The sequence below is a fragment of the Heteronotia binoei genome, chromosome 21, assembly GCF_032191835.1.
Source record: "Heteronotia binoei isolate CCM8104 ecotype False Entrance Well chromosome 21, APGP_CSIRO_Hbin_v1, whole genome shotgun sequence".
In the NCBI taxonomy this organism is placed as follows: Eukaryota; Metazoa; Chordata; class Lepidosauria; order Squamata; family Gekkonidae; genus Heteronotia; species Heteronotia binoei.
This window is the reverse complement of record NC_083243.1, coordinates 55470426-55743304: the sequence shown is the minus strand read 5'-3', so window position 1 is coordinate 55743304 and position 272879 is coordinate 55470426. Positions and strand designations below refer to the sequence as shown.

At 44.5% G+C, this 272879-nt stretch overlaps 1 protein-coding gene across 1 annotated transcript; it reads left to right on the top strand.

The window, feature by feature from the left end:
• The first annotated feature begins 29780 nt into the window (after positions 1–29780).
• On the top strand, positions 29781–208462 carry TTC6 (tetratricopeptide repeat domain 6). Its single transcript, XM_060262626.1, has 33 exons — positions 29781–30785; positions 35462–35524; positions 46519–46590; positions 47404–47493; positions 48946–49092; positions 60945–61090; positions 65920–66129; positions 88588–88747; positions 90482–90586; positions 92749–92847; positions 94048–94110; positions 98168–98595; positions 109458–109923; positions 111099–111228; positions 116211–116386; positions 122472–122608; positions 132895–133064; positions 143371–143491; positions 143928–144078; positions 154667–154749; positions 155747–155823; positions 158915–159075; positions 159749–159883; positions 163820–163969; positions 166627–166767; positions 175056–175169; positions 186736–186855; positions 187531–187604; positions 189306–189516; positions 193539–193691; positions 194499–194669; positions 198537–198762; positions 207972–208462. Exons 1-33 carry the CDS (start codon positions 29796–29798, stop codon positions 208106–208108), a joined length of 5877 nt encoding a protein of 1958 aa, XP_060118609.1. The 5' UTR covers positions 29781–29795; the 3' UTR covers positions 208109–208462.
• Positions 208463–272879: the final 64417 nt, after the last annotated feature.

The following is a 272879-nucleotide window of genomic DNA, read 5'->3' as shown; positions in this document are numbered from 1 at the left end:
AAGGAAACTCCCTCCCGGTCCATGCGAGGATGCTGAAGCCCTTCCTCTCTTCGCCATGCTGTGACTTTAAGAAAAAGGCTTCAGAGAAAGTGGCTGCTTGACGAGGTCATAACTGTTTCTCCCCCCGCCCGCCCGCACTGGAGCAGGAGGTGCTGCAATCCGCATCCAGGTTAAGTTCATGGCCGCAGACCTTCCCCACCCTCCCCACCCCTTTCTAGGGTTGCGGAGTGTTGGGATGTCACAGGAATCGTCTTACACTAAAGCTATTCGCAAAAGGTGGCCCACTCCAGCTGAAGCAAGTATTGCGCAACGGTGCGATCCTGCGCGCGTTACTTTGGGTGCGAACCCCATTGAACCCAGTGAGACTCAATTCCCAGTAAACGTGTTCCAGATGCACTTCCTGCTGCAGTCCATGGCATTTACATTGAAATGGGTCACGTCCTAATTTAACAGTTACTGCATTACTTCAGTCTAAACCCATGGATTTCAGTCTAAACCCATGGATTCGGCGTGTGTGTGCCTTTTCTTCCCCCCAGGAAGCTCCGGGTGGCGTACGCGGTTCTCCAGTCCTTCATTGGTAAAATAAGGACTGGAAGTGTGGAGATTAGAACTCCCTCCTCTCCAATGCTACTCCAGCACTTCCATCACTGCACCACACTGGCCTTTTCTTTTTATTATCCTTATAAAAATTCTAATAAAATATTACCCTACAGGAACTCCATAACAACAACGATTATCCAAAGACTGTGGTTTGTGCAGGAAATACTTGCAAGCAAGGAACCCAATTTGAATCCGGAAACACTGGAAATTAACCAGCATGCAATGCAACCTGGTACTCACCCCCCACCCACCCCCAGCCAGCCCCACCTTGCTTCCATGAATCTAGGAACTAGGAGGGGAACTCCTAAAGCAGCTGGCATCTGTCCTAGGCCGACTAAAGCCCCTACTACGGCTTTTTTTTTTTTTTTTTTTTGCTTCTATGAGACCCGATCCTAGATAAACCTACTCAGAAGTCAGTCCTGCTGGCTTCAGTGGGGCTTATTCCCAGGTCATTGCATCTTTAGAAACACCACTATTGGAGGTATAAAGTGTCAGATGACTCTTAGATAATTTCTGCCAGGATATTAATGTACACCAGAGGTAGAGAAGGAACTGGCTCTTTTTCTCCCTCAGAATACTAGTTCCACAGGGAACCTGAGCATTGACTACAACCCAGCTGCATTCAGATCAATAGTTGTTTGGGGATTGATTTCAGTAGATGCTGAAGCACAGCAATTACTTGAAGACAAATCCCACTGATGAGTAGGAGCTTAATTCCTAGGGAATGTTTTAAATTGGGCTGCCAGGTTATTATCTAACCAGATTCAAAGGAGGTGGCTTTAGTGACATCAGTGAGAATTAAGTCCTTTTCAAGAAAGATGTATTTACAGTCTTCATGAATAGAAGAACTTTAACTTTAAAAGGGGTAAATTCTCTGAGATGTGGAGGCATGTGAAGAGGAAACTGAAAGGAAAGGTAAATACAGTCAAAACCCTTGGGGAAGTTTGGAGGCTATTTAAAACTACAATCCTAGAAGCACAGATAAAATATATATCACAAGTTAGGAAAGGTACAAACAGGTATAAGAGAAGGCCTGCATGGTTAACAAACAAAGTAATGGAAGCTGTAAAAGGTAAGAAGGACTCCTTTAAGCGGTGGAAAGCTAGTCCAAGTGAAATTAATAAAAGGGAACACAGGATGTGGCAAATCAAATGCAAGACTGTGATCAGGCAGGCAAAAAGGGACTATGAGGAGCATATTGCGAAAAACATAAAGACCAGCAATAAAAATTTCTTCAAATATATTAGAAGTAGGAAACCAGCCAGAGAGGCAGTGGGGCCCTTGGATGACCAAGGGGTCAAAGGATTACTGAAGGAGGATAGCGAAATGGCTGAAAAGTTAAATGAATTTTTTGCCTCCGTCTTCACTGTGAAAGATGAGAAGTGCTTGCCTGCTCTGGAACCACTTCTATTGGAAGGAGTGTTGAAAGACTTGAGCCAGATTGAGGTGACAAGTGAGGAGGTCCTACAACTGATGGACAAATTAAAAACTACGTAATAAGTCACCAGGTCTGGATGGTATACATCCAAGAGTTCTGAAAGAACTAAAAGTTGAACTTGTGGATCTCCTGACAAAAATATGTAATCTTTCATTGAAATCTGCCTCCTTTCCTAGATATTGTTTACTTTGACTTCCAGAAAGCTTTTGATAAAGTTCCTCATCAAAGGCTCCTTAGTAAGCTCGAGAGTCATGGAGTAAAAGGACATGTCCTCTTGTGGATCAAAAACTTGCTAATTAATAGGAAGCAGAGAGTGAGTATAAATGGGCAGTCTTCGCAGTGGAGGACGGTAAGCAGTGGAGTGCCGCAGGGCTCAATACTGGGTCCCATGCTCTTTAACTTGTTCATAAATGATTTGGAGTTGAGAGTAAGCAGTGAAGTGGCCAAGTTTGTGGATGACACTAAATTGTTCAGGGTGGTTAGAACCAGAGAGTATTGTGAGGAACTCCAAAGGGATCTTTTGAGGCTGGGTGAGTGGGCGTCAATGTGGCAGATGAGGTTCAATGTGGCCAAGTGCAAAGTAATGCACATTGGGGCCAAGAATCCCAGCTGCAAATACAAGTTGATGGGGTGTGAACTGGCAGAGACTGACCAAGAGAGAGATCTTGGGATCATGGTAGATAACTCACTGAAAATGTCAAGACAGTGTGCGATTGCAATAAAAAAGGCCAACGCCATGCTGGGTATTATTAGGAAGGGAATTGAAAACAAATCAGCCAGTATCATAATGCCCCTCTATAAATCAATGGTGCGGTCTCATTTGGAATACTGTGTGCAATTCTGGTCACCGCACCTTACAAAGGATATTATAGCATTGGAAAAAGTGCAGAAAAGGGCAACTAGAATGATTACAGGTTTGGAACACTTTCCCTATGAAGAAAGGTTAAAACGCTTGGGGCTCTTTAGCTTGGAGAAACGTCGCCTACGGGGTGACATGATAGAGGTTTACAAGATTATGCATGGGATGGGGAAGGTAGAGAAAGAAGTACTTTTCTCCCTTTCTCACAATACAAGAACTCATGGGCATTCAATGAAATTGCTGAGCAGTCAGGTTAGAATGGATAAAAAGAGGTACTTCTTCACCCAAAGCGTGATTAACATGTGGAATTCACTGCCACAGGAGGTGGTGGCGGCTACAAGCATAGCCAGCTTCAAGAGGGGGTTAGATAAAAATATGGAGCAGAGGTCCATCAGTGGCTATTAGCCACAGTGTGTATATATACGTGTATATATATATTTGGGCACTGTGTGATACAGAGTGTTGGACTGGATGGTCCATTGGCCTGATCCAACATGGCTTCTCTTATGTTCTTAAGAACTTGATGTTTCTGAAATAATTCTCTCTCAAGGATACCTGCTTTTGTGTATAAGGAGTGGAGCTGTACAGAAGAAGAAGAAGAAGATATTGAATTTATATCCCGCCCTCCACTCAGAGTGGCTCACAATCTCCTTTATCTTTCTCCCCTACAACAGACACCCTGTGAGGTGGGTGGGGCTGAGAGGACTCTCACAGCAGCTGCCCTTTCAAGGACAACCTCTGCCAGAGCTATGGCTGACCCAAGGCCATTCCAGCAGGTGCAAGTGGAGGAGTGGGTCAGCACACTTAACCACTACACCAAACTTTAGTTCAGGTTTAACCCATGTTTAGTCAAATCACCAACACACTGCAACTTTAGTTAGGCTGTGATGGCTGACTGAAGCATTCTGTGATGACCTAAGCACAGGTACATGCAAGGTGAATTTTCTGCAGAACTTTCTACAGGAAATTGTGTGGATTACTCATGCCATTCATTGCATGTGAAAAAGATATGTACATCTACATATGTACATCAAGAAGAAGGGGGGGGGGGAGAAATGCATTGTGTTTACAGGATTGACTTACTTGAACATATGAAGCTGCCTTATACTGAATCAGACCCTCAGTCCATCAAAGTCAGTATTGTCTACTCAGACTGGCAGCAGCTCTCCAGGGTCTCATGATGAGGTTTTTCATGCCTATTTTCCTGGACCTTTCTAGCTGGAGATGCCAGGGACTGAACCTGGGACCTTCTGCTTACCAAGCAGATGCTTTACCACTGAGCCACCATCCCTTCCCAATACTTCTTCATTGAGACTGGTTTAAATAGTTTAAAATAATGAAACGAGTGATACATACAACCAACAATGCAATGGACCAGGAATTACAGAATTAGAGAACCACACATTAAAACCACTGTAATGCAAACAACAGAACTGGATTACAAAATCAGAGACACAATGCACTCACATAATATAGACAATGACCAAAGCTGCGCAAATTGTATTTGAGAGTCAGCATGGTGTAGTGGTTACGAGCAGTAGACTCTAATCTGGAGAATGGGGTTTGATTTTCCACTCTTCTGCATGAAAGCAGCTGGGTGACCTTTGGTCAATCACCGTTCTCTCAGAACTCTCTCAGCCCTACCTACTTCACAGGGTGTTTGTTTGTGAAGAGAGGAAGGGAAGATGATTATAAGTTGCTCTGAGATTCTTTCAAGTAGTAAAGGGTAGGGTATAAAATCAATTCTTTTCCTCCTCTATACAGGGAATCAATTTAGCTCCATTTATTTATGTTGTTTTGGGTGGACAAATTAAAAAAAATTGTAAAGGTGGTGGGGGAGGGAAAGATGTAATGATCCTACTCAGATCTGATTCTCAGAAAACACAGTAAAATAGTAAACTGAAGAAAGGAAAAGTGCAACCAACAGCAGTCATAAATAATCAAACACACACTCAAGGTCAAAAGGAAAGCTGAAGTCCTACACAAGTCTTTGCAAGGAGTGTCATGTCCAGCAGCTGAATTTGATTAATAGAACATTTATTTGAGGGCACCTTCACACACTCACTAGTTATCACTGTTTTTCCAATGCAAATGGCAACCCCCATGACCCACTTGATTAGACTTTGTGATTGTAGTACGTTCTACATAGGCTACAGAAGCATATTTCCTAAGGTGCTCAACAACTTAATGTACATCTTTCTCAGGTAGTATTACAAGCCTGCTCCTGCACATTTACCAATGCTTTGGTATGCAGATATGAGCAGGAAACCATGCTTTCTTTGCTGATTGCTGTAGATCAAGTTGTTATTAAAAGCACAAGAGCTTTTGCTGTTTCTTTTTGAGCCAACTATCAATCCTATTCTGTTGGATATTCTTAGAGAAAAATATTATTTAGCAGAGTTTGAAATTAGCAGTGCAGTAAAGAGAACATGTGCGTATTTAAAATAATATGATTGCTTTTCTTAAAACTACAAGGGAAGGGTAAACTGGGAAGAAAATAACACACGCTAACATCTACATCTTTGCAGCTAGAGAACAAAACTAGGAATGGCTTCTCTTCTCCAAACTTAGACAAAGAGTGGAAGAGAACCATAACATGCAGAGTAGCCAGTACATTGATTTCCAGTCAGAACATTCAGTTCCATATGATTTAACTAAGACCTCCTACAAACATTCTTGGGCTTTCTCTTTAGCTAACAGATTGGTTACAGTAAACACATGTGACTTACTGTTGACCAACAAAAGTTAACTCTATAATTACTGAAGTGTTGCTAACTTGCTAATTTCAACATATTCTCTGGGACAAACAAAGCAACAATATTCTAAGTGTAGTGTATGGCGTTCGCAGAACGCAACCAGTTCATAAGGGCCACAACAGCAGAATGACATCAGCCGCAGAGGCAACTGAGAAACATCCAGGTGCCTCCGCGCTGGGCGCAACAATCCGCCAATCACAGCTCGTGGTGGGAAATACGGCTGGCCGGCATTGGACCGGCCAGCAGGGAGAATAGTCCGGCAACTGTATATATGCGGGATCCGGCCCGCGTGCTCTCTCTCTCCATCTTGTATAGTACCATGGAATAAACTATGTTGCCCTACGCTCGTCTCCAAGTCTGGTACTTTACAGTGGCGACGAAGGTGGGATCCTAGCCTCATCGGCTACGACGGAGATCTTGGGCAACGAACGACCGGACATGACCGCCGCCGCCACCATGGCCAACCAGGGCGGGATCACCGGCTACCTCGAGCCCTTCGACCCCGCAAATCCAGAGGGGTGGGAGTCCTACTCGGAACGGGTCGAGTTCTACCTCCGGGCCAACAAGATCACCGACGCCGGAGCAAAGAGGGATGTTCTCCTGAGCGTTTGCGGGCCAGCCACGTTCGAGATCGCGAAGGGTCTCTCGGCGCCCGCCCGCCTGGCAGAGAAATCCTACGAGGAGATCATCCGGCTCCTCACGGGCCATTTCTTGCCGCAGCCCTCATGGGTGGCTCGCAGATTCCTGTTCCACAGAAGGGACCAGACCGCAGGAGAGTCAGCAGCGGACTACTTGGCGGCCCTCCGCAAACTCGCCGGGAACTGCAACTTTCCCCAGCTGGAGGAAACCCTGGCCGACCGATTCACGTGGGGCCTCCGCGATGAAAGGCTCCAGCAGAAGCTCTTCGCCAAAGAAGAGCTCACCCTCCAGGGCACCTTCAGCGTGGCGGTAGCGTGGGAGAGGACCGCCAGGACGTTTCCCTGGGCCAAGACCGAGACCGCTCACCACGAGGACCTGGACCCCGAGCACCAGGACGAGGGAGAAGCCTTCCAGACGCGACGCGCCGCAGGACCCGCCGCCCAAGCTCCACAGCGCCCCCAAGCCCACGAACGGCAGAGTCAGCGCACCAGCGAAAGGGCTAAATGCGCCAGCTGCGGCGACCCCCACGATCGGCGGGACTGCCAGTACCGGACCTGGGACTGCAGGAGCTGCGGGAAGACCGGCCATATCGCGCGAGCTTGCCGAGCCAAGCCCAACCGCCCGCGGCCGACCGCGCACCACGAGGCCGCCGAGTCCCACTCCACAGCCTCCACCTCACTTCAGGTACTGAATTTACCCCTGACCACCCCCAACAAGATAACGATGGCGGTCCTCATAGACGGGGCCCCCTGCACCATGGAAGTGGACTCAGGCTCCTCCATCTCCATAATTGCGGAGGAGACCCTGAGAAGGCTACGCCCCGGCCAGGGGCTGCAGCTGCGACCGGCAAATTTCATATTGCGGGACTTCCAGCAAAACCCGGTCCAAATAGCGGGGTGGGCACGGGTGCTGGTGGAGTGGGGGTCCTTCAGAGGGCCCCTAGACATCCTGGTAGTCAAGCGGCCGCTTACCACCCTGTTGGGTCTTGCATGGTTTGGCCCCTTGGGAATCCGAGTAGAGGTGGCGCGCACAGCCACAGCAGGAGGGTTCGGGGAGGTGTGCGGAGAGTTCCCCGACATATTCGATGGGTCGCTGGGTAGTTACAAGGGCCCGGCCATCTCCCTACCGCTCGACCCGACGGTCAGACCGATCCGGCTCAAGGCAAGGAGGGTCCCCTTCGCCTTGAAGCCCAAGATCGAGGCAGAGTTGGACCGCCTAGTAGCCCAAGGGGTCCTGGAGCCAGTTGATTACGCCATGTGGGAGACCCCCATAGTGACCCCGGTCAAACCAAATGGGGACGTGCGGATATGTGCCGATTACAAGTGCACAATTAACAAAGCGCTCCAAGACAACCCATACCCGGTGCCAGTAGTCAGCCACGTCCTGGCAGCCCTGGCGGGGTCAAAGATTTTTGGGAAGCTGGACCTGGCACAAGCCTACCAGCAGCTCCCAGTGGACGCTAAAACGGCCGAGGCGCAGACGATAGTTACCCACAGGGGGGCGTTCAGGGTTAACCGGTTGCAGTTTGGGGTCAGCGTGGCTCCGGGGATCTTCCAGAGTATAATGGATGCTCTCCTTAAAGGGATCCCCGGAGTCCAGCCGTTTTTCGACGATGTTTTAATCGCCGCCCCGGACCCTGAGGAATTCCGCAACCGCCTGCGAGAGGTGCTCCGCCGTTTCCAAGCCGCTGGACTAAAAGTTAAGAGGGAGAAGTGTATGCTGGGGGTGCCATGGGTGGAGTTCCTGGGTTTCGCAGTGGACGCGGAGGGAATCCACCCGACCGAGGAAAAGACCAGGGCCATTGTTCAAGCCCCAGCCCCCACGTGTAAAGCGGAGCTACAGAGCTTCCTGGGGGTCCTCAATTTCTACCACACGTTCATACCCCACAAGGCAGCTCTCGCCGAACCCCTACACCGATTACTGGACAAAAAAGCTCCATGGGTGTGGGGGAAGAAGCAAGCCGCCGCCTTCCAGGCAGTTAAAGACGTTCTGGTTTCCAACGGGGTGCTGCACCACTTCGACGAGCGCCTTCCGGTCATCTTGGCTTGCGATGAATCGCCGTACGGGGTGGGCGCAGTCCTGGGGCACCAGTTACCGGATGGCCGGGAGGTTCCGGTCGCATACTACTCACGCACCCTGACCTCGGCAGAACGGAACTACGCACAAATCGACAAGGAGGCCCTGGCCATAGTAGCGGGGGTCCATAAATTCAACGATTATCTGTATGGGCGCCGGTTCACGATAGCGACGGACCATAAGCCGCTTTTGGGTCTGTTGGCCCCAGACCGACAAACTCCCCAAATCCTGTCCCAGAGGGTGTTGAGGTGGAATCAATTCCTCAACTCGTACACCTACACGCTGGTACACAGGGCGGGCAAGGCAATGGGTCACGCGGACGCTCTCAGCCGGTTGCCGCTCCCTGACACAGGCCCCGATCCAGCCCCAGCACACCAGGTCATGTCGATCGAGTCGCTTCCGGAGCAGCCCCTCCACGCGGCGGAGGTGGCTAGAGCCACCGGGAAAAACAAAACCCTAGCACGGGTGCTCGACTGGGTGGTGAGGGGGTGGCCAGAGGGGAACATGGGGGAAGAGTTCAAACCCTACAAAATGCGAAGGGAGGAACTCACAGCCCACAAAGGGTGCCTACTATGGGGGAGCAGGGTAGTGGTCCCCCCCCTCTACAGAAACGGGTCTTAGAATCACTCCACGAAACACACCCAGGCATAGTGAGAATGAAGGCCCTGGCCAGGAGCTACGTATGGTGGCCGGGGATGGACGGGGAGATAGAGAACTGGGTCCGGAGATGCAGCACATGCCAGGAGTCGCGGCCGGACCCACCCAGCGCCCCGGCTACACGGTGGGAGACCACAAGGAAACCGTGGTCCCGGCTCCACATTGATTTTGCCGGGCCGTTCCAGGGACAGATCTTCCTAATCATTGTGGATGCATACACAAAATGGTTAGAGGTCGTTCCCGTAGGGTCTACCTCGTCAGCAGCAGCCATTAGAGCATTACGCAGGGTCCTGTGCACCCACGGTATTCCGGACACCATAGTCTCGGACAACGGGGCAGCGTTCACCTCGGGGGACTTCCAGGCGTTCCTCCAGAGGTACCTTATTAGACACATCCGGTCAGCCCCCTTCCACCCGGCCACCAACGGCCAGGCCGAGCGGATGGTCCGAACAACAAAAGAGGCCCTGGGAAGGATAGTGCAAGGCGATTGGGACCACCGGCTAGCCGCGTTCCTCTTCGACAACCGGGTCATCCCAAACCCAGTCACCGGGGTCAGCCCAGCCGAGCTCCTCATGGGGTGCAAGCTCACCACAAGGCTAGATCGGCTAAACCCCGACAGAGCCCCCGACGTGCGAGGGTCACCGGAGGTCAGAGAAGCGGCTAGGGGGTTCTTCGCAGGGGACCCAGTGTACGCCCGCAACTACGCTTCAGGCCCCGAGTGGGTAGCCGGGCGGGTACTACGGGTCGTGGGTTCCCGCCACTATGAGGTATCCACCGAGGGGGGCCAGATCCTACACTGGCACATCGACCAGTTACGCCGCCGGACTCTCCCAGAGGTACCCACGGAAACGAGGGAGGGGACAGGGTCCGAGGGGCACCCAATGACACCTGCACCGACACCATGGCCACACACACCAGCAGAGGCGGACCAACCCTCGGACCCCGACCCACAACCCAACAACGCTCAACCCCCCGGGGAAACCCCAGAGGCGGAAGTAGCCCCGGCACCACAAGCCACTCCCAGGCGTTCAACACAGGAGCGCCGACCTCCCGCCTACCTCCAGGACTATGTCACTAACTAAGGGGGGAGGAGTGTAGTGTATGGCGTTCGCAGAACGCAACCAGTTCATAAGGGCCACAACAGCAGAATGACATCAGCCGCGGAGGCAACTGAGAAACATCCAGGTGCCTCCGCGCTGGGCGCAACGATCCGCCAATCACAGCTCGTGGCGGGAAATATGGCTGGCCGGCATTGGACCGGCCAGCAGGGAGAATAGTCCGGCAACTGTATATATGCGGGATCCGGCCCGTGTGCTCTCTCTCTCCATCTTGTATAGTACCATGGAATAAACTATGTTGCCCTACGCTCGTCTCCAAGTCTGGTACTTTACACTAAGTACTTTCCTGGGAGTAAGCCCCAATAGAATAGACTTGTGGAGGAGTGACTTAGTTAGGGTTGCTCTCTAAGCAATATATTTAGATTTTGGTTTGTGAGTTTGTGGGAATGGTTTCTAGTTTATGAGTTCTATAGGTATAAATATCACAAATAAACTGCTACTTATGGTTTGTTAAGTGCAGTTAAACATACCTCATAAAATATCAAAACTAGCTTTGATCAAAACATCAAAACCATTAATGGTTTTGTTGACTTTAGATACTCTCCCCCCCCCCCCAACCAACATAGGCATTTTAGTTTGGGCTATTAAGGAAATGTGTGTGTTTAAATTGGCAAAGACAAAACCCAAAGTAGAAACACAGAAGGAAGAACACTGACTACAAAACTATTTCTGAGTATTATATTGGCAAATACACAGAACGGCTGAGGGAAAGCCATTTGTTAGTGATTTGTTGCAAAAGGGTACCATATAAAAATAACTAGAAGGCTAAACATATCTCAAGAAAGCTATGATGCTATGAAGAAAAATAGTGCAATATGTCTAATGATCTGTTTTTTATTATTTAAAGGTTCTACGCCTTAAACAGCAACATAACACAGAGACTCCAAGAAGTCAAGAGATAAAGCTTTCCCATCACCATATCTTCATGTTAAGAAGACTTATTTCTATTGACTATATAGTTGTTGAGGACACTGATCCAGCATTCATTACAAACTGATAATCCTAAAAAGAACTAGACTGTGAGACTTGCCTTTTTAACTGTCTTCTGTGCTTGTAAATTGTTACCTGATCTCCAGACACAAGCATGTGATCATGAGAAGAAACTTTTGCTGCTCTAGACTTTGGATTGAGCAGCTATTCAAGGCACAGAGAAAAGGGGTGGTTAAAAAGAAAGTACATAGCAACCTTCAGTCCTCCAAGGGTGACTAGATGTGCCAAAGATGGGGTTTCTGTAACTTTCAGAGAACCAGATAGTTTTCCTTTTCTATGCAACTTTTAGAGGTATGAAGCCACTTCCTAGTTTCTCTTTGAGCAGTATCTAGACTATGACGTTAACCTGAAAACTTTTTATCTATGTAGATTTAAACATTGAATTAAACCATACAGTACTGTGACTGTGAGCCACCCAGAGTCTGTATGGAGTGGGCGGCATACAAACGTAAGGTAAATAATAATAATAATAAAAATATTCTGGAGAGACAAATAATTCAAGAAGGGTCCCTTCACATTGCAGTGGCAAGAGTAACAGCTTCCCAATCATAAAATATATTTTATTTAGAATATTTTTTAAAAAAATACATTTGCTTTTGGTTAATGTAAATTGCATTTAAACCCACAGAACTGCTTCTGAGTAACTGGGACTGGAACTAAAGTACCAGTTTTGAAAAGGGAAGTGTTTATTTGTGATGCTTGTACCCATTTAGCTTTGGCAGTAGAATAGCAACATGTACTTTCAGATCATTATCTGAATCATAAAGCTGTTAATTTTGGCTCCAGTGTGCAGAACATTATTCTGTAGGCTAATCAGTAATTTATCAATTGATAAAACACCTTGGGGTTTGGATTTTTAAGATGTTGGACTGGTTGACAAACTCAAAGCAAATTACAAGTATAACTGGAATACAGTTATTTTTTTAAAAAAATACTGCGGTGTTTCCTCTAAGGAGGTGTTTACCAGTGTATTTTTCTCTCCTATAGTTCTGGACATAAGAAGCAGCGGGGGAGGAGAGACAAAAAATAGAATGGACAAAAACAAAATAACCAATATTGTAATACTTCTGTATAGATATATGGTGCAGCTTCATTTGGAATATTGCATACAATTCTGGTTGCCATATCTAAAAAAAAGGATATTGCAGAACTGGAAACAGTTCAGAAGAGGGCGAACAAGGAGATTAAGGAATTGGATAGATCAGGGTCTAAGAAGTTGCCACAGTCCAGTAAATTGAGAGAGAGAGCAAAATGGAACTTGACTCTTCAGAATTAAGGCTGTGCCACCAATCATATAAACAGCTATCCGCTGCTCCTGCTGAATATCAGAATATCATTCTAAGATTTGACAGAATGAAAAAAGGTAATTCTAGGTGCTCAGTCAGCAGAAGCAGAGATGCAGGATGTTCCCCCAAAGCTTTCCACAGTACAATATGAAGAAATTAAGCCTTCAGGTTTTTAATTTTTATTTATTTATTTATTTTTGCTGAGCAGTCTGTTAAGGGACAAGGGAAAATAGATTATCCAGGAAGGAGAGCTTCCAGGGAAAGGTGTTTGGGCCACTTTTTAAAGCTCTGAAAAAGCAGAAGCCAAATCCTTTGGATCTTAGTACTCCTTTCCTTTTTGCACAAAGGAAGTCTTGTGGCCCTGATTTTTTTTCCCTCCCCCCATTGCTCCAAATAAAACCTGTGAAATTTACAATCCAAGTTAAGAGAAGGAATTGGATAGAAAGCATGTTTTAGAAGGAACTGGATCAAAAGCATGTTTTAGATAAGATCCCTTCTCAACTGATCAGTGTTTTTGAATTAACATCCTATCAAGTGTCTCCACCTAAATGCTTGTTTAAACTAGTTGACCCCCAGCATTTGATCTGCCTCCACTCTCACCCTCCAGCTTCTCTTAAGTGACTTTCTCATTTAGTCAAAACCCCCTCTCCAGATAATTGACTACTGAAAAATGAGAATAGGGTTCTGAGGGTACTTTCTTGGAACCCACAAGGGTGACTTGTTGGATTTAGAGATCATAGACTAAGGGAATTCCAGGCGATATTTCTTCAGGAAACTGGGAAGCACCCTCTTTTTTATTTTCCTGGATATAAGATGATTACATATCCAGCTATTGTAGGGACTAGGGGGGATGTCCCCAGGCAGGGCTGGCAGGCTTAGTAGCTAGCTACTTCGCTTCACACAAAGTTTTTAGAAATCGGCTGCCAGCTGTTCTTGGTTGTACCAGTTCTTTTAATTATTAATGGTCTGTGCTTTGTATTTATCTCTATCTATATCCCTCCAGTTAGTTCAGTATAAGCTATGTATTCTAACTGGGCAGAATTACACTGTCTATCTGAAGGACTCTTCATAGAATTCCCTAGAACTAAGATTTTAGGAGGAGATTTTAACGCTAGAGTGGGCCCCTCAGATGAGACTCTCATTGGTAAAATTCCAGAGTTACCTACTGACCTTAACTTACCAGGGTGTTTCAAAAGAAGAACTAGAAACTAAAAGATCAACCAAGCAGGGACTCTGTCATTCAAACTGATTATTCAATTTGGTTTGGTAATGTTAAATGGATGGCTGGGTCTTGATCCCTTTGGAGAGTTTATTTTTATTTCTTTAAGAGGATGTAGCATCATAGATTATTGTTTAGTTAGTTTTGCTGCTCCTTCTTAAATCACTGACCTCGGGTTGGTGAGTTCGTCGGAAGCGACCACTTGCTCCTGATAGCTATTCTCTACCTATCTGGTTGGACCATTTAGAAACACAAGGGAAGGGTTTGAGAGCTGTTCTCTGGTCCCCAAGCCTAGGCTATCTTTTGATAGTACTCTTGGACTCAAAGGAATGTTAGACTTTCTTTGATAAGGAGTATCACTGATTAAAGGAAGGATTGGAGCACCTTTTCTATGATGAAATGGGAAAAATCACCAACTGTCCATATATGTGAATTCTAAATTGTCCCCCCCCCCACATCTTATGGAATGGCCTGCCTGAGGAGGACAGAAGACTCTGGCTTTCCACAAACTATGCAAAACTGAATTATTCAAAAGAGCTTTTTGACACAGATAACAGGGCTTTATGGTAACAATATAGGTACTGATGTACTATGTACTATTGTATCGATACAGATGTATTATGACAAAATTGTTCAAAAAAGATAACTGGGGAAAAGCTAAGGGATTATGGTCAGACTCTGTACTCAGGGGGGGATCTACTAAAACTAAAGCTTCAGGAACCCTGATTTTTCAACAAAATTGATGGAGTTTTAAAAAGTGTTTGTTATTAAAATAAGCCTATTTTAGTAACAGAATCATAAGCTTAATACTGGGTTGAAGTACTTAATACTGACCTTAGAATATACTCTAATACCAGTTCCATATGGCCTCAAAATGTCCCTGTAATTGGTCAAATTTCAAAATTTTCTTGGGGGCTTGCAGTACCTGAACCTCCAGCTGTATGGGCTCAGTAAGCTCACCAGAATCTATCCTACATTTTGGCAGCTGGATCCTTGAATCCTTCATTGATGCATGGCTTCATAGTTCTACAGCTCATTTTCAAAGGCTCCACCTCACCACCCCATTCTCCGCCATTTGGGTTTCAAGGTCCTTGCAATGGCAGCAAGGCCCTTTGGATGTTGCCCTGTTGTTGCTGGCTGAGAAGGGGCCCCCATAACAGTTCAAGCTTCAGGGTCCCAAAAATGTAGATCTGGCACAGTATGTACTGCTGTGTACAGTTTATACTGTCTGTTGATATAAGTAGGATCTTCCAGTGTAATTTTTAAATTGTTTAATGTGTCACATTATGCTTTGCTTCAGTTCTATTTCAAATTTCTGGTTGGTTCCAGAGATCTACAGTCCAAATCTATTTGCATTGTTTACTGGATGTACCATCTTGTGGATTGTATTGACTTAATTTATGGTAACAATATAGGTGCAGATATCTACAGATTGAGTTCCAATAAGAAAGGTGGACTATAAAGAACATAAATTAAAGTAAAATAAGTCTAAGGAGCCCAAGCATTTTCATTTTAGAAATGAGATAACAGAAGGACATAATAAAGGTATATCATATCATCATAGGGTGGAGAAAGTGAATAGATGCACCCTTTTCCCTCTTTCCCATAATGCTGGAACTCGAGGGCACCCAATTAAGGCAATGAGCAATAAGGAAATACTTTTTTATTCAATGAGTAATTAAATTGCAGAATTCACTGCTAATAGACGTAGTGATGGACACTAGTAGTTGAATGTGAGTTTTGGCATTAAGTTACAGTTGATTTATGGTGAACCTGTAGAATTTTCAATGGGATATTCAGATATGGTTTGCCATTGCCTCCCTCTGCATCACAACTCTAGACTTCTTTGGTGGTGTCCCATCCAATACTAACCAGGGATGTCCCCAGTTGTCTTTGGAGCTCTAGCCATAATAGATGACTTTAAAGATGACACAATTATAGATTACTTTAAAGAAGGAATTAGATTCATGGAAGATAAATCTATCAATGGTTATTAGCCATGGTGACTAAAGAGAAGCTCCACATCCAGAGACAGTAAGCCTCTAAATACCAGTGCTAGAAGGCAACTTCAGGTGAAGACTTTGGCTCTGTTAACTGGCCCACCATGGTGACTGGTTGTTCTCTGCATGAACTATGATGATGCTGGACTAGATGGTACACAGGTTTGCTCTACAGGGCTCTTCTTATTTTCTTATGAGTTTTGAAAACAAATGACAGGGTTGATCTGTCCGTCAGAAATGTCTCTATGTCATCGTCAGGCCATCCCTCCCACAGCTCCTGCTTTTATCATAAACCAGTCTGATATGATGGTTGTCATTGCTTTGATGGACCTCAGAATATGTCATATGAGGGCTCAGGTTCAAGCTTCCCTTGAGTTGTGCCATGGCACTTGCAAGGAAAAAAGGACTGGAACTAGTCCCAAGGCCAGAAGGGCATCTGTTACAGCTGGTGCTGAGATGACAGTGCTTGATCTAATGATCACACATGCAAATCATATGATCAGACAATTTACAGAATAGCTCAGAATGCTGATTTTTGTATTTAGTTCCATTAATATTACTGCCCTCTCCTTCCCATATGCATCTATATACCACCCTGCTGATGTTTTTAAAGATGTTGTACTGATTTGTAGGCTCTGGGTATCAGATTGCTGCATTTTGTTCAGCTTCACAAATTAACAAAGCCAAAGGAAGCTTCCAAAGTCCAGTGTCCTGCAGTCTGAGGCCAGGGTTTCTGAGTTAAATCGGTCCAAGATCAGGGGTTTTGGGAATTAATCAATGTTGGCAGTTCAGAATCAAATGTACCAGTTGCATCCATGCCCAAAAAGCCTCTCTCAGGAGATTTTATAGCCAAAATCCCAAATGTCATGCCTCCAGCTAGCTGCTCAGGAACAGTAATGCGAAGACTCATCTTCATTATCAGTGGGCAGCTGGCAATGAACCAGAAGGTGTGCACTTCATTGTCTGACCTGTAGCTTAGCTCTCAGCCTCTTTGTAATGTACTCAGTGACGAGACGTGCAGAAGGCAACATACTTTAATCTAAGGTACATCACAGAACAGGGGCAATGCGGGCCGGGACCCGCTTTATATACACACAGCCCGGAACGGCCCCCCAGCTGGCCCAGACCAATCCTGGCCAGTCAAACTTCCCGCCACAGATCTTGATTGGCGGAGTCCTTTCACGCGCTGTGCCGAGTGACCAGGGGATTCCCCCTGGTCACCTCTGCTGCATGGCCGCGCGGTGCTTTACTGAAGCACGATACACTACACTGGCAACGAAGGTGGGATCTGGCTAGGAAGGCTTTCTCAAGAAAGAAACAGCTGACCTGGCTGGGGATGAGGAAGGCACAGAACCGCAAGAATCTGGGACACCTGCCGCCACGATGGCGAACTCTAGTGTAACGACGGGCCATCTTGCTGAGTTCAACCCAGACCACCCCGAGAGGTGGGAGACTTATACCGAAAGGGTCGAATGCTACCTGCGGGCCAACATGATCATTGACGACAACCGAATGAGGGACGTCCTGTTGAGCGTCTGCGGAGAGGCAACCTTCGAGATCGCACGAGGTCTCTCTGCCCCAGCGAAGCTCACCGAGAGGACATACAGGGAGGTCGTCAGACTCCTCACAGGGCATTTCTCGCCCCAACCGTCCATCGTAGCCCGCAGATTCCTCTTCCACAAGAGGGACCAGAAGTCTGGGGAAACGGCTGCAGTCTACCTGGCCGCTCTCCGCCAGATCACAGGGAACTGAGGGTTCGACAAGCGAGAGGAGGCCCTGAGGGACCGATTCATCTGGGGCCTCCGAGACGAAAGGCTGCAACAGAAGCTCTTCGCCAAGGAAGAGCTCACCCTCCAACAAGCCTTCAACAAGGCGACGGCCTTCGAGAGGGCCACAAAAGCATACAGCCACCCACGTGGAGAGGCAGTCCACCAGGAAGAGATGGCGCCGGGCGACCGGGAGGACGAAGAGGCTTTCCAGCTCTGGCGGCCACAAGGAGCAGACCCAAGAGCCCTCTCGAGGCAACGAGCGACGGAGAGACCCTCCACCATCAAGTGCGCCAGCTGCGGCGACCCCCACGAGAGGAGGGACTGCCCATACCGCAACATGGACTGCCGTAGTTGTGGGAAGATGGGCCACATCGCTCAGGCCTGCTGGGCCAAGAACAGCCGTCGGCAACCGACAGCGCATCACGACTCCACCGAGGCCCACATGACAGCGTCAACCAGCCTGCAGGTATTGAACTTGCCCCTCTCCACCCCCGACGTTAAAATGACAGTCCTCATCGAGGGCACCCCATGCCTCATGGAAGTGGACTCAGGTTCCTCCATCTCCATAATTTCGGAGGAAACCTTAAAGAAACAGTGCCCCCGCCACCGCCTCCAACTGAGGCCAGCCGACTTTGTTCTGAGGGACTTCCAAAAAAACCCGGTACACATCGTGGGCTGGGCCAGGGTACGGGTAGAGAGAGGGAAATTCAGGGGACCTCTGGACATTCTGGTGGTCAAGCGCCAGCTCACCACCTTACTGGGGCTGGTCTGGTTCCAACCACTGGGGATCCAGTTAGTGGGGGTAGAGCAAGTACAGGCAATGTTCCTAAGGTGCAGTCGTCCCGGAAGGCTGAGCACAGCCAACTGACTTTCCCCTGCTGAATTGGAGGAGAAGGGTGGAAGTGGTTCTGCATCAGCTGTTGGCTGTAAATCTGACCAGCTCATTTTCCTGCTGGTTGGCTACTGTCAACTCTGGGCTGGCTATACAGGGCTTCTCTTCCTCTGAGGAGACCTCATTATCACTGAGCCCTGGCTGACTCATGATAGGTATTGTTTTTGTTTCTTATCTGGCTTTTGCCTCTAGTTATTTTTGTGAATAGCTGATCAGTGATTTCAGTCTTGGCCCCTCATCCAAATCCATTAAACAATGCACATTGCCCTTCTAAGCAAGTCTATACCAAATCCTACTCAATAGGGCTTATTCCCAGGAAAGTGTATTATTTGTTTATTAGATTTATATCCCACCTCTCTCCTGCAACGTGGGGCTCAGGGTGGCTCACAACATTTAAAAAGACATACAACAGAGCCATAAAGTTCATAATTAAAACTGTTAAAGTAGTTACAATCTTGACATTCTCTTGGTACTCAGGACTGCACTGCTAGATAAAATAGAAGTTAAAGGTAAAGGTAGTCCCCTGTGCGAGCACCAGTCATTTCCGACTCTGGGGCAACATCGCATCTTGATGTTTTCACAGCAGACTTTTTACAGGGTGGCTTACCATTGCCTTCCCCAGTCATCTACATTTCCCCCCCAACAAGCTGGGTACTCATTTTACCAACCTCAGAAGGATGGAAGGCTGAGTCAACCTTAAGCCGGCTATCTGAACACAGCTTCCGCCGGGACTGAACTCAGGTCGTGAGCAGAGAGTTTGGACTGCAGTACTGCAGCTTTACCACTCTGCGCCACGAGGCTCTTAAAACAGAAGTTAAATATACCTAAATAATATATTTAAATAATCCACATTGATATTTTGTATACAAAGTTAAATCTTGGCTGTATTGTGAAACACAGTCAAAATAATGATGTGTAACTGTGGAGTCAACAGTGTACACCTCTCTAGGTGCAGATTCATTTGGTGGCTAGTCATTCAGTAACTTAATACAAAAGCTATACAGAACTCACAGATGTTTAATTCAAACGAGTACCCTGTTTCCACTATGTTGGGAATTTTAGCTGTCAAAATGGTGACATTAAGTATAATCCTAAGGAAAATTACTCACTTCTAAGGATATAATTCTTTTTAGGATTGCATTACCGTTTTTGTTGTTGTTGTTTTTTAAAAATATCAAGGTGAAGGAATCATTGATGGTGCCATTCTGTTCTGGATGTTGCTATTATGGGAGCTCAAAGGCTGTCACAGGCTTTTGCGCAATACTTCCATAGTGTGCTTGTGGAGAACAGATAGTCTAGTTTTAAATAGTATGAGCTAAATATGTATGCTCCAGTTTCAAAACCTACAATCTTACAAGCAATATTAACTTTAATTACAATAGATTTACTTCTAAAAAATATTACAGAACGGGGCCAAAGTTAATATATTGGATTTATTGCTTGGCAAGAAAATGGTGGTATGTTTTCAGAGCCTGAGTTTTACACAGCTCAGATAATAACATAAGAGAAGCCATGTTGGATCAGGCCAATGGCCCATCCAGTCCAACACTCTGTGTCACACACTGGCCAAAAAAATTATACACATACATACATGTATACACACTGCGGCTAATAGCCACTGATGGACCTCTCCTCCATATTTTTATCTAACCCCCTCTTGAAGCTAGCTATGCTTGTAGCCGCCACCACCTCCTCTGGCAGTGAATTCCACATGTTAATCACCCTTTGGGTGAAGAAGTACTTCCTTTTATCCGTTTTAACCTGACTGCTCAGCAATTTCATTGAATGCCCACGAGCTCTTGTATTGTGAGAAAGGGAGAAAAGGACTTCTTTCTCTACTTTCTCCATCCCATGCATTATCTTATAAACCTCTATCATGTCACCCCGCAGGTGATGTTTCTCCAAGCTAAAGAGCCCCAAGCGTTTTAACCTTTCTTAATAGGGAAAGTGTTCCAACCCTTTAATCATTCTAGTTGCCCTTTTCTGGACTTTTTTCCAATGCTATAATATCCTTTTTGAGGTGCGGTGACCAGAATTGCACACCGTATTCCAAATGAGACTGCACCATCAATTTATACAGGGGCATTATGATACTGGCTGATTTGTTTTCATTTCCCTTCCTAATAATACCCAGCATGGCATTGGTCTTTTTTATTGCAATCGCACACTGTATTGACATTTTCAGTGAGTTATCTACCACGACCCCAAGATCTCTCTCTTGGTCAGTCTCTGCCAGTTCACACCCCGTCAACTTGTATTTGCAGCTGGGATTCTTGGCCCCAATGTGCATTACTTTGCACTTGGCCACATTGAACCTCATCTGCCTCGTTGATGCCCACTCACCCAGCCTCAACAGATTCCTTAAGGAAGAAATAAAGAAAACAAATGAAAGGATGGATGAATTCCAGAAGCAAGTATTGGCAAATACCCAGCAAACTCACATACTGTCAGCTAAGGTTAAAGTACTGGATGAGCAGGGGAAAACAATGGCTACCCATATGAGACAAGTTAAAAGTACTACATCAGATTTGGAGGATAGAGTAGCCAAAATTGAAATGGACAAAGCTATGTACAAACTGAGATTTCAAAATATCTTAGAAGAAAAAAGTGAAGATATATATATAAAAAATTGAGGAAATCTTGACTATGGGAGAAGAACAGATAATGAAGGATATAGTACAAGAAATTGACTGGATAAAGAGGGTAGCAACAGCATATACGAAAAAGAATAATCTTCTGAGGGAAGTGCATGTGAGATTTATGAGAGACTCTACATGTGAGAAAATCTTGAGAGTGACAAGAGAAAATGACTTAATGTGGAAAGGAAACAAAATCAAGGTTTTGAAAGATATACCTTGGAGTATAAGGCAAAGAAGAGAGGGCTACAGGAAATTGACATCCTGGTTAATGGACCAATCTATTTCATTTAGATGGCTAGTCCCGGAAGGAGTCTTTTTTATGTATCAAAGTAAAAGGTTTAATCTAACATCTTTTGAGAAAGTGCAGGAATTTTGGAGGGGGCTGCTGGCAGGGGTACTGTCCTCACACATGTTTCATATGCCCAGCGTGATTATGTCACTTCCAGGTGCTGCTGGGTTGGAGGCCCTGGAATTGCCGGAATCCCTGCCCCCAGCAGGAAGCTGGGAACCCTAGACTATGCTGAGAGGGAATGACTGGGCCAAGTAGGCCTCATGGTTGTATAAGGCTTTGAATCCCAGATCATAGTCCAAGATCTGTAATTATTGTTGCAATTTAGAGATGCATCTTTAGAAGGAATATAGGATAGGAGTTTTCAGAGGATCCCTGCTGGCTAGGAGGGAGGAGTTGCAGGCGGTAAGAGAGATCATTCAGGGAAGGTAGTAGAATACTATGTTTGGCAATAAGTGATTACATTTACTTTTCCTATGGTGTGTCCCCTGTACCATGACTAAATCCCTAACATATCATAGTACCTTAACCATACTATATTGATGCTTTATGATACCAATTCTGAGTCTGCCTTGGTGGGATGGGTGGGATAGAAATCCCACAAACAACACAATTCATTTGCTGAAGGCAGACAGAAAAGAGCTTCTACACTTGAGTTAAGGGCTTGTGTTAACCTAATGGATTTTAAAAGTTTTTTTCTTGCCATGTGCTCTCTTTAGGGTGAACTGCTTTTGAAACTCCCCTCAATATTCCTCCTAAAATATCTTAATTTTGGGCAGCTACACTAGATTTGTAAAAGGTCAGCACATTGACTACATTTAAAACAATCTAATCTAATTTAATAGACATGATGGTGGGGTCTGAGGTGGCAATGACAGACCATAGAAAGGCCTTGTAGTTTATTTTATTTACAACATTTATATGCCACCTTTCTACCCTAATAGGGTTCCCAAGATGGCAAATAACAAAGCATTAGAACACTGAAAACATTAAAAGCATTATGTTTAACAGAGACCATTGTTAAAAAGTTCAATATAATCAGGATGGCACAGTAGTTAAGAGTGTTGGACTACTATCTGGGAAACCTAGGTCTGAGTTCCCACTTTGCGACAGAAGCTCACTGGGCAACCTGGGGCCCAGTCACACTCCCTCAGCCTAACCTCCCTCACAGATTAGTCATGAGGATAAAATAAAGAAGAGGAGAAGGATGGTGCTTTGGGGGGGGGCACAGTGGGAGGGCTTCTAGTGTCCTGGCCCCACTGAGGGATCTTCTGATGGCACCTGGTTTTTTTTGGCCACTGTGTGACACAGAGTGTTGGACTGGATGGGCCATTGGCCTGATCCAACATGGCTTCTCTTATGTTCTTATGTAAGCTGCCTTGGGTTCCAGTTGGGGAGAAAAGTGGGGTACAAATTAATTAAATAAAAATAAAGCTATAATTCATTACAAAATGATTCTCCATATTGGCTGTTACATATACATACTTTTGATACCATGTATTATTAAATATTTATATGGGCATATTTATTTCTTCCTCTGTGTTGTATCTGTGTAAAACAAATATTTCTTATATTAACTTTACCATAGCAGTCTATACACAACATAACTTTATGTAAAAAAAACCCCTTGGGATTGATGATGCTACCATGTCACTAGAGTTTTTGTGGTGTAATCTATCCCCTTTCCAGAGCCTAACTACTTTCTCTAAAATACTCCTCACCAGTGTGTCAGAATCTCAATATGGAGAGAGCCTGGTGGTGGGGGGGTGTCCTTTGCTTCCTTCCTGTCACTTCCTGATGCAAACTCCTATTTTTCCATTCAGTACTTCCTGAGATATCTTGATGCTAATATGTCTTTACTTTCATTGTCTGTCATTCAATTCCTGCTGTGACTCCTGCTGAAAGCTGTCACTGTTCAAATGGCATACTGATGCCTCATTTAGTATTCATTGATTACTGGGTAGTTCTTATCCTAATCATTACTGGTCTTTCTCACACTCATTCCTATCTGGCTGAATAGAAAACCTGTGGAAGATAAGTTTCTTAAGAGAATAAGCATTTAGGTGTCAGCCGTTTATCTAATGCGTTGAGAGCTGGGAGTGCTTTCACAAATTGTATTTTGTGGTATCTATCTATCTATCTATCTATCTATCTATCTATCTATCTATCTATCTATCTATCTATCTATCTATCTATCTATCTATCTATCTATCTATCCATCCATCCATCCCAAGCAAAATTCCAATGCATCTGGAGGTACAAAAAATCCCACAACCCTTTTTGCTGTGTGTGTGTGTGTGTGTGTGGGCTGGGGGGGGGGAGGGGGCAGAAGGTATCATGTTTCAAAATACCCAAACATCTAGAACATCAAAACTCACTTTGACTTGAGGCAGAAAACATCTAACATTAATGACAGCTCACATTGTTTGTACCTGGAGCTATCCCATCTATGTCTGGGGTAAGATCTTCTCCAGGTTCTCAAGAAAGGTAATCAAGTTGTCAGAAGGCACCGTATCTTTCTTGAGCACTTCAAAATGCTTGCCTGAATCAATGTTTTCTGCAAAAAACTCACCTCCAGGAGTATTTTTGTGCCCCAGAATATTTTTGGACAGGAGCCCCATGGTGCAGAGTGGTAAAGCTGCAGTACGGCAGTCTGAGCTCTCTGCTCACGACCTGAGTTTGATCCCGGCAGAAGCTGGGTTCAGGTAGCAGGCTCAAGGTTGACTCAGATTTTCATCCTTCTGAGGTCGGTAAAATGAGTACCCAGCTTGCTGCGGGGTGGTGGTGGTGGTGGAAGTGTAGATGACTGGGGAAGGCAATGGCAAACCACCCTGTAAAAAGTCTGCTGCGAAAACATCGTGATGCGACATCACTCCAGAGTTGGAAACGACTGGTACTTGCACAGGGGTCTACTTTTACCTTTATATTTTTGGGTGTGGGTTTACAAAGCATGTCAAAGGCAAGATCAGTAGATTCAGGGAGTGGTTTATATTCCAGTTTGTGTGTATGTATGTTCAAACATATAATTCTAAGTGGTAAGTGGCTTTAATTTGGGGGCATTGTTTACTAATGGGCAGGTGAAAATGTCCGAAGAGCCAATTTGGTGTACTGAGAGCCAGTAGTGTAGTATAGTGAGAGCTAGTTTTGTGTGTTGGTCAAGAGCAGTAGGATTCTAATATGGAAAACTGGGTTTGATTTCCCCATTCCTCCACATGAAGCCAGCTGGGTGACCTTGGGTCAGTTATAGCTCTCTCAGCCCCACCTACCTCACAGGGTGTCTGTTGTGGGGAGAGGAAGGGAAGGTGATTGCAAGACACTTTGAGACTAATTCGAGTAGTGAAGGGCAGGATATAAAACTAATTCCTCCTCCTCCTCTTTAGGGTCATTTTTTCATGCATTCTGCCAAAATAAGTGCAACTGAGGTAGAAATTCATCCCCAGTGACATTAGAAAGGTTTTAATGAGGTTTTACACCATACACTTAACATGAATTGATGTTGCGTTGTAGGATTTTTTTGTTGTTGTTCCGTCGCACAGTCGAGTCCAACTCTTTGTGACCCCATGGACAAAGTCACGCCAGGCCTTCCTGTCTTCCACCATCCTCCGATGGTGTAGGACAGGGGTGTCGAACTCATTTGTTATGAGGGCTGGATTTGACATAAATGAGACCTTGTTGGGCTGAGCCATGTATATCATAAAATGTAATGCCAGGTAGCGGACATATAAACTTTATAAAGGGCACAGATACACAATTCAAGATATTTTTTTTTTGCTTAAAATAAAACATGCTTAAAATATTAGCCAGCTTGCAATATTTTGTTTTACAGTCTCTGATAAATGTCACCTCTTGCTATGAATTATTGCATCAAAAACTGTAGACAATTTCTGTGCAGTACCAGTCTTGAATATGTGCTGTTCAGGTGTGCACATCTGTAAGTTGTAAACCAACTTTTGATTCATTGACATTCATTACAGACATCTCATGGTCAATGCTTTGAGCCTAAGACCCAGAGGAACATGAAGCAGCTGGGAATTGTGAGCTTTTGTACAGAAGTTGCTCCACATACTAGTCAAGAACATGTGAAGGTACCATGGCACAGACGGGGGGCTATGTGCTTATCTACAAAACTATAATTTTCCCCAGAGAAATGACTACAACTAAAAAAAAATACAGCTTCCCTCCCAAAAACAACTACAAGAACAGAGAGACAGCCATTTACAGTGGTCAGTGCGAGCCTACTATCTGGAAAGTCTACATTCAAGACCCCCAAACAAAGGAAAATGTGAAAGAAAAAAATAAGGAAAATTTGCTGGGTAAACCTGGGGTGGAACACATTCTCAGCCTAATGCTGATATTTCTCTACTAAATAGTTCACATGCTTTCCTATTGAGAAAGAGTGGAGGGCATGAGTACAGTGAAAAAGAGGAGGGGAACCCAGTTACAAGCCCAACAAAACTCTCTCTCTCTGTAGCAAGGCAAAAAGCTAATACCTTCACTAAAATGTTACTAGTCTTAAAAGCATTCTTTGCAGCTCTCCTGATGGTGGGGACTGGCAAAGGAAGCTCTGGCTCTTTCTTTCCTTCCCTGGGGCAGGAGGAGGGGGAGGAGCCTCAGCCATTCATTAGAAGGAAGAGAGGCTTGTCTAAGTAGCTCTGCAGAGTGATTAATTGAGCCTGGAAAACTTAATCAACCAGCAGAGCTATACAGCCAAGCTCCCTCATTGGCTGAGGCTGCTCCTCCCTCCTCCACTCTTTGGGGAAAGGGAGGGGGGAGGGGGGAAGGCTGCTTTGCTGCTCTGGCTTATCTGGGGAGAAACACAAAATGGGGACCAAAAAAAGCAGGCAAGGGAAAATGAAGCAGATGACAGTCAGTTGCTGTATTGGAGCCCTCTGTGGGCCTCATCCGGCCCATGGGCCATATGTTTGACACCTTGGTGTAGGATATTGCATTGTAGGACACCTTGGTGTAGGATATTACAATGTAGGATATTGAACCCAATTATGTAGTAAACTCCCCCCTGAGCTGTAGAGGGCAGTACTGGATGGAAGAAGAAATCACATTTTAATTAAAGTTGTGTGAAAGTCCAGAAACAATATTTTACCTGTTATAAGAAGGTCTTCCAGGTAATCACAATCCCTTCTAAGAAAGCTTTCTTCTGGAGCTAGCATAGTTAAAGCATAACGATTTTATAGATTATGAATGAGGCTGATTGTATGTATATTCTATGCATCTGCTATGACACCACACAAATGCAAAATTTTATATTTGACACAGAATTTTGTATGTGATTTATCATGATAAGGAGTTTCCTCCCCCACTGCATATAGTCTTGAGTACTTTGGGGAAGTGTTTTATCTATTTGAACTGGCAGGAGAAAGCACTTACTTAGATAGCAACTTATTCTGTTTTGTTCTGCTTTAGTTTTGTATTTGCCTGAGTCTTCAAGACAGGGGACTGGATAAAGATATGGAGCAGAGGTCCATCAGTGACTACTGGCCACAGCATATTGGTGGATCTCTGTCTGGGGCACTGATGCTCTGTATTCTTGGTGATGGGGGGGGACAGTGGGATGGCTTCTAGTGTCCTGGCCCCACTGATGGACCTCCTGATAGCACCTGGTTTGTTTGTTTTTTTGCCACTGTGTGACACAGATGGGCCATTGGCCTGATCCAACATGGCTTCTCTGACGTTCTTACATCTAAACAGAGAGATTTTGGAATCCTGAGACTCTAAATTTTACCCTCTGTCTGCCTAATGGAGATGCCTTGAAGATGTGGATGTATCAAATAAAATCTCGGAACCTGGAAGCAGAGTTGACTTGGATACTTTGGTGCCTGAGGAAGAAAACTAATTACTTAGTTTGCTTGACAACAGTAATCCCAAACTTGTCTCCAGAGACAGGCCAGGTTGCCAGCCTTTAGGTGGTGGCTGGAGATTTCCCGGGATTAGAACTAATCCCCAAGTGACAGAAATCAGTTCCCCTGGAGAAAATGGCTTTATTCCCCACTGAAGTCCCTCCCCTACATAAGCCTCACCCCCCACACCAGACTTCATGCTCCAAATCTCCAGGAATTTATCAAATTGAGGCAGGCATCAACCCTAGCCACCACACCCCGTATAATGTTATATGTTTGTACTGAATAAGACTTTAATAAAGCAACATTCTACTGGGTTACTACTTGAAATCAATTCATTTAGACTGGAGTAACTGCATAATAGGATTGCATTTGTTTCATGTCTCTTGGAGAAAGCCATCTAACCTATATAACACAACGCACAATTTAAATCCACAGACTTCAGGAATCATACATTTATCATCACGTGCATGTGCCATTTCTTGTTTATTATCACAAACAATTTTTCTTCACAAACCAAGGAATATAAATTAGGTGCTGGAAGGATTATGTGTTGAAGCGATTATACATATTGTTATGCAGTGCTCATATGAAGTTGCCTCATGAAGAAATCATTGCCCCGTCTAGCCTGGAACTGCGTTGCCCTCTCCTGGAGTTCAGGCAGAGAAAGGTCTTTCCTGGCCCGGCTACCACCCGCGAATGTTTGAGTGACTGAACCTGGGGTGGGGAGAGACCCTGTTACGAATGCCAATGCTCGGAGGGTTTTTGTGGGCAGCAGAAGATATTTAGTCAAGCGGCTACTGCACCGTTGTGCTGAATGATCCCGCATAACCACTGCGGCGCTCGCTTTCTTAGGGCTCCGAAGGGCCACCGTCGCCTCCACAGGTTTCTCTCTGATCCTCCCTTGCCGCAGGGGGCGCTCTCGCCCACCCACCAGTCGCTTCTACCTGGAGCCCACAGCCCGCCTGGCCCTCTGTCGGGAGTTTGTGTCCGGGCTCGTTGCTAGGCGCCCGCGCGTCCCTCGTCTCCCCGCTCCTGAGCCGAGGCGGGGGAAAGAGGCTGCTGAGTGAGACCTGCGGCGGCAACGGTTTTTCCCGCCAGGAGTTTGAGGGTGGTCTCTCTTTGGGGCAGGGAGGAAAGCAGCGAGCGGAACCGTCTTTCTCTTTGCCGTAACGGCTTTCGAATGTCCACAGGGATGAGCCTGTAGAAGGGAGGTGGGAGAATGGATTTGGCCCTGGGTCACCTCCTCAGAGACGTTTGTGGATTCAAAGTATCCAAGGAAGGGGCTGCCTTGGATACTTTGAGCGGGAGGGAGAAAGAGAGGAGAGGCTCCGGTAGCCTGGTTTCGTTTCTTTTCCGCGGGACGGTTTCTTTCCGCCTTTAAATAATTGCTTGACAGACATCCACGAAAACAAGGGCTAGTGGGCACCTTGATGACTGACAGGGTTGCCAGTTCCCGGTTGAGAAGTACCTGTAGATTTTGGGGAGGGGTGGTACCTGAGGAAGGCGGGGTTTGGGGAGGAGAGGGCCTTCAGTGGGGTATGATGCATAGAGTCCCTTCCAAAGCAGCCGTTTTCTCGAGGTGATCTTGAGACTATTTGTAAGCACAGGAGATCTCCCTCTAGCTGTCACCTGGAGGTTGGCAACCTCCTCTTGACATTAATAAGATAAACTTACCAGTCAGAGCTCCTGTCGTCAGCTGTAAGAATTCCAACAGGTCCAGGTCTTCTCAAGAAATCCTCTGGTCAGGAAAATCTGCTGTTGAACTGTAGACAGTTACCAAGCAGTTGGGCAGACTGAAACTAAGGTTGCAACACTGAAGCGATAAGATTGCTTGATACAAAACTTTAGTTTGGCTAAAGGTTTCCTCTAATTAGGAATCTCTGAGAAGGAGATTTTGAAAAGCAGATCACTTTTTAAAAAACAAGTGGTTATAAACCCTGAAGATGGCAGCTAGTGTCTTAAAAGACAAGGGCAGGAATACTGTTTCTAGTGCATTGCTGCTTAAAGTGCTATCTAAGACCTTTTTTTGTTTTGTTTCACAGTTCTTTTATGTTACATCTTTAAACATTTATGTTGCACCTTTCCACCTAACTCGGAATGCTAAGTAATTAATATTAATTTTATGCCTCTTTCAGTCCAAAATTGCTTTCCAAAGTATCAAGTTTAAACTAATACAGAAAATGTAATACACAGATGCTTGGGGAAGGGGTTGCCAGCAATATCTTAGTCCAAGCAAAATGCAGCAGTGCCTGGCTGCTTCCCTTTCTCTGCCTTGCCTAAATTAATTGATTAATTAATTCACATACTGACAATGCAATCTTATGTAGAGTTATTCCAGCCTAAAGCAACCGGAATAACTTAATCCACCTTCTTTAGTTATTTCCCAAATACCACTAGTATGTTTAAAGAAAAGTAGGTTAGGTTTAATAAATCTTATCAATAATATAGTTTGTTTAGTGTATGCCAGATGTCCTGTTTGAGAAACATGAGACTTAAATGGTAGTGTTAGATTTTCTGAACTAAAGCTGCAATCCTGTGACACTTTCTTGAGAGTAAGTAACACTGGACAGTAGGATTTGCTTCACAGAAAGCATGCATAGGATTGTATTGCTCTGGGGTTTTTTGGTGTCACTGATTATTGCTCTTTTCAACCATACACATGATTTTGCTTTTTCTGTTTCTTCTTTTCAGCTCCTGAACGTGCAAGGAAATGGCTAGAAAACATGAACATTTTGGACTGAGCTATTTGGAAGAACTGACTATACTTAAGGAACGTGATCATATATGCAAAGAATCTCGGCAGGAATTTCTGAAGTTTAAACAAAAAGCAGATAATGTTCAAAGAGATCTGAACAAACCGACATTTGAAGTTACATCATCAGATCTATCACATCAGCTAGAACCTAATTCTTGCCGGAGTCTACAGAGTCCCTTGTTTCGTGAAAACAGAAGTCTTCCTGTTGAGTGGAATACTTCTAAAACTTTGAAAACATCAAATATCTCTCCTCGTGTTTCAGTCATGGAACATCAAAGACAATATTTTGAAACTCAACAAAAGAAATATCTTAAAAAAGAAGATAATCGCCTACCAGTAGCAATAGCCTCTTTAGTAGGTACTGCTAAACAAGTCAGTATGTTAAAGAAACCAGAGCCCCCACCAAAGTCCAAATCCAAAAAGTTTGTTCGCATAAAGTTGGTGTCTGAGAGGCCTTTCATCCCTCAACAAGAAGCCCATGGTACTGAACAACCAGAGCAAAAAATACATTCTAAGACTATAGGAAATGTAGGAACCAGCTCTGTCACAACAGAAATAGACTGCTCAGATATTACGGATTCCAGTTCAGGTGAAAAGCCACTTAAAATGGCAAAAGAAATTTCAAAGCCAAGTATACTAAATTCAATTCTTGAATTAGACGGGTCATGTAGCAGAAAAAACAGTGAGGCATCTAATGTAAAGTTTATGTTGGGATCTTCGCAAGAAACTAGAGGCACGAAAAGATCAAAAATATATGAAAAATCTTTTCCATGGAATAAGGCACAAATACAGGATTCTGCTCAAAAATTTCCTGCTGGAATAGTTCCACGGTCTATTGATGAAATAATTGCCTCTCTGCAGTCTACGGTTCCTACACCTTCAGATCTGAAAATCAAAGAACTTCTAGAGAGTATTCTTGGCCATGATTACAACATACAAATAGAAGTAGGTGAATGAGGCTGAGCTCAGTCTTTTGGGATGAGTGTTTTTTTCCCATGAAAATGGCACTTCTCAATATGATATAGTAACTCAAGTGTTTGGGAAAAACTAATACAACTGGTAATGGTATGCCTTCACCATTTTTTTTCTGCTAGCGTTGTGTTAAAAGAGAATATTTATAACTATGTAAAATATCAGTAAAAGTGCTTTTTAATTAATATTTTGTAAGTTTTACAAGGCAACTAGAAAATCGCAACCGACATTGAATCATAATATCTGAACTTATTAAGCATAATAAAGTAAAGTAACATAGTAAACCAAATATATGTGCAACATAAACAATAAGAATTATCTTTTAGTGCCATTATGCATTTCATGGCCAAGCATTGTACATATCAGAGATATTACAAAGCTATTCTATCCATATGAGACTGGGACACTTAGGTCGTTTTCGCACTCACCTCCAGCCGGCGCGACCCCCCTCTTCACCGCGCAGGATCTGCGCGGATTTTGCACTAAATGCCGCGGAGCAGCCTTTTGCGCCGGAAACTCCCGGCGCAAAAGCCGCTCAAACGCCAAACTGCTTTTTGGCGATTTACGTTTGAGCGGCTTTTGCGACGGGAGTTTCCGGCGCAAAAGGCTGCTCCGCGGCATTTAGTGCGAAATCCGCGCAGATCCTGCGCGGTGAAGAGGGGGGTCGCGCCGGCTGGAGGTGAGTGCGAAAACGACCTTAGAGATGTAGCAGTTTCTGACAAGATGGAAAGTGCTTTATATGTATACAGAAGTTTCTTTAACTATCCACGTCAAGTAGTTTATATATTAGTTTAGCTTTATATCCAGGCATGTTTAGGTTTATATACTGGAGCAACCAAAATGAACAAAATAAATGCTGCAAAATACCACATTGATCAAATCAAAAGGTCTTTCACTGTTTCTGGAACATGTTCTTACTAGTGCTGTAGGAAATAATGTGTCTCATTCTGGTTGCTTCATTCATTTGAAACAGAAGAGGCAATCAGAAAGATTAAGGGATTGGAATGCCTTTCTACATTGAAAGCCTAAAGCAGGGGTGTCAAACATGCAGCCCGGGGGCCAAATCAGGTCCCCAGAGGGCTTCTATCAGGCCCCCAAGCAACTGGTTGTTTTCTGCTTCTTTCTCCCTCTCTCTTGCTTCCTTCTGCATCACAGCTTGGTTTGCCAGGCTTGCTCAATCACACAGGAGCTACAGAGCAAAGCCTCTAGTTCAGAGGTGTCAATCATGGCCCAGGGGCCGAATCAGTCCCCCTGGAAGGCTGCTATCAGGCCTCTGAGCAACTTGCTGTCATCTGCTTCCTTCTTCCTCTTTCTTGCTTCATTCTGCATCACAGCTTGCTTTGTCAAGCTTGCTTCATTGCTTAGAAGCTTCAGAGCAAAGCCTCTATTTTCTGCATTGGTTGAGGCTCCTCCCTTGGAGAGAAGAAGGGGGGAGGAATAGTTTGCTTTGCTAGGCTCTCAATTGCACTATTGAGCTAGTGAGCCAATCCTCTCTTCTATTGGCTGAGGCTCCTCCCCTTCCAGGTCCGCAGGGAAGGAAGGAAGGTGCCAAAGCTTGCTTTGCCCAGTTCCCTGGATCACACAGGAGAGATACAAAGAAAGCACCTTTAAGACCAAGTGCTACTGTTTTAAGCATGTTTTAAGATTAAAAAAAAATCTTTAATTGTGTTTGTGTCCTTTATAAAGCTTATATATCCACTACTTGGCATTATATTTTATGACACACATGGCCCAGCCCAACAAGGTCTCATTTATGTCAGTTCCAGCCCTCATTACAAATGAGTTTTACACCCATGGGCTAAAGCATTTGGGACGTAGTTTAGGAAAAAGCTAAGAGGGAACATGATAGAAGTTTATAAACTTATATATGGTGTCAACAAAATATGGATGAATTTTTCTCTGTGTTCCATATTAGAACACAGGTTCACCCAGTGAAATTGATCAGTAATAAATTCAGGACAGGGAACAAGTTATTTTATATAGTATATATTTAATTTGAGCAATTTGTTGCTACCAGATGTAGCCAATGAAAGACCTATCCTCCATGAAGTACCTAATTGTCACTTAAATTATTTTCATCTTCAGAAACGCTAGTAGAGATTTCTGAGAAGTTTTGTGCTTCACAAAATAGGAAATAGGGGGTGGACTTGCAGCATTTGCTTGATTTTTTTGTATAGTCAAAGTTTAACTATACATCCCATCCATTTTCTTTTGTGAAGGTTTGTGTATGAAATACTTCTTGTTTTAAAAGCTTTGGAGGCAAAAGTTTGTCCAAGGGTAACCAAATTTATCTCAACAATAGAGAGAAATAAGATCTTGTTAAGGTTAGTGAGGGATAAAGGTATCTTTTAGCCTATTTGTAAATTAGAACTACTTATGAGGCTGTGAAGCTTTTTTGTGTATTTGCTTCATTAGAGTTCCTTATACTGTACTGTTCCCTTTCCCATTGAAAGAATTGCAGTGATTGCGATTGACTAAATCCTCCTGCAGTTTTTTGTCATCACAATAATTTCCTAACTTTTCTTCAACTCCATGTTCACCATTCTCTGAGTTTTGTGCCTGGTTTTCAGGATCTGGAAATCTCTTATCAGTGTACATCAATCCATCAACTAGTTGTACAGCTTCCTGGTACCTCCTGTGATGCTGTGACACTTTTTCCCTATATGTTGGCTAAAGTAGCTTTGTTTGTATAGCTAAGTAACCATTCTGATTAATAAGGCTCACAGCAATAATCCCATGAGCTAGCAATATGATCTTCCTCGTTTCCACATTGCTGAAATCTTTCAATCTGTTTGTTGTCATTGAATCATGAAACTTCTTGGTGAATGGGTCATTTGTAATTTCTCATGCTGGAAAGCAGAATAGAACTGTTCCTCAAAGGCAGAGATGGTGATATAATTGTGGGCAGTGTCTGATTTTTGGGGTAAAAATGTTCCTGCTTGTGATATCTTGATTCTCAGCAAATGAGTTCAGCCAGCTTTGTCTGACAACTATTTATGTGATTTCCTAAAAAATGCTTTCTTACAACAGAGTATTGTAAATTACTGTGGAACCCCATAATTCTTAGGATAATATTGTTACTTGTCTTTTCCCAACATAATTCTCTGGCTTTGGCATACAGAACTGGGTCTAAGGCTACTCCAATATCTTGCAGTTATAGTTCTCTCCTGGTCAGTTTTGACTGGGTCAGAGATTCTGACTTAGTGGAAAGATCAATGTCTGACAAATTGATGATGGAGATGTAATGAATGGCATCTTTTGAAATGGTAATGTAGTCTCTGGTATGAACTGGACCTTGTTCAGCTTGAGATTTTCTGGTTCTCTATTTTCATCTGCCTTGCAAGCATCCAAAGCAGATTCTTATAAGGTACTATCTTTGCTGGTTCAAAACTTGTTTAGGTTATGGTACAGTTCATTCACCAGTAATGTGTGATGAAAGCTGTTCAATTTTAGTGGAAGAAAGTTTGTCTTAGACCTGGAGTTTTGGTAAAGATGCGGATACTCCTTACACTATTCCAATTCCACGTAATGTTCCTAAGGACTCAGAAATCCCTAGGTGTCTATCTGTACTTACAACCAGTTCTTACTGTAAGCTCTGCAGAGAGTTCTTACTTAGTTGCAATGTGCTAACTGGCAAGTAACCACACAAAGCGTTTTAGAACAGCTGTTACTGTCATATAGTCCTGAAAAAATGGGGGTAAGGTTTTTAGATTGTTATATACATAACCAAGCAAATGCTGCAAGTACTACACATTCTCATCTCTTGGGATAAAGACCTTGCTCAAAATCACTATGTAAGCTATTTTGGCATGGCTCAAGGGCTATGTTTTTGAAGGAGTTCCATACCTCAGGATTAAAAATGCTTTAAAGAGTAGGAAATTCTCAGACAAGAAATTATGGCACAACTTCAGGCATCAAAGTATCATTTTTGAAGTTTTTAATACTCGTTAAGGAGGAATCCCTAACCTTTTTAAGCCTGTGGGCACCTTTGGAATTTTAGTGCAGTGTGGTGGGCACAGCCACAAAAAGGGTGCCATAATAATGTCTGCTGCAGGAAGCAATGCTAGCCACAAAAGGGCTGCTGCCACTTTCCTTTACTTACACAAAGACCTTTGTGCTGTGATGGCAGCGGCTGCCAAAGCAATGTTTTTTAAAATATTCATAGGCAAGCAAATCTCCATTGGCCAGTCAGATACCTTACTGGGCAAAAGCCCCACTGACTTTCTAAAAACACTTGGTGGACATCAGGAACAGTGTCATTGTTGATAGATCCAGGTGGGCAGCTATGTTGGTCTGAATAGAACAAAGTAGGAGTCCAGTAGCACCTTTAAGACCAACAAAGTTTTATTCAGAATGTAAGCTTTCATGTGCATGCACACTTCTTCAGAAGAGGAATGAGGTACAGTGAGCAAAGTTACATATAGCTGGTGGGCAGTGGTTTAGAATGCAAAGTGGTACAAAGTGTCATTGTTGGGGATGTTGGGGATATCTGGTCTTAAGCATGTAATTTTTATGACAGAACTCAAGGATAATGGTTTCTTGCTTAACTTGTTATTATTTTTCATATATCAAATGGAATTCAAATGCATATTGCAAATTATTACTTTTACCATTTTGATTTATACTTGTGTTTTCTTTCTCCAAAATAGTCACCAGTTAAAGTTCCAGTGAAGGCTGAGGCAAAAGAAGAAACTTCTGTCTGCTCTCCACAGGTAGATTCACCACTGTCAAGGAATGAGAGAAATATTTCATAGTACTAGTAGATTATGCCCATAGCAAGTCTTCCTTGTATTATCGGAAGTGTGCATTTTTAAATTTTGTATATTTTTCTCTTTTATAATAAAGACACAAGTCATTGAAGGTGAAAATCTGCCAGACATACTAGAATCTCCATCTAAAGAAGCTTCATCCGGGAAAATGGTACAGTTAAAAGAGGTAAAATTTAAGGCATTATTGTAGAAATATGTTGATTTTTTTTGCTGTTACAAAGGACTGTTTAAATATATGCCACTGTCTCTCTAATAGGGAGACCCAAAGCAATGCAATATAATATAATATAATATAATATAATATAATATAATATAATATAATATAATATAATAGGGACCCAAAGCAATGCAATATAATATTTATTTATTTAGAATTTATATCCCGCCCTTCCCACGAGTGGCTCAGGGTGGCTTCCAATAATAGATCCGACATAAAAATTAAACAATATTTAAACATGTAAAGGATTAAACATTTAAAACAGATAAAACAGATAAAACCTTAAAGATTAATAAATATTCCAAATATATATAAAAGAGATCTGGCAAGTGCATTAAATTCTCAAGCTAGGTATAGGCTAGCCGGAAGAGGGTCGTCTTACAGGCCCTGCGGAACTGGACAAGGTCCCGCAGGGCCCTCACCTCTTCCGGCAGCTGATTCCACCATGTAGGGACCATAACAGAGAAAGCCCTTTCTCTGGTGGATTTCAAGCGGGTTTCTTTCGGCCCAGGGACAGTAAGGAGATTTTGTGTTCCCGACCTCAGTACTCTCTGGGGAACATGAGGGGAAAGACGGTCCTTCAGGTAGACAGGTCCCAAGCCATATAGGGCTTTAAAGGTGATAACCAGCACCTTGTACCGGACTCGGTACATCACTGGAAGCCAGTGCAGAGTCCGAAGGCCTGGCTGAATGTGTCCCCACTTTGGGGGACCCAGTAACAGCTGGGCCGCGGCATTCTGCACCAGCTGCAATTATGATATGATATAATATAATATAATATAATATAATATAATATAATATAATATAATATAATATAATATAATATAATATAATATAATATAATATAATATAATATAATATAATATAATATAATCAAACAGAAGACGGAAGAAAAAAGCCTTTTTTAGCATTGGCCTTTTTTATTGCAGTTGCACACTGCCTCGACATTTTCAGTGAGATCTACCACAACTCCAAGATTTCTCTCTTGGTCAGTCCACTAATTTGGACTCCATCAACTTGTATTTATAGTTAGGATTTTTGGCCCCAGTGTGCATTGCTTTGCACTTGGCTACATTGAACCTTGTTTGCCATGTTGACGTGCACTTGCCCATCCTCAACCGATCCCTTTGGAGTGCCTCACAATGTTCCCTGGTTCTCACCAGCCTGAACAATTTCGTGTCATCCGCAAACTTAGGCGCTTTGCTTCTTACTCCCAACTCTAAATCATTAATTAATAAGTTAAAAAGCATTGGACCCAGTACTGAGTCCTGTGGTACTTCCCTGGTTACCACCCTCACTGTGAAAATCGCCCATTTATGAAAGTCTTATCAGACATCATATATCAAGACCAAGCAGGATTTCTTCCTAGAAGACACATGAAAGATAATGTTAGGACAATATGTAATATAATGGAGTATTATGAGAATCATCCAGAGAAGCAATTGGCACTAATCTGTTTGGATGCAGAGAAGGCCTTTGGCAATGTGAGTTGGCAATTTATGATACAACAACTGAAAGGTATGGAATGTGATGAGAACTTTTTGAGGATGATACAATCAATATATTCCTCCCAAATGGCAAAGGTGACGGTGAATGGTGAATTAACAAAATCGATTAATATCCAGAAAGGTACACTTTTTTCATCTTGTGCCTAGAAATACTGAATAATGAAATAAGAGAAGATCCAAGTATTAAAGGGGCATTGATTAAGGGTGAACAATACAAACTAAGGGCCTTTGTGGATGATGTGGTCTTTATATTAGAACAACCATTAGATTCAATTGAGTCTCTGAAAAACAGGATTAATCAATTTGGTTACTGGGCAGGTTTGAAGATAAACTATGTTAAAATGAAATTTTTGGCAAAAAACATTACAATGGCACAAATTGATCTTTTCCAACAAAAATCAGGATTTTCTTATGAGAAAAAAGTGAAATACTCGGGCACATGCATTTCAAATAAATGTAGTGATTTAAAGATGGACAACTATGACTAACTGCTTAAAGAGATTAAAAAGGACTTGGAAAAATGGCAAGACCTGAACATATCATTAATGGGAAGAATAGCTTCGATAAAAATGAATATTCTGCCAAGACTGTTATTTTTATTTCAAACTATCCCAGTGCTTTTAACTACTGTGTTTTTTCAAGACTTGAGTAAAATGGTCTCTGCATACATTTGGTGTAAGAAAAAGCCTAGAATTAAATTAAAAACACTACAAGACACTAAAACAAGAGCAGGTCTGGGCATTCTAGACTGGCAACTGTATTATAGAGCCTTGGTGTTGACTTGGGTGAGAGACTGGGCTTGGGTGAGAGACTGAATGATAGAAGGCAGTTATTATTAGAGGGACATGATCTTACCTTGGGCTAGCATGCATACTCATGGTATCAGAGATTAGATGGACACTCTTACTTTAAACATCATTGGCTTTGGAAAGCTCTGTACCATACATGGATATGGTTAAAATTGAGAATTTATCAGAAAATTCCAAGATGGGTGTCTCCGGTGGAAGTGTTTACACCGCCTAATCTCATAAATCCAAATCAGAATTATAAATATGAAGATCTACTGAAAAAAAGATAATCATTTGAAGTCTAAGGAAAAATTAGAGAGCATTGACATTAAAATGAACTGGTGGATGAGAACACAAATAGAATCTAGATACGTCAAAGACAAGACAACAGGTTTTAAAATGGACCAGTATCCATTTGATAAAATCTTCTTGGGTCCTCAAGAGAAACTGATTTCGAACCTATATTCATACCTACTACAGATGAAGATGCAAGATGAGATTGTAGAGGACTGTATGGTCCAGTGGGCTAAAAATGTGGGCCGTAATATACTAGAGGAATGGGAGATGTTATGGAAATCTGATATTAAACTAACAAGGTCAGTAGCCTTCAAAGAAAATCTGTATAAGATGTTTTATAGATGGTATGTAACTTTTCAGAAACTTTCTAAAATGTACTCTAACATGTCAAACAAGTGTTGGAAATGTACAAAATGTGGGTTGTTTTATCACATGTAGTGGACGTGTCAGGTGGTGAAAGACTTTTGAAAAATGGTGCATGTACCTTTACAGAGACTTTTGAAGACTCAGATCCAATTTAAACCAGAATTATTTTTATTGAACACATATCTTAAAGAATATACAAAAGAGACAAGGCATTTACTGGCTCATATTATTACAGCAGCTAGAATTTTGCTTGCACAGAAATGGAAACTTCAGGAAATTCCTACGAGACCAGATTTGATTGGGAAAATATTGGAAACGATGGAGATGGACTATTTATCTCAGTTGCTGGCTGGGAAATCAAAAGGAAGAAGCAAAGAAATATTGGGAAAAGTTATATGTGTGGCTAGATACTTAAGACTTTATGGTGTGAACTTTTATTTATTTTTATTTTTTTAACTCTTATAGCATATCAGAGAGCCAGTTTGGTGTAGTGGTTAAGTGTGCGGACTCTTATCTGGGAGAACCGGGTTTGATTCCCCACTCCTCCACTTGCACCTGCTGGAATAGCCTTGGGTCAACCATAGGTCTGGCAGAGGTTGTCCTTGAAAGGGCAGCTGCTGTGAGAGCCCTCTCCAGCCCCACCCACCTCACAGGGTGTCTGTTGTGGGGGAGGAAGGTAAAGGAGATTGTGAGCCGCTCTGAGACTCTTTGGAGTGGAGGGTGGGATATAAATCCAATATCATCATCATCATATTATTATTATTATTATAAATACTAGAAATACAGATTAATAATGACAGATAGATAGTCGAGAGGAGGACTTACAATTTATGTAATATGTCATTCAATTTAAGAAGATATGGTGTATAATGAATTATAATATGTTAAACATAGTTTATGTTAATGACTATGCAAATTGGATTATTATGGTATTGCTAATTGTAATTCTACTTTTCTATTCCCCTTTCCCTATCCCTTCTTTCTTTCTGGAAAATCAATAAACTTTATCACTCTGGAAAATCGCACATTTACACTCACTCGCTGTTTCCTATTAATTAGCCAGGTTTTTTTTTTATCCACAAGAGGACTTGTCCTTTTACCCCATGGCTATTGAGCTTACTTAGGAGTCTTTGATGAGGAACTTTATCAGAAGCTTTCTAGGAAGTCAAGGTAAACAACATCTATTGGGTCCCCCTTGTGCACATGTTTGTTCTCCCCCTCAAAGTACTCTAACAGGTTAGTGAGACAAGATCTTGCATTACAGAACTCATGCTGAGTGTTCCTCAATAGCTTTTGTTCATCAGTATGTCTACTAAATCTCTCTTTGATAACAGTTTCTGCCAGTGTTCCTGGTATTGATGTCAGACTGACTGGCCTGTAATTTCTCCAATCTCCTCTGGAACCCTTTTTAAAGATGGGGATGACATTAGCTACCTTCCAGGCTGTGAGAGTTGGACCATAAGGAAGGCCGAGTGCAGAAGAATAGATGTTTTTGAGCTATGGAGCTGGAGAAGACTTGAGAGTCCCCTGGACTGCAAGAAGATCAAATCAGTCAGCCCTAAGGGAAATCAACCCTGTTTCCTGGAAAGTCAGATGCTGAAGCTGAAGCTCAGATACTTTGACCACCAAATGAGAAGGGAACATCACTGGAGAAGACCCTGATGCTGGAAAAGACAGAAAGCAAGAGAAGAACGGAACGGCAAAAGATGAGATGGCTGGACAGCATTACTGATGTAACTAACATGAATTTGAACGAATGGTGGAAGACAGGAGGGCCTGGCATGACTTGGTCCATGGGTTTCAAAGAGTTGGACTCAACTGTGACTGAACAACAAAAAGTCCTCAGGGAGGCAGATTTTAATGAAAGATTACATATTTTTGTCAGGAGATCCACAAGTTCACATTTGAATTCTTTCAGAACTCTTGGATGTATGCCATCCAGGCCTGGTGACTTATCAATTTTTAAATTGTCTATCAGTCATAGGACTGCCTCTCTCATCACCTCACTTAGGTCTTTTAACACCCCTCCTAAATCAGCAGTTCTTGAGTGGGCAATCACTTCTCATCTTGAAAAGTTGGTAAAATGTGGTTTGGATCCTGTTACCGTTAGGTGGATCTGTAATTGGCTGACATTGCACCCAAAGAGTGTTTGTGAATGGTTCCTCATCCTCTTGGAGAGGAGTGACAAGTGAAGTGCCTCAAGGATCTGTTCTGGGACCTGTTTTGTTCAACATCTTTATAAATGATTTGGATGAAGGAATAGAGGGAATGCTTATTAAATTTGCAGATGATACTAAATTGGGAGGGGTTGCAAATACAGTAGAAGACAGAAACACCGGGTCCGGATGGCATACATCCGAGAGTTCTGAAAGAACTCAAAGTTGAACTTGTGGATCTTCTAACAAAAATCTGTAATCTTTCATTGAAATCTGCCTCCGTTCCTGAGGACTGGAAGGTAGCAAATGTCACCCCCATCTTTAAAAAGGGTTCCAGAGGAGATCCGGGAAATTACAGGCCAGTCAGTCTGACTTCAATACTGGGAAAGTTGGTAGAAACCATTATCAAGGACAGAATGAGTAGGCACATCGATGAACATGGGTTATTGAGGAAGACTCAGCATGGGTTCTGCAAGAGAAGATCTTGCCTCACTAACCTGTTACATTTCTTTGAGGGGGTGAACAAACATGTGGACAAAGGCGAACCAATAGATGTTGTTTACCTTGACTTCCAGAAAGCTTTTGATAAAGTTCATCATCAAAGGCTACTTAGAAAGCTTGAGAGTCATGGAGTAAAAGGACAGGTCCTCTTGTGGATCAAAAACTGGCTGAGTAATAGGAAGCAGAGAGTGAGTATAAATGGGCAGTCTTCGCAGTGGAGGACGGTAAGCAGTGGGGTGCCGCAGGGCTCGGTACTGGGTCCCATGCTCTTTTAACTTGTTCATAAATGATTTAGAGTTGGGAGTGAGCAGTGAAGTGGCCAAGTTTGCGGATGACACTAAATTGTTCAGGGTGGTGAGAACCAGAGAGGATTGTGAGGAACTCCAAAGGGATCTGTTGAGGCTGGGTGAGTGGGCGTCAACGTGGCAGATGCGGTTCAATGTGGCCAAGTGCAAAGTAATGCACATTGGGGCCAAAAATCCCAGCTACAAATACAAGTTGATGGGGTGTGAACTGGCAGAGACTGACCAAAAGAGAGATCTTGGGGTCGTGGTAGATAACTCACTGAAAATGTCAAGACAGTGTGCATTTGCAATAAAAAAGGCCAACGCCATGCTGGGAATTATTAGGAAGGGAATTGAAAACAAATCAGCCAGTATCATAATGCCCCTGTATAAATCGATGGTGCGGTCTCATTTGGAGTACTGTGTGCAATTCCGGTTGCCGCACCTCAAAAAGGATATTATAGCATTGGAGAAAGTCCAGAGAAGGTCAACTAGAATGATTAAAGGGCTGGAGCACTTTCCCTATGAAGAAAGGTTGAAACGCTTGGGGCTCTTTAGCTAGGAGAAACGTTGACTGCGGGGTGACATGATAGAGGTTTACAAGATAATGCATGGGATGGAGAAAGTAGAGAAAGAAGTACTTTTCTCCCTTTCTCACAATACAAGAACTCATGGGCATTCGATGAAATTGCTGAGCAGACAGGTTAAAACGGATAAAAGGAAGTACTTCTTCACCCAAAGGGTGATTAACATGTGAAATTCACTGCCACAGGAGGTGGTGGCAGCCACAAGTATAGCCACCTTCAATAGGGGTTTAGATAAAAATATGGAGCACAGGTCCATCAGTGGCTATTAGCCACAGTGTGTGTGTATATATACATTTTTTTGCCACTGTGTGACACAGAGTGTTGGACTGGATGGGCCGTTGGCCTGATCCAACATGGCTTCTCTTATGTTCTTATGTAAACAGGATGCAGGATGATCTTGACAGACTGGAAATCTGGGCAAAACCAATAAAATGAATTTTAACAGGTATAAATGTAAAGTTCTACATTTAGGTAGGAAAATTCAATGCATAGTTATAGGTTGGGGCAGACGTGTCTTGGCGGTAGTATGTACAAAAAGGGGTCTTGGTGGACCATATGCTGAACATGAGTCAGCAGTGTGATGCGGCGGCTAAAAAGGCAAATGCAATTTTGGGCTCTATTGAAGTATAGTCCAGATTATATGATGATATCACTTTACTCTGCTCACCTGGAGTATTGTGTTCAGTTTTCGGCACCACATTTTAAGGATATAGACAAGCTGGAATGGGTCCAGAGGAGGGCAATGAAGAAGACAAAATTAAATCAGAAGAGTTTCCAGCCCAACATTAGGAAGAACTTCCTGACAGTTAGAGTGGTTCCTCAGTGGAAAAGTCTTCCTCAGGAGGTGATGTGCCCTCCTTCCTTGGAGGTTTTTAAACAGAGGCTAGATGGCCATGTGACAGTCATGCTGATCCTGTGCATTTAGGGGGAAGTGCATTTTTTTCATTGTGCAGGGAGTTGGAATAGATGATCCTGGGGGTCCTTTCCAACTTTGTGATTATGATTCTGTGAATTAGGCAGATCATGAGGAGGAGGGCAGGAAGGGTTGTATCAGTGCTTAGTTCTTGTGGCCCCTTCTTACACACCTGGGAAATGCTAATTGATACTTCGGGGTCAGTCAGCAATTTTTCTCCATGCCAGATTGGCAAGGTATCCCGGAGTTTTTTGCCATCTTCTGGGCATGGAGCAGGAGTCACTGGGGATGTATGTGTGTGGGGAAGATATTTGTGAATTTCTTGAATTGTGTAGGGGATTGGACTAGATGACCCTGGAGGTCACTTTCAACTCTGATTCTATGATTCTATGAAATAGGCAGGCCAGATGAGTTGCCAGGTGTTATAGCAGATAGGCTCTAGAGCTTTCACTTGCTCGCTATTGAGGTTGGTACTGTCTACTTTTACTTATGTTAGAAAATTTATATCCCACCTTTCTGACTTTATGAGGGCTACCAATTTGGCTACCAAATGAAAACATCATTAAATCACATTATAAAACCATTAAAAGAAACACAGCACACCAAAATCATAAGAATGGAGCTTAAATGCATACAAAGATATTAAAGTAACAAGTAAAATGTTGGTCAGGAAGAAGGGATTACTGAGGTAACACCAAACAAAACCAAAGAAGTCTTCATCCCGTGGGAGACAATGGCAACAGAAGAGGGCAGATGAATCTTCCTTGGGAGGGAGTACCAGATCTGGTGCCACAACCAGGAAGGCCCTCTCACAGGTTATCACCCACCTAATCTCAGAAGGCAGGGATAACCAAAGCAGACTTATTGAAGATGACTGTAGTGGTCAGTTAGGTTCATAGGAGTAATATAAATTTAATTCCCTGTGTAGCAAGGCTCAGGGCAGGCAATAACAAACTCCTCCTCATGCAGCTGCTGGGTGACCTTGGGTCAGTCATAATTCTCTTGTAGTTATTCTCTCAAGAGCAGTTATCGAAGAGCTCTCTCAGCCCCACCTACCTCATGGGGTGTTTGTTGTTGGAAGGTGATTAAGCTGCTCTGAGACTTAAAGTGAAGGGCAGGTCTCCTCCTTCTCCTCTTCTGCTTCTCATTTTACAACCATCTTATAAATTATCAAGTTGGTGCACATAAAGCTAATATAACATAAATGTCATTGGTAAAACTGAATACCAGTGGGGGAGAGGAGGTGGGAGCTGACAGAACAGATGAGCTGTTACCAATCCTCACCCATAGGCCTGGTGAAACATTTCGGTCTTCCAGGCCTTGTGAAATTGTTTCAGATCCCACAGGGCCTGGGCTTGTCTAGACAGAGAGTTCCACCGGGTTGGAGCCAGAGCCAAAAATGTCCTGGTTCACTTTGTGGATAGCTGGATGTCTTTTGGGTTAGGATCACCAGCAAGTTGTCATTAGCTGAGTGCAACACTCTTTGGGGGACCTACCAGGGAATGCGGTCCTGTAGATACACTGGTCCCAGACTGTTTAGGGCCTTAAATGATAACACCAAAACCTTGAATCTGATCCAGTGTTTGTAGTCAGTGCAACTGGCAGAGCCACTGGTTGAATGTGTTCTCTAAATGCAGTTCTTGTGCCACTGCATTTTGGACCAGTTGAAGTTTCTGGGTCAGTCTCAAAGGTAGTCCTGTGTAGAGCAAGTTGCAGTAGTCCAACCTGGAGGTGATCGTTGCATGGATTACTGTGACGAAGTCATGGGGAGACAGTAAGGGGGCCAATTGTCTAGCCTAGCGCAGATGAAAAAATCTGAACCTAGTTACGTTTGTGATCTGGGTCTCCATTGAAAGGGAGACATCCAAAGTCACATCCAAACTCTTGACGGTCAGTGCCAATATTAGTGGTACCCCATCAAGAGTGGGAAGTTGGCACCCCGATCCACTATCTCCACAGCCCAGCCACAGGACCTCCAGCTTAGATGGATTTAGTTTCAGTTGACTCTGTTTCAACCATTCTACCATGGTCTTCAAACCCTGGGCCAAAACATCTGAGGTGACATTTGGTTGGCCTCTCATCAACAGCTGGGTGTCATCTGCATATTGTTGGCAACCCAGCCTGAAACTCTGCACCAGCTGGGGAAGAGGGCACATATAGATATTGAATAACATTGGGGAAAGAATCACCCCTTGAGGTGTTGTGTGAAGACCTTCTCCCCAGCGCCACCTTTTGTCCCTGACCTTGAAGGCCAGAGATAATCCATTTCAAGGCTGTCCAATGAATTCCTATGTTGGTGAGGCAGCAGGTAGTCCTTCAGATACGTTGGTCCCACCAAACCATATAGTGTTTTAAAGGTCAACACCAGCATCTTGAAATGTGCCTTGAAACAAACTAGGAGCCACTGTAGATGGGCCAATAGTGAAGTGATATGGTCCATATGATCTGTACCAACTGAAGTTTCAGAACACTCTTCAGGGGCAGCCCTATGTAGAGCACACTGTAGTAATCTAAGCTAGATGTAACCAGGGCATGCACCACAGTAGTGTCCAGATCTTTTCTGCCCAGGAAAGGCTGCAGCTGGCTAACCAGTCAAAGCTGGTAAATGGCATTCCTGGTCACAGCTGTCACATCCAACAGTAGGCCTGAGTTCAGCAGCATCCCCAAACTGTGAATCCATTTCTTCAAAGAGAATCCAACTCCATCCAGAATGGGTGACAACCTAAATCCTGGGTCAGGCCTTACACACACTGGAGCACTGGCTCTTCCGAGTTTCAAGAAGAGGTCTGTCACATCACCTACTATTTGGTCTTGTTAACTGGACTAATTTTGAGACCTTCTGCATGCAAAACAGATGCTCTTCTATTGAGTCACCCTCCCCAAGTAATCTTTTTATAATACCATTTTTAAAAAGTTGTAGCCAGAAACCAATGATTATTGACTTAGATCTATGTACTCCCCATTCTTGAATAGAAGCCCACTTATGCAAGGGATGATGTTGTAGGTTCTTCTTGCATTTTTTTGGAGTGCATTAAAATTCTTCCATCCTGAAAAGCTGCGCTAGATGTTTTGTAGAACCTCCAGTGCATCTGAGGAGGCTGCAACTGAAGGAAGAGTAATCAGTGTCACCTCTCCTGCCGTTCTATGCACAAAGGTTGGATTCAAGCCACTGTCTTTTTACTAGGTGAAAAACATCTATTATCTAGCATTTTATATGGTATCAAATATTATGAAGGCAAATATTATGGCTATCAAAAATATTCTTTTTGTTTTCATGACTATTTTTCTTTTGTTAACGAAACTCATCACCCCTTACAAAGGAATCTTGGATTGAAGAACGTCAATCTCCAGCTGAACAAGCAACACCAGCAGATAGTGAACAAACACAACTGGTACAGTTTAAACCTCTATTATGCAAGGCATTTGTTTCTCAACTCCTGATCCTGATGCCCTGCTGTGTGCGGGTAGCAGAGCATAGAACAGATTGTAAAGCTTCTGGTGTAAGAGGATACATTCCCTTTCTGTTGCTACTGAGAAGACATTTCTGTGTGGGGCAGGACCACTGCATAGGTTTTTTTAGAAAGGAGGGGTGTGGGATTGTCTGTGCATGACCTCTAATGTGACCTTCTAGATACAGTGTGAACTTGCAGCTGTAAAAAAGGTGTTGGAAGGGTGTTTGCTGTCTAGAGGCAAGCAAGTTGGACTGCCAATCTGTGCCTTGCATAAAATTTAATTTTATGTAGCAGCGGCTAAAACTGACTATAGTTGCACTGGGTTGCCATGAATATAGAAGACGACTGCAATAGATCCTTCTTTAGCTGTATTGTAATGTGCCCTTAATTATATATCATTTGAAAGGAAAGCATATTTGAAAATCTGAAAGTGAATCTTATTTTTTAACTTATTTTTATAGTGAAAGATTTGAAAGAGGGGCTGTTGTTTTTCTCTCATTTTCTTGATTTGTTCTGGTTAGCAGTGGCTTGTTTGGAGTTAAAACATCAAAAATTGTGATTCATAATTGAAGCATAATCATTGCTGATTTTATTATGAATGCTTTTTGGAATATACTGTTCAGCATCCCTGGGATTTGAATAAAAGATAGGTTGCCAATACATTTTGTCTGTAGTATCATATTACTTTTCTTCATGATTATTTAGAGATACTTCAATTGTATGTTGCTTGCTCTCCTTGATTATTTTTCCCAGGATACATCTCAAAGCTCACGACTGGGGAGTATCTCCCCCCTAATAGAGGAAGAGTCTGTAAAAGTGGAAGAAGATACTCCCAAAGCTAGGGTAAAATGCATAAAATTATACACTTTTCTGTTTTCTACTCTTATTTTTGTTCCTGATATGCCTATTACTTTTCTAAGGTGTATTTTGTATGATTGCCATATTCACATTTTATGTCTAGAATTTGGTAGAATTCCTTTTTATTTAGTAGTAGTGAGTCTAGTGATTTTGGACCTCTGTCACTAACTTATAGTAACCCAAATCATTGGGGTATTTCCCAAAAGATAGCAGTTGGATATTTATATAGACTAATATTTGTTGTTTATATAGACTAAGATTCTCCCATTACTAGAAAAGTCTGAAAGTGTGACTTCTTGTCTGAAATTTTCAGCAGGGTGTACCTCATAGTAGTCAATATTCCAGCAGTTGCAAGCCAAGCTGTGTATGACAGAAGGCAGGGGTTTCAGAGTTCTGTTTTAATGTACTTGAACGAGTCTAGATTTGGACAAGGGAACCTGCAGATTCAACCAGACATACAGTACATCATCCATGCAACAGAATGGAGAGGTGTGGGACTTAGTCCAACAGTCCTCAGATTGGAGGAGCTCTGAAGGCCAACAAATTGTCTTGGATCTGATAGCAAAATCATTATTTCTATTACTAGGAATATGTGAAAAGTGCAACTACATACTAGCCCAGAATGCATTTTACTTTCCATGGAACGGCTGCAATGTTCCCCTGTCACAACAAATTCATGAAAAAGGTCTTATACAATGCCACAGGGGGCTAAATTTCTGCTCCTCTTCTCATAGAAATCAGGTGTTGGTCTTATCACCATCATTCCCTTTATATCCATGCTCTTTGTTTGCAACAGGTATTTGAGTACCTGGAAAGATGAGTAGTGGGGTAAGAGGGACTGGGGGCACTGGGAAAGAGAGAGAGGATGGAGTTCTCTGGGCAAGATAAGCATTCTTGGAAGCAGGGAGTAAAAAGGGGATTTAAAATGGTGCTTTTTGTCACTCAATCAGTTAACAGGCTGCAGAGTGTGGTGGCATAAATGACCAATACAGACTTTTCTCGCAATTTGAACTACTGAAGGAGATATTCTGGCAGTATTTTAAAAGGGAGCAACGCACCACAGGTGCTTCTTGCTGAGACCTAATTCTGATTAGTAGGATTAAATTAATGGTTACCATGACAACCCTGTTTGTGAAATCCTGCAGAGGAAGATTTTAGATGGTGACTAGGATTGCAGCCATGTTTGCCCAATTCCAGCTGTGTTGGGTGCTGCAGTCGCCTATAAAAATAATTAATCTGAAGATCTTAAGCTGCTGTTTGCAATTTTTAAGCCAAGCCTGTTTCTTCTTTGGGCTTCTTATGAATAATCTTTATTTCATATTTACATCTGTGAGATAAATACTTTGGTTGTCATTTATATTAGAAGCTGAATTAACTCTGGTGGCAGTTTGCACCCTGTTATTTAGGAAAGTAATATAGATTAAAATGTCCCGCTAGGTGCAAGAAGTATTGACTGAAGTGCCTGCAGAGAAACCAGTAGTAGAACTTCCACCAAAGGCACCAAGCTTGCAAGAAAGCGAAGAAGAGGTTTCATCACAGTTATATGAATCAGAAGGTTTGGAGGAGACATCTGCAGAACTGGAAGTAAGAGAGACACCTTTCTAATTAGCCCAGACTGCCATTTCCTTTTCTGATCAAGATGGGTAGCAATGTTAGTCTGTCTGTAGTAGTAGAAAAGAGGAAGTATCTAGTAGCACCTTAAACACTAACAAAATTTGTGGCAGGGTTTGAGCTTTTGTGACTCACCATTTCTTCATGTACTTTCCCAGATGCTACCGAACTGTTGCCATTTTCTGATGGGAGGGTGCTTGAGAGAGCACCAAGTATTTCCTATACTCTTGCCTGCTAGAAAGAAGCACCAAGGAAAGAGTCCCACTCTGATGCCTCCTTCATGAATGTCTCCCAGTGTAAAATAGGATAGTGCCCCAGAAGCTTTTGTAGTGTTATGGGAGCCTCAGGAAGACTTTTTGGTTGCTGTAGACTTCAGTTGCTGTACGGAATAGAACAGTAACTTTCATGCGCCTTTTAACCTTGCTGGATTCTCAGAGCACAAGAAAGTCAACCTCTGTTCCCTCTGTCAGTTCCAGTTAAAAATATGTTGTCCACAACCCCCTGTTAATAAGTTTTTTGAGGAGGGTAGTAACAAATTGTCCCATGGCATGCTGTCTTTAAATACCACTACCAAAGAGTATCTGTTATGACTCCTCAAGAATAACTCTTTTAAGGTTAAAAGGTCAAACTTGCATATAATCGCTTGGAGCCAGTGGCAGACTGGCCAGGGTGTCAGCTTGCCTGATGGCAAGTGGGCCCTGTGGGCCCCTGGTGGTGGGCTTCCTTAAACAATATGTTAAAAATGTTACAGCCCAATCCAGAGAACCGCCGTGTAGCTGCGCTCGATTGCAGAATTAGTGTAGGCGGCCACAGTCGGTTCCCAAAGGGGAAACGTTATGTGGACTTCCGGGGAAAGGAAAATGCCGAGCTGAGCTGCTTCTCATAACGGGAGCAGGCTGGAACTTTTGTTCAGGGTAGTAGAAGGCAAATTAATGCCTACTGCCTACCTTTCTCAGTGAGAGAAAGGTCCAAGACTTGCACGGAAACTTTAAAAAGAGATTTACCTTGGCTGAAAGGAAGCCCTGGAGAGGGTCTTCTTTGAGGCTTTGAGGGGTCTCGTGGAGTCTGCATAGTCAACGTCTGCAAAAGTTCTCAGAGTCATTGATTTGACATAAACTCATCAGGATCCTAACCTTCTTGGACATTTCTAAACAATTAAAGCTTTGAAAGACCAGTGGAAACTTGGATAACTGGATAACTGCACTGGCTGCCAGTTATATACCGGATTCGTTACAAAGTGCTGGTTATTACCTTTAAAGCCCTATATGGCCGAGGACCTGCCTACCTTAGGGACCGTCTCTCCCCGTATGAACCCCAGAGAGCACTGAGGTCAGCAGGGGAGAACCTGCTGACTATCCCTGGGCCAAAAGAGGTAAAGCTCCAGAGTACCCGTACTCGGGCTTTCTCTGTTATGGCTCCACAGCTGTGGAATCAGCTTCCAGAAGAAATGCGGGCCCTGCGGGACTTCGAACAGTTCCACAGGGCCTGCAAGACCACCTTGTTCCGAATGGCCTTCACCAGCTGAAACTGCTAAACTGCTAAGCAAACTTGCCAGCGTTCATAGCACCAAATACATTAATGTTTTTTAGGATTTTAATAGATTTTAATCAATTGTAGTTAAAATGTTATTTATTATTATTATTATTGTACAATGTATGCATTAAGTTCTTGTTGTTAGCCGCCCTGAGCCGCTTTGGCGGGGAGCTATTTATAGCTTAAAGGGACAAAATTAAAAGGTGGGGAAAAGAAAAATAGAAAGCTTGCAAGAAGAAGAAGGAAGGGGTGAAGTTTGGATTGTTTAAATATAAAGGACAGTGCTAAAAACTGCTAAAAAGTGAAAAGGAACTCATTGTTTAGTCTATCTGCGGTTTTGAAGAAAAAGCAACTGCGTCACATTGGAACAGACCTGCAGCACTTCTAAGCAAGACAGGAAGTACGTCAAGTATCGTGAGATCTCCATGAGAGTTGATGGTGACAGAGGCAGGAAGCAGTAAAGAAAAAAGCCTATTCTATACCATAGAGAAACATCGGCAGCCATTGCTGGGAGGCTAAATCCAAAACATCGTTCTTAAAAGAATCTGGGACTTTAAAAATTGTCAGAATCAACTGGAAAAAGGGTAAGAAGACAAGAACCATTGGCTACATTATTTGTGGGCTCCTAGGGTGATTTTAAAAGGAAATTTTTTTTTGAAGAAGGAGTAAAAAATTGCAGCCGCCATTTTGGAAATTTTAGAGACTTCTTTGATAAATATCTTGACTTTGGGGGCTCAGAAACCAGCGAAATTGGGCTTGCTGGAAAGGGCAAGTCCTACTCTATTGAATCTGACTGTCAGATTGCAAATTGGTGAGGTCAAAAATTTCGTCATTTTTTAAAGGGGAAATTTTTTTTAAAAAAATTGTATCTTGGCCTAGGAAGCTCAGAAGAAGATAGAATAAAGTTTAATTAAAAGAGTAAATTCAGATCTTTTGAATTTGGTAGTTAAACTTATAATTTGTGAGACTGAAATTTTTGGTATTTTTATTTTTTTTATTTCTTCTATCCCTTTGTTTTTTGCCTAAATGTCTGAACCCAAGCAGACCTGACAAAGGGCTCTTTCATTAGAGAAAATGCAGGACCAATTGGATGCCATGGAAGCCAGAATAATGAAAGGAGTTAGGAGAATGATAGATGAATCAAAGGAAGAAATTATCACAGAGATTAAAAAAGAAGTGGATGATCTAAAAAAAAAAAACCCTGAGGAAACAGCTAAGAAAGTGCAGGGGGTGGAAGAGAAAGTAAAAGTACATGACACCACCTTGTTGAAAATTCAAGAAAAAGTGACAATCCACGACTGTAAATTAATGGAAACTCAGATATGTCTGAGAGGAGTACCTGAAGCAGAGAATGGTGATTTGAAAGGATATATAATAAAAATAATTGTAGAATTTTTAGAAGAAGACCCTGATGAGACCAAAAACATGTATGATCACATGTATAGAGTTAATTCACTTTTTGCCAAGAAAAACAATTTACCAAGAGATGTTGTTATAAGATATATGACAAAGGAAATGGTGGGAAGGATCTTGAACAAAAACTTTGAAAAGTCACTGATAGTAGGAGGCAGTAAAGTGAGAATCATGAAGGAGCTGCCAAGACAAGTGATAAACGACAGGAGAACATACAAAAAGTTGACAGAAAAACTGAAAGACAATGGCACGAGGTTCAGATGGATAATACCCGAAGGTTTGAGTTTTGAACTTCAGGGGAAGAGAGTTACAATTAGAAATGCTCAGGAGTTGAGTAGATTTTTTAAAGAAAATAAAGAATTTGCACCATGATGGATTACAAATTACTGTCTTGGAATGTTAATGGACTAAATTCACCACAAAAAAGAAGGGCAACATTTCATTGGATCAAGAAGCAAAATTGTAATACAATTTGTTTGCAAGAAGTACACATTAAACAAAAGGATTATAAATTTTTATGGAACAAACAATTGGGAACAGAATTTTTTTCATTAGCTGAACAGAAGAAAAGGGGAGTAGTTTTCTATATTAAACAAGAATTGGAGCCAGAGTTAATATTTAAAGATAAAGATGGAAGATTTGTAGCAGTTGAGATAATATTAAGTGGGAAAAAAACGTTGTTATTGGGACTATATGCACCTAACGGTGCAAAGGATGCTTTTTAAAAAGACATTACACAACAGTTGGATGAGTTGACTTATGATCAAATACTCTTAATGGGAGATCTTAATGGAACAGTCGAGAACTCATTGGATAGATCTGGAGGGAAAAAAAACGATGAGAAAGAAAGGAAACTGCCAAAGTCTTTCTTCGAATTAGTTAAACAAGAAAATTTAGAAGATATATGGGGGAAGTTTAATCCTGAAGTGCGGGACTATACTTTTTTTTCTGCAAGACATAAGACTTTTTCCAGAATTGACATGCTGTGGGGAACTAGAGACTTAGGTCTCATAACAAGGAAGATAGAGATTTTACCTAAAATTGGGGCTGATCATAACCCAATAATGTGGATTACAAAATTGTCTAAAAGATTGAGGAGATGGAGACTGAATGAAGATTTGCTACAGAGCTACAGAGCAAAGAAACAGTGACATTTCTAGTGAATGATAAAGAAGATATTGACTTTCAGATGGTCTGGGATGCTTATAAAGCAGTAATGAGAGGGTTGTTGATTACTCTGAACAATAAAGACAAAAGGAAAAAAGAAAAACAATTATTGGACATTCAAAATGAAATAAAGAAAAAAGAAGGGGAGCTGAGAAAAAGACCAGGGAAAAAGAAAATTCTAAGGGAAATTTCAATATTACAAACTCAATTGAGACATTTGTTAAACAAAGAAGTGGAATGGAATCTGAAAAGGCTTCAGCAGAAATCGTTTGAAGGGCCAAATAAGACGGGAAAGTATTTGGCGTGGCAATTGAAGAAAAAGAGAGAAAACAAAATAATTAGTAGAATTGTGATAGATGGAAGAGAAGTAGTTACTCAAGAGGGAATAAAAAGAGAATTTTTTAAGTACTATGCCAAGCTGTTTAAAGGTGCTGAAGTAAAGAGAGAAAAGGTAGATGAATATCTACAAAAATTAAAAATTGAGCCCCTAACTGAAAATATGAGAAAAGTCTTAAATGACCCAATTGAAAAAATAGAAATTGAAGCAGCAATCAACGCGATGAAAAATGAGAAAGCTCCCGGGCCAGATGGATATACGGCTAAATATTTTAAAACTTTTAAGGATGAATTAATACCAAAATTGCAGAAGTTGATGAATGTAATAAGAACAAAAGGGAATGTACCAAATACATGGAAAGAAGCCGTTATGTCCTTGATACCTAAAGAAGATAGAGATGCCACGACTGTGAAAAACTACAGACCAATTTAACTTTTGAATAACGATTACAAAATATTTACAAGAATTCTGGCAGAACGACTTAAACAATATTTGATAACAAAGATTTCAGCTTTTCACGGCTGGTAACATCATTAGGGTTTGTAGAATCTTTCGGGATCAAGTGCCGTGTTCTACTGGAGAAAGTTTTCCTTCCAGACGTTTCGTTCTCAGCTGCGGAGAACATCCTCAGTGGCGTTGCAGCCGGAGCAGGCGCTCAGACCTTCTTGGCTGCTGTGCAGTGACTCAATGCACAGCAGCCAAGAAGGTCTGAGCACCTGCTCCGGCTGCAACGCCACTGAGGATGTTCTCCGCAGCTGAGAACGAAACGTCTGGAAGGAAAACTTTCTCCAGTAGAACATGGCACTTGATCCCGAAAGATTCTACAAACCCTAATAATATTTGATAAATTTTATAAAGAAAGATCAAGCTGGTTTTCTTTCCAAAAGACAAATAAGAGACAATATTAGAACTGTTGTAATTATTGTAGAATATTATGAAAGACATCCAGAAAAAAAAATAGCATTATTCTTTGCGGATGCAGAGAAAGCATTTGACAATTTAAACTGGGACTTTATGTTTGCAGTAATGGATAAGATGGAGCTTGGAGAAAGCTTTATAAGAATGATAAAAGCAATATATTCTGAACAAAGGGCAAGGCTGTGTGTTAATGCAGATCTTACAGACGAAATGAAAATCAGCAAAGGTACTAGACAAGGCTGCCCGCTTTCACCATTGTTGTTCATAATGACTCTTGAAATTTTATTGATGCAGATTCAAGAAGAAAAAGATCTAGAAGGATTACAAATAAAAGGATATACCTACAAGTACAGAGCATTTGCTGATGACATAATGTTTATAAATGAAAACCCCATACAAGTTACACCTTTGTTATTAATGAAAATACAAGAGTTTGGGGAGTTGGAGGGACTTTATATAAATAAAGAAAAATCTAAAATTTTGTCCAAGAATATGCAGATAAATAGACAACAAGAATTACAAAGACTAACAGGTTGTGAAGTTACCTCTAAGGTAAAGTACCTAGGGGTAGAGATAACAATGAAAAATATTGATTTGTTTAAGAATAATTATGAGAAGTTATGGCGTAGAATAGAGGAAGATGTGCTAAAATGGAACAAGCTCAATTTGTCATTGCTGGGCAGAATAGCTGCAATAAAAATGAATATTCTACCAAGGATAATGTATCTGTTTCAAACTATTCCTATTGTGAAAGATGCTAAACAGTTCGATAAATGGCGAAGGAAAATTTCAGAATTTGTGTGGGCTGGGAAGAAACCAAGAATTAAAATGAAAATCTTGATAGATGCAAAAGAGAGAGGTGGATTCCAATTACCAGATTTGAAATTGTATCATGAAGCAGTTTGTTTAGTATGGATGAAAGAATGGATAACGTTGTTAAATAAAAAACTTTTAGTGTTGGAAGGCCATGGAAAAAAATTTGGCTGGCATGCATACTTATATTACGGAAAAAAGAAGATGGATGGCCTTTTCTCTCACCATTATATAAGAAGTAATCTACTAAATGTATGGATAAAGTATAAGAAATATGGTGATGAGAGGAGACCTTTGTGGATAGTGCCAGCTGAAGTGATAAAGATAACGGATAAAACAGCCAAAGAAAAACGGCTATCATACAATCAGCTACTAAAAATACAAAGTGGAAAAATAGAACTGAAAACTGCAGAAGAACCGAGTTACAAATATGACTGGTTTCAAATGCAACAAATAAAAAGTTTGGTGGAGAATGATATCAAAACTGAAGGAATAAGGAAGGAGCAAACAGAAATGGAAAGAGTTCTGCTTGGAGATAATGAGAAATTAATTTCAAAAGTATACAAATTACTCTTACAATGGTCTACAGAAGATGAAGTAGTGAAATCTCAGCAGCACCCGGGCTGGTAACCACTCCCGCTCGCTTGCAAAGTTAATCGTGTAGACCGGATCCCCAGGAAAGAACTCCCTAGTGGCTTCTCTTGTCTCGGGGGAACTGTGGAGGTCCGGGGCCCAGTCTGGATGCAACCTATCTAGCCTAGTGGTCAACTTCCTCCCCATGAGCAGCTCTGCTGGGCTTAACCCGGTGACTGGGTTGGGGGTGATTCGGTTCCCAAATAGGAAGGCTGCCAGGCGGTGGTCCCAATCTCCCTGAACTATGCAACCCAGGGCCTCCTTGGTGGTGCACACCATGTGCTCTGCTTGGCCGTTGGTGGCTGGATGGAAGGGAGCAGACTGTATGTGCTGGATGAGGTACCTATTCAGGAACTCCTGGAAGTCCTGGGAGGTAAAAGCAATCCCGTTGTCTGTGACTAAGGTCTCTGGGATCCCGTGGGTGCAAAAGACCCTCCTTAGGGCTCTGACCGCAGTCGCGGTGGAGGTTGAAGCTATGGGAATCACCTCCAACCACTTCGTGTAGGCGTTCACCAGGATAAAGAATATTTGGCGCTGGTATGGCCCCGAGAAGTCTAGGTGTAGCCAGAACCACGGCACATGATTGGACTCCCAGTGGTGGACAGGGGCGCTGGGCAGATCTGGCTGGGACTCTTGGCAGGGTAGGCACCTTCTAACCCACCCCTCTATCTCTTCGTCCATCCCTGGCCACCATACATAACTACGTGCCAGGGCCTTCATACGCACTATTCCCGGGTGCGTCTCGTGCAAGACTTCGAGCACTTGCTTCCGCAGTTGGGGGGGGGGGGACCACCACCCTGCTGCCCCAGAGAATGCACCCCTTGTGTATGGACAGTTCTTCCCGGCGGGATGCAAATGCCCTGAAATCAGCGTCCAGTTTGCCCGTGGGCCACCCCCTTCCCACCCAGTCGAAAACACATGCGAGGATGCGGTCTCTGCCCGTGGCCCAAGCTACCTCAGCGGCATGGAGAGGCCTCTCTGGTAGAGTCTGCAGTAGCATCACGTGGTGGGCAGGGGCTGAGTCGGGATCCATCGAGGGTAGTGAAAGGTGGCTGAGGGCGTCTGCATGTCTCATTGCTTTACCGGGGCGGTGTACTAGCTTATACGTGTAAGAGTTGAGGAACTGGTTCTACCTCAGGACGTGTTGTGACAGGATTTGCGGAATCTTTCAGTCCGGGGAGAGGAGGCCCAGCAGCGGCTTGTGGTCTGTGGCAATCGTGAAACGCCTGCCATAAAAGTAGTTGTTGAATTTGTACATGCTCGCCACAATTGCCAACACCTCCTTGTCTATTTGGGCATAGTTCGCTCCACGGGGGTCAGGGTCCTAGAGTAATAGGCCACGGGGACTTCCCTCCCGTCCGGAAGTTGGTGCCCCAGGACGGCACCCACCCCGTACAGGGAAGGGTCGCAGGCTAGGATCACTGGAAGGGACTCATCAAAATGGTGGAGCACCACATTGGAAACCAGGATGTCCTTGATGGCCTGAAAAGAGGCGGCCTGCTTTTTTCCCCAGACCCATGGGGCGTGTTTATCGAAGAGCCTATGTAGGGGTTCTGCGAGGGCAGCTTTGTGGGGCAAGAAGGAATGATAAAAGTTCAAGAGTCCCATGAAACTTTGTAGCTCCATCTTGCACGTGGGGGCAGGGGCATGGACTATCACCCTGGTCCTGTCTGCCGTCGAGTATATTCCCGCGGCGTCCACTGAGAACCCCAAGAACTTTACCCTCGGCACCCCGAGAGAGCACTTCTCCTACTTCACCTTAAATCCTGCCGTCTGAAAGCGGTGGAGTACCTCTCGCAGATGGCAGCTGAACTTCTCGGCGTCCGGGGCGGTGATCAAAATATTGAAAAAGGGTTGTACTCTGGGAATCCCTCTAAGGAAAGAGTCCGTTATGCTCTGAAAGAGTCCCGGAGCCACTCTAACCCCAAATTGCAATCGCCGCACCCTGAAAGCTCCCCTGTGCGTCACTATTGTTTGAGCCTCAGCTGTCTCGGCATCCACTGGGAGCTGCTGGTATGCTTGAGCCAGGTCCAGCTGGCTAAGGATGCAAGAACGTGTCTGACCACTGGGAACGGGGCATGGGTTGTCCTGGAGCGCTTTATTTATTGTGCATTTATGGTCTATGCATATGCGCATGTCCCCATTTGGCTTTATGGGAGTGACTATGGGGGTCTCCCATGCTGCGTAGGATACTGGCTCTAGCACTTCCTGGGCCACGAGGCAGTCCAGCTCTGCTTCTATTTTTGGTTTTAGAGTGAACGGAACTCACCTGGCCTTCAGCCTTATTGACCTTACGTGGGGGTCAAGTTGTAAGGTGATGGGAGGCCACTTGTAGCATCCCAGGGACCCATCAAATACCTCTGGAAATTCCTGGCACACATTTTCAAAATTGTGCGTTTGTTTCTGCTGCACCCCGACTATTTGTATGGTCAGAGGTCTAAACCAGGCCAGCCCCAGTAATGTGGTGAGCTGGTGCTCGACCACGAGTATGTCCAGTACACCCTTAAAGTTCTTGAACTCTACTCTCACAGTGGCCCATCCCAGAATCTATATGGGGTTTTTCTGGACGTCTCGCAGGATGGAATCAGCAGGCCGCAAATGGGGCCTGCCGTGGGGGCGGAGTTTTCTGAGGGACTCCTCCGAGATTATGGAGATGGAGGATCCCGAGTCCAGCTCCCTTAGGCAGGGGGCCCCCTCTATTTGGACCAACACCTTGACCTTATCCGGGGTGGCTAGGGGCAAATTCATTACCTGGATGCTGGTCGATGCGGTTGTGTGAGCATCGATCAAGTTGTTGTGAGTGGATTGGCTCCTGTGGTTGGTCTTGGCCCTGCAAGCGCGCGTGATGTGGCCCACTTTTCCGCAGTTCCTACAGTCCATGTTGCGATAGGGGCAGTCTCGTTGCTCGTGTGGGTCTTCACAGCTGGCACACTTTGTGCTGGCAGGCCTCTCTGTAGCTTGTGGCCGGGTGAAAGATTTTGGCCCGTTTCCTGGTTGGCGGTGGAGCTGGTGTGCCTCTTCCTCCTTGGGGTCACCCGACGCCGTCTCCTCCTGTTGGACGGCTTCCGCTTGAGGGCTGGGGTAAGCCTTGACGGCTCTCTCGAACGCGGTGGCTTCATTGAAGGCGGGTTGGAGGGTCAGCTCTTCCTTTGTGAAAAGCTTTTGCTGTAGCCTTTCATCCTGGAGGCTCCAGACAAATCGATCTTTCAAGGCTTTCTCCAGCTTGTCAAAGCTGCATTTTCCCGCGATTTGGCGGAGAGCGGCCAGGTAGATGGCGGCCGTCTCTCCTACCCCTTGATTTCTCTTGTGGAACAGGAATCGGCAGGTGATGATGGATGGCTGGGGCGAGAAATGCCCGGTCAGGAGTTTGGCTATCTCCTCATACGTTTTCACGGTGATCTTCATGGGGGCCGAGAGACCTTTGGCAATCCCGAATGTGGCATCCCTGCAGATGCTCAGGAGCACATCTCACTTCCAGCTGTTGTCCGTAATCACATTCGCCCGTAGGTAGCAGTCGACACGCTCTGCATAGGTCTCCCATCTTTCGGGTTTGGCAGGGTTGAACTCTGCGATGTGGCCGGTCATTCCACTCAGGTTTGCCATGGCGGCGGCGGGCACTTCTGCCTCTCTGGGCTGCGTGCCTTCCTTGTCCCCAGTCAGGTCGGCGATGTCCCGATGGGGAAACTACCTGGCTAGCATCCCATCCTCGTAACCAGTGTAATGTACTGAGTTACTAGACTTGTAGAAGGCAACATGCTTTATTGGCGGGTACATCACAAAGAGAAAATGGCGGGGCCAGGTCCCCGATTATATACATCTCCCAGAACAACCCTCTTACCTGGCCAGGTCCAATCCTGGCCAGTTAAACTTCCTGCCACAGATCTTCATAGGCGGAGTGTATTTACGTGCTTACATCCGGTGACCTGCGGTCTCCCACTGGTCACCTCTGCGCACACGCACACGTGCTGTGTTGTGAATTCAGGGACCGAATTGCAAGACACAACACTGGATGTGACTATTGCATGGATTACTGTGGCTAGGTCAGGAAAAGACAGGTAGGGGGCCAATTGCCTGACCTGGAGCAGTTGGAAAAATGTCAGTCTTGCAACATTTGTGACCTGGGCCTCCATTACTAAGGAAGGATCGAGGATCACACCCAGAGTGTTTACTGTTGATGCCAGTCTCAAAGGTAAGGGTTGGGAGTTGGCACACCAAACCTGAGTCTGCATTCCCCAGCCACAGAACCTTCTTATTGGGAGTATTCAGTCTCAGCTGACTCTACAATGCAGAACTTCCGTTATAGAAGCCACACCAAGGGCCAAACTACACAATATGCCTGAAAAGTATAGGGTCTTGGGTGCGCGACAGGATTTCCTGACAGACAGTGGGGGAAACTCACTTTAAAAAGTGCTCATTCACTTGACATTGCGAGGGAGAAAAGGGAGCATCTGGTTTCCTTCCCACCATGCTTTTGCCAGTGGAAAGAGTTATAGGAGGGGGTCCCTACCAAAAGTGCTATGGAACAGAAACTTAAAGCTCTTTCTTCCCCCTTCACAGTGCTCCCTCTCAGCACCAAGCAAATGAGCGCTTTTTAAGGTGAGTTCCCCAATGTAGATCTGACTGCAAGTGTGGTAGTGTGACTTGACATATGTTGGTCATAGGCATGTTCTTGTTCTGGAGTCATAGATCTAGTAATGGGGATAAGCAAAGAACACCCAGTTGGAAATAATGTAGAACCAACATTTTAGTGTCTGAGAAAATAATTAAGTTATTTCTTGGCCTGTTAACCAAATAGATTTAGGCTGCAATCACACACATGAAATAGTGCACTTTCAGTCCATATTCAATGCAGTTGCAACTGGATTTTACTGTGTGAACTGTCAAAATCGAGTTGGAAAGTGGATTGAAAGTGCATTATTTAGTGTGTGTGATTGCAGCCTCAGTCAGCTGAATAACTATAGAAAGGTATTTCAATAATTTTCTCCATTTTGTTGTCTTTTATTCCTTATAGGAGTTTTCCTCTGATTCTGCAAGCAGTCTAAAAATAAGAGGAAAAGCATTTCCAAAGGCTGAGCCAGTTAAAATGCAGAGAAGCTTAGAAGATCTTGATCAACAACAACCACTCTCTCTTCTTTCCACATGGAGTATGAAGATCAAGTAAACTTAAGCACATTTGAATTTTATTAAATAACAAGCAGGCACCTTCAAGAAACTTGCAGGAGCTGCTGTGCTTTTTCCACAGCACTGCTTCCTTTTGTCTCCCCCACATCACTTCTCTCACTTTCCCTCTCTTTCTCTCTCTTCTTTCTCCCTACAACAGCTATTGTCACTCTTTCTTCTTCCACCAATGCCTACTGTCACGATTCCTGTTGGCAGCAGAGGATAGGACACGCAATAATGGATTTAAATTATGGGTGGAAGGGCATTGACTGGATATTAGGGATTTTTTTAAACAGTAAGAGTAGTTCAGCAGTGGAATCAATTGTGTAGGAAAGTGGTAATCTCCCCCTCACTGGAAGTCTTCAAGCAGTGGCCAGATGAACACTTGTCATGGATACTACTGGTTGATCTACATTGAGCAGGGGGTTGGGCTAGATGGCCTGTATGGCCCCTCCCAACTTCATGATTCTTTATGCCATAGGGAAGCCCACAAGCACAGTCTGCAGACAAGATCCCTTACCTGCTGCCTAAAGTCCAGTATTTGACAATCAGAGGCAGTTTGCTTCAGAACTTGGGGGTCCTGTTTGGTAGGCCATTATGGTTAATAGCCAACAACAGACCTATCTATAAATCTATCCAATAAATCAATTTAAATCAGTGACTATTACTGCATCTTTTGGCAGGGAATTTAATGGGTGAACCATATGCCGTATTAAGTAGTACTTCCTTTTGTGTGTCTTAAATCTAATATTTCATAAGCTGACCCTAAGGTCTAGTATTATGAGAGAGGGAGAAAAGTTTCTATGCGCTATAGATAATTCTGTAAATTTCTATCATATCACCCCTCAGTCACTTTGTTTCTAAATGAAAACGCCCCGGATACCTCATAGGTCAGGCACTCCAATTCCATGATCTTCGTAGTTATCCCTTTCTGCACTTTTCTTAGCACTTCTAGCTCTGTAGCTACACCAGGGACTTGTATAAGGACATCAGTATTCTGACTGTTTATTTCAAGTTCCATTCCTGATGATCTGCACTCTGGTCATTGCCATTTTGTTATCAGTTTGTCCCTGCCAGTTCAGATACCACAAATATGTATGTGAAATTAGGATTTTTGCCGCAGTATGTATCATTTTGCTGTTACACTTTCATTGCTCATGCACTCAGTTTAGTGAGGTCTTCTTGCAGTTCCTAACTATTCCCTTAAGGTTTTACCATTCTGAACAATTTGGTGTAATCAATAAACTATTCTACCTGTTCACCCCCTGTACCATGTAATTGGTCCCAACATGAATTTTTGAGGATCTCACTTCACATCTATACATCTATTCTCTACTCTCTTTTCCTATTTTCAAACCAGTTTCCAGTCCTTGAAAGAACATGTCCTTTCTTATCTGATGATTACTTAGTTTGCTTTGAAGCCTTTAGTGAGGAACTTTGTCAAATGCTTTTTGAAAATCCAACTGTACGAAGTCCACTGAGGGAATGGTTGTCTGCTTCTAGTGGAATGGTTGTCTGCTTCTTTAACAGAGTTCTTGTTTCCTTTGTCAATGTATTTCTAAATTCTTCTCCATCTCTCCTTACAGCTATTTTGCCTCAACTTGTGCTTCTGCAAAATTCTTCTATTAAGATAGGGAGCCTTCATGTCTTGTATATCTTTCTTGACTTTGCTTATTCACTGCCATTGGCTTCTTCGAAGCATGGTTTGTACTTTTCCTGGTCAGGCCTAAGAGAGTTTTTGTAGTTATGAGTGTATATAAAATCCAAGCACTTTGAAGAGGCTTGTTCCCCCTGAAATACGGCATGGTGATCAGTTGTTTTTAGAAAAGTAAGTTTTTGTTGGGCTAGCACAGACATGCAGCAGTTTGGATCTCAGCATAAAGTCTTTATAATTTCTTTCATAAATATACCAACAGTGCTATTTCATATGCATATATACAAAATTTACAAAAATACTGTGTCTCTAGTGACTGTGACAATAGGTGAATGAAATTAAACAAAGAGTTTCCTACCTAGAACATCTGCTCCATTTTGGGTATACTTTGATTTGATATCTTTTAAAGGTATCATCTGCTTACAAAATAAAGTTCATTTACTTGGGAATAAATCCTGTTGCAGTACAATGGAATTAATGTTTTAAGATGTATTAGGTATTGGGCTGCCCATATAAGATTTACTTGGTTGCATTTCTTTTTTCTTGAACTTTTCATTTAGTTTTGTGCTTTTTCTGTACAATAATATCTCATGGGCTGTGCTTATTTTTGAGTATCCAAAGTTGCTCATTTACGTCTTTGTTGATGGAGGGGGAAGAAGCTTTAATTATTAGCTTTTGTTGTGCTTTGAGCCCTGAAAGGTTTCTTGGACACGGAAGAGAGCCTTTTTATGGCAGCTCTGAAGTTTGTAAATGGATATTACTTTCAATTAAGTAACAAATAGAGTCACAGGGAAAGAATGCCAAAGTTTATGAAACAGTCAAATTGGCATTTAAGTGACCCTGTGCATGCCATTGCTTATCTGCATTGATTTAAGTTCATTTGGTTAGCAAGATTATGTATTAAAACAAATAATGACAGTAGACAATGAGTATTTTACTTCAATAAAAAGTTACTGTCAGATGATCAGTGAGGCAGAAAAAGCATGATTTTGTGAAAAAAAGTTATTGAGTGCATTAAGTGAGGGTAATGTAGGCCACACACATAGTATTGTTTTTTCTTGTCTTCTCTTTCAAAGGATGATAAATAGACTGCTCTAGGAAAGCGTGCACTGTAAAAACAGACACCTTTACCTGCAACATGCTCTGAATAGTTTAGTTCTTGTTAGAAGTATTTCCACTTTTTTGTCCATTAAATCACTTTTATGGATAAAGAAACAAGTCTTTGAAATGTGTGCTCCAGTTGTTATTTTCTGATATCTTAGGTGAAAGTAAAACTAAAAATAAATAATGCTGGACAGCTTTTCAGCTGATCAGATGAGCATGTTTATATAAGTAAAAGGGGATAAACTATGTCATGTTTGAAAAACTTAATGGATTATATTTTTTTTTGTTTGAAAAAGTATGGTATAAACAGTATCTGTGGCAAAAATTGGGATATTTATGTAATTAGAGTCAAAATAGCTGTTTTATACCAATGATTCATATTTTTGTTCAACAGATCACTATGCAGTTCTAGGCTAGACAGGCATTGACTGACAAATGCTTATCTACTACTTATCCACATTTCTCTTCTCCCTTCACTTATGTGCATTCAATTCAATGCCATTTGAGCACAATCAGATTTTAAAACATCTTTACAAGTAAAATATATTTTATTTTTCTCCAGACTCACCCTAGGATTACTTATTCAGTAACATATTGAAACCATTAATTTTTTGGAGAAAGAGGCTTATGCTAATTAAAACAAAGGAATAATTCATGTTCTTTTCTGTCTGTATTATGCAGACAGATTGCTGATGTAGGAAATTCCTCAGATCAGAATACTCTTAGGGATTGGATCCAGAGAGGGTCAGAATAATTTCCCCAATATGATATTGGGGGGGAAAATAAATTTTAGACAGTGGACAGTTGCTATCAGTTATTTATTACTACAATACATGGATATGTAATATGTAAGTAATATTTGTAAGATAGTATGGTGGTGCTGTTTTTTTCTTTTTCTTTGCAGAACTCTAGAGATCAAAACATAAAAAAATTATAGTTCTGATTCTAAATGAAGTAAGGTATATATGTGCACACGTATCCTGATTCCTGCAAGACTGAGGAGTGACTAGCCCTCAGTTCTGCCTTTATTGTCAGATGACTCCATGAAGCAATTTTAAAAAGTAGGCCAGCATTTACACAGAGGCTCCAGGGAATATAGGCAATATTTAACAATGGTAACATTTATTTATTTTAAAATAATAAATGTGGCTAATTTTCTAAAACTGAACTCCATCTCATCCAAAATGCTTTAAGTTAGTGGAATGGTCTCACCTTTACAAACTTCATTGTCATTTCAGATTTTTGTATTGAAGCTAAGATGGTATGGTATCAAATAGTACCTGCGGAGAAATAATTTCACATAAATTGCTTTGGGCGTTTCATTGGAAGAGCAAGATAGAAGTGTATAAATATTCTATGCAGATGAAATATTCAGCTAGCTGCATAGAGAAAGAACTTTTGGAATTAATATGTAAAGCTAAAATGTACTTGAGACATATTTAGATGACCCTACAGAAAAGTTTTTTAAAAATATTTTTGTTATTATTTCTCCAGTAACTCAGGGCCAGTTCATGGCTCAAGGGGCACAAATGGTCTCTTGGGGTGCTATGATGGCAGAATGGCTCTTTCACCCCAGTGGCCCCTGGGCTTCCTCCCCTTCTCTGTCCCAGAATCTACCATGTTCCTTCCCCCTTCTTTCTCTATATTTGTAATCTAAAGATATTGTTTCAGATGCCTTTGGCAACAAATGGGAGCACAACGTCACATTTGCCAAAGAACTATGAGTTTCCCTGATTGTGGCCATAGGGAGAAGGGGACAGCTTAGGCTATTCCTGTCCCTTCAGCCCTCTGGCTATGCACTTTAGCAATCATTTGAAGGTGGATTTTACTGTTTCACACAGTGATATACAATTGCAAAGTGCATTGAAAGTGCATCATTTAGTGTGCATAAAAGTGCCCATCATGTCTTCTTGCTGCTGACACTACTGGGCTCCAAGACCAGGAGTTGGGGAGACAGCTTAGCTACTTGTGGTGGCTAAATATGTTGAGCAGGTCCTGTATTCTTATCTACATATACTTAAATTCAGAAAATAACTAAGTGTTGCTTTAATGTTAATTTTTCTTCCAGAGATGTGGACTATCCATTTATTCACCATCTATGTACAGCTTCTCCTGGATGTGTATTGCCTGTCAATATGCAGCTTATTTCTAGAGTGAGCCATACTTCAGACAAAATGGGCCATAATGTTGCATTACCAGAAATTAATTCTTGCTATGATGAGTCAGAAGACCTATTTCCTGCAATTAATCTTCTTGAGAAACAGAGAGAAACTAAAAGGTATGAAATAACAAATATTCTGTTTAATCTTTAGTTTTACATGAGTCCCAGGGAGTCATAGATTTGCTCACCTTGCTCTAGAGCTACTTAATGAAAGCAATCTAGCTTTGTGCAACAAAAGTAGCATAGTTGTTAGCAGTTGCTGCATATTTAACAACCTTTACTGTAACGTACCCTTCTTTATTTTATTGGAACTTATTTGAACTTGATTTCATAATAATTAAAATTAGCTCTGCAAGCTATTTGGTTCTATCATAAATCAGATGCTTTTAATATGGCAGTTGTTATCTGAAAAGTTCTCAGTGTTCTGCTCTCATCCATGTATCAGTACTCATTTTCTCCTAAATATTTGAGAGTTTTCAAAAAGAAATTTAGTTTGATTTTGCAGGTCAGAGATATACTTGTAATGCACATATACCCATATTAGTTAACTTGTTTATTTTTTTTAGAGAGAATTTAGTATTGTGTTTATAATACTAGTGTTCTCATGTAAGGCCTTGTAGTAGTTGGGCCTAACATAGACATCAATCACTGAGAGGAAATTAAAAAAATTCCTTTTCTCATAAGACCAGATTATTTATTTATTTATTTCCAAAGATTTATAGGCCACCCTTTCCCATAGTGGGCTCAGAGCGGCTTCCAACACAATAAAACAATCAAATCAGTTTAAACAATTAAAACAGTTTAAAATTAAGACAATTAAGCCACAGCTCACATTAGGTGGGGTGGCAAAAATGGTATTAACAGATCGATTTGGCTTGCCTGTCCCAACCTAGGTGTTCAAATCCCGGCTATATTGGTTTCAAAGAATTAGTACAGTGCAGTCAGTGCAGGGGGGTCCTGTTTAAATGACAGATGAATGTCAGTGTAGGGAGTCTATTCTCATAAAAAAGCCCCTGAATTCTGTTGGTGCTGTTTGTATTCCTCCAGAGAAAATTTGTTTAGTACTGAGAACTGCATCAGAAAGTCTTGCTTTTGGACTTCTGGGGTTGGAAAATGCCGAGCTGAATCTCAGAGAGGCCTGAGAGGAACAGAACAGAGCAGAGCAGCTCTGATAAGCTGAGACAGCTGGAGAAGTTGCTAAGAATTTCTGCGTTTTGAAAGACTTCATTCTGAGGCTTGGGTGACTGCTGAAAAGGCTGAGTTGTTATAGCTGGGGAACTGCTGTACGTTTGGGTGAGTGGGCTAAAGGTGAAAGTGATTGATTGATTGATTGAGAGTAATTGTTGATGATTGCTTAGGAGTGGTCTGCTCCACCCTCTTTGAATTTTAAGCTGCGCCTTGCCAAAGGCTGAGCACATCTCAGAGAGGCCTGAGAGGAACAGAACAGAGCAGAGCAGCTCTGATAAGCTGAGACAGCTGGAGAAGTTGCTAAGAATTTCTGCGTTTTGAAAGACTTCATTCTGAGGCTTGGGTGACTGCTGAAAAGGCTGAGTTGTGATAGCTGGGGAACTGCTGTACGTTTGGGTGAGTGGGCTAAAGGTGAAAGTGATTGATTGATTGATTGATTGAGAGTAATTGTTGATGATTGCTTAGGAGTGGTCTGCTCCACCCTCTTTGCATTTTAAGCTGCGCTCTTGGCCTGTGGCTCTTTGCCTGGGGGCTTCCTAAGGACCAGGAACCCAGATCCCTGATTTCCTTGTTCTCCCAATAAGGTAAGTTGACCTTCCAGAAGGGGAGCCACGTAAACAACAGCATTTAAAGAGGACTGTATATTTAATATATATATCATGAAGGTAGAATGCCAGCAGGGGGGTGGGGGCTTTCCAGTGTTTTGCACTGAGTGTCACATGTATGACTATCTGCCCACAGGACAGAAGTCTTGGGTGTGTGCTCGATGCAAGGAGCTCCTGGTCCTCAGGGAACGAGTTCGTACCCTTGAGGCCGAGGTGACTGCCCTGGAGAAGCAGAGACGGTCAGTTAGGCAATTGGGGAAGACTCTTGGGGGCATATTAGATGAGCCCCACTCTGAATGTGGCAGAGGGAACAGGGCACCTTGCTGAGGATAAGGGGAATGCGCCCTCAGAAGGGACCTCTTCTTCGGTTGGTGAGCGGTATCCTTTCGCGCCAAGGAACCATCCCTGGGCAGGGGGAGAGGGGGGGTCTTGGTAGTTGGTGATTCGATCCTTAGGCAAGTAGACAGCTGGGTGGCGAAACCGCGTATTGACCGTATGGTGACTTGCCTGCCTGGTGCGAAGGTAGCGGACATTACGCGTGTAGTAGATAGGCTGATAGACAGTGCTGGGGAGGAGCCTGTGGTCATGGTGCATGTTGGCACCAACGATGTGGGGAAATGCAGTCGTGAGGTCCTGGAGGAGAAATTTAGGCTGCTAGGTGGGAGACTTAAGGCCAGGAACTCCAAGGTGGCCTTCTCGGAAGTGCTACCTGTTCCACGTGCAGGGCAGGAGAGACAGGCGCAAATTAGAAGTCTCAATGTGTGGATGAGACGATGGTGTAAGGAGGAAGGGTTTAAGTTTGTTAGGCACTGGGATGCTTTCTGGAACAAGCCGGAGCTGTACAAAAGAGACGGTCTCCACTTGTCTCCGGATGGAACCAGGCTGCTGGCGCTTAAAATCAAAAAGGTGGCAGAGCAGTTTTTAAACTAAATCTTGGGGGAAAGCCAACAGGAGATGGAATGTCTCTGGTTCGGGAGGACTCGTCTCAAAGAGATGAAGGGTTGGCTTCTATTTTTTTACCGAGTAACGGATCAGAGTTGTCCACTGTGATGGTGACAAACAGTATGGACTGTCTGCTAGAGTCTCGAGGCGGCAGGAGAGAGGTGGCGGGCCTAGCTTGCTTGGGAAATTATAGATGTTTGTATGCAAATGCTAGAAGTGTCCGAAGTAAAATTGGTGAATTGGAATGTTTAGTGTTGGGAGAAAACATAGACATTGTGGGAATTTCAGAAACTTGGTGGAATGAGGAGAATCAGTGGGACACGGTGATTCCTGGATATAAGTTATATCGGAAGGATAGGGAGGGAAGGGTTGGAGGTGGGGTGGCTCTGTATGTCAGAGAGGATATACGGTCCAGTAAGACTGAGGTCAGAGAATTAGATTCCCTTTTAGAAATGCTTTGGGTTGAAATAGAGGGCCCAAAAGGAAATTTAACTATGGGAGTTTGTTATCGCCCACCAAATCAAAAGAGAGAGGACGATTATAATATGATGGAGGGATTAAAGATAGCGGCTAAACGTAAAAACTGTGTCGTAATAGGTGATTTTAACTACCCACAGATTGATTGGGTCAATATGTGTTCTGGTCGAGAGAAAGAGATTGAGTTTCTTGATGCTATCAATGACTGTGCTATGGAGCAGATGGTCTCAGAACCTACCAGGGGTGGGGCGATCCTGGATCTGGTCCTAAGTAATGCCCAAGACTTGGTGAGAGACGTAAAAGTGATTGCGCCGCTTGGGAACAGTGACCATAATGTTATTGATTTCACCATTTGTATAAATAGGGAGTTGCCCAAAAAGACTGCCACAACCACATTTAACTTTAAAGGGGGTAAATTCTCTGAGATGAGGAGGCATGTGAGGAGGAAACTGAAAGGAAAGGTAAATACGGTCAAAACCCTTGGGGAAGCTTGGAGACTATTTAAAACTATAATCCTAGAAGCTCAGATAAAATACATACCACAAGTTAGGAAAGGCACAAACAGGTATAAGAAGAGGCCAGCATGGTTAACAAACAAAGTAATGGAAGCTGTAAAAGGTAAGAAGGACTCCTTTAGGCGGTGGAAAACCAGTCCAAGTGAGATTAATAAAAGGGAACACAGGCAGTGGCAAATCAAATGCAAGACTGTGATCAGGCAGGCAAAAAGGGACTATGAGGAGCATATTGCAAAAAACATAAAGACCAACAATAAAAATTTCTTCAAATATATTAGAAGTAGGAAACCAGCCAGGGAAGCAGTGGGGCCCTTGGATGACCATGGGGTAAAAGGATTACTGAAGGAGGATGGGGAAATGGCTGAGAAGCTGAATGCACTTTTTGCCTCCGTCTTCACCGTGGAAGATGAGAAGTGTTTGCCCGCCCCAGAACCACTAATATTGGAAGGGGTGTTGAAAGACCTGAGTCAGATTGAGGTGACAAAAGAGGAGGTCCTACAACTAATAGACAAATTAAAAACTAATAAGTCACCGGGTCCGGATGGCATACATCCGAGAGTTCTGAAAGAACTCAAAGTTGAACTTGTGGATCTTCTCACAAAAATCTGTAATCTTTCATTGAAATCTGCCTCCGTTCCTGAGGACTGGAAGGTAGCAAATGTCACCCCCATCTTTAAAAAGGGTTCCAGAGGAGATCCGGGAAATTACAGGCCAGTCAGTCTGACTTCAATACCGGGAAAGTTGGTAGAAACCATTATCAAGGACAGAATGAGTAGGCACATTGATGAACACGGGTTATTGAGGAAGACTCAGCATGGGTTCTGCAAGGGAAGATCTTGCCTCACTAACCTGTTACGTTTCTTTGAGGGGGTGAACAAACATGTGGACAAAGGAGACCCGATAGATGTTGTTTACCTTGACTTCCAGAAAGCTTTTGATAAAGTTCCTCATCAAAGGCTCCTTAGAAAGCTTGAGAGTCATGGAGTAAAAGGACAGGTCCTCTTGTGGATCAAAAACTGGCTGAGTAATAGGAAGCAGAGAGTGAGTATAAATGGGCAGTCTTCGCAGTGGAGGACGGTAAGCAGTGGGGTGCCGCAGGGCTCGGTACTGGGTCCCATCCTCTTTAACTTGTTCATAAATGATTTAGAGTTGGGAGTGAGCAGTGAAGTGGCCAAATTTGCGGATGACACTAAATTGTTCAGGGTGGTGAGAACCAGAGAGGATTGTGAGGAACTCCAAAGGGATCTGTTGAGGCTGGGTGAGTGGGCGTCAACGTGGCAGATGCGGTTCAATGTGGCCAAGTGCAAAGTAATGCACATTGGGGCCAAGAATCCCAGCTACAAATACAAGTTGATGGGGTGTGAACTGGCAGAGACAGACCAAGAGAGAGATCTTGGGGTCATGGTAGATAATTCACTGAAAATGTCAAGACAGTGTGCGTTTGCAATAAAAAAGGCCAACGCCATGCTGGGAATTATTAGGAAGGGAATTGAAAACAAATCAGCCAGTATCATAATGCCCCTGTATAAATCGATGGTGCGGTCTCATTTGGAGTACTGTGTGCAGTTCTGGTCGCCGCACCTCAAAAAGGATATTATAGCATTGGAGAAAGTTCAGAAAAGGGCAACTAAAATGATTAAAGGGCTGGAACACCTTCCCTATGAAGAAAGGTTGAAACGCTTAGGGCTCTTTAGCTTGGAGAAACGTCGACTGAGGGGTGACATGATAGAAGTTTACAAGATAATGCATGGGATGGAGAAAGTAGAGAAAGAAGTACTTTTCTCCCTTTCTCACAATACAAGAACTCGTGGGCATTCGATGAAATTGCTGAGCAGACAGGTTAAAACGGATAAAAGGAAGTACTTCTTCACCCAAAGGGTGATTAACATGTGGAATTCACTGCCACAGGAGGTGGTGGCGTCCACAAGCATAGCCACCTTCAAGAAGGGGTTAGATAAAAATATGGTGCAGAGGTCCATCAGTGGCTATTAGCCACAGTGTGTGTGTCTGTGTGTATATATATATATATATATATATATATATATATATATATATATATATATATATATATATATATATATATTTGGCCGCTGTGTGACACAGAATGTTGGACTGGATGGGCCATTGGCCTGATCTAACATGGCTTCTCTTATGTTCTTATGTTCTTATGAATTGCTTCTCAGAAGGGGAGCAGGCTGGGACTTCTGGTCGGGGTAGTGGAGGGTAATTTAATGCCTACTGCATACTTTTCTCAGTCAGAGATCAGTCCACGATATGCACAGAAAACTCTGAGGAGATTTACCTTGGCTAAAAGGGAGTCCCAGGGGAGGGGCTCCTTTGAGGGGTCTCTGAAGACGAATTGCATATTCATCATCTGCAGAAGTTTCCAGTGTCATTTATTTGACATAAGCTCGACAGGATCCTAACCTTCTTTGAGATTGCTAATCATTTAAAGCTATACAAGACCGGTGTTGGATCTGGATAACTGTAGAAAAAGGTACTGATGACTATCTTCATTCTGGGACTATTTAAAGTTAAACAAAATAAAATCAGAAGGTGGGAAATAGAGATTCAGAAAGCTTGGAAGAAGAAGGGGAGAAGGGGCGAAATATGAACTTTTTAAGTTTAAAGGACAGTGCTAAAAAGTGGAAAGGAATTTATTGTTTTGTCTACTTGCGGTTTTGGTGAAAAAGCCCCATCGTCACAGATTTATAGCTCTCACAGTCAACACAGGAAATACGTCAAACATCGCGAGATCTTTTTACCAGTGAAAACAGGATTTGGTGGCAAGAAAAGCAGAAAGTGTTGGATGGAAGAGGGAAATCATTGAAGCAGCTAGCCTACTCTATCATAGAAAACATTGGCGGCCATTGCTAGGAGGTCCAAAATTTAAACAAAGTTTTTAAAGTGTTTGGGACATTAAAAATTGGTGAAGCTGACAGAGGTGACAATTATAAGGTAAATACTATTGGACGTTATCGCTGATAATTATTTTAGAAGCCTTTTGAAGGAAATTTTTTTTTAAAGGGAAGCAGAAAGTCGCGACTGCCATTTTGGAAGAAATAAAATCTTTAAAAATTAATATCTGAGCCCAGGAGGCTCTGAGGATGGCGAAATTAGGCTTATTGAAAAGGGCAAGTCTTACTCTATCAGACCTGATAGTTTAAATTTAATTTGGAGAGGTCAAAAATTTTGGTGTTTTTTTAAATGTCAGAGCATAAATTAACCCGTGCAAGGACTGCCTCAATGGAGAAAATGCAAGAGCAATTAGAAGCAGTGGAAGCCCGGATGATGAAAGGGGTGAGAGACATGATAACTGCTTCTAAAAAAGAAATTAGAAAAGACATTGAAGAACTAAGGAAAGATATAGAAGGTTTCAGAAATGAGACTGTGGTAACATCAAAGAAAGTGCAAGAGGTGGAAGAGAGAGTGAAAGTACATTATTCCACCTTGCTAAAAATGCAAGAAAAGGTGGTAATTCATGACTGCAAATTGATAGAAACCCGGATACGTCTGAGAGGAGTACCTAAGGATGAAGAGACTGATTTGAAAGGATATATAATAAGAATAATTGCAGAATTTTTGGAGGAAGATCCTGAAGGAACTAGAAGCATGTATGACTATATGTATAGAGTGAACTCACTATATGCCAAGAAAAATAATCTACCAAGATATGTGGTTATAAGATATATGACAAAAGAAATGGTGGGAAAAATCTTGAATAAAAATTTTGAAAAGACATTGATAGTGGGAGGCAGCAGAGTAAGAATCATGAATGAATTGCCAAGACAAGTGATAAATGACAGAAAAGCATACAAAAAATTGACAGAAAAACTACGTGACAATGAAATGAGGTATAGATGGATAATACCTGAAGGTCTGAGCTTTGAGCTGCAAGGAAAAAGGATTACAATTACAAGCACACAGGAACTGCGTAGGTTTTATGAAGAACATAAAGAATTTGCACCATGATGGATTACAAATTATTATCTTGGAATGTAAATGGACTAAATTCACCACAAAAAAGAAAGGCAACGTTTCATTGGATTAAAAAGCAAAATGGTAATATAGTTTGTTTACAAGAAGTGCATATCAAACAAAAGGATTACAAATTTGTATGGAATAAACAACTGGGACTAGAATTTTATTCATTGGCTGACAGAAGAAAAGGGGAGTGATTTTCTATATTAAACAAGAATTGGAGCCGAAATTAGTGTTTAAAGATAAAGATGGAAGATTTGTAGCGGTAGAAATAATATTAAATGCAAAAAAAGTTGTTATTGGGACTGTATGCACCAAATGGTGCAAAGGATGCTTTTTAAAAAGACATTATACAACAATTTGATGAACTGACTTATGACCAAGTTTTGATAATGGGGGACTTTAATGGAACAATTAAGAACACACTGGATAGGTCTGGGGGGGGGGGAATAAGGAAGAAAAATTGCCAAAGTCTTTTTTTGAATTGGTCAAACAAGAAAATTTGGAGAATATATGGAGGAAATTTAATCCTGAAGTGCGGGACTATACTTTTTTTTTCAGCAAGACATAAAACATTTTCCAGAATTGACATGTTGTGGGGCACTAAAGACTTAGGCCTTATAACAAAGAAAATAGAGATTTTACCTAAAATTGGGGCTGACCATAACCCAATAATGTGGATTACAAAACTGTCTAAGAAGTTGAGAAGATGGAGATTGAATGAAGATTTACTACAGAATAAAGAAATAGTGACATCTCTAGAGAATGAAACTAAAGCTTTCTTCCAAATAAATGATAAAGAGGATATAGAATTTCAGACGGTCTGGGATGCTTATAAAGCAGTAATGAGAGGAATATTGATTACATTGAATAACAAAGATAAGAGGGCAAAAGAAAAACAGATGTTGGACATTCAAAATGAAATAAAGAAAAAAGAAAAGGAACTGAGAAAAAGGCCAGGGAAAAAGAAAATTATAAGGGACATTACAATATTACAAATGCAAATGAGACATTTGTTAAATAAAGAACTGGAATGGAATCTGAAGATTGCAGCAGAAATCTTTCAAGGGAGCAAACAAACCCGGAAAATATTTGGCCGGGTAACTGAAGAAAAAGAGAGAAAGTAAAATTATTAATAAAATTGTGGTGGATGGAAGAGAGGTGGTAGATCAAGAAGGAATAAAAAGAGAATAAAAAAGTATTATGCCAAGCTATTTAAAGGTGTTAAAATAAGGAAAGAAAAGATGGATGAGTACTTACAAAAGATAAAAATAGTGCCCTTAGCAGAAAATATGCGAAAAGTTTTGAACAATCCAATTGAAAAAATAGAAATTGAAGCAGCAATTAATACAATGAAAAATGGGAAAGCACCTGGGCCAGATGGATATACAGCTAAATTTTTTAAAACCCTCAAAGAGGAGTTAATCCCGAAACTTCAGAAATTGATGAATATGATAAGAATGAAAGGAAAATACCAAATACGTGGAAGGAAGCTGTTATTTTGTTGACTTCAAAGGAAGATAGAGATGTTACAAACATAAAAAATTATAGACCAATTTCATTATTAAATAATGACTATAAAATATATACAAGAATCTTGGCAGAACGGTTTAAACAATATTTGATAAACCTTATAAAGGAAAACCAAGCGGGGTTTCTTCCCAAAAGGCAAATAAGAGACAATATCAGAATTGTTGTAAATATTGTAGAATATTATGAAAGACATCCAGAAAAGGAAGTAGCGTTATTCTTTGCGGACGCAGAGAAAGCATTTGACAATTTAAATTGGGATTTTATGTTTGCAGTAATGGAGAAAATGGAGCTGGGAGAAAGCTTTATAAGAATGATAAAAGCAATATATACTGAACAATGTGCAAGGCTATGTATAAATGCTAATCTTACAGAAGACATGATAATTAGTAAAGCTACAAGACAAGGTTGTCCACTTTCCCCACTGTTGTTTATAATGACTCTTGAAATATTACTGATGCAAATTCAAGAAGATAAAGAAATAGAAGGATTAAAAGTAAAAGGATTTACTTACAAATACAGAGCATTTGCAGATGATATAATGTTTATAAATGAAAACCCCATACAAGTCACACCTTTGTTGTTAGCCAAATACAAGAATATGGGGAGTTGGCGGAACTTTGTATTAATAAAGAAAAATCAAAACTTCTATGTAAAAATATGCAAATAAATAAGCAACAAGAATTGCAGAGACTAACGGGCTGTGAAGTTACCTCCAAAGTAAAATATTTGGGTGTGGCGATAACAATGAAGAATATTGATTTGTTCAAAAATAATTATGAGAAGCTATGGCGTAAAATGGATGAAGATATGTTAAAGTGGAATAAACTTAATTTGTCACTGTTGGGTAGAATAGCCGCAATTAAAATGAATATTCTACCAAAAATAATGTATTTGTTTCAAACTATTCCAATTGTGAAAGACAGTAAACAATTTAATAGATGGCAAAGAAAAATTTCAGAGTTTGTGTGGGCGGGGAAGAAACCAAGAATTAAAATGAAAATTTTAACAGATGCAAAAGAGAGAGGCGGATTTCAATTACCAGACTTAAAATTATATCATGAAGCAGTTTGCTTAGTATGGATAAAAGAATGGATAATGTTGTTAAACAAAAAACTCTTAGCGTTGGAAAGTCATGGAAATAAATTTGGCTGGCACGCTTATATGTATTATGGGGGAAAAAAGATAGATGGCTTTTTCTCTCACCATTATATAAGAAACAGCTTGCTAAATACATGGATGAAATATTAGAAATATGGAGATGAGAGAAAACCGTTATGGATAGTGCCAGCAGAAGTGATAAAAATAACAGCTGAGACGGGTGAAGAAAAGTGGTTGTCATATCTCTCTCTCTCTCTCGGCTTGACTTCGTGAATGAAGATTTAAGAAGGGTGCAGTAGTCCACGTCTGCTGCAGGCTCGCTGGTGGCTGACAAGACCAATGCGGGACAGGCAGATCCGGCCACAGTGGCTGCAGGGAAAAGTCTGATTTGGGGTTGGTGCTGTAGCAGTGCGATTCTTCCTCAATCTCCTTTTGTCCTCAAGACCAGCTATGCGTGCGTTCTCAAAGGAAGAGACAGCCTGCTGGATGGTGTGCCTCCATGCTTTGCGATCTGAGGCTAGGTCAGACCACTGGTGATGGTTGATGCGACAGGTGCCAAGGGATTTCTTCAAGGAGTCCTTGTACCTCTTCTTTGGTGCCCCTCTATTTCGATGGCCGGTGGAAAGTTCGCCATACAGAGCAATCTTGGGAAGGCGGTGGTTTTCCATCCTAGAAATATGCCCTGCCAAGCGCAGCCGCGTCTTCAACAGCAGTGCTTCGATGCTTGTAACCTCCGCCCTCTTGAGGACTTCAGTGTTGGTCACAAAGTCACTCCAGTGGATGTTGAGGATGGTGCGAAGGCAGCGCTGATGAAAGCGCTCAAGGAGTCGCAGGTGATGACGGTATAAAACCCACGATTCGGAGCCGTAGATTTGAAACCAATCATATTTATTATTCAGCTCTTCAGCAGTTTTCAATTCTATTTTGCCACTTTGTATTTTTAATAGTTGATTATATGACAACCTAGCAGCCTTATCTAGGTTGTCATATAATCAACTATTAAAAATACAAAGTGGCAAAATAGAATTGAAAACTGCTGAAGAGCTGAATAATAAATATGATTGGTTTCAAATGCAACAAATAAAGAGCTTGGTGGAGAATGACATTAAAACTGAAGGAATAAGAAAAGAGCAAACAGAAATGGAAAAAGTTCTGCTTGCAGACAACGAAAAATTAATTTCAAAATTATATAAATTACTTTTAAAATGGTCTACGGAAGATGAAGTAGTGAAATCTCAAATGATTAAGTGAGCAATTAATGTAAATAAAGAAATACAGATGGAAACTTGGGAATATTTGTGGAAGAACTCTATGAAGCTTTCGACGTGTCATAGTATTAAAGAGAACTGCTTTAAAATGATGTATAGATGGTATAATGACTTCTAGGAACTTGGCAAAGATGAATAATAAGATGCCAGACGGATGTTAAAAACGTAAAAAACATGAAGGTTCTGTCTACCATATGTGGTGGACTTGTGAAAGAGCAAAAAAGTATTGGCAGATGATTCAACAAGAAATTTCTAGGTTACAGTAGAATTGGCCAAAAACTTTCATGTGGCCTGCCTTGGTTTTCCATATAAATGACATGAATTACAGTGCTATATATTCCAAGAACATTGCCACCAAATTGCCAGGCATTCCCTCTCTCATTGTGGCAGCTGCTCTTACTCCTTGCTTATGGCAAATGGATTTTACTATAAGTAGTTTGCCACCAGCAGAGTTTTCCATATCCCCTCAAGTCACTTAAAAATTGTTCTGCAACAGGACACACTTCAGACTTGCAGGGGCAACTCAACTTGGCTGAGACAAACCAACACAACTAGCAGCTGCAGCAGCCAGGAGGCACCCAGAACAGGTAGGATAAGGCTGCAGACTCCAGGTTAGAAATAGAGTATGGCAGCCAAATGAAGTCAGGCACATTGTCAAACCCTGCCTGGAAAAGGGTGTGATTCAGAAGGCAGCTGTAGCTGAGATAGAGTTTCATGGCACTTCTGATGGGTGAAGCAACCTATTTATGGTGATCCATTAAAGGAGAATCTTCAGCAGACCAGGGAGGGTGAAGTGTGGAAGAGAGAGTACAGAAATGTGGAGGAACAATATGGTGCAACTCCTTTCCATCTCCAATCTGAGACCTTGCAGGTCCTTCACTGCAGGGAAGGTCACAGTGGAACAAAGACAACACAGGGGGAACATCACAAAAAAAGACCCAAATATGTGATTGCCAACTTCCAGGTGGTGGCTGGAGATCTCCTGCTATTTTAACTGATCTCCAAGTGTCAGAGATAGTTCACCTTGAGAAAATGACTGCTTTGGAAGGTGGATTGTATGGCATTATACCCAACTGAAGTCTTTGCTCTCCCCAAATCCCACCCTTTTCAGGCTCAGCTCCCCAAATTTCCAGGTATTTTCCAGCTGGAAGCTGGCAATCCTGGCCAAAGAACTCCAGCTTTATTTGAAGAACACTGATAGTTTTAGCTGAGAATGACTTGGGTAGGAAGAGTATTATGAAAACATCAGTAACAGACTGATTATCCAAAAGTTAAAAAGGAAACTGGAATTTATGTGGCATATAAAATAGAAAACAGAAAACTATAAACACAGCAAAAGGTATATGCAACAGGAAAGTTAGCAAGGTTCTGTTCTACATTGACTGATGCAACAGGTATATGCAACTGGAAAGTTAGCAAGGTTCTATTCTACATTGACTGATGCCAGGTCTCAAAGCCAGACACAAAAGCTTAGAGGTACATTCTTTGATCAAGATGGCTTTGGCTACATGTATTTCAGATAAAGGCTAAGAAAAAAACGCAGGGAGTTAACATATATTGGCTGAACTGGCATCAAGTATTTCTTCTAACATCTGAAAATCCACACAACTCAGCTGTTGTTTTTTTCTTTGTGTGTTTGCATAAAAGGCTCCTTATCCAATAAGGAAACAGCAAAGTAGCTGAGTGGTGTACAAACATGGTGCAAACATGAGGCATAGAAAAAGTGACTAAGAAATGGAGAGCCATTACTTTGAAAGAGGAAGCTATCTGCTCTTTTACACCTAAGGAACTATCTAGCAGAGAAGAAAAGTATTTCCAGCAGTCATACAGTTAGCATACTATTTAAAATGAGGAAGGAATTTGCCCTCTACTGGGAGCAAGAGACAAGGGAAATGTCACATTAACACATCCCTCAGGGACAATTTTAGTGGCCCCGTGCCGCAGAGTGGTAAAGCAGCAGTACTGCAGTACTGTGGTCTGAACGCTCTGCTCATGACCTGAGTTTGATTCCAGCGGAAGCTGGATTCAGGTAGCTGGCCCAAGGTTGACTCAGCCTTCGATCTTTCCGAAGTCAGTAAAATGTGTACCCAGCTTGCTGGGGGGAAAGTGTAAAAAGACTGGGGAAGGCAATGGCAAACCACCCCATTGTGACAGCAACGTCACCCCAGAGTTGGAAATGACTGGTGCTTGCACAGGGGACCTTTCCTTCCTTTCAGGGACAATTTGCTAACAAGGAGGGAGGGGCTTTGGCCTGTAGACAAAATGAAGTTTGGTCAAGTTAAATGATCATCGTTTTGAAATTCAGCTAATAAAGTCTGAGACTAGTGACATAAAGACAACTAGGTGAGAAACAAAGGAAGAGTGATTTAATTTGTACTACTCATTAGGAGAGCTGGAAGAGAGCTGCTTTTATTGAGCGGCATTTAAAATGAGCTCAGGTGGTGTCACAGTGGAATGGAGCTGCCAGTTCTTTTTGTTCCTGCAGGTCCCTTGTCACTCTAAGATAAATAAGATAAGATAAATATTCAAAATATAAGATGAATAAGGTAAATATTTAAAATATTTTTATATTACACTTCTTTGTGTGTGTATTCCACAAAAGTAATTATTTCCTCATGGGCACTTTTTAACATTTTAGAACACAGATTAGTCAGATCCTTCAGTAATGGTATTGGTTAAGAGCAGTGGACTCTAATCTGGAGACCTGGGTTTTAGTCTCCACTCCTCCACAAGAAGTCAGTTGGGTGGCCTTGGGCCTGTAATAGTTCTCTCTGGGCTCTCTCAGCCCCACCTACCTCATATGATATCTGTTGTGGGGAGACGATGTGGTTGTAAGCTGCTCTGAGACTCCGAGTGAAGGGCAGGGTATAAATGTAACTCTTCTTCTTCCCTAGCAACTTCTCTTGGTGTATTCTTTTCATGCATGTACTATAGCAATTACCAATTTTTTAAAAAAAAAACTTCCAGAAGCCCTCTGGTGCAGCAGGAAAAAAATGTTGGGAAAATGGTGTCTGCTGTGAGCAGATGACAAGAGAGTTGTACTGATGTGAGTGGGACTTTTTTAGGGCAGGAAAATGGATATTATTCCATCTAGACAGGGAGCTAATGAGGTTGGACTGCATTTTTTGCTAAAAAATTGGACTTAAAGCAAATTGGGGAAAGAGCATCTTGAGTACAGGGAAAACCAGAAACAGATTGATTTACAGTGTGGTGTAATGTGGAAGCTCCAAAAAAGTGCTCCAGTTAGGAAGCCAAGGCAGGAAAAAACTTCTTGAGGAAGAAGTTCTTGTCTCTGTCTTCTTCTCTCTAATGAGAATGATTGCAAATCACCAGTAGATGTCACTGTTAGCATGTGCTAATGAGAAAGGAATACTAATGACATATTGTAGTTTTTTCATATTTCTAAAATCAGTATATGTATGATTCTCAAGATTTCTGTTTCTTCTGCAATGTGGACCTAACCATCTTGGCATTTTTACCTGTATTGCTCTTTACTTATTTTTAATGTACTGAGACCAAACATTCCATAGAATCATAGAGTTGGAAGGGTCCCCCCCCCAGAGTCATAGAGTTGGAAGGGACCCCCCTGCACAATGCATGAAATTTATAAATACCTCCACCTAAGTTCACAGGATCAGCATTGCTGTCAGATGACCATCTAGCCTTTGTTTAAAAATCTTCATTTCCTGAGGAAGCCTGTTCCACTGAGGAACTGCTCTGTCAGGAAATTCTTCCTAATGTTGAGCCAGAAACACTTTTGATTTAGTTTCAACCCATTGGTTCTAGTCCTACCTTCTGGGGCAACAAAAAACAATACTGCATCATCCTCTATATGACAGCTCTTCAAGTACTTGAAGATGGTGATCATATCATCTCTCAGCTGCCTCCTCTCCAGACTAAACATACCCAGCTTCCTCAACCTTTCTTCTTAGGACCTGGTCTCCAGATACCTTACCATCTTCATTGCCCGCTTTTGGACCCAATCTGGCATGTCTAGATACTTCTTAAAATGCGGTGCTCAAAACTGAACACAATACTACAGGTGAGGTCTTACCAGAGCAGAGTAAAATGATACCGTCACCTCACATGATCTGGACACTATACTTCTGTTGATACAGCCCAAAATTGCATTTGCCTTTTTAGCCACCACATCACACTGTTGACTCATGTTCAACATATGGTCTGCTAAAACCCCTAGATCCTTCTTGCGCATAGTACTGCCAAGTCAAGTCTGCCCCATCCTGTAACTATGCATTGAATTTCTCCTACCTAAATGCAGAACTTTACATTTATCCCTGTTAAAATTCATTTTATTTATTTCAGCCCAGTTTTCCAGCCAAAGCTTAGTCAATCATAAGATTACAATAACATTATGAATTTTTTTAAAGCAGATTTTTATTTTGGCATACTTTTGCCTATTATATTCCTGAGTCTTGATTGAGTGGACTATTGCTAAACTAAATAACTACTTTATTACAGAAATACTTCTGATAGTGCAGATTAAGAGAAACTAAACTGGTGTATAGTTAACTGCTGAAATCTCTCTCACTCACTACTGCTGGCCGAGGCATTTCCTGGAATTGCATGTTTTTGTTTTGCCATTTTCACAGGATAGTTATGGCCCCGCATACATAGTGGCTGTTGATTTGGTATTACAGACTGGTCCACAAGTTGTTTACCTTTATAGCCTCTTGTTTTTCATCCAGTAGAGATTTCTGGGGAGGTCTTCAAAATAGGGACTAGTGGTGAAGGAAGAGGCAATTGTCAGAAATTTCATTTTTCTTAAATAATTGAAAATGTGATTTTATGAAATTATTTTCTAGCTCCCTTACATTTCTAAATAAATGGGATCATAAAAGTAAAGAAAACCCCGAATATAGTAGTTGATCCAAATCTCACTAAGGTCAAGCTTTCCAGTGATTTCTGTGAACTTCTGTGCACATAAGGTACTTTTTCATTGCTGCTGCTCTGATTCTCAGCCTTCCTTCACAAAATTGCTACAGAACTACTTAATCGAGCCTGTGCGAGGTACCATCTTTAGTCTCATTGTTGGAAGTTCCTGGTCAATGCCCTTGTGTTTCAGACCTCCAGAAGCAAGTGACCACAGAGTAGGCAGTGTAGGCAGGAACACACTAAGCTCCTTCTAGCTTACTCTCTGTTATTACAGTGTCCTTTTGAGATGCAGTTGAGCACTTCTAGGGGAAAGCAACTTCCTTCCTGCGCTCGCTCTCTCTCTCTCACGCACACAAGATGGGGAATCAAGATGCTCCTCTCTGCATCGTCCCCATCTGCCAGATAGATAGTTTAAGACAGGGGTGTCAAACATGTGGCCAAGGGACTGAATCAGGCCCCCAAGCAACTGGCTCTTGTCTGCTTCCTTCTCCCCCTCCTTTGCTTCCTTCTGCATCTCAGCTTGCTTGACAAGTCTTGCTCAATCACACAGGAGCTACAGACCAAAACCACAATTTTCTCCATTGGTTGAGGCCCTTCGCCCTCCTGGTCCCCTGGGGGGGGTGGAGGGAAAGAGCCAGGGCTTTCTTTGCCCAGTTCCCTAGATCCCATGGGAGAAATACAAAGAAAGCACCTTTACGACCAACAAGTGCTAATGTTTTAAGCATGTTTTAATTTTTTAAAAAAATTAGTCACATTTGTTTGTGCCTTTAAAAAGTGTATATCTCTGTTACCTAATCTTAAATAGGTACACACATGGCATGGAACGGCACGGCACAGCATGACATTAGGGAGGGGCGGTGGCTCAGTGGTAGAATATCTGCTTGGTAAGCAGAAGGTCCCAGGTTCAATCCCCAGCATCTCCAACTAAAAAGGGTCCAGGCAAGTAGGTGTGAAAAAACCTCAGCTTGAGACCCTGGAGAGCCACTGGCAGTCTGAGTAGACAATATTGACTTTGATGGACTGAGGGTCTGATTCAGTATAAGGCAGCTTCATATGTTCATATAGCCCGGTCTGGCCCAACAAGGTCTCATTTATGTCAGATCTGGCCCTCATGAGTTTGACACCCCTGGTTTAGGATGTTTCTTTCTCTTAATCTGCACTATCAGAAGTATTTCTGTAATAAAGTAGTTATTTAGTTTCAAGTAGAAATGGTGGCTCTATGTAACTATGCAGCCATATAGTCTGTTCAGATTCGATACAAGCAGCTGCTGCATTAAAGTTTTGTGCACTCTGCTAACTAAAGAAGGATCTGGACCTACCAGAACCATTACCCTTCCCAGCACTCATCACCCCCTTCTGGGATCTACCTTCAAAGAAGGGCTACAATAATCATAAAACAGTTCTTCCAAATAGGGTGACATCACCGCACCAGACATGACGTGGCTCACTGGTGCGCTCTGGGGGAGCCAGTACCATGGTGGCAGGTTGGGCTCCCTGAAATTGGGGGAGACCCCACCCTCAGTGGGAGGCTGGGAACCCTACTTCTAAGACTTGTCCCAGCCAGGTGCCCCAGAAGGAAACCATGGTCAATAGTGTTAAAAGCTGCTGTGAGGAATCAGCAGGGATACACTATTAAATGACAGTTCTTGCACATTGGCCTGACTGCAATTGGTTGTGGATCTAACAAAGTGCTAATTATTGCTTCTAAAACCCTAAATGGTCTTGGCCCATTATACCTCAGAAGGCATCTTTTTTGGTGTGTACTTTCCTATTATTTAAGATTGGCTCTGAGGATCTGATCTTTTGATTCACATGTCTAGAAGTGCTCAGGGCAGGGTGTTGTGGCAGCTCTGCAACTTTGGAACAGCGCCCCCCCCCCCCCAATCAGTGAAGCCCATGGGTTAACTCTGCTGCTTTTGGTGCCAGGTTAAGCAGGTATTATTGTTCTCTGCTTTTTAGATGCTGTTGGTTTTAGTATTTTGTTGTTTTATTTATATGCTATATATTTTAAAATTGTTTTAATATATATTATTGTGTCTGTGTATGTAACAAATACACACACGCATATACAAAGGGCTTTTTTTGAGCATGAATGCACAGGAACGCAGTTCCGACTGGCTTGGCATCAGGGGGTGTGGCCTAATATGCAAATTAGTTGATGCTGGGCTTTTTCTACAAATATTTATGTATGTATTTGTGTGTGTGTGCTACATATATACCTATATATGTTCTTCTATATATGCTATATATTTTAAATTTGTTTTATATTTTCATCACTTTGTACATTTTAATGGAAAGGTGATAATAAAGGTTTATCAGTGTTTCTATGTAATCTTCAGTATACATTCTGTAAATATTTTGAAATTTATTCTACATTCTATAAATATTTTGAATTTTATGATCTTCTTCATGGTCCCTGCGCAGTCCCACACTTGAGTTAAGCCTTGGCCCCAATCCGACCTTGGAGAACTCCAATAGCTAGCGTCAGTGTTTTTTCGGCGGGCTTTCCCCCCCTGCTCTGGGGAGCAGGCAGCTATTGACATTGCCCGGAACTGAGGAGAAAGCCCCACCCCCACTCAGTTTTTCTTTTACCACCACCCCTTTAAGAACCTTGTTGCTCTTTCTCCAGTTTTTTTACCTCAGCATTTTTACTTTCCAAACTCTTTGATCTACTTTGGATTTCTTCTTCGCCTGTACTGTTGTCTTCTAACTAAAAAAGGTGCAAAAAGGACCTTTGTGAGTTTTTTTCTGGACTTTACCTTCCTCCCCTCCTCCTTTCCCCCCCTCCTCACCCTGGTGGACCAAAAGGGAAAAAAATACCTTTTTAAAAAGGTGCTGGAAGGGACAGCCATTCCCAGTGTTTGGGATTCTTGTCCCAACTGCCATGAGTTCAGCAAGCAGATGAGGAAAAATTGGACTAACGAGTCATTTCTTGGAGGCCTCTCTGCTTCCTTCAATGCTGCATACCACCTTGTCTCAGGTCTTGCTTCCTCTCCCTAAAAAAGAGTGGGGAGATTTGGCTTTGTTGGCAGCTTCACATACACAAGAATAAGTCGACAAGAAATTGAAAGAGCACTCTGCAATGGCCTCTGAACCACTTAAGTCCATGACTCTGAAGGTTCCTGATACCAGCACAATGTCTTCCTCTTGCTCCAAGAAGCTGTATTCACCTAGACCAGGGGTGTCAAATGTGTGGCCCGGGGAGGCACTATCTTCAAAGCTGGCATTCCTGCATTTGTTACAAGAGGCGCGAACTAGAGAATGGGTTACATGGCTTTGATATGCACCAGCACAGTAAGATAATAAACAATACAGCTTTCTACTAAGAACAAGTTGTATGCTTGACATACTGCCCCCCCTAAGCCTCAGCCTGGGGTTTTTCTGGGTGCAGTAGGTAAAACTTCTTTAATAACCTGGGCGCCTTTACATTGGATGCTTCTACCCACTCATCGTGATTTGGGGGGAAATGTTTCCACCTTATCAAAAAGCAGAGCACTCCCCTTTTCAACCTGGCATCCAGTATTTCCTGCACCGCATGGTGACTCTGCCCCTCCACTTGAATTGGTTGTGGCGCCGGTGGACAAGGGTGCCAACTCGTAGCCCCCGGGCCCCGGTGCAAAAGGCTGCAATGAAAGACAGGATGGATTTTGCTAAACAATTTTGATAACTCTAATTCCACTATCACTTTATCACCTTTTTTATTTTAAACGGCCCCATATATTTATATGCCAGTTTCTTTGAGGTCTGTGGTAAGGGCAAGTTCTTTGTGGACAGAAATACCGTCTCTCCTACTTTGAAATCGCACACTGGGATGTGTTTTTTATCATAATGTTTTTTTTAACTTTCTTTGGCGTTTTCCAAATTCTCCTGTATTACCTTCCATCCTTCACCTAAAGGTCCCCACCATTGTTCGAATGAGGAAGGGACTTTGGTTTGGTTGCCTCCTGGTAGCAGGGAGAAAGGCTTCCCTTCATAACCATTCACTATTTTAAACGGGAAGGTTTTGGTCGAACTATGGATGCTGTTGTTATATCCATACTCAGCAAACGGCAGAAGTTCCACCCAATTGGATTGTTGGTGGTTCACATAACACCGTAAGTACTGTTCAAGCAGCGCATTCACCTTCTCAGTCTGTCCGTCTGTTTGGGGGTGATATGCAGAGCTTAGCCCCTGTTCCATACCGGTTAGTTTACAAAACTCCTGCCAGAAGTTGGCAACGAACTGCGGGCCCCTGTCACTAATGACCTTATCAGGGAAGGAGTGTACTTTTACCATGTGTTGAAAGAACAAGTACGCCAGTTTCTTGGCATTAGGTAATTTAGTGCAGGGGATGAAATGGGCTTGTTTGGAAAAGGTATCGACCACCACCAATATCACCGTTTTCCCTTGGGACAGCGGCAGTTCGACAATAAAGTCCATAGACTGGTATCAGAGCCTACAGCTGGCCCCTCTAGTGCTCAGGAGGTTGACAGCCTACTGCCCCCCCGCCCCTGACCCAGCAGCAGAGGAGGAGGAGGGGCAAGCACAGCTGCAAGCAGGGAGCCCCCTGATTCTCCCCCACCAGTAGTTCAATTAAAGGAACAGCTACGCCGTGACTTAGCAACTAAGAAGAGGGACGCATGCCAAAGAGGAAGGTGTTCGATTAGCCCTGAGTATTAGCAGGAGCTTCTCCGCTGTTAATTGGAGCACCAACGAGGGCCCATTTAGCCCCTGCTCGGGGTTAGGGCCTCCATGGAAGCAACTCATCTATCTCATGACTCGCCTCCACTCCTGTTTGCCTTTGAAACCTAATCCTTCGGCTTCTTGATTCCTGGCTTCAAACAACCCTGCTCTTGGTTTGAGTTTTGGACGTTGCTCTCTCGGTTCCTGTTCTGTTCTTTTGATTCTGACCTTGGATTGGACTTGGACTCTGTACTTTGAACTTGCCCTTGTGATTCCCTCTCTGCTTTCTGACTCAGACCCTGGCTTGGACTTGGTCTCTTTCCCTGCCTGCACCCTAGTGCGTGACATGTCCCTGAAGAAGATAAACAGGTTGCCTACCTGTAACACATGATCTTTGAGTGGTCACCTGTGCAGTCACAGATGCCCCGCCCAGCCTTCCCCACTGCTGGCATGTCCATCTACTTACCTTCTGATGGCCTTTCTGGTGGCAGTTGGGAAAAACTGAGCGGGGAAGGAGCTTTCTTCTCAGTTCTGGGCATGCTCACTAGCTGCCTGCTCCCTAGAGCAGAGGAAAAAGCCAAAAACTGCCGATGCTAACTATTGGAGTTCTCCAAGGTCGGATTGGAGCCAGGGCTCAACCCAAGTGTGTGACTGCACAGGTGACCACTCAAAGATAATCAGTTACAGGTAAACAAGCTGTTTTTCTGAAACTTAACGGTGGCATCTTAATTTGGAGGATAAATATATTATTTGAAAGAAATTATTACTGAGTGTTACTATTGCAAAGTATATGTCTTATCATAATGCAGTGTTGTTACTTAACCATGGTTCGAACTGGGGGCTTATGCTGCATTTTCTGCTGGGCAAGTAGGATAGAGCCAGGCAGCTGTCTTATGTAGGACAGTAGTTGCAATTCAGGCTTGGGAAGGCACACCTACCAGGGCTTTTTTTCTGGAGAAAGAGGTGCCAGAACTCTCAAGATGAAAATGAAGGAGAAACACACAGGTGCCCCTCATTAACTTTTAAACATTTTTTGAGAATTTTGTTTCTACAAAGAGATTCTGGAACTCTGTTCCACCGCATTCCTCCAGAAAAAAAGCCCTGTCACCTACCAATAGCTGACATACTACCAGAGCTGTATGACAGTCATATTTTGGTGCTAGTACTATACTGATATTATACAAATTGCTCCTCTGACCTGCTGTGTTTTCTCATTGTCTTGTAATAAAATATTAATATTTCATTGCTTTTCTTAGAACATCAATTTGAAATTGTACCCAGCAATTACTATACCCAGCAATAATACCCAGCACCAAGGTGTAGTGCAGAATCTTTTTTTAAAAATGCATAAAATAATATATTTTAGTGCATGTTACAAATTTCCCAGTACTTAATCAAATAATATGATTTCAGAATTTTTAATGAAGGAGTTCCTGTATCAGAGGCATACCAATGCAGTCAGAAAGAAAAAAATACAGTTTTACCATTGCAATCACCGGAGAGTATGACTGAATGGCAAAGAAAAGCTGAATATTATATTGAAAAACCACAATTAGAATTGTTGGGGGAGAAAGTAAGACATTTGGATTTCATATTTCTCATGATTTTCTATACTCTGGTTTCTCTCTCATGATTTTTCTTTTGTCAGATTCTAATCTTTTGAAATATAGCATGCTATTATCCTTCTGGATCACTTCTGATGCATTTTCAGAAAAACAGAAAATAATCTCTGAATATCCTGTTTTAGGTCAGATGGTTTAATCTGGCCATTGAATTATTACAATCACGATTCCAAGAAAAGTTTAATCAAAGCTATTGGGTGTACCTAAATATATTTGGAATTGCCTTTTTTCGATACAGATAATAGGTTGTGACTCTTAGCCCTTCGGTGATTGATGTTCTTTGATTACTGCCACTTGCTAGGGGAGAAAATATTGACCTGTAAAACGCCAATACCTTTTAATGTAGGATTAAAGAAAATGGATGGTTGATCTCTAGCAGCATCATTCTCCTACCAGCAGAAGTTGACTTTTGTTTTTAGCGTTATGATGTATTGGGCCTGATTTACTCATGCAGAAAAATGTGGTGGGAATAATGTAGTAAGAATGCTGAGGTGGTAGAATGGATTGCACCACTTTGGTCTGCAGGTGATGGATCATGGAAGTTCGTATTTTGGAATACTCTTTTACATTAAAAACTTTTTGAAAACAAAACCAGCACAGCAAAGAACAAGCTGAAGTAAAAAATTTCTTTCTGCTGTGCCAGTTTTCAATTTGCAAGGAATTGTTCATGATCAAAATCAAATTCCTTGACCTGCAGTTCAAAGTGGTAAATTCCATTCTACCACCCTTAACATTCTGCCACTTCATTCTCTGATATGTGTAAATCAGACCTTAGTGACCTGCCTAAAGAAGGCAGGAGGTTTGATAGGCAGAACCTATATACTTACTTCCCCCCCTCTGCCTCTTTCTGAGCAGGCTTACCTCAGCTAGTGCTCTTTCTTCTGATCTCCTTGAACTCTGGGCTGTTTGGGCTTTTGTGTCTTCCCTCTTCCCAAATTTTTACTCCCTCCCCCCAACTGTTTCATGGGAGAAGCACTTGCTTTTATATCTTTCTACTGGGCTCTGGATTCTGAGGAGTTTTAGGATTCTCACCCCTTCTTGCCATATTCATTGCATCATTTGCAGCCTGTTTCTATTTAACATTCCTTGTGGAATTAACTTTGTATAGGATTGCAGCTTCAATCCACAATCACTGTTAACTCCCTAATCCTAAACGTGTTATAGATTTATTTTATGTGCAGCTACTCCTCTTCCAATATTTTAAGTTTATAATAAGGATTCTGGTAACTTGTCCTGATCCAAAGAGTGTAGATTTCTACAAATAAATCAGTTTTGTGTTGTTAAGAAGCCTGAAGAGGTGGGGCGAGGGGGATGGAACCTACATGCAGCAATTATCAATTTAAATGCAGTGATCCTACACTGGTTTCTGGGGGAGACTTTTTCTGAGGTCAGGGTAATGATAACCTCTTAGACAGGAGACATCCAAATTCTGTCCAAGTGCTTCTCTTTGTGCTTACATTGGAATTGGTGATGTCTGAACTTAATAGGCTATTCGGTATAATCTACCTCACGGTACAATGCCTTGGGCTCCTCAGAACAAGGGCAGGGTAAAAATGTGATAGATAACATATTGGTCCTCTGCTGCAGTTCTACAAAGTTATTGAATGAAAATATAGCTATACTTATTCATAATAAATTGTGGTTAGTTCCATATCATACTAAATAACTTTATTATTGATTTGAAGGTTAAACTTCACCCAGGGACGCTAAAAATGTTTTGGACACCAGCGCCACTAAAATTCTCTGCTCCTGTCTCTGTTATGAAGCAAACCTTATTTTCAAAGTATGAGGTAACATTTCTTAACATATGTAAAGGCTACAAAAGGTTTGATTTAATATATTAAACTTGTAATTTGTGCAGATATAACTTGTATAACAATATGTGAAATTAAAAGTATAAATTGCAGAAATATTTATAACAGCTGTTCCTCCGTTTGGATAGTAACATTTTGCAAAAATGAGGTTACCATTAGTAGTCAAATTGTATATTATCATGTACACTTGGAAACATTCTCCAAAACATTTATTTGCAAACTGTCTCATTAAAAATCGAGTCTGTAAAATAGTTCCAGGATTGTGCTGGGATATCCCATGCCTCTCTGTTAACTGCAGCTCAGAGCATCCTGGCAGTTCCTGAGAACCATTGGTTTATCTCATTGTATTATGAAGCAGTTATCTATTTTTTTGTTTTATGAAATGACAAGATACCAAATAGATCCCAGGTGTCCTTTGGAAAGGACTTTGTCTATTTCTTTTTCATTAACTATGCTAAAGCCTTTGATTGTGTGGATCACAACAAACTGTGGCAAGTCCTAAAAGAGATGGGCGTTCTAGACCACCTCACATGTCTCTTGAGAAAGCTGTATAAGGGTCAAGAAGCAACTGTCAGAACGGGATATGGAACAACTGATTGGTTTAGAATAGGAAAAGGAGTTCGATAAGGATGTATATTGTCACCTTGCTTATTTAATTTATATGCAGAGTACATCATGCGGAATGCTGGCCTGGATGAAGCACATGCCGGAATTAAGATTGCCAGGAAAAACATCAACCACCTCCGATATGCAGATGACACTGCTCTAATGCCAGAAAGTGAAGAGGACCTAAAGAACCTCTTGTTGAGGGTGAAAGAGGAGAGCACAAAAGTAGGCTTGAAACTTAACATCAAAAAAACTAAGATATGGCATTTGGCCCCGTCACTCCTTGGAAATAGAAGGGGAAGACATGGAAGTAGTGATAGACGTCACGTTTCTGGGATCCAAGATCACTGCAGATGGTCTCTGTAGCCATGAAATTAAAAGACGTTTGCTCCTTGGGAGAACAGATATGGTGAACCTAGGCAGTATAATAAAAAGAAGAGACATCACCCAGCCAGCAGAAGTCTGTATAGTCAAAGTGGTAGTTTTCCCAGTAGTAATGTATGGCTGTGAGAGTTGGACTATAAGGAAGGCCAAGCGCAGAAGAATAGATGCTTTTGAGCTGTGGTGCTGGAGAAGACTCTTGAGAGTCCCTTGGACTGCAAGAAGATCAAATCAGTCAGTCCTAAGGGAAATCAACCCAGACTGTTCCCTGGAAGGTCAGATGCTGAAGCTGAAGCTCAAATACTTTGACCACCAAATGAGAAGGGAGCACTCACTGGAGAAGATTCTGATGCTGGGAAAGATAGAAGGCAAAAGAAGAAGGGGACGGCAAAAGATGAGATGGCTGGACAGCATTACTGATATAACTAACACAAATTTGAGCAGACTTTGGAGGATGGTGGAAGAAAGAGGGCCTGGCATGACTTGATCCATGAGGTCGCAAAGAGTTGGAATCAACTGTGTGACTGAACAACAAAAAATGTGGTATATACCACATTCCATGAAATCATAATTTTATAAAATCAAAATTAAAAGTCCTAAATGGCCTGTGACCTTCATACTTTTGGGATCACTTCTCTTGGCATGATCTTTCCTGTTTTCTTTGACCTTCATCTTGGAATTTATTGAACGCCCCTGGTCCATGAACTGCCCTGCCTTGTGTCAATAAGGGCAAGAGTCTTCTCTGTAGTGGCCCCCATCCTGTGGAACCAGCAGCCCAAAGAGGTGCATGCCTTGTGATACCTCCCTAGGTTCCACAGGGCATGCAAAGCTGCTCTTTTTCAGGCAGCCTTTGGGTGATTGTGATCCACCAGGCAGCTGGTATATTCTAGCTATGTCTTCACCATCCATGAATCCTACCCTGTTTGATAGTAGATAGATTTTAATGGGGAAATATTTTTAATCATTTTATATTTTAAAGATTATTTATTGTACCTTTGTGTTGTTTTTATTGGTGTATTTAAATGCTGTTCAAGGGAGAGGGAATAGGACAGAAATTAGATAGACAAACAAATGTTAATTAAACACAGGTTCTAATAAATGCAGTGACTGGTTAATATTAACAATAGTGAAATTTAATTGTATTGTTTCAGAGCAATTTGATTAATGGGGTTATTTATGAAGACTTTTCCTGTGATCTCCGTGAGGAAGAAGAAACAGAGTCAGAGGATGAGTTTGACTACTTGCTTTCTGTGAGTATTGCAATACTGTAGCTTTCAGTATTCATTGTGATTGTTTTTTATTTAGAATAATGAACAGCTTAATATCATTAGAATGAATTTCAGTCATTATTATATTTTTGAAAATAGTTTATGAGTATTTATACTGTAACTCTTTTTGGGTCCATGTGGCTATTTGACTTTTCATTGTTAACAGTCGTTTTATTACGCTTCCTAAAAGAATCTCAAGGCAATCTCAAATGTTAATGGATGCAATTACCATTGCACACACATTACTTTCTCTGTTTCCTAATTTCTTCCTTTCTGTTGTTTTGCTAACAATCCTAATCAGCTGCAGATTTCTTGAGGTTTCTGAGATTTCTGATGGTTGAGTGTCATTTGTGTGGAAACAATATACAGTATCACCCCGTGAGTCAGTAATGACTCGGTGCTTGCACAGGAGACAACCTTTACCTTTAAAAAAAATATTTATCTGGGAAAACCACATATGAGTCTTCCCATCAGTCTCATATTTATTGAGAGAAAATTATAAAATTGTCATAAATCCAGAGGATTTAGCTGTGTTAGTCTGTTGCTGCAAAAAGTGAAGAGTCCATTAGCACCTTTTAGACTAACCATTTTTATTGTAGCATAAGCTTTTGAAAAACACAACTCTCTAATGAAGAGAGCTGTGTTTCTTGAAAGCTTATTCTACAATAAAAATGGTTAGTCTTAAAGGTGCTAATGGACTAATGAAGAGAGCTGTGTTTCTCGAAAGCTTATGCTGCAATAAAAATGGTTAGTCTTAAAGGTGCTAATGGACTCCTTACTGTTTTATAAAATGGTTGTCTGTGTTAAAATACTGTTTCCCAATGAACAGTGAATCTTGAAAAAATGAAAAACAAAAGTACTGCGCTCCTCTTCATCTCACCCATATTTCATTTCAGTTTCAGTGTTAAATACACACCAACCTTCTTTCTTAAATCTTTTGAATGTAGAATTAACTTACTTTTCATACACATTCAGTTTATAAACCCAGTTTTAAGATTCTTTAAGATTTAAGTCTTTGACTCTTGAAACCTGATACTCTGGAAAGATTGTTGGGTCTTGAAGTGCTACTACACTCAAATCTTGGCCTTCACTATATTAGGATAAATTAACAACCTTATTAACAATAAAACAACCAATATCGTACTAAAAGTGGATATAGATTTGCTTTGTTTTTATTTGTAGAATATTACAAGGGAGCGAAGATGTTACTCTTGCCCAGCGTTTACGGCAAGCACAACATTGGAGGTAATGTAATTTAGTTTCTTCTGTCACTTACATTTCATGACCCAGTTTTATCCTCCGTGTGCAAAATAATTCCTCTTTGTATTTAAACATTAGTGGACTAGAAAGTAACAAAATACAGAAATAATATTTTCTCTTATTTTGCCAAAAATTAACCTAAAATTAATTTTGAATTTTTAAAAACAGCTAATTCCTTGCAGGGCTAGTCCAGATATTTATTTATTAAAATATTTATATTTCACCTTTCCTCGTGGCTCAAAATTGCTTACAATCATAATTAAAATAATCACAATTTCAAATCAACACAATAAAACTTCAAATCCTCCCCCCCCAACAAATAATAATTACGAGCACAGTTCAAAGCTATGTATTTGGCAAGATGCTGCTGTGAGATTCTCACAGAGTGACCAAGATTTATGCATATGTCTGCTTCTCCTCTTGACCACCTCTCTCCCTTCCCTCAAGTCCCTAATGCAGAGAGAAACAAGAGGGTATGTTTGAGGAAATCTCAGGTTCAGTGCTAGGGCCATGAAGCATTGACTTGAATGAAAATCACTGCAGAAAGATTTTGCAGTGTAAACTGCACTGGCTAGCATACCTAGAGACTACAAAGCTAAACATACTTAGGGACAAGCAGTCCCTTTTTGTTTGATTTCCTGTTATGCTTCTTATAGAAATTATATGATTAGGATCCTCTCTATTCTATTTTAAAAATTCTTCTTTTATTTAGTGATATGGCTACTATTGTATTGATTTTTTTTGGTTTAGAAATTCCTCAGTGTAAAAATTAAAAGTGCAGTTAATACAAGGACTGGAACATTTGCTTCTTTATTAACCCAAGTCAAAGCACAACCTTTGGTCTCCTTAAGGGTGGTTTCTTTAAAGCAATCTGCAAGAAGAATAAATGTATGCAATTTGCCAGACCTGCCTAGAAACTTGGGTAAAATTAGAGTGATAGAGTGAGTTAATATTCTTCTAAAATGAGCAATAACATGTGTTCAACTGTTTCAATTGTATTCAGCTGCCAAAAACACAAATGAGAATAAGGGATACCTAAATATTTTCCTTGCAGCAAAGCTGAGGGTAGACTGTTGAAACAAGTCAAGGTAAAAATCTCTGAGGTATTTAAAAAATTCTAAGGCATTTGTGCTGGAACAAAATTTTAGCTGTGATTCCCTACTGCTAGGTAAGAATGGACCTGGGCTCTGTGTCCCAGATTCTTAGTCTTATTGTTTTTTTAGCTCCCCCAAACCCACAATGGGAGAGAACTGGAAGAGTAAGCCCTTGTAATTCTTTTCAATGGTTTCCTCCAAGCCTGAATGAAAATTATCTAAAAGAATGAGAGGAGCTAATGCAAGCAGATTAAAGTTTAATTTAAGCCAGAAGTTTAAACTTGAAGCTTGAAGTACCAGTTGTGTACTTCAAGTGACACCAGCCCTAATGCTGTTCTGAGGATGGCGTTAGAAATGCAGCAAAGGACACCAAATATAAACCTAAGAAATTTAGACTGAATTGCTTCCAGGAGATGGAAGTCTTTCTAGAGACTGATATGAGCACCATACAGGAGATGAGGTCATTGCCAGGATCTGCCTGTTAATGTTGATACAGTAAGGGGATTGGAGGTCCCTTGACTGTCTTCAGGCCCATCGTTGGACCAATTCACTCTGCTCTCATGGACTGTGGTAGACAAGATCCTGGATGCTGTGGAGCCCACCACTTGCCTCTTTGATCCATGTCTGTCATGGCTTGTTAAAGCCAGTGGTGGTGGAACGTGAGCTCCCCTAATGGACATTATAAATCTGTCCCTGAGTTCAGGGGTCTTCCTGAGGAGTTTAAAAGAGGCAGTGATCAGGCCACTCCTGAAAAAAACTATCTTTAGATTGTAGTAATCTACCACCCAGTCTCGAACCTAGCGTTCCTGGAAAAGGTAGTTGAGAGAGCAGCAGTAGTGGTGTAGGTCCAGCCCTGGATTCCTTCCAATCTGGGTTCTGCCCAGGCCATGGGACAGAGACAGCTCTGGTCGCTTTCACAGATGACCTCCATCGGCAGCTGGATTGAGGCTGGTCAGCCCTGCTGATATTGCTTGACTTATTGGCTGTATTTGACATGGTTGACTACAGTCCTTTGACCCACTGCCTTGCCAATGTGGGGATTTGGGGGACAAACTTACAGTGGTATACCTCCTTTCTCAGAGGTCAGGATCAGAGGGTGTTCCCACTGTTATGGAGTCTTGTGAGCAAAAATTCTACTTTGTGAGCTACTGGCATTAAAGTTGTGAGCTACTGCATAAATTAGTTTGCTCTGGGGCCATTTTTCCTGAGCTAGGACAAAAATGTGTGAGCTGGAGGCTAAAAAACAGTGAACTAGCTCACATTAACTCAGCTTAGAGGGGATACTGGAAGGAGAGGGTTTCACCACAATACCCATTGGTATGGTGAATGCCCCAGGGAGCTATTCTCTCCCCAATGACATTCAGCATCTTTATGCATCCCCTTGCCTAGCTGGCACAGAATAATGGGCTGGGGTGTCATCAGTAATGGATCCCTAGCCAATAGGCAATAGCAAGAGTCTTACCTCTCCTGCATTCCCTTCTCCCTCTGCTTTCCCCCTTTCTTCCCTTCTTAGTTGTTCTGTGTACTACACCCTTTATGAATTTTTATGCCATCTTGTTTTTCTATAGAAATTGTCATACTGATTTCACCGTTTTTAGGATTTTTGAGTAATTATTTTTGGAAAGCTTTTAATCATATATTTATAAGATGTCACCCACTCTGAGCTGGTTTTGGAGAGACAGGGCTATAAATGGAATAAAATAACAATAACAAATAATCACCTTGCCCTGAAAGACTTTACTCATGTAAGTTTATGAAGATCCCCTTTTGGAAACAAACGAATCTCAAGAGTGGCAGAAGTCAGTCTTTGGGTGACCGCAATAACATGAGTCATCTAGGTCCTCCATGAACCAGTCAACTTGAAGACTGCATCTAATTACTTAAAGGTCTTCACATGTTCTGTATCATGCCCATCAATTCACCATCACATATCTTGGATGCTACTCCTTGCATTGTGCTGTAAGAGCCCAAAGGACTCTTCTAAAGCCTATTTTAGAATAAGATAAAATAGCTGTGTCCTGTGAATATAATAGCGCAGGGATCACTCTATACGCTAGTTTGGGTGAATGGAAGTCTGGGTTAAATAAGGCTCATACTATTGAATTTATATATAAACAAGTGGGATCCCACAAGAAAACTTGCAGAGAGGGTGAATCCCTTTCCCCTCTTTGCTTCCAATCTTACCTTTCTTTCCATTCACTCACTCTCTACTGTGGCTCTCTTCATTCATACCCCCACACTTCATACTCACTCACCACCACCCCCAGTGTTCAGTCATCCCACCCTCACTCTCTTCCTGGAGAGAAGCAGTGAGAGAATGGAGGAGGAGTCATCAGCTGCAGGTAAGCCCAGCAGACAGGCAAGCAGATGCCCCTTCCCTGGTCCAGCAACTCTGGCTTCTACTGCTGCCCGTTTGCTCCAGCCTCTCTCTATCCCCCTTGCCCAAACAGTGCTGGGAATGGTAGTGAGGCCTGCATGGCTTCCAGCTGCCTGGCCTGTTGAAGCCCGCCCCCCCCCCCCCCAACAGCAGTGGTGATGGCAGCGAGGCCTGTGCAGCTCCCAGCAGCCCGGCCTGTCAAAGCTCCCTCCCCCCAACAGCAGTGGAAATGGTAAGTGTATTATCTGTGCATGTGCAGGGGACATTGTTTTACTTTTTTGAGGATTAAAGTATCCCCCAGGTACTTTTAAAAAGTGTTCAGATTTTTCTGCAAACCTGGGGAGTGCCCCAAGTTGCCAGAAAGATCTGTTTAGCCTCCACTTCCCCCAGATCTGTGGATTTAGATATCCACACAGAAGACACCTTTTGGCTATTAGATATACAGATTAAATAGCAGAACTGTCAAAATACAACTCTGCTTCACATTCCTCTTAAAGCAGTTTATGTAGATGTCTAGATAGAAAATATTTCAGACAGAAGACAAGTACATTGGTATCTCTCTGTCTTGCAGTTAGGTTTGAGTAGAAGATCTGCTAGTGAACCAGAATTATTGTTGCACAGAGACAAATCAGCTTTCAAGATTTCTGCAAATTTCAAAGCCACAATGGAAGAGTTGAAGGTTATGAAGAAACAGATGTCTTTAACAGAAGTTAAGGTTACATTGCCAGAAGCCAATGTTTCTGCAACCAAGGATGAGAAAAACATACAGACAGAAAAAGATATTTCAGATCTTAATTCAGTAACGGGACCAAGAAGCATTTCAGCCAAAGAGGAAAAAAAAGATTACACTTGGCTTGCTGAAGAATCACGAAAAGCTGGGATGAAGTTCATTGTTTTCCCAAAGGGACATCACAGAAGGAAGTCAGGAAAATATCTTTCCCCTGAACTACTACAAAACATATTTGTCAAACTGCAGGACTCTCCAAGGATTCTTGAAAGGTTGTATTATTTAAACTTTTACATGCACTTAGAGTAGAACTCTTAAGGGTTTGATACACAACTAATCTATCCTGCCTCTTCCCTACTGCAGCAAATTCCAAACACACCTGGGTTTGGGAAACCCCACAGGTCAATTGCATAAAGAAGTGGGGATGCTGCCATGTGTTGTGAGGAGCATTTGCAATAGCTCCCAGCAAGGAGCTATTAATTCATGAAATCCTTTTCTCTGGTGGTTCTGGGAACGGGGCAGTCCTTAATCCTGGGATTGCAGCTCCTCCTCTCTGAGGACAGGGCTGGCCAAAGACTTGATCCTGGAGGAGAGGAGTTTATCCCTCTGTAACCCAGTCTTTTCTGGCCCTGCTCTCGGAATAGGACACGTTGGCAGGAGCTGTTTGAGCACAGGATTAAGGAAAGAAGAACAGAAGACAGAAGAACAAGCCCCAAGAAGGAAAGCAGAATAATACCCAAGCCTTTCCTGGGAAATGGGAAGCTGAAACATTCCCTCAAGCCTCTCCAAGCCACTGGGCAATTCCTGGATGGCTGTGGAGCAACTCTGACTCCTGCATGACTGCCTACTCCCTTTCACACTGGCCTCATCTCTCCCAGCCCTCCTTGGGACTGCATGGTAGAGTTGAGGGAATCACCAGGAACCATGCATGTGGGGCTCCAACAGGTGCAATGAAGGACCTCACTCTGCTTTGCCTTACTGGCACTGCAGAGTTTCACAGTTGAAGATGATGCTGCACAGAGAGGTCCTGTCTAGTCAACTCGTTCCATGTTGAATCAAGGTAAGAGCTGTTGGTCCTGGGGGGATTCAGCTTTACCAGAGGCAAGGCATTTACCTATGTTTCCATTGGGAAAAAGAGAGTCAAGCAAGAGCTCTATCTTCTTCGTGGTCTCTGTGCAGTCCCATTCAAGGCAGTCCTGGAAGTTCGGTTGGGGCAAGTTTATAGGAGCAGGTCTCTTAGAATCTTAGCACCCTAGGTGTTAGGCAGTTATCCTCTCCCCCCATTGGGAGTTAAGAGAAGGCGGCCATTATGGAGCTTCCCCAATGTCTAGCTGCTTTCACTTTCAGGGGACCAATCTGGAAGGTTCTATATGTGATTTTGGCCATCCCAATTCTCCTTCTAATACTGCCCAGACAGAAACTCGAAGTGTGGATCTATCTGGGGAAGATGTTAAATCTAATAATATCTGGTTTAAATCTGAGATTAGATTTTTTTTAATTGTGGCAAGAGGAGAGTTAGACAGGGGCTTCCACCTCCACTGCCACTTCTGCCAGTGAGAAGGGCAAACACCTGCTTAAATGCAGTCTACAGGATAAAAGTGGAGACACTAGCCAGTCTCTATCTGACACTAAGAATTAGAAGTACCAAACATAGCCCCCTCCTTAGTGATCTGGAAGGGGATGTAGATCTTCAGATTTCATCCTCAAAAGAGAAAAATGAACTTTCCGAGGAGGAAACAGGTCGTTCCATCAATACAAACAAGACTTTTTCCTCAGGAGTTCTATCACAGGCTCTAACAAAAAGTGATTTGGACATTGGATCGCTCTTACACTCCTAAAGAAAAAGTGATAGAGGATACTGGATTCAGTGCTCCCTCTAAACTGTGGAGTCTTGTGAGCAAAGATACTACTTCATGAGCTACTGGCATTAAAGTTGAGAGCAAGTGATTTGGCTACTGCATAAATTATTTTGCTCTGGGACTATCCTTCCTGAGCTAAGACAAAAATGTGTGAGCTGGAGGTTAAAAAACTGTGAGCTAGCTCACACTAACTCATCTTAGAGGGAACACTGCTGAATTCCCACAGGGCTTAGGAAAAACCATTCCAAAATCTGGCTCCAAGTCTACCTTAGGGTTGCCAGGTCCAACTCAGAAAATATCGGGGGACTTTGAGGATGGAGCTGGGAGACTTTCCCATTCCCTAAAATAAATAAAAATACAGCAGTACAGTTCCCCTGAATGCAGTCTTCATTTCCTCATGCCCCAGAAGTTGGCTGCACTTCCACTAAATGAAAGTGAGCACACGCACTCACAACCCCAAAATAAAACCATTTTTCAAGTACACACCTTTGTGATCTCACTGGGGCAATTTACTCACATCACTGAAATCTGCTGTATTTCAACCAACTTCTTCAGACTAATTGGAAAATGAAAGAACAGCTGAGGGGATAGAGTTTTCCTCCAAATAAACAGAGGGACTGAGATCCCCCTGCAGCTTTCCAGTTTGGTGTAGTGGTTAAGTGTGCGGACTATTATCTGGGAGAACCGGGTTTAATTCCCCACTCCTCCACTTGCACCTGCTAGCATGGCCTTGGGTCAGCCATAGCCCTGGCAGAGGTTGTCCTTGAAAGGGCAGCTGCTGTGAGAGCCCTCTCCAGCCCCACCCACCTCACAGGGTGTCTGTTGTGGGGGAGGAAGGTAAAGGAGATTGTGAGCAGCTCTGAGACTCTTCGGAGTGGAGGGTGGGATATAAATCCAATATCATCATCTTCTTCTTCTTCTCTTGCCAAAATTTTAAGACACACACACACATTCAGAAACACAAACAGTTGCAAGTCTCTTCTAAACCTGCTGAAAAACCGGGGAATTCCCTGCCCAGACCTGGGAGTGGCAAGCCTAGTCTACCTTAGTCCCCTTACCAGCAGGTTTCTATGAGATCATGAAAACTGAACTGGCAACACCCTGCAAAACCAAAATCTAATAATCCTATTTTTAAAAAGTTATATTCTCTTATTCCTGAAGCATCTCAGAATATGAGACTGCCAACAGTGGACGATCTGGTCAACGTTCTTTCCTCTACTTCAGTTCTCCCCATGGATACTGATGGTCTGCCAAAGGACAACAGCGACAAACTCATTGAACAAGCTCTTTCAAGAGATTTTGAATCTTCAGCAAACTCTCTTAGAGCCTCTGTCACAGGTTCTCTTTTCACTAGAGCAGCATATGCATAGTCTTCAGATCTGACCAAAGCAGACAGCAGCATCCCTAAGAAACTGAAAGATGAACTTTAAAGATTGCCCTGGCCACAGCCTTCACTGCAGATGCTTCCCTGAATGCATTTCAGCAATCTGCCAGGGCAACAGCTTCAAGCATTATAGTAAGATGTAATATGTGGCTACTTAATTGGGACACTGATCTTTCGGCCAGGTCCAAAGTGGCTGCAGTTTTGTTTAATGGCACACACGTGTTTGGCCAAGGCCTGGACAGGAATTTAATCAAAGATAAAGATAAGAAAAGGTTTTGCCTTCCAAGAAGAGAGACAACAAATCTAAATGTTTCCAGTCTTTTCAGGACAGAAAGACTCCAAAGTTTCAGCAAATCTATCAAAGGGAAGTGGCAGCCTAAGTCCAGAGACAATAGACCTTCATCTTTCTCCAATAAGCAAGGTCAGGCCACAAAAGGCCCAAAGAAAGGTACTTCAACATGACTATATTACCAGTCAAGCACCCTTGGGATCGGAGGTTGCCTACAAAGCTTTGTACCACATTGGAATAAGACAGTCACCAACAGATGGGTGCTAGACATGGTAGCCAATGGCTAAACCATAGAGTTTCAGTGTTTTCCACACTATAGGTTTTTAGAAGTCCCGAGGTCTCGATCTCTTGAAAAACAAACTGTTACAACTGGCTGTTCAACATCTATTGGAAATTGGGGGAATAGAACCTGTTCCAATCTTGAAGAAATCCAGAGGAGTTTATTGTTTATTGTTCCCCAAAAGAATGGGGATGTCAGAGCCATTTTGGACTTAACATGAGTGAACAAGAAGGTAGTCTTCAAAAAGTTCAAAATGGAAACATTGAAATCCATGGTTGCAGCCATTCAACAGAGTGATTTCATGGCTTCCATTGATCTATTGAAGGCTTATCTTCACATCCTCACAGCACAGTGTCATTGGAATTATCTTCATTTCTCCTATGACAGCCAGCATTTCCAGTACCATGCCCTTCTCTCTGGTTTGAAATCCTCCCCCCACCCCCCGAGTCTTCTTCACCAAGGTTCATGTGTCATTGGTAGCCTTTCTTCGTCTGCAGGGAGTGGGGCTGTTTCCCTGCTTGGACAACATTCTAGTCAAGGCAGATTCTTTCGATCAGACTCAGGGAGCCTTGAACAGGACAGTAGCAGCACTTGGACCATGGGTTTGTATCAACATTGAAAAGATTGCCCTTCATCTAGCACAATTGATTGTTCACTTAGAAGTTCAAATTGATACCATAAAGGATAAGACATTAATCTCTCATGAGAGGCAACAGAAGATCCAATCTCTTTATTACTGCAGTGCTGAACATGGAGACAGTGGATCTTGTGGTCCTAACTCAACTTCTGTGAATGTTGATCTCCTACCAGAGGAAACTCTTCATTGGGCAAGATTCCATGCATGTCCTGCAGTGGTTTTTTCTCCACTATCAGGAGGACATTGCCCATAAGAGGAATCTGAGTTTATACCTTCCAGACACTCTGTAAGTGTGGCTGGCACCAAAGAGATTCCTTGGGGTTAACCACTCAGGGATCTAAAGAGACTGGTGGTGACAACAGATGCTAGTCTTCTGAAATGGTGTTGGTGGTGGGAGGGCATTTCCAAGACAAGATGGCTCAGAGGAATTGGTCAGCCTCAGAGAGGACCAAGAGCATAAACTTTGAGCTAAGGGCAATAAAACTGGCCCTTCGACAGTTTGTGGACCATCTAAAGGGTCACCATGTATTGGTCAGGACTGACAACACCACAGCCAGGCATATGTCAACAAATGAGGGACACAATTCAAATCCCTCAATGAAGAAGCAAAGCAGATAATAGTATGGGCAGAGAATTACCTTCAGTCCCTGAAAGCCTTACATGTAGCTGATCAGGACAACTTGGTAGCAGACTGGCTGAGCCGTCAGATGGTCAATCAGTCTGAGTGGATGCTTCACAGGGAGGTTTTTCTTCAGGTGTGTCAGAGGTTTGGGAGAGCCAGAAATGATCTCATTGCCACAGAATACAATAGTCAAGTGGATCAATTCATGTCCAGAAGAAAGACTCCACTTGCACTAGGCACAGTTAAGTGAAGATTGGCCAGTAGGTCTCCTACACATGTTCTCACCTTTTCAGGACCTTCACCATCTTCTATAGAAAGTTATCGAGCAGAAAGCAAAGGTTGTAGTAGTGGCTCCTTTCTGGCCAAGGAGAGCTTGGTTCCAGGAACTGAAGAGGATCTCAGTGGCAGAGTCCTGAAAGCTTCCTCTACAAGAGAATCTATTGATGAAAGGGATGATCTGTCATCCCTGTCCAGAAATTCTCAGCCTCACTGCCTGGAGGTTGAGTGGCAGCAACTGATGTCTATGGAATATCAACAGGGAGTGGTAGAATAAGACATTAATCTCTCATGAGAGGCATAGACAGCTTCAAGAGGGGATTAGATAAAAATATGGAGCAGAGGTCCATCAGTGGCTATTAGCCACAGTGTGTGTGTGTATATATAAAAAAAATTTTGGCCACTGTGTGACACAGAGTGTTGGACTGGATGGGCCATTGGCCTGATCCAACATGGATTCTCTTATGTTCTTATGAATCTGTATTAGCATCTTGTAAAAACTCTACTGACAGGGTTTATAATGTCACCTGAAAGGTTTTTCAGTCCTGGTGTACAAATAATGGTCTAGAATCCTTTAATAGCTCCTTATAGGTTATGTGCTTGCCTTTTTACAGTCAAATTTAGACAAGGACCTTAGCCACCAGAATCCTGAAGAGACAAGTGGCAGCCATCTCTGTGGTTAAAGGAACCAAGAGGGGAAAATCATTACTTTTTCATCCCCATGTTAAAAGGTTCCTAAAGAGGGCAGTATTCTCAATCTACCACAGGGCCTCAGGTTGCCTACCTGGAATCTCAATGTGCTATTAAAAGCTCGGTGTCAAAAACCCTTTGAACCCATGGCTTCCTGTGGTTTGAAGTAATTAGCCTTTAAGACTTTTCCTAGTGGGCATCACATCAGCTAGGAGGGTTTTAGATTCATAAGGATTTATGTATTTCCCACAATGACAAAACGCTTTACACCCAGATCTGGCCTTCATTCCTAAAGTTAGCTCTCTTTTTCACAGATCTCAGGACATACTGGGCGTTTTCGCACTGACCTTCAAGTGGTGCGACCACCCTCCTCACGCCGGCGGATCTGCAGGGATTTCGCACCAGAAGCGCTGGCGCACCCAAAAGAGCCGGCGACTTCCGTCGCGAAACCAGCTCAAACGGAAACCGCCAAGAAGCAGGAAAACGTTTGAGCTGGTTTCGCAACGGAAGTCGCCGGCTCTTTTGGGTGCGCCGGCGCTTCTGGTGCAAAATCCCTGCAGATCCGCCGGCGTGAGGAGGGTGGTCGCACCACTTGAAGGTGAGTGCGAAAACGCCCAGTGTTACCATCCTTTTGTGCAAACCGCAAACTTGACAAGGAAAGAGAATGGCAGTGTCTAGTTGTGTGCAGGGCACTTAGTTCTTATTTAGATAGAACTAAATCTTTTGTTCTACTGACTCTTTGTTTCCTTTAGGAAATCTGGCTTAGGCAAACAAGTTTCAACTTCTACCTTAAGCCAGTGGTTACAGGGATGCATGATTGAGGCATATAAACTTTGGGGGGAGGGGATATAACCACCACTCCCTCACAGTGCACTTCCTTAGGGGGAGGTGGCAACTTCAGCAGCCTACAAATCTTTCCCATCCATGGAAGTAATTTGCAAATGGCCGCCTGGAAGTCAATTCACTCCTTTATGAGACATTATCATATTGATAAATCAGCCTTGGCCAAGGTGACCTTTGGAGGAGGGTTTTGCAGCACACCATCTGAATGGGGAAGCTGCTTTGTTCATCCTGGGTGATACTGTTTATCTAAGGTCCCAGGATTAAGGACTGCCACACTCCCAGAACCACCAGAGAAAGGAAGATTTGCATACACTTACCATGAAGCTTCCTTTTCAGTGGTACGGTAGTGGGGTAGTCCTGCCCACCCTGCATTCTAGAGCAGCTTCTGCTTTGCAATGATGGCTCAAATTTCAGACTTTGCTTAGTTTTCCCTCTAAGTAGAGAGGGTTATGTGGGGGGTCGATAGGGGACTGTCATCTTTCAGGTGCTATATATCCTGTTGGTTGAGTCCTTTTTTCTCATTGTTTCTCATTATTCCTCGGCTCAAAGAGTGATGTTGGCAAATGTTTGGGTTGAGGGAGTAAGTTTTCTCTCCTTTCTTTTTGTAAATAGTTGCTTTCAGGAGGTGAGGGTTGGACCCGACTGGGTTACAGAGGGACAAGCCCCTCCCCTCTGAGATAAAGTCTTTGGCTGGCCATGTCCTCAGAGAAAAGGAGCTGCATTCCCAGGATTAAGGACTGCCCCACTCCCATACCACTGAGAAGGAAGCTTCATTGTCCTTTCCCAGCAGCAAATTGTCAGTTATTTTATTATTATTATATTTTTATCTCCATGGGGTATTCTGTTTTTTGTTACATGATGATAGTGATGTGTGGGGGAGAGGACTGATCTTTAAGAGAAACATTCTGAGTTGAATGAAGAAGGGAGATATGAGGAACAGGTTATGGTGGAACATTGATACCCACATGGAGTAGTATTTTAATGCTAGATTCATGGACCACAGCATCCATTTTGGAGATTTAGAAGAGGAAAAAGTAGCAGCTGTAACAAGTCTTTGGATGTGGGAGGAAAAATAAATGAAAATATTAGTAGTAGCCATTGAATTGGACAGTTTTGGAGTGGTGGTAGTGTTTCCTACAATAACAAAAGGGGAGGGGGACTTAACCCAAAAAGATGAATTAAGAACCTGAAAGTTAAATTAATCCAAATTAATAGGCCCAATGTTAAAGGAAATTAATATATATAGAACAGTTATACAAAAATGCCAGTATTTATTTACAAGGTATTTTTTTAAAAAAATTAAAGACCCTAATATAGCCTCAACTTAGATTATACAGTACACTCAAAGACCTTATCTAATGCCGAGCAAATGCATTTTGGCCATATGACCTTCATCAGTAGTCAAGCATAACAATTACACAATGGCTGCAGTCATTACAAAAATATTACGGTGGCAGAGCAGTTTCAAGCCTTCCTGAAGGAGACATCAGTTCTTGATCCCTTCCAGTCCGGCTTCTGGGACGGAGACGGTCTTGCTTGCCCTCACAGATGACCTTAGAAGGCATCTGGATCAAGGCAGGTTGCTTTTAGACCTATCAGCAGCATTTAACTCAGTCGATTATTATCTAATGACCCACGCCTTGCTGACATTGGAGTTCAGGGGGTTGCCTTACAGTGGTTTTCCTCCTTTCTCCGTGGTTAGGGACAGAGGGTGGCGCTTGGTGAGCAAATTTCTGTGCAGCGCCCTTTGGAATGCTATGTACTTCAAGGAGCTATTCTCTCACCAATGATGTTTAACATCTATATGCACCCCCTTGCCCAGATTGTCTGAGGTTTTGAACTGGGTTGTCATCAATATGCAGATGACACCCAGCTCTATCTGTTGATGGATGGCCACCCGGACTCCACCTCGGGTTAACTCACCTTGGCCTTAGAAGCTGTGGTGAGTTGGTTGAGGCAAAGTCAATTGAAACTTAATCCAGCTAAAATGGAGGTCCTGTGCCTGGGCCAGGGGGGATTAGGATTAGGGTCAGGTATCCAGCTCCCAACCCTGAACAGTGCATCTCTTGTGCCGGCCCAAAAGGTGAAGAGAGTGGCACTGGATGCCTCACTTTCGATGGAGGCCCCAGCCAGGTCACGGTTTCTTGGTCTGCCTTTTATCATCTTTGGCAGGCCAGGCAGCTAGCGCCCTACCTATCCTCCCAGGACCTGGCTACAGTGATTCATGTGGCAGTCACTTCTCACTCTACATAGGTTTACCATTAAGACTGATCTGGAAACTCCAGCTGGTGCAGAATGCAGCAGCTTGGCTGTTGATAACAGTGCCTTTCTGGGCACACATCCAGCTGGTGCTGCGTCAACTGCACTGGCTACCAATTGAGTACCTAATCCAAGGTTTTAGTTTTGACTTTTAAAGCCTTACACAACCTGGAACTGACATATCTACAGGACTGCCTCTCCCCATATGTGCCCCAGAGATCACTACGATCCAGCACACAACATCTGCTGACCGTCCCTGACCCGAAGGACATCTGTCTTACCTCAACCAGGGCCAGGGCTTTTTCAGCCTTGGCCCCAGCCTGGTGGAATCAGCTCCCTCTAGAGATCTGGGCCCTCACAGAATTGTTGTCTTTCCACAGGGCCTGTAAAACGGAGCTATTCCGCCAGGCCTTTGGTTGAGGCAGTGGGCGTCTTACTCCATCAACTGGCCCTATGTGGTGATCCACCTCTGCTGTAATATAAATTTATTTTATTTACTATCTTCCATTCATATGATATGTGACCAACTGAGCTGCCATTTGTAATGTTATGATCTGTTAAATTGTTCACATTGTTCTGGTTTAACTGTTGTTTTTATACTGTTCTTAGAATGTTGTGATCTGCCCTAAGCCCTTCCCTGGGAAAGGGCGGGCTATAAATTCCCTCAAATAAATAAAAGAAAATAAATAAACAATAATAAATCAATATAGGGCCAAGTTGGAATTGTATATTAATCAGTATTGTTGACTTAAGGCAGAGATCTGTTAGGGAGACCTCCATTGAATTTTCCTGCCCCAGTCAGGTACATGTTTCCTGAATGGTAGTTCAGATGTATACCTTCCTGATTTTGGTTTGGTCTCTGGGTGGGAATGGTAGTGCTCCTGGGATTCTAGAAATCTTTCATATTAGCTTGCTAGCTCCTCTTCATGGCAGACTTGAAGAACTTGCACAAAAGACCACTCAATGAACAACAGTTATAGGTAAGTGGAACCCTGTTTTCCAGAAAATGTATGAATAAATTAAATAGTACCAGCCCCAGGGCCTTTTTGTAGAAAAAGCCCAGCAGGAACTTTGATGTCACCATTGCTTCACACAGGGCTTTTTTGGGTAGAAAAAGCCCAGCAGGAATTCATTTGCATATTAGGCTACACCCCCTGCCACCAAGCCAGCGTGAACTGCGTTCCTGCTCAAAAAAAAAGCCCTGACCAGCCCCAATACTGGTTCTTGTGGGACCCACTGCTTACTACTCTCCATTGTGAGAACTGTCCATTGATTCCTACAGTTTGCTTCCTGTCATTAAACCATAAGAGAATCCATCCTCTTATCCCATGGCTGCTAAGTTTACTCAGGAGTTTTTGGTGAGGTACCTTATAAAAAGCATTTTGAAAGTCCATGTGTATATTCACTGTTGTCTATATGCTCACTCCCTTTCTCAAAGAACTCCAAAAGGCTAGTAAGGCAGGACCCCCCTTTGCAGAAGCCATGCTGATTTCCCCTCAGCAGGAAAGAGTGAGTAGTGTAGGGGCCAAGTTTGAAGGTAACTCAGAATTACTCAGGTTGGTGAAAACCAAGGCGGACTGTGAAGAGCTCCAAGAGGGCCTCCACAAACTGGGTGAGTGGGCAACAATGTGGCAGATGAAGTTCAGTGTTGGTAAGTCTAAGGTGATGCACACTGGAATAAAAACTCCCAACTTCAAATATAGGGTGATGGAGTTCAAACTGTCTGAGAGGGGAAAAGATCATGGGTTCATAGTGGCTAGGTCAATGCAAGTGTTGACTCACTGTGCTGTAGTGGTGAAAATAGCTGTATCAGGGGAAGGTCTTGACCTCTATGCCCTGTTTTTGTCCATCCAGAGGAACTGGTTGATTACTGTATCAGACAGGATGCTGGACTAGATGGACCATTGGTTTGATCCAACAAGGCTCTTCTTAGGTTCATATTGTGTCAGGGACACAATTGACAAATTGTGACTACTTGCATTTTTTTTTACTTAGGTCTACATCTCTTGGAAAACTTTATTCACAGAATAAATATTCAATCCAGGTACCTCGATTGGTTAAATATTATCGGAGTCCTAGTCTTCCTCGTTTGTTAGATTTTGAAACATTTGCAGAAAACAAAGGTGGAATTCCAGAGCACCTTAGTGATTATGCGTGGGTCAAAGAAATCTGGAATAAATGGTTTGATTATGTGTACCCTCGCACTAGTGAATCTGCAGAAAATAGAGCAGCGTCTGTCAAAAAGGCTGCTGAAGAAAAACATAAAGCAGAAAAAGAATTAACTGATTCAGCCCTTATTGTGGAAGATGAAGCAAGCCAATTTGATGAGTTTCAGTCTGAAATTGATAGATTGACTGAACAGATTAAAGAAGGATGTGCTCCTGCATTTAACTATTGTAGACGTGGAGCACTATACAGGAAAATGGGCAAACTGAAGACAGCCATGGATGACGTGGAAAAGGTTCGTTTAAAACAAATATTCAATTCAATTCAAAGAATTTTTATTGTAAAAGTATATAAGAAGGGATTGGGGGAAGAAGAGATGGGAATGAAAGGAGGGGTTAGAATTTATATTATGTTTCTTGTAATTGTCTTCATTCTGTTTTAGTCCATAAGTGGTAAACTTCAAAATTACATACAAAATTACATACACACTTCGACTTCTTTTAACTTCAGTATACTTTCTAACTGGTATCCCTATTCATCTCTTCTTTATCCATTCTTAAAAAGGAGTCCATCTCTCCAACACTTCTTGTTTGGATTTATCCTTTAAAATGTCTGTCAATATGTCCATTTCAGCTGTTTCTAATATCTTCTGAACAAGTTCTTTTATAGTTGGTATTTCCCTCTTTTTCCAGTGCTTGACAAAAAGTATTCTAGCTGCAGTTACTATATGAACTATCGAGTATTTACAATTCTTATCAGTTATTTGAGGCACGTATTTAACAAAATTAATTCAGGTTTAAAGCAAATATTAATGGTACCTTTCTTAATCGTTTTTCATTTCTTGTATTTTATTGTAAATAACTTTGCACCTCCAGTTTTAGCAAGTAATATAGTTACAATAAAATTTGCTTGGGAGGTTCATGACTATAAAAATAATAGAGTACAAGTGGGAGTACCACTGAAAATTCATGGGGAGAAGCTGATCCTCTTTTCCATGCAATCTCTGCATTCCCTTCCCTTCACAGCCCCTTCTGCTTTCTGCTTCTCTTCTCTCTGATTCTCCCACTCACCTTCCTTAGTTCTCCCCCATTTGCCACTTTCCTTTCAGTCCTTCTGTTCATCACATTTTTCTGTTCTCCCTCCCTCTTCCCCCAATTTTCCTTCTTGTCTTTCTTTCCTGCTGGCCCACTCCCTCCTCTGCCTCAGATTTTAAAATGAAAGTGCAGCAGCCATTTTGGGTTACCATGGGCAACCACAGATGATAATCAGTGATGTTGTCTGCAGTTATTTAGACAATCCAATATGACTGCCAAGTCACTGAGATATCAGTGCTTTAAAATATTTCAATTTAATCCCTTTTAAAATTTAAGATACTTCTGCAAACCTGGGGTTCACAGAGCTATACTGGGATGTTAAAAGCAATATTCATGCTGATTACTTCCATGCTAATTTGTTTCATTCTCATCACAGGCAATAAGTTTAGAACCAATGTTGGTTAATGCTTATTGGCACAGGCATTTGCTTTTCCTTTACCAAAACAAAACTCGCCAAGCATTAGAAGATCTGAATTTTATCATTAAATGCAACAAAAATCATGCAGGCAAGTATCCTTGAAGTCCTGTCTAAAATTTGTATTTCAGAAACTCCGGGTTTGTGTTCTCCACATCAGAATAGTACAACATACAAAAGGCTTCTGCTTAAATGAACATATGATTATCCAAATGCTTTGATTACTATACCCAAGAACAGGAGCAAAATCCATGTAATGCCTTTTATTAGACCAACCAAATTTGGGTGGTCCAATTAAAGGTATTACATGGAATTTGTTTTTGTTTTAGGATTTTACGTGAACCAATATGGTTGTTGCTGTAGACTTTATAGATGCCACTTCATTTTCAGTGACTATTTTAAAAATGAGGATAGAACAATATAACAGTTATCGGTCATTTTATTTCTTTACGCAAACAATTATTACAAACCTGTTGTCTGTCTGTAAGAGCCCTGTGGCACAGAGTGTTAAAGCTGCAGTACTGCAGTCCTAAGCTCTGCTGAAGACCTGAGTTCGATCCCCGATGGAAGCTGGGTTTTCAGGTAGCCAGCTTGAGGTTGACTCAGCCTTCCATCCTTCCGAGGTTGGTAAAATGAGTACCCAGCTTGCTGGGGGGAAAGTGTAGATGACTGGGGAAGGCAATGGCAAACCACCCCATAAAAAGCCTGCTGTGAAAACGTTAAAGCAACATCACCCCAGAGTCGGAAGCGACTGGTGCTTGCACAGAGGACCTTTCCTTTCCTGTCTGTCTGTGCTCTCAGCTAGTTAAAATCATTGTTCATTAATTGGATACATTTTAGCCAAATTATAGAACAGTAAATTATATTTGCAAATGTATGCATAGAAATAAAACAGTATTTTAATGAACAAGCAAACTTTCTTGATAGATTATGCCTACACATGTTGTAGTGAGGCCCATGTTATGAGAAGCATGTTTGTCTGCGTGTGTGAGAGAGAGGGGAGGGAGGAGAAGGAGAAGGCCAACAAACATCACCCCTCCATGTTCTTGTTCCATTCCCTCTCTGAAAAATTAGATGTTTGTTCCAACATTAATGTTTTTGTTTTACCAAATACAGTAGAGCCAAGCTAGGTGGATTTGTGGGGCATGATGAGAGTCCATCTCTTCCTACAACTTCGGATAAGACTGTAGAAGGCTAGGAAGTTTATGAAGGAAAGATGGTGTGCTGGACTTCTTTTTCTCAAAGGCTTGATTTATAATAATAATAATAATAATAATAAAAAAATTATTTATATCCCGCCCTCCCCGCCGAAGCAGGCTCAGGGCGGCTAACAACATATCCATATAATTATACAAAGGTTTAAAATCACATTAATCTTAAAAACATTTCAATTTAAAACAAATACAAATAGATTTCAGGTGCTAATTCTGTTCATAAAAATAATGGTGATAGAAGTCACTTAACATCAGTCGCTCAACCGGCAAAGGCCATTCTGAAAAGGGTGGTCTTGCAGGCCCTGTGGAACTGGTCAAGGCTTTGCAGGGCTCGCACTTCTTCTGGGAGCTGATTCCATAGGTGTGGAGCTGCGATAGAGAAAGCCCGTGTGCGAGTATTTTGTAGTTTTGCCTACTTTGGTCCGGGGATAGCCAGCTGGTTCTTCCCTGTTGACCTCAGTGCTCTCTGGGGTTCGTATGGGGAAAGACGGTCCCTCAGGTAGGCAGGTCCTCGGCCATATAGGGCTTTAAAGGTAATAACCAGCACTTTGTAACGAACCCGGTAAGTAACTGGCAACCAGTGCAGTCTGCGTAGCCCCGACTGTATGTGCTCCCACTTCGGGAGCTCCAATAACAGCCTAGCTGCCGCGTTCTGCACCAGCTGCAACCTCCGGGTTCAGCACAGAGGCAGCCCCATGTAGAGGGCATTACAGTAATCCAATCTTGAGGTGACCGTTGCATGGATCACTGTTGCTAGGTCCCGGCGCTCCAGGAAGGGAGCTAACTGCTTTGCCCGCTTCAGATGAAAAAACGCCGACTTGGCAGTGGCTGCTATCTGGGCCTCCATTGATAAAACTCCCAAGCTCTTGACCCGGTGCGCCGCTTTCAGCGGCAAACTGTCAAAAACCGGGAGAGGTATTTCTCTTCCTAGGGCGCCGCGGCCCACGCAAAGGACCTCTGTCTTCATCGGGTTCAGCTTCAGCCCACTCAGCCTAAGCCAAGTTGCCACGGCCTGCAATGCCAGGTCCAGATTCCTTGGAATGCAGTCAGGCCAGCCGTCCATTAGGAGATAGAGCTGGGTGTCATCTGCATATTGATGACACCCAAGCCCATACCTCCGGGCAATCTGGGCAAGGGGGCGCATATAGATGTTAAATAGCATCGGGGAGAGAACTGCTCCCTGCGGCACCCCACAATCTAGTGTGTGCCTCTGGGACAGCTCACCCCCGATTGCCACCCTTTGTCCCCGTCCCTTGAGGAAGGAGGAAAGCCATTGTAGGGCCAGCCCCCTAACCCCTATGTCGGCGAGGCGGCGGGTCAGTAGCTGATGGTCGACCGTATCGAATGTGGCCGACAGATCTAATAGCATCAGCACCGCCACGCCGCCTCAGTCCAGATGCTACTGGAGGTCATCTACCAAGGCGACCAGCACTGTCTCCGTCCCATGACCTGGGTGAAAGCCGGACTGGCAAGGGTCTAGGATGGAAGCGTCATCCAGAAAACCTTGCAACTGCAACGCCACTGCCCTCCCAATGATTTTACCAAGAAACGGTAAATTAGAGACCGGTCGGTAATTTGCCAATTTGGCTGGGTCTGCTGTACTTTTTTTCAGGAGGGGATAGACCATAGCCTCTTTCAAGGGTGTTGGAAAGTGCCCCTCAGAGAGGGATCTATTTATGATTTCCCATAAAGGACATCTAAGCTCTGGGTACTCCAATGCCCAGCCCGCCACCGCCTCCATCAGGGATGGTAAGGCGCTGGCTGGTGCGTTAGGCGGACGGTACATCAGCCAGATCGCCAACCCCTCTCCGACATCCCACGCTAGACCAGCACATTCAATACCCTCGATTGTTGGGGCCGGGAGAGCCCGGAAGGAGTAACCCTCCCGTATGAATAATGCCACCCCTCCCCGCTGCCTGCTAGTCCGTGATTGATGAAAGACCGAGTAGCCTGGGGGGGGTCATCTGGGAGAGAGCCACCGTCTCCCCATCTCGCACCCAGGTCTCAGTCACGCAAGCCAGGTCCACGTCCTGCCGAAGCAGGAACTCCCTAAGGGTTGAGGTCTTATTATTCACGGACCTGGCGTTGCATAACACCAATGACGGAGATGGGCACTTCCTCTTGGCCCCACTACCTGTCACCGTTGGGATGGGAAGTAGACTGGAAGGGGGCCGAGCACTGTTTTGTCTCCGCCTCCTTCCATTACACTTCTGTCTATTCCCACCGTCATACCTTTCCCTCCCCAGGAGCACTGGAATCCCCTGGCCAAGCATCCACACCTATGCCTGGTATGGTTTTACTAATCCCCTGACAGTCTCCCCACTCCCATCCAGATTCTCAGTCTGCAGCGTGAGTTTCTGCCTCACCATCTGCTTCAACCCCCTTATTGTCTGACTCACTATGTATTAAGTCAAATTAATTAATTTAAAAAACCCACCCTACTACTCCCTCTAATTGATTAGTCAAAGTTAATTTATTAGTTTCCATTTCTAGCACATTAATAAATAATCCCCCCTTATAATTTCCCCAATTAAACTGCTAAAAATATAAATATATAAATTTATCTATTCCAATATATAAATATATAATAGCAAATCCAATTACTAATCAATCAGTTAAAATCTAATCAATTAATTAATGATATATTCCAATTAGTGATCAGCAGAATCTTTAGTTCGGTGGAGTGGAAGACTAGGCTATTGAGTTAAGGAGGTAGATAACACATATTGATCTTAAGATGTTGTTTTAAAGTGCAGTGCTTATAGATATTAACAGTTGTTCTCAGACTGCACTCTCAAAGTGCAGTGCAGTTCTCAAAGTGCAGTGCAGTTCTCAAGGTGCGGTGAGGTTCATATGAGCGTAACTTTCTCTAGGGCCTGATAGTACTCACAGCTTAGGCGACCCAGGGGGGGATGAGACCTCCCCTGTGTCCTCCCAGCTGTTCAATTAGCCCCTGTAGCCTCAGCCTGGAAAATCACAGCCCCGTGGCACCGCTTCTAGTCTTTCCATGGGTCACCCGCACACTCTGGGCCTCCCCACATCACTCGAGGCCCGCACAGGCCTCCCAGTCAGGGAGTTCCCAGCTGCCGGCTCAGCCACGCCCGACTAGCAACCACAAGGTGGGAGGATGAGGGGGAGAGATGAAAATTGGAGGTGCCCTCCGAGACCGACGTCCCGGGACCAACTCGCCACTCCGACCGCTCACTGCACCCACGGTTCGCCAGCCTCCGTCGCAGCAGCCTCCGGTCCCCATTGCACAACACGCTCGTCGCACGTACTCTCGCTGCTCCGCCACACTATACGGCTCCACACTCCCTTCCCCGGCGCCACCCAGGCTCCTCTCGCACGCCAGCCCGTGGCCGCGCCCGCCTCCACTTCAGCGTTGGCCCAGCCGGCAGTAGCGTTCCCGATCTCTCTGCAGTGCCCAAGAGTCATCGGCATGAGTTAAATTCTGGATGGTATTTTATAGATGCTCTAGTTAGTATCTGATGTTTGATGTTCGTTCGCTCGTTGGTTTCGGTTTTGTTGTTTTATAGCAGCTATAGCTATTAACGGGGGCGAGCCCTAGCACCTAGGCCTCTACCACCGCCGCCATCTTGCATGGGATAGTGGCCTTGTGGCTGCCATGAGTTTTGAATTTTGTTAGTCTTTATTTTTGCATGAGGATGCCTTTGTGTCATTGCTAGGAATGCATAGGCATAATTCTGTGGTTTTGGGTTTCTGCTTGTTACAAATAAAGTTTGTTAACATCTGGATTCTGTAGACTGCTATTAAAAGAATGTGATTATAAGGGCTGGGATTATTGGAGAAAATTCACAAAATACATGCCTCTGACTATTTTTGTATTTTGTTTGTGTAGATGCATATCTGTCAAGAGCTGAAATTTACAAAAAACAGGGAGATAATTCATTAGCAGTTATAAATTATACTCTTGCAATGAAATGCAGGCCTACAGATGATGAAATATATTTCAAGAGAGCTGAGATGTATGAAGAAGAAGGTGATTCAGCAAGGGCTATAGATGATTATTCCAAAGTAAGTATTTCTGTCAAATCATTGTGCCTATTCAGCAGGGTGGAGGATGATATTGTCACTTGATATGGAGAGGATATGAAAGGAGGAAGGCTTGGGAAGATGAAAAATCCAGTCTTGATAAAATGAGGCATCTGGATATAATTATCAGAGACAATTGGATGTGTGACTGTGCTATGGAGCAGATGGTCTCAGAACCTACTAGGGGTGGGGCGATCCTGGATTTGGTCCTAAGTAATGCCCGAGACTTGGTGAGAGATTTAAAAGTGATTGTGCCACTTGGGAGCATTGACCATAATGTTATTGATTTTACCATTTGTATAAATAGGGAGTTGCCCAAAAAGTCCGCCACAACCGCGTTTAACTTTAAAAGGGGTAAATACCCTAAGATGAGGAGGCATGTGAGGAGGAAACTGAAAGGAAAGGTAAATACGGTAAAAACCCTTGGGGAAGCTTGGTCACTATTTAAAACTATAATCCTAGAAGCTCAGATAAAATACATACCACAAGTTAGGAAAGGCACAAACAGGCATAAGAAAAGGCCTGCATGGTTAACAAACAAAGTAATGGAACCTGTAAGAGGTAAGAAGGACTCCTTTAAGCGGTGGAAAACCAGTCCAAGTGAGATTAGTAAAAGGGAACACAGGCTGTGGCAAATCAAATGCAAGACTGTAATCAGGCAGGCAAAAAGGGACTACGAGGAGCATATTGCAAAAAATATAAAGACCAACAATAAAAATTTCTTCAAATATATTAGAAGTAGGAAACCAGCCAGGGAAGCAGTGGGGCCCTTGGATGACCATGGGGTAAAAGGATTACTGAAGGAGGATAGGGAAATGGCTGAGAAGCTGAATGAATTTTTTGCCTCCGTCTTCACTGTGGAAGACGAGAACTTTTTGCCCGCCCCAGAACCACTAATTTTGGAAGGGGTGTTTAAAGACCTGAGTCAGATTGAGGTGACAAAAGAGGAGGCCCTACAACTGTTAGACAAATTAAAAACTAATAAGTCACCGGGTCCGGATGGCATACATCCGAGAGTTCTGAAAGAACTCAAAGTTGAACTTGTGGATCTTCTAACAAAAATCTGTAATCTTTCATTGAAATCTGCCTCCGTTCCTGAGGACTGGACGGTAGCAAATGTCACCCCCATCTTTAAAAAGGGTTCCAGAGGAGATCCGGGAAATTACAGGCCTGTCAGTCTGACATCAATACCGGGAAAGTTGGTAGAAACCATTATTAAGGACAGAATGAGTAGGCACATTGATGAACACGGGTTATTGAGGAAGACTCAGCATGGGTTCTGTAAGGGAAGATCTTGCCTCACTAACCTGTTACAGTTCTTTGAGGGGGTAAACAAACATGTGGACAAAGGAGATCCAATAGATGTTGTTTACCTTGACTTCCAGAAAGCTTTTGATAAAGTTCCTCATCAAAAGCTCCTTAGAAAGCTTGAGAGTCATGGAGTAAAGGACAGGTCCTCTTGTGGATCAAAAACTGGCTGAGTAATAGGAAGCAGAGAGTGAGTATAAATGGGCAGTCTTTGCAGTGGAGGACGGTAAGCAGTGGGGTGCCGCAGGGCTCGGTACTGAGTCCCATGCTCTTTAACTTGTTCATAAATGATTTAGAGTTGGGAGTGAGCAGTGAAGTGGCCAAGTTTGCGGATGACACTAAATTGTTCAGGGTGGTGAGAACCAGAGAGGATTGTGAGGAACTCCAAAGGGATCTGCTGAGGCTGGGTGAGTGGGCGTCAATGTGGCAGATGCGGTTCAATGTGGCCAAGTGCAAAGTAATGCACATTGGGGACAAGAATCCCAGCTACCAATACAAGTTGATGGGGTGTGAACTGGCAGAGACTGACCAAGAGAGAGATCTCGGGGTCGTGGTAGATAACTCACTGAAAATGTCAAGACAGTGTGCGTTTGCAATAAAAAAGGCCAACGCCATGCTGGGAATTATTAGGAAGGGAATTGAAAACAAATCAGCCAGTATCATAATGCCCCTGTATAAATCGATGGTGCGGTCTCATTTGGAGTACTGTGTGCAGTTCTGGTCGCCGCACCTCAAAAAGGACATTATAGCATTGGAGAAAGTCCAGAAAAGGGCAACTAGAATGATTAAAGGGCTGGAACACTTTCCCTATGAAGAAAGGTTGAAACGCTTAGGGCTCTTTAGCTTGGAGAAACGTCGCCTGCGGGGTGACATGATAGCGGTTTACAAGATAATGCATGGGATGGAGAAAGTAGAGAAAGAAGTATTTTTCTCCCTTTCTCACAATACAAGAACTCGTGGGCATTCGATGAAATTGCTGAGCAGTCAGGTTAAAACGGATAAAAGGAAGTACTTCTTCACCCAAAGGGTGATTAACATGTGGAATTCACTGCCACAGGAGGTGGTGGAGGCTGCAAGCATAGCCAGCTTCACGAGGGGATTGGATAAAAATATGGAGCAGAGGTCCATCACTGGCTATTAGCCACAGTTGTGTGTGTGTGTGTGTGTGTGTATATATATATATATATATATATATATATATATATATATATATATAAATTTGGCCACTGTGTGACACAGAGTGTTGGACTGGATGGGCCAACATGGCTTCTCTTATGTTCTTGTGATTGACTCCGGGTGTACGAGGGAGATAATTACCCCCAAGTTGGTAGAAGCCCTCGGCCTCTCGCGAACCCCCTTGCCCCATCCCATTCAATTCAAGCAGATGGATGGTTCGGTAATGAAGGGGGAGCCCTGCATAGAGCAAACCCAGGCGGTGCCCGTGGGCGTAGAGGACCATTGGGACATAGAATTGTTTGTGACTGCCCCTTCCGCATCCTTCAATGTGGTCTTAGGAGTTGGCTGGCTAGCCAAGCATGAACCAGACATTAGGTGGGGGGATCAAAGCATAGACTTTACAGACAGTAAATGCAAATGCCACCAGTGGATCAAGGCATGAGGATCAGATCCTCCTCCCAGAAATGAGAAAAACAGGTTGCTTACATGTAACTGATGATCTTCGAGTGGTCATCTGTGCAGTCACACACATGGGTCTTGCCGCAGGCAACGGATCCGTACCTCGGAGTCTCTAATAGCTCGCCTATAGCGCTTTTTGGCGCGCTTCCCTCCCGCTCTGGGGAGCAGGCACCATCAAGAGGGGTTTAGATAAAAATATGGAGCAGAGGTCCATCAGTGGCTATTAGCCACAGTGCGTGTGTATATATAAAAATTTTTGCCACTGTGTGACACAGAGTGTTGGACTTGATGGGCCATTGGCCTGATCCAACATGGCTTCTCTTATGTTCTTATGAGATTAGATGAAAAGATAAAATGCATGGGTACAGGTGTCTGTGTCATTAGCATTTAGGTGATTTGATATCACTCCCAGACAATGCATAGAAAAGGAACAGAAAGGAAGATCCTGTCGGTGTATATAGAGTCCTCCTTTACACAGCCTGACAGGAGCAACATGCCAGCAGGAGATCTATCTGACAGGTCAGGTCAGAGTGGCCTTGTCAGCAAGCCGGTTCTGGCTGGATAAGGAAGAAGGGAAAGTACCTGCTCGAGTCAGCAAGATTATGGACTGCCTTGATTGGCTGATGTAAATATATAAGGACTGCATTGACTGTGTATAGTTCTCTCACTTGAGAGGTGGATGCTGGCGGAGCACTTTGTCACTGAGATCTATGTTTGTCACTGCACTAGTTACTTTGTATATAGCTTGTAAATACACTGTTTTAATACTAGTTGCAGGTGTGTGGCTCACTTCCTTACCGGAGCTCACTATTGTACATATCTCTATTTCTCACTCTGCACACACACGCACCGATAGATCCCAGTGGGTTGTAAAGAAGGGTGCGAACTTTCCCTTGGAAGCATTGAGTGATTAGACAAGGAACAAAACCAGTTAAGAAGAGAGAGTAACAGAAATCTGAGATGTAAAAGCAGCAAAGAAGCCAAAGAGGATGAGGGCTTTTTGAATGTTGCAGTTGAAAGGTTATTGCTGATTTGGGTGAGATTAGTTACAAAGGAGTGAAGTGTCATGGGATCCAATGAGGGGCCTGGCCAGGCAGAGCTGACAGGGTTAATAGACCCAGCGGAGCCTGCAGCTGGCCCCTCTCATGGCTTGACTGATTCACTGCCACCAAGAACAACAACAGACAGACACCCACCCACCCCCGTTAACCACCTTGCCTTACTCGCATACAGGAAAGGCTTTGCCAGGACTTAGCAACCTGGCAAAAAGAGGCCAGGATGCGAGCAAGACATTCACTCAGCCCAGAGTTTTAGCAGACACCACTGCTTGCTAATTGGAAACCGCAACAGTGGGCTATTTGAGCACCTGCTTCGAGCTGCATGCTCTGTGGAAGCAACAAGTCCATCCAGTGACCTGCAACCACTCTGGCTTCCATTCCTTGGCTCTGTTCCTGCTCTGACTCTCCAGTTTCCTGACTCCTAGCTTGAATGACCCTGCTATCAGACTGTGATGTGGACTAAGGTATAGGTTCTTACAACACTCCTCTGGGTCTGATTTGGACTGAATTCGCACTTCCCCCTTGCCTTGCTGTGGATGAAAGGAATACATGAATTTGGCCACTGGTTTCCCTTTCATTTTTTAAAGGCATCCAGGGTCAAAGAAGGTTGCACAAGAATGAGATATGATTGAGTGGAGGGAAAACATCTCTCTCCAGCAAAATCTATCTTAGCTACTTTTTTCATTTATTAAATGAGAACCAGTTTGGCTTAGTGGTTATATGCACAGACTTTTACCTGGGAGAACCAGGTTTGATTCCCCACTCTCCAGATGCAGCTGCTGGAGTGACCTTGGGTCAGTCATAGTTCTCTCAAAGGAGTTCTTGGGAATACTCTCTCAGCCCCACCTACTTCACAGGGTGTCTGTTCGGGGGAGGGGAAGAGAAAGGAGATTGTAAATCACCCTGAAACTCCAGGTGAAGGGCAGGGTATAAATGCAATCTCTTCTTCTTCTAAAACAGTAATGATTAGGGAATCCTTTAAACTGACTACCTCAATTTTCTCTGCGGGTTTGATCCACTTCAGGACTGGTACTTACAAACACTTTTGGAAATCTAGCAGTTATGTTACATGCACTGGCATAAGAAAGAAGTGCTTACTAAATTAGATGTGTCTGAAGTAAATAAGTATTTGCAAATAATTTCTGTGGCAGGGATCCAAAGAACTGCCCAACTAGTTCCATGCATTCAGGCGTATTTTCTGGCCCATGTCTCTCAGAAATCAGACCTGTAAATTACACAAGAAGCCACTTTTGAAACTCATTTGACCTTCCAAAGCAGTTTGCAATTTGTTTAAATAAAAGATACATTGTGCATATTCATGCAGTGAAGCATATCTAAAATAGCTCTTTGGAACAAGAACATTATCTTTAGCTATCCACCTAGGATAAATATCTCATTGTCAAGCAGCTAATGTGGCCCTTAATATAAGGATGTGAGTTGAAACAAAAGTTAGATCCTCAGGTGTTTGATGAGTACCTGAACATATTAGACCCGGCTGAAAAAGATTAAGAATACAGGTCTATATTGATAGCTAGTTTATAGAGATCTTTAATATTTTCTGTTTTTGATACAGGAGGAATAAAAATGGCAAAAAATTTTTTACAATTTTCTGTAGCAATAACTCCTTTGCATATGAGGCTACACACCCCTGAGGTAGCCAATCCTCCAAGAGCTTACAAGGCTCTTAGTTACAGGGCCTATTGTAAGCTCCAGGAGGATTGGCTAAAAAAAAAGCCCTGGCAAAAAGAAATAGTAATCAGTAGCATGATTTGACTAACGCAACATTAATTGATGAAATAGAAGCGGGTTTTGAACCCATAGAGTATTTTATGTAGTAGAATGGAAAATAAGATAAAGTCTTAGTTATGTAATGTTTTAATTACATAAATTAAGCTGATATATTGTGTTACTTCTGATAGTTAATGGACTGATTAGAAACTTAAAGACACAGATTGGTTTCAAGACATGATTTATTTTAAATAGTATTGTTTATTTGGAGAATTCTCATTAATATAGTGCAAATATAAGTTACAACAAATATTTTCTGTATTTTATTTTCAATGTAGAGCATTTACTATAATCCTCGAAGAACAGATGCACTTTTGAAGCATGGACTATATTACTTTAATAAATCAAATTGGTCAGTTGCTATTAATGATTTTACAGATGTGATTAAAATAGATCCAAACAATGCGGAGGCAAGGTAAAAATACATTATACAAGAATGGAAACCATTGTTATTCTAAAAATATATTCAATAGTTAAGGTTAGTGATATTGCTTTTAACAATATCATACAGACTACTGTAGGGATTGAGAAACAGTGTCTTTGTCCGGTGATGTGTGGGTGTAAATATTTGTTTTCTAAATTAAAAATATATTTATATTTCAGCCAAAGGTTGCCATGATAGTTAACAAAACAAAGTACCATTAAAATATCATAGATAGCTAGACAGACGGACAGACACAGATATACTGGTCACCACTTACCTCTTCAGCCATTGACCCATCTTCTCACTAAGATCTAGAGCTTCAATTTTTTACAATTCCAGAGAGGCTACTGGAACTGTAAAAAAATGAAGCTATGGATCTTAGTGAGAAGTGCCTTGTCATGATTGGAGCTTAAAGAAAGCCTGGAAGGTGAAAACAAGTTCTGAATTTCCAGATACCTCATTTAGCTCTTATGGAGTAAAAATAGAAATTTTCTGCAAGTCTAAGAATCTACATTGAGCAGCCGACGTTCGCCTGTCTCAGTGGACAACTCTAACCCATTGTCCTGTAGAAAAGTGATAGCGAACCCTTCATCTCTTTGAGATGAGTCATCCCAAAACAGAGACATTTAATCTCCTGGCAGCTTTCCCCCAAGATTCAGTTTAAAAACTGTTCTGCCACCATTTTGATTCTAAGCGCCAGCAGCCAGGTTCTTTCTGGGGACATGTGGAGACCTTCTCTTTTGTACAGCTACTGCTTGTTCCAAAAAGCATCCCAGTGCCTAACAAACTTGAACCCTTCCTCCCTACACCATCATCTCATCCACACATTATGACTCCTAATTTGTGCCTGTTTCTCCTGGTCTGAGTGTGGAACAGGTAGCACTTCTGAGAAGGCTATCTTGGAGGTCCTGGCCTTGAGTCTCCTGCCTATATGAAGCTGCCTTATACTGAATCAGACCCTCAGTCCATCAAAGTCAGTATTGTCTACTCAGACTGGCAGCGGCTCTTCAGCGTCTCAAGCTGAGGTTTTTCACACCTTTTTGCCTGGACCCTTTTTTGGAGATGCCTGGGATTGAGCCTGGGACCTTCTGCTTACCAAGCAGATGCTCTACCACTGAGCCACCGTCTCTCCAGACGATTATATAGCAGCCTAAATTTTCCCTCCAGGACCTCATGACTGCATTTCCCCACATCACTGGTGCCGACATGTACCATGACCACTGGCTCCTATCCAGCACTGTCAGCCTATCTAAAACACATGTAATGTCTGCTACTTTCGCACCAGGCAGGCAAGTCACCATATGGTCAGTACGTGGTTTTGCCACCCAGCTGTCTACTTGCCTAAGGATTGAATCATCAACTACCAAGAGCCCCCCTCCCTCCCTGCGTAGAGATGGTTCCTTGGTGCAAAAGGATAAGCATAAGTCTAATAATAAAGTGGGGGGAAATCTTGTAGGAGACATGTTGAACACAGGCTGTCTCTTCAATCCCCATATGACAACAAAAATGTGTGTGTGTCCAATACATGCATATAGGGAGTTATGCATGTATGAAAATGAGGCAAAGAAAATGCCTGAGTCCTGTGTCTGCGTGCTTGAGGAGTGTGTGTGTGTTTAGAACTTAGCGTTATGCAGTGATGGAATTCTAGCAGGAGCTTCTTTGCATATTAGGCCACACACCCCTGACGTAGCCAATCCTCCAAGAGCTTACAAAAAAGAAGTTCTTGGAGGATTGTAAGTTCTTGTAAGTTCTTGGAGGATTGGCTACATCAGGGGTGTGTGGCCTAATATGCAAAGGAGCTTTTGCTAGAATTCCACCCCTGGTGTTATGTATACTTTTCAGAAAGGGACTAGGGCAGGGGTGTCAAATATGTGGCCCGCAGGCCGAATCAGGCCCCCAGAGAACTCCTAGCAGGCTCCCAAGCAAATGACTCTTGTCTGCTTCCTTCTCCCTCTCTCTTGCTTCCTTCTGCATCTCAGCTTGCTTTGCAAGGCTTGCTCAATCTCACAGGAACTACAGAGCAAGACCTCTATAGCTTCTTCATGGTCTCTGTGCTTCACACTGATGGGATATAGTGCACCTGCGCTGATCCCGATCGGTACTTCAAAGCCTAAGAAAAAAGGATTTTTGCGCCCGTCCCACTGGGCATGCATGGCTCTCCACTGCACATGCCCGTTGGGACAGGCACGAGGATTCTGCCAGTTCCTTTCTGACCGCCACGCAGATAGGATCTTTCTCCTGTATCTCGTCGGTACTCACCTTCGTTGCCTTTTCTTCAGTTATTTCGCTCTTCCTTCCATCAAACCTGCAAGACAAACAAGGACACTTGAGTGCGTGAGTTTTTCTGTCTTGTCTCCTCCCTGGATGGGGAGGGACACCTTTCTCTTTTCCCCTGAGCACATGGAAAAGCTGTGGGGGTGCTTCAAATGCTGCAAAAAGTGCGGCAGCAAACTCCCTCCCCCTGACAACCACGATCTTTGCCTCCTTTGCCTGGGAGAGGGACTCCGCTCGGTGACCTGCACACATTGTGCTAAGTTCTCTTGACAAATGCGGAAAAACTGCGCCACGTGACTTCGAACAGCGCTTATGGAAGCAGCACTCACCCCTGATATGCAGTCCCAAGTAGACTCGGGACGTGCATTGACGTCGACCTCTTCCACGCCGACCCCTTCCAGCATGGCTCCCTCCGATGCCAACAGGTCGGTGTGAAAACGTTCTACCCCGGCACCAACCTCGGAACCCTCCACTCCTGCAAAAAAACACAGGGAGGAAAAGGAGCATAAGAGGGACAAGAACAAGAAGCACAAAACTCCCAAGAGTCCTTGAGAAGGACTGAACCAATCCACCACACCGGCCGGGCTGGTGGCACCGGGCAAGGTCCCCCCGCTGCAACTTCTTGCCTCCCATATTCGGCAGGCCCTCTCGCAACATATTCCTCAGGAGAAACTGTTGGACTTCGAGATCGATCTCACTCAGCAGACATCTCACTGCGTGTCCTCCGGTACCGAACCGAGCCCCTCTCCGAAACCTGATCAGCAGGACCGATTGCCTACTTCCCCATTGCACACACTCGGTGACCAGTAGAGACCCCCCTTCCAAAAGCTCCTCTACTGCTGCCGCCACCGCCGCCAATGCACTGGAACCAGAGGCAATGGCAGTACCTCTACGGAGTGTCCCCTATGTCATCGGGGTTTCCGTGGATACCTCGCACGCCACCGGACTGGGACTCACGCTCGGTCGCATCTTGTCATTCTTGCCGTAGGAACCTGCATCGGCCCCGAGACCCCCCCCCCCCGCAAAGTGTCTAGCAGAGCAGCTACCCATTCCACAGCCTAAATGTGTCTTGATGCTGGTGACTCCACTCCGACCTTCAACACCGAGGACTCCAGAATTACCCAGGCAGCCCTTGGAACATGACTCAGCTTCTTCTAATTCCAACGCCAATTCGAACTCGGATCACCCTAGCCGCTGGGACTCCGACACCGAATTGTCCCCGCCACAGCAATCCATAGAGTAGTCATCGGTCTCCCCATCTGAAGACCTCTGGGCCTATGGCGATTTCGTTATGTGTATGGCCCATTCTTTATTGCTACCGATCTTGCTGCCGAAGCCTCTCATTACCGACACGGTCTTCAGCATCGTCCAGTGCAATGTGTCCACACCGGTAGCCTTGCCCATGACCTCAGTACTCCTCCAGGCAGCCAAGGTCTCATGGCCGAAATTGGCGTCCACCCCAGTTTCCACCAGACGCGTCGATCATATGTACAAGATGCAGGAAGCAGAGCCTTCGTTTCTCTTCAACCACCCCAGACCTAACTCCGTCATGGTCTCATCTTCATCCAAGAGTCCAAGAGTAAACACACGCATTCCACTCCTCCTGATAAGGAGGGGAAGAAACTTGACTCTTTCGGCTGAAAGGTATACTCTGGGGATCTTTCAGCTGAAAGGTATACTCTGAGCCCTGGGGATCAAGACAGCCAACTACGAGGCCTGCATGGCCAGCCAACTACGAGGCCTGCATGGCCAGGTATCAATATGCCCTCTGGGAAAAATTAGCAGACATCTTACCTTTCCTCCCTGAGGACAAGGCTTTAGAGCTCAAATGACTCCAGGAGGGCATGCTCATTGCGAAGCACTAGGTCAACACAGCCAAACACTCCATAGATGTCTTTGCCAAGATGCTCACCACGGCAGTTACCATCCATCGCCATGCATGGCTCCATATCACGGCCCTGCCCCAGGACACCAGGGCATGGATCTAGGACCTTTCCTTTGAGGGGGATGGGCTGTTCAGCTCGACTACAGACACGGTCCTCCAGGATTTGGACAAGAGCATCAAGACTTCCAAAAACCTTGGGGTCTCCACCTCCTCTCGCCCAAAGTCTAAGACTTCGTCGAAATCATGGTCCAAGAAACCATTCACTAAGTCACCTCCTGAACGGTCATGGAACCAGCGCTCCCAGTAAAGCCATTCCAGGCCATCTTATGGGAAAAACAAAAGTTTTCCCCACAACAACTACAACATAGGCCTAAGGGGGGCAAAACGCCCAAACAGGGCCTTTGACTCTCTCCCAGTGCCACCACCATCTCCCATCTGCCTGTTCCCGTACTTACCTGAATGGAGAAACATCACCACTGACAGCTGGGTTCTGTCCATCATAGAGCACAGCTATCAAATTGAATTCATCCAACGACCCCCTCCATCAGGTCTGATAACGACACCTCCCTCGGAGGTCCTCCTGCAGGAAGTCACAAACCTCATATCAAAACAGGCAATAGAACTGGTCCCCCCTACCTCCCCTATGGGGTTCTACTCCTGGTATTTTACTGTTCCCGAGTGGGATGGGGTCCTCTGACCCATCCTGGACTTCCAGGCCCTGAACAAATACATTATCTACAAAAAGTTCTGTATGACATCCCTTCAGTACATCCTGCCACTGCTGGACAGAGGCGCCTGGATGGCTACCCTAGATTTGAAGGATGTGTACTTCCATATTACTATACACCCCCACTTCTGGCAGTACCTGTGGTTTGCTATTGGAAACCAACGCTTCCAATACACCTCACTCCCCTTCGGGATCTCAGCCACCCCCCAAAGACAATGATAGTCATTGCCACCTACCTCTGCCTTCAGGGGATCATAATATTCCCCTATATAGACGATTGGCTGGTAGTGGCCTCAGCAACAGACACCCTACAGTCACATCTCAGCACCATTCTACACCTTCTCAGAGATCTGGGGCTCCAGGTCAATATGCTGAAATCTCACCTTGTCCCATCCACAAGGGTGTGGTTCATAGGAGCCATTCTGGACACTCACCTCGGCCGAGCCTTCCTCCCACAGGAGCGGACGGATGCGCTGATCACCCTCGTCTCGGAGATCAGGGAATAGGGTGAGGCTTCAGCACTCCAGATACAACAGCTTCTGGGACTGATGGCAGCCACTATAGCCGTGCTTCTCCACGCCCATCTCTGTATGCAACCACTGCAGCTGTGGTTCGTGCAAGTGTTTCAGCCGTCATCTGCAGTCTTGTCGTCTGACGTTACCAGCTCACGTTCTGCTCTCCCTGACATGGTGAGAGCAGAGCGTCAAGTTACTCCGGGGTGCTCCATTCCTACTGCCAGCTCCATCTGCGGTGGTGATGACAGACGCTTTATTATGAGGCTGTGGGGCACATCTGAATGGCCTCTGTGTCGGTGGCCCTTGGGAGCCTCACCTCCGGAGTGAATGGTTTCTTGGACAATGACCTGGAACTCCTAGCAATACGGTACGCTCTGCACTCCTTCCACTGTCTCCTATGCAGCCCTGTGGTCTCCTTTCTGACAGACAACACCACCACCCTCTACTACATGAACAAACAAGGGGGAACAGTCTCCCGAACTCTCTGCCAGCTGGCCAGCGACATTTGGGAGTACTGCCTTCACTGGGATATCCATCTGGTGACAAAACATCTTCCAGGCATTCAGAACACCACTGCAGACACTTTGAGCAGGGGGAGCTCCGCCTTCCACAAGTGGGAACTCAACTGGAAGTACCTCAGTCCCCTCTTCAACGAGTGGGGTCATCTGGACATAGATGCCTTTGCGACTAGGCACAACACGAAATGTTCAAACTTCTGCTCCAGGGGAGGTCACAATCCCCTATCCCTAGGAGACGGTCTTCTTTATCCGTGGGAAGGGAAGCACCTCTTCCTTTCCCCCCCCTCTCCCTTTGTTGATCAAGGTGGCTGCCAAGACCCGAGCACAGAGGCCCAAAGGGATCCTGATCGCCCCCTGGTGACAATGGCAACCCTGGTTTCCAGTCCTCCTCCGGTTGTCTGCCCAGAACTTCCATCGGTTCCCACCAGAACTGGACCTCTTGGTGGCTCACAGAGGTTGGCTTCTGCATCACAACATTCCACACCTGAAACTCATGGCATGGCGGCTACATTGATGTCCATCCAAGAACGTATTGACCACATTCTCCTGAATAGTAGATGTCCTACGACTAGACGCTCATATGAGGGCAAGTGGAGAGCCTTCCTGAACTATAAGGCCACGCTACCGGCCTCCCTACAGGACACGCTCCTGCTGCCAGTATTTAGCTTCCTCCTTGCTCTATTGGACAGAGGTCTCACTCTCTCTTCACTTCATGTCTACCTGGCAGCGATCTCAGCCACTCACGACTTCATCGATGGTGTGTCAGTTTTTACTCATCCGTCGGTCAAGAAGTTTCTGAGGGGCCTTGCCTGCCTTATACCAGTGCATAGACGCACTGGGACCTCACGCTGGTGCTCTATCGCCTTACTCTGCTGCCCTTCAAACCTATGGCGAATTCCTCTCCTCATCTCCTGGCATGGAAGACTGCCTTCCTGGTTGCGATCACCTCCTCCAGGAGCGTGGGGGAGCTTAAGGTTCTTCGCTGTGACCCACCTCATATCTCGTTCTTGGACAGTGGGATCCACCTGATTCCTGACCTGGACTTTCTTCCTAAGGTGGTGTCAGAATTCCACCTGTCTGCAGACATCAATCTGCCCACCTTTTTTCCTATTCCTACGACTGCAGAGGAGCGATGCCTGCATACACTAGACATCCGGTGGGCGCTCTCCTTTTGCCTCCATTGTACCAAGGGGTCCAGGAGATCCACCTCGCTTTTTGTCTCCTATGCTCCCAGCTCGCTTGGGCAGGGCATTTCCTCCCAGCGCTTATTGAAGTGGATTGTTGAGGCCATACGGACTTGCTACTTGCTAGCTAAAAGACCTCTACCAGGACCTGTGCAAGCGCACTCCACCAGGGCGGTGGCATCATCCACAGTGTTCCTCAAGGGAGAAGAAGATATTGGATTTATATCCCGCCCTCCACTCCGAAGAGTCTCAGAGTGGCTCACAATCTCCTTTACCTTCCTCCCCCACAACTGACACCCTGTGAGGTGGGTGGGGCTGAGAGGGCTCTCACAGCAGCTGCCCTTTCAAGGACAACCTCTGCCAGAGCTATGGCTGACCCAAGGCCATGCCAGCAGGTGCAAGTGGAGGAGTGGGGAATCAAACCCGGTTTTCCCAGATAAGAGTCCTCACACTTAACCACTATACCAAACTGGCTCTTCAGGAAGTCCCTGTCCCTGCCCCTACAGGAAGTCTGCCAAACAGCCATGTGGGCTACACCTCACACCTTTGTGCGACACTATGCTATGGACGTTAGGAGGAGCCAGCATGCCTCAGTAGGCGTGGCAGTGCTGCAAGCAGCGATTTCCTGAGCACTGTCCAGCATCAACCTCCAGGTAGGTCTTATGGCTTGCTCGTCTCCCATCAGTGTGAAGCACAGAGACCATGAAGAAGATAAGCAGGTTGCTTACCTGTAACTGACGATCTTCAAGTGGTCATCTGTGTATTCACATTACTTGCCCTCTTTCCCCTCTGCTGTTGTTCTCTTGAGCTTACAGCAGTCAGAAGGAACTGGCGGGATCCTCCTGCCTGTCCCAATGGGCATGCGCGGTGGAGAGCCGCGTATGCCCGGTGGGACAGGCATGAAAATCGTTTTTTCTTAGGTTTTAAAGTACCAGTCAGGATCAGCGCAGGCACACTATATCCCATCAGTATGAATGCACAGATGACCACTCAAAGAACATCGGTTACAGGTAAGCAACCTGTTTTTTCTCCATTGACTGAGGCTCCTCTCCCTCCTGGTCCCCTGGGGAGGGAGGGAAAGAGCCAGAGCTTCCTTTGCCCAGTTCCCTGGATCCCATGGGAGAAATACAAAGAAAGCACCTTTCAGACCAACAAGTGCGAATGTTTTAACCATGTTTTATTTTTTTTAAAAAAAATCTTTAGTCGCGTTTATGTCCTTTAAAAAGTTTCTATCTCTGTTTTTGTTGTTCAGTCACACAGTCAGTCTGATTCTTTAGGACCTCATGGACAAAGTCACGCCAGGCCCTCCTGTCTTCCACCATCCTCCAAAGTCTGCTCAAATTCATGTTTGTTACATCAGTAACGCTGTTCAGCCATCCCATCTTTTGCTGTTCCCTTCTTCTTTTGCCTTCTGTCTTCCCAGCATCAGGATCTTCTCCAGTGAGTGCTCCCTTCTCATTTGGTGGCCAAAGTATTTGAGCTTCAGCTTCAGCATCTGACCTTCCAGAGAACTGTCTGGGTTGATTTCAGTTAGGACTGACTGATTTGATCTTCTTGCAGTCCAAGGGACTCTCAAGATTCTTCTCCAGCACCACATCTCAAAAGCATCTATTCTTCTGCGCTTGGCCTTCCTTATGGTCCAGCTCTCACAGCCGTACATTACTACTGGGAATACCATCGCTTTGACTATACAGACTTTTGTTGGCAGGGTGATGTCTCTACTTTTTACTTTTTTGCCATAGCTGTCCTCCCAAGGAGCAAACGTCTTTTAATTTCATGGCTATAGTCACCATCTGCAGTGATCTTGTATCCCAGAAATGTGAAGTCTGTCACTACTTCCACGTCTTCTCCTTCTATTTGCCAAGGTGTGATGGGGCCAGGTGCCATGATCTTAGTTGATGTAGAGTTTCAAGCCTACTTTTGTGATCTCCCCTTTCACCCTCAACAAGAGGTTCTTTAGGTCCTTCTCACTTTCTGCCATTAGAGTGGTATCATCTGCATATCTGAGGTTGTTGTTTTTTCTGGCAGTCTTAATTCCAGCTTGTGCTTCATCCAGGCCAACATTCCACATGATGTACTCTGCATATAAATTAAATAAGCAGGGTTACAATATACATCCTTGTTGACCTCCTTTTCCTATTCTAAACCAATCAGTTGTTCTATATCTTGTTCTGACAGTTGCTTCTTGATCCTTATACAGGTTTCTCAAGAGACATGTGAGGTGGTCTGTTACTCCCATCTCTTTAAGGACTTGCCACAGTTTGGTGTGATCCACCCAATCAAAGGCTTTAGCATAGTTAATGAAACAGAAATAGACATTTTTCTGATACTCCTGTGCTTTCTCCATAATCCAGCGAATGTTGGCAATTTGATCTCTAGTTCCTCTACCTCTCCGAAACCCAGCTTGAACTTCTATCTCTCCTACCTAATCTTAAATAGGCACACACATAGCCCGGACCAACATGGCCTGGCCCAGCTCGATACAATCCGGCTCGACCAAGTCTCATGTATATCAGACCAGCCCACATAACAAATAAGTTTGAATGAACTAGGGCATCACAGTGGCCCTGGAAAAGGGGCCCTGCTGGCAGTGTACCCTTCTATGATTCCTTAATAGAAGAACAGGTGGGTGGAAGAAAGGAGGTGCTTCCTCACCAGCAAAGATGGGTGCAGCACCCTCCTCGTTGCCTGTTCAGCTGGCACACTCCCTCCCTGCTCATCCAGACCACCATCCCCAGGCAACTTGGCAGGAACAGGCAAGGAGCAGGCTTGGCAGCACCACACCCTTCCCATGTGACTCAGAGAGGCTGGTACCCACCCCACCCAACTTGGTGGGTTTACACAACAGTTGCCTTAAACCATGAGGAAAGTTAGGGTATAAATGTTTTAATTAATAAATAAGTAAAGCACCTTCCTTTTCAGAGTGGCACTCAAGCACAGCCAGGCCAGTCTCTTCACCTTGTAGGCTGACTTGGCCTGGTGGGGGGACTCAGGAGAGGTGTGCCCCACCCCAACCATCGACCTACTGATTAACCTTTGTGTTTTGAGTCTGTACCCTAGACAGAAGGCCCACTAATGTTAGTTTAGGATTACAACAACCCTGAATTGTGTTAACTGTTGTTTACATGCATTGGGACACAAACTCATTCTTTTAAAAATGCATTTTCTTTCTAGAACTTTTCGAGGAAGAGCATATTTAAAACAGGAGGAGTTCAAAAAGGCAGCTGCTGATTTCTCTGCTGCAATTCACTTGGACCCTTGCAATTGGCTGGCATTTTACTACAGAGGTTGTATTTTAAGAAAGATTGATTCAAAGCAAGCTCTTCAGGACTTCAGTATTTCTGGTATTATACTTTGATTTTTTATATAGAGCTTAAATTGCTTCTGTGATGATTGCAGTTTTAAAGAAACATTCACAATGAGGCTTAATAGTTGTGAATGCTACAGTTTTCCTCAGACATTGGAAAGTCCTGTCATGAATGAACACTTTAGTAAATCCGATCAGTATGTATTTAGCACTAGAAGCTGAATTTGGCTGCTGGCCTCCATTAACCTAACCTTCTAAATAGTCTCTGTTATTCTGTAAAAAATCTCAACCAAATCATAATCATGGCAACTTTTGATTTTCTTTTCAATAACTATTTAGCACAGAGGTGGCCAAGCTTGCTTAACATGAGAGCTACATAGAATAAAACGTTAGATGTTTGAGAGCCGCAAGACATGAAGAAATATTACACACACGTTTTTATTAAAATTCTTAATACTTTCTTTGCACAGAAAAATAAAATACATACGTATGTCAGTATTATAAATTTGTAAATTGTACAAACAGAACAGAAATATTTATTGTACATAGCCAAAGACCTTCACAATAAAAGATTAAAAAACATGGTGATAAAAATAGTCTAACAAACTAAAACAACATGTAAAAGAATTTGGTATATGATAAGATACCAGAACAAGTAAACGTTAAATTACAGAAATAGAGTACAATTAAACTCGACCATAATGTCAGGACAGGAAAGGTGTGATTTGTGGAAAGTGTAAACTCCTCTTCGTAATATGATGATGACGCTCTTCTTTGTGATGATGACACTCTGGAGAGAGACTTCTCATAGATTCTGAGCTGATTCCACAAAAGGACAGAAAACGCCACCTTTGCTGTGAAAGCTACAATAAGAAAGATAGAAGTATGCAGGGATAGCATCTACACTTCGTGTCTCTGTCCCTCTTATCTCTTCCAACCTCCTTCTTTCTTCTCACTGTACACTAAAGCACTGACCTGAGGAGAATCCTGCCAGTCTCCTCTGTGACTTGGCACCTCCTTGAACTTTGCAACAGTTGAGTCATGACTCAAAGCTGTGTCTTCTCCTCCCTCTTAAGTTGGATCAAAGGAGGGGTTTTTTTCCTCTGCCTCAAACCCACCTGAAGCCAGAAGTGAAGCTGTTGCCACACTGCCAGCATTCTCCTGTGGTATAAGAGGTGACAAGCTTCAAATAGTGCTTCAGCTATTGTCTTGGGTCAGATTGTGACTCTGGATAAATTGTGAGAAACCTCAAAAGCTATACCTGTCTTTCCCTGCTCTATGTTAGGAGAAATATAGAATGCTTCATGAATTTATATGTCAAATTCATGAAGTGTTCCATGTCAGGAGAAAGGCAAAAAAGAGCTCTCAGCAGGGCCCCAGTGACTTTTGAGTTGTTAAGAAACTCAAATGCAAAAATCTTCTTCGTGGTCTCTGTGCATCACACTGATGGGAGTAAGGCGCCTGCGCCGATCTCGATCGGTAAACTTAAAAGCTGCGGATTTCCGCGCCGACGTCCCAGTGCGCATGCCCAGGAGCCCCCACCACGCATGCTCACTGAGACGGGCACGGACATCCCGCCAGTTCTCTTCTGACCGCCGCGCTGATCAGTCGATCTACTTGCTTCGGTCGGTGAACTTTTCCCTTTCTTTGGAATTAGTATAGTTAGCTGTAGTTTAGTTTTGATAGTGTTAGTTCTTAGTTAGTGTTAGTTGCTGATATTTTGGGGGCGTACGGGCGGAACGCTTTATTTTGCTTCCTTCCCCCCCCCTCCCCCGTCTTCCCGCCTCTCTGGCGCGTGGAAAGGCGGTGGGGATTTTTTCGGCGGTGCTCCAAGTGCGGGAGCAAGATAGCCCCACCTGACGGGCACTCACTCTGCCTCCTGTGCCTGGGAGAACGGCATCGCCTCGACTCTTGCACACACTGTGCAAAATTCTCTAAACAAACCCGGAAGAACCGAGCAGCGAGACTTGCGGCGGCCCTCATGGAACAAACTCTGTCTCCGGTTTGTTCATCGGCGGAGAAGGCAGACCGGCCTGTCGTTACCGACCCGCCATCGACATCGCCATCATCGGTGGTCGATGCCGAGCGCCCGCTTTCCGACGCCGAACGGCACGTGAAACGCACTGCCTCGGCCCCCTTGTCGGACTCCTCTATGCCAGCTAAGCGGCCTAAAGAGGATAAGGGCTTGGAGAGCGAGAAGAAGAAAAAGGCAAAAAGGCTGGATAAGCCGAAGCCGAAATCTTCGTCCCTCATCGCTTCCACCTCTCCGCAGGACCCGACGGCTCCGATCATACCGCCGCTGAAGCTGCTCGCCTCACCGATTCGACCAATCACCTCGATGTCGACGGAGCTCGTCATTTCCTCCGACTCCGACCACGAGATCGAGCCCGGCCAGCGCCCCGACATTGAACCGCCGTTTCGGCCTTGCCTTCAAACTCCCCGCAGTCCACCCCCTCGGGACCGAGAGAGAGACCTTAAGGACCGTTCGCCTAGGAGCCGCTCGCCTCGAAGCCGAGACCCTGCCCAGGTCCCATGGGTCCAGAGGCAGTGGCAATATTTATATGGGGCCTACCCCATTCAACCTTCTTTCCCATGGCTCCCTCCTCGTCAACCTGATTGGGACCAATCTTCCGATGCTTCCTACCGGTCTCGGACGTCGTACCGTCCTCCACGTCGCCCACCCTCCGCGTCGGTGTCGAAGGCTTCCGACGTCGAGGACACCAGACCATCGGTTCGGCATCGAGCCCCAGCAGAAAAGCTGAAACCAAAGACCCCGGTGTCGCCGCCCGACCCTCATCTTTCGGATCGTTCGGAGTCACCTGCGAGATCATCTAGGTCGCATGATTCATCGGCTGACGAACAAGATACTTTCTCGCCGAGACAACCCTCCCCTTCACCGAAGACCTTCGAGGAGCAGCCAATCTCCCCCTCGGAGGACTTAAAATCATACGGGGACTTGGTGAAGCGCATGGCGCAGTCACTGTCACTCACCACTGTGCAACCCGAACCGATCATTACCGACACGGTATTCGATATCGTCCAGAGGGACACCTCCACCGCGGTGGCGCTGCCTTTGACCAATGTAATGATGCATACTACCAAGACCTCATGGGACAAACCCATATCGACGCCTGTGTCGTCTAGACGCCTGGACCATATGTACCGAATCCAGGAAGCTGGTGCGGAGTTCTTGCACAACCACCCTCATCCAAACTCCATTGTTGTTTCCTCATCCTCACGCGCCAAGAAGACGCATTCCACTCCTCCCGATAAGGAGGGGAAGAAATTGGACTCCATAGGCAGGAGGCTGTATTCTACGGGATCGCTGGGCGTCAAAATCGCCAACTACGCGGCCTGTATGGGCCGTTACCAATATGGTCTCTGGGACCAGGTGTCTATACTTCTTCCCAGCCTTCCGGAACAGACCAAGACTGCCCTCCGTAGATTGCAGAAAGAGGGTATGTTGCTAGCAAAGCAACAACTGAACTCCTCTAAACACTCGGGCGACACTTGCGCGAAAACACTTACAACTGCCATTGCCCTACGTCGCCACTCCTGGCTTAGGTCCACGGCCCTCCAACATGATACCCAGGCCTATATAGAGGACTTGCCGTTCGATGGCTCTGGTTTGTTTAGTGCAACCACCGACTCGGTGTTGCAAGAAATAGACAAAAGCATCAAAACATCGAGGAACCTGGGGGTCTCCGCTGCACGACCTCAGTCCAAGCGACAAGCACCAAAGCCTTGGAACCGAAAACCATTTCCCAAGTCGCCTGACCAACCATGGCGCCCCAAGTAGGAAGTACTTCACTGCCACAGGAGGTGGTGGCGTCCACAAGCATAGCCACCTTCAAGAAGGGGTTAGATAAAAATATGGAGCAGAGGTCCATCAGTGGCTATTAGCCACAGTGTGTGTGTGTGTGTGTGTGTGTATATATATATATATATATATATATATATATATATATATATATATATATATTTATTTATTTATTTATTTATTTGGCCGCTGTGTGACACAGAATGTTGGACTGGATGGGCCATTGGCCTGATCTAACATGGCTTCTCTTATGTTCTTATGTTCTTAAGTCTGCCTCGCCATACTCTAAACTGCAATACACGCCCAAGCCAAAGTACTCTCCTCCGGCTGGTCAGTCCTCTAGACAGAAGGGTTCCAAGCAACCCAAGCAGGGCCTTTGACTGCCTCCCGGCCCTCCTCCCTTCCCCCTCCTTGTACCGTACCCGCCTCTTCCCATATTTGAAGGCTTGGGAGACCATTACAACAGACAAATGGGTCCTCGGCATCGTTCGAAGAGGCTATGTCATCGAGTTTTGTCAACACCCTACCACACCGACGTTCGTCTCCACCAACCCTACGGACACGTTGAGAGAGGAGGTCGCATCCCTCCTTCAGAAGGATGCGATCGAGCGCGTACCTTCAGACCAGAACCGCCTAGGCTTCTACTCCCGGTACTTTATAGTGCCCAAACGGGATGGTGGCCTGCGGCCCATCATGGACCTCCGGGCCCTAAATTTGTTCATAAGCTATCTCAAGTTCCGGATGACATCTTTGCCAAATATCCTTCCCCTCCTAAACCAAGGGGATTGGATGGCCACACTGGATCTGAAGGACGCCTACTTTCATGTATCTATTCACCCTTTCCACAGGAAATTCCTTCGTTTTTCTGTCGGCTCGGACCACTTCCAGTATCGGGCCCTCCCGTTTGGCCTCTCTACAGCCCCCAGGGTCTTTACAAAGACTATGGTCGTGATTGCAGCGTTCCTACGGCTTCAGGGCATCACCCTGTTTCCGTATATCAACGACTGGCTGCTAGTCGCACCGTCTCGAGAGACTCTGCTGTGTCACATCACCGCTACCCTCACGTTGCTGCAGAACCTGGGCCTGCAGGTGAACCACAAGAAATCCCGCCTCCAACCCTCACAGAGGGTCCAGTTTATCGGTGCCGTTCTGGACTCCAGGGTCTGCAGGGCATTTCTGCCACCGGACAGGGCGGAGGACATCATTCGGGCGGTGAGGACTCTCCAGGAGTGCCCTGTCGCCACTGCTCGCCAGCTTCAGCGGCTACTAGGCCTTATGGCCGCCACCACAGCGGTGTTGGTCTTCGCGAGGCTTCGCATGAGGCCTCTTCAACTGTGGTTCCTGGCTCATTTCAAAACCGGGAGGGACTCGCCAGAGCGCCGCCTGACGCTTCCCCCAGAGATCCTGCATTCCCTCAACTGGTGGACGCGGAAGGCCCATCTACTAGAAGGGGCTCCTTTCCACAAGGAACCTCCGACCCTCACCATTACCACGGACGCCTCCCTGTGGGGCTGGGGGGCGCATATGAGAGGACTCTGTGTGGGGGACCGATGGGCCCTATCCCAGGCAGGCAACCACATCAATTTCCTGGAGCTTTTAGCGATCTTTCATGCGGTGAGATCCTTTCACAAGTTCCTGCGGAACAAAACGGTGGCAGTTCTTACGGACAATACGACGGCTATGGCATACGTCAACCGACAGGGCGGCACGGTTTCCCGCCGACTCTGTGGCCTAGCCGTAGCTCTGTGGGACATGTGCATCGCCCTAGGGGCCTCTCTGGTCGCCACCCACCTTCCCGGGAACCTGAACACCCAAGCGGACTTCCTCAGTCGGGGGGGGCGCCGCCAGGCACGAGTGGGAGCTCAATTGGACCTTTCTGCGCCCTGTCTTCCTGGCATGGGGGACCCCGGAGCTCGACGTGTTTGCCACAAGGGCGAACAGGAGGTGCCCTCTTTTCTGTTGCAGGGGCGGGGTGGACCCGCTGTCCCTCGGGGATGGCCTCCTTGTGCCCTGGACGAGGCACAAGGTTTATCTCTTTCCCCCGCTGCCCTTGATCACCAGGGTGATCCAGAAAGTTATCAGGGAGCAGCCGAAGGGCATTCTTGTAACTCCCTGGTGGCCCAGACAGCACTGGTTCCCCCTGCTCCTTCGCCTGACCGGCGGGATGTATCACCACTTCCCGCAGGCCCCAGACTTGCTGCTACTGCACGGAGGGCAGGTGGTACACCATGGCATACCGCAACTGAAGTTGACAGCTTGGCGCCTCCAGTGAGGTCATTGTCGGAAAGGGCCCAGTTTGTGATGCTGAATAGCAGAAAACCCTCCACTCGTAGAGCGTACTCTTATAAATGGGGAGTGTTCGTCCAGTTCTCCTCCTCCCGTACGGGTGACCCAATGACGGCGGGCCTGCCGATCGTCTTTGACTTCCTACTATCCTTATTGGACAAGGGGCTCTCGGTCTCCTCTGTTCGCGTGTACCTTGCGGCCATTTCTGCTTACCACTCGCAAGTGGATGGGCGTTCTGTATTTGCCCATCCGGACACTAAGCGCTTTCTCAGAGGGGCTATCAGACTGTATCCGGCTGTTAAACATCTGGCGCCCGCCTGGGACCTGTCTCTGGTTCTACAAGCCCTCTCGGGGAGGCCTTTCGAGCCCATGGCTACGTGTTCCCTTCAACTGCTAGCCTGGAAAACGGCATTTCTGGTAGCCATAACCTCGGCTCGGCGGGTAGGGGAGCTGGCAGCCTTGCGCTGCGATCCCCCCTACTTATGTTTCTCGGAGGAGGGAGTTCGTCTACAACCTGATATCACCTTCCTCCCAAAGGTAGTGTCGGCATTTCACCTGGACCTGGAGACGTGCCTTCCAGTCTTTTTTCCCAATCCGTCAAATGAGGACGAGAGTAGACTGCACGCCCTGGATGTAAAGAGGGCACTAGCCTTCTACCTGCATCGCGTCAGGCCTTTCCGGAAAGACCCCAGGCTCTTCGTGTCCTACGTCCAGCCTTCCCTGGGGCATAAAATATCGGCCCAGAGGCTGTCCAAATGGATAACGGAGACTATTAAGCTCTGTTATCTGCTGCGCAAGAGGCCCTTGCCTGGGCCCATCAGGGCCCATTCCACCCGAGCGATGGCGACTTCAGCATCCTTCATGCGAGGCGTCCCACTACACGACATTTGCAGGGCTGCAACCTGGTCCTCTGGGCATACCTTCGTACGCCACTACGCGTTGGACCTACAAAGCCGTCGTGAAGCGGCGCTGGGCCGAGCGGTGTTAGAGTCTGCTTCCTGTTGATGGACCGTGGCACCCGCCTCCAGGTATGGTCTTGGCTTGCTAGTCTCCCATCAGTGTGATGCACAGAGACCACGAAGAAGATAAACAGGTTTCCTACCTGTAACTGATGATCTTCGAGTGGTCCTCTGTGCAGTCACACTCCCTGCCCTCCTTCCCCGCTGCGACCGGTCCATCACTGGGCTGACGTGGCGGTCAGAAGGAACTGGCGGGATGTCCGTGCCCGTCTCAGTGAGCATGCGCGGTGGGGGCTCCTGGGCATGCGCACTGGGATGTCGGCGCGGAAATCCGCAGCTTTTAAGTTTACCGATCGAGATCGGCGCAGGCGCCTTACTCCCATCAGTGTGACTGCACAGATGACCACTCGAAGATCATCAGTTACAGGTAGGAAACCTGTTTATGTTGAACTCCTAGCAAAAACGTTTAATCTCACTAAATTAGGTTCCCTTTTAATGACTTGGAAAGCATTTATTAAATGGTCTCCTGCTGATGCCAAAAAAAATAATTCCCTAAGCTTTCCCGATGGTGGTTTTATGGGAACTTTTGTTTTCTAAAAACACCTCCTTGTAGCATGGTCATGTTGTAAAGTGCATACATACAAACAGTTTTACAATCTTTAAGTCCAATTTTTTTCTTGATTTAAATTAATTAAAAGTAATCATGTTAGATCTTCTCATTTGGTGAATTTTTCATCTCAAAACCTCAGAAAGGCATCTCCCCCACACTGTTTTCCAGATGGGATGAGCAAAGTAAATTGTGAAGTGCTCCAAAAGGACCTTTTCCTTTATTGATAGTGAACAGGCCCATAGCCAGGATTTTAAAATTAAGGGGGGGGCATGTTAAAAAGCTGGGGGGGGGACTTAATGGCTTCCCTCCCCTGGCTGCTGCTGCCGTGACTCAGGGCAGCCAACTCAGGGAGCCTGATCTTCCCTCCCTCTCCCTGCTACGACTACCAGTTGAAGGCCCTTTAAATGGCATGGGAGGAGCAGCAGCCACTCCTGGGTACCCCTCCCAGGCAAATCATGGGGGAGGGATGGGTAATCCCCAGCCTCTCAGCTTTTGCCCCTGCAGTTTTGGCAGGGGGAGGGAAGGTTGGGGGCACCTGAGTTGGGGCACCCAACAGGAAGTTAGGGGGCAGGATCCCCAGAAGCCCCTCTGTAGGTATAGACCTGATAGTGAGTGTGATTTGGATGTCAAGTTTTTGTACAATATTATTATTTCTGATCTGTGCTTAAGGAATGCAGTTTTGGAATATACTTTTCCACACTCGGTTTAGTAGGAAGCCCCTCTCCTTGGTGGCCTCATGATAAGGAGAACACTTGCCTATTACAGAGAGGATACATATCCTACAAGTTAAGACTGGCCCATCCCAGAATCACTGAGAATGTAAATTTATAGCAATTTTCAATTCCTCTGGGATCAAATTTGGTGTCACAACATTCTCATGGCTGCCACAAGGACACTGCTGCCATTTTGAAGTAATTTTAAAATGCTGCAACGGCCCACAACGTAGTGGGCTAAGGTGTTCTTGTTCCTCTCTTCCCCTGTGCACACCTTATCAAGTACCAGAATGGCCACCCCCCATGTAACTGGTTCAATATTTGAAAAGCCATATTGGGGGAAAACAGCACTACACTGTAGACTGATCTGAGGCATTTGAAAATGACCTTTAAATGGTGTTGTCATCCTGTGGCAGCCATGAGGATATTGTTACATGTAGTTTGGCCCTCAATTCCCTCTTTTCCTGGTTTTTTTATAATTAAAACTGCATTTTTCAGTATATATCCACCCATCTCTGTCATAAGTCATGGAGTATTTTTTCTTTCTTTATGATATTTTAAAGTTGGATTTTTGTATATTCACCTGTTCATAATGGATACTATAATAATTTCTTTGGGAAATATTGGAGAGGGTTGTTTTATAAATCTCCAGCAGCTTCACAAACTCACATGGGATTTTCCAAGGCCACCTCTCTTTCCCCTATACATGCTTTAGAGCAGGGATGTCAAATGTCCGGCCCACAAACCAAATATGGCCTGCACAGGAGTCAAATCCAGCCCCTCCAGAACCCTCCTTTTCCTGCTTCCTTTCCAGGGCTGCTGCTGCAGTTACACCTTACCTTGCTTTCCCCCCAGCTCCCTCTGTGAGTCTTTGTTTCCTGCCTCCTCCCTCCCTCCCCCTCCCTTGCTCTCTCTCATGCACACACAGGCACAGGGAGACCTCTGGCTGCTTCGCGTGGGAGAGATACAAAGGTAAGCCTGCCTCTCTCTCTGTCTCTCTTCTCCTCCTCTCTCTTTGCCTCTCTGCCCTCCTCTGCCTCTTTTTCCTCCCCCTCTCTGCCTCTTTCCATTTGCCTCTCTGCTCCCTCCCTCTGCGTCTCTCTGCCCCTTTTCTCTGCCTCTCTCTCTGTTTGCCTCTCTGCCCCTCTCTCTTTGCCTCTCTCTCTCTTGGATTGGTCCTTTTATCATGGAGAATGGAGTGATTTCAGATGCCAAATGATAACAGCGCACATTGGCAAGGAGACAGAAAACTAGCTCTGAGTTCAGTCCAGGACAATGTATTGTTTTGAGCTTCATTATCAATTGTAATTTAGAAGTCCCTCTTTCTAATCTCCCTTTGAAATTCTTTTGCAAGAGCACTGCCACTCTTAGGTCAGCAAATGATATTTCTAATGTCACACGTGTCCTTTTATTTCTTGCATCCTCCTGGATGGAATTGAGACCTAGGTTTCCTGTCCTGTTACCAATGCTGGCATCCCCACATCTACCCCTCTGTGTATCATTCTTATCGAATCAAGCCTGCTGTTATCATTCACCTGACATTTTGACGTCTGAAATCACCTTTATAAAGGTTATATCTCTGGTACTTCATTAGGACTAGATGACCCTGGAGGTCCCTTCCAACTCTATGATTCTATGTTACATTTTATGGCACACATGGCCCAGCCGAACAAAGTGACATTTAGATCTGGCCCTCATAAGTTTGACACCCCTGCTCTAAGGGGTTTTTTTCTCTTCACATCAAAATTATTTGGTGAGTATAGTGGTACTTGATTTATTTAATCATCAAGAAAAACCAAGCCCACAAGTCTGAAAAGAGGTTGTGATTAGCACCAGAGTAATAAATAACATACAGTCACAGGCATACCTTGAAATAAATGTAATTATTTTAAAAGATACAATTAGTGACATGCATATAACCCCTCCTAAATATCTGATTCCGCCCCCCTTTCCAGTTCTTCTCAATGATGATTTTGAGAATCTTAATTGTTTCATTCATCGTGGCATTTTGTATACAGAAATGAAACAGTGGATACTGGCAATCTGTGATTTCGAAAGTGTGCTGGCTTTGGACAGGTGTGTTTTTCCACTTTACTTTGTTACATGCTTCATTTACTTCTTGCCCTTTGTTACAAGAGCCCCTGAGGCAATCATAGAAGATCAGTTCAGAAAACTGCATTGTGAATTATTTTTATTGAGTTATGAGTGTGTTTTATATTGCTGTTCACTGCTCTGAGCTTTGTGTATATGGGGGAGAGCAGTCTAGAAATGTAATTTATAAATAAATAAATATATTTCCAATAAACTTAGACAAAGATACAAAGACATGAGATTCTGTGTGGATGGATGAGAAGGAATTTTGCATTGATGCATTGTTTGTATGTGTATGGGTCTGTCACAGAATGCTATCACCACTGAGTTATGGTCTGCTTATAAAGTATGTTATTTCATATTTGTTGGATTAAAGTGCATGTGTACATAGTTAAAAGGCATGTTTCTGTCTCCATTTTAGGTATCTTACTTTGCCTTATGTAAACATTGGACTGATCATGCTGTTACATTTAGATCGTTATTTTGAAGCTATTGGACAGTTCACTAATGCCATTCAGGTTGATCCTTTAGATATTAGACCATATTTGTGCAGAGCTCAAGCATATCATAAGGTATTTCCTAAAAAGACAAATAGCAAAAAAGATGGTAGCAATCTGTGCAAAATGGCAGCAGCATATGGGCACCCATTACTCCGTTATAAGTACTATCAATTAGAAAATATCTTAACTATAACTGAGGATAGTATTTCAAATCCCAACCTTATCACTCCTGTGTGGTCCAAGGTGTTTGCTTCTCTTTCACTTTATAATAGTTTCAGATTCAATTACTTAGGTAACAGAAAGCTAGTAAATTCTATTTGAGGGAGAGCAGCTTGTCCAATTACTTATAATTAAGGTTCATCACTGTTCTCTTTCTATATGATCCATCTGCATGTTACTCTGAAATAACACTGAATTCAATGATGAGTGCAACTTTTGTAATAATTTGAAGTTTAATTTATCACAAAGGGTATAGATACTTGTATAGCGCTTCTTAATCATGATCACAGTCCATAACTAGGGAGAATCTAACTTTAAAACAAGTTTGATTACACGTCAATTATTTATCATTCAGAAATAATCTAACAATGAAATAAGGGGATTATGCTCAATGCATATGCATTCCTTAAAGAGTTTAACAACCATTATTGGAAAGCATAGCTTTAAAAACCTGATGGCCATTCCTTAAAAGTTAAAAATAAATTCTCCTTTAGGTGAGTTTGCTGGTTTTACCAAGGAGGATTAAATTAGTTTTTTGAGTTTTAGGAAGTTGTTCAAATTTAGTATAATACCTTTAGTTATGAGTTAAGACTAATTATCAGTTGTTATCTCTCTTTATCTTTTTCATCTATGGAAATAGGAACATTTCTAATGCTACATGCGGTCATGTCTTTAATAGTTTGCCTGGCCCTTCCCTTTTCATCTATCTGATACACCAGATGTCTGTACTAGGTGCAGAAAGAGGCTAATCCCTGTAGTTTATTAGCTAGTTGTTAAATGAAATTCTTAGTCTGCTGTTTCCTGCTATATCCCTGAGATAGTGCTAACATTAGATTTGCATTATTGTTAGAGGAAAAATCCTATGGAAGTGAACATTTGTAATCTCCATCGCTCCTTGTAGTTACTTTACTAACAATTGAAATTAGATGGGCATTTGTCTCAGATTTGCTCTTCCATGGATGCACAGTAGTCAAGACTAAGGGTACCCAGTTGTTAGCTGAAGGCCTGGTTACCAGAGTGAACTGTAAGTCACTGGTTCACTACAAAGAGAAGTATATTCATTTAGAATACATGTTCCAACAGAAGAAATTTGGCAAAGTGTCTTTCTAAGTTTTAATTAAAGCAAGGAATGACAGAAATATTTACAAGCATGGACAAGCACGATTGTGTTGTTTTTCTGTCAAGTCACAGCTGACTTATGGTGACCCCATATGGTTTTCAAGGCAAGAGACATTGAGAGATGGTTTTCCATTGACTGCCTTTGCATCATGATCCTGGTATTCCTTGGTGGTCTTCCACCCAAGTACTAGCCAGGATCAACCATGCTTGGCTTCTGAGATCTGATGAGATCAGGCTAGCGTGTGCTATCCAGGTCAGGAAGCATGATTAGGCATGATTAATCCCTGTCCTGGCTGCATTATAATACAAATTGCTTATTTTATATTAATGCTATTACTGGATGTGTATGGGCACATATTTGCACCCTTACTCACAGGAAGTATTAATATCTTTTAATCAAGTGGAAGTATATGTTGGTACTTTGTTTTCTAGCTGAGAGCCAGTTTGGTGTAGTGGTTAAGTGTGTGGACTCTTATCTGGGAGAACCAGGTTTGATTCCCCACTCCTCCACTTGCACCTGCTGGAATGGCCTTGGGTCAGCCATAGCTCTGGCAGAGGTTGTCCTTGAAAGGGCAGCTGCTGTGAGAGCCCTCTCCAGCCCCACCCACCTCACAGGGTGTCTGTTGTGAGGGGAGAAGACATAGGAGATTGTAAGCCGCTCTGAGTCTCTGATTCAGGGAGAAGGGCGGGATATAAATCTGCAATTCTTCTTCTTCTTCTTCATGCAACTAGATTTGAGTCCAGTAGCACTCGGTATTTTGGCCACTATGGATGTTGAGTCTCTGTACACCAGCATTCCCCACAAAGATGGATTGCAAACTATGCTGTTAGCAACACCATCTCTGACAACATCATTGCTGACCTCGTTACCAAGCTCTGCTAGTTTGTCCTCACCTGTCACTATTTATTTATTTGTATTTATTTTATTTTATTCAATTTGTATTCTGCCCTTCCTGCTGAAGGAGGCTCAGAGCAGGTTACAACAAAGTTGAACAATTCAGAAAAATTAAAACACAATAAAACAGATTAAAATTACAATACAGCTGGGTAAAAACCCTTCAGATGTGGTGATCTATTCCTTCAGTACAACCATCAGTACCTGCATGGTAACACAATATGCCAACATTTTCATGGCTTATCTGTAGCAGTGCTTCCTCAGCTCCCATCCATTAACACTCCTGTTGCACCTGAGATATACTGATGACTTTTCATAATTTAGACACATGGGAAAAAAGCACTGACAAAATTTTACCATGTCTTCAGCAACTTCCACCCACTATCAACCTGACCATGAACCAATCCACACAAGAAATACACTTTCTAAACTCCACTGTACATTTACATAGTGGAAGCATAAAAATCACTTTATACCAGAAACCCACTAATTGCCAAACATATCTGCATTCCCCCAGTCGCAGTCCTAAACACACCAAATGATCCATTGTCTACTGCCAAGCTTTGTACAACCACATCTATCCCAATCCCTCAGTCAGCAATGCTCACCTGCAGGATCTACAACAGACATTTTGGAATTACATTGTAAGGAAACAGATCAGCAAAGCCAGAATGATACCACTGGTGGTCACGTATAGCTTTCAACTCAAATTAGTTCAATATAATTAACAACCTACAACTTATACTGGACAATGGCACTTTCTCAAAGGCACTGAGAGGCAAACATTTTATTGTCAACAGACAACCTCCTAACCTTAAACCACTTCCCACCCAAAACAATGCCCTTCTTGACATGGACTCTGGGATCAGGGCCTGCAGCAAACCAAGATGCCAGCTGTGTTCCGATACTCACTCTGACAACACAGTCATCAGACTTAACAACACCAGCCACATCATTTCAGGTTCTTTCACTTGCTCATCTTCCAATGTTATATATACCATCAAGTGTCAGCACTTCTACTCTCTACACAGGACAAACAGAGAGTCCCTATGCAAGAGAATAAATGGACATAAATCTGACACTAAAAACCACAACCGTGAAAACATTTTAATCTTCCATGTCATTTTGTTGCTGACCTAAGAGTGGCAGTCCTCAAACAGGCATTTCAAGGGGAAATTACAATGTGAAATTGCTGAATTTGAGTTCAGAATAGTTGACTCCACTCCCCGCCCTGGACTGAATAGGAACATAGAAATCTTCTTCGTGGTCTCTGTGCAGTCCCACACATGGGTTTTCCGTCAGGATGACCCCTACCTCGGAGATTTTAAAAGCTAGCCTAGGCGTTATTTTTGGCGCGCGTTTCCTCCCGCTCTGGGGAGCAGGCATCCACTGCGCATGCCTGGAGCGGGGGGAAGGCGCTCCACCCACTCAGTTTCTTTCCGACCGCCGCCCGGGATAGTCCTACCTTGCTGCGCTCCTTTATCTCCTCAGCTTCTAGCCTTCGTTTTTTCCTCAAATTTTTCAATGCTTCTTTCCGTCTTCGTCTCTTCATTCTTCTGCTGGTATCGTATAAAATATATATATATATATTTCCCGCTTCTATCGCTCACTCCTTTTCTTCCTTCTCTTACCCCCCCCTCCCCCCCGGGCGTATGGAAGGAAGAGACATGAAAATAACCTTTAAAAGGTGTTCGCGTTGCAGAGCGAAAATCCCCACCTCAGACGGCCATTCGCTCTGCCTCTTCTGTTTAGGCGAAGGCCATAGAACCGACGCCTGCACCCACTGCCTTCAATTTGGAAAACAGGCGAGAAAGAACAGGGCCGCGAGACTTAAAAGTCACCTATTAGAGTCTGCGCTCCGCCTGGACATGTCGCAGTCATCCGAACTTCCAAAATCGCCACCCTCCCTAACTCCCCAAAGGGACGGCGCGAAACCGGCAGCTTCCGTGGCTTTGGTTCCCAGTAAGCCTAAGTCCGGGAAGCATATCAAGAAGTCTCACGATTCCAAGCGCAAACATTCGGACTCGTCTTCGTCTAAGTCCCACAAGGACCCGAAGGAGCCGAAAAAGGCTTCGGATTCGACCTACTCGGAACCAAGAGCGCACGGATCGGAGACCTCTACTGCGACCGCCACTCCACTCCAACCACAGCGAATGGAAGAAGTTATACCAATCCACTCCCGCTCGCCTTCCATCCATGAGACCATGCCGGAAGAATTCCTTACTGATGAACCCGTGGAACTCTCGACTCAGATGCAAGAACATCAGATCGACCCACGCTCCTTCCGAGACATGTCGGCTCCTAAAAAACTGCCGAGCATTACTTCTTCTCCACGCTGTCTAGCCCCTCACCAAAGAGAGCAATGCACCCATCGGTACCATGAGAGGTCCTCCAGCATGGAAAGAGAAAGGTATCTACGTACTCGGTACCATGAAAGGTTTCCAGCCGAGGAAGGGACCGCTACCGCTATTATAGTCGATCCCGATCTCCGTCCAGGTCACCACGAGGCCACTACTACATGACTTCGAGATCCCCATCGATAGACTACCGTCGTCATCAATATTACAGCCATCATCTCCCTCAGTACCAAGCCGAACGATACCAAGAACACCGTGAGGATACTTCCACCTACCAAGGGGCTGAAACGACACAACGCCCCACAAAACCTGCCTCGCCGGCTCCGTCAACATCGACTTCCAAGCTTCAACAGAAGTCGACTCCGACGATGCCCACTCTCCAGCAAACTGCTCCTGACCTCTCTGAGGAAGAATCCGAGGCGGAAACTTCAGGATCAATGCAATCCATATCCTCCCCAGCATCTCCTGTATCGGACATTGTGAAACCAGCGGACCTATCTCCTTCGGAGGGAGCGAAGACGTATTTAGATTTGATCTCCAATATGGCCTCTACCCTCAACATTAAACTCACCACCGATGCACCCAAGATAACGGACGTAGTCCACGATCTTGTCCACGCTGATTTACCTGCTGGTTCCTTTCTGCCAATGCTTCCAGTCCACCTTGAGGCCCTGAAAGAGGCTTGGGACAAGCCAGCCTCCATCCCTCCAACATCCAAACGAATCGAGTCAATGTACAAGATCCATGCACCGGAGTCCAAGTTCTTATTTAACCATCCAGCTCCGAACTCAATGATCGTCCACTCCTCTTCAAAATCTAAGCAAACATGTCATCCTGTACCCCCTGAGAAAGAAGGGAGAAAATTGGACACTTTGGGAAGAAAAATGTATTCTATCTCCACAGCAACCGCCAAGATCAACAACTATTTGGCGTACTTTGCTGCCTACTCTCACAATATTTCCTCCCAGCTAAGTTCTTTAATAACAGCTCTGCCAGAAACCTCTCAAAAACAGGCTTCAAAGCTGTTACAAGAACTGAACAGGATCAGTAAACAACAAATCAACACAGTCAGACATTCTGTGGGATGCACATCCAAATCTATGGCTGCCTCAGTAGCCCTGCGAAGACACGCCTGGCTACGCTCCTCCTCACTCCAGCCTGACATAAAATATAAGATCGAAGATCTCCCCTTTGATGGCCAGGGCCTGTTCAATGCCACCACCGACGACATTCTTACCAGTAGATGACAGTCGCAAGAGAGCAAAGAGGCTTGGTGTCACCCAACAACAACAGCAGGGTTACAAACCAAGACCTTGGAAACCAATGCTATACAAACGCCCACGCTCTCCCAGGCAAATGGATTATTGGAAGAGGAAAGCCCCTCCAACAAAACAACCTTTCAATCCGAGACAACGCTCCCAGCCTCCCAAGAAGGCTGCATCGGCAACTAAACAGTCTCTTTGACTTCCCAAACCTAACACCATATCATTACCATCCCATTGCTCCCAGACTCCTACCATTTTACGAAGCATGGAAAGTAATAACAACGGACAATTGGGTATTGAACATCATTCTCAGAGGTTACTCAATAGAGTTCGATTCACCACCCAACAAACATCACTTTATTTCCACTCCCCCCTCCCTTCCCCTCCAAGAAGAAATTACCGCTTTGCTGGCCAAAGCTGCTATAAAACCAGTCCCAGCCCAATACCATCGCACGGGATTTTACTCCCGATACTTCCTGGTTCCGAAAAGGGATGGAGGGCAGCGCCCGATATTAGATCTACGTGCGCTCAACAAATTCATCCGACACAAAAAATTCCGCATGATTACCCTGCAGTCCATCCTGCCTCTAATCCCCAAAAACGCTTGGATGGCCCTCATCGACCTTCAAGATGCGTATTTCCACCTTACAATCCACCACTGTCACAGAAGATTCCTGAGGTTTGCTGTAGGGGACAATCACTACCAGTTCCGTGCACTTCCATTCGGTCTGTCTACGGCACCCAGGACCTTCACAAAATGTATGGCTGTGGTCGCTGTATTTCTCCGCCAGCAGGGAATCGCAATATACCTATACATAGACGATTGGCTGATTGTGGGAACTTCAAGAACTCAATTACAAGACAACATCTCGACAACTCTGAGACTCCTGTCTGATCTGGGCCTCCAAGTGAACGAGCAAAAATCCAATCTGAATCCTACCCAAGATATACAATTCATAGGAGCATGTCTCTGCACCATAGATCACAAGGCCTACCTCCCCACAGACTGAATAGCAAATATTCAAACACTGGCTACAAGTATAATTCTACAACCAATGCAAACAGCCTTCACATTTCAGCGTATGTTAGGGCTCATGGCAGCAACTACATCAGTTCTTCCTCATGCAAGACTTCGCATGAGACCCCTGCAACTATGGTTTGTACGGGCTTTCCATCCACAACATCAGTCTCAACAAACCCTTCTCACAGTTCCACAACATATACTGCCACCACTGGCCTGGTGGACGGTACAAGACCATTTACTCACAGGGATGCCATTCCTGCAGCAAAATCCGTCAGCAATCGTCACTACAGATGCTTCGAGGTGGGGCTGGGGAGCCCACTTCGATGCACTGACAGTCCAAGGGCAGTGGACGACACACGAAAAGTCTCTCCACATCAACTGCCTAGAACTTTTGGCAGTGCACAGAGCCCTAAAGTCCTTCTTACCGTCCCTCCACGACCGTCATGTTCAGGTAACATCGGACAACATGGCCACTGTGTTTTACATAAACAGACAAGGAGGGACTGCATCCACTCGCCTCTGCAAGAGAGCTCTGCACCTATGGTACTGGAGTATAGAACACCACATCCACCTGACTGCGGTGCACCTACCGGGCGTTCAGAACACCCGGGCAGATGCTCTGAGCAGATGCTTGGTCAATGACCACGAATGGTCCCTGCACAAACCATACCTCCGACCTGTGTTCCAGAAGTTTGGGGCACCTCTCATAGACGTATTCGCCTCACCGGACAATGCGCAGTGTGCTCTGTTTTATATGAGGGGTCCACCCTCAAACCAATCTGCGCGAGATGCCTTCATCCAACAATGGGCGGGCCCACTGCACTTCCTCTTTCCACCGTTTCCATTGATAACGAGGGCACTCCAGAAAATTCAATTAGACAACACAGATTGCATCCTAGTCACACCATGGTGGCCATGCCAGCCATGGTTCACAACTCTCCTCTCCCTCTCGAACAACACCTTTCATCGATTCCCTCGAGTGTGGGACATCCTCTCACAGCAGAATGGCAAGGTCCTACATCACGACCCGGACTGTGTCCGCCTAACAGCATGGAGGATCAATTCTCAGAGTTCCCTGAGGGAGTAAGACATGTCTTACTAAATGCGAGAAAGCCATCAACCAGAAAATCTTATAACATGAAGTGGAAACGATTTACCATGTATGCAGTCAAACACAACTTTCAACCCCTGTCTGCTTCAATATCGCAGATCTTATCCTACACACTATCACTCTCCGAGAATGGACTAACCTATTCGTCCCTCAAGGTACACTTAGCAGCTATCTCAGCCTTTCACCCTCACATAGAGGGCCGCACTGTCTTCTCCCATCCTGCAGCAAAATCCTTTTTAAAAGGAATCTTGCATCTCTATCCACCATTACGCCAACTATACCCCACTTGGAGCTTGTCCCTGGTGTTAAGTCAACTGATGCGGCCTCCCTTCGAGCCCATGGCTTCGGTACCGTTACATCTGCTATCGTGGAAGACAGCGCTACTGGTAGCACTCACGTCTGGCAAGAGAACCAGTGACATTTGCGCATTCAGAGCAGATGCTCCCTACACCATTTTCCACCACAACAGAGTGGTCCTGCGCCCAGACCCCACTTTCCTTCCGAAGGTGGTATCTCCATTCCACTTGCAGAGAACAACAACACTACCCTCCTTCTTTCAGGACCCTAAAGATAGGGGCCAAGAAGCTCTCCATTGCTTGGACGTCAGAAGAGCTCTTGCATATTATATAGACAGAACCACTGCGTTCCGCAAAGACCCGAGACTCTTTGTTGCTTACGGACTTTGCAAGAGAAGGCAAAAGATATCTACTCAAAGACTCTCAAAGTGGCTGGTTGCTACCATTGCGCTGTGCTACAAGCTCGCAAAAGAACCAGTCCCAGAGCATCTGCAAGCTCATTCCACAAGAGCTCTGTCCACATCTTCGACCTTTGCCAGGGGTGTGCCAATGGAAGACGTCTGCGCTGCCGCAGTTTGGTCCTCCACATCAACCTTCGCCACGCACTACGCTATGGACGTCCGTGCACGACAAGATGCATCCTTTGGCCTGGCTGTGCTTCGCTCAATCTTTGATTGAAGCTGACCCTCATTTCTGGTAAGTGCCACCTTACCATGTGGTCTGATACTCATCTTGACTGATATGTATTAATCTATACAGTTTCCTTTCAGCACCAGCACCCACCACTGTGCAGTTCAGCTTATCAGTCACCCATGTGTGGGACTGCACAGAGACCACGAAGAAGATAAACAGGTTGCTTACCTGAAACTGATGATCTTCAAGTGGTCATCTGTGCAGTCACACACGCCCGCCCAGCCGTCCCCCCTTCTGGTTGCTCTTCTTAAACAACGTCTCCTTACCTGCTATCAGCGGCGGGAAAGAAACTGGGTGGGTGGAGCGCCTTCCCCCGGCTCCAGGCATGCGCAGTGGATGCCTGCTCCCCAGAGCGGGAGGAAACGCACGCCAAAAATAATGCCTAGGCTAGCTTTTAAAATCTCCAAGGTAGGAGTCGTCCTGACAGAAAACCCATGTGTGTGATTGCACAGATGACCACTCGAAGATCATCAGTTACAGGTAAGCAACCTGTTTTTCTTATTTCACCACATATGCTAATTTTCTAGCCCCAATCATTTCCCCTCTGCTCTAATCAAGTTGATTACAATGCACATTGTATCTCTGCATCCTGAGTACCTTCTTTACAACACCCCTTCCTCCCTCTGACTGAAATATAAGGATTCTCCATTCCAACTCATATCTAATGATGGGAGCTTTGCCTCTTGAAAGCTTATGCCCCCAAAATCTAGTTGGTCTCTAAGGTACTACTGGACTTGAATCTAGCTGTTCTACTGCGGACTGTCCCCTGAAAATACCTGCTGTTAATATGACAGCCAAACTAGACATAATAATAAACATATGGAGGCCACTGAAAATGTTATCAAATTTCCTTGTGACATCTAGTACAAATCACCTCTGTCCTGGAATCATGATGTTTTGCCTTTCCTCATTCCTCCTCCACATCACATCATCAACATAATTTAAGAGCATAAGAAGTGCCTTGCTTTATCAGACCAGTGGTCCATCTGGTCCAGCATCCTGTCTGGATGGCTAATAACAGGGCATAGAGGCCTTCCTTTGATGTAGCCTCCTGACACCAGGAATCAGAGTTTAGTGTCTCTGAATGGGGAAGTTCACCTCAGTCACCATGGCAAGTAGCCATTGATAGACTAATCCTCCATAAATTTATTGAATCCCCTTTTAAGCTGTTTATTCCTGTGGCCATCACTACATCCTCTAGCAGCAAATTCCACATTCTAATCAATCTCTATGCAAAGTAATATTTCTTTTTGCTTTTGCTGAAGCTATTGTCCATCAGCTTGCTTGGATGCCCTTAAGTGCTAATATTTTGGGAGAGGTAGAAAAAGTTTATAAACCTTAATCATCTTTTTTCTAAACTGAAAAGTCCCAGTCTCTCCAGCCTTTCCTCATAGAGAAGATTATCTAATTATCTTTGTTGCCCTCTTATGTACTTTTTCAAAATCTACAATGTCCTTTTAATGCATTATTGCAGTTAGTGCTGTTGGAGAAATTTAGAATAATGTGACATCCAGTAATGGGTAAATTATCCACTGGATATTGACATAATGTTTGTACTTTAGCATTAGCTCTCATTTGGCACCATATTTTCAAGAAGCAACTCCTTGTGTAGAAGAATGCAGAAAAATCAACGGGACTAGGAGGCTAGGAATAATGAACTATTTTCCTCCCCAAATAACAGATTCACAAGTTAAAGGATTCCTTGAAAGATGTAACTAGAGCTATTCATCTCCAGCCGAATTCACCCCATTTATGCTTAATAAGGTATGAAACTCTTGTCAGGATGTAGCAATGCATTCCTCCAGCTTTTCTTTCTTCTGCTTTCTCATTGTTTCTATTTTAACATGTTAGCAAATCTCTGTTCATGTGAATTACTAAAAGGAGGATTCTGCATGGAAGGATGTATGAGTTTTGGAGAGGGAGAACAAAAGTGATCCCTCCAATGTGTAGATTAAGATTTGCCCATACATACTGTCCTTATGGTGCAAGTGAATACTCATAGCAGTGGAGATGAGGCTGCTTGCTTTTCTTAATCCTGCTCGAAGGGCTGGATCAACACATTCATCTTGGTTCAACAGCAGCTTTTGCAGTGGCCTGGAACCTTAAGGGAGCAGAAAGTAAATTTAATCCTCCCTCCTTCAGTGTTGAAACCAATTTATTGTGACATGAGTACCAAACAAGGAGAGGGAGGGAGGGAAAATGTAGGAAAATCTCCCCATCTTTACCTTGCCCCTCTCCTGCCCACAGTGTCTTCACAGGCACCTCACTCATTATTATTCTGTAGTCATTCTGTTTATTACTAGTAAACTGTCAGCTTGCAGTCAGTGTTTGTTTCCTTTTAGCTTTTGTACTTTTGGGGACATTACTTCGTCGTCATCATCTAATAAAATGCTGTCAAGTGAAAAATTTATGGAGAAGATTTCTCAGTATATATAGCTGATATAATTTTTTCCAGAGAGTATATATGAGTGAATAAAAAGAAATGGAATTTCTTAAGGTTGAGTTACGCTGGATGAACTTCTACCATATTGTAAAGAAAGGTGTTTGAACAATAGAATCAGGTGCAACATTTATCATATTTAATCATGAAAAAGTGCTATGGATTTTGGCAGTATTATAATGGATGCATTATAGTAAATATAGTGCAAATGAAAAGTTAAAAGTATTTAGCTGTTTGTTGACTAAACTAGTTAGATACGATTAAGGTACTTTTAGAAGTTCTGAGGAATTTACTTCTAATACGGTAAATGTTTTATTATAGGGGACAATATCTGCTAGACATGAAGAATTATGAACTGGCAAGTTTCTGCATACGGCAAGTAGCAGAAATGGGCCAAGGTATGGTTCCCCCCACCCTCGTTTGGGAATATATGAACTTCAAAATGATTAAGGACATGTATTATTTTTGTATTGTGTTTCAAAAATTGTTCATTTGTTTAATTTCATTGTGCATGCATTCATTGTTTCAGAAACACATTTATCTACAGTGTCTTGTCTTTCATTCAGCTACAGTGAAAATCTCAGGGACTATACCCTTTGCCAACTGTCAGGTAGATAGAAGAGTCTCAGTTTTATAGGCAGAGGCAGATGTTTGGCACTCCAAAACAGCAGAGAGGGTTACAAAAGAAACACAGGGGTCACATTTGGCTGGCAGAGTTATACAATGCACAGAGGATATTAAAGGAAGCACAAAGGCAGAGTGGGAAGGGAGAAGCTTTTATCTGGCAATCCAAAGCAAGGAGGCAGCAGGACAGAGCTGTTAAAGCTTGGCAATCAAGGCATATAGGTGTTGTGGCAAAGATTGCATTTGAATATAAGAACATAAGAGAAGCCATGTTGGATCAGGCCAATGGCCCATCCAGTCCAATACTTTGTGTCACACAGTGGCCAAAAAACACATGCAATCAAGAGGTACACCTGTGAGGCCAGAAGTCCTTCCGCTGTGCCCCCACCCAAGCACAAGAATACAGAGCATCACTGCCCCAGACAGAGAGTTCCAACAATAAACTGTGGCTAATAGCCACTGATGGACCTCTGCTCCATATGCTTATCCATTTCCCTCTTGAAGGTGTCTATGCTTGTACCACCTCCTGTGGCAGTGAATTCCACATGTTAATCACCCTTTTGGTGAAGAAGTACTTCCTTTTATCAGTTCTAACCCGACTGCTCAGCAAGAGTTAGGATAAAATTTCATTAACTAGTGCAAGGGCAACATGGATACTGACAAAAACAGTGAAGAAATTACTTATTGTCTCAAACAGTGCAGATTGCAAATCACCATAAAGAACTACCTCAGGCAAAGAGATGCTGAGAATAGGGTTGCCAGCTCTGGGATGGGAAATACCTGGAAATACTGGGGGCACGATGGAGCTTGAAGAGGGCTAGGTTTAGGGAGGGGAGGGACTTCAATGTGATACAATGACATTGAGTCCACCTTTCAAAGCAGCCATTTTCTCCAGGTGAATTGATTTTTGTTACCTGGAGATCAGTTATAACCCCAGGAGGTCTCCAGCCACCACCTGGAGGCTGGCAATCCTACTAGGAAGCTGCTTACACAGAATCAAGAAAGCCCTTCCCAAATCAGCAGTGATTTGAGAAAACAGAAAAAACACATTTCAGGTCTTGTTTTACTCTATTTCTTAAAAAGGCACCTTGTCACTCATTCTCATTTGGTAGGGATGCCAGTCCTTAGGTGGGGGCCAGGGATCCTTGATTTTGTGGGCTCCTGCCCACTGATTGGCTGGTAGGGAAGCCCCACCCCCAGCAGTGACCATGAGTAGCCACCCCTCTCCCACCCCTCCTGTGAGATTTAAAAGGCCCCCCCCCCAGCTAATTGGCAAGAGCACATGGCCTGTCGATCAGCTGGAGGGCTCTTTAACTCTTGCAGGAGGGGAGGCCGCTGGCCACATGTCTGAATTCCAAGCAGTGAATTCACCTATTGGAGTTCAGGTGTGCATGGCCCCTGCTTGCAAAAAGCATTTAAAGGGTCTCTTTAATTTTTGCAACTGGAGCCCACACACACCTGAATGCACTGGTTTACCCGCTTGCAAAACTGTTTAAAGAAAAGGTTCCTTTTAAATAAGGGATGTCAAACTCATTTGCTATGAGGGCTGGGTCTGACATAAATAAGACCTCGTTGGGCTGGGCCATGTGTGGACCTATTTAAGATTAGGTAGCAGGAATATAAAATTGTTAAAGGACACAGACAAACATAATTAAAGTTTTTTAAAACCTTAAACATAAAACATGCTTAAAACATTAGCACTTGTTGGTTCTTGCAAGCCAGTGCTAATGGTGCCTTCCATGGGGCTGTGTCCCTGACATGATGATTTCACTTCTGTGTGACATCACATTGGGAACATCCTTGGCCTCTCTACAAATGCCCCATGAAGTCCCCTGCTGGCAACAAGACCGAACTTGGCAACCCTACATTTGGGATTTTTTCCTATTTGTTAATAAAAAAATACACATCTCTAGATATGGTGGCTGGGATCCAGAGAGCTGCTTTAAGCACACCTTAGGCCTTAGATGTGCTTTCTATCACTGTCTGCTCCATTGGGGAAACTTAGCGTGTACTGACAAGCTACACGGAATTTTCCCCGGAGGGGCAAATAGTGCCTTGACAGGGCCGTTTTAGACTGGGAATATGGTGCAGAGAATGGGGCGTAAGTCCCTTCTCATTATGCACCACTGTTGGGCCCACATGTAGGTCCATAGGAGTTGAGTTCCAAGCATGGAACTTCCAGAGCATGTCTGGTCAATAAGATGGGGATAGACATGTGGGGGGCATGAGGAGTGTGTAATACGTAGTTAGGCCTCAATGCTGTTAGTTGTTATACAGTTCCAGAAGAAGATGATATTGGATTTATACCTTCACTTGGTGTCTCAGAGTGGCTTACAATCTCTTTCCCTTACTCTCCCACAACAGACATCCTGTGAGGTAGGCGGAGATGAGAGAGCTTTTCCGAGAACTGCTCTTGAGCAGAACAGTTCTGTGAGAACTGTGGCTGAGCCAAGGTTACGCAGCAGCTGCACATGGAGGTGTGGGGAATCAAACCCAGTCCTCCCAGATTAGAGTCTGCGCGCTTAGCCACTACACCAAACTGGTTCTCAGAAAGCTTTTGCATTTCAGGCAAGTCTTACCTGTGATAAGGAAGTCACATATTTTGGAATGGATTTACATGAGGTTTGCAGGTATCAGATTGAGGGGTACAATTTTCCAGTGGCTGTTGAAGTTCTGCAAAGGTGGTGAAAGGTTTTACGGGAGAATTACAATATTGTTATCTGGCATTTTGAACATTTGGTTAACTTTTAAATAATGCATGGACTACATTTACTATTCCTATATGTTATATCTGTGTTGATATAGCAGAGTGTAAAACAATCAGTACTTTGAGCCATGATATATTTGCTTTAAATATCTTTCCAGGATCCTTTGAATGTTCTGTTGTTCAGGAAGCATTTGTTCACTCATTTTGTCACAATCACAATAAGGCCATTGAGTGTGCACTTACAGCTACAAAGCAGCAACCTGAGTCTTCCATGTTTGTTCTTCTTGGAAAAATCCAAATGAAAGCCAAAAAGTACAAGGTTAGAGAAGAGTACTTAAGTGTGTGTAGTTTTGAACAAAACTGGGTGTTGAAAAGATAGAGAATCGGACAAGTCACTACACCAGAATTAAACTTCGTTGGTTTTAAAGATGCCACTGGACTCAAACTTTGTTCTGCTGCTTCAGACCAGCTTTCTGGTGCCTGGGTGTTTCCTTTGTATCCTTTAAGATCTGGGTATAAGGTTTAATGTGCATGCATGCAGTCGTGTCTGAAGAAGTGAGCACATACACAAAAAGTTTTGCCCCAAATTAAACTTTGTTGGCCTTAAAGGTGCCACTGGACTCAGACTTCATTCTATGATTCAGAATGCCAATGTTTTCCTCTGCCCACTCTGCAAGCAAGAATTTTAATTGTCAGTAAATGTGTACCTTTTGTTTTGTCTTCTGGAAAATTGGCAGAGAGGGTGAGGAATACAATCACCTGAGAATGTCATTCCCATAGGATTGAAAAATAAAGACATTATACATGGAAATAGATTTCCCACTGAAACCAAGGAAAATAAAAACAAATATGTTAATGTAAGCATGAATGATATTTTGGGGCACAATTTTTTTTTAAAAAAAATAATTGTGTGCATTTATAGAAAAGGGACATTCTCAAGGTGGATTGTAAACGTTAGTTGATGTGGTCTACATTGCTGCTTTTTATTACAGGATGCTGTGGCTAGTTTTAAACAGGCATTGAGACTGCTTGTGGGCACTGAAAAAGCTGTGCCATGTACATTTGATGCTGCAGAAATGTACTATTTTATGGGCCGATGCTACATGGAACAGGTTTCTATAATAGAGGTATGTATTTCTTAGAATTCCGGTTTTGCAGTTTTTTAGACATTGTAAATTAAAAATATGGTAATTGAACTGAAATGAACACAGAATTGAAATATTTTAGGAACTCATGATTGGTTTGTTGGAAATCCAAAAATATGGTGGGAGTGATCACAGCTATCAAGGATGTTAATAGGTAGTTTGGGATGGGGGAAGAACATTGCCCTAAAGCTGTCCTTGGGGGCAAGAGCACTTCAGCTGCTTCTCTTAGGATAGCCCCATCCTGGGTTCAGAGACTAAATTCCTTTGGGCCAGGAGACATATTCAGTTCTTGGTAGTTCAGAATCAGGAAAGAAAGATGGGAGAAGCAACTTACTCTGCAACGCTTTTTGGAATTTGTAAACTTCATACAAACTTATCTGGAAATGAAGCTATGGTCTTCTCCTGGGCATCTACTCCTTCCTACTAGGTCTCTAAATGCGTTTGTTTTGAACATATATGAACATATGAAGCTGCCTTCTACTGAATCAGACCCTTGGTCCATCAAAGTCAGTATTGTCTTCTCAGACTGGCAGCGGCTCTCCAGGGTCTCAAGCTGAGGTTTTTCACACCTATTTGCCTGGACCCTTTTTTGGAGATGCCAGGGATTGAAACCTGGGACCTTCTGCTTCCCAAGCAGATGCTCTACCACTGAGCCATTTTTGAATAATCCAGAGGGGGTTTATTAAGCCAAGCAGACCTCACTTACTGCAGCGATATAAAAGACTCCTAAATGTTGTGGCACACTTTCTTGGGCAACACCCTCCTCAGCAGCAGAGTTCTCTGCTTCAGCATGGGATTTGTTTTTCTTCCAGCATGAGGGACAGAATTGTGCCCTCTGGAACCCTGCAAGATAGGTCCCACACAGATGACAATTGGTTTCCAACAGCAGCCCTTTTGAGTCTGATGTATGAGGAATGATTGGAACCAGTTCAATGCACATCCCCTGATACCTGCTTCTGACTTCACAGGAAAGTGAAATTGTAACAGGTAATGAAGAGAGGGCAGAACTACTCAATTCCTATTTTTCCTCAGTCTTCTTTTCTGAGGGAAATAGTGCTCAACATGGTAAAAACAGAATATATAATGAGGGTATGAAGTTCCAACTTAGGATCAGCATAGGGGTAGTACATAAACACCTAGTTTCTTTAAATGAAACTAAGTCCTCAGGGCCAGATGAATTGCATCCAAGGGTTCTAAAAGAGCTTGGGGATGTAATTTCTGAGCCTCTGGCTATTATTTTTGAGAATTCTTGGAGAACAGGAGAGGTGCTGGAAGATTGGAGATGGACAAGTGTTGTCCCCATCTTCAAGAAGGAGGAAAAGAAGGATCTGGGTAACTACCGACTGGTCAGCTTGACATCTATACCTGGAAAAGTTTTAGAACAAATCATCAAACAGTCAGTCCTGGAACATTTAGAAAGGATGGCCATGATTGGGTTTCTCAAGAACAAGTAATGTCAGACTAACCTGATCTCTTTTTTTGAGAAAGTGACTACTTTGCTGGATCAGGGGACATCGTTTATCTTGATTTCAGTAAGGCTTTTGATAAGGTTCCACATACTATCCTAGTTGACAAGTTGGTAAAATGTGGTTTGGATCCTGTTACCATTAGGTGGATCTGTAACTGATTGACAGATCACACCCAAAGAGTGCTTGTGAATGGTTCCTCATCCTCTTGGAGAGGAGTGACAAGTGGAGTGCCTCAAGGATCTGTCCTGGGACCTGTTTGGTTCAACATCTTTATCAATGATTTGGATGAAGGAATAGAGGGAATGCTTATTAAATTTGCCGATGATACTAAATTGGGAGGGGTTGCAAATTCAGTAGAAGACAGAAATAGGATACAGGATGATGACAGGCTGGAAAACTGGGCTAAAACCAATAAAATGAATTTTAACAGGGATTAATGTAAAGTTCTGCATTTAGGTAGGAAAAATTCAATGCATGGTTATAGGTTGGGGGAGACTTGTCTTAGCAGTAGTATGTGTGAAAAGGATCTAGGGGTCATAGTGGATCATACGCTGAACATGAGTCAACAGTGTGATGCGGTGGCTAAAAAGGCAAATGCAATTTTGGGCTGTATCAACAGAAGTATAGTGTCCAAATCACGTGAAGTGATGGTATCGCTTTACTCTGCTCTGGTAAGACCTCACCTGGAGTATTGTGTTCAGTTTTGGGCACTACATTTTAAGAAGGATATAGACAAGTTGGAATGGGGGGCAACAGAGATGGTGAGGAGTCTGGAGACCAAGTCCTATGAAGAAAGGTTGAAGGAGCTGGGCATATTTAGCCTAGAGAGGAGGCAGTGAGAGATGATATGATCACCATCTTCAAGTACTTATAGAGGGTGGTGTGGAATTGTTTTCTGTGGCCCCAGAAGGTAGGACCAGAACCAATGGATTGAAATTAAATCAAAAGAGTTTCTGGCTCAACATTAGGAAGAACTTTCTGACTGTCAGAGTGATTCCTCAGTGGAACAGGCTTCCTTGGGAGGTAGTGGGCTCTCCTTCTTTGGAGGTTTTTAAACAGGCTGGCTGGCCATCTGACAGCAATGAAGATCCTGTGAATTTAGGGGGATGTATTTGTGAGTTTCCTGCATTATGCAGGGGGTTGGACTAGATTATTCTGGAGGTCCCTTCCAACTGTTATGATTCTATGACCTCAACAAGGTGGCACGATGTACTGCAGATAAATCTAACAACAGCAACAGAGAGACTTGGTCTTTGTCTGCACTCAGGCAAAGGTTGTGAACTAAAGCTAGCAGAGGCATCTCTGCTAATAACATCTGTTCATTAGTTCTGTAGTTTTGTAGAGGAAAATGTTAGAACGGCTATATGTTGTTGTGGAGAAACACCATTTTGACTGGTATTTAACTGGGAGTTGGCTAGGAGGAAGATGTCAAACTAGAGGCAGGCTTTGGCCTAGTCTCTTCCTCCTCCCCCCTCCCTTCCTGTCTGGAACCAGCAATTCTGATGGGGGGGTGCTCCTAGAGAGAAAGGAAGTCCTTCAGGCCTGTCTCCCAGAATGTTGCAAGACAGCTAAACCAGCTCCTGGGGGGGGGGGGGAACTGCTTTTGATATAGGAGATTTTGGGTGGGAAACCCTCAGTTGAGTTCAGTTAGTCAGTTAGGGAAGTCTCAGTAAGGGATGGTTGGAGCTTGCAACAGTCTAAGTAAGGTGCCTGCCCTGCATGTCATCCAGTTAGGGCAAATATTAAACTAGGGAAAGATGGAACATTTTTTCCCCTACTTTGATTTGTTTCTTCTGTTCACTTTTTGAAATGCCTGTAAATAGTTATAGACTGTAAATAAATATTTTGTTTGTTACAATCTTGTGTCCCTCTGTACCACCTAATTCCCCCAGCCGCTTGGAATGCTAGGAGTGGGTTGGGGAATCCCTAGGGTGGAGAGAAGAGGTGGAATCACTGGCTGCCAACTCTCCAAAGAGCCCCAAAGTTCCATAGGAAGCCCCAAGAAGGGTTCTTAGGGAGGTTAGAGGGCTGTCCCGCCTAATCACAGCCAAGACAGGGACAGTGGTGGCAGTGAATATCCTGATGCAACAAAATGGAATGGCCCCTTCAGGTCAGCATACTGGGAAGGGTGGGCAAGGCTGGGGCCAGCTAGCAGACGCAGGACCGGTTCACCACAGTTTTATTTTGAAGGCTTCTAATTGTATATTTATAAGGTGTCACCTGCTCTGAGCTGGTTTTGAGGAGAGCAGGCTATAAATTGAATGAAGTAAATAAATATTAATGATAAGAGCAATTTATCCAACAGTGTCTATGTCTTGGTAGGCCATGTTTCAACTATATTTTAAAATAGGTTAAAATATGAAAACATTAAGGAAATGAGCTTTAAGTGTTGGTATTCTAACTTTTCCAAAAGGTAATAGTCAGCAAAATGTACCGTTATCATCTTTAGGCTTGTGATGCTTTTTCCACTGCTGTCAAGCTGTATCCTCGTTACGCTGATGCATTTTATGAACGAGGACTATGCAGAATGCAACTTCAGCAAGAAAAATGCATATTAGATTTCAACAAAGTGCTTGCTATTTCACCACAACATTTTCAGGTAATACTAACAATCTGAGGTTTTGTTGTTGTTGTTCAGTCGCACAGTTGAGTCCGACTCTTTGCGACCCCATGGACAAAGTCATGCCAGGCCCTCCTGTTTTCCACCATCCTCCAAAGTCTGCTCAAATTCATGTTAGTTACATCAGTAACGCTGTCCAGCCATCTCTTCTTTTGCCATCTTTCTTTTGCCTTCTGTCTTTCCCAGCATCAGGGTCTTCTCCAGTGAGTGCTCCCTTCTCATTTGGTGGCCAGAGTATTTGAGCTTCAGCATCTGACCTTCCAGAGAACGGTCAGCGTTGATTTCCCTTAGGACTGACTGATTTGATCTTCTTGCAGTCCAAGGGACTCTCAAGATTCTTCTCCAGCACCACAGCTCAAAAGCATATATTCTTCTGCGCTTGGCCTTCCTTATGGTCCAACTCTCACAGCCATACATTACTACCGAGAATACCATCGCTTTGACTATACGGACTTTTGTAGGCAGGGTGATGTCTCTACTTTTTATTATACTGCCTAGGTTTGCCACAGCTGTCCTCCCAAGGAGCAAATGTCTTTTAATTTCATGGCCACAGTCACCATCTGTGATCTTGGATTCCAGAAATGTGAAGTCTGTCACTACTTCCACGTCTTCCCCTTCTATTTGCCAAGGTGTGATGGGGCCAGATGCCATGATCTTAGTTTTTTTGATGTTGAGTTTCAAGCCTACTTTTGTGCTCTCCTCTTTCACCCTCAACAAGAGGTTCTTTAGGTCCTCACTTTTTGCCATTAGAGTGGTGTCATCTGCATATCTGAGGTTGTTGATGTTTTTCCCGGCAATCTTAATTTTGGCTTGTGCTTCATCCAGGCCAGCATTCTGCATGATGTACTCTGCATACAAATTAAATAAGCAGGCCGACAATATACATCCTTGTCGGACCCCCTTTCCTATTCTAAACCAATCAGTTGCTCCATATTCCGTTCTGACAGTTGCTTCTTGATCCTTATATAGGTTTCTCAGGAGGTGGTCTGGTACTCCCATCCTTTAAGGACTTGCCACAGTTTGTTGTGATCCACACAATCAAAGGCTTTAGCGTAGTCAATGAAGCTGAAATAGACCTTTTTCGGATACTCCCGTGCTTTCTCCATAATCCAGCATATGTTGGCAGTTTGATCTCTAGTTCCTCTACCTCTCCGAAACCCAGCTTGAACTTCTGGTAGTTCCCAATCTACATACTGCTGAAGCGTAGCTTGTAGGATCTTTAACATGGCCTTGCTGGCATGTGAAATGAGTGCAATGGTATAATAGTTTGAACATGCCTTGGCATTACCCTTCTTTGGGATTGGAATATAAACTGACCTTTTCCAATCCTGTGGCCACTGTTGCGTTTTCCAAATTTGTGCATCACTTTAACAGCATTGTCTTTTAGGATTTTGAATAGCTCAACTGGGATACCGTCATCTCTGCTCGCTTTGTTGTTAGTCATGCTTCTAAGGCCCATTTGACTTCATACTCCAGGATGTCTGGCTCGAGGTCAGCGATTTCACCGTCATGGTTGTCAAGGACATTGAGATCCTTCTTGTATAATTCTTCTGTGTATTCTTGCCACCTCTTCCTAATCTCTTCTGCTTCTGTTAGGTCCCTACCATTTTTGTCCTCTGAGGTTTTGCAGCTATTCAAATATCATTTTAACAGTCTTGATATTGTGCATTAAATGGTGCAAGTGGAGGACTGAAGAGTCACAAAAGATGTAATTCTCTATTTACATAGAACACTCCATGTATGGTTAAGAATTCTCATCAGTAAAAGTATTCATTTTCCCTTGAACAGTATTAACTGCTAAAGGGAGATGCAACCCATCCAAATACCCCGGGCACATCAGCAATTTGGCTAATCTCACTGCACTTTTTCCCACCGGCCCATTGACCCCTTTAGGCTCTATATGTGAGTCTTTTTTCAAAATGTTCTGTGTCAAAAGTATCTCAGCTTATTTTTTGAAGGACAAGGACAATGATCAACTAAACTGCCTAGGCCCACTGCTGGATAAGCAGGTGGCAGCTGTGGCCAGGTGTGCCTTTTATCAGTTTAGTCAGCTGCAGCCTTTCCTGAGCAGAAAAGATCAGGCCCTGGTTGTATCCAGATTACTGCAGTATCACGCCAGTCTTGGCCTTCCTATACTGGCTCCGAGTTTGTTCCCAGGTACAATGCAGGGTTCTGGTGCTGACCTTCAAAAGCCCTATATGACTTGGGATAAACATACCTGAAGTACCACTTACTGCCTTATGAACCTACCTGACCCCTGCATTTATCGTCTCTGTTTCTGGTGCCCCCTCACCCTCCTTTTTGGTTTATCATCTTGGTGGTCCAGATGAAGGAAGAAAAGTTGTGTATAAATTTTGAAAATAATACTAATTTGTCTTTACTGCATTCTAAAGTAAATTGTGTAGAAAGATGCTTACTATGCAGCCTTAAGCCGAGTTAGTCTTCTAAGCCCATTGATTTAATTGAACTCAGAAGGCTGTAACTTCCTGGGACTTCACTGTTACTCACATTTACAAATCAATATGAGAAGGCAAGAATTTTAAACTTTACAATACAACATACTATTGCACTTTACAATATAACGCACACACATCTCCCAGTTTTGTCCTCTAATGTTTTTCTTTTCTTCTCTAAAGGCATATTTAAGTCGTGCTGCTTTCTTTGGAAGTAAGGGGAGATACTCTAAAGCAATAATGAACTGTACTGAGGCGATCAAAATTCATCCTTTAAGTGTGAGAGCCCATCTTTATAGAGGAGCACTGAAAATTTACAGTAAGGTAAACAAGACTGCAGATAACTTGTTGACATAAAATATATACTTTACTGTTGTCACTGATTGGTTAATACACATGCTTGGCTCTCTGCTGCTTACTGATACAGAGAATTCAAACCTGCCAGTTTATAAATCAAGATAGTAGTCTGTCTTAAATGATCGTGTTTTAAGGAATATTATTTCATGAGAAATATCGTTATTGTACGTAACAAATGCAAATGATAAAGGCAAACAGGAAAATAAAAGCTACAGCTGGATAAATGCTAGGAAAGGAAAGGTCCCCTGTGCAAGCACCAGTCGTTTCTGACTCTGGGGGGACGTTGCTTTCACAGCGTTTTCACGGCAGACTTTTTATAAGGTGGTCTGCTATTGCATTCCCCAGTCATCTATGCTTTACCCCCAGCGAGCTGGGTACTCATTTTACTGACCTCAGAAGGATGGAAGGCAGAGTCAACCTTGAGCCAGCTACCTGAAAACCCAGCTTCCACCAGGGATCGAACTCAGGTCGTGAGCAGAGCTTAGGACTGCAGTACTGCAGCTTTAACACTCTGTGCCGCGGGGTTCTACGGATAAATGCTAAGCATTAAATAACAACAACAGTGGCATTTTTACAAGAAAAATTGACATTAAATAAAATAGGTTAGGTAAAACATTTCAAAAGCAGAGGTTGTGAAGCTGGGATACTTATGCACCCTCACTAAATATTTGAGATGTATTTAGAAGTTTTGTTTGGGTTTTACTTGTTTTGTTTATTAAAAATTGTTCAGATTCTTTAGTAGTGGTTTTAAATGATTTGTAATCTACCTAGTTTTCCTTTGAGAAAAAACAAACTAGAAATAGTGTAAAATAGATAATGTTTATTGAAGTACTAATGAAATCCTTCATGGGACACCATATCCCCCTCTAGAATCCACATTATAAATGCAGTGCTGAACAATTTGAAACATTTTATAAAAATGCTCTGAAAATCCAAACATGCTGCCAAAAACATAATAAATTTGGTTTTTCTTTTTTTGGCTTATAAAAGTGAAGTCAAGGAAAAATATTTAATGACCATTTAGTCCAACACATTCATTCTAAAGAGCAGTCAATGTCTCTGGAAGCATTCAATAAGAGTACAAAGGTGCTGTCACCTCCTTTTATTTGTGTCCAGCATCTGATATTCAGAGATGTGTCTCCTCTGGGTAACGGAGTCTGTGTAACTTCCTTTTCTCCAGTGGTCCGGGTAGTGGGTCGGTCCTCCACATATTGGAACATGGTCCTCTTCTGAAGCAGGGATGAGTCTTCCAATCGATCCAGGAGGGGGAGTCGCCTGTCCCCTGGGTGAACCCCAGTCTTTCTGACCCTGCGGAGAAAGCAGGATGTGTTCAGCACTCTGAAGAGTACAGGATCCAGGATTTCAGGTCACAGCCAGTGGCAAGGATAATTTTGCAACCTCTTTGCCTTGGATAGTTGGGCTGCAGTTAGTGTTTACAGCGAGGAGAGCCAGTGGTGTTAGGGCTCCTGCCCAACAATTGCAGTTCCATGGACGGACTCCTGCCCAGCCTACTCGTCGTAGACATTCTTGCTCTTGCTGGCAGTTTGAGCAGGGAGTGGTTGAGTCCAATGAGGGTCTGCAGTGAGGCCAAAGTGCCATTGGAAGCAGACCACTGGTTCCCAAGTTGCAGCTACAGCCAAGTACACCTGTGTATTCACCGAAGCTGTTGGAGCGGGTGGAGAGCTTAGCAGTGCTACCAGGGGGAGAAACACGAGAGTGTTCTCTGCTTCGGAGGGGGTGGGGATTGTCTGGAGGTGCTAGGGACTGTGGCCTTAGCAGAGGCCAGGTGTGTCCTGGGGAGGCTTGCATGGTGGGAAAGCCCCAGGAACAGAACTCCCTGTAGTAGCAGTGGTCATTTTCTGTTCCTGGTCTACTTACAGAGGCTTTTCTCTTTCACTTCACTTTTAACCACAAAGCCTACTCTTCTGTAATGCCTGACGAGGTGCAATCCAGTTCCAGGGGAGGGCCTACAGACTCTGGCATGCCTAATATCATGGCATCCCTATCTACTCAAGACTCCCTGGGAAGCCATCAACCAAACATGGCAGGGGAAGAGGCTAAGATGCACCTTCTGCAGTGGCTTAGAATGGAGCTTGGAAAAGACATTCAGGAGAGGATGCAAGGCTCCATCTCTGGCACAGATCATGCTGTGACTCCCAAATCCAGGGGGAGACAGCAAACCCCATCAACAGGAAGAAAGAGACCATAGTTCATCCCTCTCCCCTTCCAGACCAAAAAAGCTTAATGTGGGGGCTGGTTTGGATGACCTTCAACTTAGCTCCCCGGAAGGGGATGCACTCTTGGAAGGCTTCATTTGAGAATGAAGAAGAAGAGTTGTCTGAGGGGGAGGAGGAAGTGATATCAATAGTACAAACCGTACTGTTTTCTCCAGAATTGTACTCAATATTGCTACCCAAGGTACTTAGGGCTCTAGACTTTTCCTCTGCATCCAAGGAGATGGTTGAGCTAGACCTTGATCTACCCACTGGGTTGGGGGAAATGATGCTCAAGTTGGGAGTGTCCCAAACCAGAGTTCCCCTTCCTTTTTTTTTTTCCTGCCTTCTTTTATGGCATCATCAAGGCAGAGTGGCAGAGGCTGACCAAACCTAAAATGAATCAACAGTTGTTCTCTAAACTATATTCCAGAAGCTAGCAAGAGACTTAAACTCCCTGTGGTTGATGATCCTATTATCAGTTTGATTTCCAGCTTGATGTTACTAATGGATGCTGACGACCTCCCCAAAGATGCCTGTGACTAGAGAGCAGAACAAGTTCTTCGGAAGAACTTTGAGGTGGTAGCTTGGTCCATCAAGGCCTTCACAGCTTATTTGCTGTTTGCAAGAGCAGCATATACCTGGGCCTCAGTGGAACATGGGGTACCCAAAGAGTTCAAGGATGAACTCAAATAAATTGTGTTGACAACAGCATTCATGGCAGATGCTTTGTTGGATGCCCTTCAATAGTCAGCCAGAGCCATGGCTTGCAGCGTGGCTGACAGAAGAAACATCTGGCTTTAGAATTGGGACGTTGACACAGCAGCTCAAACTGGGGTGGCTACTGTCCCTTTTAAAGGCATGAATCTGTTTGGGGACAGATTGGACAGATACCTGATTGAGGATAAGGACAAGAAGAAAGTTATGCTCACAAAAAAAGAGACTCCAAATAGAGAAAGAACTTCCAGCCTTTTTGTGATTTCAAAAAGTCCTCCAGATTTGGCTCCTTCAGATCCTTCAAAGAAAAATGGCAGTCCAGAAATCAGGATTCCAAGCTCTAATATCCAGCCAAGGCAGAACAAGAAAACAAAGGCACCACCAAAAAAGGCACATCGCAATGACTGTGCTGGCAAGCTGGAGTCTTCAGGGACTCTTCAAGGCCATCTTCAGCCCTTTGCACATCAATGGCAGAGAAGCATGGGGAGACAGGTGGGTTGTGAACAAAGTAACCCACGGTTATTAGAATTTGACCACCTTCCTCCCTCTCACTTCATACAGGTAGCCCAAAAATAAGGGTCGGAATGCCACCAGGAGATTTCTCAAGCTATTCAGCACCTAATGAACATTGGATCTATAGAACAGGATTGGGCATGGAGTTATTACTCAATCTTGCTCATAGTTCCAAAAAAGAATGGGGACTTCAGGGCAATCTTGGACCTGAAGTGGTTCAACCAGTTCATCTGCATCAAGAAGTTATGGAAACTCCAAGTTCCGTCCTCTCTGACATTCAGGATCAGGAATTCCTGACATCCATCAGAAGCCTACCTACATGTACCTATTCAGGACTCTCACAGGTGATTCCTTTGCTTTGCTTACAACAACAAACATTAGCAATATTGGATACTTCCATTTTGCCTGAAGTCTTCCCCACAAGTGTTCACCCAAATCTTGGTGGCATTGATGGCACATCTCAGGATTCAGGGAGTGTTGCTGTTTCCATAACTGGACAATATACTGGTCAAAGTGCCCTCCTACCAACTCCGCCTTAAAGGAACCCACCTGACTGTGTCTGCTCTTCAAAAACATAGATTTGAAGTAAACACATCAAAAAGCAATCTGCAGCCATCTCAACTCCTAGTTCACCTCAGTGTCCAGCTCAACGTACTGACCAGCACAGTATTTTTTGTATAGGAATGACAACAAGTGATATGGGCACTGATCACAGAAGTATCAAACCAGAACAAATCACAGGTGAAGATGCTGACAAAGCTTCTGGGAATGCTGGTATCCTGTCAAGATGTGATACAGTGGTCCAAACTGCATACGAGGCCTGCATACAAGGCCTGAGAGTCATTCTGAGACTCTGAGATTTGGAGTGGAGGGCGGGATATAAAGAGGCCTCTCTTTAGTGGTTTCTGTTACCTTTCCAAGATGTGATTGACAGAAAATCTTCCAAATTGGTGAGGGTCCCAATAGCTTTCAAACAACAACTTCAGTGGTGATCCAGCCAGGTTCCAACAGGGTTATCTGATCAGAGAACTGATCGGATAGTCATGATGAAGGTAGTCATGATGCAAGATGCCAGCCTGTCTGACTGGGGGGCTCATTCCCAGGGGAACATGACACAGCAGTCTTGGTCCAAGGAAGAAGCTTGACAGAGCATCAACTTTCTGGAGCTCCAGGTGATATGCCTAGGACTTATAAGGTTTCACAAGTTTCTAGCAGACTGTCATGTGCTAGTCAAGACCAACAACATACCAGCAAAGTCAGATGTGAACCATCAGTGGATCACCCAATTTCGACTGTTGCAGGACAAGGCAAGTGTTCTTCTCACATGGATGGAAGCTCACCTAGATTCCTTGAAAGTAGTTCATGTGGCAGGAAAAGACAATGTGCTAGCAGATTGACTAAGCAGAAAATGGCTGGATCAGTCAGAGTGGATGTTAAACAAAGAGGTTGTCCTTGAAAGCTGCTGTGAGAGCCCTCTTAGCCCCACCCACCTCACAGGGTGTCTGTTGTGGGGGAGGAAGATAAAGGAGATTATGAGCCACTCTGAGATGTGGAGTGGAGGGCGGGATATAAATCCAATATCATCATCATCATCTTCTTCTGTATGCTTTTCCTCCAATACAACTGATTCCCAGAGTAACTGGTGAAGCAGAAGGCAGAGGTGGTACTGATAGTGCCCTTTTGGCCCCAAAGGGCCTGGTTCCAGGATCTGATGCCAGGATCTAGGGGTCCAGGATCTAGAGGTCTTAGTGGATCATACTCTGAACATAACACTGTGATGTGGTGGCTAAAAAAGCAAATGTAATTTTGGGCTGTAGCAGCAGAAGTATAGTGTCCAGATCACATGAAGTGATGGTATCACTTTGCTCTGGTAAGACCTCATCTGGAGTACTGTGTTCAGTTTTGGGCACCACATTTTAAGGTGTTCCATAGGTCCCAGGAAATTGTCCTTCCCTCCTTCTGTTTGAACCCCAAGAATGATTGGGAAAAGGAATGTCATCAGTTGGCTGCCCAGAGTGCTCTTAGTTTTTATATTGAGAGAACAAAATGAGGGAGGAAGTCTGATTTTCTTTTTGTTTCCTTCAGAAAATCCTCATTGGGACAACCAGAGTCTGCAGTTACTTTAGTGGATTTAGGGCTGTATATAGGTAGCATATAAATCCCAAGGTATAGAGTAGGGGTGTCAAACATGCAGTTTGGAGGACGAATCAGGCCCTCAGAGGGCTCCTATCAGGCCCCTGAGCAACTAGCCGTCATCTGCTTCCTTCTTTCTATATTTTGCTTCCTTCTGCATAACAGCTTGCTTTGAAAGGCTTGCTCAAGTGTGCAGGAGCTACAGAGTAAAAACCTCTATTTTCTCCATTGGCTGAGGCTCCTCCCTGGGGAGGAAGGGGGGAGGAATAGCTTTCTTTGCCAGACTCTCTCAATTGCACAACAGAGCTACTGAGCCAAGCCTCTCTTCCTTCTGTTGGCTGAGGCTCTTCTCCCCCAGTCCCCTGTGGAAGGAAGGAAAGAGCCAGAGCTTCCTTTGCTCAGTTTCCTGGACCTCATGGGAGAAATACAAAGAAAGCAACTTTAAGACTGAGTGCTACATTTAAAGCATGTTTTAAGCTTTTTTTTTGTTTTAAAAAAATACCTTTGTGTTTGTCTGTGTTCTTTATAAAATTTATATCTCTGCTACCTAATCTTAAATAGATACGCACACGGCCTGGCCCAACATGGCTCTCCCAACCTGACATGGTCCGGCCCCAAAAGGTCTCATTTATGTCAGATCTGGCTCTCATTACAAATGAGTTTGACACCCCGGTATAGAGTCTCTACCGGAGATTACAGCCCACTCCTTAAAGGGGGGCAGCCACATTGGCTGCATATCGGGCTTCCCCATCCTTAGATGCCATATGTAAAGCAGTTACCTGGAAGTTGGTGCACTCTTTCACCAGACATTACAGAGTGGATAAATGGGCATCAACAGAGGTGGCCTTTGGGCTCAGAGTGCTTCAACATGTAGACACGGAAGCCTCTCCCATGTTTTATTTTAAGTTTTTTAAAAGGCTTTAATTGTGTTTGTCTGTGTTCTTTATAAAGTTTCTATCTCTGTTACCAAATCTTAAATAGGAACACACATGGCCTGGCCTGACATCGCCCAGCCCGATAAGGTCTCATTTATGTCAGATCAGGCCCTCATAACAAATGAGTTTGACACCCCCAATCTAGGGTCAAGTATTCACTATTGTAGCACCTTGGAAGGGGACAGTGGGAAACAAAAGGAAGTGGATGGGTTGCAGGATATAGCTGATGACCAGAGATCTTCTTCAATGGTGTTCTGTTGAGCTGGAGGTTAGTCTTGATAGGTAAGAGAAAGATTATTTTATTCAGAGACCTGTCGGTGGCGTTCGACATGGTCGACCACCGGTTGCTGGTTCACCGCCTCGCCGACACAGGGATTCAGGGGTTGGCCTTGCAATGGCTTTCCTCTTTTCTCTGTGGTCGGGGACAAAGGGTAGCAATCAGGGGACTATCGTCCTAGAGGCATCTGCTTAATTGTGGGGTGCCTCAGGGGGCGGTGCTCTCTCCGATGTTTAATATCTATATGTGTCCCCTTGCCCAGATTGTCAGTACACTGATGACACCCAGCTCCATCTGCTGATGGATGGCTGGCCTGCCTCCGCCCCAGAAAATCTGACCCTGGCGCTACAAGCCGTGGCAGGGTGGCTCAGGTTGAGTCATCTGAAACTGAATCCAACGAAGACAGAAGTCCTTTGTCTGAGCCGCGGTGGCCTGGGAAGGGAAATCCCTCTACCAGCCTTTGATGGGGCACCACTGATATCGGCGCCCAAAGTCAAGAGCTTGGGGATGCTACTCGAGCCCACATTGGCTATGGAGGCCCAGATAGTAGCCACTGCGAGATCCGCCTTTTTCCACCTTAGGTGGGCACGACAGTTGGCTCCCTTCCTAGAGCACAGTGACTTAGCAACAGTGATTCATGCAACGGTCAGCTCAAGACAAGACTACTGTAATGCCCTCTACATGGGGCTGCCCATGTCCCAAATTCGGAAGCTGCAGCTGGTGCAGAATGCAGCAGCCAGGCTGCTATTGGGTCTCCCTATTCAGGACCATATACTCTGGGGCTGCGGAGACTGCACTGGCTGCCAATAGCATCCCGGATTCACTACAAGGTGCTGGTTTTTACCTTTAAAGCCCTATATGGCCGAGGACCTGCCTACCTTAGGGACCGTCTCTCCCCATATATTCCCCAGAGGGTACTCAGATCTGGATCACAAAACCTATTAGTAATCCCCAGGCCAAGGGAGGCGAGATTGAAGGCTATTAGAGAAAGAGCCTTCTCTTTTGCGGCCCCCCACTGGTGGAACCAACTCCCAGACGATGTTAGAACTTTGTGGGACCTTGCCCAGTTCCACAAGGCCTGCAAAACAACATTATTTTGAATGGCCTTCAGCCAAAGTACATAGATGCCCAACACCACTGAATGTATGGCATGGAATTTAGCACCAAAACTGTTGTTTTAAAATTGTATTAATAATTTTAAATTGTAAACTGTTTTAATTTTAACTGATTATTATTGTGATTGTTCTTACTGTTTTATTATTGATATTACAATGCTGTTAGCCGCCCTGAGCCTGCTTCAGCAGGGAGGGCAGGATATAAATATGACAGAGGGGGAGTCTCTCCACATTCCAAAATAATAATTTAATTCTTGCCAACATTGGTGCCATGCGATATAGTTATTATGTTTTCAAATCAGATTATATGTTTCTTTCAAAAGGATTAATATCACATGCAATTTTTCTATAGACTTACAAAAATGCCATTGAAGATTTAAATAAAACAATCGAACTGGACAATATTTGCACTTTGGCATATTATAACAGGGGAGTCTGTTACCATCAGATGAAGGACTACAAAAATGTATGTTTCATTTTCTTCATAACATTTATAAAATTTCTCAAGTGCTTGAAAGCAATCTATGAATCTTAATATCCTGCTTTTATTTTTAGTTCTGGTACCTCTACAGTTTAAGTATATGAATGTCCATACGTTTGTTCTTCCAAGAATAAACATCAAAAGCAAATTTATCAGATATTACCATACATATAAATATGGATGGGAATCATTAATATTAGAGTTAGTTAGAGAGCTGGATTTAGTGTTTTTAAAGTAAGTGTTTATGTGATTTTCTTATGATTTTGGCTTGTGAAAGGAACTTCTTAAAAGAAAAGATGGTTGACTACCAAGAATAATAGAAACATAGAGTTGGAAGGGACCTCCAGGGTCATCTAGTCCAACCTTTTGCACAATGCAGGAACTTCTCAAATATCTTCCCCCCACACATACATCTACAGTGACCCTTGCTGCATGCCCAAAAGATGGCAAAAACCTCCAGGATCCCTTTCCAAACTGGCCTGGAGAAAAATTGCTGACTGCTCCCAAAGTGGCAATCAGCATTTCTCTGGACATGTAAGAAAGGACCATGAGAACTAAGCACTGATGCAAGCCTTCTTGCCCTCCTCGTGATCTGCCTAAGTCACAGAGTCAGCATTGCTGTCAGATGGCAATCTATCCTCTGCTTAAAAACCTTCAAGGAAAGAGATCCCAGCACCTCCTGAGGAAGCCTATTCCACTGAGAAACCACTATGTCAAGAAGTTTTTCTTAATGTTTAGCCAGAAATTGATTTAATTTCAACCCATTCATTCTGGTCCTACCTTCTGGGGCAACAAAAAACAATTCTGCACCATCCTTTATATAACAGCCCTTCAAGTACTTGAAGATGGTGACACATCACCTCTGTAAGCCGAAATGCCCTCCAAACGAGGTTGGGGAATTAGTTAGGTGGGCACCTGGCTCACTCGGAATCTTTTTACCTATGTATACAAGATTAACCAACCAGAGAGTGATGCTTAAATAATAGGACTCTAATTTAGTAAAACCAATTACAATTTATTGAGAAAAATATAGTCTTCCATACAAGATAAAAACACATATACAATCACACATACAGTCCTAGGAATATAGATAGATCGATAGGGGAACATAAAAGGGTAGACATACAGGGTGATATTACCTATCGTAGTCTTCGAGGAAGGCTCCAATGGGCGACAAGCGAGGGAATGGGAAAGGGACCCGAAACTGATCAGGAATCGGGGATGGATCTATGCAGCGGAAGGTGGGTTACTGATAGAAGCACACCTGTGGGTAGCTAGTCCACAGGTTATAAGGACTCTCTTGAGCCCTCAGGGGATGGGAGGTATCAGGGAGGAGAAAGGGGAGGCTCTGCAATGACCATAAAGGCTGGACATTTGCAGAGCCAATGGCGAGTTCCTTGGTTGCACCTAATTGGGTACCTGCTCTTGACCAATGAACTTCGCCTGGGTCCTGTGTACCTGAGAGAACTTCCAGATTGCAACAGGCCCTGGGGCGGCTCCAAGGTGTCAGTCGGGAAGAAGAATGGAAATGGCTAAATACTTAAGATTAGATGGACTTATCTGGGAAGGTGACAATAGGGAATCAAATATTGACCTAGGTATCCCCGGTATAGACAAAAGACTTGGCTTTGACAGGAGATGGTCTTCCTCTTATCCCATCATCTTCTGGGTAGGAGCCTTTGTCCAGGGTTTTGCCAGACAAAGAGGAGTAACAGTTGAGCTGTTAATCCATTCATGGGGCGGACGGGTTGCTTGCGGGCTAAAGGTGACATAGGGTGTGTACGTGAGCCTTCCACTATGAGGGAATGAAGTCCAGCCTGGCGGGAAGATGGCTACGAGTGGTGTTAGCGTTACACGGTGGATTCCATGTTCAGCACTGCATAACTGGTCGCCTGGATAGCTCCGTGGCGGCGCAGCTTCTTCCGCTCCATGGCTGGCCCATGCGGTGACGGGGAAACGTCCGTGTGTGTTAGCAAGCACTCTGTACCGGGTTAGAATGCCTGCATAACTTGTGGCTGCTTGTACACGTAAGTCCCTTTAGGTTCCTGGATAGCTTTGCCCACACTCTCTGGCCAGACGTGTGCGAGCTCACTTCTCCAGGCGCCCTGGCAACCCTACTGATGACTATGATGTTCGGGAAAGAGGGGGCTTTTCTTCACACCTCTGAGTCGTCTCCTCTCCATACATACCCCGCTCCTTCAACCTTTCCTCATAGTACTTGGTCTCCAGGCCCCTTACCAACTTCATTGGCCTCCTCTGGACACGTTCTAGCTTGTCTGTATCCTTCTTATATTGTGGTACCCCAAACTGAACATAATATCTAGGTGACGTCTAACCAGAGTAAAGTAAAGCAATACTATGACTTCACGTGATCTGGGCACTACTTCTGTTGATACAGCCCAAAATTGCATTGGCCTTTTTAACCACCGCATCACGCTGCTGACTCATGTTCAGTATATGTTCCAATAAGACCCTTAGATCCTTTTCGTACATACTACTGCCAAAACAAGTCTCCCCTCCCATAATGATGCATTTGATTTTTCCTACCTAAATGCAGGACTTTTCATTCATCTGTTATGTTTTAGCCCAGTGTTCCAGCCTGTCAAGATCATCCTGTCTATGTCTTTTACTGTATTTGTGACCCCTCCCAATTTAGTACCATCTGCAGATTTGATAAGCATTCCCTCTATTCCTTCATTTATAAAGATATTGAACAAAACAGGCTCCACTCCAGTTGTCACTCCTCTCCAAGAGGATGAGGAACTATTCACAAACACTATTTGGGTGCAATATGTCAACCAGTTGCAGATCCACTTAGTAGTAACAGGCTCCAAACCACATTTTAGAAAATTTGGTTTGCAAGCGATTTGTTAGTTGTGATAAGTATAGATGCATGTTCAATGGATGGTTAATTCTTAATTCTTATGTTTTGACTAGTGCAGTAAAACTGATTGTATGTGTGTGTTCTCATGTTGCTTTCCTGTGTTTTCCCTTGTTCCCTCCCTATTTGTGGTTCACCACATCATTTTTAAGTACATAAAATATTTGTATTTCCCAATAAATAACTTATACATGTGAAGAGTCTGATCCTTGTGGCTGTTTAATAGGAAAGGTAAGTGAACTGTCTGGCTTGTATGCTATGCATGTTGTTATATATTGAACATAAGTGATCAGGCCGCATGGCGATCGCTACTGAAGGCGACCCCTGGGTCCCCGGATGGAGCTTGCCTGTCGCCCCACCCATCAAGATCTGTGTCAGGAAGTTTGACCGACCAGGACTGGCCTGGTCGGATGAGGGGGGCTGTTCCGGGTACTGTATATAAGCGGGGCCCGGCCCCCGTGTTCTCTCTCTTGTAATGTGCTACTGAATAAACCGTGTTGCCTTCAAACCGTCTCAGTTCTCAGTACAATACAGTGGCGACGAGGTTGGGATCCTAGCCAGCCCATTCCAGAGGGGCTTCGCGGATCCTGCTGGAGACATCGAAGGCAAATCAGTTGTAGACCGACACACCCGCCGCCGCAGCCACCATGGCTAACCAGAGTGGAACCACGGGCCGGCTCGAAGAATTCAACCCCGCTACCCCGGAGAGGTGGGAGACCTACACGGAGCGGGTCACGTGTTACCTGTGAGAGAACAGGATAACGGAGGATAGCCTGAAGAGAGACGTCCTCCTGAGCGTCTGCGGAGAGGCCACGTTCAAGATTGCCAAGGGTCTCTCAGCCCCCGCGAGGATCACGGAGAAGACGTATGAGGAGATAATCAGACTCCTCACCGGACACTTCTTGCCCCAACCCTCACTCATCGCCCGCAGGTTCCTCTTCCACAAGAGGGACCAAGAGGCGGGAGAATCGGCAGCAGACTACCTGGCTGCTCTCCGCCAAATCGCGGGCAACTGTAGCTATGAAAAGCTAGAAGAGACGCCGAGGGACCATTTCGCCTGGGGCCTGAGGGACGAAAGACTGCAACAAAACCTCTTCCCGAGGGAAGAGCTCACCCTTCAGAGTGCCTTCAATGAGGCCGTTTCGTTCGAGCAGACCACGAAGACCTTCCCCAAAACAAGCGCCGAAGCCGTCCATCAGGAAGAGATGGGCCCCAGCCAACCAGATGAGGAAGAGGCACTCCAGCTATGCCGCCAAATGGGGATGGGCCCACGAGCGACCTAGCGATCCCAAGCGACCGAGAGACCAGCCGCCACCAAGTGCGCCAGCTGCGGAGACCAACACGAGCGACGGGACTGCCCCTACCGCAACGTGGTCTGCAGGAGCTGAGGCAAGATGGGCCACATCGCAAGGGCCTGCCGGGCCTGCCGCCGCCAGTCCACCAACCAGGAATTGACCGGGGACTACTCGACCGCCTCAACCAGCGTGCAGGTAATGAACTTGCCCGACGATACCCCCCAAAAGGTCAAGGTTTCGGTCAGGATCGAGGGCAAACCCTGCCTGATGGAACTGGACTCGTGTTCCTCCATCTCCATAATTTCGGAGGAATCCTTAAGGAAGCTGTGCCCACGTGGCCTGCCCAGACTTGGACCGGCATGCTTCGTGCTACGGGACTTTCAAAAGAACCCCGTTGAAATCCTGGATTGGGCAACGAAGGGGGTGGAGTACAACGGGTTTAGGGATAAACTCGACATATTGGTGGTTAAACAGCAGCTCACCACTTTGTTGGGCCTGGCCTGGTTCCGGCCGCTGGGAATAAAGATTGCAGGGGTGCAACAGCTGGGGACGCGGGGATTCGAAAACGTGTGCTGGGAGTTCCCGGAGGTGTTTGACGGGGCCCTGGGGTGCTACAAGGGCCCTCCCATATCCTTACCCTCTATCCCCATGTGCAACACGTAAGGCTGAAGGCCCAGCGAGTTCCATTCGCTCTGAAGCCTAAAATCGAAGCAGAGCTAGACCGCCTCACAGCCCAGGGAATGCTGGAACCCGTGGCCTATGCCACATGGGAAACCCCAATAGTTACCCCGGTGAAGCCGAACGGGGAGGTGCGAATATGCGCCGATTATAAGTGCACCATTAACAAGGCACTACAGGACAACCCCTATCCCATTCCAGTAATCAGCCACGTTCTGGCCGCATTAGCGGGGTCCAAAATCTTTTGGAAACTGGACTTGGCCCAGGTGTACCAGCAGCTGCCCGTGGACGCCATGACGGCAGAATCGCAGACCATAGTAACCCACAGGGGGCCATTTAAGGTGCGGCGATTGCAGTTTGGGGTGAGCGTGGCCCCGGGGGTGTTTCAGAGCCTGATGGATTCTTTCCTCAAAGGGATCCCCGGGGTGCAACCGTTTTTCGACGACGTTCTGATCGCCGCACTGGACGCAGAGGAATTTAGCAACCGGCTGCGAGAAGTACTCCGCCGTTTCCAAGAGGCCGGTCTGAAAGTTAAGCGTGAAAAGTGTTCCCTCGGGGTACGGAGGGTAGATTTCTTGGGGTTTGCGATAGAGGCTGCGGGGATCCACCCAACGCTGGACAAAACCAAGGCCATTGTGGAAGCCCCCCCCCACGAGCAAGGCGGAGCTACAAAGTTTCTTGGGGTTATTAAATTTCTATCATTTGTTCCTGCCCCACAAAGCCGCCATAGCAGAACCCCTCCACAGACTCCTAGACAAAAATGCCCTGTGGGTCTGGGGAAAGAAGCAGGATGCAGCGTTCCAGGCAGTCAAAGGGCTGCTCGTATCTAACAATGTGCTCCACCATTTTGATGAGAGCTTACCGGTGATCTTAGCATGCGACGCGTCTCCGTATGGGGTGGGCGCTGTCCTGGGTCACCAACTCCCAGATGGGAGGGAGGTCCCGGTAACCTACTACTCGAGGACCCTGACCCCAGCGGAGCGGAACTATGCCCAAATAGATAAAGAGGCCTTAGCAATCGTGGCAGGGGTGCATAAGTTTAACGACTACCTGTACGGGAGACGTTTCACCATCGCCACAGATCACAAACCGCTCCTGGGCCTCCTAGCCTCGGACCGCCAAACGCCTCAGATTATATCACAGCACGTTTTGCGGTGTAATCAGTTCCTCTATTCCTACACATATGCCCTGGTCCACCAGCCGGGAAGGCGATGGGACACGCAGACGCTCTCAGTCGCCTACCGCTGCCCTCCATAGACCCCGACCCAGCCCACCATGTGATGCTCATCGAAACGCTACCGGAGAGACCCCTACATGCAGCAGAGGTAGCGAAAGCCACGGGGCGAGACATAGTACTCGCACGGGTCCTCGACTGGGTGGTGAGGGGCTGGCCAGAGGGAAAACAGGGCGAAGAGTTCAGGTCATACACAACACGCAAGGAAGAACTATCAGCCCACAAGGGATGTCTGTTATGGGGGAGCAGGGTGGTGGTCCCCCCCCTGCTGCGGAAACAAGTGCTGGGGGCCCTTCATGAAACACATCCAGGGATTGCACGGATGAAGGCCTTAGCATGCAGCTATGTATGGTGACCGGGGATGGACGAGGAAATAGAGGGGTGGGTCCGGAGGTGCAAAACATGCCAGGAGTCCTGACCCGAACCGCCCAGCGCCCCCGCTCAATGCTAGGAAGCACACAGGAAGCCGTGGTCTAGACTACACATCGACTTTGCAGGGCCTTTTCAGGGCCAAATATTCTTCATCTTGGTGGATGCGTACACCAAGTGGTTGGAAGTTATTCCGGTAGCTTCAACCTCAACGGCGGCGACGATCCGGGTGCTACACAGGGTCCTGAGCACACATGGCATCCCAGACTCTATTGTCTCGGACAACGGGACAGCCTTCACATCCCGGGAATTCCGGGAGTTCATGCAGAGATACCTGATCCAACCCACCCGGTCCGCCCCCTTCCATCCGGCCACCAATGGCCAAGCCGAGCGGATGGTGCGCACTACGAAAGAAGCACTGGGCCGTATCGTGCAGGGGGACTGGGACCACCGCCTAGCCGCCTTCCTATTCGATAATAGGATAACTCCCAACCCAGTCACGGGGGTCAGCCCAGCCGAACTGTTAATGGGACGAAAGCTAATCACACGATTAGATAGCTGCACCCCGACCGAGCCACCGACACCCGCAGTTTCCCCGAGATCAGGGAAGTGGCCAGGGGATTCTTCCCAGGGGATCCAGTATACGCGAGGAACTATGCGTGCAGCCCCGAGTGGGTAGAGGGCCGGGTGCTGCGAGTAATAGGGTCCCGCCACTACGATGTGTCCACAGAGGGAGGCAGTGTATTGCGGAGGCATATAGACCAAATACGTCGCCGCACCTTGCTGGAAGAACCGGCCGCAATATGGAGCAAAGAGGAGCTCACAGCCGCGCCCCCGCAGAGATCTACCCCATCACCGCCGACTGCTCCGGCTGATAGGGAGGTAGAGCCCAACTGTAGCGAGGGCGACTCCCAGGGAGCAGGGACACCAGACGAGCTGCAAGGCGCAGACAACCCTAGGCCGGCAGTTCTCCCACGAGGGGAACCCGTCGCCCTGTCTGCAGCAGTGGCCGTGGCCCCAGCAGCACCGGCGACCGCTCTGACTCCACCAGCCATCCCAAGGCGGTCTACCCGGGAGCGCACGGCCCCCGCCTACTTGCAGGACTATGTGTCCTGAGCTGGGGGGAGGAGTGTTATGTATTGAACATAAGTGATCAGGCTGCATGGCGATCGCTACTGAAAGCGACCCCTGGGTCCCCAGATGTTGCTCGCTAGTCGCCCTACCCATCAAGATCTGTGGCGGGAAGTTTGACCGGCCAGGATTGGCCTGGTCGGATGAGGGGGCTGTTCCGGGTACTGTATATAAGTGGGGCCCGGCCCGCGTGTTCTCTCTCTTGTAATGTGCTACTGAATAACCTATGTTGCCTTCAAACTGTCTCGGTTCTCAGTACATTACACATGTTTTTGCTTATCTACAGCTGACCTCCCCCAAACTCTTTTCTTCCAAATGAAAAAATAAATATACTTACAAAACTGTTTGTCTCTCCATTAGGGATAATCTCTCTCTTCACAAACATACTGCTATACCTAATGATTGTTATTTCATGAAGTTGTGCACTTTGTGGCAAAGGAAAGACTTAGTCTTCAGGACCGCCTCTCCCCATATGAGCCCCCACCCTGGGTTTTGAGGTCAGCTGCACAACATCTTCTTGTGATCCCTGGTCCTAAGGACACCCGACTGGCTTCAACAAGGGCCAGGGTCTTTTTGGTCCAGGTCCCCACCTGGTGGAATGAGATCCCGCTGGAGATATGGGCCCTGCGGGAGTTACCGTATTTTTCACACCATAAGACGCACTTTCCCCCCCCCCCAAAAAAAAGTGTGGGGGGGGGAGTGTGTGCGTCTTATGGAGCGAAGGTACCATACGTACCTTCCTGGGGGGGTGGGGGGGTGATCCGCTGCCTCCATCCCAGCGCTTCCCCGCGCCTGCCTGCCTGGCTCCAGCTCTGACGCTTAAAGCAAGCACCAGGATCGCTCCCTCTGCCCTCCGATCCCAGCGCTTGCTTTAAGCATCAGCGTTGAAGCCATGCAAACAGGCAGGGAGAAAGCACGCCGCCCCCTCCACAGCTGGCGCTTGCGAAGCGCTGGGTTTGCGGAGGGGGGGGGTGCTTCCTCTGTGCCTGTCTGCCTGGCTTCAGCTGCTGCTTATAGCAAGGGCTGGGATCGATGGCAGCCAAGCCTCCGATCCCAGCACTTGCTATAAGCAGCATCTGAAGCAAGGCACAGAGGAAGCACCTCCCCCCTCCGCAAACCCAGCGCTTCGTGAAGCGCTGGGTTTGCGGAGGGGGCGGCATGCTTTTTCCGTGCCTGCGTGCCTGGCTGGGAGACAAGCGGCGAGATCGCTCCCTCCGCCCCCACCGCAAACCCAGCACTTTGCAGGGAGCGATCTCGCTGCTTGTCTCCCAGCCAGGCACGCAGGCGCGGGGGAAGCACGCCAGTGCCTGCGTGCCTGGCTGGGAGACAAGCGGCGAGATCGCTCCCTGCGAAGTGCTGGGTTTGCAGTGGGGGCGGAGGGAGCGATCTCTCTCTTGTCTGCCAGCCAGGCACCTGCGTCTTATTTTCTGGAGCGTCCAATGGACCGAAAAATACGGTACCCAAGTTTAGCAGGGCCTGTAAGATAGAGCTCTTCCACCAGGCTTTTAATTGATCCAGCGGTTGTCCCCTGAAGTTATCGCTCCCCCCAGCACGTTACCATCTAGGTGCTTATGTTATGCTGAACACTACCAGCCTATATGTGGTTTATGACTTGTTGACAGTGATGTGGATCATGGTTTCAGTTAATTCTGTAATTACGATATTATTTAGTTTGGATCTGGTTTGTTTAATGTTTTTGTAAGGTTTTTTTAATGTAAGCTGCCCAAGGCCCACTTGCAGAATATAAAGTGAAAAATTAAATTAAATTAAATTAGTCAATTTTATTTTCACTTCTGAGTCTTGGAGCTTCGAAGGTATGCTCCTCCACATTTTATATACTGACAGTGCAATCCTAAGCAAGTCTGTTCAGAATCCTACTGAAATCTGCTCATTGGAGTTCACTCTAGGGTTGTCAGGTCCCTCCTTGTGATTAGAGGGGGATGGGGGAGACTCCCCCCCCCAAAAAAAGGAAGGCCCAGGCCTTGTCGCCAGTGTCACGCACACATACTACAAAACTCTGGTCCTTGGGCAAAAATTCTGGTAAAAACAGCTTCTACCATAGAGTTTTTGCCCAGATGTTGCTGTTTCACTTAGATGTTGTTGGCATGATGACATCATTTCCTGTGCAATGCTGGTGCTGTACTGATTCAGCTTCCCCAGGAGGCAAGGGCTGGGGTTCAACGGGGCACGTCACAGGCAAGGATGCAGAGAGAAACTAAAGCCCAGTCCAAAAGTCAGGAGTTCCAGAAAGTAGATTTACCAAAGTCCAGTCTAGAGTCAAGGAGTTCCAGGCAGCAAGTCCAATCCAAGGTCAGGGGTTTCAGAAAAGCCAGTTGTCAGGTCCAGTTCAAGGTTGGTGGCTTAGCAGCAAAGTATACTTGTTGCATCCACAGACTGCTGCTTCTCCTGGCTGAATTTATATCGAAGTCTTTAACAAGGTAAACTCCTAGCCAATTCCTTGGCAGTCATCCTGAAACTATTCATTTGTCTCTTCAACTGACAGCTTATGATGGGCTGTAAGTCTAGCACTGCTTCTCCTCTTGCAAATCCAAGCATCTCTGACAGTGTCAGTGCTGCAAGGGTGTGGATGAGTTAGGTTGGCTGTAAGTGGCTTCTGAAGACTTGTTTACTGCTTCAGAGCTACAAGGCATTGGCTTGGATTTGTAGCACACACCATCTGTGCCCAAAAGTCCCTCCAGCCCAATTGAAGAGACTCAACAGACAGAGTTCCAAGTGAGTTGATCCAGAGATTCCTTTATTACCACCAGTGGCAGGAGGAAAAACTCGTATCTTTCTATACCACCATCCTTCCTGCGTTTTTCCTCAAACCCATCTTTATAAACATAGCATATTTATACAATTTCTGATAACAAAGCAGGTCTCATTGATTGGTTACAAATCCTCGCTCTTAGCCTTTTGTGGTATCTCATTGGCTTAAAGAAACCCGTCTCTACCAGGGTGAGGTAATTCCTTGGGGATTTCTTTGTTCTCTTTTCCCCATCTCCCATCTTCCTGGCATCTAGCATCCGCCCGGTTTCTGGTTTTGCTCCAGAGAATGTGTCAGTAAGTAAAATCTCTACTGCATGGGCGTGATGGCTCCTTTCAGACTAGGAGGTCCTTCCTTGAGGCAGGGGGAAAAGCTTTCCTTATCAGAGGATGCTAATAGAACTTTTATAACGTTCTCTTGCTAGACATGCAATGTGGCTCCTTTCATATATATTATGCTTAGTGAGGACTCTTAATAGAGGCCTATTGTCCATTGTTCCGCAGACCACTTCAGGCCTGGAATAGAGAGAGAGAGAGAGAAGGCACTATATATTTTACTTTGAATGTAATGGTCTTGTTACAACTGTTAAGGCAGGTGAGTGCAAATGAGTTCTATGATCAGGATTAGTGCAATTCTGTTTGGCACTCTAATGCAAATCTGAATTTATATTCTACAGTTTCTACTGTAAACTGTGACTCCTGATCAGCTGGTAACCTGATCTCCTGTTGTTCTTATTCTGGCTTAGAGAGCCAGCTGCAGCCAGCTGTTCAGTTAACAGGTTGAGGGCTAGCTGCAGATAGCTCTTCATCTGAGAAATCCAAGCCTACACTCAGCACAGACTGACTTATGGTAAACTTCCTCTCTCCTGGTAAGTCCCCCTGTCTGACCAGCTGATTGGTGGCTGGGGACAGGGCCTCCACTGCAGGGTCTGGCAACCCTAGTTTACTCCCAGTGAAGTGTTCTTAGGATTGCAGTGTTAGGGAGCAATCTTAAACTGATACTGAAAAATAGGACTAATGATGTCCAATGGAGTTTATTTCCAGGATAATGGGATTAGAATTGTGATTTAAGAGTACACACCAGGTATCTTGAAGAGGTATGTTTTCCCACAGGAGAATTCCATCCCACCCCACCCCCCACAAATGCGTGTGTGATTTTCTATCTGTAGTAGTTATTGTTTGACTTTTATTTTATAGGCTTTGAAAGATTATAGTATTACTCTTCTTCTTGAGCCAAAAAAAGACATTGTCTTGAAAGTGTTGGTTAACCGGGCACTAATCTATGCTGAACTGGATCAGTATGCTAATTCATTGGAGGTATGTATCTTTTTTTCTTAATAGAATAAATAAGAAACTCCAGATTTTTCATTAGCATAGAGAAACCCCCTTAAGAACTAGCAATGTAATTTACATAGATAACTCATTTATTTTAAATATAATTGTTCAAAGTGTGTTAACAGGATGAAATCCTCATGGGATTTCCAGATGTAATTTTTAGGTATGCACTAGGCATCTGTCATCTGTCACATTTAAACCTCAAACCAAACCACTAAACCAGGTTACTGGTAAATGACAGTTCTTGTACTGGGAAAGAACCAACAGTATTCTCTCTTCTGTGAGAGACTTGCCTTTCCCCTTCTGTTCCTATCTTCTGCCTCCTGGTAAAAGTTTCTTTGCTTTGTCTGGTATTCCCTCAGTTATCCCTCCTTCATGCCACATGTTTTAATTGTTGTTTTAATGTTTTATGTGCATTTTGGCTTGGTTTTTATTGTTTTTATGATGTGTCTTTGTTTTGGTTTTAATGGTTTTTAAGCTGTGTTTTATTATGTTTTTAATCTATTGTACATTTTTAAGGCCCTGATGATGGCAGAAAAATGTGATATATATCTCACACTTGGTGTTGCTGTGAACATGGAGAGTTGTGCTAGTTACTTTTTGGATGGTACCTGTGAAATAAATGTCAAATACTTCAAAATATTTCTCTGTTTTTAGGACTTTACAGAGGCAGCACTGAGTACACCAAAAGACAGTCAGCTGTTCCAAGCTGTTGGAATTTGCTATCACAGGTAATATTAATTACTCAGTGATGTGAGTTTAAGAAATGTGTAGTATATGGTGATGTTTACAGAGAAAAAGTATAACAAAATGAACAAAAACTCAGGAAGAGAGTTTTTCTGTTGTTCAAGAACCCATACATATTTTATTTAACTTTTGCAATGGTTTGTTGTTTGTTTTGTTCCTTTCTTAATGGTTGTTAGGAAACAAAATTCCTTAAATAGTGTTTGACCAGTTACCAGATTTGAAAATCATTAGGCTTGATATGTAGTTGACAAAATGCTGTTCTGACAATTGAACGATTCAAAATTCTATAGTGGCCAAATTACTGAACATTTGGTATTACTCCAAAATATATTCTGATTTTACGTTCTTTCTTATTTCTGTTGCTTCTTTGGTAACATCAGAATACATTTATAATAACCCAGGTCTTTCAATTGATGCTGAGTCTACTGGGTTTGCACCTTTTATTTTAGCTTCTGGTTTTAGTTTTATGCATCGTCATCGGCCTTTTATGCACGGGTGAGTCCCCTTGCTTTCACAGTGCCTCTCCATTGCATTTTCTTTTTCATTCTGCATTTCCTTTCTCTTTTACCTTGCATGTCCATCCAGGGTTTTTTTGTTCTGCATTGATTTTTATCCCTTCAGCTCTCAGTTCACTTTCTGCTTGCTGTTTCCTTGGCTTTTTTGTTTGCTGTTCCTTTGTGGCAGTTTTTCCCCTTGCTTTGCTTCCAAGCTGAAGGAATTCAAAAGCATACACATTCCTTAACCCTTTTTCAACCACACCCTTTCCCCTTCCCCTCTGTGCCCATACCTCTGCTCACATGAGGTTGTTCCTCCCATTTTATACCTTCTGCCATCCTCCCCCCTTCATCAGTTCTTGCTTTCCCCATCATATATATATATTTTTGTTTTTTGCAAGCAGACAGAGTCCTGCAATATGATTTTATTGCTAAACTTTGATCTCTGGTAAATTATTGACTTGGAAAACCTTAAGAGGTAGCGTTGCCCCATGCTTCAGCTCTCTGAGGATCCTCTTTGGAAGCTCTGAAGGGAGGAGGAGGGGCTCAGTGGTGAAACCCCCAATTGGTGGGTGGATGGGGCCCTGCTCCACCCCCATCCCCCAATGCCAGTAGCAGAGCACTGGATATCAGCAAGCTTCCTTCCTTCACTGGGGAGCCCCAAAAGCTTATGCTTGAGTTCAGGCCTTCAGGGAGCCCCCCTTCAAAGCTGGGTGACCATCCTGCTCAGGCCCAGCTCATCCACAGCTCTGTTTTACAGGCCCTGAAGAACTGTAAAACATCCTGCAGGGCCCTAATCTCTAAATTCAGGCACTATTACTTTGTGTGCCCCTCCTTCTCATTTAGAAGAAACAATTAAACATCTTTTTCTCTAAAAGTGCTTTCACAATCTTGTCAAAATTATATTTAAGCCATATTTCTGCACTAGTGCTTGCTTCTTTGTTAAAAGGAGTGCATGTTATAGCATAGCAGGTATTGCCAATGCACATCCTCTATTATAAATAATTTTATGTGGCATTTATATGAAAATAATACTGAATCAGAAACCAGCCATGAAATTAATTATAATTTTATATAGTTTACATTTTAATTCCAAGGAATTATGTTAATGTGATGCCTTCCATTGTAAGTAAAATAATAGTAGCAATGTTGCTAATGAAATATTAACTATCAGATCCATGTTGATTTTAGGCTTCAAAAGTATGAAGAAGCTGTGAAGTCATTTTCAACAGTGCTTAAATTAAATCCTTTTTCTCTGGATGGCTATATCGGACGAGGGAATTCATACATGGAATATGGGCATCTGGCTGGTTCAAAACAGGCCCAGAAAGATTTCTTGAAAGCAATACACTTGAATCCCTTATGCATAAAGGCCAGACTTTGCTTAGGATACAACTTACAGGTAATTTATATACATCTATGTTATAATCAATAAAAGCAAAGTTGATTAATTTATTAATGAGATAGACAATAACAGTTGGTATGGATTCTGTCAGCTTTCTGGTGGATTTCAGTATTCTGGAGCAGACAGAGGCAACTGTAAACAACAGTCAAATGAGCACCTGGTGCTTAAATTACTGTCCTCCTATGTTCCTGAAGTTTTATAGTTCAGAGTTCTGATTAAGATGCTGGACTGTCTTTGGTTACAATTAAGTCAAAGAATCATTTTGTAGTATAACATAACATATTAATGTAGGTGCCAGGTAAGAGAGATTATAGAGATATAGGAACTGCCATCACAAAACCAGTTATCTTGCATTTACTCAATATTCTGTACAGTGCTGAAAAAGAACAGGGACTGGAAGGTCATTATAGACCTCAGATTCTTAAGCAACCATGTGAAATTGTCAGTTCTAGGTGATGAAACTAAGTTTAATAGCAAAGGCTCTGCAAGCTAATCACTTTCTAGCTTCTTTGGACTTTACAGAGGCTACCTTCATGTGTCAATTCTGCCTCTCTGCTACAGATTTCTCTGAGTTTTCTATCAGCAGAAGCATAGGCAGGTGTCCAGGGCACTCCCATTTGGTCTTGCTTCAGCCCTGAAAATTTTCACCAAGCTGGTAGTTTTGTTGTGGTTCTTGTAAGACCAAAGGAGCTTCATTATATCCCTATTCTATAAAGTACTAATACTATATAAAATAGTAGGTGGGTAACTGTGTTGGCCTAAAGCAGTAGAACAAAGTTTGAGTTCAGTGGCTTCTCTAAGAACAACAAAGTTTTATTCAAGGTGTGATCTTTTGTGTGCATGCACACTTCCTTAGACAAAGTGAAATGAAACTTACCAGTATGGACTGGTATGCACATGAATGCTCACGCCTTGGAAAAGACTTTGTTGGTCTTAAAGGTGCCACTGAACTCAAACTTTGTATAAAGCGCTGTACCCCTACTTGGACTATCCAGTTAGAACTTCATCCTTTCAAGCAAAGCTCACTGAGGTACAATCCAGACTTTATAGGGCCACTGACTCTTTATCAGCTTTCATCAATGACAGATGACCCAACAAGTTGATCTTCATTCAAGAACAGTGTGAAATTGCACTGAACCATTGGCTAGGTGCTGTATTCTTGCTGTTGGCTCACCTATGAGGTGCAGTATATCAATATCACAGAATCAACTTTGTGTTACTTCTCCAGGCCTCATACATCCTTTTGAACAATACTTTCTTATATAATCTATATGATAATTTAAAAAAAAAAGTGTGTGTATGTTTTTAAATGCATTCTTATCTATTCCTGATTCTTGAGTTAGAGTGCTGGATCTCAAATTTATCTATAGCTGTGTACACATGATTAGGGAAGTCATGGGACAAAATTCCAGAGTGCTTCTTGCTCTGGGAAGGTTACAGTGCTAGGCAAGTTTTGTTATTTGTTTCTACATGATTTATGGAGGGGTCTGGGTGGGTTGAAATTGTTTGGGGCTCATAGAAGCTCTCAACAGACATGCCAGAACTCCCAAATGTATGGAGGCCCAAACTTTGAAACTGAAATTAGGTTACAATAAATGTTCTCTTTGTGCTTCTGGAGCTCAACAGACAGTGCTGGCTGTCAGCACGAGAGCTCCCATTCTGCTTCATGGGAGCAGATTGGATATATGCCTGCAGCTCATGTGCAGCTGCTTTTACTTTGTGCAGACAGTTAGGCAGAGAGAGAGTTTCAGGCAGAAAGGAAAGAGAACTGAAAGTCATTTCTCAGTGTGAAAATAGTGGGGTTGGGGGTGTTTGCTTACTCAGGGCACTGAGGCACCCATCCTGCTCAAGCCAGAGGGGCTCAGCCAGTGGGTTCCTTGGCTGAGGATCCATCTTCCCCCTCAGTGGGATTTTTGAACCCTCAATTTCTTCTCCCTTTTGACCTTTGGACCCTCAGCTCCTCAATTTCCTGTGGGCCACCCTTCTTGGTTTAGCATCATCATCTGCCTTTGCTGCGCCTGCCCCCTTGTCTTGGTTTTCCAACTCTCCACCTCACTCCTGTGCTAGATCCCCTGTTAGATTCTCCCTTTTGCATTTTGGATCCTAGGATCCTCAACTTCCCTGCCTCTGGGCACCCCCCTGACAGGCTTAAAATCATCAGCTGCCCTTGCTGTGCCTGCCCTTTGTCTCAGTTTTCCAACTCTCCACCCTGCTCCTGTGCCAGACCTCTCGTTGGGTACCCTCTTTTGCACTTTGGACCCTAGGATCCTTCAGGAGGAGGCAGGCGGGAGATTACCCATCTGCAGGATTACCCATCTGCAGCAACACTGTCTATGATGAGGAGGTGGGCAGTGCTTCCTCCTGAGCCAATTCCCACCAGTCTTGGAGGGCAGGCAGAGGGGCATCCTGGGGAGGTCTGTGAATTAGACGCTTCTTATTTGCAGGTGGGCTGTTCAACACACTCCTTCTGAACCTGCGGCTGTGATTTCCTAAGAGAGCACTTTCCTGGGGGCACCTGCTTCAGGGAGTTGTAACTTGCCCCCTCCTCTCCAATCCTTACAAAATTGGGGGGCATGTAGAGACGAGTCTGCTGGAGACTCACTGCAGGTTTGGCATCTCTAGCATGCGGGGGTGGGGGGGACATTCTACCACGTCATGAATCTCGTGAAATGAACTGGTTTGGCAACAGGAATGTTCATGAAGGTTTGTGGTTTGTGAGCACTCACAAACCACAAACCAGAATGGATCTCCATTTTTCTAGTTCATGCCTATCCCTTTTTGTAATCCACCTTTCTCCCCTTACAAGGGCCATCATGATGGCTTACAGTTTAAAACAGGGTTGGCCAATGGTAGCTCTCCTGATTTTTTTTGCCTACAGCTCCCATTAGCCCCAGCCAGCCAGCTGAGGCTGATGGGAGTTGTAGGCAAAAAACATCTGGAGAGCTACCGTTGGCCACCCCTGATTTAAAACATACACAATAAGATCACATTTTGAAATCATTTAAATCAACCCAGCAAACATAATTAAAAAAATCAAAACAGTGGTACAATACATACAGAACATAAAAATAGCAATTAAAACTTTGGTTAGGAAGGAAGGAAGTCTTCATCTGATGATGGAAGATGGCAACAGAAGGGGACAGATGTCTTTTCCTTGGGAGAGAGTTAAAGCTTTGGTGCCATGAACAAGGCCCTCTTCTGTGTTACCACATGCCTAATCTCAGACGGTGAGAACTCCTAAATGTTAGAGGTTTCTGCTTGGAAAATCAATTTTATATCCCAAACAGTTTGATGGATCGTTGGATTGAAATGAGATTGAGAGCCTTTTAGTATAAAAGCAAAATCATAACTTTATTTCTACAGGGATGGGGAACTGGAGTGGAAACAAAGCCCTAAGAACTACATCCTATCACAATGAAAGACACATGGCTAAGAAGTGAGGATACTTCCTCTTTCTTCTTGACATCTGCCTACCTAGACAAAGAAGTCACCTGACTAGCTGACCAATAGCACAAACACACAAACAGTCCTTTCTCCGGGCTTCTTCTTTATTGGCAGAGAGCCAAGATCCTCTTCCTAGGTCAGGCAGACAATAGAGAAACAGGTAAACACATTTAACCCTATAATGTCTGGAACTTAGAACACTGCAATTCCAACACTAAAGAGGACCTCCAAAGATGACCAGAGTGGTTGAGCAGGTTCATAAGGGAGCAAGTGATCCTTTATGTATGGGCCAAATGTAATACGAATATTACTAAACACATGTTTAAGGAAAAAATACCATGTACACAGATTGTACTTGCATTTGCTGTAAATTGTGAACAGGGCTGATATCACTATACAAAAGTTAGAGGAGGCTACATGGAACCCACAAATCACTTCCTTCATTAGGATAGAATGCTTTGATACTTAATGTTTGCAATGCCTTCTCTGCAGATTGTTATTCTAGGCAAATCTAAACAGTGAAGCAGGCAGTTACTACAACTGATACTGTTAATGGCGGTATTAACTTATTGTAGGGCCTTGGAAAGTTTCAAAAAGCTTGGCTCCAGTTTTCAGCAGTGATCCACATTGATCCAGGATGTCACATTGCTTATGATGGGCGTGCTATAGTTTGTCTTCAGATGGGCAATACATTTGCTGCCTTTCAAGATATAAATGCTGCATTAAAGGTAATTATTTGTATTCCCTTTTTGTGTCACATAATCCCTGGTGACACATCCTCCCTCCTTCATTCTGAAGACGTTTGTTTGCACACAAAAGCTTATACCTGAAATAAAATGTTGGTTTTAAAGCTGCCATGGGACAACTTTTTCCCTCTCTCTCTTTCCTCCCTCTCCCTTCCTTCTCAAAAGAGGAGCAGCCCTGGAGAAAGAAGCAGAAGCTTTGCATGTGTGTGAGTGTGTGTGTGAGAATGGGAAATCAGGGAAGAACACAGCTGAATAATTATAAGTATGAAAAAAGGGAAAAACTCTTATGTTTTAGCATTGTAATACCATTGATACTGCTTGGGTTTTATTGCAGTGATTTTTAAAATGTTTTATTTCAGGGTACTATCATTTTTTAAGTACCCTAACAGCTTCTGCATGCAAATCACCATGCTTTGGCATTATTATTGAATTATTGCTTTTTAATTTGTGAACAGGTTTTCTGTTTTAATGAATAACTAGTATTTCCTGGGAATGATATTTATTTGTTTGTTGCAGATGCCTTGCAGATATAGTGTTATTCCTCATTAAAAAAAAGACATTTATGCTTTTTAGGCCTGTCAGTGATGCACACCTTGCCCTTGAGAGCTTATGTTTGGAGAAGAATCTCCAAATGTTATTTGCTTTTCTATGTATAGGAAAATACATAGCCTTCTGCTGAACACAAGTGTATGTGACTGGTGCCATGATTTAGAGCTAACTAGAGGCAGTTTTTATTAAATATTTCCTGTTGAACTTTGTTTTAAACTTCTCTCTCTGAATACATTTCAGATTACTACCAGTGCAGAAATCCTTACAAATCGAGGTGTCATTAATCAGTTTATGGGATTTGTAAGCTGTGCCATGAAAGACTATCAGCAGGCAATTGCTATTGATCCTGACTATGCTTTAGCATATTTCAATGCAGCAAATGTTTACTTTCTTAACAGGCAATTTTCACAGGTGTGTATTTGGTTTTTTTGTTAACTAGTTCCCAGAACATTTTTGCTTGGCTTTTAACAATTATTTCATCTGCAGCTGCTAAGAGCCACCATGGGCCCCCAGATAAAAATTAACCCTCCCACACCATTTAGACACATTCACATCTACTAGAAAGGTCTGCGTTTAGTTGGGCATGTTTAGTTTTTTGGATTTTTTTTAAAGATTTCACTATAGTATCATAGATCATAATTATCTTGTAGGGTGGCCAAATGGAGCTCTTGAATTGGCGTAGGGATGCATTCCACTTACTCCATAAACCATTGGCCCATCATGGCTCAGTCAGCATCTCTGGCTTTCCATTGGCTGACTCCCCTGCCCCAACTTACTGCAGGCCTGGGAATGTTGAACAAACAATCAAAACAGCCTTACCTCAGAGACAGACATATCTCCAACTCTTCTCTGTGTCCTCTCTGTCAGCCAGCCTCACAAAAGATGTCACTGGCAACAGACCTCTGCCACTCCATTAACAGCCCACATAGACAGCCTCCCAGTACATGCAGCTTTCAAAGACCACAGAAATAGCTAGGGAGCTGCCGATGCCATAATGTGACTAGGCAGCAAGACCTGGACCCACTGGTAGTGTTTTCTCACAGGTCATGGCTCTTTGTTGTCACTCTCTCTCTCCCTCCTCCCCTCAGACGTGCCCCTAGCATGAGGCTGTTGCTAGGCAACCAACTTCTGTCAGTAAAGGGAGAGGCCTCAGTAAAGGGATATAGTCCACCTTCCAAAGCAATTCTTTTCTATAGGGTGGGGAAAGAGATCTGTTGTCTAGAGATCAGTTGTGATCCCAGGTGATCTTCAGGCTCCACCTGAATGTTGGCTACCCTAGGCCTGGCAGCACCCTCTGGGTGACTTGATGCCACCTGACTGGCATGACATAACTAGGCATGGCTGCTTGTTCCTGTTCAGCAGCAGCCCCCCATGGCAGCCAGCATGACTTAGCAGTTGCCAACTCCAGGTTGGCAAATTCCTGGCGATTTAAGGGTTGGAGACTGGACAGGTTGAGTTTGAGGAGGGGTGGGAACTCAGGTACACTGCCATAGACACCACCTTCCAAGCCAGCCATTTTTTCCTGGGGAATCACTGTTGCCAATTTCCAGGTGAGGGTTGGAGATCACTCAGATTTACAACTGATCTCCAGATGACAGACATCAGCTCCCCTGGAGGTGTGGGAGGAAGTGAATGCCCTCATTTGGGTGAGTGGGAAGACAGCAAGGGGAGGTACTCACCCAGAGCCTCTTTCTAGAGTCCTTTGTATTTTCTCTCACAGTGGGCCTTACTCCTAATTAAAACATAATACTCAAGAACGGGGGAACACCCCACTCCCCCAAATTGACCTTATACAAGTGTAGAGGAAGTGGAGAAGGAGAGAAGGGCATTCTAGATCCAGTGGCACACATAGCCTATTTGGTGCCCAGGGTGGATACTTTTTAACACACCCCTCTTTTTTTTTGCCATCAAGTCACAGGTGACTTATGGAAACCCTGTAGGGTTTTCAAGGCAAAAGATGTTCAGAGGTTATTTGCCATTGCCTGCCTCTGTGTCAGCCCTGCTTAACTTCTGAAACCTGATGAGATCAGGCTAGGCTGGGGCTATCCAGGTCAGGGCCTCTCTTCTATATGACAAAATTATTTTCATTTATAAACCTGAAATAAAATGAATAATAGTAATGGACAGAAAATAAATTCAGGTGGATCTGAAAATTGATTCAGTTGGTCTGAAGCAGCAGAACAAAATTTGGTCTTAAAGGTGCCACTGGATCTAAACCTTGTATTCAGTAACCAGAAAAGAAAAGCAAACAGTGAAAAATTTCTCATATTTAACTTGGTATATAAAATCATGCTAGCAAAAAACAAAAACCCAAATTCCAACCTGCTATTCCATCATGAGAGCCAGTGTGGTGTAGTGCTTAAAGTGTTGGACTAGGATCTGGGAAATCCAGGTTCAAATCCTCACTCATGCCATGGAAGCTTGTTGGGTGACCTTGGGCCAGTCACATTACTCTCAGCCTATTCCTGCCCTGTGTAACCCTAAGATAGTCTGATTACATTAGAACACAGAAACTAAGCAGGGCCAACATGGATGCAGGCATTGGCAAACCAGCTTTTAATGTCCAAATGTCTCTTGCCTTGAAAACCCTACAGGGTTGCTGTAAGTCAATGGGGAGAGGGGGGGGGGAGAATTCCATCACACCAGTTGAGTTCTGAGCAGGCACTTGAGAAGGCTTCTGTTCTGCATTTTGAAGCCAAAAAAATGACCACCCCAAACATCTACAAGGCATTTTTGAGGGCATTTTTGCACCCCAGCAGAACCAGTTTGCCTTTGTCTAACTTTTTACTAACACTAGGAGTCTAATCTTTGCATGCTAACACTAGCCAAAGCATGACAAAATAGTGATCACAACAACCAGAGAATCTTGGCAGTAGAAACTGTAGGAAGGACATTTTTGCACCCCAGCAGAACCAGTGCAATGTACAGAGTACCCAACATAATATTAACAAAGGTTTGCTACTATACTATTCTTAAATACATTCTGTGGATCCTGTGAATTGGGGCGGGGGGGAGATAATTTGTGAATTTCCTGCATTGTGCAGGGGGTTAGACTAGATGACCCTGGAGGTCCCTTCCAACTCTAAGAAGTGAAAATGGGGGGGGGAGAAAAATTAGGTGAAGGAAGACAGAAATTAATGAGAAACAATGTGGAAAAGAGGGAGAGAAAGAATGGTTGTTTTATCTTACTGCAACACCCTAACTATTGCTTTGCAAGATCTGGCTGAGTTGGGTGCAAGGAAAGGGAGAGAGAAAGGCTAGACTATGGGAGAAAATGATCTGCAGGCTGACAGTTTCTATAGCAACTATCAGCTGCTGTGATGGAAGTTTGCTCAAGTCTTGGGGCGACCACCCTCTTCACGCCGGAGGATCTGCAGGGATTTCGCATAAGAAGCGCCGGGGCAGCCAAAAGAGCCGTCGCAAAAGCCGCTCAAACGTTTTCCTGCTTCTTGGCGGTTTCCGTTTGAGCGGGTTTCGCGACGGAACTTTCCGGCTCTTTTGGCTGCTCCGGCGCTTCTTATGCGAAATCCCTGCAGATCCTCCGGCGTGAAGAGGGTGGTCGCGCCACTTGAAGGTGAGTGCGAAAACGCCCTTGGAGAAAAGGGAAGCTTAACCAATCCTAGAGCTTTTTGCTGTGTTCAGACTTCCTTGCACCCTTAGTGGTTGCAGCCAGAACTTCAATTTAAAAATAAAAATACATTTGGCTGGAGGTGGCAGCAGAACAGTGCTGGTTTCAAGAGCACTCTTCAAAGGCCTTCCTTAAGCTGTGTCTGGGGTGGACAACTCCCCGCCCCTTGGTATGCTACTGGCTCTGTTCATTTTAGTCCATATAATGGTGACATTTGTATAAGGGAGGAATGGGCTTACTATTGCATGTTTCCATGGCAAGTCCCTTTGTACTGATTTCTTTTTAAGTAACCAAAACATGGGCATAGAATCTGCCCAGTGCCATTTTATTATTATGCACTATTTATGCATCCCATGAACCAAGCTCACACATCTCTGTTAAAGTCACAGTATTGGATTTTCTTCTTTTTGAGTATTTTTTCCACCTAACTACATTAGTACTATAGATGGAAAAATACTTGAAGGAAGAAAATTCAATATGATAACTTTAATGGTGGTGCTATTATTATTTTCAAAGAGCAACTTAGAAGTGGCCCCCATTGCAGGTATTGTAATGATTGTAATAATTGTAATGATTTCTGAAACAAAATCAGTAAATACATTTAAAACTTCAAAAAGTAGCATTCATTTTGTATTTAACTCACTTCATAGGCAAGAGACTATTATTCCAAGGCACTAACACTTGATGCAAAAAATGAATCTGCATTCTTGAATCGAGCTATTACAAATACATTACTGAAAAACTTTGAGGAAGCAAAAGCAGATTTTGAGAAGGCAATTTGTCTCAGCCCTTTCTCTGCAGCTATATATTATAACAAGGCAAACCTCTACAGTACATTAAAGCAATATGAGCAAGCTGAGGAGGACATTTCAAAAGGTACGCCCAATGCCTGGGATTCTGCAGTTATTAATGCTTGCCTTTACACCTCTTTATTTTAAAAAAGATATTGCGGGATGCCAACACACTGTAAATTGCTGATCCAGAAGGAAAATCCATACATGTCAAAGAATGTTGCATGAGCTAGGAAGTGTGGACTCATCAGCATTACATAGTGTTCTTGCACTAATTGTTCATGACTGACCAGCTGGTTGGCACTTCAGGTCTGACACCTCTGTTCTCTTGACCAATTCACACATCACAAAGTTCATGTGGTGTACACATGAATTGTCAATGGAAGTGTATCTGGAGTTCCATGCTGGAAACTGAGTTCTCAGCCTCACAGGGCCTGATTCATATCATGACAGTGGTGCATGGGGAGAAGGACCTTAAGCTTTGCACAGTGTCTTTACTTTTTTTCTGACAGGAAATGACCCCAGGAACCACTACTGGGGAAACTTATATGTAGTTCACAAGTCCCCCAATAGGACAAATAGTCCCCTTGGAGGCTGTTTCATATTGCAAAAATGGGACAGAGGCTTAAGCCCCTTCTTTCTGCAGGCTATGGTGCTAATCTAAATTGGGCTCCTGTGAACCTAAGAACTGAGTTCCCAGTATGGAGCTCCAGACACATCTCTGTCTCTTTCACTCTCTGTCTCTTCACACACAAACACAAACAAAAGGTATGTATTGGTTCTCAGTATCTCCTTTATCCCTTCACAAATAGGTAACTGGCACTCATGTTGATAGCCCCAAATGTCTGTTCATTTGGAGAGATCCATGTATGCAGCCACATATATTAAACCCTGCTGCTTGAAGGGCACTTGGTGTAATTAGTAGACTGATCAAAACCACCAAGAGAGAGAAAGAGTCCAATGTTCACGCTGAAATTAGAAGCTTGATGCTGTGATTAGAGAATGTAGAACGAGGTTCCTAAATAACTGAGCTGTTAAACTGAAGAAAGAATTGAAATGTCATCAAAATCTAGAGAGACGTCTTTTTCAGAAAGCGGCTACATTGAAACTATGTTCCCCAGGAGTGTCCACCTTGTGAATCTCATTTGGACTATTTCCAGGTTTGGATTTATATCTATTCATTTTGGGATGGGGGATTTTGGTCCCTTTGGGGTTTCTGTTACTTTAAAAGGTCCTAGCACCGCCGACCTTTATCAGTATCGTTTCATTTATTTTGCGTTGTACATAATTCTTGTAATACATTTTTTGCAAACTGAAAGACAGTTTATTACTTGGTGGTTTTAATCAGTCTACATATATTAAACCAGCAGCTATGTACAAACATCTCTTGATTGAAACTACAGGAATATCTTAGATGCTTACAGATTGGTTTCAAATGTTGTATTACGATCTGGAGCATCCTACTGAAGAGTCACCAGATCCAGGATTCTTCTGGAAATAGAGCAAGCCCTCATTAATTGGGTTTATCAAAAAGGAATGAAGTAATATTTGTGTGCAAAATGGATTGGATTCAGTGCTTCTGTGAATAGAGTGGGTTCACAGTTGACAGGTTTATTGGCTTCCCCCTGACACAGCATCCTCATGAAACGCCACTGTGGTGGGTCAGGGGCTCTCCAGAATAGTGTACCATGTAGCATGATTGCAGCAAGAAGAGAGATGCAATAATCAACCCCTCTCTGCTTGATTTTGTGCAAGGGGTGGGGTGGGGGGCTTGTAGCCAAGACATGGTCCCTTCTTTCTGCAGGTCCCTGCCACATATTGTTCTAAAGAGTCTTCTGACCCTCAACATCAGCTTTTGAGATGGCTCACAGGGCTATTGGAGGAAGCAATATAGGACTACGGGATCCATCTCCTCCATATATAGCATCTGTGAACTTTATTTATTTATAATAATTCTATGCTGCTTTTCTACCTAAGCAGGGACCCCTCAAGGCAACTAACATCAAAACATTTCAACATCAAAACACACATTACACTAAAAGTCTGGAGGAGGGCCAATAACAGTTACTGGGGGTATGCAAAAAAAAAGTCCTTACCTACATCGCAAGTATTGAATCTAGCCATATATTTTATATTGTTGCATCCTATAGCATATGAGCAATTCTTCTCCCTTCCCCCCAGCACCTACTATAAGACCACCAGAAATCTCTTTCAAGGTTACAGATTTCTGTGGACAAAAGAACATGGGATCAGTGGGGATGCAGTAAAGAGAGGGAAAATTACTTCCACCTCACTCTTGCACCCATGGAATCTTTGCACCAGTAGTAATACTACTGGTGGAAGAAGGTCTGAATCTTCTTCGTGGTCTCTGTGCTTCACACTCATGGGATGTAGCTCCTGCGCCAATCCCCCGAATTGGTACCTAAAAAGCCCGGGATTTTTCGTGCTCAGCACCAGTGGGCATGCACAGGTGTCCCGGTACACATGCTTACCAGAGCCAGCATGCAGATCCCGCCAGTTCCTTTTTGACCGCCGCATTGATAGGATCTCCTTTCGATTGCTCTGGTCAGTATTGGTAGTTCTTGGATTTTTTTCAGACTTTTCCCTGCAGCCGCTGTGGCCGGACCTGCCTGTCCCACATTGGTCTTGTCAGCCACCAGCGAGCCTGCAGCAAACGTGGACTATTGCACCCTTCTTAAATCTTCGTTCGCGAAGCCAAGCCGAGAGAGAGGATTTTTTCACTGTTATATAGCCCGTTTGTTGTTTTCCTACTTAGTAGTTAAGTGTTATAGTTAGTGTTGTTAAAAAAAAAAAAGACTTGTTGTTGGACTTTGCCCTGCAGGGCTTTATTTTTCCCCCCATTCCCTCAGAAATCTTTCTGTGTGGTTCTGGCGCCTATGGAAAGACGTTGGGGGTTTTTTAAACATTGCTGCAAGTGTGGTAGCAAAATTGCACCTCCTGACGGTCACTCCCTCTGCTTATTGTGTCTGGGCGAGGGACACCGAGTCGACTCGTGCCCGCATTGCTCGAGCTTCTCGAAGCAAACCCGAAAAAAACGGGCGGCAAGGCTATTGGCAGCTCTTGTAGAATCGGCTCTTCATCCGCCGAAAATGTCAATGGGCCCGTCAGTACCGATGGAGGAAGTCGCCCAGGCTCTGACGGTTATGTCGGTCAATCCATCGTCACCATTGCAGACTGATATGCTGACCGAGCGAGGCCGACCCACAAAACGACCCTCTGAAGGGTCAGTGGTGACTCCGGCCAAGAAACGTTGGGACGATTCGGGGACCCAATCATCCCTCCCAAAGAAGTCGAAAGAGAAGCGAAAGAACAGGACTTTCTTTCACTCCTTCTCCTTCTCAGGATGCTTCCGTATCGATGCAAGCTGCTCCACCTCGGATGATCCTGGCATCTCCACGGAGTCCTTCAGTGTCGAGGTCCATGGAGTCCTTCAGTGTCGAGAAGCAGAGGTTTGCAGCCGATCTGTCTGTCGGGATCTGAGCAGGAGATAGACCTGACCCAGCACACCCATTCATCGAGATCAGGATTGCGTTGTCGGAGTGACAGTGGTTCGGTATCGGAAATCGAGGCTTCGGCACCGAACGAACCCCTGGCACCTCTTCCACCGACTATGGAACGGAGAGAGCTTGAACCGGCTACGTTGGTTCGACGTTTTCCGCCACCTCTTCTGTGGGATCAATGTCAGTGGCCTTGTTCCTACGGATACCTGTACCTGCCATACCAGTGGTACTCTCCACGTGACTTCCCAGAATGAGATCAGCGGTCGGAAGCCTCGCATTTCTCGAGGGTTTCACATCACTCCCCGCATCGTGCATCAGCATTGGTGTCAATTCCCCCCGAGAGACGCAGAGAGCGGGTGGAGGAAGTGCAAGCGCGGTCATCGGTATTGCTCCAGCCACCTGAGCATGCGTCAATCCCGATATTTTTTGAGCACTCAGTGAGGAGAGATTCTTCGTCATTGAACTCTGAGGTCGGTACCGATGATCCTGACAGGGCAGTGAAACCTTCGCCAGAGTTGCATACTGCTGAGGACCTTCCCATATCTCCATCGGAAGATCTGAAGTCTTATGGGGACCTGGTGAAGCGGATGGCACACTCCCTCTCAGTGATTCAACCGCAGCCAGTCGTCGATGACACCGTCTTTGATATAATGCAGAGAGACATTATATATATATAATATATAATGGCAGAGGTGAGCAACCTCTTGCAGAAACAAGCCATAGAACCGGTCCCAGTAGAGGCCAGAATGGGGGGGTTCTATTCCCATTATTTCATGGTTCCCAAGCGGGATGGGGGATTGAGACCAATTATGGACCTTCGAAATCTGAACAAGTTTATCGTGTACCAGAAATTCAAACAATCCTTTCCCTTATCAACCAAGGAGACTGGATGGCAACATTGGATCTCAAGGATGCCTACTTCCATGTCAGCATCCATCCTTCGTACAGGCTTCCTTCGTTTTGTAATAGGTTCCAACCATTTTCAGTTCAAAGCCCTTCCACTCGGCCTCTGCACTGCACCTCGGGTGTTTACCAAGATGATGAGTGTTGTAGCCGCACATCTTCGGCTTCAAGGCATAGTTGTTTTTCTGTATATCGACGACTGGCTCCTTGTGGCGGAGTCAGAAGAACGTCTATCTGACCATATTGCAACTACTCTTCATCTTCTTCACACCTTGGGTCTGCAGGTCAACATGACAAGGTCTCATCTTACACCATCACAGACAGTTCAATTTATAGGGGTCTTGCTGAACACAAGCCTTCACCGCGCCTTTCTGCCTCAGCAGAGAGTGAAGGACATTATCAATCTTATCCATCTTTTCCAAAGTTCGAAATGGGACACAGCACAGCAGCTGCAGCGGATGCTGGGGCTGATGGCGGCGACTACAAGCGTGCTTCTGTTTGCAAAATTGAGAATGAGAGGTCTTCAACTGTGGTTCCTCAGACAGTTTTGGCCTTTACAGGACTCACCTTGGAAGAGGTTTACAATTCCACCCTCAATCCTCCAGACCCTGCAATGGTGGAAATCCAGAGACAACATCTGTCAGGGAGCTCCCTTCCATCTACCTGTGACAACAGTTATGATCACCACAGATGCGTCTTTGTGGGGCTGGGGTGCTCACATATATTCTCTGTGTGTGTGGGGGGGGGGGTGCCGTGGCCTCCACAGCTGACTCGTTGCCACATAAACTATCTGGCACTGTTGGCAATTCATTTCGCCCTTCGGTCTTTCCGTCCCATGGTGGTGGGGAAGGGCAGTGGCGTAGGGAGGGGGGGCGGGGAGGGCGGGTCGCCCCGGGTCTGGGGGACCCCGCAGGTTTGGGGGGCCCCTCGCAGAGCCCCGGCCGCTCGGGCACAGTCAGGCACTGGCTCCCGCTTCCCTCCCCGCGGCGAGACCCTGGGCGGGCGGGCAGGCACAGGCCGCCGGTGGGAGCCCCCGACGCAGAGTCCGCGAAGCGCCGCTCACCGCCAGGGGCAGAGCGCGGCGTCCCCGAGGCGCCCTCGAGCCGCTGCAGCTCCTTCCTCTCCCTCCTTCCCGGCCAGTGGCTCCGCGGCGCGATGGGCAGAGGGACGGTGGCGGTGCAGAGGCTGCCGCTGCTGCTGCTCTTGAGCCCTGGCCGCTCGGGCACCGTCAGGCACTGGCTCCCGCTTCCCTCCCCGCGGCGAGACCCTGGGCGGGCGGGCGGGCGCAGGCCGCCGGTGGGAGCCCCTGACGCAGAGTCCGCGAAGCGCCGCTCGCCGCCAGGGGCAGAGCGCAGCGTCCCTGAGGCGCCCTCGAGCCGCCGCAGCTCCTTCCTCTCCCCCTCCTTCCCGGCCGGTGGCTCCGCGGCGCGATGGGCAGAGGGATGGTGCAGAGGCTGCCGCTGCTGCTGCTCTTGGGGCTGCTGCACTGGGGGCCCGGCGGCAGGGAGGGCAGGAAAAGCTGGAGGCGGCGGGGGCAGCAGCAGGCGGGCGGCGGCCCGCGAGCGGAGCGAGGCGGCAGGGCTGCCGGTGGGGAGCTTCCCACTGGACTTTACCGCCGTTGAGGGCAACATGGACAGTTTCATGGCTCAGATCAAAAGTCTGGCCCAGTCGCTGTATCCTTGCTCGGCGCAAAAATTCTAACATAATTATGTATATAAATTTGCTTCTTTCATTTACCCTGTCTCCACTCAGAGGTTGTACTCCAGAGTCACAAGCCTCAGAAAGGTAATACAAAGCTAATGAGAAATACAGATACTCCTCCTAGCCATGCAGGTGTTTCTGTTCCTGTGCTTCTCAAAACCCTCCCCCTTTTTCTACTCCCTGATCCCACAGGTACATCTGCACCATCTCTCTGTTGCCTTTTTCCTTCTATATATGGCAGAATACTTCCCCCCCTTGTCCTATCTCGGCTTCTCTTTGCTGAGTTCACAGGGTACAATGGAAAATTGATCTGTGGATATCTGAAGCTCGGGGTGGGGTGGGGGGCTATTTTTTGAGGTAGAGGCACCACATTTTCAGCATAGCATCCAGCACCTCTTCCCAAAATACCCCCCCAAAAAGATTGGACCAGGGGGTTGAATTCTATGACCCCAAAAGAAGGTGCCCCTATCCTTCATTATTTCCAATTGAGGGAAGGCATTTTAAAAGTATGTGGTCTCTTAAAATGTGATGGCCAGAACTCCCTTTGGAGTTCAATTAGGCTTGTCACAACCTTGCTTCTGGCTCCACCCCAAAGTCCCCAGATATTTTTGAATTGGACTTGGCAACCCTAGAAGAACATCATGTGGATACTTCAAAAACTTGACACTAAACTGGAGCACACTACTCTTGACACTAAACTGGAGCACAACCACTGTGCAGAAGCACACTAACGGAGCAATATTAAATGAGTGTATTTCTGTGCTCTGCAAGAAGGGAAACAACACTTTCTACAAGGGAGTGCTTGATGCATGAGAAAATTCTTGCTGCTTCAGTGCCTTGCCAGCTTTATTGGTTGGGAGGGTCATTTCTGTGTCAATGCCTTTTGGACTAGGAGGAAATGGTTGCAGTAAATCTCTCTGCAGAAATATCTGACATTTGAATTGTTTTAAGGTTTCAGTTGTTATGTGATCCAGGGCAGGGGAGGACCTTTTTAAAAAACCTGTAACTATGGTTCTTCAAGAAAGTCATCAGCAAAATGTGATTATTTTGGTTTAAGGGTTGTTCTGAACGACGGCAGCCCTGCCGGGTGAGTGCTGACTCCTACCCACCCCCCACCTCCTCTTGCTCGAGGATCCTCGCTTGGGTCATCCCGGCCTCTTCGGAGGCACCACCGGCAGCTTACCTGCCCACCGGCCTCTCTCCTGTGCCTCTTAGGGAGCAAAGGGGCACCAGAATACCCTTAGTCGCTTCTTGATGGCCCTCTCCGTCCTTTCCTTACCCTTAAAAAAATAATTTAAAAAAAATCGGATTATGGTTCTCTGTCACTCCTAGTTTAGCAATGCCCTCCCTTCCCCAGTCCAAAGCTCTGAAAGTAGTCACTGGAGATGGATGGAGATGAAGTGTTTCATCTTTTGTAGAAAAGGCCCCCAAAGTGACACCACTTCCTGTTTCCTCCCCCCCCACAAGTGGTGGCCATTTTGGGGAAGTTACATCACTTCCTGTTTCCAGCAGGGCTCCCTCGCAAGTGGTGGCCATCCTGCGGAAGTGACATCACTGGAAGTGACATCATATCCTGTTTCTGGTGGCGTGCACACACATAGGGGGGCCCACATAAATCTTGGGCCCCAGGCCCCCAAAGCCCTAGCTACGCCCCTGGGGAAGGGTTGGCCCTGTTGACAGACAATACTACAGCCCTTTGTTATGTCAACAGGCAGGGCGGGACAGTCTCTTGACAGCTCTGTGCGCTAGCAATAGAATTGTGGATGGAGTGCCTAGAGCATGGCATCTACGTAACGGCTGCGCACCTTCCAGGGGTGCTCAATCTGCAGGCGGATTCGTTGAACAGAGGAGCAGCATCTCCGCACGAGTGGGAGATGCAGTGGCGCTTCCTTCAACCGGTTTTCAACCGGGGGTATCCTCAGGTGGATGTGTTTGCCACAGCCAGGAATTGGAAATGTCCTCTGTTCTGTTCCGGGGGGGGGGGCATGGATCCAAAGTCATTGGGATGTTCCTGTGGAACGATTGGTTTCTATATCTGTTTCCGCCTCTGCCGCTGTTGACAAGAGTTGTCAACAAAATTGCGAGGGAGAGGGTGCATTCTAGTGACACCGTGATGGCCTCGGCAGAACTGGTTCCTGATCTTGCTTCAATTAGCGAGGGGGGGTTTCTATCAGTTTCCGGCAGAAACGGACCTTCTTTCGGCCCAGGACAGACACATGTTTCATCACAACGTGCCTCATCTAAAGCTGACGGCGTGGTTCATCGACCCTGTGAGTTCTCCAGCAGAGACTAACACGTCTTTCTAAATAGTAGAAAGTTGTCTACCTGTGCTTCTTATGATAGGAAGTGAGGGAAGTTTCTTCAGTTTTTGGCTGACCCTACAGTCTCACCCCAACAGGTGCGTCTGTCAGTGATTTTTGATTTCCTGATATCTTTGGTGGATGCTGGACTTTCTTTTTCTTCTGTTAAAGTTTATTTATCAGCAATATCAGCATACCATGAGCCTGTTGAGGGGCATTCAGTTTTTGCTCATCCTCATTCGAGGAGGTTTCTAAAAGGACTGCTTAGATTGCATCCTCCATCAAGATCACCTCCACAGTTGTGGGACTTGCCTTTAGTATTGGACTGTGCATTCACACTACCCGCCCTCCTTCCCCACTGATGATGGTCTGCCTATGTTAGGGGGCTTCCTGTGGTCAAGAAGGAACTGGCGGGATCTGCGCGCTGGCTCCAGTGAGCATGCGTACTGGGACTCCTGCACATGCCCACTGGTGCCGAGTGCGAAAAATCCCAGGCTTTGAAGGTACCGATTCGGGAGATCGGCGCAGGCGCTATATCCCATGAGTGTGAATGCACAGATGACCACTCGAAGATCTACAGTTACAGGTAAGCAACCTGTCTTTCCCCCTTCTCACTTCACCTTCCAGGGACCATGTGACATTTTATTCATGTGGGCCCAGCAACCTCTAGCATTAGCTTTTTGCAGATCTCAGGAAGTTGCTGGAAGTAGGAGTGAAGGTAAGAACTGCATCAAGAAGTTCCACTGCAGTCTAAGGTCATGTGATGTCCAAATTATGCACGCACTTTAGGTTTCAGATAAGTTCTTAACACATGCTTGTTATATGTTTTGACAAGCCACCTAATAAAAAATACTAAATACTTTTTACAGCTCTTGCAATTCAGCCTTATGATCCCCTGATGTATAAATGTAGAGCTGATATTCGTGGCAAACTGGGATTCATTAAAGAAGCTATTGCTGATTATAAGAAGGCTATCAATATCCAAGAATTTATCTTCACAGGGTGAGAAATTTTCAGTACACAACAATGTGATAGCATATGTTACACTGATTTTTCGAGTTCCAGTTTTTTCCTGCTGCCTGTATTGTTGTCACTAATGTATTAAATTTGCAGCCATAATTTACCTTTATTTGTAATTCAGCTTTTGTATATATTTTTATTTGCATAACTAAAAAAAGAGAAAATTTAGGTGAAAAAACTAACAATGTACAACTCAAGCATTTTTATATGTTTCAGAAAAATTTGTACTTTTGTTCTTAGAACTGTTTACTGACATTCTTTGGATCTGAATTTTGTATTCATGTTCATAAATGTTGTTCATGGTATAATAGATATTAAAACTACTGGGTGTTAGAATTCATACATAATGTTTTTGATTTATTTTATCCTCAGGAAGTTGACTGTTTCGAGTATTTGAGTTGTGATATTGTATTTTCCTTGTGCTGTAATTTGAAAGCTTTCTTGAATGTGGGGCATGTACCCATACCACAGCCCCTCTTTTCAGGAGGGGAGTCAGAAGAACTGAACCAAGTTGAGGTGACCATAAATGAAATTCTATACCTACAGGGGAAAGTAAAAACTGATGTCTCCAGGTCCTGTTGGTATACACCCAAGAGTTCTTAAGGAACTCAGATGTAAGATCATTGATCTACTAACCCATATATGTAACCTATCACTAAATTTAGTTGCCGTACAAGAACAGTAGCAAATGTGACACCAATTTTTAAAAAGTGCCCTAGAGGAGAATCAGAAAATTACAGGCCAGTCAACCTAATGTCTGTCCCGGGCAAGTTAGTGGAAACTGTAATCAAAAATAGAATTAAGTTTTAGTCCATTGGCTCTTTTAAGACCAAAATAATTTTATTCGAGGTATAAACTTTTATGTGCATGCACACATTTCTTCAGACAACAATGAAACATGATTTTTTTCAACCATTATATATAGCTTGTGGGGGGGAGGTGCCAGGAAGGGCTAGTTAGAGTTAAGATGCATAAGTAACTGGGCAATTATAGCTGAGATTGGATTAAAGTGGTTGGTAAGATTTGGGAATTAGTATAGAAATTCAGGAGTTAACAAACAAATGTGAAAACTGAGTTTGAGTCCAGTGGCACCTCCAAGACCAAAAAAGTTCAATTCTGGATATAAGCAAGAACTGAGAGATTTAGCACGTGTAGATGCACATTTCTTAGATACATTGAAATAGATTTCCTCAAATGTTACATATAGGTGGGGGGCTAGTTGCCACAAAGGGCTGCCCAGCAGAGCCCCAGTGGAGTCTGTAGGGAAAACTCTTCCTGCAGGAAAAACTGCTTTGTGGGTCTGTTGGGCAGTCTGCTGGGGCTCTGCTGAGTAGCTCTTTGTGGAAACTAAACTCCACCACCATATATAACATTTGAGGAAATCATCTGCTTTGTGAGCCCTTTTGGGCAGTTTCATTTAAAGGGACTTTCCAAAAGAGCCCCAGCTAAGCCACCTCTCAGCTGTTTTTCGTGGCTTTGCTGCTGCTTTTTTCCCCCTCTGTATTTTTCAGTTTGAATCTATTGGACTTGAAAAAATTTCAAAAAATCTCAGATCCAAATGCTTTACTGGTATTAGGATCTGGGTTTTTTTTAAAAAAAAAAAAATCCTGAAGTTTTTTCAGTTCACTAGACCCAAACCAAAAATTGCCAAGAAAAAAACGCTAGTTTTCACATCTACTTGGGGCAAATGCGGTATAGGATTGCACTTTCAAATATTCACTGTTGCACTGAGGTTAGAGTAGAGAAGAGGGGCAAGTCTTGAAGGCACTTCATTTTACCTGAAAAAGTTTCAACATAGGATGTATATGTATGTATATTATTATGTAGAAGTGGGGACCCACAAGAAACTTATGGAAAAGGTGCATCCCTTCTCCATTTTTGCTTCCTTTGATTTTCCTCATTCTCTAACAATCTTTTTCTTCTTTCTCCCCCTGCCATCTGTCAACCTACTCCCATCTCTTTCGTCTTCCATTTCTTCTCTGTCAATCTACCCTCCCTTCTCTGATAACTTACGATGTATTTCCCCCTCCTCTCATTCCCTTTATATGTCAACCTACCCCCTATTTCACTCCTTTCTCCCATTCCCATTTTCTGTCATAAGAACATAAGAACATAAGAGAAGCCATGTTAGATCAGGCCAATGGCCCATCCAGTCCAACATTCTGTGTCACACAGCGGCCAAATATATATATATATATACACACACACACACACACACACTGTGGCTAATAGCCACTGATGGACCTCTGCTCCATATTTTTATCTAACCCCTTCTTGAAGGTGGCTATGCTTGCTGTCAATCTACTTCCACCTCATTTGGCCTCAACCTTTTCTCCATCAATCTACCCAACCCTTGCTACACTCTCCATCTATCACCCACCCCTGGCACTTCACTCACAAACACCCTTGCTGCTTTCCCCACCTATACCCACCCTTGGCATTCACTCACCCCCTATCCTTGATCTCTTCCCACCCTTGGCACTTCACTACCCATCTTTCTCTTTCTCTTTTCCTCCCAAGTCAGTCCCCCTTCTTTCTCTTTCTCCCCCTTTTTTTCCCCTGTCTTCAAGGGGACAGCAGTGGTGGTGTCCTGGTGGTGGCTGGACCCAGAGCCCCTCCCAGTGTTTTCTGCTGCTGTGGCTGGGCCTGGAGCCTCTTCTGGCATCCTCTGTGGCCACAGCCAGTCTGCAGTGGCTCCACAGGAGCTGCTGCAGCAGCCAGGCCCTGAAAAGTATGTTGTGTTGTCTGAGCGTGCCAAGACAATGCTTTTTATTTGGGGGGGGGGGGTTAACCCCCCCATGATTTTTTTTTAAGATTTCAGATTTTTCTGCACATCTGAGGAATCCCCCAAATGTACAGAAAGGTACCTTTAGCCTTCACATGGCCTCAGTCTGCAGATCACAGCCATCGGTGGCTAATACTGTAACAATCTGTATTATGAAACTAATAACCAAACATTAGTCCCTGCCTTTTATTGTATAATCTGTAAAGGAAATAAATATCAAGGTCTCAAGAAGATCATTGACTCCATAGTGGACAAAAGATCTTTTCAACTGTTTAAGGGAAGTCAATATTATAGTTAATTTTGAAATGTCAATTGATTGCTTTTGGATAGCTCAGAACAAAACTATTCACTTATTTTCTATGGAGTTTGGATTAAATTTCTAAAATATTTTGTATACATGCATTTCTGCATATTTCAGTCTCTTCTCTAATTTTGCCTGTCTTCAATGAGACTACCTTATTTCTGTGGAAACTGAACTGCACGGGAACAGATCAGTTGTGGTGGATTCCCGAGTTCTTTGAAGAGCTCTGGGCATGCTTCATCTCTATTGAAAATTTTAATTGATTTCTGTAGGTCAAGGGACGAGAACATACCGTTTTCTTTATTGCTGTTTCTTTGTCTTGGGAGAGCACCTAAAAAAGCATCCATTTCATCTGAGTTGGTTGGTAATTCATAACAGAAGGTGGGGGAACACAAACTGTTGAGTATGAATATAATTGGATGAGATCATTTTCAAAGGATTAGTCAGCATTAGCTAAGCTGAAGGCTGTGCTGAAGAATCCTCCACAAATCCATGAGGTGTCAGTGTATAAGAAGTCAATTCTTGAGACCAGCAGCGAGATCTCTCTGAGAATCATGCAGAGGAATCAAAAAAGCCTAAGGAACTGAGATTCCTGGTTCAAAAATTAATGAGAAATCAGTTCTGAAACAAAACACAAATCAACACATTTTAGAATGCCATCTCCCATCTGAGAGAACATCATCAGATCTTTGCACCAAGGCCCATTGTGGTAAGCACCCAGAAATATATATGGTTTATCATTGATCTTCTGTACAGGCATACATAGAGACTACACATGTGCAGGCCTCATCAGATAGGTCTTTACAACTAAAAGCCTCCAGGGAGTGCCTTCTGCTGGAGCTAGAAGCTTGTTCCTACCCAGGGACCACTTGCTCTAGTGCAGTTGAGATAAATCACAATTAGTGCCATCTCAGCGGCGGGCCCATAGCCAGAAAATTTTGGCCAGGGGTGGGGTGGGGGGAAGAGATAAAATTTTAGGAGTGGGGGGCAGGAGGCATAAATCAGTTGGAAGAGAACAAGGGCTGCACCAATCATCTACAACCCTTGCATGCCATCCTTCCCAGTTGCCGTTCAACATCCTGACCCACTTCCCATCATTCTGCAGGGTCATCTTTCCTCCACCCTTCCCCCCCCCCCCCACCTCCTGGGCGACATCAGGCCCACTGCTGCTCCAATGGATCCCTGACTCCGTGCAATGGGCGGCAACCCACTTTCCATGAAGTGAATCACTGCACGAAAGGCCATTCCTGGGGCCTGGGTCAGATGCTGCATGGTGCTCATCTGGCCTGGGAGGTGAGGGAGCTAAGCACCCATGTGGTGTAGCCTTGGAAGCTCCTGAATGGCCAGTGGGCATTCACAGAGCTGCAGGCGAGGCCCCTCTTGCACACAGTGTGGGGTGGCGGGAAGGAGGCAGGTGGGCACTTAGGAGCTCTCTCTTTTCCTCCCCCTGCTTTGCGTGCTGCCTGCCTTGTTTTGCTGCTGGCTGGGTGCTTACTTCCTTTGAGGTGTTGGAGTCTGGCCACACTTTACACCAGCCTTGCCACAGCCTGGTGCACCCCTCTCCAAGGCAGTGATAAGGCAGGACCCTTCCACTCAAGGCTGCTGCTGCCTGGGCCCAGGCCCACCGCTGCTCCAATGGAGGGGCCGTACTAATAGAAGGGAGGGTTGGATGGGGTGACCTTCCCCCCCCCCTTCCATGGCTACAGGCCTGTTCAGAGGGTACAATTTATCAGAGTTGTGCTAGATTCCATAGCGGGGAAGGGTTTTCTGCCTCCCCAAAGTCCCTTAATTTGCTGTTCAGGTAAGGAGAGCATGCCCCCACTGCCTGATGAGTAGCTTGCTAGAATCCCCATGTGGGACGGCACAGAAGATCAACAATAAAAACAAAGTTGCACTTACCTGTAACTTGTTCATCAAGTATCTTCTGTGCAGGCACACTTACCCTCTCTCCTGCCCTGCATTCTCTAGCTTCCTACCGTACCTAGGAAACATAAGTCCGACAAAAGGCTTCTAAACACTCTGAGGGGCATAAGGCGCCTAAACAAACCCGTCAGGGCGAACAATCGGCTCCGAAAACCTCCAGTCCGAGCACTTCGGTGCCTAAGAAGCACCACGACCAGTCGGCTTCTACCTCCGTGCATCCCAGTACTTCCGCCTTTGCTACGGCCAGTCCGAGCACTTCGGCGCCTAAGAAGCACCACGACAACCTTCAGCCAGATATCAAGCAGCATATAGAGGACCTTCCTTTCGATGGCCTGGGTCTTTTCCATGCGTCCACGGACGAGGTCCTCGCATCGGTCGATGACGGCCGTAAGAGAGCGAAACGTCTCGGCGTCACACAACCTACCTCCCTGCCCTCTAATAGGCAAAGACCCTGGAAGCCATCCTTTCAGCGTCGTCAAAGGTCTCCTAAATCTCAGGAGTTCTGGAAAAGGAAACCCCTCCCGAAACAGCCTTTTCATCAGAGGCCACGGGCTCAGCCCTCTAAGAAGCAGTCCCAGATAGGCAGACAGTCTCTTTGACTCTCCCAACGGGCAGACCAGACTATCCCCTTTTTACCCAAATTGGAGTTCCATCACCACCGACTCTTGGGTCCTTACCATCGTGCATCTAGGTTACGCAATAGAGTTCGTTTCGCCACCACACCACCACCACTTCATAGCCACCCCTCCATCTGCACTCCTCCAGCAGGAAATTCTGGACTTGCTCCAGAAGAATGCCATAGAACCCGTTCCTCCTCAACATCGAGGGACGGGATTCTACTCAAGATACTTCCTGGTCCCCAAACGGGATGGAGGAAAGCGCCCTATCCTAGATCTTCGGAAGCTGAACAAATTCATCGAATACAGGAAGTTCAGAATGATCTCCCTACAGGCCATCCTGCCTCTTATTCCCAGGGATTCCTGGATGGCTTCCCTAGATCTTCAGGACGCTTACTTCCATGTGACAATTCGACCTCATCACCGGAAGTATCTGCGATTCGCTATGGGGCGAGACCACTTCCAGTACGTATCCCTGCCCTTCGGCCTCTCCACCGCGCCAAGGGTATTCACCAAGTGTATGGCGGTGGTGGCAGCGGCTCTCAGACTTCGAGACATCACAGTCTTCCCGTATATCGACGACTGGCTTCTCATAGCACCAACTCAGCGTCGGTTGCAGGCCAATATCAGCACAACGCTCTCTCTTCTCGATTCCTTGGGTCTTCGTGTGAACACATCCAAATCCCATCTCGAGCCTACCCAGGACATCAAGTTTATAGGGGCTCTCCTCCGCACTTCTCTCCACCGTGCTTTCCTCCCAGAGGATCGAGCAACTACTATCATCACCTTAGCCAGGTCAATTCAACATCAGCCCTGCCAGTCTGCATTCACAATACAACGCTTGCTGGGCCTCATGGCCGCCACGACTTCCGTCATCCACTTTGCCAAGCTACGGATGCGACAACTACAGCTTTGGTTTGTAAGAGCCTACCATCCTCAGTTGCAACCGCAGAATGTCTTACTCACGGTTCCCCAGAGAGCACTTTCATCCCTTACGTGGTGGACGGTACCCAGCAATCTCCTTGCGGGCATGCCGTTTCTACCGGCGCCTCCAGCGGCTGTTGTGACAACGGACGCCTCAAAGTGGGGATGGGGAGCCCACTTAGAGGACAAGACCGTCAGGGGCCTTTGGACTCCCTCCGAGAGGGCCATGCACATAAACTGCTTAGAACTGATTGCCGTGCACAGGGCCCTCTTATCCTTTCTCCCGCTGATCAACGGGAGCCATGTCCAGATTTCAACGGACAACATGGCAACTGTCTACTATATCAACAAGCAGGGAGGAACCAGGTCTCTCCGGCTTTGCCGTATAGCCGTCTTACTCTGGGAATGGTGTCTGGAGCACAACATTTACCTGACCGCTGTTTAGATGTCACTTCTCATAGAGACTTCGAGGCTACACTTCCTCGACTCTGTGACTTTGAACCTTCACCATCTCGAACCCGAGACATCGACTACCTTCCTTCTCGGTACCGTGAATCTCGTTTGCCACCTCGAACCCTCACCATCTTGTATCTGAGACTTCGACTACCTTCCTTCTTGGTGCTATGAGTCTCACATGCCACCTCAAACCCATTATGCTCCAACTTGCTCTACTATGGCTGCCATGACTTCAAGCACTTTGCATCACTACCTAAGCCTCTGGCTCAAAACTTGCCCTCTAATACTATTCCTCCTCCTCGAGAGGACTCTGAGGCTGCACCAACTAAACCCAACACACCTCCTCGGGACCCAGACGACTCTGAATCCGAGAATGAAAGTTCATGCACTTCCGATTCTGAACATCCACTGGGTTCCCCCACCTCTGACACCACTTGACCAAACCATCTTTCTCCGTCTGATGGATCTAAAGCCTACCTCAACCCCATCACCACTATGGCTGAGGCCCTGAATGTGACTCTCCCATCAGACTCACCTAAGATTTCAGATGTAGTGCATGATCTAGTTCAGGCTGATTTTCCTACTGGATCACTCATACCTATGCTACCAGTACATTTGGAAGGACTTTGTGAGGCTTGGGACAAACCTGCCTCTGTTCCACCTACTTCGAAGCGTTTTGATTCCTTGCATAGGATCCATGCTTTGGAATCAAAATTTTTGGCCTCACATCCAGCTCCAAATTTCATCATTGTCCATTCCGCATCTAAAGCGAAACCTTCAAGACATCCTGCACCACCAGATCGTGAGGGACGTAAGTTGGACACTCTAGCCCACAAAATTTATAATCTTGCCTCCATTAACTCTAAAGTCAATAATTACTTGGCTTACTTCTCCGCCTACGCCTTCAATCTTGCTAACCAATTCACGCCACTCATCCCTTCTCTCCTGGAGACTTCCCAGAAGGTGGCTGCCAACTTAGTTTCTGAACTCTCCAGAGTGAGTAAGCAGCAAATAAATACCATCAGGCATGCTGTTTCCTGCTCTTCTAGAGTTTTTGCATCCTTGGTTGCATTAAGGTGCCATGCCTGGCTCTGGTCCACAACCAGATATCAAGCAGAAAATCAAGGACCTTCCCTTTGATGGTCTTGGACTGTTTCATGCCTCCATTGATGAGGTTCTCACATCTGTTGATGATGGCCGCAAGAGAGCTAAGCGGCTTGGAGTCACTCATCCCGTTCCACAGCAGTCAAACTGGCCAAGACTTTGGAAACCAGCATATCAAAGGCATCAACACTCTCCAAAACAGTCTGAATACTGGAAGTGGAAAGCCCCTCAATCCAAGCAGCCTTTCCACCAGAAATCACCCTCTCAACAAGCCAAGAAGTCTACCCCGCCATCCAAGCAGTCTCTTTGACTTCACTCCCTGCCCCTTTCGACAGCTGGATCCTCTCTATCAGACCAGACTTTTCCCTTTCTACCAGACTTGGCAGTCGATCACCACGGACTCTTGGGTGCTCATCATAATTCGTCTAGGTTACACCAGCTAGTTCATTTTGCCCCCACACTATCACCACTTCGTTGCCACTCCGCTGTCTCTTCATCTCCAGCAAGAGATCTTGGACTTGCTCCAAATCAATGCGATAGAGCCTGTTCCCCATAACCACCATGGAACAGGTTTCTATTCCCGGTACCTTCTGGTTCCCAAGAGGGACGGGGGCAAGAGATCCATTCTGGATCTCAGGAGACTAAACAAATGGATAGTCTACAAAAAATTCAGAATGATCTCTGTTCAATCGATCCTGCCCTTAATACCTCAGGATTCATGGATGGTTTCCCTGGATCTCCAGGATGCCTATTTCCACGTGACCATCAAACCTCAACACTGAAAATATCTGTGTTTCGCCATGGGACAACATCATTTCCAGTATCGAGCTCTTCCTTTTGGGCTGTCCACCACCCCGAGAGTGTTCACGAAATGCATGGCAGTGGTGGAGGCTGCCCTTCGTCTTCTCAGCGTCTCTGTTTTCCCATACATAGATGATTCGTTGATAATCACCCCTACAGCATCTCAACTCAAGAAAGATCACAAAACGACCCTTTCTCTTCTGTCTTCCTTGGGCCTGTGTGTGAACGTTTCCAAGTCTCATTTCACCCCAATAAAGGATCTACAATTCATAGGTGCTCGTCTCTGCACGTGCCCTCACCTTGTCTTTCTTCCCCTGGATCGGGCAGAAACTATTCTATTGTTGGCTCAAGAAGTCATACTCTCTCCAACACAACTTGCAATCATCATTCAACGACTTTTGGGCCTCAAGGCTGCAACTACTTCGGTACTCCGTTTTGCCACACTGCGTATGCAGCCCCTCCAGCTCTGGTTTGTTCGTGCCTACCACCCTCACGTACAATCTCAGAGCACCATCCTTACTGTACGTCAGAGAGTTCTATTCTTCCTTTCCTGGTGAACCGTTCTGACCAACCTGCTCTGTGGGAGGCCTTTCGTTCTTCCCCCTCCTTCTGCAGTTGTAACTACAGATGCCTCCAAGTGGGGATGGGGAGCCCACAGAGGACAAGACTGTCAGAGGTCTGTGGACTGTCTCGGAGAACGCCATGCACATAAACTGTCTGGAGCTCATTGCTGTTCACAGGGCTCTTCAGTCCTTCCTCCCGTCTTTAACCGACCAACATGTTCAGATTACAACGGGCAACATGGCTACAATTTTCTACTTGAATAGGCAGGGCGGGACCAAGTCTGTCTGCCTATGTCGATTAGCCATAGCCCTGTGGGAGTGGTGCATCAGGAATGACATCTACCTGACTGCCACCCATTTGCCAGGGATAGAGAATGTGTTGGCTGACTCCCTCAGCAGGATTCACCTGGATGACCACGAGTGGACCCTCAATCCACGGTATCTGCATCGCATCTTCGCATGCTTCAAGGTTCCAAGAATAGATGTCTTTGCAACAAGGGCCAACTCAAAATGCCATCACTTTTACTCCAGGAGAAGCAATGATGCTTTTCTTCACGTGTGGACAGGACCACTACCTTACCCCCCCCCCCAACTCCCCTAATTACTCGATCTCTCCTCAAGATCGTTCAGTACGGTATAGATGGCATCTTAATAACGCCATGGTGGCCATGGCAACCGTGGTTCATGAGACTCCTTCAGCTGTCTCATCACACCTTCCGTTGCCTTCCTTTGGCAGACGACCTTCTAACCCAGAATCAAGGCCAGATATGGCACCACAATCCCCAGATCCTGGGGCTCACAGTATGGAGAATACGGCCATAGGCTTGCCATTGGATGTTGCACAGGTTATCCTGAATGCCAGGAAACCCTCTGCTAGATGTTCATACCAGTGTAAATGGAAGTGCTTCTGTTCTTTTGCGCTTTCTCAACAGTTTGATCCAGAGACTGTACCTCTCCCTTAGATCTTACAATAACTTCTGTCATTACTAGTTTCCGGACTCAGTTATTCTTCTTTGAAGGTTCATCTTTCAGCCATCTCGCCTTTCCATAAACCTGTCGACGGTCAGACTGTTTTCTCCCATAGACTGTCCAAATCATTCCTCAGGGGCATGTTACACCTTCACCCTCCGGTTAAACCTATTGTGCCCGTTTGGAGTCTGTCACTAGTTCTTGCACAACTTATGAAACCTCCGTTGAGTCCTTAGCTACCGTTGTTCTCAACCTTCTTTCCTCGAAGACTGCCCTGTTGGTTGCACTCACCTCCGGCAAGCAAGCTAGTGACTTGTGTGCATTCAGCTCTGACCCTCCTTGCACAGTTTTTTGCAGGAGCAAGGTGGTCCTAAGGGTGGATTCGGCCTTCCTCCCAAAGGTGGTTTTGAAATTTCATCTTTCTAGTTCTACTTCGTTTCCCACGTTTTTCCCTCAACCTAAAGATTCTGGACAGAAAGCTCTACACACTCTCAACGTCAGATGGGCTTTGTCCTTTTACCTCTTTCGTACACAACCCTTCCATAAGGACCCTAACTTATTTGTGGCCTACAGCAATCCCCTAAGATTTCTACCCAGAGACTCTCTAAGTGGGTATCCAATGCAATTTGGTTGTGCTACGAAATTGCTAAGCAACCTTTACCTGAGAGTCTCAAGGCTCATTCAACTAGAGCGGTCTCAACCTCCTTGGCCTTCATGGAGGGCGTCTCCTTAGAGGACATTTGCTCTGCTGCATCATGGTCCTCTCCATCCATGTTCGTCTCCCACTATGCTTTGGACGTTCGTGCCAGACATGACGCCTCCTTCAGCCAAGCAGTTCTCAGGGCCGTCTTCCACTGAAGTCATCTCAGGTGAGTGCCTGCATACATTGTAAGTATTAAATTTTTCTTCCAGTACCCACCTCCTTCTTTGATCTTCAGCTTGCTAATCACCCCTGTGTGGGACTGCACAGAGACTATGATAAACAGATTGGAGAATTCATGAGGATTATGTAAAGAAGGGGTCTTGAAACAGCCTGTTTTTTTAATTATTTCTGAATATTTTCAACCTTGTATTTTACCCTTTCCTAAATCCCTAAGTACTTTGCAGATGATATTGTGTTCATAATAGAGAATCCGATTCAAGTGTCACCGTTGCTGTTAGCTAAGATAAAAGAATATGGAGAGCTAGCAGGACTATATATAAATAAAGAGAAATCGAAATTTTTATGTAAAAATATGCAACCAAATAGACTTAAGGAATTGCAAACGGTGACAGGTTGTGAGGTCATGACCAAAGTCAAGTATCTTGGAGTGGAAATAACTATGAAGAATATTGACCTGTTCAAAAATAATTATGAAAAATTATGGTGTAAGATGGACAAAGATTTGATGAAATGGAATAAACTTAACTTGTCCTTATTGGGCAGGATAGCTGCAATTAAGATGAATATTTTGCCAAGAATAATGTATTTGTTCCAAACTATCCTGATTGTGAAGGAAATCAAACAATTTAACAAATGGCAAAGGAAAATTTCTGATTTTGTATGGGCTGGAAAAAAACCAAGGATTAAGATGAAGATTTTAATAGATGCTAAAGAGAGAGGTGGTTTTCAGCTACCGGACTTAAGATTGTATCATGATGCGGTTTGTTTGACATGGATCAAAGATTGGATAATGCTGTTAGATAAAAAACCTTTATGGTTAGAAGCTCATGGGAATAAATTCGGCTGGCATGCATATCTGTATTATGGGAAGAATAAGATGGACGGTTTTTTCTCTCACCACTATATCAAAAATAGTTTATTAAACACTTGGATAAAATATAAGAAATATGGCGACGGGATAAAACCGCTTTGGATAGTGCCAGCGGAAGCAATAAAAATAACAGCTGAATCTGATGAAGAAAGAGCGCTGTCATATAATCAACTGCTCAAGATTCAAGGAGACAAAATTGAATTAAAATCTGCAGAAGAGTTAAATAATAAATATGACTGGTTTCAAATGCAACAAATTAAAAGCTTGATGGAAAATGATATTAAAATGGATGGAATTAGATGCGAGCAAACAGAACTGGAAAGGGTCCTGCTTGGAGATAATGAAAAATTAATATCGAAAGTATACAAATTATTACTGAAATGGTCTACAGAAGAAGAAGTAGTAAAGTCTCAAATGGTCAAATGGGCAATCAATGTGAATAGAGAAATACAAATGGATACGTGGGAGCACCTTTGGAAGAACTCGGTGAAGATCTCAACTTGTCAGAGTATCAAAGAGAACTGTTTTAAGATGATCTACAGGTGGTATATGACTCCGAAAAAGCTGGCTAGGATGAGTAAGAAAATGTCGGATAGATGTTGGAAATGTAGAAAACACGAAGGTTCTTTCTTTCACATGTGGTGGACTTGTGAAAAAGCGAAGGAGTATTAGAAGATGATACAACAAGAAATCTTCAAAATTTTGGGTTATGACTTCAAGAAAACTGCAGAGACTTTTTTACTTGGATTACAAGTAGAAAATTTTCCAAAGGAAGATAGGACTTTAATTTGGTATTTGCTCTCAGCTGCTAGGACATTGTATGCGCAACTTTGGAAACAAGGAACAATACCAGAGAAATGGGATTGGATTGTGAAAGTTTTATCGTGGTGTGAGATGGACAAACTAACTAAAACTTTAAGAGACTATGACTTAGACGTATTCAAAAAGGAGTGGAAGAAATTCAAAGGATATATGGAGAAAGAGTGGAACATAAAAAGACATTGGACAATTTTTTAGTATTAATCAAAAGTATTATATTTTGATAGATTAGTGGTACCTTTAGAATTAAATGCAAATGTATAACTTTGGGGAAGTCAATATTGGAGGGAGGGGGGGTGAAATATCATATGGTTTAGTATAAGAAAAAAAAAGATAATTAAATATTGTAACCATGTGTTATTAATAAATTGTTAAAACAGACTAAATCCCTGAGTACTTTGTATACCATCAAAATGTCACTGCTACTGCTACAAACTCAGAGACCATGCATAAGGTTGCCTAATTTTGTTCACATGCAATTAAATTGCATTCTATGGTTCCCACAAGCCAATGTTGAGGCAATTAGTTAGATGTCAGACCAATACTGTTTTAATTGTTATTTCTCATCATTTGTTTTAATGTTCAATATCTTATCTATATATTTATATTTTATATATCCTATGTCTTATTTATTTAGGTACTTCTTGATTTATACAATTTTTCTGTGGTTGTTGTTGGTCTGCATTGTGCTGTCTATTTAGTCATGGACCGTAATAAAACTTTATTTGATTTGATTTGATTTGAGATTGCTTACCTGTAACTTATGATCTTTGAGTGGTCATCTGTGCAGTCACACATGCCCACCCAGCCTTCCCCTCTGCTGGCTTTTCTGCTCTGGTTTTGTCTACATAGTCTGTCAGTAGCAGCTAGAAGAAACTGAGTGGGAGGGCCACCTTCCGCTTGCTCCAGGCATGCGCAGTCGGTGCCTGCTCCCCAGGGCGAGTGGGAGAGCGTGCTAAAAAATGCTCTAGGTGAGCTATTGCAGACTCCGAGGTATGGATCCGTTGCCAGCGACAAGACCCATGTGTGTTACTGCACAGATGACCACTCGAAGATCATAAGTTACAGGTAAGCAACCTGTTTTTCTGAGGGAAAGGGATGCTGCTGTGCAGAAGCACATGCCCCTAGACTTGAATGAGGCTCCAGTGCGCAGTGCCCCTGGAGGCATTTAACTGTAAAGACCTATCCAATGGCAGGCCTGCACATGTACAGTCCCCATGTGTGTCTGCACAGAAGATACTTGATGAACAATAGTTACAGGAAAGTGCAACTTTGTTTTATTTATTTAGGCTGTGATGTATCTTTCATTGCTTAATTACTCCACCCTAGAAAGTAAAATGAAAAATTTCAGGTGAAGGAGATTTTCCCTTCATGCTCTGTCCACTGTGCATATCTGCAAGTTGCTGATTCTTCATCTGGTGGTTGCCTAAGGCGCAGTGCAGTCAGTCACTTCCACTGATAGGGCTTTTGCGAGTGAGCACATTCATTGCTTTGTTACTGTTCCATACTCTTCTATCACTCCATTCTTACCAATGAACCCTTACTATTAAGGAGGCTTATACTTTCTTGGCAAAAGAAACCATCAGTCTGGTGCCCATTGTGCAACTTTACTATGGAATTTATTCCTGATACTTTCCTAAAGAAAAAAAGCAGGATGAGAGTCATCCTGGATTTTTGCATCATCAGCTCTCTGTTCTCATGTCTCAGTGTGTAGCCTGTCTTACTTTATAAGGTGTATGAAGCCAATTTCTCTATATTCACAGCTTTCTAAAATCTGAATTGTATGTCATGCTTGATTCTGTGCATTGTAGAATATGCACAGTTCTTTGTTCAGAGTGTCTCTTTACTTTTTAAGTACAATCTGAAAGCAATTAAATTGAACTAATGTTGAACACAAAGAATTTTTACATCTGCTAACAAAACGTTTTTGAAACAAACTCACATATATTCCCTCAGTGAAAGCTCTGCCATCCCAATATGGAATGCCCCTTTGGTCCTTGACTTTTCATCTGTATAGATCATTGTTTCCCAAACGTCCCCCTCCCACCGCCAAGGCCCGGTTATTTCTACACTTCTCCTTCGTGGCCCACTAAAATTTGGGGATGAAGTCAGGAGACTTTGGGGGTGGAGCTGGGAGACAGGAAAGTACAAACATGTTTAAAACTCTTGCAATGTTTTGTTTAGGAAAGGTAGGAGAATAGTGGGATTTTGCAATGCAATCTTAAAAATAAAACATCAAGAAAAAGCACAAGGATCACACACAGAAAACTAAAAATATATAATGCTCTCAGCCTGGGAAAATATGAAATGACAAGGCATTTCAAGCTTCTTCCTCCCCCCACCCCTCAGGTCTGCTCAGATTAGCAATGGCAAGGAAGGAAGGAAGAGACTGACTGACAGAAAGAGAGAGAGAAGATGGGAAAAGACTGACTGTCAGAAAGGAGAGAGAAAAAGAGAGAGAGAGAAAGAAAAAGGAAGGGAAGGAAGGAAGGAAGACGAGGAAAAGACTGATTGGCACGGGGGGGGGGGGTGGGAAATAAAGCTTCCCTTTGGCCATCATCTTTTCCCCTTTATTGCCCCACACCTCCATCCCATGTGCCTTCTCCCTTCCCCATTCATCCCTCTGCCTGTCTTTCAGCCCTCCATCCATCCCATTGCTGCATCCCTCTCCCCCTCATCCTTTGCCCCAATCCCGGCCAGCCCTCCTCCTGCTGTCCTTCCGCTTTGCTCTGGACAGGCACAGGCTACTGGGGATGTCAGGGCTGCTGCTGCTTCAGCTGCTCGGGCCTGGGTGTTGCTTCTACCCCCTCCACCCTCGCGGAGACTATCAGGGCTGGCCGCAGCTCTCCTGATGGTGTTGTCATTGGACGTGTTGGGTGGAACCACCCTCGCTACTGCTTCTCATTGCTGCATTGGGGCCCCCACTGGGCTAAGTGAGGGATGCCAACAGTGAGGGATGGGGATGGTGTGCGCCCAGTGGGGCCCCAACACAGCAATGAGGAGCAGCAGTGGAGGCTATCCCGCCCAACACGTCCTCCCGGCGCAGCCTCCCTGGCCGGGCTCGGCAGCACCTAATGATGGTGCTGCTGGAAGAGCTGTGGCCAGCCCTGATGGTCTCTGCGATGGCAGGGGGGAGGAGTGACACCCAGGCCCGAAGGGCTGAAGCAGCAGCAGCCCTGATGTCCCAGCAACCTGTGCCCAGCCGGAGCAAAGCGGAAAGATAGCAGGAGGAGGGCCAGCCTGGGGGTGGGGCAAAGGCCAAGGGGGAGAGGGATGCAGCAACGGGATGGAAGCATCCATGGCTCGGTATAGAGGGGGCCATGACCCAGTACCATGTCGGTACCTGGTAAATGGGAAACGCCGGTATAGATGTTTTGTGGACCAATTCCTCTGCCAGGAAAATGCAACAATGACAGTTTAAGGAATTAACAATGGACTCTTCTGGAAATTTCAGTCCCTGAAGACTAAATGCAGTTTTTATAGCTATGTAGCATTTTATACTCTGGAGAGGCAAATCAAGTCTGATTAGCATTGTCTGCCCTACCCCCTCTGCTAATTTACTTACTTGATAATGTGCTGGCTCCATTTTCTTTAATACTCTCATTCCTTTGTTTCCTCTTTTTTACATTTGTAAGCTGCTAACCTAAAACAATAAGTTTAGGATGTCATGGGAAAACATTTTCAAAAGATCAACTGAAGGGGTACTGAACATTTTAGAGCATTGTCAACATATGGATAAGGGTGGAAATGTGATTAGTTTATGTCAAATTAGAAATGCTTCCATAATTTAAACACACTTCAGTTAATTGCTTTGTGAATTGATCATAAGTAACCTGCTCATCCTCACATGTTTTGTTTTGCTAATAGCTAGATTTCTGTAGAATTTTGGCTGGGCTACATATGTATATTCATTTCTTGATGACTACCATAATCAGTGGCTGTTTGCATATGTACATGAGCCCTCTGTATCAACTATTACAGATAAAAAATTCAGGTGATTTTGCATAACTTAAAATTTCAGTGCTTTGGATAACATTTATACAGTACATTCCACTAAGAGTCAAAAATTGCATCAACAAAGTGATGTCCATGCATTTGTGAACTGGCGTTTCCTAGTAAATAGTGCATAGAATCAGACTTTTAAAAGTAGGTTACAGTCTCAATGAAGATGACTGCTTGCGTTTTAACACTACTTGATGATTCTTGATTATGTTGATTCTTAACGTGGAATTTCTGTAACTCCTATAAGAAATCCCCCTTGAAGGGGAGGTGGAGCATGCCAATAACCTCCTTGTAACAGTAACACAGTCTTTTTCCTCAACTCAGTTTATTAGCGAGTAACAGTATTAGTTTAATTCCTCCACTAGAATATTACACAAAGTTTACTGGCAGATTTGGTCTGGCCAAGAGAAACACTCTTAATCCATAGTAGCTGCATCTCAGTGTGTCCACATTGTATGCATCCATTGCATACATTTGGCCAGAAAATGACAAAAATCACCAGGGATGCGGTCAGATGAGCAAGTTGCCAAGGCAGTATCTTGGCTTTAAATAAGCTGTGTGAGTTGGGGTGGTTTTTGCCCCCTAAGCCAGCATCACGGCGCAGGAAGCTGTGGTCGGTTGTCCACACCACTAACAAGCCACAACCATGAACCTGTGGCTGGGTTGGTAGTTTAAAAAAAAAAAAAATCCTGCTGTGCATGCACAGAAGCAGACAAGTGCACTTGCGCTGCTGGCCAGTTCTATGGGGGTCTGAAATGCATGTTAGAGTGGGGTGGGGAGGATGTGCTAGAAACAGAGTGGTATGATCACACTGCTCAATGTTTCCATGGCATGCCTGGCCAATCAGATGACCAAAAACCCACATGGGAGTACTTTGCTGAGGAAGTCACTAGAATTTGCTGGTGGCTATTTAATCCATGTGGGAATCATTACAGCATGAGGTAAGAATGAGTGGGGCTTGGGAGTCAGATATGCATGTCTGATTGCATAATTTAATCTAAAGGGGGCGTGGCTACGTTGGGTGAAACTATTCATGTGATGGTACCCCCAGAGTAGGGAAAGTAACACTGGCCAAATGAAAGCAGGAATGACCTAGACCTCTCCAGCAGTAGCCTATTGGGAAGCTGTTGGTTCCTAAACTCCAATCCTGACAGGGGCAGAAGATATATAAGGAATATCCACTTTATGGACCTTAACACAGATTTTCATAGTACTGTTTGCACTAAAAGCAGTTATAAAATAAAAATTCCAGCAAACTACCAGCAGATGGCAGCATGGAATCGTTATTTAAGGAGGCTTATAAACAGCTCAATGAAAGCTGTGGTAAAACTTTTATATTTGATTGTACCTTAGATAATCTGTATAGCCAGTCTGATTTTTCCAGTTCTGCTCAATATGTGTTTCTCTGCTTTCTGGAGAATTCAAAAGCTTATATGCTATTGTTATTGTTATTTTGATTGGGTTTAATAAATGCCCCTGTCCAGTCCCCATTGTGGCCATTTCCTCTCATTACCAAGACACATCAGGGCAGACCTTATTTTGGGCAGGAGCTCAAAGGAGTGGAGCTCCAGAACCTCTAAATTTTATTGTGCTCTTTCTTTCAACCCCCTCCCCTACAAAAAAAGAAAGAAAATAAATACTTGCTTCTGGGCTCCGTTGTTGAAACCCTCCATTGTTCACACAAGCATAGATAGCTTCAACAAGCATAGACAGCTTCAAGAGGGGAATGGATAAGCATATGGAGCAGAGGTCCATCAGTGGCTATTAGTCACAGCGTATTGTTGGAACTCTCCATCTGGGGCAAGTGATGCTCTGTATTCTTGGTGCTTGGGGGGGCACAGTGGAAGGGCTTCTAGCCCCACTTGTGGACCTCCTGATGGCACTTGGATTTTTTTTTTTTGCCACTGTGTGACACAGAGTGTTGGACTGGATGGGCCATTGGCCTGATCCAACATGGCTTCTCTTATGTTCTTAACCCCGTTAGAATTTTGCTGAGATTTGACAAACTTTCTAATATTTCTGCCCCATAAAAATGGGAAAATAACCAAAGCATATAAAGCAAACAGATGGAAATCTTCATCATGCCACTGTGACCACAGAGGAGAAAGTAATTTAAAAAGTATGATGGGAGTAAGGTTTTATTATGACAATTATAATTCAAGAAACATTTGAAGGTAGATGCTGAGCTGATATAATTTAGTACGCCTACCGGTGATGTCGCGTGTGTGGTAGGGGTGTGCATTCGGTTTGGCCAAACAGAATCAACCACCGAATCACCCCTGATTCAGCTGTATACAGAATCGCATACAGCCGAATCCAATTGGGGCCCATTATGCAGGAGCCGAGTATGGCTCCCTGTATACCTCTGTATAGATATTCGGAAGTATATGGAATTCAATGTAAAAGGCAGGAAAGGGGCTTCTGCAGCCTCAGGGGAGCTGCTTGCCTCCTTTCCCACCCTTGGTAGCCTTTTCCCGCCTCTCCCATAGCCTCCCTGGGATCAGGGAGGGGGGAGGGGGAAGAGGAGCCCCAGCAGCCAATCCAAAGCATGCATTTGCAAAATGCATTGCAAATGCATGCTTTGCAGGGCTGTTGTGTAGCTGATCCCCCAGCCATCAGCAACATTATTGTTCTTTTGATCTTTTGCTTACTTGGGTATCCAAGTAAGCACTGTTGTCTGGCCAATCACAGAGCAGTGCTATTTTTTGAAACTGCTCTCTGTAGGGCCAGAGAACCTTTTTAAGGAGTTTGCCTGGCTGGACTCCTCCATTGCTGCTGTGTTGGTGTGTGTTGGTGTGAGAGAGAGATTGTGCTGTGCTGGCCCTTGGCCTCAGCTGCTGCTGCTCTCTCTCAGCCTTATCAGACTTGCCTGGAGTAGAGAAGACATCTAAGGTAAGACAGTCTTGAAGTTCTTGTTTTTATTTTAGTTGGTAAAGGACTTTTTAAGACTCAGAGTCCCTTTATTTATCCAGATTTGGGTGGTGGGTAGCTTATTTGGGGTTAGGATTAGGGGTTTCTGCTGGGGGAGGGGGCCTGGGGTGGGGGTGGGTTGCCAATTTTTTAGTAAGGGCCAGACTGTAATTCTTGTCTTCATCCCAGCACTGGGCTTTGCTCCAGCTTGGTAGCAGCCATTGGTATTGATGTGTTCCTAAGATGATTGCTAAATTGCTGACTGACCCCAAAGTGGCAATCAGCATTTCCCTAGGCATGTATGAATGGACCACAAGAACTAAGTACTGATGCAACCCTTCCTGCCCTCCTTCTCATGATCTTCCTAATTCACAATCAGCACTGCTGTCAGATGGCCATTTAGTCTCTGTTTAAAAACCTCCAAGGAAGGCGAGTCCACCACCTCCCGAGAAAGCCTGTTCCACTGAGGAACATCGCTGTCAGGAAGATCTTCTTCGTGGTCTCTGTGCTTCACACTCATGGGATAGTGCGCCTGCGCCGATCCCCGAATCGGTAACTGAAAAAGCCCGGGATTTTTTCGCGCTCGGCGCCACTGAGCATGCGCATGCGACCCACTGCGCATGCCCACCAGCGCCCGCGCGACAATCCCGCCAGTTCCTTTCTGACCGCCGCGCTAGAGAGGTTCACTTTCTGCTTTCCCGGTCGGTGAGAGTTTCTTTTCTCTCGTTTTTGCCCGTTTTCACTGTGTAAATAGTTCGTTAGTTAGTCATTAGTGTATAGTTAGATAGTAAAAAAAAAAAAAAAAGCGTTTTTTTTTTTCCGTTTGTCTGGCGGCCTGCCCCTTGGGGCGCTCCGCTTTCGCTTTCCCCCATTTTTTCTCTCAGTCGTTTTTTAGCTGAGAGTTTTTTCTCGGGCGGCTGCTTATGGAAAGTCGCTGGGGGTTTTTCAAGCGCTGTCGTGCTTGCGGCAAGAAGATCGCCCCTCCGGACGGCCATTCCCTTTGCCTGCTGTGCCTTGGAGAGACGCACAGGGTAGAGTCGTGTCCGCATTGCCTTCGGTTCTCTAAACAGACCAGAAAGAACCGCGCGGCTCGATTATCGGCGGCACTGACTGAATCGGCGCTTCGGCCTCATCGACCGATGGAGTCATCGGCACCGAAGTCGACCGACACCCCGGCACAGGAGCTCACATCGGCCGATGCCGCTCCGATATTGACTTTAGAACTGCCGGAGGAGCGTGGCACTACAGACCGTTCCCACGAGGGCTCGGGTACGCCCACTGAGAAACGCCGAGAGGACTCGGGGACCCGAGCTCCTAAGAAGGCGAAGTCGAAGGAGAAGCGCAAGCGACCCCGCACTCCTTCCCCGTCGGGCGGTGCATCGACATCGACAAAACCATCAAAGTCGGCGCGGGTCTCTCCGATTCGGAGCCCATCAGTCCGTCGGCTGTCGGCGTCGGAGCACGAGCCAGAGATCGACCTCACACAACGGTCTTCATCTTCCGGCTCCTGTCGGCGGTCAATCAGTGATTCGGCGTCGGAGGTGGATGCTTCAGCACCGGTCATAGATCCGCCGTTCAAGCCCCGACAAAGGCGAGAGTGATTTCCCGTTCCCCAGCGCTTCCCGATACCACCATGGGAACAGCGCAGGTGGCAGCCTCCCTACTCCAGGTATGAATCCTGTCGATGGTACTCCGACGAGTATCCAGACTGGGAGCAAGCGTCGGAGTTTTCTTCGATGTCGAGGGTTTCGCATCGATCCCGGAAGGCGTCGGCATCGGTTTCGGTTCCCCCAGACCGTCAGCTGGTTCCGGTCGAGACCCCGCTAAGACCACCGCTGACTCAGCTTCCACCTCGAGAATCGACCCCGATGCTCTCGGAGCATTCTACCCAGCGAGACTCCTCTTCATCGGAGTCGGAAACTGAAGAGCCGGAGTTGGAACCCTCACCGGGTCCCCAAACGGCGGAAGATCTTTCGATTTCGCCGTCGGAGGATCTTAAGTCTTACGGAGACCTCGTGAGGCGAATTGCTGCCACCCTCAAACTGCCTGTGACTCAGCCGGAGCCTGTAGTGGATGACAACGTGTTTGACATCATGCAAAGGAACACGTCCACTGCAGTGGCCCTGCCGGTTACCAAGGTGATCCTTCAGGCCATCAAGGAACCTTGGAAGAAGCCTTCTTCGACACCGGTCTCTTCCAAACGGCTGGACCACATGTACAGGGTCCAGGAGGCAGGGGCCGAATTCTTGTTTACCCACCCGCGTCCGAACTCGGTGGTGGTCTCATCCTCATCGAAGGCTAGGAAGGTGCATTCTTCCCCGCAGGACAAGGAAGGCAGGAAGATTGATGTAATGGGCCGCAAGGTCTATTCAGCGGGGGCACTCGGCATTAAGGTGGCTAACTACGCTGCATGCATGGCCAGATATCAGTATGCAGTGTGGGAACAGCTCTCTCCCTTCCTCTCTTCTTTAAGCGAGGACAAGAAGACGGCGGCAATGAAGTTGCAAAAAGAAGGTCTCGTTGTGGCCAGACAGCAGCTGGCCGCGGCGAAACATATGGTTGAGGCTTCAGCCAAGGCTATTACTTCTGCAGTTTGCATCCGGCGGCACTCCTGGCTCAGGTCAACGGCACTACACCAGGACACCAAGACCTTTATTGAAGACTTACCCTTTGAGGGTGATGGACTCTTCAGCGCCACAACTGACACGGCGCTGCAAGAGTTTGACAAGAGTGTCAAGACGTCTAGGAACTTGGGTGTCCAGTCGTCCTCCAAGTCCTCTAAATCCAAGCAATGGCCCAAACCCTGGTCCAAAAAACCATACCAAAAGTTCTCCCCGGAGCAGTGGCGTCCTCGTTCTCAACAGCCCGAACGACCGTCCTACTCCGGTAACGGCAGAAACCGTTACGGGGGCCAGCCTTCCAACAAGTCTAAGGGGGCCCGGCCACAGAAGCAGGGGGTTTGACTTCCCGCTAGCACGCGTCATCGCTCCCACTGCCGACTCCTCCATCCGTCTACGCCCTTTCCTGCCTGCCTGGGAGTTGATCTCCACAGACAGGTGGGCTATGTCCATCGTGAAAGAGGGCTACATAATAGAGTTTATTCAGACCCCAGACCAGTCCGTGGTAGTTACCACTCCCCCTTCCCCCACCTCTGCTGGCGGAGGTGAACAACCTCCTACAAAAACAAGCCATAGAGGAAGTTCCATTGGAGGCCAGGACAGGAGGTTTCTACTCCCGCTACTTCCTGGTCCCCAAACGGGACGGGGGCCTAGGCCTGTCATGGACCTTCGGAGTCTGAACAAATTTATTCGGTACCAGAAGTTCAGAATGGCCACGCTGCAAACAATCCTGCCCCTCATCAATCAAGGGGACTGGATGGCGACCCTGGACCTCAAGGATGCCTACTTTCATGTCAGCATTCATCCTGCGTTCAGGCGTTTCCTAAGGTTTGCAGTGGGTGCTCGGCACTTCCAATTCAGGGCCCTGCCGTTTGGACTGTCTACTGCCCCTCGGGTGTTCACGAAGCTGATGAGTGTGGTGGCTGCCCATCTTCGTCTGCAGGGAGTCGTCGTCTTCCCATACATCGACGACTGGCTTCTTGTGGCGAAGTCAAGGGAGAGTCTAACAACACACATTGCCATCACTCTGCGTCTTCTCGGCACCCTGGGGCTGCAGATCAACCTGGAGAAGTCCCATCTCACTCCTTTAAAGACAGTTCAATTCATAGGGGCTCTGTTGGACACACAGCAGCATCGAGCATTTCTTCCTTCGCAGAGAGCGAAGGACATCATCGATTTGGTACAGCTTCTTCGAAGGCGGCAGTGGGGCACGGCCCAGCAGCTCCAGTGGATGCTGGGGTTGATGGCTGCGACGACAAGCGTGCTACGCTTCGCAAGACTGCACATGAGAGGCCTACAGCTATGGTTCTTGCGCCATTTTTGACCTCTCAGAGACTCACCTCGAAAGAGGTTCACCATTCCACTCGGGACTCTCCGCTCACTGCAATGGTGGGGAGCAGAGAGCAACATCTGCCAAGGGGCTCCTTTTCATCTGCCGACCCCTACAGTGACCATCGCTACCGATGCTTCCATGTGGGGGTGGGGAGCTCACCTGGAAGATCTATGTGTGGGGGGCAAGTGGACACCGAAACTGAGCCGGTGCCATATAAACTATCTAGAACTGCTGGCGGTTCACTTTGCCCTTCGATCTTTCCGCCCACTGTTAGCGAGAAAGACTGTGGCATTGCTTATGGACAACACCACTGCCCTGTGCTATATCAACAGACAGGGGGGGACAGTGTCTCGCAGGCTATGCTCGCTGGCGATAGATCTCTGGGAGGAGTGCCTCCAGTGGGACATTTTTGTAAAGGCCACACATCTGCCGGGGGTCCTCAACATACAGGCGGACTCTCTCAGCAGGGGGGGAGCCTCCCCACACGAATGGGAACTGCATTGGAGGTTCCTAGAGCCAGTGTTCCAACTTTGGGGCTACCCGCAGGTGGATGCTTTTGCCACGGCGCAGAACAAGAAGTGCCCCTTGTTCTGTGCAAGGGGAGGTGCGGATCCGGCTTCCTTGGGAGACGGACTTCTACTTCGGTGGGAGGGCTGGTTCCTGTACATGTTCCCGCCCTTACCTTTGCTGACGAGGGTGGTCCACAAGCTAGTGCAGGAGAAGCCACGCTGCATCTTGGTGACTCCGTGGTGGCCCCGTCAGAGCTGGTTCTCGATTCTGCTCCAGCAGTCGAGGGGGACCTTTTACCAGTTCCCGGCAGAACCGGACCTGTTGTCGGCCCAGGGCGGGCACGTGCTCCATCACAACGTGCCTCACCTGAAGCTGACAGCGTGGTTCATCGACCACTAGACTTTTCCACCAGGGTCCAGCAGGTGCTCCAAAGCAGCAGGAAACCTTCCACCCGTGCCTCTTATGAGAGGAAGTGGAAGAAGTTTAGCAAGTTTGTGGCTGACTCCCCGATGCCGTCTGCCTCGGTTGGGCTGTCGGCAATTTTTGAGTTTCTTTTGTCTTTGGTGGACGAGGGACTGGTATTCTCCTCCATCAAGGTCTACTTAGCAGCTATTTCTGCTTTCCATGGTTCGGTTGAGGGTTACACCGTTTTTGCTCACCCGCAGTCAAAAAGATTCATGAAAGGGCTGTTCCGCCTTCATCCCCCTTCTAGATCCCCTCCACAGTTGTGGGACTTGACTTTGGTTCTGGACAAGTTGACTCGCCGTCCTTTTGAACCCATGGCAACGTGTTCCCTGCAACTTTTGTCTTGGAAGACTGCATTTTTGGTTGCCATCACTTCAGCATGTCGTGCGGGGGAGCTCACGGCGATGAGGTGTGACTACCCATACCTTGCCTTTCGGGAGGCTGGGGTTTCTTTGGCTCCGGACATTACATTCCTCCCGAAAGTGGTTTCCCAGTTTCACCTTGACTTAGAAGTTTGGTTGCCCACCTTTTCCCCTAGCCCTTCCTCGGATGAGGAACGCAGGCTGCATGCGTTAGATGTTAAGCGTGCCCTCCTGTTTTATTTGAATCGTTCACGGGGGTTTCATAAGGACAATCAGCTTTTTGTCTCCTATTCTGCCCCCAAGTTAGGGTCCAAAATTTCGTCTCAAAGACTTTCCAAGTGGCTCACTGAGACGATCAAACTTTGTTATTTGTTGGCTAAGAAGCCTTTACCTGGACCTGTTCGTGGACACTCCACAAGGGCGATGGCCACGTCGGTGGCATTCCTGAAGGGTGTGTCTCTGTCTGATGTCTGCAAGGCAGCTACCTGGTCTTCTCCGCATGTCTTCATGAAGCACTACGCGCTGGATGTGCATGCTCAGCAGAGGACTCGGTTGGGAGCTGCGGTGCTGCAAGCTGTGTCTTCAGGTTGACCGTCTTCCCACCTCCAGGTATGCTTGCTTGCTAATCTCCCATGAGTGTGAAGCACAGAGACCACGAAGAAGATAGACAGGTTGCTTACCTGTAACTGTAGATCTTTGAGTGGTCATCTGTGCATTCACACTACCCGCCCTCCTTCCCCGCTGCTGACGGTCTCCTTCCAGTAAGAGGTTTTCGGCGGTCAGGAAGGAACTGGCGGGATTGTCGCGCGGGCGCTGGTGGGCATGCGCAGTGGGTCGCGTGTGCATGCTCAGTGGCGCCGAGTGCGAAAAAATCCCGGGCTTTTTCAGTTACCGATTCGGGGATCGGCGCAGGCGCACTATCCCATGAGTGTGAATGCACAGATGACCACTCGAAGATCTACAGTTACAGGTAAGCAACCTGTCTTTCTTCTAAAGTTGAGCCAGAAACTCTTTTGATTTGATTCTGGTCTGACCATCTGGGACAACAGAAAACATTTCTGCACCATCCTCTATATGACAGTCCTTCAAGTACTTGATAATGGTGATCATATCACTTTTCAGCTGCCGCCTCTCTATGCTAAACATACCCAGCTCCTTCAGCCTTTCCTCATAAGACTTGGTTTCCAGACCCCTCACCATCTTTGTCGCCCTTCTCTGGACATGTTCCAGCTTGTCTATATCCTTCTTAAATTGTGGTGCCCAAAACTGAACAGAATATTCTAGATGAGGTCTAACCAGAGCATAGTAAAGCAATACCATCATTTTGCATGATTTGAACACTGTAATTCTGGATACAGCCCAAAATTGAATCTGCCTTTTTAGCTACCGCATCACACTGCTGACTCATGTTTAGTGTATGTTCTGCTATGACCCCTAGATCCTTTTCACACATACTACTGTCAAGACAAGTCTCCCCCATCCTCAGGCCTGGCGCGTCCATTAGGCAGCCGTAGGCAGCTGCTTGTAGTGTTGAGCTGGGGAGAGGGTGCCGGTTTGCCCCCCCCCCCTTCCCTGGCTTCTAAGCGGATGGAAATAGTTTGCTTGGAAGTAGCAGCAAGGTTCCAGTCTCAGCCACTGCCACCTGCCGCTGCTCTGCCTCTTGTGTAACAGGTGCAGGTGGCAGAGCAACGGTGGGCAGCAGTGGCACACATGCTCAGCCCAAAAGCCTCATTGCTACTACGCTTGTCCTCTCCGGTGCTGATGTCAGGGCAGCGGCAGCACGTTGCCTGGGGTGCTGGCTTTAGGCTGGTACCCTAGTGCCACCGCTGTTCATCCTATAATGATGCATTGGATTATTCCTACCTAAATGCAGAACTTTACATTTATCCCTGTTAAAATTCATTTTATTTGTTTTAGCCCAGTTTTCCAGCCTGTCAAGATCATCCCGTATACTCTCTCTGTCTTCTACTGTATTTGTATTCTACCCTATCAAAAGCCTTTCTGAAATCAAGATAAACTATGTTTACAGCATTTCCCTGATACAGCAGGGTAGTGACTTTTTCAAAAAAAGAGGTAAGGTTAGTCTGACATGACTTGTTCTTGAGAAACCCATTCTGGCTCTTAGTGATCACAGCCGTCCTTTCTAAATGTTCCAGGACTGATGATTTGTTCTAAAACTTTTTCCAGGTATAGACATCAAGCTGATGGGTCGGTAGTTACCCAGATCCTCCTTTCCCCCCTTCTTTAAGATGGGGACAACATTTGCCCACCTTCAGTCTTCTGGCTCCTCACCTGTTCTCCAAGAATTCTCAAAAATAATTGACAGAGGCTCAGAAATTGCCTGATATTACTGATATTACCAAATTAGCCCCATCTGTCATACCTCTCATTAGGAGAAGAAAGTAGAATTGATTTAATTGTATAGAAGCAGGGGTTTTTTTGAGCTGGAACAGACAGCTTGGAGAAAGCAGGCACTTAGTAAGACAGCTAAGTGCCTGCCTCCTAGGCTTGCCAGTTCCCAGTTCCCCAGTTTTGGAGGTTCTTCCCCTCCACTAGCCAGCTGGCCAGTGGGGAAAGCCCCAGCCCCAATAATTACCATGTGCCTTTCCAAGTTGGAAGGCTAAAAGCAGCTTGGGAACGGCTTCCTTTTTGGAAGGTATGCGTGCCTTTAAATCTGTAGGAACCAGCCTGAATGGGGGGGGGGGGGAAGCCAGCAGAAGAATATGGCTGCTCCCAGTGAAGCTGTGAGTAAGAAAGAGAAACTAGCCCAGTCCCTCTGTTTGTTTTACAATCCTTTCAGAAGTATTTGCACAGTAAAATAGAGAGTAAATAGTAAACTGGAACCTTTGGTTTCCCTGTGTTAGTCTGAAGAACTTAGTTGAAACTTGGTTGCATTCAACAACACTCTTGTGTGCATGCTGTGTTTATTTCAGCTGCTCTCTGTGTGTGTCTTAATTCCTTAAGCTATCCTCAGAAGTTTCTTTTTTATATATATTATTAGTATTATTGTCTTCCTTCTTCAGAGCTCTTTCCATAGACCTTTGTGTCACTCTGCTTTAAATGGTTTGTAATACCTGCGTTGACTTCATTTGAATTGAACATGGTTATTTCCAGCTTTGTCACAGTCATTACTCGATGTTTCTTCCTTTTGCTTTGGGGAGGGGGGAGTTAATTTGAATGATTTGTAGTCTGCTTGCAAATGTTCTCTCTTTTAAAATGTTATATTTAGATATCTCCTTCAGGCAACCCTTTACTTACTGAGCTTCCTGTTGGTAGTCAGCCTTTAAAAACAGTTTCATATATTCAGATAACTGTTTTAGAAATATTAATTTCTCCCCTCAGGTTTCATTTTTTTCATACACATTCGTGTTTTTCACCAGTGTTAGTGCCTTGTGATTTCCTTTCCTTTTCCTTTTGTACCCTTTGAAGTTAACTGATTCCAGAAACTCATTGATTCCAGAATCTTGAGCAGCAGAAGTCAGCCTTCTTCCACCCACACCGGGTACGGCAGTTGACCCCTTTCCTGGAGCACTGTGACTTAGCAATGGTGATCCATGCTACGGTCACCTCTAGAATAGATTACTGTAATGCCCTCTACATGGAGCTGCCCTTTACTCTGACTTGGAAACTGCAGCGAGTGCAGAACACTGCAGTGTGGTTGTTAATGGGACTCCCTTGATGGGAGCACATTCAGCCAGTGCTGAAAGAGCTGCACTAGCTGACTATTGTGTACCGAGTCCATTTCAAAGTGCTGGTATTGACCTTTAAAGCCCTTTATGGCCGAGGGCCTATCTATGGAACCACCTTTCCCCATATGTTTCCCAGAGAGCACTATGTTCAGGAGCTCAAAATCTGCCATCCATCCCCAGACCAAGGGAGGCCAGACTACGCTCTACACGGGCCAGGGCCTTCTCAGTGGCAGCACTAATGCTGTGGAATGCTCTCCTAAAGGCCATAAGAGCCCTGCAGGATCTCTCCCAATTCCGCAGGGCCTGTAAAACTGAACTTTTTCAACAGGCTTATAAAAACAAAGTGGCAGAAGGCTGCATCTTTTATGCTGCTGAGCAATACCACAGAAGGATCACTAACAGACAATCAGAAGAATGGTGACACCAAAAATAATTCCATCCACCTATGTCAAAATTCTTGTATAGCACCAAATATTGAGTTTTAAATTAATGATTAAGTTTTTATTGTTTTAAAATTGCTATTTTAACATGTTAGCTGCCCACCTTGTTAGTGGCATATAAATCTAAGGTAAATAAATAAGAAGACACTTCTTCAGGGCTTTTTTTGTAGAAAAAGCCCAGCAGGAACTCATTAGTATGTGAGGCCACATCTCTGACATCACCATCATTTGCATACTAGGCCACACATCTGACATCACCATCATTTGCATACTAGGCCACACCTCTGACATCACCAAAAGCGCTATAATATCTTTTTTGATGTGTGGTGACATCACCACACCTCAAAAAAGATATTCTAGCATTGGAAAAAGTCCACAAATATATAGCCATATATATAGCCATCAATGTTCCCTCTAAACTGCAGTCTTATGAGCAACAATTCTACTTTGTGAGCTACTGGTATTAAACTTGTGAGCTATTGCATAAATTATTGTGCTCTGGGATCATCCTTCCTGAGCTAAAACAAAAATGTGTGAGCTGGAAGCTAAAAATCTGTGAGCTAGCTCACACTAACTCAGCTTAGAGGGAACACTGATAGCCATCCCAGAAAAAAAAACCCAAATTCCAACACACTACTCGATTACAAGAGCCAGCATAGTGTAGTGCACTTGCTTAAACTTAAGAGCCACATAGAATAAATGTCAGATGTTCAAGAGCCGCAAAGCATGAACATCAGATGTTTGAGAGCAGAAGGGAGGAATGAGAGAGAGGTGGAAAGAAAGCAACTTTAATTTTAAATGCATTTTCTAAGCTGCTGGCTGGCTTGGAGAAGTGATTTAAAGAGAGAAATGCCTTCTCCAAATTGGCTGACAGGGCAGTGAGGATTCCAAGAGCCACACAATATACGTGAAAGAGCTACATGTGGCTCCTGAGCCACAGTTTGGCCACCCCTGGTGTAGTGCTTAAAGAAAGAAAGAGAAATAAAGCAAATAGACAGAGAAAAAGACTGGCTGAAAGAAAGAGAGAGGGAAGGAGGAAGGAAGAAGGAGAGAGACTGACAGACTGACTGACAGAAAGAGAGAGAGAAGGAAGGAAGGAAGGAAGGAAGGAAGGAAGGAAGGAAGGAAGGAAGGAAGGAAGGAAGTGTGGGGGTGGGAAATAAGGCAAACAGGGAAAAAGAAATATTGATAGAAAGACTGACAGAAAGGAAGGAAGACTGGGGGAGTGGAAAATAAAACAAAGGAAAAAAGAAAGACTGACAAAAATGAATGAATGAAAGAGGGAGAGAGAGAAGAAAGAAGGATGGAAAGAAAGAGAGAGAGAGAGAGATGGGGGAGGTGGGAAATAAGGCAATCAGGGAAAAAGAAATATTGCCAGAAAGACTGAAAGAAATACAGAAAGAGTGAGAGAGTAGGAAACAAAGCAAATAGACTGGGAAAAAGAAAGACAGAATGAATAAGAGAGAGAAAGAGAGAGAGAAACAGAAAGAAAATAAAAGAAACAAAGAAAGGGGGAGAAGGGATGGGACGAACTCACCTTTAAAATTGTTGCTTGTCACTGGAAGCCTGCCACACAGCGCATCAGGGCCTCCTAACCTCTGCTGGGCCAGCGGAGCATGGGGAAAAGCCGCGGAGGAGTGGCATGGCCCCCCGAACCCAGCTGGCTGGCAGAGCACGGGGAAAACGGCACGGAGGCGTGGCAGGGCTCCCGGACCCCCACCAGGCCAGCAGAGGGCGGGAAAAGTCCGCAGAGGTGCGGTAGGGCCCCCCAATCCCTGCAGCCGGCGGAGGGTGGGAAAAGGCCACGGAGGCGCAGCAGGGTCCCCCGACCCCTGCCAGGCTGGCAGAGGGCAGGAAAAAGCTGCAGAAGCATTGCAGGGCCCCTGGATCCCTGCCAGGCTGGCAGAGGGTGGGGAAAGACTGCGGAGGCGTGGCAGGGCCCCCGGACCTCCGCCAGGCTGGCGGAGGGCGGGAAAAAGCCACGGAAGCACCGCAGGGCCCCCCGACCACCACAGGCCGGCGGAGGATCGGAGGAAAGCTGGGCAAGCATGGTTGGGTCCCCTGACCCCCGGCCAGCTGTGAAGCTGCATGGGATGAGATGGAATGCTGGCTAAGGCACCTGGAACACTGCCCATGCCAGCCGGAACAGCGTTCCGGTGCGTTCTGGCTCAAAAAAGCCCTGCATTTATTTAACTTTTGAAATGCAAGTACTAAAAGGACCGAGACAAATTCCACAATTGCTAGAGTGTTCTTAGGCTCTTTATCACTGAACTAAACAGCAAGGTTTTCTGAAGTATTGGGGGGGGGGGAGCTTATGGTTTTAAATGAATGTTCTTTTTTATACTTTTGCTTTATAATTAATTTCTCACCTTTTGAAGGTATATGAAAAACCCATGTCAGCTTCCTTTATTCCTCAGAGCATGTTTAAAAATGCACAATCCTGAGTTTCTGTGTTCTGTTTCCTCTGTTTAAAAAATTAGCAATATGGCAGCCTCTGGTAACTGTGTTGGAAACTGCTTTAAAGCTAAGGTACATGTGATGTTTGTCTGCTGGAGTGTCTTTACTTGCTCTAGAACTTCCAGCATCCATCACCTCTATGAGGTGAGTGTAGCTGGATGACCACCTTTCTGGTGATGTCAGGGGGTGTGGTCTAATATGCTAATGAGTTCCTGCTGGGCTTTTTGTAGAAAAAAAGCCCTTTATAGAAGTATATGCATGGCCCATAAAGGAAACATAATCTGTTCAACACTTAGATTGCAATGAATAGCTGGAGAGGGAAAAGAAACTGCAGTTTATTTGATTTTTTCCCCTTAGTTTCTCTAAATTATAGAAAATGACAACAAATGGATTACTTGGTTAGAGCAGCCAAGGATGCCAATATTAATTCATTGCCAATAGTGTTGACAGACTAATTATTCTTTGGCAGTACATTAGACATTTTATTGACATACTGATGTTGCCAAGGAGAAACTGGGTATGCAGTCAGATGTGGATTATTCTGAGTTAGCAAACCATTGCTTTTTTTCTCCTAAAAGTTCATTTGATCAACTACCCATCCTGATGAACAGTATTTCCGACCCCCACCCAAATAAAACAGCTGCATGGAGTCTATTTAATATTTTAAAAGAATTGTGTTAATGAAAATTAGCTTAAAATTAGTATTGCTTTGCTAATAATTAAATATTACTGTGATTTTTTTTTTGCTTGCTACTTTTACTGTCTTTCAGATTCATAAATAGTTACAAGTGTCAGGAGGTCCTTACAGTGCTATCCTAAGCAGCATAACACAATTCTGAGTCCATTTAGGAAGGTGTAACTCTGCATTTAGGATGGCAATCAGTGGTGGGATTCAGCCGGTTCGCACCGGTTCTACCGAACCGATAGCTAATGTGCTATCAGTTCGGCACAACCGTTGGTTGGTCGGGCGCCTGCTGCAGCAGGAGGAGGAGGAAGGGTCGCCTTTGCTTTCTGCGCCCCAATGAAGGTGAGGCTGGAGGAAACGGCGGGCTCCATAGGGCGGCGAGACCAGGCGCTTTGGGTGGGGGGGGAGGAGAGGGGCTAAGAGGCGACCGCAGTGAACTTTTGTCTCTTTCTTGACACCTGCTGCCAGCCCTCCCCAGCCTGCTCCCGCAAGGCCACGTCACCTTGCGCTGACCCCTCGTGACATCAACGTCATCAAACCCTGCCAGCACTTCGGAGGCAGGATGCAGAATCCGGAAGAGAACTGGCCGTCATGAGTCTTACTGGAAGCGGGGAGGGAGGGACGTTCTGGTAGCGATTGAAGCCCGCTTGGAAAGGCTGGCCCCAGAACCGTCACGGTTTGCTTTTTGCCACGACCACCTTTAAATCCTTGAGAAACTCCAGTGAATGCAGGATAGTTTGTAGGTAGGAACCAGCACAACACATACCAGGGCGCGAAATACCACAAGAGTTGCATTTATCTAAATTCATTTAAGTCAGTTTGTTTAGAAGGGTGTAACTTTGCTTAGGGTGGCACTGCAAAATACCTAATTTACAGGTCATGCTGCTGATGTTAGGCTCAGTAGCTTTGTATCCAGAAGACAGGGCTGGATCGGGGAGGGGGAGGCAGAGGGGGCAGCTGCCCCGGGTGCAAGAGCAAGAAGGGCAACACCAGCATCCTTTGCACGCATGTATTTGCACTCCAAACCATGATTTCACAGCTTGGATTACAGGCAGGCGCCCTACCCCCCAGCTTCCCTTTAAATGCTTTGGGGAAGAAGTGAGGGGATCCCCAGCATACGTGCAATGCAAGCTGCGAAACTGTGGCTTGGAGTGCAAACATACATGCCCCCCCTTCTTCCCCAAAGCATTTAAATCCTTTGAGGGAGAAGAGGGGTTGCATGCATTTGCACTCTAAACCACGATTTCATAGTTTGGATTGCATGCGCATGCCATTCCCCCAGTTCTTCCCCAAAGTATTTAAAGGTATAAATACTTAGCTTAAAATTAGTATTGCTTTGCTAATAATTAAATATTACTGTGATTTTTTTTTTGCTTGCTACTTTTACTGTCTTTCAGATTCATAAATAGTTACAAGTGTCAGGAGTTCCTTACAGTGCTATCCTAAGCAGCATAACACAATTCTGAGTCCATTTATATATATATATATATATATATATATATATATATATATATATATATATATATATATATATATATATATATATATATATATATATTTGGCCGCTGTGTGACACAGAATGTTGGACTGGATGGGCCATTGGCCTGATCTAACATGGCTTCTCTTATGTTCTTATGTTCTTAAGGTATCTTTTAATGCTTGGGATGAAGTGGAGCATGCACATGCATTTGCACTCCAAGCTGTGATTTTGCAGGTTGGATTGCAGGTGTGTGTCGCCCCCCCCCACTTCCTCCCCAAAGCATTTAAAGGTAGGATCATACTTACAGCAACAGATAGTATGTACTAGATACTGTAGCCCAGTCCACAGCACCTATTCCTTTACCAAAATATCATTCTGAAAAACATTTCATTAAACTATTGCCTATTATCCACGTAAAAAGCTCTGCTGAATAATTCATTTTTGCATAGTTTAGCCAGGTGGGTGAGACGTCTCCAGACAGGCCATTCTATAAGGGGTGTGTGTGTGCGTGGGGGGGTCACAACAGAGAATATACGTATTCAGGCAGTTATTGATTTTGCCTATTTGAAGGGGAGCATCTGCAGAATGCCCTGCTCATGGTGGAGCACAGGGGGAGATGCAGACTCATGGATTGTGGGATCCAGGCCATGAAGGGCTCTTTATGTGATGGCCACTTCCCTGAATTGACCCTGGTAGCTGTTGGGCAGCCAGTACAGTCAGAGGAGTGACTGTGAAATGATATCCATAGGAATACCTTGGAACCATTTCTTCTTCTTTTTTTGCATGTGTTTGCACCTGGAAGTCATGTCTACCTATGGTGACTGACCCCTACTGGGGGCCTGGAGGATATTCAGAGAGGTGGCTGAATAAGCCTGTCTCCACCTCTCAACTGGGTATTTTAAGGGGAGTCTCCAATCCAAGTACTGACCACTGCCTGCTTAGCCTCTGAGATCTGACAAGATTGGGCTTGGCTGGTCTATCCAGGTCAGGACATCTTGGGGCCATTTCAGATCAGGAAAATGGCAAGAGACAGATACCTACTCCTTTCATGTTATGGTTAATTCAAGTTCAGGCCCCACATGTCTTTTTTTTTTTTTTTTGAGAGGGAGACAACACTAGGAGTTTCATTTCCAATATTTCCACATCTTGTCCAGTTTGGCCCATAATTTCATTGAATTGTGTTGCTATTATGACACATTCAGAAGCTCAAGGCTTGTTATCTTGGTAACCCCTACAACCCTCCTATAAAGTAGGCCTCTTTATTATACATTTTTACACATAGGAGCTGGGAGAAATGTCTTGCCTAAGGCTACCCAGTGCAGTTGCTGTGACTTTGCAGGGTTGCCAGCCTCCACATGGGGCCTGAAGATCTCCCACTTTTACAACTGATGTCCAGCTGGCAGAGATCAGCTCCCCTGGAGGAAATGGTTGCTTTGAAGGGTGGACTCTATGGCATTGGACCATGCTGAGGCCCCTGCCCTCCCCAAACCCCACCCTCTCCCAGATCCACCCTCAAAGTCTCCAGGTATTTTCCAACACAGACCTGGCACACCTAAAGCTAGATATGAATGAAGAACTTCTGGCTCACAGTTTTAGCCACTCTATCTCACCAAGTTTTTTGAAGGGGTAAAGAGATCTGCTTTGATAGCTTTACTGAACTGCCAAAGTGCTTTCCACTCTCTGTCAAAAACTTTCTTTGTGCCAATTTTTGTTTGGCCAGTCTTTTAACCTGGGGACATTTGCAAAGGGATAGCTAAATAAATCCACATGTCTTAATTGTTCAGGAAAGGAAGGAGGGGTAGAACTCTCCAAAATGGGTTGGTGGTTTTCCCATCATTATCACTGCGAAGACATTCATTTTGGAAAGAAAGATCTATCTTTTATCACTTGGCTTACAACTGAGTTTGTTATGTCTTCCCATGAGTCACTCTTGCCAGGAAATGTATGAATTCAGAACACCTTTTAATAGCTCCACAAATACAAAATGATTCTAGATAAAGACTAATTCCATTTCCACTTGATCATTCCAGATAAGGTGTGGTCCAAAAGAAATGAAGAGACTGGTTAGACAGAAAGCGCTGAGTTGTAGCTAAGACCAACCTAGAGCTGCCAACATCCTGGAGAAAAAAGATGCTAGAAATGCCCTGTCCCTCTAACAGGCTTAACAGGATGTGGTTTACCTGCATGTCATAACAAACTTTCCCTGACCATTTCCACAGATTAAGCCTCTTTGAAAAGGACAGGACATTTTCCTCCAGGTCTGTTGGTAACCCTACCACCCTGTCTCTTTCAGTGTGAAGCAAAAGTTTCTTTTAAGGTGTTCTCTTTAACTCCGTGGTACTCATTCAGTAGTTCATGGAGAGCAACATCTACGATTGCCATCAACCAAAAGAGCCATATTTATTTCCATCCCTGGCAGGAGGACTGCATCTTGAGGAGAATTGCAGCTTACCTATTCCACTGGTGGCTATTTCAAAGTGAGAACCAGCTATCAGCCACAAGCCCCATTAGGCAAAGTCTTTGGTCTACTTTCCTGAAACATGGGCCAGGTCCTACACTGGGGAACAGTACTCAGAAGAGCATGCCAAAGAGCCACATGTGGCTTCCAATCCACTGAGTGAAAAACATTGATCCAACTGTAACGATATACAACTGGAATCTTTGTGGCAGGATGCAGCTTTTAAAGAGCTCTTCTACACAATTCTTCAGAGTGCTCCCTAACCTGCAGTGCTGGTACAGTTTAATGGCTCAGCCACAAACCACAAAGCTCCAGGTTCATATCTCACCTATAAATGAATTTAGTGGGTGGTCTTATGCAATGGTGGGATTCAAATAAATTAACAACAGTTTAATTGTCTTTACCTCTTTTACTGTTCTTATTGCAGTATTTAATGCGTGAATTATTAAACTACCTTTCAGTATATCTTTTGGTATAGTTAAAATGGTCATTAGGACATAGAACCTGTTGTTAATTTATTTGAATCCCACCACTGATGGCAATGCTAGGCTTCAAAAGTGTTTCACCAATGTAGCCTTATTTGATGACTTATTTGAGTGTATTCAGTAAACAGTAATCTTATGCATTGGGCCCTGCAGATGTCCAAGAAGAAGGAGTTCACTTAAGGGAGCTTCCTTCTCTTTCCCCCAGGAGCCCCAGGTGTCTTGCATGGAGCAAAACTCCAGTAGCGCCTTAAAGACTTAACAAAATTTGTGGCAGGGTATCAGCTTTCATGAGTCACTGCTCACTTCTTCAGGTAAAGGATTAGAAATAACATGAAAGCATAATTACAGAGAACTGAAGTTCCTTCTTTATATTGGTCTTTGCTGCATGCATATTATGTCACAAGAGCACTGATTGAAATACAAATGTACCATTCACAGTTGATGTGAGGCAGTATATAGTGTAATTTGGCATATGTGGCCAAGTACAGAATGCCAAGTCTTTGAAAATGCATGATAGGTAGGTGTGTTTTTTGTTTTGGAATCAGACCCTCTGAATTCTGTGGATGGGAGATTTTCTACCTGTAGAGTACAACTTCCTTGCCTCTGCTCTTCTGCTAAAGCCCAGAGTGTCTCCAAATGCTGCTCTTAGGAGACAGAAGTAACATGGCAGGGGAGTCAGAGGCTGGCAATGGGAGGGGGAATAGAGAACATCCTTAATTGGATCCAAGCCTCTCTCTCTCTACTGGGACTTCCATATAGAAAAGATGCTTTCAAATTTGTCTTCAACTGGCCTTAATATGGGAATGCTACACTTGCTATTTCTAGATTGGGCAAGCATGCCTCAAGAAGAGGATTTGGAGAAAAGCAGGAGCAAGTGCCTGTTTTGACAAGCAGTTGTGAATATAATTAGTGGATGCACATTAGCTTGGTCAGAGCCCAGTTTCAGCTTTAAGAAAGAGATGTAAATTGCAAGGCTAATGACTGTGAAGAATGATTACCCTCTTTCTGCTCATACTTTTCATTCTGTAGAGCTTTCAGGTATCACAGAGCCAGTGTGCTTTTGTGAGAAGGTAATTTCTTTTCATTATCTGGCAACTAGGAGTGGAGATTGGGAGGAATCTGCTAGAACTCTAATTAGATGGAAATAAGGCCTCCAGTCTCTTAATTACTGATGTCATAAACAGTCTTTTGGGCATTACTAATTCAAATAAGTATTCTATGCCCTCTCAGATGCTTAATGCAATTATACCATTACTGTCTCAGTAGAGAGTTGAAGGAACTTTTAAGACATTACAGCCATACAGTGAAAAGTACAATGGAAACACAATATGCTGGTCTGGACCCAATGGAGCATTCTGTAACCTAAATACCATAATTTCTGCTCATGGGGCACTACTTTCACACTTTACCTTCCTGCTGCATTTTGGGCTACAGCAGCAGGTGGAAGATGAGAAAGTGGCACTCCCCAGATGGAAATAATCCTCTGTGTGGAAACTATTCATTGGATCCAAGCCATGATATATAAAAAACAAATATTAAATACAACTGCCTTAATTTGTTAGATTAATTTCCTTCTAGTTTCATTCTAGTCTCCTCCTCAGTGGCACCAGCAAGGTACTACTAATTATAGTGAAGCAAAAGCACTCTGGCCTCTGTCACCAGCTGGAGGTCCACTGGGATCTGCCACCCTGATGTCTGTCACAAGGAAGATCAGCCTGGCTCCTACCATCAGCCAGAGAAAGAGTATTCCAGGGAGATTGCTCCCTTCTATCATTGCTAGAAAGAACTTCGGAGCATCAGGCAGTTGCCTGGTGACTTTCTGCAATGGGTGACTGTATGGTGAGAGGAAAATCACTCCAGATTCCATTACTGGAATAAGAAGACTGAGAAGTCCTGTCACCTTCCTATTAGGAAGAACAACACAGCAAAGGAAAGAACACCTAAGCCTTGCATGGGTAGATATGATAAGATTTTAAAAAAATCTTTAAGTGTGTTTGCATGTGTCCTTTATAAAGTTTATATCTCTGCTACCTAATCTTAAATAAGTACACAGATGGCCCGGCCCAACAAGGTCTCATTTATGTCAGATTCGGTCCTCATAACAAATGAGTTTGACACCCCTGCTTTACATCATAGCCATTTGTTTTCCTTTATGCCCTTTTTAAGGTTGCTGTTGCCAAGCAGGTATATGGAAAGACATAGATTCTTCCGTATAAGCACATATTACCTTTTACTAAGACACAGAAACTTTGCTAAGAAAAGAAACTTAACAGTAAATCATATGACTTTCCATTCCCTAAATATTCTTTCAGTTGTAAGTGCCTTTATCACTTAGTGTTGCCAGGTCTGGGTTGGAAAATACCTGGAGACTTTGGGTAGATCCAGAAGAGGGTGGTGTTTGGGGAGGGGAAGGGCCTCAGCATGGTACAATGCTATAGAATTCACTCTTCAAAGCAGCCATTTTCTCAATGGAAACTGATCTGTGTCAGCTGGAGATCAGTTCTAAAAGCAGATCACCCAGTCCCACCTGGAGGCTGGCAACCCTATAGCTTATCAGTTCTAGCTGATTGTTTTACTTGTATTTATAGAACTTCATAATAATGCTCTCAAAAGCAAGACATTGGAGTACATTGAATGAAGCAACATAGTGAAATCAGCAATACAATTTGTTGTGTACTGAGTTTCATGTTTGGTGGGAGTATTTGCGTCCGCACAACAACAGTGGGACTCGAGAAACTCATGGAAACTCATACAATAAGAGACCTAGACTCTACGGGAACCAGTTTGGTGTAGTGGTTAAGTGTGCGGACTCTTATCTGGGAGAACCGGGTTTGATTCCCCACTCCTCCACTTGCACCTGCTGGAATGGCCTTGGGTCAGCCATAGCTCTGGCAGAGGTTGTCCTTGAAAGGGCAGCTGCTGTGAGAGCTCTCTCCAGCCCCACCCACCTCACAGGGTGTCTGTTGTGGGGGAGGAAGGTAAAGAAGATTGTGAGCCGCTCTGAGACTCTTCGGAGTGGAGGGCGGGATATAAATCCAATATCTTCTTCTTCTTCTTCTTCTTCTTCAATGAGTGAGTTTGGTGCGAAGCTCACCATCTTCATTGCCCTCCTCTGGATCTGTTCCAGCTTCTCTAAATCCTTAAAATGTGGTGCCCAAAACTGAACACAATGCTTCAGGTGAGGTCTTATCAGTACAGAGTAAAGCAAAACCATCACTTCATGTGATCTGAACACTATATTAGTGAACTGAGCACTATATATGTTAATTCAGCCCAAAATTGCATTTGCCTTTTTAGCCACCATGTCAGACTATTGACTCATGTTCAGCGTATGGTCCACTAAACCACTAGATCCTTTTCAAACATATTACTGCCAAGACAAGTCTCCCCCATCCTGGATTTTTTCTACCTAAATGCAGAATTCTGCATTTATCTCTGTTAAAATTCACTTCATTGGTTTTAAACCAGATCTTCTTCGTGGTCTCTGTGCTTCACACTTGTGGAATAGCCCGGGATTTTTCGCGCCAGGCCCCCCACGAGCATGCACAGAAGCCCCAGTACACATGCTCACTAGGGCCAGCACGAGGATCCCGCCAGTTTCTTTTCAACCACCGCACTGAAAGGATCTCCTCGTCAGTTCTCCGGTTGGTAGTTACCGTTTTCTTTCGGTTTTCCCCTTTTTTCCTGCCCATTGGCCTTTCTCTAATTTTCATCTTTTTCCTGAACTTTGTTTCCTACCAAAAAAAAAAAAAAGAGAGAGAGAGAGACTTTAGTTCTGAACTACACCCTTCGGGGCATTTCCCCCCCTTCTTTCCCGGACTCGTTTTGCCTCGTGTCGTCTATGGCAAAATGTTGGGGGTTCTTCAAATGGTGCTTGCAGTGTGGAAGGAAAATTGCAGCACCCTTCACGGTCACTCTCTCTGCCTTTTCTGCCTAGGCAAGGGACACCATGTCGAATCGTGCCCACATTGCTCAAAATTTTCCAAGCAAACGAGGAAAAATCAAGCAGCCAGATTGTCAGTGGCCTTAGTTGAATTGGCTCTTCAACCGCCAAAAATGGCATTGGGCCCTTAAGTACCAACAGGTGAGTCCACCCAGCCTATGATTGCGGCATCGATGGGATCTTCAGCCGAAGCTACTCCTGTCAATCGTGACTGCACTGTGAAGCAGGCAGCAGAGGCTCCGACTGACTCCGCACCAACAAAAAAGCATCAGGATGACGCAGGATCCAAGCCTTTGCTGCTGAAAAAGCACAAGTCAAGGGAAAAGCGCAAGAAATAGGATAGACTCTCTCGTACACCTTCCTACACAGGGACGCTTCGACATTGGATCCGGCGGCGGTGCAAACTATTCCACCGCGCAAGCTCCTAGCTTCGCCTAGCCACCGGAGAAGCCCATCGGTGTCGGGTAGACTTGGCTCGCAACTGATCCATCTTTCGGGGTTGGAGCAAAAAATCAACCTAACCCAGCAGACACCCTCCTCTCGGTCAGGCTCCTGTCAGCGGAATGACAGTGGATCGGTATCAGAAGTAGAGACATCAGTTCCTACGGAACCGTTGGTCCCACTTCGACCGATCAGAGGAGATTCACAGGAACAGGAGGTGAAATTGAGAGCTCTCCTTCGTAGACCTCCACCACCACCTATCTGGGAACAGCGCCTATGGCCAATGGGGCTTATCCCTACCAATCACCATATCCATAGTACCCTCCCCGCGACTCGTTGGACTGGGATCAGTACTCGGAAACTTCTCACTTCTCAAGGGTCTCGCACCGCTTGCCACCACGTCACACACCCTCGGCGTCAGTATCGATCCCCCCGGACAGGCACAAGGAGAAGCTTGGGGAATCCCAAGTGAAACCATCGACACTGACACGTCCTTTGGTTCACGTGTCGATCCCACAGCTGTCGGAGGACTCTGATGCAAGAGAGGCGTCCTCGACGTCCGACTCCAAGGCCAGTGACGAGGACTTGGACAAGACACAGTTCGAACCATCAACGGACTCTCATATTGTGGAGGACCTTCCTATTTCCCTGTCAGAAGACCTTAAATATTACAGAGGTCTAGTAAAGCGCATGGTACGAGCTCTCTCCCCCACAGTGGTGCAGCCTCAGCCTGTCATCGATAACACAGTCTTTGATATTATGCAACGGGACACGTCAACAGCCGTAGTTCTTCCCATCACCAAGGTCATTCTACAGGCAGTAAAGGACCCCTGGTCTAAGCCTGCCTCTGCACCAATTTCCTCATGACACTTGGACCATATGTACTGTATTCAAGAAACGGGGGCAGAATTTCTCTTTACCCACCCTAAGCCCAACTCTGTGGTCGTCTCCTCATCGTCTAAGGCATGCCAGACCCATTCCACCCCTCCAAACCCCTCCAAACAAGGAAGGAAAGAAGATAGACAATGCTGGCAGACGTTTCTATTCTGCTAGGGCTCTAGGTGTGAAGATCTCAAATTATGCCGCCTCCATGGTGCACTACCAGTACTCCATCTGGGAGCAGCTTACACTGCTAATTTCCTTCCTCCAGGAAGACAAGCACTCATCGGCAAGGAAGCTGCAGAAGAAGGGTTTGGCTTTGGCCAAGCAACAACTAGCCACCTCCAAGCACATGGTGGATGTGTCAGCTAAAACACTCACCTTCGCAATTTCTCTTCGCCATCATTCATGGTTACGGTCGACAGCCCTACAACCCAACACTAGGGCATATGTGGAAGACCTTCCCTTTGAGGGAGAAGGGCTATTCAGTTCTACCATGGACAGTGTCCTGCAAGAAATGGACAAAAGCATAAAAACCTCGTGGAACCTCGGGGTCCCTGCCTCTTCTCGCTTGGGAAAACCTAAGCCTTGGCACAAGCAGTGGCCTAAGAGACCTTACCAGAAGTACTCACCTGATAATTCCTGGAGACCTCGTTCGGTGCAAGCTGACAGCAGATCACCCTACCGGGGAAACAACAAATCAAAGTTTACTTCGGCTGCTACTACCTCAGGCAAACCCAATGGGTCCCGTGCCCCAAAATAGGGTCTTTGATTTTCCTATGCTGTCCGCCACACCCTCCTCCGTTGGCCCCACCCGCCTCCACCCCCACTTACCTGCTTGGAGGACCATCACCGCAGACCAATGGGTCTTCTGAATAATAGAGAGGGGATACACAATAGACTTCGATCGGGTTCTGACAAACTCAGTCTTCGTCATCACACCACCCTCCCCCCCATTTGGTAGAAGAAGTCCGCAATCTTCTGGGGAAACATGCCATAGAACCAGTTCCCCCCCACGGCCAGAGCCACAGGGTTTTACTCCCAATCTTCTTCATGGTCTCTGTGCTTCACACTCATGGGATAGAGCACTTGTGCCGATCCCTGAATCGGTACCTAAAAAGCCCGGGATTTTTTCGCGCTTGGCACTAGCGGCATGCGCAGGCGTCCCAGTACGCATGCTCGCCGGCGCCAGCACGAGGATCCTGCCAGTTCCTTTCTGACCACTGCGCTGAGAGGGTCTCCTTTCGTGTCCCTGGTTGGTAAAGTAATCTTCAGATTATTTCTTCTTGTTGTATATAGCCCGTTTGTTGTTTTCTTAGTGTAGTTAGTTAGTTAGTTAGTTGTTTAGATAGTTAGTGTTGTTAAAAAAAAAAGTTGGACTTTGCCCTTCGGGGCCCGGTTTTCCCCTGGTTTTTTCCCCCTCAGAGTTATTGCTGTGTGGGGGTTTTTTTGGCGTCTATGGAAAGGCGTTGGGCTTTTTTTTAGAGGAGCCGTTCTTGTGGAAAGAAGATTGCCACTCCCTGTCTCCTGTGTTTGGGCGAGGGACATCGCGTTGATTCTTGCTTGCACTGCCTGAGTTTTTCGAAACAGACACGCAAGAATCGTGTGGCGAGACTTTCGGCCACGTTGGTGGAATCAGCACTTTGTACTCAGAAGATGGCATCGGGCCCATCAGTACCGATGGGAGAAGTCGCAGCCCCGATGGTCACATCGGCCGATACATCGCCGATCAGGACCAAGATGACGGTCAAGCGCGGGCGTTCCACAAAATGACCATCTGAAGGGTCAGTGGACACCCCAGCTAAGAAGCGTTGGGATGACTCGGGGACCTGATCATCCTTACCAAAGAAGGCGAAATCTAAGGAGAAGCGGAAGAAGAGATCGTCCCGCACTCCTTCCCCTTCTCAGGACGCTGCGACATCAATGCTGGCTGCTCCATCTAGAAAGATCTTGGCGTCCCCGCATTGTAGCCCTTCGGTGTCAAGAGGCAGTGCTTCACAGCAGTTGCGTCTGTCGGCATTGGAGCATGAGATTGACTTGACTCAACGTTCCCACTCTTCCGGGTCGCGCCATCAGAGTGACAGCAGCTCTGTCTCAGAGGTAGAAGTGTCGGCACCAATGGAGCCAGTGGCACTGCTGGATCAGGCGAGGGGACGTAGAGAGCTCAAGCCAACCACCATAGCTCGTCGTTTCCCACCGCTTCCACCGTGGGATCAGCGCCAGTGGCCTTCTCCCTACGCCTATCCATACCCACCGTACCAATGGTACCCTCCTCGTGAATTTGTCGATTGGGACCAACAGTCCAAGGCGTCTCACATGTCAAGAATTTTGCAGCACTCTCACCATTGCCCGTCGGCCCTTGGCCTTTGCAATTGACTCACTGTCGTATAAATTACCTGGAACTGCTGGCAGTTCATTTTGCTCTTCGGTCTTTCTGCCCCATGGTGGCGGGGAAGGTTATTGCCCTGTTAACAGACAATACTACTGCCCTGTGTTATATCAACAGGCAGGGCGGGACAGTTTCTCAATGGCTCTGTGCGCTGGCACTGGAACTGTGGTCAGAGTGCCTTTGTCAAGGAGTGCCTTTGTCAAGGCTGCGCACCTCCCAGGGGTGTTCAGTTTGCAAGTGGACTCATTGAGCAGGGGTGCAGCTTCCCCACACAAGTGGGAGATACAATGGCGCTTCCTTCAACCTGTGTTTCAACTCTGGGGGTACTCTCAGGTGGATGTGTTCGCTACAGCCAGAAACTGGAAGTGTCCTCTGTTTTGCTCCAGAGGGGGCACGGATCCAGAGTCGTTGGGAGATGTTCTGTTGTTCCCATGGGAAGGTCAGTTCCTATATCTGTTCCCACCTCTGCCACTGCTGACAAGAGTTGTCAACAAGATCGCAAGAGAGAGACCATGCTGCATCCTGTTGACACCGTGGTGGCCTCGGCAGAACTGGTTCCCAATCTTGCTTCAACTGGTGAGGGGGGTCTTCTACCAGTTTCCAGCGGAACCGGACCTTCTGTCGGCTCAGGATGGTCATGTATTCCATCACAACGTGCCTCACCTGAAGCTGACAGCGTGGTTCATTGACCCTGTGAGTTCTCCAGCAGAGTCTAACATGTCTTCCTAAACAGCAGGAAGTTGTCTACCCGTGCTTTCTATGATAGGAAGTGGAGGAAGTTTCTTCAGTTTTTAGTTGATCCTGCATTTTCACCCCAACGGGTGGGACTGTCGGTGATTTTTGAATTTTTGTTATCTCTGGTGGATGCTGGCTTTGCTTTTTCATCAGTTAAAGTTTATTTGGCAGCAATATCTGCGTTCCATGAGCCAGTAGAGGGTCATTCAGTATTTGCACACCCTCACTCTATTAAACTGTGTTATTTGTTGGCAAAGAAGCCGTTGCCTGGGCCCATTCGTGGACACTCTACAAGAGCGATGGTGACGTCGGTGGCGTTCCTGAAAGGCGTTTCCCTGGCGGATGTTTGCAAGGCTGCCACCTGATCCTCTCCGCATGCTTTCATGTGCATGCTCAGCAGAGGACTCGTCTGGGAGCTGCGGTGCTGCAAGCTGTCTCTTCTGGTTGACCGTCTTCCCGCCTCCAGGTATGTCTTGCTTGCTAATCTCCCATGAGTGTGAAGCACAGAGACCACGAAGAAGATAGACAGGTTGCTTACCTGTAACTGTAGATCTTCGAGTGGTCATCTGTGTATTCCCACTACCCGCCCTCCTTCCCCACTGCTGATGGTCTCCCTCCAGTAGGGGCTTCCAGCGATCAGGAAGGAACTGGCTGGATCCTCACACTGGCGAGCATGCGTACTGGGACGCCTGCACATTCCCGCTGGTGCAGAGCACAAAAAAATCCCAGGCTTTTTAGGTGCCAATTCGGGGATCAGCGCAGGTGCTCTATCCCATGAGTGTGAATGCACAGATGACCACTCGAAGATCTACAGTTACAGATAAGCAACCTGTCTATATTTCCTGGTTCCCAAGCAAGACGGTGGCCTGCGGAACCTGAACACATCGTGTATCAGAAGTTTTGGATGTCCACACAGCAGACCATTTTACCCCTCATCAACAAAGGGGATTGGATGGCTACCTTGGACATCAAGGATGCCTATTTCCATGTCAGCATCCATCCATCTTTCAGACAGTACCTCCAGTTTGCAACTGGACCCAACCATTTCCAATACAAAGCCCTCCCCTTCGGGCTTTGTACTGCCCCGAGGGTATTTACCAAGGTGATGATAGTCATAGCCGCCCAACTCAGACTCCAAGTTATCGTCATTTTTCTGTATATCGACAATTGGCTGCTGGTTGCGGATTTGGAGGATCGTCTATCCAGTCACTTTTCCATCACACTTCACCTTCTCCAAATCCTTGGTCTGCAAATCAACACAAAAAAGTCATTTGCTCCCCTCCCGGAAAGTTCAATTCAACAGGGCACAGAGCAGCACCGTGCCTTCCTGCCCCACCAGAGAGCGTTGGATGTCATTGCTCTCATTCATCTTCTCCGACTCAGAAGGGGGGCACAGTGCAACAGCTGCAGAGGCTGTTGGGCCTGATGGCAGCAACTACCAACGTACTGCTGTTTGCGAAACTTCACATGAGGCCACTCCAAGTTTGGTTCTTAAAATGGTTTTGCCCACTACAGGACTCCCCACGAAAGAAGTTCCGGATCCCCCCCTCGGTCCTACAGTCTCTGGCATCGTGGGGTGTGCGGGACATCTGTCAGGGAGCACCCTTCCACCTACCTGTAATGACAGTCATGACTGCCACGGATGCTTCCCTATGGGGGTGGGGTGCACACATGGATTCCCTGTGTGTGGGAGGACCATGGCCTCAGCCACTGACTCTCTGCAACATAAACTATCTGGAGTTATTGGCAATCCACTTTGCACTCCGGTCCTTTCATCCCTTGATAATGGCAGAGCTGTGGCAGTACATATGGACAATACAACAGCCCTATGCTATGTCAACAAGCAGGGTGGAACAATGTCTCGCGAACTCTGCTCACTCGCCATAGAACTGTGGTGGGAGTGTCTAGACTTCAACATCTATGTGAAGGCTTCCCATCTCCCAAGGGTTCTAAACTTGCAAGTGGATTCCCTGAGCAGGGGAGCTGCATCTCCCCACGAATGGGAAATCAACTGAGATTACCTTCAATCAGTTTTTCAGCAATGGGGGCATCCCCAGATAGATGTCTTCGTGACTGCTCTGAATCAGAAGTGCAGTTGGTTCTGCACCAAGGGAGGGAGGAAGGAATCCAGCCTCCTTAGGAGACGGACTTCTGTTCCCTTGGGCAGATCGCTTCTTCTGTATGTTCCCACTTCTCCCACTCCTAGCAAGGGTACTCAGCAAGCTTCAGAGGGAGCGGCCAAAATGTATACTAATAACGCCGTGGTGGCCCCGGCAGAATTGGTTCCCGATTCTTCTCCAGCTCAGGGAACTTTTCATCATTTTCCAGCAGAGCCGGACCTCCTTTCGGCTCAGGGAAGTCAAGTGTTCCATCACAACACACCTCTTCTCAAGTTGACAGTGTGGTTCATCAACTCCTAAGTTTTTCAGAGTCCAACATGTCCTCTTGAACAGTAGAAAGTTGTCTACCCGCCTTTCCTATGAGAGGAAGTGGGCACGGTTTGTTAAGTTTTATCTGGAAAGGAAGGCCCGCCCCAACTGGCTGGCCTGCCTCTCATCTTTGACAATTGTCTCTCATCGATGTCGGCCTTACCTTTTCCTCAGCCAGGGTTTATTTGTCGGTTATATTTGCCCTGCATGGTCAATTGAGGGACACTCAGTGTTTGCACACCTGCAGACAAAACGTTTTTTGAAAGGTCTTCTCAGACTGTATCCTCCATCTAAAGCGCCTCCAATTTTGTGGGACTTGCCCTTAGTTTTGGATAGGCTGACTAGACGGCCATTTGAACCTATAGCAAACTGTTTTCTGCAACTGCTATCGTGGAAGACTGCATTTTTGGTGGTGATCATGTCAGCCAGACGCATGGGGGAACTCATGGGTATGCGTTGCAACCACCCATACTTAGTTTTTCATGAGTCTGGTGTATCCCTAGCCCCAGACATTTCCTTTCTCCCCAAGGTGGTTTCTCAGTTCCACCTCAACTTAGAGATCTGGCTTCCCACATTTTACCCTACACCTACCTTGACGGAGGAGTGGCGTCTGCATGCACAAGATATCAAGCATGCACTGCTCTTCCATATGAGTTATTCCAAGAGCTTTCGTTGGGACCCACATCTTTTTGTGTCCTATGGTGCCCCTAGGTTGGGGTGCAAAATTTCCTCTCCAAATGGCTCACTGAGACTATTAAACTGTTACCTCTTAGCCAAGAAGCTGTTGCCTCGACCCATCCGTGAACATTCTACTAGGGTTATGACTATGATGACAGCATTCCTGAAGGGTGTCTCCTTGCCGGATCTCTACAAGGCAGCCACGTGGTCCTCTCCGCATGCTTTCATGAAGCACTAAGCCCTGAATGTGCATACGCAGCAGAGGACTAGGTTGGGAGCTGTGGCGCTGCAAGCTGTTTAAGAACATAAGAGAAACCATGTTGGATCAGCCAATGGCCCATCCAGTCCATCCTGTGTGACTCTGTATCACACAGTGGCCAAAAAACCCCTTATATATATATACACACACACACACACACACACTGTGGCTAATAGCCACTGATGGACCTCTGCTCCATATTTTTATCCAATCCCCTCTTGAAGCTTGATATGTTTGTAGCCGCCACCACCTCCTGTGGCAGTAAATTCCACATGTTAATCACCCTTTGGGTGAAGAAGTACTTCCTTTTATCCGTTTTAACCTGACTGCTCAGCAATTTCATCGAATGCCCACAAGTTCTTGTATTGGGAGAAAGGGACTTCTTTCTCTACTTTCTCCATCCCATGCATTATCTTGTAAACTTCTATCATGTCACCCCGTAGGTGATGTTTCTCCAAGCTAAAGAGCCCCAAGCATTTCAACCTTTCTTCATAGGGAAAGTGTTTCAACCCTTTAATCATTCTAGTTGCCCTTCTCTGGACTTTCTCCAATGCTATAATATCCTATTTGAGGTGCGGCAACCAGAACTGCACACAGTACTCCAAATGAGACCGCACCATCGATTTATACAGGGGCATTATGATACTGGCTGATTTGTTATCAGTTCCCTTCCTAATAATTCCCAGCATGGTGTTGGCCTTTTTTATTGCAATCGCACACTGTCTTGACATTTTCAGTGAGTTATCTACCACGACCCCAAGATCTCTCTTTTGGTCAGTCTCTGCCAGTTCACACCCCATCAACTTGTATTTGTAGCTGGGATTCTTGGCCCCAATGTGCATTACTTTGCACTTGGCCACATTGAAGCTCATCTGCCACGTTGACACCCACTCACCCAGCCTCAACAGATCCTTTTGGAGTGCCTCACAATCCTCCCTGGTTCTCACCACCCTGAACAATTTAGTGTCATCCGCAAACTTGGCCACTTCACTGCTCACGCCCAACTCCAAATCATTTATGAACAAGTTAAAGAGCATGGGACCCAGTACTGAGCCCTGCGGCACCCCACTGCTTACCGTCCTCCACTGCAAAGACTGCCCATTTATACTCACTCTCTGCTTCCTATTAATCAGCCAGTTTTTGATCCACAAGAGGACCTGTCCTTTTACTCCATGACTCTCAAGCTTTCTAAGGAGCCTTTGATGAGGGACTTTATCAAAAGCTTTCTGGAAGTCAAGGTAAACAACATCTATTGGGTCTCCTTTGTCCACATGTTTGTTCACCCCTCAAAGAACTGTAACAGGTTAGTGAGGCAAAATCTTCCCTTACAGAACCCATGCTGAGTCTTCCTCAATAACCTGCATTCATCAGTGTGCCTACTCATTCTGTCCTTGATAATGGTTTCTACCAACTTTCCCGGTATTGAAGTCAGACTGACTGGCCTGTAATTTCCCGGATCTCCTCTGGAACCCTTTTTAAAGATGGGGGTGACATTTGCTACCTTCCAGTCCTCAGGAATGGAGGCAGATTTCAATGAAAGATTACATATTTTTGTCAGAAGATTCAAAAGTTCAATTTTGAGTTCTTTCAGAACTCTTGGATGTATGCCATCCGGACCTGGTGACTTATTAGTTTTTAATTCGTCTATCAGTTGTGGGACCTCCTTTCTTGTCACCTCAATCTGATTCAGGCCTTTCAACACCCCTTCCAAAATTAGTGGTTCTGGAGCGGGCAAACACTTCTCATCTTCCACAGTGAAGACGGAGGCAAAAAAATCATTCAGTTTCTCAGCCATTTCCCTATGCTCCTTCAGTAATCCTTTTACCCTTTGGTCATCCAAGGGCCCTACTGCCTCCCTGGCTGGTTTCCTGCTTCTAATATATTTGAAGAAATTTTTATTGTTGGTCTTTATGTTTTTTGCAATATGCTCCTCATAGTCCCTTTTTGCCTGCCTGATCACAGTCTTGCATTTGATTTGCCACAGCCTGTGTTCCCTTTTATTAATCTCACTTGGACTAGCTTTCCACCGCTTAAAGGAGTCCTTCTTACCTTTTACAGCTTCCATTACTTTGTTTGTTGACCATGCAGGCCTTTTCTTATACCTGTTTGTGCCTTTCCTAACTTGTGGTATATATTTTATCTGAGCTTCTAGGATTGTAGTTTTATATAGCCTCCAAGCTTCCCCAAGGGTTTGTTTGTTTTTTGAATAAACAATTTTTATTAGTAACATATGGTAGCAAAACTATATCTACATCTTATAAAGACTTAAAAAAGAAAAATTCTTCTACCCCATATCTTACTTTCCCCCACCCCTCCCCCCGTTACTTGACCCCCGCCAGTGTTATTTACTTAAAAATAAACAAATATTAAAGGTAACTTTAACTATTAAAAAACCAAAAATTATAATTTTGTTTTTAAAAAAATAAAAAGCTTAATCATTGTCACAAATTGTCCAATGTCCTTTTTTCCCCCACTCTTTTTCTATGTACCTTCTGAACTTCTTCCACTCCAACTTAAAAAGCTCCAAATCATAGTCTCTTAATTTTCTTGTTAATTTGTCCATTTCACTCCATGACAAAACTTTTATAATCCAGTCCCATTTCTCTGGTATTTTTTCTTGCTTCCACAGTTGCGCATACAATGTCCTAGCAGCTGAGAGCAAGTACCATATTAAAGTTCTATCTTCTTTTGGAAATTTTTCCATTTGTAATCCCAGCAAAAAAGTCTCTGCATCTTTGTTGAATTCATATCCCAAAATCTTAGAAATCTCTTGCTGAATCATTTGCCAAAACTTTTAGCTCTTTCACAAGTCCACCACATATGGTAGAAAGAACCTTCATGCTTTTTACATTTCCAACACCTATCTGGCATCTTGTTCATCTTTGATAATTTTTTTGGAGTCATGTACCATCTATACATCAACTTAAATAATTTTCTTTAATACTTTGACATGTTGCGAGTTTCAGAGTTCTTCCACAAATATTCCCAAGATTCCATCTTTATTTCTTTATTTACATTAATTGCCCATTTTATCATTTGAGATTTCACTACTTCATCTTCTGTAGACCATTGTAAAAGTAATTTGTATACTTTTGAAATTAATTTCTCATTATCTCCAAGCAGAACTCTTTCCATTTCTGTTTGTTCTTTCCTTATTCCTTCGGTTTTAATATCATTCTCCACCAAACTTTTTATTTGTTGCATTTGAAACCAGTCATATTTATAACTCAATTCTTCAGCAGTTTTCAGTTCTATTTTTCCACTTTGTATTTTTAATAGCTGATTATATGATAGCTGTTTTTCTTCGGCTGTTTTAGCCGTTATCTTTATCACTTTGGCTGGCACTATCCATAAAGGTCTTCTCTCATCACCATATTTTTTATACTTTATCCATGTATTTAATAGACTGCTTCTTATATAATGGTGAGAGAAAAGACCATCCATTCTCTTTTTTCCATAATACAAGTATGCATGCCAGCCAAATTTATTTCCATGGCCTTCTAACATCCATTCTTTCATCCATACTAAACAAACTGCTTCGTGATACAATTTTAGATCTGGTAATTGGAATCCACCTCTCTTTTGCATCTTCCAAAATTTTCATTTTAATCCTTGGTTTCTTCCCAGCCCACACAAATTCTGAGATTTTCCTTCGCCATTTATCAAACTGTTTAGCATCTTTCACAATAGGGATAGTTTGAAACAGATACATTATCCTTGGTAGAATATTCATTTTTATTGCAGCTATTCTACCCAGTAATGACAAATTGAGCTTGTTCCATTTTAGCATATCTTCCTCCATTTTACGCCATAACTTCTCATAATTATTTTTAAACAAATCAATACTTTTCATTTTTATCTCCACCCCTAGGTACTTTACCTTGGAAGTGACTTCACAGCCTGTTAGTCTTTGTAATTCTTGTTGTCTATTCATCTGCATATTCTTGCACAGAATTTTAGATTTTTCTTTATTTATATAAAGTCCCGCCAACTCCCCAAACTCTTGTATTTTCGTTAACAACAAAGGTGTAACTTGTATGGGGTTTTCATTTATAAACATTATATCGTCAGCAAATGCTCTATATTTGTAAGTACATCCTTTTATTTGTAATCCTTCTACATCTTTTTCTTCTTGAATCTGCATCAATAAAATTTCAAGAGTCATTATAAACAACAATGGTGAAAGCGGGCAACCTTGTCTAGTACCTTTGTTAATTTTCATTTCTTCTGTAAGATCTGCATTAACACACAACCTTGCCCTTTGTTCAGAATATATTGCTTTTATCATTCTTATAAAGCTTTCTCCCAGCTCCATCTTGTCCATTACTGCAAACATAAAGTCCCAGTTTAAATTGTCAAATGCTTTCTCTGCATCCGCAAAGAATAATGCTACTTCTTTTTCTGGATGTCTTTCATAATATTCTACAATATTTACAACAGTCCTAATATTGTCTCTTATTTGTCTTTTGGGAAGAAAACCAGCTTGATCTTCCTTTATAAAATTTATTAGATGTTGTTTAAGTCGTTCTGCCAGGATTCTTGTAAATATTTGATAGTCATTATTTAAAAGCGAAATTGGTCTATAATTTTTCACATTCGTCGCATCTCTATCTTCTTTAGGTATCAAGGAAATAACAGCTTCTTTCCATGTATTTGGTACGTTCCCTTTTATTCTTATTATATTCATCAACTTCTGCAATTTTGGTATTAATTCATCCTTAAAAGTTTTGAAATATTTAGCTGTATATCCATCTGGCCTGGGAGCTTTCCCATTTTTCATTGCGTTGATTGCTGCTTCAATTTCTATTTTTTCAATTGGGTCATTCAAAACTTTTCGCATATTTTCAGTTAAGGGCTCAATTTCTAATTTTTGTAAATATTCATCTACCTTCTCTTTCTTTACTTCAACACCTTTAAACAGTTTGGCAAAGTACTTAAAAATTCTCTTTTTATTCCCTCTTGAGTAACTACTTCTCTTCCATCTATCACAATTCTACTAATTATTTTATTTTCTCTCTTTTTCTTCAATTGCCAAGCCAAATACTTTCCCGTCTTGTTTGCCCCTTCAAACGATTTCTGCTGAAGTTTTTTCAAATTCCATTCCACTTCTTTATTTAACAAATGTCTCAATTGAGTTTGTAATATTGAAATTTCCCTTAGAATTTTCTTTTTCCCTGGTCTTTTTCTCAGCTCCCCTTCTTTTTTCTTTATTTCATTTTGAATGCCCAATAATTGTTTTTCTTTTTTTCTTTTGTCTTTATTGTTCAAAGTGATCAACACCCCTCTCATTACTGCTTTGTAAGCATCCCAGACCACCTGGAAATCTGTATCTTCTTTATCATTCACTTGGAACAAAGCCTTAGTTTCTTTTTCTAGAAATGTCACTGTTTCTTTGTTCTGTAGCAAATCTTCATTCAATCTTCATCTCCTCGATTTCTTGGACAATTTTGTAATCCACATTATTGGGTTGTGATCGGCCCCAATTTTAGGTAAAATCTCTATCTTCCTTGTTATAAGACTTAAGTCTTTAGTTCCCCACAGCATGTCAATTTTAGAGAAAGTTTTATGTCTTGCAGGAAAAAAAGTATAGTCCCGCACTTCAGGATTAAACTTCCTCCATATATCTTCTAAATTTTCTTGTTTAACCAATTCAAAGAAAGTCTTTGGCAATTTCCCTTCTTTCCCATCATTTTTTCCCCTCCAGATCTGTCCAATGAGTTCTCAACTGTTCCATTAAAATCTCCCATTAACAATATTTGATCGTAAGTCAACTCATCTAAATGTTGTGTGATTTCTTTTTAAAAAGCGTCCTTTGCACCATTAGGCGCATATAGTCCCAATAACGTTTTTTCCCCATTATCTCCGCTGCTACAAATCTTCCATCCCTATCTTTAAATACTAATTTTGGCTCCAATTCTTGTTTAATATATAAAACTACTCCCCTTTTCTTCTGTTCAGCTAATGGAAAAAACTCCATTCCCAATTGTTTGTTCCATAAAAATTTATAATCCTTTTGTTTAATGTGTACTTCTTGCAAACAAATTATATTACAGTTTTGTTTCTTAATCCAATGAAATGTTGCCCTTCTTTTTTGGGGTGAATTTAGTCCATTAACATTCCAAGACAGTAATTTGTAACCAATCATGGTGCAAATTCCTTATTTTCTTCAAAAAATCTACACAACTCTTGAGCATTTGTAATTGTAACTCTCTTCCTCTTGAGTTCAAAACTCAAACCTTCAGGTATTATACATCTTAAATTTGCAGATACAGTAGAACAGGGGTGGCCAACGGTAGCTCTTCAGATGTTTTTTACCTACAACTCCCATCAGCCCCAGCCAGCATGGCCAATGGCTGGGGCTGATGGGAGTTGTAGACAAAAAACAACTGGAGAGCTACCGTTGGCCACCCCTGTTCTACTGTAGCTGCAAATTTAATAAGCATTCCCTCTATTCCTTCATCCAAATCACTGATAAAGATGTTGAACAAAACAGGACCCAAAACAGATCCTTGTGGCACTCCACTTGTCACTCCTATCCAAGAGGATGAGGAACCATTCATAAACACTCTTTGGATGTGAGGGTGCTTAGTCTCCCTCTCTCACAATATTAGAACTCAGGGCTACCAAATGAAGTTGATGGGCCACAAATTCAAAGTGGACAAAAGGAAGTGATTCTTTACTCAATGAGTAATTAAACTGTAGAAATCACTGTCACTAGTATAGATGAGCTAGATTCAAGTCCAGTAGCACTTCAGAGGCCAGCAAGGTTTTGGGGATATAAACCTTCAAGAGTCAAAGATCCCTTCATCAGATACCACATCATCTGATATGACAGGAGCTTTGACTCTCAAAAACTTATACCCTGAATATCTTGTAGGACTCTAGAATTCTACTGCAGACCAACATGGCCATCCTTCTGAAATTAGCACAGATGGCTTTAGAAGGCATTTAGACAAGCAGGCATACCCAATAACTGTTGTAGGTGTGGATACATCCTTAAAGGGGAGGATTTAAGTGGGGGTGATGGAATAGGAATGCTCTCCCAGACATGGGAGCACCATGGAAGAAAGGAGAATTGTGAGAGAATCCCACAAATCAGGAAGAATCTTTTGATGATTCTTCTGTCAGCAGCCAAAGTGCTGTTGCAACATGCTGGAAAACTGGAGATATTCCAACTATTAAAAATTGGTATTTTAAGATTTGGGACCATCTAATAATGTACACAATATCATAAGAACATAAGAGAAGCCATGTTGGATCAGGCCAACGGCCCATCAAGTCCAACACTCTGTGTCACACAGTGGCAAAAAATTTTATATACACACATACACTGTGGCTAATAGCCACTGATGGACCTGTGCTCCATATTTTTATCTAAACCCCTCTTGAAGGTGGCTATACTTGTGGCCGCCACCACCTCCTGTGGCAGTGAATTCCACATGTTAATCACCCTTTGGGTGAAGAAGTACTTCCTTTTATCCGTTTTAACCTTTCTGCTCAGCAATTTCATCGAATGCCCACGAGTTCTTGTATTGTGAGAAAGGGAGAAAAGTACTTCTTTCTCTACTTTCTCCATCCCATGCATTATCTTGTAAACCTCTATCATGTCACCCCGCAGTCGACGTTTCTCCAAGCTAAAGAGTCCCAAGCGTTTCATCCTTTCTTCATAGGGAAAGTGCTCCAGCCCTTTAATCATTCTAGTTGCCCTTCTCTGGACTTTCTCCAATGCTATAATATCCTTTTTGAGGTGCGGCGACCAGAACTGCACACAGTACTCCAAATGAGACCGCACCATCGATTTATACAGGGGCATTATGATACTGGCTGATTTCTTTTCAATTCCCTTCCTAATAATTCCCAGCATGGCGTTGGCCTTTTTTATTGCAGACGCACACTGTCTTGACATTTTCAGTGAGTTATCTACCACGACCCCAAGATCTCTCTCTTGGTCAGTCTCTGCCAGTTCACACCCCATCAACTTGTATTTGTAGCTGGGATTCTTGGCCCCAATGTGCATTACTTTGCACTTGGCCACATTGAACCGCATCTGCCACGTTGACGCCCACTCACCCAGCCTCAACAGATCCCTTTGGAGTGCCTCACAATCCTCTCTGGTTCTCACCACCCTGAACAATTTAGTGTCATCCGCAAACTTGGCCACTTCACTGCTCACTCCCAACTCTAAATCATTTATGAACAAGTTAAAGAGCATGGGACCCAGTACCGAGCCCTGCGGCACCCCACTGCTTACCGTCCTCCACTGCGAAGACTGCCCATTTATACTCACTCTCTGCTTCCTATTACTAAGCCAGTTTTTGATCCACAAGAGGACCTGTCCTTTTACTCCATGACTCTCAAGATTTCTAAGGAGCCTTTGATGAGGAACTTCATCAAAAGCTTTCTGGAAGTCAAGGTAAACAACATCTATTGGGTCGCCTTTGTCCACATGTTTGTTCACCCCCTCAAAGAAATATAACAGGTTAGTGAGGCAAGATCTTCCCTTGCAGAACCCATGCTGAGTCTTCCTCAATAACCCGTGTTCATCAATGTGCCTACTCATTCTGTCCTTGATAATGGTTTCTACCAACTTTCCCGGTATTGAAGTCAGACTGACTGGCCTGTAATTTCCCTGATCTCCTCTGGAACCCTTTTTAAAGATGGGGGTGACATTTGCTACCTTCCAGTCCTCAGGAACGGAGGCAGATTTCAATGAAAGATTACAGATTTTTGTTAGAAGATCCACAAGTTCAACTTTGAGTTCTTTCAGAACTCTCGGATGTATGCCATCCGGACCCGGTGACTTATTAGTTTTTAATTTGTCTATCAGTTGTAGGACCTCCTCATTTTCACCTCAATCTGACTCAGGTCTTTCAACACCCCTTCCAAAATTAGTGGTTCCGGGGCGGGCAAAAAGTTCTCGTCTTCCACAGTGAAGACGGAGGCAAAAAATTCATTTAGCTTCTCAGCCATTTCCCTATCCTCCTTCAGTAATCCTTTTACCCCATGGTCATCCAAGGGCCCCACTGCCTCCCTGGCTGGTTTCCTACTTCTAAAATATTTGAAAAAAGTTTTATTGTTGGTCTTTATGTTTTTTGCAATATGCTCCTCATAGTCCCTTTTTGCCTGCCTGATCACAGTCTTGCATTTGATTTGCCACAGCCTGTGTTCCCTTTTACTAATCTCACTTGGACTGGTTTTCCACCGCTTAAAGGAGTCCTTCTTACCTTTTACAGCTTCCATTACTTTGTTTGTTAACCATGCAGGCCTTTTCTTATGCCTGTTTGTGCCTTTCCTAACTTGTGGTATGTATTTTATCTGTGCTTCTAGGATTATAGTTTTAAATAGCGTCCAAGCTTCCCCAAGGGTTTTGACCGTATGTACCTTTCCTTTCAGTTTCCTCCTCACATGCCTCCTCATCTCAGTGTATTTACCCCTTTTAAAGTTAAACGTGGTTGTGGCGGTCTTTTTGGACAACTCCCTATTTATACAAACGGTGAAATCAATAACATTATGGTCACTGCTCCCAAGCGGCGCAATCACTTTTACATCTCTCACCAAGTCTTGGGCATTACTTAGGACCAAATCCAGGATCGCCCCACCCCTGGTAGGTTCTGAGATCATCTGCTCCATAGCACAGTCATTGAGAGCATCAAGAAACTCAATCTCTTTCTCTCGACCAGAACACATATTGACCCAATCAATCTGCGAGTAGTTAAAATCACCTATTACGACACAGTTTTTACGTTTAGCCACTATCTTTAAGCCTTCCATCATATTATAATCGTCCTCTCTCTTTTGATTTGGTGGGCAATAACAAACTCCCATAGTTAAATTTCCTTTTGGGCCCTCTATTTCAACCCAAAGCATTTCTAAAAGTGAATCTAATTCTCTGACCTCAGTCTTACTGGACCGTATATCCTCTCTGACATACAGAGCCACCCCACCTCCAACCCTTCCCTCCCTATCCTTCCGATATAGCTTATATCCAGGAATCACCGTGTCCCACTGATTCTCCTCATTCCACCAAGTTTCTGAAATTCCCACAATGTCTATGTTTTCTCCCAACACTAAACATTCCAATTCACCAATTTTACTTCGAACACTTCTAGCATTTGCATACAAACATCTATAATTTCCCAGGCGAGCTAGGCCCGCCACCTTCCTCCTGCCACCTCGAGACTCTGGCAGACAGTCCATATTGTTTGTCGCCTTCACAGTGGACAACTCTGGTCTGTTACCCGGTAGAAAAATAGCAGCTAACCCTTCATCTCTATGAGACGAGTCCTCCCGAACCAGAGACATTTCATCTCCTGTCGGCTTTCCCCCAAGATTTAGTTTAAAAACTGCTCTGCCACCTTTTTGATTTTAAGCGCCAGCAGCCTGGTTCCATCCGGGGACAAGTGGAGACCGTCTCTTTTGTACAGCTCCCGCTTGTTCCAGAAAGCATCCCAGTGCCTAACAAACTTAAACCCTTCCTCCTTACACCATCGTCTCATCCACACATTGAGACTTCTAATTTGTGCCTGTCTCTCCTGCCCTGCACGTGGAACAGGTAGCACTTCCGAGAAGGCTACCTTGGAGGTCCTGGCCTTAAGTCTCCCGCCTAGCAGCCTAAATTTTTCCTCCAGGACCTCACGACTGCATTTCCCCACATCGTTGGTGCCAACATGCACCACGACCACAGGCTCCTCCCCAGCATTGTCTATCAGTCTATCTACTACACGCGTAATGTCCGCTACCTTCGCACCAGGCAGGCAAGTCACCATACGGTCAGTACGCGGTTTCGCCATCCAGCTGTCTACTTGCCTAAGGATCGAATCACCAACTACCAAACCCCCCCTCTCCCCCTGCTCAGGGATGGTTCCTTGGCGCGAAAGGATTCCCGCTCACCAACCGAAGAAGAGGTCCCTTCTGAGGGCGCATTCCCCTTGTCCTCAGCACGGTGCCCTGTTCCCTCTCGACCCTCTCGCTCTCTGGCAGCAACGGGGCTGCTACGTTCAGAGCAGGGCTCATCTAATACGCCCCCGAGAGTCTTCCCCAAGTGCCTAACTGACCGTCTCTGCTTCTCCAGGGCAGTCACCTCGGCCTCAAGGGTATGAACTTGTTCCCTGAGGACCAGGAGCTCCTTGCATCGAGCACACACCCAAGACTTCTCTCCTTTGGGCAGATAGTCATACATGTGACACTCAGTGCAAAACACTGGAAAGCCCCCAACCCCCTGCTGGCATTCTATCTTCCTGATATATATATATTAAAATATACAGTCCTCTTTAAATGCTGTTTGTTTAAGTGGCTCCCCTTCTGGAGGGTCAACTTACCTTACCTCAACTTACCTTATTGGGAACTTACCTTATTTGGAGAAGAAGGAAATCAGGGATCTGGGTTCCTGGCCCGTAGAGAGCCCCTAGGCCAAGAGCCACAGGCCAAGAGCCCTTTAGCTCTCGCCCTTGGCAAGGCGCAGCTTAAAATGCAAGGAGGGTGGAGCAGAGGCACTCCTCAGCAATCAGCAGCAATCACTCTTAATCTCTTTCACCCTTAGGCCAGTCAACCAAACAAAGAGCAGTCAACCAAACAAAGAGCAGTTCCCCAGCTATCACACCTTAGAATTTTAGGCAGCCCCACAAACCTTAGAATGAAGTCCTTAGAATGAAGTCCTTCAAAACTCAGAAATTCTCAGCAATTTCTCCAGCTGTCTCAGCTATCAGAGCTGCTCTGCTCCTCTCAGACCTCTGTGAGATGTAACATTTATTTGTTTTCAAAGATTTCAGGTTTTCACGGCTGGTAACATCAGTAGGGTTTTCAAAGATTTCAGGGTTTCACGGCTGGTAACATCAGTAGGGTTTGGAGAGCCAGTTTGGTGTAGTGGTTAAGTGTGCGGACTCTTATCTGGGAGAACCGGGTTTGATTCCCCACTCCTCCACTTGCACCTGCTGGAATGGCCTTGGGTCAGCCATAGCTCTGGCAGAGGTTGTCCTTGAAAGGGCAGCTGCTGTGAGAGCCCTCTCCAGCCCCACCCACCTCACAGGGTGTCTGTTGTGGGGGAGGAAGGTAAAGGAGATTGTAAGCCGCTCTGAGACTCTTCGGAGTGGAGGGCGGGATATAAATCCAATATCTTCTTCTTCTTCTTCTTCTTCTTTGTAGAATCTTTCGGGCTCAAGTGCCGTGTTCTACTGGAGAAACTTTTTACAGTTGGCAAAATTCTCAAACGCCACAATGTTGACACAGTCTTCAAACCCACACAACAGATCCGCCACATGCTGCGCTCGGCCAAAGATATGAGAGATCCACTTTCAAGCCTTGGAGTCTACAAAATACCTTACTCCTGTGGTGCAGTCTACATTGGCACTACCCAACGCAGTATCAACACCCGCCTCACCGAACACAAGAGACACTGTCGTTTGTTTCAGCCAGAAAAATCAGCTGTAGCTGAACATGCACTTCAAGAAGGAGACCACGTCATCCACTTTGAAAAACTGAAGTCCTTTCTACGGCCTCACATTATCATACCCGCCTGAACAGAGAAGCTATTGAGATTTACAAACACCAGCACAACTTTAACAGAAAGGAAGAAGGCATTTCCATCCACCAATCTTGGTATCCAGCTCTGCAAAAACACCCTACAGACTATAAATTGCAGAAATTCACAGAACCAGCACATTCCACAGAACAATCAGCACAGTCAACAACCATCTTCCTTATCTTCACACCCCTTCCAACCGTCCCAGCAATTAACACAGAACAATGGTCACATTCAACAGCCAGTTTCCTTATCACTACCCTTCCAGGAAGCCCCACCAAACAATGGGCACATCCACAAACCTATTGCCCTTTCACCACACCCCCTCCAGCCTAGAAATAGCAGCTCTCCAGCAGCCCTGGCCACACTCAATGCACAGCAGCCAAGAAGGTCAGAGCACCTGCTCGGTCTGCAACGCCATTGAGGATGTTCTCCGCAGCTGAGAACTAAACATCTGAGAACACGGCACTTGAGCCCGAAAGATTCTACAAACCCAATTTATTTGTTTGTTTGTTCGTTCACTTGATTTATATCCCATCATCCCATTATGACTCTACTTTTGGCCCTTCTGCTTATTTTGAACGATGGTTTCAGGTTCTGGAAAAATTGGATGATATACTTGAAAACAAATGATGCCTTCAAGGACACAGATATTATAATTTATTGAAGACTAGTTGGCTAATCTGATTTTGGGGATGAAACTCAAATGGCAGTGAATGTAATAAGTACACAAACTATGTAAATAAGATAGAATCCTCCACTTTTTTACGTTAGTTACTGATAATGTAAAAAGAGCATACGGATATGAAGTTGTAATACGTTACAGTTGTCAAAGTTAGTTGATTAAACTATTTGTATTTATTTCAATGTTAAATTGTTGATTTTTGAAAAATATAAAAATGCAAAAAAAATTGTGAGAGAAGTTCAGGGAAGAGGGCAGAAAGCACATCAAAGTTCTGAGCTTCAGCAGCTTTCCTTTCAATGCTTAGTAACTCCAAGAATATATCCTTCAATGATTCGTATATTTTGTAAGGTCACTGTGATACTGCAAAGGGGGGGATAGTGTATATAATGGATGGAGGCACTGGAGAATCAGACTGTTCATGCTTTCATGTCATTTCATAGGAAACCTGCTAAAAGCAGAGGACAGGCAGTACTTAATGAATGCATCAGCACAAAAGTTGCCTTCCTTGAATTTTGTGCCCAGGGCATCAAGCACCAGAACATTCTCTCTGGTCATTACTCAAGTTGGATCTTAGCTTTACTCTTCACATGGTTTGCTTAATGTATTCCACATCATTTGGGGATTTTAAAAATATATTTTTCTTTTAATTTATTAAAGAGAACAATACATAAACCCTTGGAAAGCGAATGATGAATTCTACTGCAATAACAATTCTACCAATATGTTTCTTTCTAACACATGAGTTATCTTTCTCAAAGTGAAGCATTATTCTTCTGGCATTCCTGCACAGAGCTTGTTGTAAGTGCAGAAGAAACCAGCATGATAGGATGATGAGCCTTCAGTGACAGCCAAGTATCTCTCCCTTGCTATAAAGAGGTAACTTGTATACTACTTCTGTGGTGCTCCAGACAGATGATTTACTTCATTTAATTCTAACATTGATGAAATCTGTTAGAAAATCCAAGTCTGGAAGAGCAGCTGCTATTTGTATCAGAAAGGAATTTAGCAAGCAGTGTGTGTGTGTAAAGTGTGGTTGAACTGCAGCTGACTTATGGCTATCCCATAGCAGTTTTAAGGCATATCATTATGCAGATTATGCAATGGGGTTTGCCGTTGCCTTTCTCTACAAGTTCTTCCTTGGTTGTCTGTCTCCCATCCAAGTACCGACCCAGCTTAGCTTCCAAGATCTGATGAGATCAAGCTATATTATACCATTCTATATCCCTTGCAAGCAATACAAATTAATAAAAACAATGGCTGCATATATATTTCCTCCTTCCACAGTGAGGCCAATGAAGGTTACCCTGGTCACGTGGAAGTCACTTTTCTATGAGGGTATAGCAGCGCCCGCCTCACGGCCTCACTGGACCTCTTTATTTCAGTCTCTTCGGGGTATTTTACTTGTTTATTTGATGGGACCACAGCAGCTTTGTTTGTTCTTCCCACAAAATATAGGCTCTTGAGAACTTTAACATAAACCACAGATTTATTGTAACACAAAGTTCTTAACTTGGGGATATGGGAGATAGTTACACAGGCTAATACGTTGTTCAGTTGTTTCAGGCTTTACATTCACTTTATCTTTTCTTGAGTCTCTCACAGTTCACAGTTTCCTATAACTCACTCTCCACCTCTAGCCAAGGTCTGGCCTCTTGGGATTGATGTGTCTAGTCTCACCCCTCGACTGGAGTCTCTCTCTCAGCCCTTCTTGGTGTCTCAGACCCACATTCACACCCTCAACCACCTTTCTAGATCTTCAGAGTAGTCCCTAGGTGTCTGTGACCGTTCAGGTCTTGACTGACTCACACACACACAGCCCTCTTGGCTGGTTTTGTCGAGCTTGTAGTCTCTGGAAGACTTCCCCGTCTCCGCCTCAAGCTCCTTCACAGGATCAGCTGACCTCTCAGCCTCTCTGGCAGGCTCGAACTGACCCTCTCAGTCTCTGTCAGGTCCCCACTGACAGACCTCTCTGACAGGCCTCCCCTCTGTCAGACATCAACTTGACTGACTGCCTCAGCAGTTTCTCTCACTCCACTTCTTTTCCCTCCCTGAGAGCTCTGAGCACTTTGCCCCCACCCTCAGGTCACCTGACGCAGGCCCTGTGTGTCTTCAGTTTCTGGTTAACCCCTAGCTTTCCGTCACATGTCCCTCCCCCTTCTGAGACATTGCGCAAGGCGAAAGGTCTCAGCCTTTTGCTGAGCAAGGGGACATGGGCACACTTACTTGGGTTACACTACGTTATAACTCCACACTTTTGTTATAACCCCAACTTCAAAATTATATGCATTCTTCATCAGTTATACAGGCTAATATTCTTTAACACTACTATACAAACAGACTCTTCAAACTTTACATTCTTCTTGATAGTGCATCTGCAATCACATTTTGCTTCCCAGGGATATGCTGGATGTCAAAGTTGTAATCTTGGAGCTGTAAACTCCACCTTATGAGTTTGCTGTTCATATCTTTAACCTGGTTCAACCATTTCAGGGGAGAATTATCTGTACACAGTGTAAACTTCCTTCCCCATAGGTATGGTTTCAATTTACCTATTGCCCACACAATCGCTAAACACTCTTTTTCAATTACTGAGAGGTGTTGCTCTCGGTCCAATAACTTTCTACCTAAATACAGAACTGGATGATACAGTCCTTCCTCTCCTTGCTGACTTAATATTGCACCTACCCCCACATTAGATGCATCAGTAAAGAGGGTAAACTCCTTTGAAAACTCTGGAGTTCTCAACACTGGCTCAGTGGTCAGAACCACCTTCAGATGTTCATATGCTTTTTGACACTCTGCATTCCAGTTTACTGGATCAGGGTTCTTCTTTTTGGTGCACTCACATAGCGGTGCTGCTATCGTGCTAAACTCAGGTATAAACCTCCTGTA

What these genes read in the sequence shown, in the direction of transcription:
- TTC6 (XM_060262626.1), top strand. Translation starts at nt 29,796, where the DNA reads ATGGCTAGAAAACATGAACATTTTGGACTGAGCTATTTGGAAGAACTG. An exon ending in CCTTATTTTCAAAGTATGAG is followed by an intron (nt 90,587 to 92,748) that starts GTAACATTTCTT and finishes GTATTGTTTCAG; the next exon opens with AGCAATTTGATTAATGGGGT. An exon ending in AGTATGCTAATTCATTGGAG is followed by an intron (nt 186,856 to 187,530) that starts GTATGTATCTTT and finishes CTCTGTTTTTAG; the next exon opens with GACTTTACAGAGGCAGCACT.